We start from the raw sequence: 288,358 nt of genomic DNA on the forward strand, positions 1-288,358 counted from the left end.
TGTGTACGCTATCCATACATGTTATCCGGGGATACGGTACCCCTTCTAACCTTTGTGCAATGACGTGCAATCCATACTGGGCCTAACACCGTCTGAGCCTGCCTCATGCTGTATAGACATATATTTTGAATGTGTACGCTATCCATACATGTTATCTGGGGATACGGTACCCCTTCTAACCTTTGTGCAATGACGTGCAATCCATACTGGGCCTAACACCGTCTGAGCCTGCCTCATGCTGTATAGACATATATTTTGAATGTGTACGCTATCCATACATGTTATCCAGGGATACGGTACCCTTTCTAACCTTTGTGCAATCACGTGCAATCCATACTGGGCGTGAGAACGGCTGGCGAGCTGTTAAGCAAGCTACAGCACCTGTCCAGACAAGTACAGGGATTCCCTAGCGAGGAGACTTATTTGATTGTTTTCAATGTTGGGACAGCAATTTTTGGGGAGCACTATACTCTGGAGAATGATAGATGGGGCCCACCATACACTGGAACATTCCAAAGGTGGACATCAGACACTGGAGCAGCATTTACAGGGCCCATTATACACTAGAGCATTAGAAATGGGGCCCATTATGTTTGGAGCATTATTTGGGCCCATAAGACAGTGGAGCTTCATCCATGGGGACCAACATATACTGTAGCATTATGTGGAGCTCATCATATACTGTTTCAAACATTATATGGGACCAATGATTTTGTATGGAGAAATAGATGGGCCTCGTCATGAGATGTAAAAAGTGAGGTATTTTTCATTGTACTATACCGCTATTTCTCTGCCGTATCGGAGCATGATGAGTTGTGGTATGTGTTAAAGGGGCGCTCTTTCGCCCAGGGCACATGAAAACCTGCAGCCAGCCCTCCCCCCCCACAAATTTAGCCAAATAACCCCCATTTTTCAGTGCGTAACTTGTATTATGAAGTTAATTAAGGTTGACAAGCTTACGTAAGAAGAATTGATGCTTTTGGCATTCAAATGGGCACTGTAGGTGTGTTTCCTGTCCTCCTCTCACTGCCGACTTTTATTCCCCATTGACTTACATTGGGTTTCGTGTTTCGGGACGACCCCGACTTTTCCCTATAATTGGACGATCTTGCTCGACCCGACTTTTGGAAAAGTCGGGTTTCACGAAACGAAACGCGACCCTAAAAAAGCAAAAGTCGCTCAACTCTAGTCTTCACCCTTCGAGCAAGCGGCTTTAGAAGCAGAGGTCGAACCTGTGTCTAAAAAACATTCTGATAGAGGTTCCAGAATCTGAGAGAGGAAGAGGATTCTACTCTCCCTTATTCCTAATCCAAAAGCCGGATAAAACATTCAGAACGATTATTAATTTACGTTTCCTTAATGAATTTTTGGTTAAACGCACCTTTAAAATGGAATCCATTAGTTCTACAATAAAGATGCTGTTTGAAGGGTGTTTTATGGCGGTAGTGGACTTGAAAGACGCATACTATCATGTGCCCATCCACGCAGATTTCCAGCAGTTCCTGAGAGTGGCGGTATCAATAGACGGTATAATCCGTCATTATCAATATAGAGCCCTTCCCTTTGGTCTCTCAGCAGCGCCCCGGGTATTTACAAAAATAGTGGCCGAGGTTATGGCTCATTTACGGGAAGTTGACATCTTAGTTATCCCATACTTGGATGATTTTTTGATTGTGGGAAATTCAGTGGACCATTGTCTATCTCAGATTAAAAAAGCTAAGTCCAGATTAGAGAATCTCGGATGGATTATAAATTACGAAAAGTCCCGATTTCAGCCCTTAAAGGTCCAGAAGTTTCTAGGCTTGCTGTTAAATTCAGAAACCCAGCAGTGTCTGTTACCCGTAGATAAATTACAGCAGATACAGCAGCAGGTTCTTCGGGCAATCGATAGACCCTCCAGGACCCTCATGTATCCCAGCGGTCAAGTGGGCACAATTCCACACTAAGGCCCTTCAGAATGACGTCCTGGTTAATAGCAGAACCTTAGAGGGCTTCTTGCAGGGTCAGGTATTGCTAAGCCCCTCAACTATTACATCTCTTAGGTGATGTCGGAAATTTAGCCTCGGGGGTGCCCTGGGTGGTACAGATAACCCGCGTAATAACCACAGACGCTAGTCCTTGGGGTTGGGGGGCCCATATGGGGGACATAGTGGTACAGGGACAGTGGAACTCCGATGCTGAGATCTCATCTAACCAGAGGGAGCTGCTGGCGATTGAATTGGCCATTAAAAAACTCATTATGTATCTACAGGGCCATCATGTGAGGATACTTTCGGACAACCAGGTAGCGGTAGCCTATGTCAACCACCAAGGTGGAACCCGCTCCAACGCCCTGATGCGGATAACAGGATAAAACTAAAAAGGAAAGCGCGCAATAGGGTCTTATCTGGGTGGAAGATAGAACAAATTCAAAGGGAATCTACTCACCTTTCCCAGAACGAATAAAAGCATGTAAATCAATGTCAGCCTGCTGCACGCCCGAGGTTCACAACCGTGACCGCCAATATAGTTCCTTTTGGATAATTATTTAGGCTTACTGTGCGCTGCTGAGTTCAGGATAAAGTCACCACATGAGAATCTTTTTAAATCTTTATTCCCAACGCGTTTCAAAGTGAAAAGCCACTTCTTCTTCAGGGGATGACATATAGTGGATAGATACAGCCTTCTCTGTTTAAATACATTCATTATTTGAATTTAGGCGCCAAAAACCACATGGGATGAGAGGACAGATGTCAAAGTTCAGGGGTTAATGGAGCGTAAAAACAGTTTATAAAAGTTCTTATTATTTAACAGTAAAATTTCTTAATTTTTCTTTATAGATAATGTATCAAAAAATAAAAGAGAAAGAAAAAGGCTACATGCTGGAAAAAAAGTTAATCTGGGAAATGGATCGAACCCATTGAAAAAATATATATAAATGTCTCGTAGTCCAGAACCTAAGCCACTCGAACAGAGTGGATTTCGTCCAGAAAAGAAGGAAAAACGGGGAAGAGTATTAAAATATGTTTAAAAATGTGATTAAAATTTCTTTTATTAAAAGATGCATAAAAATTGTATAAAAAAAATGTGTATAATAAAATTGCGTTGGATTAATGATTGTTTAAAAAGGATTTTTTTCAATATGGACTTGGGGACATAATTTGGATGGTGGAAGTCAAAATGATTGATTAGTGCATAAGCGGACCTACAAAAGAATCAGAAAAAATTGTACTGATATGAAGGATTTTGAAAACCAGGCTGAAATACTGAGGAATAGGTTTAAAGCTAAGAAATACCCAGAAGGATTGGTTAAAGATGCCTATAATATTAGTAAAAATCTCTCTCAGGATTTATTAATTCATGGAACCAAGAGAACCACAACCGATAGTAAGAAGTTTACAGGTAATTTTATCACACAATTCTGCGCTGAGAACATTAAAATTAGAGAAATTCTAACACGCAATTGGCATGTTCTTTTAAATGATCCAATCCTATGTAATATTGTTCCGAGAAATCCCGGTATTACCTTTCGTAGAGCACCCACTATTAAAAATATAATTGCTCCAAGTCGTCTTAGAATGAAACCATCCTCCCGTCCCTCGAATTCAGTAATAGGGATATACAAATGTGGTAAAAATAATTGCTTATGTTGCGGTATCATTTCCCATAAAGAAAAAACTTTTCAATCCACTTTCACTAAAGAATGTTTTCCCATCAAAAGTTTTTTAAATTGTACTACAGGATTTGTGATATATGTTATAGAATGTGGTTGCAAAAAACAATACGTGGGAAGAACAACTCAGCCCTTACATCGAAGAATTAATTCCCATAGACATAACATTAAAATAGGCTTCATGCAACACGGTTTATCTAGGCATTTTGCTCTGAAACATGGGAAAAACTATAATGGGTTAAAAATTAGCCCTATCGAACATATACCCAGCGATCACCCTGACAGAATGGGACAATTAAACCGTAAGGAGATTTTTTGGATTTATAGACTAAATACGTTGAAGCCCAACGGTCTAAACGAAATCACAGAAGTCTTCCTTTAATTTGCCTTTTTTAAAATATTTTTGTCTTTTAATAATTTCCTGTAGTACATTTGGAGTGAATTTGGTGTGTATTTGTCTTTTTTTCTATTGGAGCGCTTTTACTAATTTATTGATCAGATTTTAATATTTTCCTTTTCCATTCTAAAGAATTTTTCATTGTTTTATATGTGTTTTCCCTTTGGATGAGAACTTGCTTTTGTAGGGTCTGTCTGGACTCCTGTTTGTAGGTCCGCTTCTTTAACCATGCACTAATCAATCATTTTGACTTCCACCATCCAAATTATGTCCCCAAGTCCATATTGAAAAAAATCCTTTTTAAACAATCATTAATCCAACGCAATTTTATTATACACATTTTTTATACAATTTTTATACATCTTTTAATAAAAGAAATTTTAATCACATTTTTAAACATATTTTAATACTCTTCCCCGTTTTTCCTTCTTTTCTGGACGAAATCCACTCTGTTCGAGTGGCTTAGGTTCTGGACTACGAGACATTTATATATATTTTTTCAATGGGTTCGATCCATTTCCCAGATTAACCTTTTTTCCAGCATGTAGCCTTTTTCTCTTTTATTTTTTGATACATTATCTATAAAGAGAAATTAAGAAATTTTACTGTTAAATAATAAGAACTTTTATAAACTGTTTTTACGCTCCATTAACCCCTGAACTTTGACATCTGTCCTCTCATCCCATGTGGTTTTTGGCGCCTAAATTCAAATAATGAATGTATTTAAACAGAGAAGGCTGTATCTATCCACTATATGTCATCCCCTGAAGAAGAAGTGGCTTTTCACTTTGAAACGCGTTGGGAATAAAGAGTTAAAAAGATTCTCATGTGGTGACTTTATCCTGAACTCAGCAGCGCACAGTAAGCCTAAATAATTATCCAAAAGGAACTGATGCGGATAACGGAACGTCTCCTTCAGATAGCAGAGATAAATTTTCTATCTTTAACCGCGCTCCACATCAGCGGAAAAAACAACGTGAAGGCAGACTTTCTAAGCCGCAGGGCCCTAAGGCAGGGAGAATGGGCCTTAAACTCAGACATCTACAATCAGATTGTCCGCAAATGGGGTCGACCGTAGGTGGACCTCTTTGCCACCAAGGAAAACAGGAAGGAAGAAACTTTGTTCCCTAAATCCCAGGGAAAATCCACTGGCAGTGAACGCCCTCCTAATAAAATGGGACTTTTCGCTGGCTTACGCCTTTCTGCCTTTGAACCTTCTACCTCTGGTAGTGAGGAAGATCAGGGAAGACGGGGCAAGAGTCATATTGATTGCCCCCTTCTGGCCCAGAAGGACCTGGTTTGCATGGTTGAGGACCATGTCAGTAGGCGATCCTTGGGTACTGCCGAACCTTCCAGATCTCCTCTACCAGGGGCCAGTCAACCACCCACAAGTAGCGGGACTCCGTTTGACGGCATGGTGTTTGAGAGGACACTATTGAGGGATAGAGGGTTCTCAGAAAATGTAATCAATACACTCCTAAAAAGTAGGAAACAAACCACCACAGGTATATATGCTAGAACCTGGAGGCGATTCCTGTCCACCTGTGAGTTTAATATCAGGGATGGAATACCTGTAAAACAGATCATAGAATTCCTCCAGAGGGGTCTCGAGTTGGGCCTTTCCACTAGCACATTGAAATTGCAAGTTTCAGCTTTAGGGGCCCTATTTGCATGTGACATTGCTGGTAACCATTGGGTAGCGAGATTCATTAAGGCAGTTACCAGATCAAGACCCATACTCAAAGATAGGTGTATGCCTTGGGACTTAAATTTAGTCCTGACAGCCATGACAGAGAAACCGTTTGAACCTCTGGATTCTGCTTCACTAAAGATGATATCACTTAAGACAGCCTTTTTGGTAGCAATAACATCTGCACGTAGAATAGGCGACATACAGGCACTTTCCAGATTACCTCCATACACAGAATTCTTACAGGATAGAGTAATCCTAAGGCCAGACCCGGCACACCTTCCCAAGGTAGCATCTCATTTTCATAGGACACAAGAGATTGTTCTTTAGGATTGGTTGGATTAGGGAGGAAGGAAGGCAGAACTAAGACTTCAGACTCTAGATGTTAAGAGATGCCTACTCAAATATTTAGCAGCCACAGATCCTTGGAGGAAGGAGAACACATTTTTATCCTTCCAAGGTCCCAGGAAAGGGTATAGTGTGTCAAAGCGCACGTTAGCAAGGTGGATTAAGGAGGCTATCTCTCTTGCCTACACAGCAGGTGGCGGTCCGGCTCCACAGAACCTGAGGGCGCATTCCACCCGTGCCATGGCATCATCCTGGGCAGAGAGATCGGGAGTATCAATTGACCAGATATGTAAGGCGGCCACCTGGTCATCTCCTTCTACCTTTTTTAACCACTATCGGTTAGACATGGGTGCCTCCTCAGATCTCACCTTCGGGCTAAGGGTGCTGCAGGCTGTAGTCCCTCCCTAATTTAGTTTACATCTCTGTAATTCTCTCGTGGTGCTGTCATGGGAGTCCGAATAAAGTATTAAGTTACGTACCGGTAACGGTATTTTTCGGAAGCCCATGACAGCACCCTTAGTTCCCTCCCTTGTTCACGTAGAAGGGTGCACCCCTTTAGAGGATTGTTTTTGCGAGTTCACCTTATGTGGGAGATGGTTTAAAGAATTGTGAATAGGATAGGTAGGTTGTATATATTGTGTATATGCGGTGTACTAACCATGGTAGCCTCTCAAGCTCTGTAATCCAACTTATGCGCGGGAGAGGTGCTGCCCTTTTTGTATCTGTAGGTTTCCTGTTCCTGAAGGGCGGATCCCCTCTCTCGTGGTGCTGTCATGGGCTTCCGAAAAATACCGTTACCGGTACGTAACTTAATACTATCAGTACCACGTCAGCCATCCTCCAATCCTGTGGCACCAACCTTGTTACAAGAGAGTCTGAGATGAGATACATCGGTCTGTCAATTACTGAGCTCAATTCCTTCAGTATCCGTGGATGAATGCCATCTGGGCCGGGGGACTTGTTAATATTTAATATGCTCAAACCAGGCGTACTCTTCTTGTGTGAATCATATCAGGTGGTGCCTTGTTGAATGATCCCTGAAAGAGACAGGTCATTGGTGAGCATGGATGAAAAGTGCTTATTTAATATCGCAGCCTTTTCTTTGTCCTCTATAATTACCGTATTTTTCGGACCATAAGACGCACTTTTTTGCCCCAAAATTTTTGGGGAAAGTGGGGGGTGCGTCTTATGGTCGAAATATAGTAACCTCCGGAGGCTGGTGCGGGTGCCGCGGGGCTCTGTAGTGCGGTGGTGGCAGCGGGCTGTGCTCCAGTGCAGGGGACGAGATCTGAACCTGCGCATGCGCCGTCCCCGGACCGGCGGCCATCTTCCCGGCGTCCATGTTCCCGGAGGCCACCGCAACATGGCGGCGGCCAGCAAGGGATGTGCGGGGGCCTCCGGGCTTGGAGGAAATGCCGGCGGAGCCGCCGCCGCCCCTGCATCGGAGCTCAGAGAGCCGCCACCCTCACCCCACAGAGCCCACCTGCTTCAGCCCCAGCACAGCTGCCCCAGCACAGCCCTGCTGCCCCAGCCCAGCACAGCTGCCCCAAGCACAGCTGCTCCAGCACAACCAACCTGCCCCAGCACAGAGCCGCCACCGCACGAACCTGGACCACTGAATGACCCCTGTGACCACTCCTCCACCTGTGCCGGATCCCTTCCCAGGTAAGCTGAATTCGGACTTTAAGACGGACCCCCATTTGACACATTATTTTTTTCCCTATTTTCCTTTTGAAAATTGGGGTGCGTCTTATAGTCCGAAAAATACGGTATCTTGTTATTATTGTCTTTTAAAGGGTCAATACCAACAGTTTTTCTTTTTGGCATTGATGTATATATATATAAATTTGGTGGATTTTATTGTTGCTGGCAATTTGTTTTCAGTAGCTAACGTTGCTGGCTTGATTTATTTCTTATTGAGATCTTTATACTCCTGAAATGCAACTTGTGTATTCTCGGCCTTCAAGATTTTGAATTACCTTTGTTTTTGTGTTACTATTAACTTTGTAGTCTTCTTTATCCATAATGGTTTCTTTTAACTCCTGCACATTTGATTGCCAAAGGGCACGTTTTCTACAAGATTCTAGTAGTATTTACGTAAACTTGCCCCATTTATGTTCGCTATCCCCAGTTACTATGACATTTTTCCAGTCTATACTATTAAACTCTTCCCTTATTTTGCTGAAATCAGCTTTCTTAAAGTTCCAGGTTTTTGCATTTCCCCTTTTGAATGTTCGATTGAAAATTACATTGAAACTTACCATGTTAAGGTCACTGCTTCCCAAACGCTCCCGGACCTGTAGATCTGGAATTGTATCTGGTCTATTTGACAGAACCAGATCCAGCACATTACTTCCCCTAGTTGGTTCATATACCAGCTGAAAGAGGTAATTGTCCTGAACTGTGGATAAGAACTTGTTTTTTAGCACAACCAGAAGATTCTGTCTCATTGAATGTCTGGATAGTTAAAATCCCCGATAATAAGAGCCCTATTATTATTTGCTGTCTTTTTAATTAGTTGTAGCAGTTCATCCTGTACCTGGTCAGCTATATTAGGAGGCTTATGGCAAACTCCAATTAGCTGCTTTCCAATATTGCCATCTCCATATACATTTATTCATACTGACTCTATATTGTTGCAGCCCCCCCAATGTCATTAATGAGCACAGGGTCTAAGTTGGATTTAAAGAGGTTGTCCACTACAATGTGTAGAGGGCAGATCGATAGGGCAGAGCTTCACCACATGTCACAGCCCAGCATCGCATGGGCTTGCTGTGCTCTGTTAATGAAACCAGTGAAGGAGAGCGCCCTCGTGATGCTGGGTTGTAACGTGCAGTGAAGCTCTGCCCACAGACCCGTCACTGAGACTGGGTCCCGCCTTGGTGATGCTGAGACAGCTTCCAGTTCTGGAAGTTGATGTGACATCACCGGACCTCAGAGGCAGCTGGAGCCAGGGGTTACGTGATGGGTATGAGCAGAAAATGATAGCGCCGCTCACAGGCACATTTGGAAACACCTTTTTTGTTTTATCTGTCCATTGTATATGTAGTGTAACCCTCTGTTTGTCACTCAGTCATGGCTGTTATCCAGTTAGGTTACCGTGATGCCCAGCATATTGTAATCTGTGACCGACATAAGTCTCCAATTTATTCATTTTTTATTCATTTTGTTTACAAGACTTCTTGTAATTGCCAGCAGACATTTAATACTATTAGCAAATGTATTACTCCTACTCACCTCTCTACTTTCCTTGCATGTACCAGCCCCCTAAATCCTCACTGTCCCCTACTGTCCCACTCTCTGTCTACTTTATCTATCCCCTTTTTAGCACAACTACCCTTTCACCCCCAGATCCTAGTTTACAAGCTCCTCCATCCGTTGGACCATTTTTTGCCCCAGCATAGCTGAACAGATACAGTCCGTCCCTACCGCAGAGCCTGTAGCTGACAAAGAAGTCAGCCCAGTTCTCCATGAACTCAAACCATTCCTTCCTGCATCAATTTTAAAACGATTTATTTATCTTCCTAAACTCCCATTGTCTTCCTAATGATGCTCAAGGTACTGGCATTGTTTCTAAAAACACCACCTTGGAGGTCCTGGCCTTCAGCTTTTCTCCTAGATCCCTGTAATCATTTTAATGATCATTTTTAAAGGACCTTCCACCTCCCTCTAACCTTGTCATTGGTACCAATGTGTACCATGACCGCTGAGTTTATCCCAGTCCAACCCAGCAATCTGATACGCAATATGCCAAACCCAAGCACCCAGCAGACAACACACTGTTCGGCATTCACTGTCTTGGCGACAGATGAACCTGTCTGTCCACCTAATTATGGGGGCTCCTACCACCAGCATCTGTCTGGCCTTTGCTGCACTCCTATTTCCCTCTTTCCTACAGCAGTTGTTTTCCTGGATGCTAGAAGCAACGTCCTGCTGCAGCGATCCCAGTCCTGGGTTTGCATTCCTAATATCAGCCAAACAGGCATGTTTGCTAGGTTGTGTCAGATCATGACTGGCCTCCCTGGCACTATTCCCCCTACCCCTACATGTAACATTTACCCAGCTACCTACTTCTGGGTCCGGATCTTCCCCACCTCCTCCATATCACTGGCCCCAGCCAGGACAAGCTCAGTGAGCTCTAAACTCCGCTCCAGGTTTCCAATGTTCCTGAGTGTTGCCAGCTGCACATTTAGATCCAATACCTGGGATTCCAAACATGTAACACGAGGACATCGAGTGCAGACATATTCACCCTCAAACAGCTGTTCAAGGCATGCATACATCTCACAAGACGCACACCTGGTGGCATTGTCCATGGAGCACATGTTCAAAGGGGATAAACCGTAAAGATAAAAGCAGAAAAAAAGAGCAAGGAAAACACCAAACTAAGCGCTTATGTTATACTATGATATTGTGTTTAACTATGCACTTATCTGCAGCTCCTGCACCTACAATGCAGCCTCGCTTAGACTGTCTGGAACTTATTGTGCACAAACAAGGAATTACTACAGGAATTATTTTCATATGGGCTAAATCCTCTATATAGCTGTATTATAAGTTTATAGTAAAAACCTGCTGACAGATTACCTATGTAATCAGAGAGCAGCATGATGTAGGTACAGAGAGCCTGATTCCAGCACTGTTTCACCTACTGGGCTGTTTTAGTACAATCGATGTTTTATCAGCAGAAAATAATCACTAGAGGACTACATGGCTTGTGCTTCAACAACACCCCCTATCACTGATTGACAGCTTTGGATTGTGCATTTATATTACATTTTCATCCAAGTACCTGGTGCAAGGTCAAAGACTCAAAGTCTTGTAGACATCAAATTGTAAGCACACCCTCCGGGAATGGTTAAAGGCGTTGTCCAGTTTAATTTTTGGTTTAGACCATTGGCTTCTTGTACATAAAAACAAGATTTCCAGCTGCTGCGCTTCCCGTACCCACTGCCGAACCTGCGCCATCTCTCTCCACTGCAGCCAATCAGTGCGCTCAGCAGTCTCGTGCCATCCACATTGGCATCACTGAGTCCAAAGATTGGCGGCAGCAATCACGAAATGGCGACGTAACATCTCAAGTGCAACCATGAGAATAAAGCCTGAAGGCATCAGTGATGAGCCAGCCCGGCCCTGGAGAAGTAGTAAGTACAATTGAATTTGTTATATTTTTATATAAAAGCCAATGGAATAAAAAAAAATTAAGTGGACAACCACGTGGGAATCTGTCACCAGGTTTCTGCCACGTAATCTGAAGGCAGCATGATGTAGAGGCAGAGGCGCCGATTCCAGCTTTGTGTCACATGCTCGTCCGCACTGTCATTTTGAGCCAGTTTTCTCTGCTGCAGATCAAGCAGAGCTCGGAATGCTGAGCCCTGTATAACCCCGCCCACACCTCTGATTGGCAGCTTTTTGTGTACATTGTATACTGACAGAATGCTGCTTATCAGTGCTGGGGGCGGAGTTGGACTAGAAGGCACAAGGCACCTAGTCCAGTATTGATAATTTCCTGCTGATAAAACGCTGAATTGATTGAAACAATGTCAGCCAAACATCACAGGAATCAGGCTCTCTGTCCCTACACCATGCTGCTCTCGGATTACATAACAAAAAACCTGCTGACTGATTCCCTTTAAGGGAATAAAAGATTGAATCTCCGCAGCGTGCAAGAATATAATAATACAGAAACATATTCTTTATTTCTCCAGCCTTGCTGGTCATCTTAAAACATCATCATGGTAAAATAAAAGAAAATGATCTTCTTAGCTGTCATTCAAGCAAAAAGCACAAAGAGAAAGTGCCGCAAAATCTGGAGCGTAGAACAGAGCACTACTTATATGGCTAAAGAAAAAAATAGTTCTCACGACACATATAGAAGACATGGAGACGCATACAGAGGACATGGCGACACAGTACATCAGCATCCGGTACAGAAGCGTCTATACGTCCTGCGCACGGATGGACGGAAGATTTGTCTTTAGTATATCTAGCGGCCTATAGAGAGGTATTTGTGCTCCATAAGTTCTACAGGATCGAAAAATACAAACAGGACGAAAAGTATCGGAATGTTCTCATCAATAACGAAAATAAAGAACACATCCAACAATCAGAATCAGGCGGGGAACAGGGAACATACAGAAGGGAAGAATAGTCAGGTCAACATAATACACCCTTGTAACATAAATTAAATAATTTAATGTTCATTTCTTACTTAAAATGCAATGAAAATGTCAGTATTAGTGATGGCTAAAGACGCTGGGAAATCGCTCCACGTCCTTTGGTTTCAACCAGCCGCCAACCAAAAAAAAGTATGGAGATACTTTGCCTAAAATGCTTGATAACCACAATATAAGCAAGTCCCTCTGACTACGTCCACAACTAATGATATATTAGGAAAGAATATGATCCAGCCTTACGCATCCCCACGTCATCCCTGTCATCGCGCTCCTGCGCAGGCGTACTTCCCTCTGCCCTGTCGAGGGCAGAGCAAAGTACTGCAGTGCGCATGTGCTGGGAAAGGACAAAGAGCCTTGCCGCATGCGCACTGCAGTACTTTGCTCTACCATCGACAGGGCAGAGGGAAGTACGCCTGCGCAGGAGCGCGATACCGGGGATACTGTGTGGATGACGTAGGGATGCGTAATCCACACGAAGAAAGAAGGAGGACGGCATCGTAAGAACTGAGGCACTGGACCGAGACTGCGATGCGCGTCGGACCAGACTGCCCCATAGACATTATAAAAGATCTTTTTCTTGTCTTGCAGGTCGGATTGGGGGCATAGATACAGAATATTAGAATGCTCTATGTCAGGGCGGAAAGGTACTGGCTTTATCTCACTTGTGACAAACCTGCTGACAGGTTCACTCTTTAAGAGTACAGATAAATTCTTATTATATTTAATGTTATTCATATAATTATTTTGATGAGAAAATTTGCCTTTTTTTAGGGAGAGTTTTGTTGCCATGTAAACTAAATATCTCGTCAAGTAAATTATTCCGATTTTTACACTTAAAAAGTGCAGGGTTCTTTTATTTTATTTTCTAAGGTTTACCTCTAAACCTGTAGAAAAATCACGTGAAATAAAAAAAAAAAAAAATTCCTGGTTCACCGCTGCTCTCGGTTTACTGGTCTCCAGCAGTAACGTGCCATTGCCAGTACGGGTTCAGGGAGACTTTGGCATGGTAGTGACAGAAGTTTGGGAAAGTAAGGAGACGGATTATTTTTATTTTAAACAACCAACTCTTGGAATTTTTCTGCAATTGATACTAATGTGGACAACCTGCGCTAAGGTGGACACAGCTCAATACTTCTTTAAAGACTAGTTCATAAGATGGCTACCAAATATTTTAGCAAAATATCACTCTACGTAAGTGGTTGACTGCTCCAGACTGTGGGAAATCATTGGTCCATCATCTCCTGTTTGCAAACATTTCAACATGTCCACACACACCAACATAAAATGCACAACAAAGCCACCGCCATTTCTTCACCATACAAATACCAACATTAAATGTCCAAAATCTCCAATGAAATGTCCAGACTTTCATTAAATTAGCATTTTTTTCCGGTATGTTGCACAGTATTTCAAGTCAGGTTCTTATACACACGGTATATCTTTGGAAGCAGGGCGTACATAGTCATGACCCCTGGTCATCTGTGGACTGAACATTTTCAGAATTGCACACGCTCATTGAAGGTTCATCCAGTTCGGGAGATGCAGAATAGTCATTTTTTCTGTCCGAATCATTTTCAAGCACAATGTTCTCCAAACTATCATCAACAGTTTCTTGAGTTACATCCAAGCTGGATGGTGATAAAAGCTCCTCATCTAGTTTTCCGGTGGGTTCTGGACTGGACGATGGAGTATCAAAACTATCCAAAGGAGGTGTATCTTCTGCAATATTGTGACCTTCTCCAGAACCTATCATGTGGTTTTCCTCCATCTCAACAGAAGCCAGTTCTTCTGCCAGGTCAATAATTTGCTCCCCCGATTTATCCAATTCCTTTTGCTCTGAGCAAAGAAGAGGTATTAAGGGATGAAGAAACATGTTCTCGTAAGTATCACCAAGTGGATCTTGGGAGTTCTCCAATAACTGATTGGATTTCTTTTTGGTTGGCATACCCACATCAGTAGGACATCGCTCCACGTCAGGCTGTCTGCGTGCTACACACAAACACACACAAAAAATCTATTAAATACAACCCGTCACTGGATCTTAATTTTTTAGTAACTTTTTCTCATAGCCAGTATTTCCATATACAGTAGAGGCTCTCATAGAAGAAGCCACCTTAGACAAAGCATAAGGAATGCAACATGTCCATCAGATCACAGCTCTCTCACTGTAGACAGCTTCTTTTAATAGGTGTTTAAACAGCTTTGCAGTGTCAAAGTAGTAGTAGAACCACATTATGTCATTACCTTCATAGATCAGAGGTTTGTGGCAAGGTACATCAGTAAAAGTCATCATTGGTGACTTTGGTCTCTGCGTAGTTGGCATTGTTGGATCATGTAATGATATTGTGTCCCGGCCACCTACAAAAATAATAGAAATATATTCAGATTAAAAAAAACAAACTATGCCCCCACCGTCCTCACCAAGATGAAAAATAAAATATGTTCTTCACTTAATGAAGAAAAAGGGTGATAATGGAAAATGGGATCATTCTTCATGGTTGCGATGCTCAACCTCAATGTTGTGATCCCAACACGCTCTTAAAATGGGACAACCCCTTTCAGAAACATTTTTCCTATAAGATATATTACTAAATAAACAAACTTGGTTTTACGCAACCTCCTCAAGTCTATTGCAGAGTTTCCACTGATGCTTCCGATGCCTATGATTGTCGGCAGCGCTGACGTCATATCGACAGCCAATCAGTGAGATCAGCAGCTCTGATCGGCTCGTGACGAGTACATAGATGGAGCCACTGAGCTCAGTGATTGCCTGAAGTGATGTCGACGTGAAACAATAAAAGACGCAGGACTCTGCGGTGGCGACTCAGTGCTGGACCCTGGGAAGGCAAGTAAAGCACAGTTGCTTTGTTTTACTACTATCACAACTTATATGAAAAGCATTTCTAAAACCTCCTTACATCTAAATTGTGTTAAGAAGTTCATACAGGATTAGAAAAACATGGCTTCTTTCTGCCGAAGACTTCTGACAACAGATGTGTGTTCTATGGAACTGAGCTCTAATTCGAGATACAGCATATGGACCACTGTGGTGCTACTTTTAGAAGAAAAAAAAAAAAAAACATGAATTTTGTTGTAAGACCCCTTTAGGCTCAATTTTAATTTTGGGAAAGTGAAATGCCCTAGTGGCTACATTTCCAGCTATGTGTGACATTCATGGAGCAACTACAGCCTTACCTAGCAGTAGCCATGTGTTGTATATATTCTCTCTCCATGACTCTTACCAGCGAGCATTGCAAAAATGAAAAATGTGTGTCATACTGGTTGGATAAGGGGCAAATCTGCACTAATTATGGACAGTGTCTACTAAAGGGCATCACGGGATCTGAGGTTACTAATCATGTATGAAGTCTGTACACACTGCACATAGCGGTCATGTACGAGAACACTCACAAGTACAAGTATGGATAACGCACATGGTGCACGCAGGACCAAGGTACCTTAGAGGGAATCTGTCACCCCTTTTTTGAGATAACATATAATGATCTCATTCAATTGTGTGTCACATAAGGATTCTCTTAGTACTTTTGCTTCCCCCTGACCCCCGCACCTTTCATGCATAAATACCTTTTTTATATCGGTTCAGATGTATGTAAACTGCCGCTGTCCAGTCCGATGGGCGGGGCTTATTCAACTGCTCCCCCTCCCTGTCTTGCTCTACACAAGAAGAAATGTGTTGAGCAAGACAGGGAGGGGGGAGCAGGTGAATAAGCCCCGCCCATCGGACTGGACAGCGGCAGTTTACATACATCTGAACCGATATAAAAAAGGTATTTATGCATGAAAGGTGTGGGGTCAGGGGGAAGCAAAAGTACTAAGAGAATCCTTATGTATCACACAATTGAAGGATATCATTATATGATATCTCAAAAAAGGGGCGACAGATTCCCTTTAAGTTACACACCTCAGCTGCTGCAGAACACTTGGGTGCCGAGAAAAAGGAGTTTCACGTCAGTCAGCCACTGACATGAAGGAGGTTGTTCAGCAGTAACTGAGCTGTGTTACCCTGGCTGCTGTGTAAGATCCGCCATAGAAAACCTTTAGAAGGTAGAGGGCAATATGAATTCAGAAACAATGATAATGGACGTCTTTTTCAGGCGGATTTCACCTGAAAAAGCAATAAACATAATAAACAATGTACAGCAATGTAAATATGACTTGCTGTGCACATGTTCAGTCTTTTCGTATTGCTTTTATCAGCTCCAGGGTTTAGAAACTGTGAAGGGGTTAAAGGGGTTGTCCACTAATCAGACAACCCCTTCTGAATCCTTGTTTTCCCCCAGAAAAATAATAACACCTATACTCACCTCCTGATCCGGCCCCGTTCCAGTGGTGTCTGCACTGGCTTTTCCAGGGTTCATAATGTCACTCCATCCCTGTGGCCAATCGGCGCTGGCTTCACTCTTCTCTCCTTTGGACAATTCAAGACATCTGGACTCTGGAAGAAGTGAAAGTTGCTGATGATCTCTCACTTCCTGCGCATGTCATTACATCTGAAGGAGAGGCAAGTGAAAACAGCGCTGAGTGGCCACAGGGATTGCGTGACATTGTTATGAGACCCTGGAGAGCCACTGCAGATATTGCTGGAACGGCGCCGGAACTGGAGGCGAGTATAGGTGTTATTTTATTGGGAGGAAAAAGATTCAGAAGGGGTTCCGAGTGGCAGGCAACTGCTTTAAAATAAGTAACCTGTTCATTCTTCTGGCGGGTTCCTTTGTGAAACATAAGAAGAGAGGAAGTGTTTTGAGCTAAAAATTGAAAATTTTCTATTGTAAACAAAATTGTAAAAAACCACATGTAAGACAACACACAGATGTACACCAGTACGGTGTGACCAGAAAAGTAATCTATATGTCAGAAATGTTCAGTTATAAACATAAATATTGTTGACAGAAATAAATCAGACAAACATTAAAACCCATTATGATCTACATATATAAAAAGTGGATAGTAAATAAAAAAAGGTACATGAAGAATCTCCACATATTTCATAGTTAGGTAAATATATTAGGTAAATGTAACTATCTAAAAGAAATCAGACCAATTCTAAGATCCACAAAAACCCATCTGTATGTTATGGTGACCTTATACCAGCTCATTATGGGTAAGAGTGACTCTGTCCAACATGTATGGATACGTCTATATGGGATATACAAAGCTCCCCCTTTTCTGATCACTGGGTCTCCTTATACTGGCATTTAATTTTTCTTACAACTTGCAAATAGTGAAGATCCCATCTGTATATATTTATACTGTATGTATATATATATATATATATATATATATATATATACTGTATTATATATATATATATTTTTTTTTTTTTTTTTTTGTGGAGATTCTTCATGTACCGTTTTCTACTTGTTTTCTGTTTTTAAAACAAAGTAGATCATATTGTCGTGGTGATCTCTTAAAATGATATCTAAATGATTACCTGTACCTGACCTAATAAATATGAGCCGAGTGCACGCATAAAAGAGTGACACCGAATACAGAGTCAGATGTTTACTCCTTTCTCAGCAAAGGCTGGCCCACAACTAGACTTCATTCTTAAAACTAGGAATCTTGTAACAGACAGGAAAAGGGCGTCACACAACAGCCAGTGTCAGCCTATGATAGGTCGATGCCAACTCCACTCCATATATGGTGTCTTCAGTATGTCTCCACTTTCACATTCCAAAGATTCTTTCCAGGGTTTTGCTCCAGGACACAGACGCCATGTTGCTACACCTCATCTGAACTGACTTATAAGGTTTAATAATTGATTTCATTAGCCATTCTCTCCTTCACAATATTATGGGTTTTGATTACTGATGGGGGCAAGCACTTGTTACTGGAGTTTGCCTAGGCTGCTCAGGGATGCACAGAGTACCGCGGGTGACATGTTTGAGTCCCTGTTAGACCGCCACAAAACATGCGGGAATTGCTCATATTTGTCAGGCAATCCCAGCATGATTTGTGGCTGTCGAACCCGAATAACGAGCACTTGAGCTCATCACTAGTTTCGATATTTGTCTGATTTACTTGTGTCAGATAAATGTTTATAACTGAATGTTTTTTGACAGAGATTCATATGTTTGTTATGCCTTACTGTGCGCTTTTTTGGTCACTCAGTACTGGTCTACGTCTTTAGGTGTTGACTTTCGTGTGTGTTTTTTTTGCATTCAACGAAAGTTTTCGATTGTTAGCTAAAAACACTTCCTTTCTGATGATTATTTTTGGAGTGGCTAATATGGATTTTTACTAGTTTAGTATTGTATGTTGTTAACGGGAATACCCATCCACAAATTAACTATGTATCCATTAGATGTGGTTCATTTTTTTTTTTAGTTTAGAAGTATAGGAAGAAAAAACCTTGGGCACCGCAAAGAACTACTTTAAGACCGCCAACTTTTTCCCAAAGCGACTTCGCCTAGGAAAACCTTGGCGGCTCTGAGGGCATCTAAAGGACTTTGCAAGTACATACTCCCAGGTAGAAAACCCTGAAAGACAACTCGAGCTGACCAGATTTATTTTCTAACAAGTCACAACCTCAAACATAAAACCGAGAGAAATATGGAAGTGGAATAAACAAGTCAGAGCCCAGACATCAAGTCAATGAAGATTCTCTGATGAACTTCGAAAAGTTCACCTTGAAGTGTTTTACATGAAATTTAAAGCACTTCAAGAGATCAGAAAAAATGAAAAAGAAAGTGACATGCGGAAAAGTTGATAACATGTCCACACAGTCTACAGTATCTGACTCAGAGGTTTGCCATCACACGTGCCATTTTGATGCCAGGAGTGGAACATAAAAGGTAAGAATATTGGAAAGAGATTTCTCCTTTTTTTTAATATACTGCTAGTTTTGATTTTAAAAAACAATATAAATAAATTCCACCAAACTAGTAGAAGTGAAAATGTCCTCATTAAGGTGTTTCCATAAAGTACTGACAAGGAGAAGACGACCTGCACATTCAGATGTTTCAGATGTCGGATATTGTCCATCACTTTGACAATAAAAATCCTTTTTCTATCACTGTTAGAACCATTCCACCTACTACCCAAGATTCTGAGGATTAATAAAGCATTTCTTAAAGCTATTGTGCATTATACATACATATACACATTCGTTGTTGGCCCCTTGAATGTCCTTTAGTGAAAGCTCAATGTTTATAGAGTTTTATAGAGCGTTTGACATCGTAAAGTGAGGCGGCTTAATGATGGATGATGAGGTTACCGAACATTAATGCAACACATTGTGTACTTGAGATTTCTCAATGTGAAGCCCAGAGGAGCAGTCTGCTTGTTCCCAAATGCAGACTTCATCTGTTATGTTCTATCCTACACGTCTATCCTGACTCCTACCGTGATGACACAAGCAATATGTAGGTTTTCGTAAAAGGCAAAAAATGAAATGTATTTACCAAAGACAATGAAAGTTACAATATAACGGACTAATCCCGGGGAAAACAATGAAGCCATATCATGATCTCAATATAAAAGATATGGAAAAGGCCAAGAAATATAGAATCCGTGTTATCGGAGGAGGTTGTTCTCTCCATTGGGGTTACAGAAACAGTCACGCAAGTATGCAGAAATGCAGGTAAGTGGCCAAATTTTCCCAAAAGCCAGGAGTGTCAAGATATTTTATAATTGGTCACAGTGATATGTAACAGAAGCCGTCAGTCATACATGTAGCCCCTGTGAAATTACAACTGGAACATTAAAGGGAGTGTATCACCCATTCTATTTACTTTCTTTTTTTTGCTATTGAAAGATAGGTGATGATAAATATTCATTTTTTCACCTAATCTCTTTTTTCTTGATAGTAGACTGTTTTATTCTATTTTGTGTAAAGGATTATGGTGAAACTAGAGCTTTTTTGGATTTAGAGATATATTTTGCTGCGGTCACATTGACCTTAAGGCCCCCTTACAAATTAAACTAATTTGCTGAAACTACTGTTATCAGCGGACTCGGCCAATGGTCTACTGTGCACGGGGACCTCCCCACGCTCTGATATAAGACTGTCGATCCTTTTGTTCTGGGAAATCTAAGTGTCCGTCAGAGAAGGCCGAGAGCAGCTCTCACGACTGCTCTGTACGGGACGGTCGGGCAAGGTAGCTGACCGCCAAACAATCGGCTTAACCTACAACATTTCGATTTTTTTTCCCCAACACATGGAGAGTGACATGGAAAATTAAAAGAACCAGATTTGAACAATTACTTAAAAAATGTTGTGTATGGAAACATTAAATTATTTACATAAAAAGTTCTTGATTCCCATTACTAAAAATTACAAAAGTGCTAGAGCTCAGATAATATTTACACAGCTTAGATGGGCGTACACATGCATGCTCAGTTTCGCTGAAGGTGCATATGTCATTGACGAGGAGAGGCGAGTAAGCATCTGTTAGAAACTTCAGGTGGTGTGTTATCTTCTGCATTTTCTCCAGAATCTGCCATATAATAGGCACACTCACCCAAATCACAGGTTCACCCATTGATTTAGCGAATGGGTATCAATAGCGCAAGCCCACCTGGTAAGCAGAGCTGCACTGGTAGACCAAAGGTATAGTAACTGGTTAATAAGACCACACATGTATTAGATATGCAGGCAAAATGATATTTATTCTCAAGTAGTACAATGAACTTTCATGCAGAAAAAAAAAATCTATGGAAGTCTGCCAAAATCTGAAGCTCTGGAAAAGTTAGCTCTTAGAATAATTTACGGCACATGTTCTATTTTTCTTAAGAAAAATTAGAAAGTCCCAGATTTCTTCATCAAATAAGCTTCAACATCTGGATTTCCAGATACAAAAAAAATCTCTAATAATAATGAGATTATTTCATCTTCTGTATATGATCATGGTGACACCATCTTTCTTGAATTTTACTGCAACATAAGCTATTGGTTATTGGCCACCTTGGCTCCCCAAAATTTTAGAATAGAATGCGATCGAAAAGTTGGAAGTAACCCAAAAGAACTAAAAAATAAAAAGGTCAACTTGCCTTACAAAAAAAACAAGCAAAAAAAAACAAACCAGAACACAGCTCTATCAACAGAAAAACAAAACAGTTATGCGTCTTGGAACATGGCAACACAAACCAAACTTTTTTTTTTTTACAAATTTTTAAATTTTGCAAATAGTCAAATAAAAAAAAAAAAAAGCAAACAAAAGCTTATATAAATCCATTATTCATGCTGGGCTGCAGACATTTATACTAATTATACTGCATAATAAACACTACTAGAACAACTGAAAAAATATGGTGGAATTTTTTTTTTTTTTTTCACCCCATTTACTATTTTTTGCCTGTTATTCAGTTGTTCTGTACAATATATGTTAAAGTGAATGGTGTCCTGGTTTCATCAAAACTACAACTCATGCTACAAAAAAACAAAGCCTCATCCGGGTATGTGAAAGTTAAAAACAAAACAAAAAAATAGATAAAAAATGGCTCCTAGAAGAAGGGGAAAAAAAGAAACTTGCCTCGATGGGAAAGGATTAACAATTGATTTCAACAAGGGGTTAATTTCCTTTAAAATCTGATATAAATACAATGCGTGCCACGCTCCATACAGCCTGTCTATAGTGGGTACGGAAAGTATTCAGACCCATTTAAATTTTTCACTCTTTGCTTCATTGCAGCCATTTGGTAAATTCAAAAAAAGTTCATTTTTTCTCATTAATGTACACTCTGCACCCCATCTTGACTGGAAGAAACCAGAAATGTAGAAAGTTTTGCAAATTTATTAAAAAAGAAAAACTGAAATATCACAAGGTCATTAGTATTCAGACCCTTTGCTCAGTATTGAGTAGAAGCACCTTTTGAGCTAGTACAGCCATGATTCTTCTTGGGAATGATGCAACAAGTTTTTCACACCTGGATTTGGAGATCCTCTGCCATTGTTCCTTGCAGATCCTCTCCAGTTCTGTCAGGTTGGATGGTGAACATTGGTGGACAGCCATTTTCAGGTCTCTCCAGAGATGCGCAATTGGGTTTAGGACAGGGCTCTGGCTGGGCCAGGCAAGAATGATCACAGAGTTGTTCTTCTGCCACTCCTTTGTTATTTTAGCTGTGTGACCCTATCATTGTCTTGTTGGAAGGTGAATCTTCAGCCAAGTCTGAGGTTCAGAGCACTCTGGAAGAGGTTTTCATCCAGGAGATCTCTGTACTTGGCCGCATTCATGTTTTCTTCAATGGCAACCAGTCGTCCTGTCCCTGCAGCTGAAAAACACCCCCATATCAGGATGCTGCCACCACCATGTTTCACTGTTGGGATTGCATTGGGCAGGTGATGAGCAGTGCCTGGTTTTCTCAACACATACCGCTTAGAATTAACACCAAAAAGGTCTTTCTTCATCTCATCAGACCAGAGAATCTTATTTCTCATAGTCTGTGAGTCCTTCATGTGTTTTTTTTTTTTAGCAAAGTCTATGCGGGCTTTCATATGTCTGACACTGAGGAGAGGCTTCCTTCAGGCCACTCTGCCATAAAGGCTCGACTGGTAGTGGGCTGCAGTAATAGTTGACTTTGTGGAACGTTCTCCCATCTCCCTACTGCATCTGTGGAGCTCAGCCACAGTGATCTTGGGGTTCTTCTTTACCTCGTTCACCAAGGCTCTTCTCCCAGGATTGCTCAGTTTGGCTGGACGGCCAGGTCTAGGAAGACTTGTGGTGGTCCCAAACTTCTTCCATTTAAGGATTATGGAGGCCACTGTGCTCTTAGGAACCTTGAGTACTGCAGACATTCTTTTGTAACCTTGGCCAGATCTTTGCCTTGCCACAATTCTGAAAAATTTAAAGGGGTCTGAATACTTTCCATACCCACTGTATCACAAGAGGTCACCAGGGCGGATTGTGTGTGACGGCAGACGGACATGGTAACATGTATGGGTGATCTTGTGGTACGATTTTGGGAAAAGGCCCACTGTGATTGGTGGATCCTGTGTTACCAGCTGTATATAGAGGTGCTACCTGTCATTGTCATCCTGCCTCTGATGATAAAGAAACTGCAGAAAACTGTTCGTGTTACAACATGAAGTAGAAGTCTAAAATAGCCCAGTATGAAAATTGCAAGATTACTCATTTTGGTTTTGAATAAAGATCATGTTATAAAAACAAATGTTTGTAACACACAACAAAACAGATTTAAAGAATAGGTGATATTCTGAAGTCACGTGGGGTTTTCCAGTCTTGAGGTTCAAGTCTGCAGTCACTCCAAGTGGCTGCAGACTTGCGCGCATCCTACAATACCCAGTGTGTACTGTCAGGATTCTCTGGTATGGCGCTGGGAGCAATTTGGAAGGAAAGGAAGGAAGAAAGGGGAAGGGAAAGGGAAGAAGGAAGGAAGAAAGGATGGATGGAAGGAAGGAAGGACGGACGGACGGAAGGAAGGAAAGAAAGAAAATAGAAAGAACGAAACAAAGAAAGAGGGAGAGAAGGGGAGAGAGAGGGGGAATAGTGAGAGGCAGAGGAAGAGAGAGAGACAGAGAAAGAACAAGAGAGAAGGAGAGAAAGAAATAAAGATAGAAAGAAAAAAAAAGAAAGAAATAGGGAGAGAAGCAGAATGAGAAAGAAGATGGAGGGAGAGAGAGAAAGGAGAAAGAATAGAAAAAAGAGAAGGAGAGAAAAATATAAAGAAAGTAAGTCAAGAGAACGAGGACACAAAGAGAGAAAAGATAGAGTAAATGTGGAGAGAGACAGAGAAAAAAGAGAAAAAAACTGAGAAAAGGAGAAAGACAGAGAAAGAAAATAAGAGAAAGAAAATAAGAAAGAAAGAAAATAAGAAAGAAAGAAAGAAAGAAAGAAAGAAAGAAAGAAAGAAAGAAAGAAAGAAAGAAAGAAAGAAACACCATTGAGGCCATGATCCCTAATCAGGTGTGTAACAATAGGTTTTCTAAACTACACAGCCTCTTTAATAACAGCAGCCTTCAACAAGATACGAAAACACAATCTGTATGAAATATATAGAAAACACAGAACCTACGCCCAAATCCCACAGACACATTGTAGCTGAGGCCTTAATGAAGCAGAAAAGGGAGGAAAAGAAAGAGTGATAAGTAACAGTACTGCACATGCATCATCATCACAGTGCTCACATCTCGGAGATCTCACATGAAGGCTGTGACGAGAGGACGCCATGTCAGCAGAGTAAAGACTCCGTGTAGAAGGTGTAAATACACGTTCTGTTCACATGTTACAGATTTACTGCAGGAATTTCTGTCACTGTTCCATTCATGTGAATGAAAATGCTGCAGAAACTGCTACAAAGAATGTAGAGACCTTGCCCTCTTCTCACTAATCGTTTTTTTTTTGGCGTCTCATCTGGCTTCTAAACCATCATTCCCCTTTATAACATTAAAGAGGTTTTCTAGCTTCAGAAAACCCATGTTCCTCATCCTATTCTCATCCTCCCCAGGTCCACCGCTGCTCCCTGGTATCTGCTATCATCTGCAGCGCTGACATAACAACGGAAGTGCTGCAGATAATTAATGAGCTCAGCGGATCTGCTGTAGCTGCTGTGCTGTCAACGTGACATCAGTACTGCTGGCAGTAAAAGAAAGGCGGCAGCAGCATAGACTCAGAGCTGGACCCGAGGAGGGTGAGCAAGGCAGGTTTTGTTTATTTTTTTTCAAACAAACTGCAACTCAGGAAAAAGGGGTTTTCAGAGATGGAAAAGCCTTTAACCTTTATGTTGGGGCTACACACGGTGACATGTGCGGTTCAGCAGCAATTCGCAGACAAGCTGCACACCATGTCTATGATTTGCGGCTGTATAGCAATTTTAGATTTGTGATTTTGCTTTAAAGAACCAATTATATTGCAGAAAAAAGGAGATTTTTGTGTACTCACCGTAAAATCTCTTTCTCTTAGCCTTTAATTGGGGGACACAGAACCTTGGGTGTTATGCTGCTGTCCACTAGGAGGCGACACTATGCATAATCTGAAAAAGATTAACTTTGGCTCCTCCTCTGCAGTATACACCCCTGGACGGCGTCAGCCTTCTCCAGTTTTGTGCCAAAGCATAAGGAGGAACGTAACCAAATAACATAACCATGCCTGTAAGATGGCTACTATGTACGAGCTCAAAGAACAATATGAGAACTCAACAGGAAACAACGGCCCGTAAGGGCAACAGGGTGGGAGCTGTGTCCCCCAATTAAAGGCTAAGAGAAAGAGATTTTACGGTGAGTACACAAAAATCTCCTTTACTCTGTCGCCTAATTGGGGGACACAGAACCTTGGGACGTCCCAAAGCAGTCCCTGGGTGGGAAGCAGTGGACGAATATTGTGCTGACAGTCCCCTAGACTTGTGGTACTGCCGCCTGCAGAACCAGTCTACCCAGGCTCGCATCCGCTGAGGACTGGGTATCAACACTGTAGTGTTTCGTAAACGTGTGTAGGCTAGTCCAAGTGGCCGCCTTGCACACTTGTTGTGCCGAAGCCTGATGCCGAATGGCCCAGGAGGCCCCTACTGCCCATGTAGAGTGTGCCGTGATACCGGCCGGAAGAGGGGAACTGTTAAGTCGGTAGGCCTCATGTATGGTGGACCTGATCCACCTGGCAAGGGTAGCCTTGGAAGCCGGCCACCCCTTGCGACTACCTTCCGGAAGAATGAAGAGGGAATCAGATTTCCGGAAAGGTGCAGTCCTGGACACGTAAATTCGCAATGCTCTGACGAGGTCAAGCGTATGCAGAGCCTTCTCCACTCTATGAACCGGAACCGGGCAAAGGGAAGGCAGTGAAATCTCTTCATTAAGGTGAAAGTTGGACACAACCTTCGGAAGGAAGGATGGTACCGTGCGGAGAACCACCTTGTCCTGGTGAAAGGCTAGGAAAGGCCGTCTGCAGGAAAGTGCTGACAATTCCGACACTCTGCGTAACGAGGTGATCGCCACTAGAAAAACCACTTTCTGAGACAGAATGGAGAGTGGAACTCCTCTAAGAGGTTCGAAGGGTGGAGCTTGCAATGCTGTCAGGACCAGATTGAGGTCCCACGTATCCAGCGGACGTTTGTAGGGAGGAACCAATCGGGAAACTCCCTGGATGAAAGTCCTTACTTGCGGTTTAATAGCAATGCGCTTTTGAAAAAGGACTGAAAGCGCCGACACCTGACTCTTAAGCGAACTTAAGGATAGCTTGGCATCTAGGCCCGATTGAAGAAAACCTAATACCTTCGGGAGGGAATAAGGGAGTGGGACTTGTCCATGAGATTCGCACCAAGAAAAGAAAGCTCTCCAGGTACGATAATAGAGCTTGGCGGAGGCAGGCTTCCTTGCCCTGATCATAGTTGTAATGACTGCCGGTGAAAAACCTGCCTGGGTTAGAATCCAGGTTTCAAGGGCCATGCCGTCAAATTGAGAGCCCCTGAATTATGGTGGAAGAACAGACCTTGAGACAGAAGGTCGTGGCGGTCGGGTAGACGCCAGGGGGCGTCTGCCGTAAGTTGGACGATGTCGGCATACCAAGTACGTCTGGGCCAGTCTGGCGCGATGAGGATGGTCGGAACTCCCTCTTGCTTGATCTTCCTCACGACCCTGGCGATTAGGGGGAGGAGTGGAAAAATGTACAGGAGTCGGAACTGGGACCAGTCCTGGACCAGGGCATCTGCTCCGAGCGACCGCGGGTCGTGTGTCCTGGCCATGAAATTGGGAACCTTGGTATTGAGATGGGATGCCATTAGGTCCACATCCGGGGTTCCCCAGCGTTGACAGATCTGGTAAAAAATCTCGGGATGGAGATATCACTCCCCCGAGTCCATTCCTTACCTGCTGAGGAAGTCGGCTTCCCAGTTTTCTACACCCGGAATGTGTACCGTAGAAAGTACCGACCTTGTGTCTTCCGCCCAGCGGAGGATATGAGCCACTTCTCTCATCGCTTGGGCGCTGCGGGTCCCGCCTTGGTGGTTCACGTATGCCACAGCCGTGGCATTGTCCGACTGTATCCGTATGTGCGAGGCTGCAAGCAAGTGATGAAAGGCTCTCAGTGCCAAGAGAATGGCCCTGATTTCCAGAACATTGATGGGCAATGTCACTTCCCTCGGTGACCACTTGCCCTGTGCCCTGTGATGTAGGTGCACCGCCCCCCAGCCTGACAGCCTTGCATCGGTAGTCAGGATCTTCCATTGTCCTGAGAGGAATGGCTTCCCTCGTGTAAGCGAGGTTGGTTTGAGCCACCAATGCAGGGACCTCCTGGTTGATGACGTCAACCTGAACTCCCTGTCGAGGGAGAAGGGGTTCCTGTCCCAAGATCTGAGTATGGCTAGTTGAAGGACCCTGAGGTGAAACTGGGCAAATGGCACTGCCTCTATTGCTGCTGCCATCCGGCCGAGGACTCTCATGGCAAACCGGAGAGATCGAGGAGGACTGCGAAGGAGTGTGCGAACTCCCAGACGGATGGCCAATGTCTTGTCCTTGGGAAGGAGCACCAGGCCCCTGGCGGTGTCGAATACCATTCCCAGGAATGTTAGAGTCCGAGTTGGGATGGTCGACGATTTCTGTAGGTTGACTAGCCATCCCAGGCGACTCAGAGTGTCTAGAGTGATTGAGACACTGACCTCGCAGTCTTTGAAAGTGGGAGACTTGACGAGGAGGTCGTCCAGGTACGGGACGACTAGGATGCCTCTTGAGTGCAGGACGTCCATGGTGGCCGCCATGACTTTGGTGAACGTTCTTGGAGCCGTGGCGAGTCCGAACGGAAGGGCGACAAACTGGTAGTGGTTTTGGTTGACCGCGAACCTGAGAAACCTTTGGTGGGCGGGAGCAATTGGTATGTGGAGATACGTATCCTGTATGTCTATGGAGGCGAGGTATTCTCCCTGCTCCATGGATGCAATGATGGACCGGAGGGACTCCATGCGGAAATGACGGACCCGTACGTAATTGTTGAGCTGTTTTAGGTCCAGTATGGGTCGGACGCCGCCTCCTTTCTTGGGGACTACGAACAAATTTGAGTAGAATCCTCGGAATCTCTCGTTCGCGGGAACCGGCACCACAACTCCTGATTGAAGGAGAGAGGAAACCGCTTGGTGGAAAACACGAGCCTTTTCTGGTGGTGTTGGAGGAACAGAAAGGAAGAACCGGTTCAGTGGAACGGAAGTGAACTCTATCTTGTATCCGGAAGACACTATTTCCCTGACCCACCTGTCTTCTGTAATAGGCAGCCAGACTTGCTGAAAGAGTAAAAGTCGGCCGCCTACTGGTGGGGTGTCTTCCGGAGGTCTCGAGTCATGATGAAGTGAAGTTCTGAGGTTTTCCTCCCTTGGGTTTCGCTTGGCCTGCTTTCGACTGCCAAGCCCTGTCCGGTCGCTGCTGCGTCCGTGGGTTGTCTCTGCGTGGAGAACGGTTGCGGTTTTGCACTGGGCGCGAAACAGACCAGCCTGAGGAATTCCGAAAGGATCGGAATCGCGTCTGGTTTCTTCGTTTATACGTGCGTTTCGGTTTTAGTTGAGGGAGAGAGGTACTCTTACCCCCAGTGGCATTGGCTATCATGGTGTCCAACTTTTCGCCGAAAAGTCTTCCAGTAAAATACGGAAGTCGCGTGAGGGACTTCTTTGAGGCCGCATCCGCTTTCCATTCTCGCAGCCAGAGGATGCGTCGGATCGTGATGGCGTTAGATGCTATTCCCGCTACACCTCTGGCGGAATCCAGGGCTGCATGAATCATGTAGTCTGCTACCACTGCCATCTGGACCGCTTGGTCCGAGAGTTCAGGATTTGAAGCCTGAAGACCCTCCTGTAGTTTTTTGGCCCAAGCCAGGATGGCCTTGGATGCCCAAACTGAAGCAAATGCAGGGCCCAGAGAGGCGCCTGCCGCTTCGAAAATAGAACGAGCCATGCGTTCTACTTGCCGGTCTGCTGCGTCCCTGAGGGTTGAGCTATCCGGCAGAGAGAGTAAAGTCTGCGCTGCTAGCCTAGAAACCGGAGGGTCCACTTCAGGTGGATCTGTCCATTGTTTGGTGTCTTTCTGTGGGAAGGGGTACTTCGCTTCCAAATATTTGCGATTATCGAATTTTTTGTCAGGCTGCGCAAACCGTTTGGTAAGTATTTTCTCAAACTCATCGTGATTAGGGAAGACCTTAGGTGGTTTTTGAACACTTTCGAAGCAAATCCTATGTTCTGGGACTTCCGGGGGCGACTCTGGAATTTTTTGCACCCGATGAATGGCAGAAATTATGTCCTCAACTAGCGCTGTATTGCTAGGGGGAGAAGGTACCACGGACCTGACCGTTTCATTATCTGAGTCGGAGTCACAAATGCCCTCCGAATCCTGTGCCTCGCTAAGGTGATCCCTGGAGGGCGACCTGGGGCGGGGGTCTTCTGTGGTGGGGGATCCCTGTGGTAAATTGCACTGTCTGTCTGTGGCAGGGGACTGCCCAGGAGACCTGGAATGACGCTGTCTCTCCCTAGAGGGGGACGACCTTGTGCTATAGTGCGACTTAGGTGATCGAGACCTGTGGGTCCGCTTATGTCTGTGAGAGTCGGAAGCAGCATGTTCCTGAGACAAGCTGTCCGTTTGCTGTGTACCGTCCATAGCCGGGGCCCGACTCTGCAGAGCTTGCAGTAATGTAGCAGTTAGGTTGTCTATGGACTGTGACATAGACTGAGACATCTGAGTTGCCCATTCCGGCATGGCCTGTGACACTGAAGCGTCAGTAGGGACTCCCCCTGGGGTTCTGACCCAGAATTCTGGATGCAGTCCCGGCAGTGCGGATACGTGCTGCCACTAGGGAGCGTGGCTTTGCAGGCTGTACAGAATGCATAGAAACATTCCTACCTGGTTCTCTTCCTTGAGCCCGGCACAGTGCACAGAGGCTGGCTATAAGGGATCGTACAGGGGTGGCTACGCAGAGGGAACCCACAGAAAGCCTTATAGGAAGTATAGATTCACAGCTGAGTAATGAGAACCCAGCTGTGAGCTTACCCCACCGGTGTGCCCCTAGGTCCAGCGCCGACAGATCCAAGTTCTGTGCCCCCCGGAGACCGCTGTGATGCTCCTCTCCTGGATCTCATCCAGAAAAAATGGCCACCGGGACTCTGAGGAGAGGGAGGAGGGGGCGGAGAGCTGAAAAGGGCGCGCTGGGCTGTGTAAAAACGCGCCCTTTCTGCCTCAATCCGCCCCTTCTATGACACTCCAGCGTGTCATTTTGGTCATCCGGGGGGCGGGCTGGGGGGCGGGGAAAAGGCGGCGGCTTCAGCTAGGCCGAAGCCGCGGCCTAAATTAGAAGCCTGATGCCCAGGAGGGCTCCAGAGCGGCGCGGTAGTCCGGGGGGGGGCGGATTTGTACCAGACCCCCCCAGAATGGTCGACTGGATAGCGGTGGGGGTAGCAGGGGCAGCGGTTTTTGTATGGGGTGCCCCTGAAGCGCTATGGAGCCGCTGCTGTTGCAGAGACAGGGACGCAGAAAAACCCTGTCTCTGCTGTGCCATCCAGTCCGCACCCTCCCCCCGGCCCCAACAGGATCTCTCAGCCGGCCTGGGGTCCCTGGAAGCTGCGGAATGCTGCCTGATCTCCGACCCTACCTGAGGCGTCTCAACCTAATACCCCCTGCGGGGGATTAGGGAGGGTGCGTCTGTCACCGTCAGGGGGTCTTCATCCTCGCCTCAACCTCAACCCAGACCCCTTAAAGGGGTTGGGGAAGGAGGGGGGTCTCGACCTCGAACCAGGACCCGAGGGACTGGGGAGGGAGCGACATGGGGAAAAACCACCTCGACCTCAACCGGGTACCCCTAATAGGGGACCGAGGAGGGAGCCATGCCGGGAGTCTCGCTGGAGACCCACTTTTCTTCATCTGTATTTCCGTGAAAAAAAGGAAAAAAACGGAAGAAAAAAGGTGTGCCTCCTTGCGACACTAAGCAAAAACTGGAGAAGGCTGACGCCGTCCAGGGGTGTATACTGCAGAGGATGAGCCAAAGTTAATCTTTTTCAGATTATGCATAGTGTCGCCTCCTAGTGGACAGCAGCATAACACCCAAGGTTCTGTGTCCCCCAATTAGGCGACAGAGTAATCACATTTTAGTCACAGTTGCATGTGTTACGCTTTTAAGTAGCGTGTGATTTGCGACCAGAGACAGAAAATACAACACATTTATAAACATTTGAAATTCACGTGATGTGACACCATAGAAAATCATTAGATGTGATCTCAGCGTCATCTGACGAGTGCAGCCGTTTAGCCATAGCCTTCTTATGCACATGTACAAACACTGTCAACAGGCCTGCTTACTGATGGTTCCCACAGAGCAACACTTTTTAGTTGCAGATTTTACATCCATTAATCACAAGGTCCCATCTCACCTGCACAATCAGACTGATGCCCCGATAATTATAATTACTGGGATGTCTGCGTTTTGACAGGATGAGATATTTGCTATATACAGTGATGCTAGAACGTTTGAGAACCCTTCAGAATTTTCCCAATTAATCTATAAAGTTGACCTAAAACTACATTGGATTTTCACACAAGTACATAAAAGTAGATACAGAAAACCAAATAAAACAAATGAGTTGAAAGTATTAGTCTTTGTCATTTTTAAATGGTGAAAATTATTCAATATTACGTCTGTACTTGAACCTTTAGGACTAGCAGATCATTTGAAGGTGAAATTAAGGGTCTGGTGTTTTAAATCAATGGGATGACAATTAGGTGTGAGTGGGCGACCCGTTTTACTTAAAAGATGAGGGATCTCCAAGTTTGAGGAAGTCTATCATGGCATGAACAAAGGAGATTTCTGATGCTGCTGGGGTGTCCGGCCGTGCAGCTGCGGGTGTCTCCGTTGCTACGGGTGCCCGGCGGTGCTAAGGGGGGGGGGGAATTGTCCGGTGTCTCCGCGGCTGCGGGGGCTCTGCCGACATTTTGGGAAAGGCTAGAGCCCACACAGTTCCATGGTTTACTGTGCGGTGGACTCCGGGAAACATGCGCAGGTGGAGATCTCGGCACCAAGATATCGGGAGATGAAATCTCAGCGCTGAGCTCTCATCTACCGAGATCTCTATCTGCGCATGCTCCGCCCCTGGCGGCCATTTTCCTGGAGTCCACTACACAGGAAACCATGGAACTGCGGGGGGCTCTGGCATTTCATAAAATGTCGGCAGAGCCCCCGCAGCACCGGAGACACCCGCAGCAGCACCGCCAGACAGGCCCGCAGCGCCGGACACTTCCGTAGCACCGTCGGGCACCTGGAGCACTGATGGACACCCCCTCATCTCAGCCTGCAGCAACGCTACCGGTAAGGTATATACGCTTTATAAGATGCACCCCCATTTCTCCCCCAAATTTGAGGGAAAAAAGTGAATCTTATAATCCGAAAAATACGGTAGTTCTACATTCTACAAAAGAATGGAACACAGAAGAATAAAGTTTTGGACTGGCCAAGTGAAAGACCTGACCTCAATCTTGTAGAAATGTGGAAGAATCTGGTGTGAGCAGTTCATGAGAGAAAACCCACCAACATAACAGAGTTGAAGCTGTTTTGTAGGAAGTAATGGGCTAAAATTCCTCCGAGCCGATGTGCCGGACTAATGAACAATTACCGGAAACATTTAGATGCAGTTATTGCTGCACAAGGGCAGCACAGCAGATATTGAGAGCAAAGGTTCACATACTTTTGCCACTCACAGATATGATATTGGATAATTGTCACGATCCATTTTTGGTTTTGTGGCAGCTCTGGTTCCACTATGTTTTAAATGCAGTTTTTTTCCTTTCAGGCCAGTGGGGGTTAATGTCAGTTCCCTTGCTGGCAGCTTGCTGTAACCGCAGACTTGCTAGGTCAGCTGATGTGCGTGGTGACTACTTCTATCATCCTTTGATGCATCAGCTGACTGTTGTTGATACAGTTAGTCTATGGGGACGAGCCGTGCAGTTGCAGTTCTCTGGTGTCCGCTACTTCTGGAGTTTGGAGTCATGTTTCTATGTCCTCTGCGATGTGGAGCTTGGCAGAGGAGTCTGGAAGCCAAGTGTGGTGCTTTTACTTTGCCTGTCTTGTGTTTGTCAGCACCCCCTGTATTGTACAATCTGCAGTGGTGATGCTAGCGCCCTTGCCAGCCAGTGCACTAACATGGACAGTGCAAGGTGACAGCGAGGGACGAGGTTCGTGACGTCGGCGGAGGGAAGGACCTGCTTAGGGCATTAGTGGAGTGCAGGGACAGGCTCAGGTGGTGTCCTGTCCATCATTCCATATCGGTAGGGCCTTCCTCTCCCCATTTCCATCCCGTTGTGTGTGTCGTGCCGTCCGCTGACCGACCCCACTGGTGGGATTGTGACAATAATTTTCCTCATTTAAAAAATGACAAAGTCTAACATTTTTTCACTTAACTGTTTGATTTAAAATCTGTTGTAGACTTAGGTCAAAAATATGGAAAATTCGGAAGGATTCAAAAACTTTTAAGCAGTGAAAATAATCACCTAATCATTTTAACCCTTTACACAGAGATTATTGCTATGGTCACACGTGCCAGCTGGATGTGGACGCTTAGCCTGAAACCGCCCCTATACAGAGAAAACACCATAGAAGAAAGGAAAATCTGACCAGGAAAAGAACTGACCAGGAAGACTCCATAATCCCGACACCTCCAACGTCCGGAGCTTCTTCTCCAACTCTGCCACCCTGTTACCGAGAATCCTGGAGAAATGTGGAAAATGAGTCACAAATCGACATTAGATTTTACATCCCACACGACATAATAGCTAAGAGGCGGCCAACCTTACAAGGTCACGGGCACAGAATTGCATACTATTCACCAAATTTGAACGACTGCTTTTACTGTTGAAATCAGTGGAGCGGTGGCAGTGCTTGGACATGGCAGTCTCCACTGACGTCTATAGGAATTATAGGGACAGCTATGGCGATGGTCCCAGAGGTCCTACCTTTCATGCACTAAATGCACTGTATGGTAATCCTCCTTACATGTAAATTGAAGGGACCACTGTGTAATATCTCCTCTACAATTTGGATCTGCCTTTTTTATTCCCATTAATGGTCAAGGCAGGAATATATATGTGTCTAGGTGCTAATCACAGATTTAGCGGTCCTTCATTACCCATCAAAAATAAAAGTCCAATAATGTAGAGTTGTATTTGTGCTGCGGGGGTCTCTCACTGGGGAAGGGGGCTTAACCTCCTTTTTGGGACCACCTTTCCAGATTTTTCTTTTTTTTTTTTTATATCTGATTATTGATTCATTTGGCCCAAAAGAGAGAAAAGTTATTCTGAGACATGCAGAGTACAATCATTTGAAGGGAAATGCTCAGAATGACCGAGCCTTGAGCTTTCCCGATGAAACATCTCGGATGTTCTTTTTTCTTTCCAATAAGGACGTAGCGGGGACAGTACACAGGGGGCCGTCGGGGGCAGCGCACGTACTTGTTAGTTTGTCTTTGGTGCTGAATAACCATGTTTTTCTCGTGAATGGTTTCTAGCAGAGCCGTGGCCAGAGACTTGAGATCAGAGATGGACTGTGGAGTTGCAGGCAGACTGCATCCGTGATCCTCTGACAACAGCTCCTGAACTGCACAAAACAAAGGAACAGACGGCAACGGATGAAGATCCCAGTCCTTAAATCTATCCGGCGAGTCAGTGTCAGCAAAGTAAGACAGAAAAGCCTTTTCTGGAAATATGTCACTAATGCAGCCCACCGAGCAAATCCAAGGGGTCTTCCTACTTAGAAAGTGACGGTGCATCATTGGGATACCCTATTATTACAATGACTGGCGGGATACTCATCTCTGAGGCCGCTAAGGATCTGGAGAGGTAAGCTTTCCCTTCCCAGCGGCACCGCCTCATTCACATTAATTAGACCAACTACAAATCCCAAAAGGGCAGCGAGACTCGGGCACCAATGGAAACTTACAAGACCATGCAGCCCATATCCACCAGATCACTGTGGGGTCCCAAAGGATGAATCCTCATAGATCATATGGTGGCATATCGTAGCAATAGGAATATCCGTCTAAGTAATAGCATACTAAATCGTCTGCCACTTGCCATAAACATGTAATTTTTTCTTACTTGGTGTAAATGCCGCTTTTGTCCTGAATCCGGAGCCGTTTTTCTTTTGTTCCTGCGCCTCTTCATTCCGGAGCTATGGCCAGTTTTTCCCCTGTATATAAATCTACTCTTTACAGCCAAGTGGGGGTGGCTATCAACATCCCTGTGGGAGTCTTCTTGAGAATCACGCCCAATTGGCTAAAGAGACTAGATTTATCTACAGGGAAAAGGGGGCCATATCTCAGGAAAGGAAAGGCGTAGAAAAAAAGGAAAGTAGCGTCAAAATCAGGAGAACAGCGGCATTTACATCAAGGAAAAAAATGACACATTAAAGGCAAGCGAGTTTATGGCAAGCAGTTTTCCACAAAAAGAGCATAGTTGTCAAGCTTGGCACTTTTCTGCAGAGTCGGGCTTAAGATAGACGCTGTCTTATCCAATGTACCTTGTTTGGCAGAGAGCACCCCCGTCAGGGCGCTGCTGGTAGATTTGCTGCTAGATCTAGAATTCTTCCTCTTCTCCAGCGCATTCTGAAACACAAGCGGAGGATCAAGTGATGCAGAGAGGACGTATTGGGAAATAATTGCTCTGCGCACATTGGCTGTGAATATTAGTCATAGTATGAGTATTTCCAGTATGACGGAAGAGCTTCATTTATCCAAAGTGTCAGAAAAGCAAGGCTCACAATTCATTCTTCCAATGTAGCTAAGCAAATGACAGGGGTTATCTCACAAGCTTTTATTACCTACTAGCTGAAGAGCCCGGCGTTGCCTGTGCACAGTAACCATCTGTGGTTAGTTATACCAAATTATAATGATTATATTGCACATAAAAACCGTGCATCTAATCCTCTCTTGTGCGATACTGACTGCTGAGCTGTGTATCTAATCCTATCCTGTGTGATACTGACTGCTGAGCTGTGTATCTAATCCTCTCCTGTGTGATACTGGCTGCTGAGCTGTGTATCTAATCCTATGCTGCGTGATACTGACTGCTGAGCTGTGTATCTAATCCTCTCCTGTGTGATACTGACTGCTGAGCTGTGTATCTAATCCTCTCCTGTGTGATACTGACTGCTGAGCTGTGTATCTAATCCTATCCTCTGTGATGCTGACTGCTGAGCCGTGTATCTAATCCTCTCCTGTGTGATACTGTCTGCTGAGCTGCGTATCTAATCCTCTCCTGTGTGATACTGTCTGCTGAGCTGCGTATCTAATCCTATCCTGTGTGATACTGACTGCTGAGCTGTGTATCTAATCCTATCCTCTGTGATACTGACTGCTGAGCTGTGTATCTAATCCTCTCCTGTGTGATACTGACTGCTGAGCCGTGTATCTAATCCTATCCTGTGTGATACTGACTGCTGAGCTGTGTATCTAATCCTATCCTGTGTGATACTGACTGCTGAGCTGTGTATCTAATCCTATGCTGTGTGATACTGACTGCTGAGCCGTGTATCTAATCCTATCCTGTGTGATACTGTCGGCTGAGCCATGTATCTAATACTATTCTGTGTGATATTGTGTGCTGAGCTGCGTATCTAATCTTATCCTGTGTGATACTGACTGCTGAGCTGTGTGTCTAATCCTATCATGTGTGATACTGACTGCTGAGCCGTGTATCTAATCCTATCCTGTGTGATACTGGGCTCCCCCTGCAGTCTGTGTCAGAGGGTGGTCTGTGTCGGCACGGTAATAAATTGTGTTATTTCCAGCTTTACAGAAGGACGATGACACCATAGAAATGATAAGAATAATAGGCCTCAGTTTCCACAACTGTCTACAAAGAAAACTGTTGCTGATAGCAACCAATCACAGCTCATTTTTCATCTTTTAAATGGCTCTGGGACAGCGTGGCGAGTTTTGAGTGGCGACTTTCGTGTTTCGACTTTTATGTGGCGAGGTTGGTGTATGTGTGGTGAAATGTGTGCTGAGGGTGGTATATGTGTTAAAGCACGTGGTAGTGTGTGGCGCATTTTGTGTGTGTGTTCATATCCTCGTGTGTGGTGAGTATCCCATGTCAGGGCCCCACCTTAGCAACTGTATGGTATATACTCTTTGGCGCCATCGCTCTCATTCTTTAAGTCCCCCTTGTTCACATCAGGCAGCTGTCAATTTGCCTCCAACACTTTTCCTTTCACTTTTTCTCCATTATGTAGATAGGGGCAAAATTGTTTGGTGAATTGGAATGCGCGGGGTTAAAATTTCGCCTCACAACATAGCCTATGACGCTCTCGGGGACCATACGTGTGACTGTGCAAAATTTTGTGGCTGTAGCTGCGACGGTGCGGATGCCAATCCCGGACACACATACATACACACACACCCACATTGAGCTTTATATATTAGATCTCTGAAACAGGCGATTCATGCACGACCTTTGAGACCCCACCAATCACGAAAGTTGGGGTCCCAAAGTAGGAATGGAGTGGTAGTGTGCGTGTGTGACCACTGCTCCATTTCCATTATTGGCTCTATGCGCGTGGCAGTGACGGGACCAGAGGCCGCACATGCTCACTACTGCTCCAATCACATGGGACCTCTGCTGGTTGAGAATGGTGGGGTCCCAGCAGTCTGACCACCATAGATCATACATAGATCACCTTTCCAGCAGACACATGTTGCTTGTAGTGGACAAATGTTGCTAGAGGATAACCCCTTTAAGGTTGCCCATCTTTGGGGACAATATTTGGGGTTGTCCAGCCTTGGGGAACAAGTCTGCGGTAGCTGTATATGACCGCAGCCTTGTGAACCTCACATTACATGCACTGCGAGGATTGTCAGGTGCTGGGAGCAGGCAGGTATGTGACCGCAGGTATAAGATATGCACATTCCTGGCAACATTTGGATTAAACACGTCTGGCCTCCACACTTGCATTGAGCGAGGCTGCGCACGTCTAGTTGGCATGTGATCGCATGTACACAAATCACATACTTGAGGTCATGCACCCTCCTCTCCCAGTACCGGAAAGTGATTTGTACCATAACACCAGACAACCACTTTAAATGCTAAAAAAAGGACCCCTTCCCTTTAAAGTATGAGGGGTCCTTACATCTAGAAGACTGCCCTCTGAACCATCGTAATCCTTTCTCCCACCACTAGGAGCAGAGCTCTTTACAGCAATTTATAATGGAGCTACATGGGGGCTGTATACATAATGCACAGAGCTCCCTCTAGTGGCAGATCCAGACACACACAACATTAGCATTTCACTAGTTAAATATAGCAAAGCAGGTAATGTGGAGCTCTGACTGATAAATTTAAGGGAAAAAAAAAGATTCTGGACCATTTTTTTTTTAGATTAAATATTATAGGATCACTACTACTTGACCATCAAAATATTACAGGGATGCTAGTATGAAACCTGAAGCCTATGTAAAATGTGAACAGCAGGAGAATGTGTCAACCGAAAATGACCTATTACCGGATTTAAAGAGCGATTCATCTTCATTTGATATCACTGCCTATAAAAAATTAAAAGCTTGCAATTTTCACAATGGCCACAAGACCTAATCTTAAATTCCTACTTCCTGTGGGGCACAGGCACATTAGCAGCAATAGCAGGACCCAGTCCCGTCTGAACTGTATTGAAGTATTTAATGAGCATGTTCTCATGAAGACAAAGGACATTGTGCAGTGAGTGAGAGGAGGGGAGCTGTGATATCACATATTGTGATTGGTGGATCTTGTGTTATTTACTGTATGTAGAGGTGATACCTGCCACTGTAATCCTGTCTGTGATGATAATGAGACTTCTGAAAAGCTTTCTGTATAGAATGGGAAGCGTGAGTGACATTATTTATTATGATAGGTAGATCCTGTGTTACTTACTGTATACAGAGGCTGTACCTGCCATTGCAATCCTGTCTGTGAAGATAATAAGTCTTCTGATAAGCTTTCTGTATAGAATGGGAAGCGTGAGTGACATTACTTATTATGATAGGTAGATCCTGTGTTACTACCTGCCACTATAATCCTGTCTGTGATGATGAGACTTCTGAAAAGCCTTCTGTTCAGAACAGGGAGTCTAATATAAGGGTTAGAGGCTAGTGTGAAAAATTGCAAGATTTTGGACTTAAAAATAAGATAGATATATGGAAAATTGAAGGAAAAAAAATCAAATAAATAAGTGTACGACAAAAGTAACTTTCTCATGATACATGCCCTTTAAGAAAGCCAACTAAGGGAGTATAACCAGGGACACGAAAACACCCCTCTAACAATCCTACATTTGCCCCTGGAGGCCCAGTATGTATGGTGTGTAATGGTAATTACTGTAGTGATATAACCGGGGTGAGATATTGGGACATGTTCACACCTATAATGAAGGAAGCTGTTACACGGACAGAAGATGACACTTTTGCCTCTAAATGAAATCGGTGTGGTGCCAAGCTCAGGATGTTCTGTAACGTCATCCTCGTCCGAAAATATAAAAAAAAGGATTTTGGCTGATATGGGATAATGCATTATTTCTGTTTTTCCTAAAAGTTATACTCATTTTGATGGTGGTATGGTATCAGAGCTATATTCCCCTCCCACTGGAGCTCAGAGGCCAGGTGGTAATATAGGGGTAACCTGCGGTAGAAAATATAAATGAACATTTTTTTTTACTATTTTAAACATTCAATCATTGTACAAAAAGAAGTTAAAGACTGACTTACTCCACATGTAAGTGCCAAAATATAGTAAAAATATTGAGAGACAATAGAGTGGAAGCTTTTTGGAACCTCTAGAACGCTGATCCTCTAATCCCTGGCGTCCGACCACCAGGAAGAGCGCAGGTGTTGGCGATGTGCCGGCTCTTTCCATTCATTGCTGTAGTGAGCAGATACTCTCCCATAGCAATGAATGAGAGATCCGAAGCATGTGCTCCCACCTCTCCACTCACAGGGGGTCAGATGACAGATAAAACAGGGGGGAGGGGGATCAGGGACCCTTCACTCTAGAGGTGGCTGCTGGTCCCAGTTGTGGGACCAGCATCTATCAGACATTTACAGCATATACTGTAGAATATGCCATAAATGTTTTTTATGGGTTAAACAGAAAGAAAATAAAGAGAAAAAAAAAATTAATAAAAAATCCCTGAATGGTCAAAAAATTAAATTTCTAAAATGGAAAAAAAAATGCTATAAAAGTGAAAAAAAGAATAAAATAAATCCTGATTAAATGAGTTGTCCCCTTTTAGCTAACATTTGTTCATATATACTGTAAAAACAAACAATCCGTGCTGTACCCGCCGCCATCCCCTTGTCCACAGTTGAGTCTCCGCCACTGTCTGTGGCGCCGATGAAATGGCAGCCAATCAGTGAGCTCAGAGGCTCTGCCCATCTAGACAGAATACCCGCTCAGAGCCGCTAACTGACTGGCTCACGTGGCATCAGCGCCACAGCCAATGCAGAGACTGAACGGTGGACCTGGAAACGGTGAGCACAGCACAATTTGATTTATTTTATACCAAATTGCATCCGACCAAGATTTCCTAAAAAGGAGCACCCCCTTTACAACAAAATTGAAAAAACAAACTGTTATACCCATCCGTTTACAGTGCGCAATTGGCATTACCACACGACACCATTCGTGTTTTCTCTGGAGAAGTCGCGCCTCCAGGTTTATCCATCCGGGAGTCTGCGCTCCTGATTCTGGGACACGAACTTACACAGGAGCAAGAAATCCAAACAAGATCCGGCTTTCTTTACCTTGTACTTGACAATGTTGCTTTTCTGCAGATTAACTTCTTCTTGCAGTTGCTTCAATCTCTCTTGCAAATACCTGCAGGAAAATAAGGAAGAGTCTCAGTGAAGAGGTCTGGGGTGAGAGAAGAGGCGCACAACGATGATGGAAGCACTGTCGAGGAGAGACGGAGAATGAACCAGCAGGGAGGCCTCTGTAAACTGCGGATAATGAACAGGAGAGGAATAAAGGGGTATTCCCAGCTACAAGATCCTATCCCAATATGTAGCAGGTGTAGTAACAGCAAATACCTCCAATTAGAAATGTGGTATAGTTCTTCAGATTCGCCATGTTGCATACCCCATGTGCAGGGCATTGCTGTAGCTTAGGTATCCATGGTTACAACCACCAAGAGCTGCCTAACTAACTGTCAAACTGTCCCTATTAGTGATGGGTGAACCTGAGGATGTTCAAGTCCGACGGGTTCGGCTGAGCAGCTAAAGAATGTTTGGGTACCAGACCAGATGAGTGGGAAAACCGAAAATCTATTGTTTGCCACGCTGTCATCTGCAAAATGAAAGTTCTCATGCAGCGGTGCTGTAAGTGATTTCACCGGGGTTCAGCTACGAACTCCGGTGAACTATCTCATGGCGGGAACTCAGCTCTAGACACTGACAGGAGCAATTATCTTGACAATGGCTTCAACGGATGAGCCGCACGATGCATATAACTGTGCTTTTTTATGTCAAATAAAGGGACTTTATTCTGGCTGTAACTTTATTACAATATGACTTACAGGGCTAGTAATGGAGAGGCGTCTTATAGATGCGTCTCCATTACTAGCCATTGGGCTTTATGTCACCCGACAATAGAAAGGGGACATCAACCACACAAATATTACAAAACTCTCCACCCTAAGGCCTGTTTCACACTTCCGTTTTTGCCCATCAGTCAAAATCTGCCGTTTAAAAAAAACAAAAAAAAAAAAACGGATCCGCTTTTTTTTGGCGGATCCGTTTTTTTCCCCATTGAGATGCATTACCAGCGGATCTTGATGGATGGCCATCCGTTGGATCCTTTTTTTGCGGATCCGCCAAATTTTTTGCGTCCACCGACATGCCCGTACGGACCATGCAACTTTTTTTTGCTGCAGGATCCGCATTTTAGAGTGCGCATGCCCGGAGGAATGAAGTCTGACGGAAATATAACCCTGAAATCATTTCTCTCTCTCCTCCCCCCCGGGCTACGGTTCCTTTAAAATTCTTGATTCATCGGATCCGTCAAAAAAACGGTCCGGTGGCATCCGTTCACATCAGTTTAGCAACGGATCCGCTTTCCGCCATTTTGGCGGATTTTGACTGACACAAAAAACTGAAGTGTGAAACAGGCCTAACAGGGCAAAAGGGAAGAGCGAGGCTAAGCGCCAGATGGTGCCCTGTGATGGTGGCAAGTGGGGTAATATTTGTGGGAGTGATGTCATCTTTGTATTATCAGGTGACATTAAGCCCAGGGGTTAAGTAATGGAGAGGCTTCTATAAGACACCCCCATTACTAACCCCCATAGTCATATTGTAATAGAGACACAGCCAGACACTGTGCTTTTTCATTTTTATTATAAATAAAAGTGATTGTGTCTTTCTTTGAAATAAAGGAATTTATTCATGCTGTGTCTTTTTTACAATCTAACTATGGTGTTGGTACTTGGAGAGGCACCTTATAGATGCCTCGCCATTACCATCCTGTGGGCTTGAGGCAGTGGCGTAGCGTGGGGGGGGCGGGGGGGCGGTCCGCCCCAGGCGGCACGTGTGTGGGGGCGGCGCGGCAGCAGAAGCAATTCCTCTCCTCTGTGGGAGAAGCGCGGAGCCTGGACTCACTGACTGTACATTTCGGCCTGCGGGGCTGTGCAGTGAGGGGGTAATGTAATGCAGCCTCTTCCCACCCTTCCTCCATCCTTCTCCTCCGCCTATCGGGAGTCTCTGTACCCCTGCTACCTAGCAGCTTCTCCCTCCTCTCCGCCTGGACCCTCAGTGAGCAGCGCTGCGCTGGGCAGAGGCAGTGCTGACGTCAGCCCCGCTGCACTGGAGGACTGTCATGGTGGGATGGTCGCGACTGCCAGGAATGTGATGCACACAAGGAGCCATGTTAGGAAGAGCCAAGCAGTGAGCTGGTGAGTGCGGGGCTGGGGTAAGGTGGTCTGCGGCTGCCCCCGGCGGCCCTGTGTGCAGGCAGCTGTCATCCTCATCACAGGCTGCGCTGGGTGTGTGTCTGCCTCCATTGTGTGCAGTTATGTGCCACCAACACCGCTGCCTGTGTCTCACCATGTGCAGCAGCGAAAGGATCTGTGCATGCAGCCACACTGTGTGTGTGTGTATGTACACTTATGTGTGTGTGTGTATGTACACCTGTGTGTGTGTGTGTATGTACACCTGTGTGTGTGTGTGTATGTACACCTGTGTGTGTGTGTATGTACACCTGTGTGTGTGTGTGTGTATGTACACCTGTGTGTGTGTATGTACACTTATGTGTGTATGTACACCTATGTGTGTGTGTGTGTGTGTGTGTGTATGTACACCTGTGTGTGTGTATGTCTGTGTGTGTATGTATACACCTGTGTGTGTGTATCCACCTGTGTGTGTATCCACCTGTGTGTGTATCCACCTGTGTGTGTGTCTGTGTGTGTGTGTACACCTGTGTGTGTGTATCCACCTATGTGTGTGTACACCTGTATTTGTGTATGCCTGTGTGTGTGTGTGTGTCTGTGTGTGTGTACGCCTGTGTGTGTGTCTGTGTATATACACCTATGTGTGTGTGTATGCCTGTGTTTGTGTATGCCTGTGTGTGTGTGTGTGTGTATACACCTGTGTGTGTGTATGCCTGTGTTTGTGTGTGTGTGTGTATACACCTGTGTGTGTGTGTGTGTGTGTACGCCCGTGTGTGTGTATCCACCTATGTGTGTGTATGTACACCTATGTGTGTGTGTGTACACCTGTTTGTGTGTATCCACCTATGTGTGTGTGTGTACACCTATGTGTGTGTGTGTACACCTGTTTGTGTGTATCCACCTATGTGTGTGTGTATGTACACCTATGTGTGTGTATCCACCTATGTGTGTGTACGCCTGTGTGTGTATCCACCTATGTGTGTGTACACCTGTGTTTGTGTATGCCTGTGTGTGTGTCTGTGTGTGTGTATACACCTGTGTGTGTGTGTGTCTGTGTGTGTGTATATACACCTATGTGTGTGTGTGTACGCCTGTGTGTGTGTCTGTGTGTGTGTGTGTGTGTATACACCTGTGTGTGTGTACGCCTGTGTATATACACATATGTGTGTGTGTATGCCTGTGTTTGTGTATGCCTGTGTGTGTGTATACACCTGTGTGTGTATATACACCTATGAGTGTGTGTATGCCTGTGTGTGTGTATGCCTGTGTGTGTGTGTCTGTGTGTGTGTGTATACACGTGTGTGTGTGTATACACCTGTGTGTGTGTGTGTGTATATACACCTATGTGTGTGTGTATGCCTGTGTGTGTGTATACACCTGTGTGTGTACACTCTGCGCATGTGTCAGCACAGCAGCAGCTCTGCTTTCCTAGGTTTTCTGTCCCGTCCTGGCACCGTAGCAGCTGCAGAGGCTCCGCCCTATTGATGCTCCCGGGAGGAGGAAAGAATATGGCGGTGCTGCTGCCCCGGCTGGGAGCGAGAGGAAAAGGGTAGGACAGTACTGCACGGGGTGAGGTGGGATACTGGGGAGCATGGTATGGGGGCGATTTGTGGGAGAGGCTGCTGGGTGCACCGCGGCCATTACCGGAGAATGCACCACCAACATCTGTACGGGAGAAGCCACAGACAGCTGTCACATGCCACATAGACATCACACCACAGGTGTCCTAATACAATAATCATCCCCCATATAAGTGTTCTCGTACATCCCCCCATATATACGTGTCCTCGTACATCCCCCTATACGTGTCCTCGTACATCCCCCCCATATATACGTGTCCTCGTACATCCCCCATATCCATATATACGTGTCCTCGTACATCTCCCCCTATACGTGTCCTCGTACATCCCCCCATATACGTGTCCTCGTACATCTCCTCCCCATATATTTTCTGTTTTTTTCTGTCACATTATTAAAAATTATTATTAAAAAAAGCCATTAGGTCTTCATCCAGCATCATCAAGCTAATACATACATATATATATAGAGAGAGAACTGCAAGAAGATGAAAGTCTAGAAATGTAGAAATAATAACAGCAGAGTTAGTAGCAGACTAAAAATTAGATCTTTGAGTGTAGTGTGGGCTCTCCTGATGCTTCCGGATTATCATCGACCAAAGGGGCGGCAAATTTTTCGACCGCCCCGGGCGCCACAAACAGTTGCTACGCCACTGGCTTGAGGTTAGCGGCCATAAAACAGCTGACATCAACCCCACAAATTACCCGCATGCCACCGCACCAGGTCAAATGGGAAGACGGAGGAAAAAAAGGCAGAGTATACAACCCAATTGTTAAAAAATATATTTTCCTTATTAATACAATGCAAAATATACAAATATATATGATAAGAGTCTGTGAATACCACAATATGTAAATATATGAAGTTGGATCCTCAAAAGAAAAATATTCCCCCTGACGAAGGCAAACACCGAAACGCGCGTCGGGGTGAACGCATCCTTGAGACAGCAGTCACTGATTTCAGCAGATACTTAACCCTTTCTTTACATGGTATTATGTGAATCCTCGCATGATGAGCATTGATCTATTTCACCCCATTGATAGAGACATTATAGTATAACATTGGCACTTCGTTATAATATCATCCTGTACGTTGTCACACTTTATCAGCCATGCTCGTTGCAGTGTTAAGGGGGATAATATTCGCACATGCACTTTATCATTTGTATTCTTTTGATTACTTTTTATCCAGTCTTTTTTCATCATCCCTGCTTCATGTTTTTCTTTTGAGGATCCAACTTCACATATTTACATATTGTGGTATTCAAACCAGCAGACTCTCATCATCATCAATTTTCAACTTTTTTTGTGCTGCTATGATTCACTCAATTTTTGATATGACAATTTTACCTGCCCCCGTGTATTGCATCCTCTTCTTGTTCCCTGTGTATTTATTTCCACCCTTACCCATATTTTTATATTTTGCATTGAATTAATAAAGAAAATATGTTTTTTAACAATCGCGTTGTAAACTCTGCCTTTTTTCCTCCATCTTCTATGTTATTGCCGATATGCCCTTGAATATTTCCATGTCACACATTTAATGGCACATATGGTAATATCCAGGGCTGTGGAGTCGGTGCTCATTTTGGTGTAGTCGGAATAAAATGGACCGACTCCTAAAATATATAATAAATTGGGTACAGTAGTTCAATGCAGAATGTGCTGAATATTTGTTCATAGGAATTTGGGAAAGTTATGACCCGACCTATAAATGGCTGTTCTATTCCTGATCTAAGGCTACATTCACACACAGCGTTTTTGCTGCGTTTTTTGAGGATACGTTTTTCAGCTGCAAAAGCAGATCAGCTTTTTAAAAAACCGCATCACCTGAAAGGTTTTTGAGCTCATAGATAATGTTTTCAATAGCAAAAGCAGATTAGAAAACCCCCACACAAACTGACATGGTCATTCAGCCCAAAAACGGATCCTCACAAAACGATGTGTCTGAATGTCATATCTTGAAACCCACTGACTTTGCTGGGATGCCCAGAGTCACTGCATTTTACTGCAAAAAACAGATCCGCAAAAACGCCGTGTGAATCATGGCCATAGCCAGCGAGGGGCAGGGGGGGCAGCTGCCCCCCTAGAAGCAGGGGCACGCACCTATCAAAACTCACTTGTATGTTGCAGTGCTCCCATCCTGCACCAGCTCCAGACTGCAGGGGGCAATCTCCCCTCCTCTGTCCTGTCTTCTGCCATCTTCACCAGAGAGAGGAGGGGGAGGGGTGCCTGCCCCGCACAGGATCAGATTCCTGGGCCCCGAGCTGGAGAAAGTGAGAAAGTTGTGCACACACTGCAGCTGGCAATAAGCGATAGCCTGCAAGCGGGACATGCTGGAAATCTGATTGGAAAAGTGAGGAAATTGGTTATTGCCTGGGAAAGGGGCAATTGTCGATCAAGCCACTCGGTGGGGCAGCACCTGTTTAATGATTGAGCGATTGCTTGAACTAAAACCGTTTCTTATAGATATGGCGAACCCTCAGGTAACCCTAAATGAAGGTCAATGGACACAGGTGGCTGAATTGAAGGAATTGAAAAATCACCCATTTACCGTAACTAAAAAATTACAAGCTGAGGATTTAACTCCTGGCATTTTCATAAGGGAGTTGAAGAACTTGCTATTTTGCCTGTCCCAAAGAGGAGGTTTAATCGCAGAAGGCATTTCTGCTTCAATGAAACGGAGAGAGACACAGCTATTGGAAAATAAAATTTTTCTGGCAGCTGTTTATGTGGACTCAAGTCATCGTATATTGCTTGATGATCAACAGCTTACTAAAGGAAAAGAAGCTCTGACTGCGGTAGCAGTTAGGATGAGTAGCCTACAGGAGGACTGCCAGATGCAAGAGGACTTGGGTCCTGCCAGTGCTACTGCTGCCATATCTTCATCCTCATCAGATGAGGCGTTTGACTTTGACAAGTATTTGGATGACATGGAGCAGGCAAAGCGTTGCCGCAAGGAAAAAGATTTCACTCCGTCTCCTATAGCAAGCAGATTGACCATATTTCAGCAAAATGTTTCACTTGCTCTTAAAGAAATAAAAAATTCAACCGTTCATCAGTACTGACTGTGCATGAGGCAATTCCTTTATACCCGGAAATTGTTGGGGATGTTGCCCATGTGGTTACGGCTTTGCCTCCAACCCAAGTTTGTGTAGAGAGGTTGTTCTCTGGCCTTAAAATTATTAGGTCAGATTTGAGGTTTCTTAGAACAAATTCATGGACTGCACAAATGTTATTTAGTATGTTTTTGTTGAAAACTGTTTTTTGCCACTTACATAGTTTATTACATAGTGAGATATATATATATATATGTAATCGATATTACATAGTGTATTACATATTTACAATTTATTACAGTTTTTTGTGTTCTAAAGTTGTATTCCAATAAATATATATCATGTTCAATCTAAAATGTCTTGATTATTGTATCATAAAAATGATTAAATGTCTGATGTTCACATTGTACCACAAGAAATTTTTCACTTAAATATAAGCAATGTATGTGGGAGTCGGAGTCGGTGTAAGGGAAATTGAGGAGTCGGAGTCGCAGGTTTGGCTTACCGACTCCACAGCCCGGTATTATCCCATATTATACATTAAGAGACATATATTTCATTGCCATTTTATTTTATGGTGTGTATTGTTTTTTGAGTTTGTAACCAGGTCAAGTGGGTAGAGGTGGGCAAAGTGCAAGAATTGGTGCATCAAATAGATGCACCTTTTCTGGGGCGGCTGTAGGCTGCTGTTTTTAGGCTGTTGGGGGCAATATCCATGGCTCCTTACCAGCCCCCAGCTGTCTGTTTTAGCTAGGCTGATTGTAAAAAATGGGGAAACTCCACTCTGTTTTTTAAATTTAAATATTTTTTAAAAATGGCATGGAACCCCTCTATTCTAGACACATGACAGCGTGGTAAACAATCGATGTTCGTGGTGTTGAACCCAAACAGAAACACAGACTACCTGGAGAAGTCCGTGTTCGGGGTCTGTGCCAAAATACTAGATGTTCGGGTTCGCCCATAACTACTGTAGTCACTATATCAGTGGCCGTAAACTTGGATACCTAAGCTACTGCAATGCCCTGACTGTGGGATGAACGGCATAGCGAATCATATATATATATTACATACACTGTATATAAACATATACACAGCTCTGGCTAAAATTAAGAGACCACTGCACAGTTTTATAAAAATCAGCTTTTCTACATGTCTGACAGCCAATCCATTCCAGTGTCAGCTGAAATCCAACCAGAGTACACCTCATTCTACTTAATGTGCTTCTGATTAGGTGATCACCTGAACCAAGTCTTATTTAACCAAGGAAAGTATAAGAAACCGTGAACTCTTCCTGAGTTAGAACATTAGCATTGTTGTTTCTAAATGATTATGAACTTGTTTTCTTAGCATTACTTGAGGTCTGAAAGCACTGTTGTTGTTTTATTTAATTTTGACCATTACATATATATATATATATATATATATATATATACACACACACACACATACTGTGTGTATATATATATATATATATATATATATATATATATATATATATATTATTATTAACGTTACACCAACTACATATTGGGACAATCTTTCCCCAGCCCAGCCTGTTTAACAAGACAAACCAACCCTGCTTCACCCACCCTTCCAGGGTCCAGGTTCTGGTACTGTCTGCAGTGCTGATGTCACACCCACAAGGCTACAGCCAATCACCGAGCTTAGCTCTGCCCGATGTAATGGCACAAGCCACTATTTCAGTTATTGGCTGCAGAGCTGCTGAAGTGACATCAGTGCTGCAGACAATAACAGTTACTGGGAGCAGCAGAGGACACTTGGTGTTTGACCTGGGGAGGGTGAGTAAAGTACAATTTGGTCTTGTAAAGAGAATCTGTCAGCATGTTTTTGCTATATATCTTAAACATTATAAACACAGAAACCTAGGAACGAGTCTGAGAAGCATAACTGTCCTGATGAAACCTTCCCTCTTATAAAAAGAATGCTTTTTTCTCCTGATGTAAAGCGTATAGATGTATGGGAACACGGTGTGAAGCTCTACGTCTGCTTTCTACAGTCCAATGTTTGCATCTGAAGCTACTTTTTCATTAACTAAATGTTCTTTAGTAGATGTCGTTTAGGGATTGTATTACTCGGAGTCCCTGAAGGTTCATTTAATACCATTACATCAGCTCACCATTACCCAGTGTTCCCATCGCCCAACTGTTGTAGAGCATTCTGAAAGAACACAAAGTTATAATGATTCGAAAGGAGGAGATAAAGCAAACATATCCACTGATTATTTAGATATTTCTGTTGCATTCCAGAAGTGGAAGGAACAAAGAAAAGATGCAAGTGGAAAATACTTTAAAGGGGTTGTGTGAGGTTTCTCATTTGTGCCCAACCTGACATGGTAAAGCCCAGGCATCTCGTAGTTCAGGCTGGTGAGGCTCCAAAAGAAAACTGTGAGAAGCCAGGTAGTATCTAAAGGTACTGTCACACTTAGCGATGTACCAGCGATCCCGACCAGCGATATGACGCGGTCAGGATCGCTGGTACATCGCTAAGTGGTCGCTAGTGAGCTGCCACACAGGCAGATCTCACCAGCGACATCGCTGGGGACGGGGGTCACTACTTACCTGTCAGACACGGCGATCCTGCGTCCTCCCGCCCGGCTCCACGCGTCGCTCGTCTTCACAGCAGGAAGCGCCGCAGGAAGCTGACGACGAGAAACAGTCCAGGACGTTCTCGCTCGATCAGCGATAACCAGCGGGGGAGCGGGTTGTAGGTATCAGACACAGGGATATCGCTAGCAATATCGCTATAACGTCACTAGTTATAGCGATATTGCTAGCGATATCTCGAAGGGTATGTGCACACGCTGCGGATTCTGCTGCGTTTCCGCAGCGTTTTTGGCTCTGCAGAAACGCAGCAGATTCTGCTGCGTTGTACAGTACCTTTATTTCCTATGGAAATCAAAAAAGCTGTGCACATGCTGCGTTTTTTTCCATGCGGTTTTGCTGCGGTTTACAATCCGCAGCATGTCAATTGTTTGGTGCAGAAACGCTGCGGTTTTACACCTCATCCATTATGAGGTGTAAAACCGCAGGGCAAAACCGCAGAAAAAACGCAGATAATCCGCAGATAAACCGCAGAAAAACCGCAGCACTTTGTCCTGCGGATTTCCTGCGGTTTTCTCTACAAAATCCGCAGAGACTAAAAACTACGTGTGCACATACCCTTAGTGTGACTGGCCCTTTAGAGATAGTCCCCAACAGCCCTATTCTCATAGAGTGTGAGCAGAATGTTATAGTGTGAGCAAAGTGTGAGCAGAGCGTGAGTAAAGTGTGACCACAGTGTAATCATAGTGTGAGCAGAGTGTAATCAAAGTGTGAGCAGTGTAATCATAATGTAATCAGAGTGTAATCATAGTGTGAGCAGAGTGTAATCATAGTGTGAGCAGAGTGTAATCATAGTGTGAGCAGAGTGTAATCATAGTGTGAGCAGAGTGTAATCATAGTGTGAGCAGAGTGTAATCATAGTGTGAGCAGAGTGTAATCATAGTGTGAGCAGAGTGTAATCATAGTGTGAGCAGAGTGTAATCATAGTGTGAGCAGAGTGTAATCATAGTGTGAGCAGAGTGTAATCATAGTGTGAGCAGAGTGTAATCATAGTGTGAGCAGAGTGTAATCATAGTGTGAGCAGAGTGTAATCATAGTGTGAGCAGAGTGTAATCATAGTGTGAGCAGAGTGTAATCATAGTGTGAGCAGAGTGTAATCATAGTGTGAGCAGAGTGTAATTATAGTGTGAGCAGTGTAATCATAGTGTGAGCAGAGTGTAATCATAGTGTGAGCAGAGTGTAATCATAGTGTGACCACAGTGTAATCATAGTGTGAGCAGAGTGTAATCAAAGTGTGAGCAGTGTAATCATAATGTAATCAGAGTGTGAGCAGAGTGTAATCAGAGTGTGAGCAGAGTGTAATCATAGTGTGAGCAGAGTGTAATCATAGTGTGAGCAGAGTGTAATCATAGTGTGAGCAGTGTAATCATAATGTAATCAGAGTGTGAGCAGAGTGTGAGCAGAGTGTAATCATAGTGTGAGCAGAGTGTAATCATAGTGTGAGCAGAGTGTAATCATAGTGTGAGCAGAGTGTAATCATAGTGTGAGCAGAGTGTAATCATAGTGTGAGCAGAGTGTAATCATAGTGTGAGCAGAGTGTAATCATAGTGTGAGCAGTGTAATCATAGTGTGAGCAGAGTGTAATCATAGTGTGAGCAGAGTGTAATCATAGTGTGAGCAGTGTGTAATCATAGTGTGAGCAGTGTAATCATAGTGTGAGAAGTGTGTAATCATAGTGTGAGCAGTGTAATCATAGTGTAATCATAGTGTGAGCAGAGTGTAATCATAGTGTGAGCAGTGTGTAATCATAGTGTGAGCAGAGTGTAATCATAGTGTGAGCAGAGTGCAATCAGTGTGAGCAGAGTGTAATAGTGTGAGCAGAGTGTAATCCTAGCATGAGCAGAGTGTAATCATAGCATGAGCAGAGTGTACTCATAGTGTGAGCAGAGTGTACTCATAGTGTGAGCAGAGTGTACTCATAGTGTGAGCAGAGTGTGAGCAGAGCTTAATCATAGTGTGAGCAGAGTGTAATCATAGTGTGAGCTGAGTGTGAGCAAAGTGTGAGCAGTGTGTAATCATAGTGTGAGCAAAGTGTGAGCAGAGTGTAATCAGTGTGAGAAGAGTGTAATAGTGTGAGCAGAGTGTAATAGTGTGAGCAGAGTGTAATAGTGTGAGCAGAGTGTAATAGTGTGAGCAGAGTGTACTCATAGTGTGAGCAGAGTGTACTCAGTGTGAGCAGAGTGTGAGCAGAGTGTAATCATAGTGTAAGCAGAGTGTAAGCAGAGTGTAATCATAGTGTGAGCAGAGTGTAATCATAGTGTGAGCAGAGTGTAATCATAGTGTGAGCAGAGTGTAATCAAAGTGTGAGCAGTGTAATCATAATGTAATCAGAGTGTGAGCAGAGTGTAAGCAGAGTGTGAGCAGAGTGTAATCATAGTGTGAGCAGAGTGTAATCATAGTGTGAGCAGTGTAATCATAGTGTAATCATAGTGTGAGCAGAGTGTGAGCAGAGTGTAATCATAGTGTGAGCAGAGTGTAATCATAGTGTGAGCAGTGTAATCATAGTGTAATCATAGTGTGAGCAGTGTGTAATCATATTGTAATCATAGTGTGAGCAGAGTGTAATCATAGTGTGAGCCGAGTGTGAGCAAAGTGTGAGCAGTGTGTAATCATAGTGTGAGCAGTGTGTAATCATAGTGTAATCATAGTGTGAGCAGAGTGTAATCATAGTGTGAGCAAAGTGTGAGCAAAGTGTGAGCAGAGTGTAATCAGTGTGAGCAGAGTGTACTCATAGTGTGAGCAGAGTGTACTCATAGTGTGAGCAGAGTGTACTCATAGTGTGAGCAGAGTGTACTCATAGTGTGAGCAGAGTGTAATCATAGTGTAAGCAGAGTGTAATCATAGTGTGAGCAATGTAATCATAGTGTGAGCAGTGTAATCATAGTGTAATCATAGTGTGAGAAGAGTGTAATCATAGTGTGAGCAATGTAATCATAGTGTAATCATAGTGTGAGTAGTGTAATCATAGTGTGAGCAGAGTGTAATCATAGTGTGAGCAGAGTGTAATCATAGTGTGAGCAGTGTGAGCAAAGTGTGAGCAGAGTGTAATCAGTGTGAGCAGAGTGTAATCAGTGTGAGCAGAGTGTACTCATAGTGTGAGCAAAGTGTGAGCAGAGTGTAATCATAGTGTAATCATAGTGTAAGCAGAGTGTAAGCAGAGTGTAATCATAGTGTGAGCAGACTGTAATCATAGTGTGAGCAGTGTAATCATAGTGTAATCATAGTGTGAGCAGTGTAATCATAGTGTAAGCAGAGTGTAATCATAGTGTGAGCAGAGTGTAATCAAAGTGTGAGCAGAGTGTGAGCAGAGTGTGAGCAGAGTGTGAGCAGAGTGTGAGCAGAGTGTGAGCAGAGTGTAAGCAGAGTGTAATCATAGTGTGAGCAGTGTAATCATAGTGTGAGCAAAGTGTGAGCAGAGTGTAATCAGTGTGAGCAGAGTGTAATCAGTGTGAGCAGAGTGTACTCATAGCGTGAGCAGAGTGTGAGCAGAGTGTGAGCAAAGTGTGAGCAGAGTGTAATCATAGAGTAAGCAGAGTGTACTCATAGCGTGAGCAGAGTGTGAGCAGAGTGTAATCAGAGTGTGAGCAGAGTGTAATCATAGTGTGAGCAGAGTGTAATCATAGTGTGAGCAGAGTGTGAGCAAAGTGTGAGCAGAGTGTACTCAGTGTGAGCAGAGTGTACTCATAGTGTGAGCAGAGTGTACTCATAGTGTGAGCAGAGTGTACTCATAGTGTGAGCAGAGTGTACTCATAGTGTGAGCAGAGTGTACTCATAGTGTGAGCAGAGTGTACTCATAGTGTGAGCAGAGTGTACTCATAGTGTAATCATAGTGTGAGCAATGTGAGCAGAGTGTACTCACAGCGTGAGCAGAGTGTACTCACAGCGTGAGCAGAGTGTACTCACAGCGTGAGCAGAGTGTACTCACAGCGTGAGCAGAGTGTACTCACAGCGTGAGCAGAGTGTACTCACAGCGTGAGCAGAGTGTACTCACAGCGTGAGCAGAGTGTACTCACAGCGTGAGCAGAGTGTACTCACAGCGTGAGCAGAGTGTACTCACAGCGTGAGCAGAGTGTACTCACAGCGTGAGCAGAGTGTACTCACAGCGTGAGCAGAGTGTACTCATAGCGTGAGCAGAGTGTACTCATAGCGTGAGCAGAGTGTACTCATAGCGTGAGCAGAGTGTACTCATAGCGTGAGCAGAGTGTACTCATAGCGTGAGCAGAGTGTACTCATAGCGTGAGCAGAGTGTACTCATAGCGTGAGCAGAGTGTACTCATAGCGTGAGCAGAGTGTACTCATAGCGTGAGCAGAGTGTACTCATAGTGTGAGCAGAGTGTACTCATAGTGTGAGCAGAGTGTACTCATAGTGTACTCAGTGTGAGCAGAGTGTACTCAGTGTGAGCAGAGTGTACTCAGTGTGAGCAGAGTGTACTCAGTGTGAGCAGAGTGTACTCAGTGTGAGCAGAGTGTACTCAGTGTGAGCAGAGTGTACTCAGTGTGAGCAGAGTGTACTCATAGTGTGAGCAATGTAATCATAGTGTGAGCAGAGTGTACTCAGTGTGAGTCGAGTGTGAGCAGAGTGTAATCATAGTGTGAGCAATGTAATCATAGTGTGAGCAGAGTGTACTCAGTGTGAGCAAAGTGTGAGCAGAGTGTAATCATAGTGTAATCATAGTGTAAGCAGAGTGTAATCATAGTGTGAGCAGAGTGTAATCATAGTGTGAGCAGAGTGTAATCATAGTGTGAGCAGAGTGTAATCAAAGTGTGAGCAGAGTGTAAGCAGAGTGTGAGCAGAGTGTGAGCAGAGTGTGAGCAGAGTGTAATCATAGTGTGAGCAAAGTGTGAGCAGAGTGTAATCAGTGTGAGCAGAGTGTAATCAGTGTGAGCAGTGTGTAATCACAGTGTAATCATAGAATGAGCAGAGTGTAATCATAGAGTGAGCAGAGTGTACTCATAGTGTGAGCAGAGTGTACTCAGAGTGTGAGCAGAGTGTGAGCAGAGTGTGAGCAGAGTGTGAGCAAAGTGTGAGCAAAGTGTGAGCAGAGTTTAATTATAGTGTGAGCAGAGTGTAATCATAGAATGAGCAGAGTGTAATCATAGAGTGAGCAGAGTGTACTCATAGTGTGAGCAGAGTTTACTCATAGTGTGAGCAGAGTGTGAGCAGAGTGTGAGCAGAGTGTGAGCAGAGTGTGAGCAAAGTGTGAGCAAAGTGTGAGCAGAGTTTAATCATAGTGTGAGCAGAGTGTAATCATAGTGTGAGCAGAGTGTAATCATAGTGTGAGCAGAGTGTAATCATAGTGTGAGCAGAGTGTAATCATAGTGAGAGCAGAGTGTAATCATAGTGTAATCATAGTGTGAGCAGAGTGTAATCATAGTGTGAGCAGAGTGTAATCATAGTGTGAGCAGAGTGTAATCATAGTGTGAGCAGAGTGTGAGCAAAGTGTGAGCAGAGTGTGAGCAGAGTGTAATCATAGTGTGAGCAGAGTGTGAGCAAAGTGTGAGCAGAGTGTGAGCAGAGTGTGAGCAGAGTGTAATCATAGTGAGAGCAGTGTAATCATAGTGTAATCACAGTGTGAGCAGAGTGTAATCACAGTGTGAGCAGAGTTTAATCACAGTGTGAGCAGAGTTTAATCATAGTGTGAGCAGAGTGTAATCAAAGTGTGAGCATAGTGTGAGTAGTGTAATCAGTGTGAGCAGAGTGTAATCATAGTGTGAGCAGTGTGTGAGTAGTGTAATCATAGTGTGAGCAGAGTGTAATCATAGTGTGAGTAGAGTGTGAGCAAAGTGTGAGCAGAGTGTAATCATAGTGAGAGCAGTGTAATCATAGTGTGAGTAGAGTGTGAGCAAAGTGTGAGCAGAGTGTAATCATAGTGTGAGCAGAGTGTAATCATAGTGTGAGCAGAGTGTACTCATAGTGTGAGCAGAGTGTACTCATAGTGTGAGCAGAGTGTACTCATAGTGTGAGCAGAGTTTACTCATAGTGTGAGCAGAGTTTACTCATAGTGTGAGCAGAGTTTACTCATAGTGTGAGCAGAGTTTACTCATAGTGTGAGCAGAGTGTAATCATAGTGTGAGCAGTGTAATCATAGTGTGACCAGACTGTAATCATAGTGTGAGCAGAGTGTAATCATAGTGTAAGCAGTGTAATCAGAGTGTGAGCAGAGTGTGAGCAGAGTGTGAGCAGAGTGTGAGCAGAGTGTAATCATAGTGTGAGCAGAGTGTAATCATAGTGTGAGCAGAGTGTAATCATAGTGTGAGCAGAGTGTAATCATAGTGTGAGCAGAGTGTAATCACAGTGTGAGCAGAGTGTAATCACAGTGTGAGCAGAGTGTAATCATAGTGTGAGCATAGTGTGAGTAGTGTAATCATAGTGTGAGCAGAGTGTAATCATAGTGTGAGCAGTGTAATCATAGTGTGAGCAGAGTGTAATCATAGTGTGAGCAGAGTGTAATCATAGTGTGACCACAGTGTAATCAAAGTGTGAGCAGTGTAATCATAATGTAATCAGAGTGTGAGCAGAGTGTAATAAGAGTGTGAGCAGAGTGTAATCATAGTGTGAGCAGAGTGTAATCATAGTGTGAGCAGAGTGTAATCATAGTGTGAGCAGAGTGTAATCATAGTGTGAGCAGTGTAATCATAATGTAATCAGAGTGTGAGCAGAGTGTGAGCAGAGTGTAATCATAGTGTGAGCAGAGTGTAATCATAGTGTGAGCAGAGTGTAATCATAGTGTGAGCAGAGTGTAATCATAGTGTGAGCAGAGTGTAATCATAGTGTGAGCAGAGTGTAATCATAGTGTGAGCAGTGTAATCATAGTGTGAGCAGAGTGTAATCATAGTGTGAGCAGAGTGTAATCATAGTGTGAGCAGTGTAATCATAGTGTGAGAAGTGTGTAATCATAGTGTGAGCAGTGTAATCATAGTGTAATCATAGTGTGAGCAGAGTGTAATCATAGTGTGAGCAGTGTGTAATCATAGTGTGAGCAGAGTGTAATCATAGTGTGAGCAGAGTGCAATCAGTGTGAGCAGAGTGTAATAGTGTGAGCAGAGTGTAATCCTAGCATGAGCAGAGTGTAATCATAGCATGAGCAGAGTGTACTCATAGTGTGAGCAGAGTGTACTCATAGTGTGAGCAGAGTGTGAGCAGAGTTTAATCATAGTGTGAGCAGAGTGTAATCATAGTGTGAGCTGAGTGTGAGCAAAGTGTGAGCAGTGTGTAATCATAGTGTGAGCAAAGTGTGAGCAGAGTGTAATCAGTGTGAGAAGAGTGTAATAGTGTGAGCAGAGTGTACTCATAGTGTGAGCAGAGTGTACTCAGTGTGAGCAGAGTGTAATCATAGTGTAAGCAGAGTGTAAGCAGAGTGTAATCATAGTGTGAGCAGAGTGTAATCATAGTGTGAGCAGAGTGTAATCAAAGTGTGAGCAGTGTAATCATAATGTAATCAGAGTGTGAGCAGAGTGTAAGCAGAGTGTGAGCAGAGTGTAATCATAGTGTGAGCAGAGTGTAATCATAGTGTGAGCAGTGTAATCATAGTGTAATCATAGTGTGAGCAGAGTGTGAGCAGAGTGTAATCATAGTGTGAGCAGAGTGTAATCATAGTGTGAGCAGTGTAATCATAGTGTAATCATAGTGTGAGCAGTGTGTAATCATATTGTAATCATAGTGTGAGCCGAGTGTAATCATAGTGTGAGCCGAGTGTAATCATAGTGTGAGCCGAGTGTGAGCAAAGTGTGAGCAGTGTGTAATCATAGTGTGAGCAGTGTGTAATCATAGTGTAATCATAGTGTGAGCAGAGTGTAATCATAGTGTGAGCAGAGTGTGAGCAAAGTGTGAGCAGAGTGTACTCAGTGTGAGCAGAGTGTACTCAGTGTGAGCAGAGTGTACTCATAGTGTGAGCAGAGTGTACTCATAGTGTGAGCAGAGTGTACTCATAGTGTGAGCAGAGTGTACTCATAGTGTGAGCAGAGTGTACTCATAGTGTGAGCAGAGTGTACTCATAGTGTGAGCAGAGTGTAATCATAGTGTAATCATAGTGTGAGCAATGTGAGCAGAGTGTACTCACAGCGTGAGCAGAGTGTACTCACAGCGTGAGCAGAGTGTACTCACAGCGTGAGCAGAGTGTACTCACAGCGTGAGCAGAGTGTACTCACAGCGTGAGCAGAGTGTACTCACAGCGTGAGCAGAGTGTACTCACAGCGTGAGCAGAGTGTACTCACAGCGTGAGCAGAGTGTACTCACAGCGTGAGCAGAGTGTACTCACAGCGTGAGCAGAGTGTACTCACAGCGTGAGCAGAGTGTACTCACAGCGTGAGCAGAGTGTACTCACAGCGTGAGCAGAGTGTACTCACAGCGTGAGCAGAGTGTACTCATAGCGTGAGCAGAGTGTACTCATAGCGTGAGCAGAGTGTACTCATAGCGTGAGCAGAGTGTACTCATAGCGTGAGCAGAGTGTACTCATAGCGTGAGCAGAGTGTACTCATAGCGTGAGCAGAGTGTACTCATAGCGTGAGCAGAGTGTACTCATAGCGTGAGCAGAGTGTACTCATAGTGTACTCAGTGTGAGCAGAGTGTACTCAGTGTGAGCAGAGTGTACTCAGTGTGAGCAGAGTGTACTCAGTGTGAGCAGAGTGTACTCAGTGTGAGCAGAGTGTACTCAGTGTGAGCAGAGTGTACTCAGTGTGAGCAGAGTGTACTCAGTGTGAGCAGAGTGTACTCAGTGTGAGCAGAGTGTACTCAGTGTGAGCAGAGTGTACTCATAGTGTGAGCAGAGTGTACTCATAGTGTGAGCAGAGTGTACTCATAGTGTGAGCAGAGTGTACTCATAGTGTGAGCAGAGTGTACTCATAGTGTGAGCAGAGTGTACTCATAGTGTGAGCAGAGTGTGAGCCGAGTGTGAGCAGAGTGTAATCATAGTGTGAGCAATGTAATCATAGTGTGAGCAGAGTGTACTCAGTGTGAGTCGAGTGTGAGCAGAGTGTAATCATAGTGTGAGCAATGTAATCAGTGTGAGCAGAGTGTACTCAGTGTGAGCAAAGTGTGAGCAGAGTGTAATCATAGTGTAATCATAGTGTAAGCAGAGTGTAATCATAGTGTGAGCAGAGTGTAATCATAGTGTGAGCAGAGTGTAATCATAGTGTGAGCAGAGTGTAATCATAGTGTGAGCAGAGTGTAATCAAAGTGTGAGCAGAGTGTAAGCAGAGTGTGAGCAGAGTGTGAGCAGAGTGTGAGCAGAGTGTGAGCAGAGTGTAATCATAGTGTGAGCAAAGTGTGAGCAGAGTGTAATCAGTGTGAGCAGAGTGTAATCAGTGTGAGCAGTGTGTAATCACAGTGTAATCATAGAATGAGCAGAGTGTAATCATAGAGTGAGCAGAGTGTACTCATAGTGTGAGCAGAGTTTACTCAGAGTGTGAGCAGAGTGTGAGCAGAGTGTGAGCAGAGTGTGAGCAGAGTGTGAGCAGAGTGTGAGCAGAGTGTGAGCAAAGTGTGAGCAAAGTGTGAGCAAAGTGTGAGCAGAGTTTAATTATAGTGTGAGCAGAGTGTAATCATAGTGTGAGCAGAGTGTAATCATAGTGTGAGCAGAGTGTAATCATAGTGAGAGCAGAGTGTAATCATAGTGAGAGCAGAGTGTAATCATAGTGTAATCATAGTGTGAGCAGAGTGTAATCATAGTCTGCGCAGAGTGTAATCATAGTGTGAGCAGAGTGTAATCATAGTGTGAGCAGAGTGTGAGCAAAGTGTGAGCAGAGTGTGAGCAGAGTGTAATCATAGTGTGAGCAGAGTGTGAGCAAAGTGTGAGCAGAGTGTGAGCAGAGTGTGAGCAGAGTGTAATCATAGTGAGAGCAGTGTAATCATAGTGTAATCACAGTGTGAGCAGAGTGTAATCACAGTGTGAGCAGAGTTTAATCACAGTGTGAGCAGAGTTTAATCATAGTGTGAGCAGAGTGTAATCAAAGTGTGAGCATAGTGTGAGTAGTGTAATCAGTGTGAGCAGAGTGTAATCATAGTGTGAGCAGTGTGTGAGTAGTGTAATCATAGTGTGAGCAGAGTGTAATCATAGTGTGAGTAGAGTGTGAGCAAAGTGTGAGCAGAGTGTAATCATAGTGAGAGCAGTGTAATCATAGTGTGAGTAGAGTGTGAGCAAAGTGTGAGCAGAGTGTAATCATAGTGTGAGCAGAGTGTAATCATAGTGTGAGCAGAGTGTAATCATAGTGTGAGCAAAGTGTGAGCAGAGTGTACTCATAGTGTGAGCAGAGTGTACTCATAGTGTGAGCAGAGTGTACTCATAGTGTGAGCAGAGTGTACTCATAGTGTGAGCAGAGTGTACTCATAGTGTGAGCAGAGTGTACTCATAGTGTGAGCAGAGTGTACTCATAGTGTGAGCAGAGTGTACTCATAGTGTGAGCAGAGTGTACTCATAGTGTGAGCAGAGTGTACTCATAGTGTGAGCAGAGTGTACTCATAGTGTGAGCAGAGTGTACTCATAGTGTGAGCAGAGTGTACTCATAGTGTGAGCAGAGTGTACTCATAGTGTGAGCAGAGTGTACTCATAGTGTGAGCAGAGTGTACTCATAGTGTGAGCAGAGTGTACTCATAGTGTGAGCAGAGTGTACTCATAGTGTGAGCAGAGTGTACTCATAGTGTGAGCAGAGTGTGAGCAAAGTGTGAGCAGAGTGTAATCATAGAGTGAGTAGAGTGTAATCATAGTGTGAGCAGAGTTTACTCATAGTGTGAGCAGAGTTTACTCATAGTGTGAGCAGAGTAATCATAGCGTGAGCAGAGTTTACTCATAGTGTGAGCAGAGTTTTCTCATAGTGTGAGCAGAGTGTACTCATAGTGTGAGCAGAGTGTGAACAAAGTGTGAGCAGAGTGTAATCATAGTGTGAGCAGAGTGTGAGCAGTGTAATCATAGTGTCAGCAGAGTGTAATCATAGTGTGACCAGACTGTAATCATAGTGTGAGCAGAGTGTAATCATAGTGTAATCACAGTGTGAGCAGAGTGTAATCAAAGTGTGAGCAGTGTAATCAGAATGTGAGCAGAGTATAATCAGAGTGTGAGCAGAGTGTGAGCAGAGTGTAATCATAGTGTGAGCAGAGTGTAATCACAGTGTGAGCAGAGTTTAATCATAGTGTGAGCAGAGTGTAATCAAAGTGTGAGCATAGTGTAATCAAAGTGTGAGCATAGTGTGAGTAGTGTAATCATAGTGTGAGCAGAGTGTAATCATAGTGTGAGCAGTGTGTGAGTAGTGTAATCATAGTGTGAGCAGAGTGTAATCATAGTGTGAGCAGAGTGTAATCATAGTGTGAGCAGAGTGTAATCATAGTGTGAGCAGAGTGTAATCATAGCGTGAGCAGAGTGTAATCATAGCGTGAGCAGAGTGTGAGCAGAGTGTAATCATAGTGTGAGCAGAGTGTAATCATAGTGTAATCACAGTGTGAGCAGAGTGTAATCATAGTGTGAGCAGAGTTTACTCATAGTGTGAGCAGAGTTTACTCATAGTGTGAGCAGAGTTTACTCATAGTGTGAGCAGAGTTTACTCATAGTGTGAGCAGAGTTTACTCATAGTGTGAGCAGAGTGTAATCATAGTGTGAGCAGTGTAATCATAGTGTGACCAGACTGTAATCATAGTGTGAGCAGAGTGTAATCATAGTGTAAGCAGTGTAATCAGAGTGTGAGCAGAGTGTGAGCAGAGTGTGAGCAGAGTGTGAGCAGAGTGTAATCATAGTGTGAGCAGAGTGTAATCATAGTGTGAGCAGAGTGTAATCATAGTGTGAGCAGAGTGTAATCATAGTGTGAGCAGAGTGTAATCACAGTGTGAGCAGAGTGTAATCACAGTGTGAGCAGAGTGTAATCATAGTGTGAGCATAGTGTGAGTAGTGTAATCATAGTGTGAGCAGAGTGTAATCATAGTGTGAGCAGAGTGTAATCATAGTGTGAGCAGTGTGTGAGTAGTGTAATCATAGTGTGAGCAGAGTGTAATCATAGTGTGAGCAGATTGTAATCATAGTGTGAGCAGAGTGTAATCATAGTGTGAGCAGAGTGTAATCATAGTGTGAGCAGAGTGTGAGTAGTGTAATCATAGTGTGAGCAGTGTAATCATAGTGTGAGCAGAGTGTAATCACAGTGTGAGCAGAGTGTAATCATAGTGTAATCACAGTGTGAGCAGAGTGTAATCATAGTGTGAGCAGAGTGTAATCATAGTGTAATCACAGTGTGAGCAGAGTGTAATCATAGTGTGAGCAGAGTGTAATCATAGTGTGAGCAGAGTGTAATCATAGTGTGAGCAGTGTAATAATAGTGTAATCAGAGTGTGGGCAGAGTGTAATCAGAGTGTGAGCAGAGTGTAATTATAATGTGATCAGAGTGGGAGCAGAGTGTAATCATAGTGTAATCACAGTGTGAGCAGAGTGTAATCATAGTGTGAGCAGAGTGTAATCATAGTGTAATCACAGTGTGAGCAGAGTGTAATCATAGTGTGAGCAGAGTTTACTCATAGTGTGAGCAGAGTTTACTCATAGTGTGAGCAGAGTTTACTCATAGTGTGAGCAGAGTTTACTCATAGTGTGAGCAGAGTTTACTCATAGTGTGAGCAGAGTTTACTCATAGTGTGAGCAGAGTGTACTCATAGTGTGAGCAGAGTGTACTCATAGTGTGAGCAGAGTGTGAACAAAGTGTGAGCAGAGTGTAATCATAGTGTGAGCAGAGTGTGAGCAGTGTAATCATAGTGTGAGCAGAGTGTAATCTAGTGTCAGCAGAGTGTAATCATAGTGTGACCAGACTGTAATCATAGTGTGAGCAGAGTGTAATCATAGTGTAGGCAGTGTAATCAGAATGTGAGCAGAGTGTGAGCAGAGTGTGAGCAGAGTGTAATCATAGTGTGAGCAGTGTAATCATAGTGTGAGCAGAGTGTAATCATAGTGTGAGCAGAGTGTAATCACAGTGTGAGCAGAGTTTAATCATAGTGTGAGCATAGTGTAATCAAAGTGTGAGCATAGTGTGAGTAGTGTAATCATAGTGTGAGCAGAGTGTAATCATAGTGTGAGCAGAGTGTAATCATAGTGTGAGCAGAGTGTAATCATAGTGTGAGCAGAGTGTAATCATAGTGTGAGCAGAGTGTAATCATAGTGTGAGCAGAGTGTAATCATAGTGTGAGCAGAGTGTGAGTAGTGTAATCATAGTGTGAGCAGAGTGTAATCATAGTGTGAGCAGAGTGTAATCATAGTGTGAGCAGAGTGTAATCATAGTGTGAGCAGAGTGTGAGTAGTGTAATCATAGTGTGAGCAGTGTAATCATAGTGTGAGCAGAGTGTAATCACAGTGTGAGCAGAGTGTAATCATAGTGTAATCACAGTGTGAGCAGAGTGTAATCATAGTGTGAGCAGAGTGTAATCAGAGTGTGAGCAGAGTGTAATCATAGTGTGAGCAGAGTGTAATCATAGTGTGAGCAGTGTAATAATAGTGTAATCAGAGTGTGGGCAGAGTGTAATCAGAGTGTGAGCAGAGTGTAATTATAATGTGATCAGAGTGGGAGCAGAGTGTGGTACGCCGAATGTGAGACGAGTACGAGATGATTTTCTCAGATGAGTAGAAGATGAGGGAAAAAAATTCTCCATTTCCATGGCCGAGTGTGATGCGATTTACAGGTGCAAATCGGACATGCTGCAATTTTTTTTTTTTTTTTTTTTTAACCTCAGACAGGCCTGTTTCTCCCCCAAGTTACATTATAATGGGGAAATGATCTGTCATGGTAATTTCTAATGTCTCATCATAAGCTGCCACCAGAAATGTTTGGCAGTGGCTTAGTCCCCTCTCCCCATTAAAAACAGATGCATGCTCACTCAATGAGTGTCCATCTGTAATGGAGAGCCAGGAGAGAGTGCTATTGATCGCTATTGAAGGAGTATGGGCATCTTCATATCCAAAATCTTTCTCTATAGCAAAAATTATTCCACATCTCAGCTCTACATAACTACAGAACTACATTCACATACATACAATATAAATCTTTGCCACCAGCAAAGGGGGGGATCTTGTCAACTACTCCCATGATCCTCAAAATCAAGGCGCTGCAGCTCCTCGGCCCAGTGACACATCCATGTATTGAAATGAGGGTTGTAGTTCTGCAAATTTCTGTGCGGAGGCTGTGCGTACAGGTCCCGCACGTGCGCATTCAAATTGTCTCCCGCGCGTGCGCAGTATGCTTTGCCCAATTGCGGGCAAAGCCGAAAAGCACTAGAGTTTTTTTCGACTTTGCCCGCAGTTTCACAACTAGTTGGGAATGTATACCTCACACTCTATTACGTGATATTTTTAGTTGATAGGCCAAAAAAACTGGTGACAGATTCCTTTTAATATTATAGATGGGAAAAACCTTTTATTGCAGTAAACTAAAAGCAAAAATATGGATATGTAAGAAAAACATGGATTTTTGTGACAAACTCACCGTAAAATCCTTTTCTCCGAGACTCTCATTGGGGGACACAGATACTGTGGGTGTATGCTTCTGCCGCTTGGAGGCTGACACTAAGTGAAAAAAAGAGGTTAGCTCCTCCTCCGCAGTATACACCCTCGCCCCTATTGCGGGCGGAAATCAGTTTGGTGCCAAAGCAGTAGGAGGACAACAAATCAGCCTTAATACAGGTACAACATGTCAAAAAACACCACCCTTATCTCAAACTAGTAAATGTACTTAAAATTTTAACAAAACAAGAGCCAACTGGCTATTAGGGTGGGTGCCGTGTCCCCCTAATGAGCGTCTCAGAGAAAAGGATTTTACAGTGAGTACTCACAAAAATCCATGTTTCTCCTTCGCCTCATTGGGGGACACAGATACTGTGGACGTCCTAAAGCAGTCCCTGGGTGGGAGATTGACTTTGAAGGTGCGCCACCGCTGCTTGGAGAATCCTTCTACCCAGGCTCGCATCCGCCAAAGCCTGAGTCTGACTATTACAATGTCTGGCAAATGTGTGCAGGCTGGGCCAAGTTGCTGCTTTGCAAGCCTGTTTTATCGAAGCCTGATGCCGAAGCGCCCAAGAGGCGCCCACTGCCCAAATAGAGTGCGCTCTGATCCCTGCTGGAATCGGCGTGCCTCTAATGCGGTTGGACTCCTAAAAAGTCAAACAAAAAACCATCTGGCTATGGTCGATTTTAAGGCAGCGAGTCCCTTTCTGCTCCCTTTGGGGAGCACGAACAGAGTGTTCGTCTGACGAATGGGAGCCGTCCTCGACCTGTACCCCCGGAGGGCTCTTACTAGGCCTAACGTGTGACGAGTCTCTTCCACACGTGCACCGGTGCTGGACAAAATGAAGGCAAAACAACAGCCTCATTGATGTGAAAAGTCCAGTTCTGAATAAGGTGATGGATCAGAAGCCAGGGTTGATTTTTAGGAGGGCTCCCACCATTAAGAATATTTTAGCCCCCAGTGTTATCTCCTCAAGGGATATTTCACTAAACAGTAGTATACTACATGAGAAAAAAGGCGCTTTTCAATGCAACAGGAAAGGCTGTCAGTGTTGTAGATCTGTAATTGATTCTACTGATAGATTTCACTCCTTTAGTTATCCGAGTGGGGAATTTAGGATCAGATATAGGATGACAAGTATGACCAGTTTTGTCATCTATCTTATTCAATGCAAATGTGGGAAGCAATATTTAGGTCGGACATCTCATCCATTACACAAGAGGATTAATTCCCATAGATTTAACATTCGGAAGGGATATATGAAACATGGTTTGTCCCGTCATTGCGCAGTGTTCCATCAGGGTTCTGTGTCTCTGACGGTGGTTCCCATAGATCATGTATCCGAACATACCCCGAATAGAATACAAAATTTAAAAAGAAAGGAAACTTATTGGATATATAAATTAAATACACTCCAACCGATGGGTTTAAATGAAATTAGTGACCTTTTTTAGACATATTCTGGTGAAATAATAAAATGAGTGGGGTATTTGTTACATATGAGGATCTAAAGGGGTATGTGGATTTGGTGTGGTCCAGTGGGCTAAGACACGAGAACTACATTTTTGGGTTGTTCTGAAGTGGTGGGCTCGAGTTCATTTTTTTGCATTTTATCATATATTTTTTGTTATTTTGGTGTATAAAATTTCCATGATATTGATACAAATGTTATTGGATTTTAATCACAATATTTAAGCATTTTTTTTATTTATATACTGTACATGGTTTTATATGACATATGGGCGTTTCCACAGGAAATGATGTCAAAGAAAGGTGTATTGAAACAGTTTGTGATTGTATTTATATCCTGAATTTGTGATTGTTTTTTATGCCCTGATGAAGTGGCTGGTTTTGCCACGAAACGCGTAGGCTTATTAAAGAAGTTTTTTATTATATTGACTGCCGAAGGTGCGTTTTTTTTCTGGTCAGCGCGGTTTATTCAGCCCGGCTCTTTTATCCACTTTGGATTTGTTTCATTTACTACCAGCGGGATACCAGCGACGACCGGACCTTTATGAGTGACTAGATTATGGCCCGATGCTATCGCATCGGGAGGATGCGATAGCATCACACCTCTTGCCATGTTAACCCTCAACACACACACTCCTCAACACACTCCTCTCACCTTTCACCATCTCCACTCACTCTTTCACTCCACATACGACCCCTTCTTTCACTCCGTCTCTCATACTCACGCCGTCATCGCCGCTGCTCCACGATCCCCGACATCATCTTCCGCCGGCGCCATCCTGGATCCAGACGTTGTCCACGCCGGCGACATGTTCTTGCGGTGACGCCATCTTGAGTATCGTGAAATCCCGCGATAGTCAAGATGGTGTCGCCGGAAGAACATGTCGCCGGCGTGGACGACGTTGGGATCCAAAATGGCGTCGGCGAAATCTCGCGAGTTTTCGCCGACGCCATTTTGGATCCCGACGTCGTCCTCGCCGGCGACATGTTCTTGCGGCGACGCCATCTTGACTATCGCGGGATTTCGCCGATCCAAAATGGCGTCGCCGCAAGAACATGTCGCCGGCGTGGAGGACGTCTGGATCCAGGATGGCGCCGGCGGAAAAAGATGTCGGGGATCGTGGATCAGCGGCGATGACGGCGTGAGTATGAGAGACGGAGTGAGAGAAAGGGTCGTATGTGGAGTGAAAGAGTGAGTGGAGATGGTGAAAGGTGAGTGGAGTGTGTGTGTTGAGGGTTAACATGGAAAGAGGTGTGCGGTGACGTCACCGGTTACAACTGGACGGAAGTTGTTACAACCGGAAGTTGCTTAGGGCATTTATTATTATAGATTCCCAGTTTGTTGTGACTCACACAACTTCAGCAGGTGAGTCTAACTGATTGGGCTTGCTTGCTATTGTGGTTCTTCAAGACGATACACCCTATGTGCGCTTTCCATCTTTGTTTTTTCCTGATGTGAAAAGAGGACACGACCTTCGGCAGAAAAGGAGGGGTTGGTCTAAGCACCCCTTATCCTTATGGAAAGTGAGGAATGGAGGTCGCCCGGATAGTGCCGTCAGCTCTGAAAACCCACCTGGCAAAAGTAATGGCCACTAGGAACGCCACCTTCCAGGAAAGGAACCTCAAAGAAGCCTTCTGAAGCGGTCCCAAAAAGGAGCTTCCTGCAGAACCCTAAGGACCAGGTCAAGGTCCCAGGCATCCATAGGTGCCTTATAGGGAGGTACCAAGTGGGAGAGACCCTGGATGAAAGTCTTTACCTGTAACCTGGTAGCCATTCCGCACTGGACCAGGACGGATAAAGCCGATATTTGTCTCCTGAGGGAACTTGGGCCAGGCCCAAGTCTAGGCCCGACTGGAGAAAAATCAAGATCTTGGGGATCGAGAATCTCAGCGGAGAAACACCGCGTCCTCGACGCCAAGCGAAGAACACCCTCCAGGTGTGGTGGAAAATTCGTGCTGAGGTCGACTTCCGGGCGCTAACTATTGTAGCGACCACCTTGCTCCCAAACCCTGCCTGGGATAGAATCCAAGATTAATTGGCCATGCCGTCAAACACAGGGCCACTGAGCTCGAGTGGCAAATCGGCCCTTGAGAAAGTAGCTCTGGGCGTTCTGGCAGTCGCCAAGGAACGTCGGCGAGCAGGTGCATTAGATCTGCGTACCACGCTCAATAGGACCAGTCTGGGGCCAGCCGGATCACCGGAACCCCTTCCCTCTTGCTCCTTTTGATGACTCTCGGCAGTAGCGACAGCGGCAGAAATAGATATGGGCGGTGACACTGGTTCCAACACGTCCACTGATTGCCTGCAGATCCCTGGCCCGAGCGACGCATGTGGGCACCTTGGCATTTACTCTGGAAGCCAACAGATCCACATATGGTGTTCCCCGCAGCTAAAAAATCTGCTGGAAGACTTCGAGATGTAGAGATCACTCTCCCCCTGAGAAAGTCTGCCGCCCAATTTTCCACGCCCGGGATGAGAGCTGCAGAGATCACCGAGTGGTTTGTTTGACCCACTGAAGAACGTGCCCCAACCCGCGCATGGTTGCTCTGCTGCGGGTGCACCCTTGACGATCTATATAGACCACCGCCATGGCTTTGTCCGATTGACTTCGGACAAGGCGGCCTGCAGAAAGTGATGAAACTGTTGCAGAGCCAGCCAAATTGCCCGTATCTCCACTAGCTTGGTCGGGAGGAGAGCTTCCTGCGGGGGCCACCGCCCCTGGGTCGTGTGGTGGCGAAAACCCTGCTCCCCCAGTGGAGGAGACTGGCTTTGGTTGCCATCACGAACCAATGGTCTGGGCAAAAAGGGCTTCCCCTGGGACAGAGAGGGACTGGTTATCCACCATTCGAGCGACTCCCTGACTTGACAGGATCGCCGGCCCCGCTAACGGACGTGAACTGAATTCTTGTCCAGGCTGACAAGAGGGCGCGCTGCAGGGGGCGAAGAAGGAACTGGCGAACGGTAACGCTTCCATTGCGCCACCATTTCTCTTAGAATCCTCATCCCGAACCAGCTGGAATGAGGGACTGGATGGCGAAGTGTCCAGACTCCCTCCGAAGAGTAAATGCCTCTTCCTGAGGAGAATTACCAGCCCTCGGCAAGTGGCGAGGATCCTTCCTATGAAGAAAAAACCTCTGAGCTGGCACAAGAGATGACTACCTCACGCTGACCAACCACCCTAAGCGGCCAAGAGTATCCAGCGTGATGTTGACATTTTCCTTGCATGCCCGTACTGAAGGGCCCTTAACTAAAAGGTCGTCCAAGTAAGGCAACCATGACTATGCCTCAAGAATGTAGCATGCCCATGACGACTGTCTTAACCTTTGTGAACACTCTGAGAACCTTGGCTAGCCCGAAGGGTAGTGCCATGAACTGAAAAATGTCGACCATTGATGTCGAAGCGCATAAACCTCTAATCAGCAGGAAAAATGGGCTCGCCACCTGATAAATGCACTCCTGCTCAGCCTAGAATGGCCGGTGGCAATGTGCAGATATGCGTTCTGGATATCTATTGAGGCCAAGTATTCTCCCCGCTCCATGGCCGATATGACTGACAGGAGAGACTCCATCCGAAAATGTCTGATGCTGACGAACCTGTTCAGAAGCCTCAGGTCCAAGACAGGTCTGACAGACCCGTTCCCTTTTTGTGAACCGCAAACAGCTTGGAATCGCAACCCTGAGCTCTTTCGTGTTCTGGCATGGAAATAATGACTCCGTTGCGCAGGAGCGATTCAATGGCCCCTAATAGAGCCCTTGCCTAGGTATCCACGCTGGGAAAACGAGAAAAAGGAAAAACCGTCTTGGAGGGCATCTGACAAATTCTATTTTGAAAACCTGAGGCCACCAACTCCTTTACCCACGTGTCGCGTGCAACACTGAACCAGACGTGGCGGAATCAGAGTAGACGGCCGCCCACCTTGCTGGTGTCATCTGGCAAACGCCTTGAGTCATTTAGCTGACTATCTTTGGGATCTGGATCCCCTTGATCTGGGCTGCTGAGTTCGCCTTCTCCCCAGTGGGTTGGATCTATACGAGATCTGCCGCTCCCTATCCTGGTCGGGGCGGCCTGAAGTGGCGGAATTGGCCGCTGTGGTCCACCTGGGGTTGCGAAAAGATCGAAAACGTGCCTGAAAAGGGTGCGAAAAAGGCGGTTTGACCCCTTGTTGAGGGAGAAAAAACGCTCTTTCCTCCTGTGGAGTCAAAGATAAGCTTATCCAATCTCTCTCCAATAAACGGCCGCACTGATCATAAGGCAGAGAAGTCAAGAACTTCTTGAAAGCAGAATCGGCCCGCCATCCATAGAGCTCTTCTGATAGAAATTGCGTTAGCGGCAGCAAGTGCCGAGTAATTAGCCGCATGCAACGACGTATTGATTACATAGTCCCAGGTCCATCGCCATCTGCCTAGCGATCTCAGATATCTCAGCAGGTAGCTCTGCTTCTGCGCGACCCTGTTTAACGATTCTGACCATGAATTCATGGTCTTGACTGACCAAGTCGCTGCGAACGAGGGAGAGAGCGCTGATCCTGACACCTCACTTACTGAGCAAGAAGCTCTTTATGAGGCAATCCGTGGAAACCTTAATAGAGGAACCACTAGAAACAAAACAACAGGGTTTTAGTGGCTAGACGCGACACCGGTGGAACCACCATCGGAGATTTCATCCATTTCTTACGGATGTCCGGCAAATAGATACTTTACTTCGAGTGCCTTTTGACCCAAGAAACCCCCGTCTGGTCGTCCCCTGAGTCGCTGCACTATGTCCTCAAACTCAGGATAAGAGGAACCAATTCCGTGCGGCCGCTTCACTCATTAAAACGCCACCTTATGGCCTAAAAGCCGTGGTGGAACCATCCTCAATTCTCAAGGTTTGACCGACGGCTTCTATGAGCCTGTCTATTATTTCACATGACCCCGGAGCATCCAGGTCAAGGTGTCTGTCTGAGTCGACCTGAGGTCTGCTACCAATCAACCCTGGTGACGGGGAGCGAGAAGCAGAAATTACGGATGCCACAGCACTGGATGGACCGGGTGACACCACAAGGATTCCTTCCACCGGGTCTGCCTGGAGTAAGAGCGGCCCCTGCAGGCCGAAGGCTCTAGTGAGGTGGAGGTCCCCTCTAAGGCCGACCAGCCACTGTCCCTGCCCCTATCAGGGGCTTGACGGAACTCGATTGCCCTCGTACTGTGACAGTGATAGGGCCCACTCCGGGGGGCTTGCACATTGGTCGCATCGCAGGGGAGGGCTCCTGGGCGCGATCGGGCTCGCAGGCTTCTCATAATTTTTGGCTCTGGCATGTGGCAAAAAATTAACCCCTCCAGAAATGCATGCGGCATAAGGGAACGCGATTACCTTTCCCAATCATATTGCAGCCAGGCCTAATTCATATGAGGGTTGAAGGGAAGGGAGGAGGGGAAAAAAACGCCACCTTTAATCGTAGCGAGCCTCCAAGATCGGAGTCACACTTACCCAGTCCTGTGACCCACGTGCTCCTGTCGCTGCCTCTGCGCTGCGCTCCTGTCCTCCGGGTAGGGCGGGCCATTCCTCTCCCGGTCGCGGCCTACCTGCCATGAAGCCGGGGGCTCAATTTGTTCGGAGTCGGCCCCAGGCAGGGGGCGGCGCTGGGAATGACGTCACGCCAGAGGCGGGACTTCCGCCCGCGGCCTAGTCACGGCCGAAGCCGCGGACTAAATTTTGCCTGCACGCCCGCCGCGGGAGGGGAGAAGGGGGGTGTGTGGGGTGGGCCGGCGGCCTACAGGCCGAAGGCTCCAGTCCCTGCCGCCGAAACCCGGCGCCCACGCCTGGCAGAAGGAGGGAGGAGAGAGGAGAGGGAAGGAGGATTGCTCTACACTTCCTAAGATGCCTGGAGCTTCCCGGAACGCTGCCGCAGGCCCTCCCCAGCCCTTCATACCTGACTCCGGCTCTAACCTGCTGCCAGGTAGAGGGGATGGGATGGGATAAGTTTCTGGACGATGCAGGCACCCTAACTCCATCTAACCCCTTCAGGGGGTGAGGAGAGGAACCGTCCGCCGCCTTGCAGCACCGCCGTCTAGCGTTGGTGGAGCAGTGGGGGCCGCACAGACTAGTCTTGTGCCTCTGTGCAAGCCCATGGTTTCAATACCTAGGGGTGGACAGGGCTAAGTCCGGCATCGTGTCCCACGTCGCAGAAGAGGATACGTGGAGGGACACTCGCACGTGCTCGCCCGTTGATGGTTTGGGGAAATCGGACCCTTTCAATAGGATCCGTTGCCCCTGTCTCTTCTTCATAAAATAACAAACAAAAATAGACGTCTGGGGAAAAAAACCCAGATATGTCCCTCGGTGCGGGAAAGGATACGTGGAGATGATACTCAACACGTGCTCGCCCGTTGTTGGTTTGGGGAGATCAGACCCTTTCAATAGGATCCGTCGCCCCTGTCTTATCTTCATGGAAAAAAAGAAAAAGAAGAAAAAAAAAAAAGATGTCTGGAGAAAACCAGACACGTGTGCCTCCAAAGACACTAAGCAAAAAACTGATTTCCGCCCGCAATAGGGGCGAGGGTGTATACTGTGGAGGAGGAGCTAACTTTTTTTTTCCACTTAGTGTCAGCCTCCAAGCGGAAGAAGCATACACCCACAGTATGTGTCCCCCAATGAGACGAAGCAGAATAAAAATATTCAGACACTTAATATAGAACTAGATAATGATGTGATTCCAAAATAGGAAGTAATCAAAGAAAACAGAAAAGTAATATGTGGCTTAACAGCCCATTGCCTGCGACAACACTAACACCCACTAAACATATGCCGAACTTAATTGAGCATATGTTCAGGCATATGATTGTAGCCTGGAGATTTTCGCTTTTTGTTGCCGCCTTAACACTGTCATAAACCCGTCTGTCTGTCGCTCAGTCATTTACTTTTTACGGCCCACGATCACTATTGAAGACCCACCTGTTCTCCATACAGAGGGCATCAATGTCTATGATCCTCTTCTCATGGCCGCCTAGCACATGGTTAAGCTCTTGATTCAACCTCTCAGACTTGTCTTGGTAGGATGATCGCTCCTGCTTCACGTCCTCGAGTTCATCCAGCGCCGCTCTGAGGTCGTGCTCCAGGTTTTCCATCTGGAAGAAAACGTATCATCTGATTATCATTTGCCAACGCTAACAATAAAGATCCCGGTGAAAAACGGGTTGATAACCTGTCAATCACTGTTATTTCGTATGTACGCTCCTCGTAAGCCTCAATTACAACAAAGCAGTCTTAGCTGTCAAGGTTTTGAAAAGGATTGAGCCTTTCGCGAAAAGGACACGGCCTTTACTGTGAGACTACAATACGACCTGAGTCATCATTTCTCTTATGTTTGCCCTTTAGAATCTGGGGAAATGAGAAATGCCTATAAATGAAACAAGAAATTTCTCACTTAAAGGGAATCTGTCAGCAGGTTTTTGCTGCCTTGTCTGAGAGCTGCATGATGTAGGAAAAGACAAGCTGAATACAACGATGTATCACTTAGATAAATGGGTGCAGCCATTCTGACACAATCAGAGTTTTTAGATTTAGCAATACAGCAGAGCTGAGGAAGCTAACCCCGCCCACACCAGGCTCTGTATGTACAATGACCATGGCTGAGGAGCCTATCACAGGAAAGGGCGTGTCACACTAGCAATAAGCTACTGGTGCTAAAGCAATCACTGAAAGAAACCAAAACCACTGAGCTTTATAAGAGAGGCATTACTGAAATCTGTGATTTAAGACCTATTTAAGGAATATTGCAGTTCTGATATATAATATATATGACATATACACACACACACACTTGTGGACTATAAGACACACTGGATTATAGGCCACACCTCAAATTTTGGGGTAACAATGTTTTAAATGAAATGATGGTATGTTTTATAGTCTCGTCGTCCAAGATCTTAATCTGAGCCAAAGACAGTCATTTTACTGAAGCCCAGCGCAGGGAAATCATTGGGAAAGGGGACTCCTCTCCCCAGCACTGACATCTTATGAGAGCCCAGAGTCCGCAGCATCACCCCACTCCTGCCACCGGCCTCCTGAAGCAGTGACCCTCAGGGCTGCTGAAGGGCCCCATAGCTGCTGAAGACCCTCAGGGCTGCTGAAGGGCCCCGTGCCCCATGGCTGCTGAAGGGCCCTGTGGCTGCTATCTTCATCTGTAGCTTAGCTGTAATAGTGAAGTACTGCAGTATATAGAACAAAGCGATAAAATTAACGTAGGCTCAAAATTTTATGATTTTAGGAATTGCCACTACTTAAAGAGAACTCTGCAGCAAGATGTGCAGATTACATCCACGTCTTTGCAGGGGAATTGGTGATGTGTATGAGAACAACAAAGTTCCAGTCACTACTAAGATGTACTAAAATTTTCGAGGGCATAAAGATAAAAAGTGAAAATGTCTTACTATGCAAACATTATCCTTTTACTTATTTTTTATTATATTTTTTTACAGGAAAATCCCTTTGTAAAAGCTTTACAAGGCGGTCACTGAAAAAACCAACGGCCTCCTGTGGTCCGCGGTCCTCCAGCGCCATTCTGGGATAGGTTTCCAGATTTATTCAATAGAGTAGGGGACAACACCGATATAAAGGCGAGAACCCCAAAATGCTAAGATTTTTGATCCACTTTTTTCCCACCTGACTTTTGGAATAGTAAAATCTACAGAACTTTACGTATAACAAAATAACTTCACCCTGATGAATACCGTCATGCTGGAGGCCAAAAGAACATTCATAAGGCTTCTGTCTGGTGACTGGAGGAGAGTTATGGATCCATTCAACGCATGCGCCAGAGGTTTTCACCGTTCATATAGCAAACCTACACTGTGGTGCAAAAAGACACACATATCTGTCCAAAATCCATGAATACCTGCTCTCTAGCTTTCTCCAGCTGCAGCACAAGGTCCTCTCGCTCGTGCGGTGCAAAATGGCGAACTCCAACCTCATCATCTCCGAGTCTTTGCTTGGCAATGGTCAATCTTAACAGCTGGAGACAGACAGAAACACAAGGGTAAAGCAACAATACTAGAGTATTATATTTGTAATTTAGATGTTGAGACCCAGACTCCAGTGATGTATCACTTACTGGGCTGCGTGCTGCAATTTTGATAAAATCCCTGTTGCATCTGCTACAGATCTAGCAGTGCTCTAAATGATGAGCTGTGTATAGCTCCACCCACACCACTGATTGGCAGCTTCTTGTGTACACTGTGTATAGGCAGAAAACTGCCAATCTTGTGGTGGGGGTGAACAACATGGCAGCAAGTATACTAGTCCTCTAGTGATAATCTCCTGCTGATGAAACAGCGATCAAAACTACAGCAAACAGCCCAGTAAGTGACACATCGCTGGAATCAGGGCCTCTATTCCTACATTATGCTCCTTCAGTTAGATGGCAAAAAAACAGGTGAAAGATTCACTTTAAAGGGAATCTGTCACCCCTTTTTTGAGATATCATATAATGATATCATTCAATTGTGTGTCACATAAGGATTCTCTTAGTACTTTTGCTTCCTCCTGACCCCGCACCTTTCATGCATAAATACCTTTTTAATATCGGTTCAGATGTATGTAAACTGCCACGGTCCAGTCCGATGGGCGGGGCTTACTCAACTGCTCCCCCACCTCCCTGTCTTGCTCTACACAAGAAGAAATGCATAGAGCAAGACAGGGAGGGGGGAGCAGGTGAATAAGCCCCGCCCAGCAGACCGGACAGCGGCAGTTTACATACATCTGAACCGATATAAAAAAGGTATTTATGCATGAAAGGTGCGGGGTCAGGGGGAAGCAAAAGTACTAAGAGAATCCTTATGTGACACACAATTGAATGATATCATTATATGATATCTCAAAAAAGGGGTGACAGATTCCCTAGCACGTCCAGCATTTATTTCTCTGACTCGCTCTAAATATTTATGTAATGTACTACAAGTGTATTAAAATACCTAACTGAACATTGTTTTCTCCAGTTTCCAGCACCGCTCCGCTCCTCTTCTGGATCACAAGACCTGAAACCAGACTAGCCAGTTGATACAAGGGTTTCTGAGTGGAGGAAGTGTCACCTTCTCAATGTTGGAGACTCATTCTCAATCTCATGGACATATATTGGGAAAGCCGCTACTGCTCCACACATTAGCCGCTGTGTGAGACGGTAAAACTGCAGTACAATCACTTGTTCCTGAAGAGGACCAGAGCAGCGCTGGAAACTGAAGAATGGCTTCCATAAAGTGTAGCGCCACCTATGGGGCGACTGCACGAAATACGAGCAGCTAATCTGACAACGACTGTAGCAATGTACATACGAGAGACAAGTTCATATGTGCCCACGCCGCCTCCTGTCATGTCGCCTCCGCACCAATGACTGCTTGTTGAAGCAGTCAGTCCTGGAGATCGGAAGTGCGTGCTAATGCTGGACCCAAGCCCATCACACATTAATGGCATACATTTTCATGTTAGCCTTCTAAAACATAAAACATGAATAAAGCTTTCATCCAGAGTGAGATCTGGGGTTATAATCATGATGTAGCCAGCCCCAGTGCTCAATCAGAGCTACAAGAAGTGTGTCCTCCAAGGATAAGCAATCTTGAAAGGAAAGAGTTAATACATGCTAATGGGGTCACTATAAACTTGTGCTCCCAGAGTGCACAGCTTAGAGACAGTAGTTACAAGGGGCCCCATTATGTGTAGAGTGGTCCCAAAGGGGTAACTGGCAGGATCGGAGTTTTCTCCTTCCATTTATGGGAGGATCATGGCTGTTGCCGCTGAGCTTGTGGGCACTGCTCTCCTCTTAAGGGGGCTTTACACATAGCGATATCCCTAGCAATATCGCTAAAGCATCACCGATTTTGTGACGCAGCTAGCGATATCGCTACCTTGTGATACTTACGTCCGACCGGCTCCCCCGCTGACTATCGCTGACCGCGCAAGATCGGCCTGGTCCATTTCTCGTCGTCAGCTTCCTGCTGGCGCCGACGAGCGAGCCATGGACGCAGGCGGAAAACGTCACCCTCGCCGCGTCTGAAAGGTGAGTACGACCGCTGCTGCATCGCTAGTGAAATCTGCCTGTGTGGCAGCTCACTAGTGACCATTTAGCAATGCACCAGCGATCCTGACCGGGTCATATCGTGGTCGGGATCGCTGGTGCATCGCTAAATGTGACGGGGGCTTTAGGCACCAAGTCCCCAAAGAAAAATTAAACTCATTTCCTGTACCAGTGCTGTTCCAGTGATGCTGCAGAGATTGCGTGACATAACAATGTCACATCACCCACCGGGAACAGCCGCGCTGACATCGCTGGATGGGCACGACTGAAGTGGGGGGGGGGAGCACATTGTTTTTATCCTCTATGGGGCCTTGAATTGATTAAGAAGAGGCCGTCTAGTAGTTGACAGCTACACTAGAATGTACGGTATGTGGAGTGTGTTTTCAGTCTTGGCACGCAGTAGCGCTCAGTTGAGCTCTCTCGCACCCCTGTTTTGGTGCTCGGTGAGCTAACTACTCTTGGACCCTCAAAGTTCGCTAATTATGCAAATTGTCTCTTCAGAGAGGAAGAGGACTAGAACTCTAGTGCCACCTATTGGAAGTAGCAATCCTAAAAGTCATGTAACAAGGCTCGTTGAAGGGTCGACATTGACTTTTAGGATTGCTACTTCCAATAGGTGGCACTAGAGTTCTAGTTTTCCTCCTCTCTGAAGAGTCAATTTGCATAATTAGCATATTTCCCAGAGAAGCATTGCGGCTTTAAGTCTCCTCATCTCGACATGCTTAGCATGTCATTCTCGGCAAGGAGAAATGATACTTCTTGGATACCCCCAAAGTTCAAAACTTCTCACATGTTTCTGTGACACATCAAATGTTTTCCAAAAGTACAGTCTACTGCCTGTTACTTCTCACTGGTCCAGCTGATGGTCTACGTGAAAAAGCATGTGTGGTGACAGATATCCTATAAATACACTGTAGTGTTATCGGACAATGACTCCTCCGATGAAATCTCATCATTGTGTGCTAATAGCCATTCAGTGGATAAAACAAAGCCCAGCTTTGTAGAAAGAGGCTTAGCTCTTTACAGACAGCCTCAGATATCACGTAGACCCACCACACAAAGCCGTACCCCACGGACAACACATGACAATCCATCACCTTGTTGTCCCCCTGGACTTCTCCCAGTCGCTGCTGCAGTTCTTTCATCTCCACTTCCAGCTTTTTGCTTCTTTCCCGAGCTTCCCCCAACAGCTGTGCCAGGTTTGCCTGCAAAAGTTTATTGTTAGCCCCCATGTGCCAAAACAGAGAATCCATGATTTCCACAAATAAAGAAAAAAAAAAAAACGCATTATAAGGAAGCAGCTATTGTGTGACAGCCAACATGGCGGTCATCCTAAATCCCACAGATTACCTACTGTTCACCGTGATACATGGTTAGGAGGAAGGATATGAAGCCGCCTCTGTTTCCTCTCTGCTCTTTATGGGACCATGCAGGGTTATTACTCTTCCCTAAATTTTTTTTTTAACAGAGGAAAACCATCCTAAAACAAAGATGATATATTTTATAGTACCTGCTTTCTTTTCTCAGGGGGAAGCGATGGGTCTCCATCCTGTAAGCAGATAAAAATTTTAAAAGAATTAAAATATAGGAAAACATACATCACAATCACATCACTGATTTCTTAAAGGGAATCTGTCAGTAGGATCGTCCCTCCTAAGCCGTCTATATGGGCGTGTAGGTAATAGGAAGCTGAATACAATGATACCTTGATATCTGCCATCCGATGTTTTATTCCAGAGAAATCAACGTTTTTCTTAATATGTAAATGAGGCGCAGTCTCTCAGGGAGATCTATGTCCGGCCCATAGAGCTTAACAGCTCATTTACATATTAAGAAAAATATAGATTTCTCTGGAATAAAAGATCAGATTGCAGATATCAAGGTATTGTTTTATGCAACTTTCTATTACCTACATCTATGGCTTTTCACGGTGACAGGTTCACTTTAATCTCTGAAAATTGGGGGTAATAAATTAGCTTCTTTTAGATTTGACAAGATGATACTCGATTCTTAAGTCAGAAGCTGTTCCTCACAACACATCTGGTAAGGTCGAGCCTGCATGCTTTCCCAATTTGGAGAGGGGAATAATTCACTGCCAGATTTATGGCTTCACTTCTGAAAAAAAAAAAAGGTTGGACAAGTTGAACATGCCTCATTCTTATTTTTTTTCCCCACATAACATCGACTGTCAGAGTGAATCGGCACTCCTCCATATCCACAGATGGTGGGATGGTGCTGACAAAAGGTGACAAGTTTGGACGAGTTTCCTCTGATGTGTATGGCCACTTTTAAAGGGAACAAAGTCCACCTGTAAAAGCTGTAAGCCTAAAATACCACCACAAGGAGTGGTACAATGCCTGACACAAGGAAAGCGTCAGCAACAAAAACACATCAATGCAATGAAAAAAAGCAGTTCTGCAGCAGGTGGGAGCGTCCACTGGATATGGAGCTCCGCTCCACATGAAGATGTACGGTACATCATGCTGCCGGTGGGGGTGGCCGGTGTTGGACCTCCACCAAACTCATTTTCATAACCTATCCCAAGGCTAGCTCATGAATATCGGAGCAATGACCAAACCCCTTTCTCGCCAGGAGATACATTATGTTGGTATATGCGCTTCATCAAATGCCATAGCATTCTCATAACTGTGCCACAGTGACAGTGCCCACGTCATGACAGCATCCAAAGTGGTCCATATCAATTGGTAGCCACAACTCAACAGAAGACATACACTACATATAGTGGGGGCTTCAGATTCTCATTGAGAGGCCTCAAAAGTGAGTATTAAAAACAGAATATGTCTCCTGCCTAAAGAGTTCCCCACTCAAAAAAGATCTAGAAAGAGAATCATTATGCAGAAAATCAGGAAGCTGTCCGTGTAGGCAGCGATACGCGTTGGACTGGTGCAGGCAGGGTGTCTGGTGCTCTCCATATGGTAACTATGATCCTTTACTGATTGTTTAGCATGTTGTGGACACTCATGGATATGATCTAGGTCAGATTAGGCTGGTATGGATATATATGGGTGCTAAATATGTGGCAATCCTATTGGGCCAAAATTTCTTGTATTCTTTTACTAGCACATCCATGTGTTTGAATTTGGTATAATACATACAGTACAGACCAAAAGTTTGGACACACCTTCTCATTCAAAGAGTTCTCTTTATTTTCATGACTATGAAAATTGTAGATTCACTCTGAAGGCATCAAAACTATGAATTAACACACGTGGAATTATATAATTAACAAAAAAGTGTGAAACAACTGAAAATATGTCTTATATTCTAGGTTCTTCAAAGTAGCCACCTTTTGCTTTGATTACTGCTTTGCACACTCTTGGCATTCTCTTGATGAGCTTCAAGAGGTAGTCACCGGAAATGGTCTTCCAACAGTCTTGAAGGAGTTCCCAGAGATGCTTAGCACTTGTTGGACCTTTTGCCTTCACTCTGCGGTCCAGCTCACCCCAAACCATCTACAATGAAGGGAGCTGAGAGCACAGTGAAGGGAGCTGAGAGCGCAGTGAAGGGAGCTCAGAGCGCAGTGAAGGGAGCTCAGAGCGCAGTGAAGGGAGCTCAGAGCGCAGTGAAGGGAGCTCAGAGCGCAGTGAAGGGAGCTCAGAGCGCAGTGAAGGGAGCTCAGAGCACAGTGAAGGGAGCTCAATGCACAGTGAAGGGAGCTCAGAGCACAGTGAAGGGAGCTCAATGCACAGTGAAGGGAGCTCAATGCACAGTGAAGGGAGCTCAATGCACAGTGAAGGGAGCTCAATGCACAGTGAAGGAAGCTCAATGCACAGTGAAGAAAGCTCAATGCACAGTGAAGGAAGCTCAATGCACAGTGAAGGAAGCTCAATGCACAGTGAAGGAAGCTCAGCGCACAGTGACGGGAGCTCAGCGCACAGTGACGGGAGCTCAGCGCGCAGTGACGGGAGCTCAGCGCGCAGTGAAGGGAGCTCAGCGCGCAGTGAAGGGAGCTCAGCGCGCAGTGAAGGGAGCTCGGCGCGCAGTGAAGAGAGCTCGGCGCGCAGTGAAGGGAGCCCGGCGCTCAGTGAAGGGAGCTCAGGGCACAGTGAAGGGAGCCCAGGGCACAGTGAAGGGAGCTCAGGGCACAGTGAAGGGAGCTCAGGGCACAGTGAAGGGAGCTCAGGGCACAGTGAAGGGAGCTCAGCGAACAGTGAAGGGAGCTCAGCGAACAGTGAAGGGAGCTCAGCGAACAGTGAAGGGAGCTCAGCGAACAGTGAAGGGAGCTCAGCGAACAGTGAAGGGAGCTCAGCGAACAGTGAAGGGAGCTCAGCGAACAGTGAAGGGAGCTCAGCGAACAGTGAAGGGAGCTCAGAGCACAGTGAAGGGAGCTCAGAGCACAGTGAAGGGAGCTCAGAGCACAGTGAAGGGAGCTCAGAGCACAGTGAAGGGAGCTCAGAGCACAGTGAAGGGAGCTCAGAGCACAGTGAAGGGAGCTCAGAGCACAGTGAAGGGAGCTCAGAGCACAGTGAAGGGAGCTCAGAGCACAGTGAAGGGAGCTCAGAGCACAGTGAAGGGAGCTCAGAGCACAGTGAAGGGAGCTCAGAGCACAGTGAAGGGAGCTCAGAGCACAGTGAAGGGAGCTCAGAGCACAGTGAAGGGAGCTCAGAGCACAGTGAAGGGAGCTCAGAGCACAGTGAAGGGAGCTCAGAGCACAGTGAAGGGAGCTCAGAGCACAGTGAAGGGAGCTCAGAGCACAGTGAAGGGAGCTCAGAGCACAGTGAAGGGAGCTCAGAGCACAGTGAAGGGAGCTCAGAGCACAGTGAAGGGAGCTCAGAGCACAGTGAAGGGAGCTCAGAGCACAGTGAAGGGAGCTCAGAGCACAGTGAAGGGAGCTCAGAGCACAGTGAAGGGAGCTCAGAGCACAGTGAAGGGAGCTCAGAGCACAGTGAAGGGAGCTCAGAGCACAGTGAAGGGAGCTCAGAGCACAGTGAAGGGAGCTCAATGCACAGTGAAGGGAGCTCAATGCACAGTGAAGGGAGCTCAATGCACAGTGAAGGAAGCTCAGAGCGCAGTGAAGGGAGCTCAGAGCGCAGTGAAGGGAGCTCAGAGCACAGTGAAGGGAGCTCAGAGCACAGTGAAGGGAGCCAAGCGCACAGTGAAGCGCACAGTGAAGGGAGCTCAGAGCACAGTGAAGGGAGCCCAACGCACAGTGAGGGCGCTCTCAAGAATATTACCGACGGCCTGCTCTGTAGCATGTGTTTACAGTGTGCATGAGTGAGGGGTGACTAACTGCTCCCTGCACCACCCCAAGGACTGGAAGAGAGCATGAGCAGAGTGTGCAACGTAAATAAACACTGAAGATATATTACACAGAACATAAGGTTGGACATAAAAACTTGAGTTATTACCTCAACACTCGTGTGCTGTGGAATATATCTTCAGCGTTTATTTAGGGTGCACACTCTGGCTGGCAGAATTTGTGGACATGTGACCCTGATGACCTCACCACAGGTCCTTCTGAACATCTATATTGTTGCCTGCTTATGATTGGTCAGTGTCATAAAGAAGGCAGAAGTACACGCCCCCAGTGAAATCTATCTAATAACAACCACTTGGACTTAAAGGGGTATTCTCATCTCAAAGGTCCTATCCCAATAAGTAGTAGGGGTAATAATAATAATATTGGCAAATACTTCCAATTAGAAATGTAGTATAGCTCTTCTGCTACTTCTCTTACCCCAAGTGCATGGTTTTGCAGTAGCTTAGGTTTCCATGGTTATGACCACTCATTAGTTTGGTAGTGGTTGTAACCTTGGATACTGAACTATACTACTAATTGGAGGTATTTAGTAATATTATTATTATTATTATTATTATTATTATTCCTATTACATATTCTGATAGGATCTTGGAATAGCCCTTTTAACTAAAGTTAACTTATAAGATGCCAAATATTTAATTGCTGATAACTCTGCAACGGAGAGACAAAATAAAAAAAAAAAAAGTAAATAAAACAACTTTTTATTCCACTTTGCAGCCATGATTACATTAAGGGTCCAGTTCAACATGAAAAATTTGGTGAAAGGTCCTACTTTATGGCCCCTCCAACTTTTTATTGCCCATGTTGTACACCTGGGAAAGACGGTCATGATCCATCTACTTCCATGCTGAGGATAGGCACCCTTACTTACTACACTGCTTCTGTTACAAGTGATTACGGAGTTTTTTGGTATTGATCAATAATTCTTGGAATGCAATCAAGTCTCAAATGTGTTGCCAGATGCCGCCATCCCCCACACAAAAACATACTTCTCTAATGCTCGCTTTCCTCTACGGCTCTTGACCCAGCTCTCTGCCATTTTTTATTGTTACGCTTTCCTTGTGCAGAACAATTACTCCCTTCTCAAACCCTAAATGCACAAATTTTATTCTGGGGATTGAACTTGAAAATCAGAATGCTATTGTGTTCTCCTGTGTGTTATACAAGAGTGACTGTGAAGGAGTGGGTAGTAACACAGCTGCTAATGACATGACGTCAACCCTAACAATAGGCTCCTTCCAGCCGGCATCCTGGAGACATTGGCACTGAGGCTTTATATTGGATTATTGGACGTCAAGCATCACAAGTATTGCCTTACTGACCAACTAACCTTTGCCGGGGAGGACAATGTCATAAGCTCTTATCTCTGCTAACTAAAAACTTTGAAGTAGAAAACTCTCAGTCTTCCTACTCTGTGCCTCTCAAAAAATCTGCATCCGTTACAGAAGTATACAATTTTATCATTACTTTACAGAATTTGAAACTATTTAGAATGTATTAAACCAAATGATTATTGTTCTTTTTAACATGAATTAACGGTTAACTGCAGCTTGCATATGTAAAGGGGGCATTTACCGTATGTACATTTTATTCTAAGTACATTTTTTTCAAAGTGCCTTGCAGTTAAACATGGCAGTTAGAAAGGGCAGGAAACAGGTAAGACATTTAAAGAAACCTATTCCCAGTACATTTGGATTGCAACCAATATGCACCATATGTATTTGTATAATTTATATCCTGGCTGCTGCATTCACACACGTCCACCGTCCTTGCATTAACTCTTTACACTCCATCTTTATCAGCCCCTCTGTCCTTTCCTCTCCTATGTATAGCACTCACACTCTTTTCACATTACTAAATTACACAGATCCATTCAGTCCCACCATCCAACACAAGAGACGCTCTCACAAATCACTTAACGATCTGCTCTCTCTTTCTATCCTCCTTCTCCTAGTCACAGAAGATATCTCTCCCAACCCTGGCAGCTCATGCTATAGCACGTCGAACCCCTCAACTGCTTCACTCAGAAACCCCTCAAATATCATTAATATTCCCTGCATGCCTTCTGTCTCTTAATTGTTCCCTTTGGAATTCTCGCTCAGTGTGTGATAAAATCTCCTTCATCCATGACTTCTTCCTTTTTGATTCTCTTAACCTTCTGGCTCTTACTGAAGCCTGGATCCAGCAGTCAGACACCGCCGCTGCTGCTCTTTCATATGGTGGACTACACTTCTCTCATACCCCAAATTCGGACAACAGCGCAGGTAGAGGCAATGGTCTGCTCCTATCACCCAAATGTACCTTTCATGTTACCCCCCAAGAACCCTCACTTATCTTCCCTTCTTTTGAGGTCCATGCTGTCAGACTCTAAATCCACTTCTCCATGCTAGCGGTGGTTGTGGATCGTCCTCCGAGTCTCTCCCGTCAGTTCCTGGATCACTTTGCCACCTGGCTTCCACATTTTCTATGCTCTGACATTCCCACCCACATCATGGAAGAATTTAACATCCCCATTGCTTTTCCCCTCTCCCCATCTTTTATTCACCTCTTATCTCTAACCTCCTTCTTTGGCCTTTCGCAGCTTACTAACTCTCCTATGCATGAAGACAGAAACTCCCTCAACTTGGTCTTCTCCCAGCTTTGCTCAATGTATGATTTTACTAACTCCCCTCTCCCGCTCTCTGGCTACAACTTTCTTTCATTCTCTGTCAAGAACTGCCATCCCACTCAGGACACCCCCACTTTCCACACTTTTGTAGAAATATATGTGCCATTAACACCCAGAAACTTATGATGAATTTGCAGTCATCATTGGTCCCAATCTCCTCCCTCTCATGTCCTGATGAAGCTGCACCTTCTATATATAGAACAACTTATCACAGACGTCAACATCCCTGGCTCACGCTGCAAACACGTTTCCTACAATGGTGCTCCAGGTGCGCCAAACGCCAGTGGAGAAAATAAAATCTGCCTGAAGATTTCATCCATTATAAGTTTATGCTTAAAACATACATCACTGGCTTTCACCTCTCCAAACAAACCTATTTCAACACCCTCATCACCTCACTATCCAATAATCCTAAATGTCTCTGACACTTTTCATTCCCGACTCAACCAAAGAGTGCAGGCCCCAACCACGGATCTGTATGCTGACGATCTGGCCAATTATTTCAAAGAAAAAAAATTGACCATATCCAACAGGAAAATTTCTCCTAATGCCCTCATACCATGCACTGTCCCCCCTCCCCCACTGCATCTAGCTCACTCTCTGACTTTGATCCAGTCACAGAAGTAATAAAGTGATCAGGCCCCTTGCTTCTTCTCGCCCTACTACTTGCACCAGTGACATCTCCTCCAGTTCATATCCCCTGCTGTCACCACTCACCTAACAAAAATATTCAACCTCTTTCTCTCTTCCGGTATCATTCCCTTCTTTGAGCATGCCATCATACATCCATTATTTAATAAAACATCCCTCAACCAAAACTGTACCGCTAACTATAGACCTGTCTCTAATCTTCCCTTCATCTCTAAACTCCTGGAACGCCTGGTCCACTCCCGTCTTATCCACTATCTCTTTGATAACTCTCTTCTCAAAGCTCTTCAATCCGGTTTCTGCTCTTTACACTCTACTGAAACTGCCCTCATTAAAGTCTCTAATGATCTACTAAGAGCTAAATCTAATGGTCATTACTCCATACTAATTCTCCTGGATCTTTCTGCAGCATTCGACACTGTGGATCATCAGCTTCTCCTCATTATGTTCCACTCCATCGGCCTCAAGGACACCGATCTCGCCTGGTTCTCCTCCTATCTCTCTGACCGCTCCTTTACTGTATCTTTTGCTGGCTCCTCCTCCTCTCATTTTCCCCTTACTGATGGGGTTCCTCAAGGATCAGTCCTAGGCCCCCTCCTCTTCTCCTTGTATCCTGCCCCTATTGGACAAACAGTCAGTAGATTTGGTTTCCAGTACCATCTCTATGCTGATGACACCCAATTATACACCTCTAGTCCTGACATCACACCTGCATTATTACAAAACACCAGTGATTGTCTTACTGCTGTTTCCAACATCATGTCCTCCCTCCCTCTATCTGAAACTGAACCTGTCAAAAACAGAACTCCTTGTGTTTCCTCCCTCTAATAACTTACCTATGCCCAACATTGCCATTTCAGTTTGTGGCACTGTCACACCGTCTCTGCATACTCACCCGGTCCTCGCTCCCACGGCGGTCCCTTCTGACAGGCTCGCGGCCGACGGGGTCTCTGCATGAAATGCGCATGCACCATAGGCCGCGCCTCCCTCCTGTTACTTGTGCTCCGGCAATTCCCTGACCCGGAAGCACCTACGGACCAATGGCAGACCTGACAGGGCCATATCTGGCCGCTCCCCCCTGAGGGAGGCGCCTGATCGTTGTGTTTGCTAGCACACTGGGCCCTGTTTCCTCATGTGCTCTCTGCAGTCTCGCAGTCCTGCCTTCCGTGGTCCCTGCAGTAGCCCCGGTCCAGTGCTCCATGGGTCCAGCTATCTACACTCCAGTCCTGCCTCCGGTGTTCCTGCTCCACCTTGCTATCCTCACTCCAGTCCTTCAGTCCTACTCCAGTCCTGCCTCCGGTGTTCCTGCTCCATCCTGCTATCCACACTCCAGTCCTTCAGTCCTACGCCAGTCCTGCCTCCGGTGTTCCTGCTCCACCCTGCTATCAACACTTCAGTCCTACTCCAGTCCTGCCTCTGGTGTTCCTGCTCCATTCAGCTATCCACACGCCAGTCCTTCAGTCCTACTCCAGTCCTGCCTCCGGTGTTCCTGCTCCATCCTGCTATCCACACTCCAGTCCTACAGTCCTACTCCAGTCCTGCCTCCCGTGTTCCTGCTCCATCCTGTTGTCTATGCTCCAGTCCTGCAGTCCTACTCCGGTCTAGTCTCCAGTGATCCCGCTCTGTTGTCTACGCTTCAGTCCCGCACTCCTACTCCAGTCCGTCCTGAGCCGCCCCTCTCGGTACCGGCTATCGTGGTACCCGAACCCCTGGGCCTGCTCTTAACAATCCCTGTATAGGGGTCGGCTCCACCTGGCAGCTCGCCCGAGGCCCCTCGGTGCCACGGTCCAGAGGGTCCACTCCTGGAGATTTGTCTCCTGACCAGCCATGGTAACAGGCTCTATCATTACTCCCCAGCAACATGCCCGCTGTGTTGGGGTCATACTTGATTCAGAGCTTTGACTCACCCCCCCATATCTGACCACTGGCTCGCTCTTGTTATCTGCATTTCAAAAACATTTCTAGAATTTGACCTTTTCTTACTTTCGAGTCTGCAAAAACTCTTTCTGTTTCTCTTATTCATACTCATCTGAACTATTGTAACGCTCTACTAATCGGTCTCCCTCTTACCCAACTCTCCCCCCTCCAATCTGTCTTGAATGCTGCAGCCAGGATCATATTCCTCACCAAACGTTACACCAATGCCTCTACCTTGCGCCAGTCATTGAACTGGTTACCCATCCACTCCAGAATTCAATATAAACTTATCACTCTTACCCACAAAGCACTCCAAGGTTCAGAACCACCCTACATCTCCTCCATCGTCTCAGTCTACCACCCTACCCATGCCCTCCGTTCTGCTAATGACCTGAGGTTAACATCCTCAATAATCAGAACTTACCACTCCCTTCTCCAAGACTTCTCCCATGCTGTGCCTATTTTTTGGAATGCACTACCCAGTATAATTCGATTAATCCCCAATACCCCCAGTTTTAAAGCATGCACTAAAAGCGCATTTCTCCAGACTGTGGGCGGCATGGTGGCTCAGTGGTCCTGGGTTCGAATCCCACCAAGGACAACATCTGCAAGGAGTTTGTATGTTCTCCCCGTGTTTGCGTGGGTTTCCTCCGGGCACTCCGGTTTCCTCCCACATTCTAAAGACATACTAATAGGGAATTTAGATTGTGAGCCCCATCGGGGACAGTGATGATAATGTGTGCAAACTGTAAAGCGCTGCGGAATATGTTAGCGCTATATAAAAATAAAGATCATTATTATTAGACTGGCCTTACCGCCTCAAAAATCTATCCCTATGTTGCCCATTCAAAATTTTTACTATAACCAGGTTCCTCGTATTATGTTCTCATACTCTTTATGCATTTAATAGCCCTCTGGTTCGGTACTTTTACACATTCTGGTTGGTAACCGGTTCATGCAGCATTACATGAAAACCCGATTACTTACATTATGGCTGGTCCGAACAATAAAAGCAATTGTTACCATCCACCTTTCGTGTCTCCCCTGTTCCTCATAGATTGTAAGCTTGCGAGCAGGGCCCTCATTCCTCTTGGTATCTGTTGATTTATGTGATTATTATTATGCTGTATTGTCTTTTATCTGTACAAGTCCCCTCTAATATGTCAAGTGCTGCGGAAAATGTCGGCGCTATAGAAATAAAATTATTATTACCGTATTATTATTATGTAAGGTTACACTGCAAGCTGCTCAATACTGTTCACTCTCAATTGCACTGTAGTCTGACTCCCTATCAGCCCAGTCTCACGGCTATCTCTTGCCTTTCTTGAACTCTCACAAAAACTGAAATTGAACTTGATTTGATGAGATTATAGCTTATACAAGGAAAGACAGGGCCTGGAGTCTGGGCTAATATGGAGCTAGATGAAAGTTGAATTGAGATGTAGCAGAATCAAGCAACTTGAAGTGTAATGTAACACATGCAAGCTGCAGAAGAAAAATTGTAAAGATTTTGCAAAAATCAAATCCAATTGCAGAAATGTGTAATATTTATTTATTTTCCTTACTAATTTAATGCCAATGTACGGTATTCCACAGCACTTTAAAGATATCATCTATGCCCCCATCAGGGCTCACAAACTAAACTCCATATCAGTATGTGACTGGAGTGTGGGAGGAAACCAGAAATTCTATGCAGATACTGTCCTTGATGGGATTTAAACCGAACCCAAGCAACAGTTCTAACGACTATGCCACCATGTTGCCCACATAATACAAAAATGTACTTAAAAAAAACAGGAGTGTCCAAACATAGAAGGTGGACAATGTTAATCTGGGCAACACAATTATTAAATTGTTACTGCATTCAGCTAAAGTATCTAAGTCACTAAGCAGAATGATAACTAGGATTCTTAAAGAGACTGCTCCGGCGTGCTCGAAAAATAAATTTGAGTCGAGTTCCCGCAGCTGCATGTCTCGTGTCTTTTCGACAGCAGAAACACATGCGTGGATTGAACCCTGCATGTGTTGCAGCTGTTGAACAGCCGCGAAACATGCAGCCAAGGGACTCAAACAAATTAGGCTGGGTTCACATTACGTTTAACCAGCGCGTTCAACGCATAGCGTTATGCTATACCTGCTAGCACAGATGATTCATCTGTGCTAGCGGTGACGGAGCCTCAGACACTGCAGCCCGCCTCCAAGTCTCTGTCACTGAATGACGGCACATCGCGAACGCATGCCGCTTTACGGCATGCGTCGCGATGCACCTGACAATGGAGGGCAATGGCAGCGTTAACGGGCCACGGTGTAACGCTGCCCGTCTAACGGACTGCCACAATGCAATATGAACCCGGCCTTATCCAAACACGCCGAAGACACTCGGTTATCACCCGAGCATGTTCGGAAAACACCTATCCAAGCATGTTCGCTCATCACTATTGCTGATAAATGCAAATGCTATTTCAGCAAACATACAGGTTGTCTGAAACACTAATTTTCATCCTAAAATGCCTATCAATTTTATGCCATAATTTAATCTATTTTCTAATATACTATGAGTAAAAAGTCTCTCCCATTACCTCACTGTTCTATTCAACTGCTTATTTTTTTTTACTACTTTCTTTTTGATGACGCTTTATTTGAGAATCCCAGTGCACGCTAAGCGACATCAGGGGACAGAGGCTGTGGTCACTGCCGCAACCACTGCCCCCTCTCTGAAATGAAGTATCATCAGTGATATCCATTTCAGGGGGTGGTCTAGACCCTGCCATATTAAGCATGCATCAGTTGTCAATTCTGACAGATGCTAAATAGATTCTTATCACTGTGCAATATGCACAGTGACAATGCGCTCTCTTGCTGGCTCTGATCCAAAGTAATGAGCCAGAAGGAGAGAACACTGTCAATGCACATTGTAATATTACTAGGCATGCAGAGACAGTACTGCCCCCGCAAGTGACGCTGGGTATTCTTCTTACGTGCATTGACAGTGCGCTCTCCTGCTGACTCGTTACTTCTGATCACAGCTGGTGAGAGAGTACACTGTCACCCCACATAATGCACAGTGACAAGAATCTACAGACCATCCGTTGGAATTGACAACCGACGCGTGCTCAGTAGAGCAGGGACTAACCCAGCCACTAAAATGGAGGTCACTGATATAAAAAAAGAAGTACGGTAGTAAAAAAAAAAAAAAATAAAAAATAAAGAAAAGAAAAGTGGTTAGAGAGTTTAGTAAGGGAATGGTAGGGACATTTTAATTAAAATATATTAGAAAATATATTGAATTATGGTATTAAATAGATAGGCATTTAGGATGAAATTACATTTAGGCTGTGTGCACACGCTGCAGATTCTGCTGCGGATCCGCAGCGGTTTTGGTCCTGCGGATCCGCACCGGTTTTTGCTGCGAAGTACAGTACCATTATAATCAATGGAAAACAAAAACCGCAATGCACACGGTGCGGAATTTTCTGAGCGGATTTGCTGCGGTATCAAAACCGCAGCATGTCACTTCTTTGTGCGGAATCCGCAGCGGTTTTACACCTACTCCATTGTCCAGGTGTCAAACCGCAGGGGAAAACCGCAGGCTAATCCACAGATCTTTTGACCTGCGGATTTACCTGGAGATTTTGCAAAATCCACGTGGAAAATTCCACCGCAGAATCCGCAGCGTGTGCACACACCCTAATGTATCAGATCACCCCATTATGGAGTGCAGGCCATTTTAGGTAAGTTTTAAACAGTGATTTACCACTGAGGAGAAGCAAGATAGACACCGAAGATGCCACTCCTGCCCTTACAAATCAAAATGCTGTTTTTTGTACATCTTGGAGTTATACAATAATATATTTTCAAAAATTTAGTTTTTTACTTCTTTTTAAACTTTGTCATTCTCCCAAATGTCCTTTGGGGATAGTAATGAGAGTAGATGTACATAGATTTAATGTTATTGTCCACACTTACCACAGGCAACTTCCCCGAACTACTCAGGACGAGAGGGGTCGAATAGTAGACATAATACCAAAAAAAGAAAGGAACCTCTCTCTTGTATCTACTGCATAGAACCTAGTAAGCACACCCATGTTCCCCCATGGAAGTGCCCTAAATTGGCAGCAATCCCATATTCTGGCCAATTATATTTGCTTATATTAAAAGGCTCCCATTTTTTTCAGGGTTTATTGTCTTGTTAGATGTGTGGCAATCATGATGTTTTCTCTCTGATGATTTAGGTGCTTGTAGTTTATAATTATTCTAGACTTTCAAGTAAATCAGCATTCAATTCACAGGCTTCACAGAGAGCTTACAATTTTACACCAAAATCTACTTGACTAGATAGTGCTGCAGTATAAAGCACAGGGAAAAGAGAGAGAATGAGGTTGAGCGAGATTCTAATGAGTCAGAAGACACATTTAGACTACCTGAGACTACCAACATACATTGCCACTGCGCTGGAGTCAGCAATTTCAGTTGCGCCTTCATTGAGCGGAGCCTAAATTCCCTTATTAAATTACTCATAAGTCTATGAGAAGTTATGAATCTCTGTAATGTACTCCATATTTTGATCTTGGTTCCTTTTCTCCCAGTATCAATTATTTACACATTTTTCCCCTGTCTGAGCATGGAGGAATGGATCAGAGACGCTCACACTGGAGTACGGATATTTGCTAAACCTGCAGCTCAAAACAGCTGCTCTAAGTGCATGAACAAGGTAGCTGTAACAGCCCTCTCAGGGTGGAGTTTGAGAGAAAAAGCTAGACAAGAATTGGAGTACAGATACAGAGATTCAGAACTTTGCACACTGTCAGGATTCTCCGATGCTGGGAACGAGATTGGGCAGTCAAGAGACTGCAAGTAGATTTGCATAGAAGAGGTCACATGCCAACTAGACATGCTCGGCCTCGCACATAGTCATCGGCAATAGTTGGATTGTAGCTGGGAGTATGCAAGTCGCATACATGTGGTCAAATGACAGCTCGCTCTTGCTGCAGACACCAGATTATCCCAACAGTGTGCGGTGTGCGCACTTTGAGGACTCAAAGTCTGCAGTCACATAGCGTGACTGCGGACTTTCATCACAAGTCTGTACAACTCCACTAACGATGAATCCAAACTTACAATGACGATGTTGTCGCCTCTGCTTACCACAATGTAAATGTTCATCACGTTCTGCACACCACAAAGTACACTTACTTGGCAAGTATGGGACAAGCAATGCTATACCACATGAAAAATGTGCAAGTGGTAAAATCTTACAATGAAAAGTGTAAAAAAATAAAACATAAAAAAAATGTAATAATGTCTATCTCCCTGACCCATTCTGCCAGAAAAATTAGTAAAAAATAAAGTTTTAAGAAATGGTCCTATAAATAAAAAATATACATTGTCCGGCAAAAATTAACCTCATGTGGCTTAGCTGATGTCAAAATCTGAACAGTATGGCTGTTGTAATGTGATATGAAAAATACAACAAAAGTAGAGTGCTGAGTATTATTATTCTTATCCCTAACACCCCCATGTTCCCAGTGATATAGGACCACATACAGACATATAATAAAGCTGGCACATACAATTAGCTCCCGATACTTTCTCTTCAGCGCCTGGTGCCGCTCTCGCAGCTGGTTCGCCATCAGCTTGTACTGGTCCCTTTCTTGCTGACATGTGTCCAGCTCTTTGGAGAGGATGAGTAACGCTTCTTTTTTGCTTTCAAGCTTCCTCTTGCACACAAGGAACTGGTGAAAAGAAGAGAAAGCAAGTTATAGAAAGACGTACTAGAGACCCGGACCGGGGAACATAAATCCTTCCAGGGCCACGCAGTCACCTCGCCCACTATCGCCCGACACCTACTTGTCATCGCTTACTGCAGCACGAACCACTGATGATCCATTAGAAAGTAAGATACTACACACGTCATCACGTGATCACAAGAAAAGTGTCTTAATTACAACAATTCTTTTTTTTTTTAGGATTTGCAGTTGCTCACTTAGTCTGTGTTCAGACAGAGTTTTTGGAGCAGATGTGTTCTAAAAACTTCATTAAGGGTATGTTCACACGGACTTTTTCTACTTGGACTTATGTAAAATCATGCGTTTGTTTCTGCTGTTTTAAGAACGTTTTTGTGTGTGGTTTTTAATGTGTTTCAAATTATAGTATGGTATTAACATGTATGGCGTGGTTATTAGTGATCAAGGCGTTATATGAGTGTCTTTGGATTTTAAGCAGGTTTCAACTGTGGAATTCACACCAAATATCACATTAAAAAAAAAAAATTCAAATGTGAACATAGCCTAAAAATCACTTCAAAAAACGGGAACAATTCTTCCCATTCATTTAGTTCTTAAACCGTTTTTTGGGTGTGTTCACAAGTCGTGTTTTTGCTTTTTTCAGCGACAAAAAACCCTGTATTTTCCAGTACAAGCAAAGTGAATGAGACTTCAAAAAACTCAAGAACACGCTTCAAGGTTTTTTTTTGACCTGCCGGGCATTTTTTTTTTTCAATCTGAAGCATTCATAAACCATAACTACCATTAGTAAATGGCAGAAAAAAAAGGCAAAAAGCATGATAATAAAATTTCTTCAAAATTTCTTATTTACTCAATACATAAAATAAACAAGGGAATATGCACAAAATGCCATGATAATACGCAGACCAGAAACCATATCAGAAAATATGACAGGAAAACACAGTAAAACTCATGTAATCAAAAACTTATTGTTTGATAGATAGCAAACGTTATAATAAAATGCTTGATGTAATAGACAGGCTATGTGCAAAATTCACAACGAAAAAAGTGCTACATGCAAGGAGGTGCCAATAATTGTCTGCTGCATATCACATGCTGGCCACCCTACTGAAAAAAGCACAGCCTTTTATTAAATGCACAAAATCCACTGTTGAGAAAATGGTGCCTAGGTCCACTCAGAATGAGCATTCACTTATTTCACATAAATTCCAGTCCAAAATGCATTAAAATGAATGGGATGCTCCTTTTAAGTGTTTTTGAGGCGGTTTGACCCCGAAAAACGCATCAAAAACGCTTAAAAAAAAACGCAACGTGGGCACACAGCCTAAAAATTCACATAAAAACACGAATATGCGATACATTTTTCCTGGCAATACTTTTGGTTTTGATGCAGGAAATAAACTCTGCAAAAATGCAACGTGTGAACAAACCCTTACACTGTTCATATGTTCAGTTTTCTTTCCACTTTTTTTTCCTGTTCAAATTTTGAAAAAACACTCGATGGAGGGAAAAAAAAAAAAAAAGAATTGCCTATCGCTTCTATGAGGTGATTTCTTCTTGAAATCTGTCCAAATCCGAGATGAACAGATCACAAATGGCCGTAACTATATACTTCAGGAAAAAACACTACGATAACCGCTTAAAAAAATTTTTTCAGGGAACAAAAAGAAAAAAAAAAATCAACACCTTTCCCCCCACCCTCAACTCTCAAAAAGAGAGTTTTCTAAATCATTTTTTTTTTTTCGGAAAAACTTGGTTTTTGAATACTTCAGGAAACAATTTTGTCTCTGCGGGAAAAAAAACCTGTATATTCACCATAGAAATCCCCTGGCGCTATGGTGGAATCGCTTGTCTGGTTAATGACTCTGTATCCTGGACCCTAAGACCACGTTCACACATTCAGTATTTGGTCAGTTTTTTACCTCAGTATTTGTAAGCCAAAACCAGGAGTGGGTGATAAATACAGAAGTGGTGACGGGTTTCTATTATAGTTTTCCTCTGATTGTAAGCCAAAACCAGGGCCATACAAGACCGATTTAATTAAATAACTAAAATGAATAACAGACACAACAATAGTGGATGAAAAATGGCCGTGAGTTTGTTTTGGGTTAAATAAATAAATAAAATATTAACCAATCCATTCATAAATAAATCCATATTAAATACCCAAAATAATTACACAGAAGAAACAATCCGCCCCTTAGCGGGCGATTTTCCCACAAATAAGCCTCACGACATTCGATTCGAACAGTAGGGGAGGGAGGGGAATCTTCTTTTCTTTATCGCCTTATTGGGGGACACAGAATACCATGGGTGTATGCTGCTGCTGCTAGGAGGCTGACACTATGCAAAAACAGAAAATTAGCTCCTCCCCGGCAGTATACAACCTCCGACAGGCACCAAGCACCTCAGTTTGTGCTTAGTGTCTGTAGGAGGCGGACCGGGATCTCCCCAGATCTGTAGTTATTAATCCAATTTTTCCTTTCAGGGTTTAGTTTGAACTTTTTAATCCTTTCTTCTTTTATCTTTTAGGTTTTTCCGTTGGGAAACAGGGTATACTTATCACCCTGATTTCCTATATCATGCGGCTGAGCGAGCAGTGTGGTGTCATCCACATCGCAACTCTCAGTACCGCAGGCAGGACTTTTCCCTATCACCTTCCGGTGATAAGGGTTGTGGACAGGTGGCTGGTCCTTGCCGAATCCCCCTCCTCACCCCTCTCTCGGGACAGGGCTGAGAGGAAGACGGCGATCGCAGGTGGTTCAAGCCGTCTTCTGCAGGATGCGGGTACAGAGGACTCCCTTCCCCCCAGCGGCCTGCCGTTTCCCCGTGGGCCCCTGTGGTCATCCTCTTCAGGGACATCAGGTAAGTGCCTGTACGTTCCCTCCGGCCCCCGCATAAGCTCCAGTGCATGGGAGAAGTTGGACCTTGGGATTACAGGTCCACCGTTTTTGAATCTCCCGCCCTTTCTGCCTGCCGCGCGCTCACACAATGGAATGCGGACACTATCCCTTCCCCTCTTCTAGTCAGGGAGACGCTGCGGATCCCTTCACTCACCGCAGCAGCGTCGCAAGCAGGGGACCGCTTCATATTGCTTCCTGAGCGCGATATGTGGGGGTAGGCAAGGGGTTGCGGCGCCGTCACTTTCACTTTCCCCTCAGCCAGGGGAATTCTCTGCTCCCTCCTCCCTTCCTGAGCACGCTTTTTCAGCGCGCCTTTTCTAGCCCATCACAGGGCTTCTTTCTCTTTGAGATGCCAGCCTCCCCTCTCTGTCATGCCCTCTCCGTCGCTGGTAGCCAATCACGGCGCAGCCGCTAAGCTCCGCCCCCATCTTCCAGCACAAGGATTTCCTGGTTTTTCACTCCTTCCTGCGCTGCTTGGGGGACACTTCGGCGTTTCTTCTGCTGCTCACAGAATCTCGGTAGGCTCGGCTCTGGGACAGGGATTAGCTCTCCTCGGCAGTTATTCCCTAATTTCTGCGGCCATTCAGTGCAGTTCACTTATGCCCAACCCTTCAGGGGATCTCTGCTTCAGGCCCACCGCTACCTATTACGCCTGTGCGCGCTGTAAAAAGAAGTGGGCATCGGGTCAGTCATCCCCATTCTGCCCCCCCTGCAGTCCTTCCAATATGTCAGCATCTCAGGAACGCACAGAATCCCGGGCGGAGGGCGCTCTTCCCTCCTCTCTCCCCCCGGAGTGGGCCGTTACAATGTCACAGTCTGTTTCTGACTTGACAAAAGTATCACAGTCGCTGGTCCAGGTCTTAGAACGATTACCTCAGCTATCCTCAGCCACCTCTGCCCCGACCACCTCTCGGGGTGAGTCGTCCGCACCTGACCGCGACCTTCAGAGAGACAGACAGGGAAGGACTTCTCGGAAGCGGGCTCTGTCCACTTCGTCTTCGAGCTCGCAGGGCCCTTCCGCTCCCAGGCCTCCTTCTCCTTCCTCGGAGGACAGCCTTCAGTCAGGTGATGATTCTCATTCGGAAGCTAGCTCAGAGGGGAACAGCGTTTCTAAAACGCGGGACATGGTCGATAGTCTTCTTGCAGCTATCTTCCAAACACTAAAGCTTAAACAGGATGAGGCTCCAGCTCAGGAAAGCTCGGTTCTCCTTAGACGAGCCAGACCTCCGTCTCGAACCTTTCCCAATCACAACGATTTCGATACTACCTTATCCAAACACTGGGAGCGCCCTGAGCAACGTTTCTCAGGCCGCAAGTACTTGGACGTTCTGTACCCATTTGACGCAGAACTGCTCTCTAAGTGGTCCAAGGCTCCAGAGGTAGATCCTCCAGTATCCCGGATAGCCTCTAAAACGGTGCTCTCGCTGCCCGACGGGGCATCGCTCAAAGATCCTACTGACAGGCAGATGGAATCTCTGGCTAAGTCTATCTTTGAGGCATCTGGCGCCTCTCTCTGCCCTATTTTCGCATCCGCCTGGGTGGCGAAGGTCATTTCCGCTTGGGCAAAAATTCTTCGCAGAGGCATCTTAGCGTCAGCTCCTCAAGACGAGTTGGCAGATCTTGCAGATCAGATTAACCAGGTGGGAAAATACCTTTTGGCCGCCTCCTTGGACGCGGCCGGCTGCGTAGCAAGGGCTAACAGCAACATAGTAGCTGTACGCCGAGTCCTTTGGCTAAAGTCATGGAATGCGGACACCACTTCGAAAAAGTCGCTTACCAATCTGCCATTCCATGGCTCTAGGCTCTTTGGAGCAAAGCTGGATCAGATAATTTCCGATGCCACTGGAGGTAAAAGTACTTTGCTTCCCCAGTCTCGAACAAAACGTCACTTCAAGAGAAGGTTTTAGATTTTCGTCTAAGTGACGTGTCACCCCCACCTGGAATTTCTTCCAGGGTGGGCGGCAGACTTTGCTTTTTCGCGGATGCTTGGCTGTCCGTTGTAGACGACGCTTGGGTCAGAGAACTCGTCGCATCCGGTTACAAAATCGAATTTGCTTCACTCCCGAACAGACGGTTTTTCCGGTCTCGGCCTCCGCGACAGCGGGCCCAGGTTCCGGGTTTTCTGCAGGCCATTTCCTCCCTCCTTTCCGCCGGAGTCATTGTTCCCGTTCCCTCAGACGAACGGTTTTCCGGGTTCTACTCCAATCTCTTTGTAGTCCCGAAGAAAGACGGCTCTCTTCGTCCTATTCTGGACCTCAAATTGCTCAATCACCACGTGAAGATTCTTCATTTCAGGATGGAGTCTCTTCGGTCGGTGATTGCTTCCATGGAGCCCGGGGAATTTCTCTGCTCAGTGGACATTCGGGATGCCTATCTGCACATTCCAATATGTGTGCAACATCAGAAGTATCTTCGATTTGCGTTTCAGGGAGACCATTTTCAGTTCACAGCTCTTCCTTTCGGCCTGGCTTCAGCGCCCCGGGTTTTCACGAAGGTGATGGCGACCGTCATGGCCATCCTTCGCTCCAGAGGGATCCTCATCATCCCTTATCTGGACGATCTTTTGATCAAGGGTTCGTCTCGCCAGGACTGTCTCCGGAGCCTTCAGATAACCCTGGACACTCTCAGCCGCCTAGGTTGGTTGGTCAACAAGGAGAAGTCCATTCTGATCCCCAACCAGCGTCTGACCTTTCTAGGTATGGAATTCGACACGGAGCTAGCCCGTGTTTTTCTTCCAAAGGAAAAATTTACAACTCTGTCCAAGGGCATCAGAACTCTCAAGAGGCCTGCTCCCATTCCCATTCGGTTCTGCATGAAGGTCCTGGGGAAGATGGTGGCCTCCATGGAAGCAGTGCCCTTTGCGCAGTTTCACCTTCGCCCCCTCCAGCTGTCTCTGCTTTCAGCCTGGGACAAGACCACGATGTCCTTGGATCGTCCTATTCGGCTTCCTCTCAGAGTGAGGCAGTCTCTCGCTTGGTGGCTACGGCCAGCGTCAGTTCTCCAAGGGAGGTCCTTTCTTCCGCCTCAGTGGCAAATCATCACCACCGATGCGAGCCTCCTAGAATGGGGAGCCGTGTTCCATCAGAAAGCGGCCCAAGGCCGCTGGAAGCCACAGGAGTCTCTCCTTCCAATCAATCTTTTGGAGATCAGGGCAATTTTCCTGGCCCTTCTTCATTGGCAGCCCCTCCTCTCCGGCAAGCCGGTCCGTATTCAGTCGGACAACGCCACGGCCGTGGCGTACATAAACCATCAGGGGAGCACGCGCAGCAAACAAGTAATGTCAGAAGTGGCCAAGATATTACGCTGGGCAGAACGTTACGTTCCGACAATCTCCGCCGTCCATATTCCAGGGGTGGAAAATTGGGCAGCCGACTTTGAGTCGCCAGGGCCTAGCGTCCGGCGAATGGTCCCTGCACCCCGCGGTTTTCTCTCAGATATGCGACCGTTGGGGCACCCCGGATGTCGATCTCATGGCATCTCGGATGAACCACAAGGTGCCGCAGTTCGTAGCCAGGTCCAGGGACCCTCTAGCCGTCGCATGCGACGCACTGGTGACTCCGTGGTCCCAGTTTCAACTTACGTATCTGTTCCCGCCTCTGGCATTGATCCCTCGGGTGGTCAAAAAGATAAAATCGGAAGGCGTACCAGTGATTCTAGTCGCTCCAGATTGGCCAAGATGGCCTTGGTACGCGGAACTGGTCAACATGCTCGCGGACGTTCCCTGGAGGCTTCCGGACCGTCCAGACCTTCTCTCGCAAGGCCCCCTTTACCACGAGAATTCTCAGTCTCTGAGTTTGACGGCATGGCCGTTGAGACCGCAATTCTGAAGGAATCAGGTCTGTCCAGTCAGGTTATTCAAACTATGATCAGAGCCAGGAAACCAGCCTCTTCCCGCATTTACTATAGGTACTGGAAGGCTTTTTTCCGTTGGTGCGATGATAAAAGAGTCTTCCCAATGTCCTTTTCTATCCCATCTATCCTTGGGTTTCTTCAGTCTGGGTTAGACGCGGGTCTGTCCCTCAGTACGCTCAAGGGCCAAGTTTCCGCTCTCTCTATCCTCTTCCAAAGAGAGCTAGCTTCTCTACCACAGGTCAAAACCTTTCTGCAAGGGGTTTCCCACGTGGCTCCTCCTCATCATTCGCCAATAGATCCGTGGGATCTCAACCTCGTTCTTGGCGCTCTCCAGAAGGCGCCGTTCGAGCCTCTCCAGGACATCCCTTTGTCCCTTCTCTCTTGGAAGGTCACCTTTTTGATCGCCATTTCATCCATCAGAAGAGTTTCTGAATTGGCGGCCTTGTCATGTCGTTCCCCTTACCTCATTCTCCATCAGGACAAAGCCGTCCTCAGGCCCGTTCCTTCTTTTCTTCCAAAGGTGGTTTCCGCTTTCCATATCAATGAGGATATCGTCCTTCCTTCTTTTTGTCCGGCTCCATCTCATCCTCTTGAGAAGTCTCTCCACAAACTGGACGTAGTTAGAGCCCTGCGTGTCTATCTTGCCAGGACCTCTTCCTTTCGTCTGTCCGATTCCTTGCTGATCATCTCTGAAGGTCGCCAGAAGGGCCTTCCGGCTTCCAAATCCACGATCGCTCGCTGGATTCGTTCTACCATTCTGGAAGCGTATCGTCTTCAGGAAAAGCGGCCCCCTCCGGGAGTAAGAGCTCATTCCACCCGGGCTGTGGCGGCTTCGTGGGCTGCTCGTCACCAGGCCTCGGCCATGCAAATTTGCAAGGCTGCAACCTGGTCATCTTTGCACACCTTCACGAGGTTCTACAGGGTTCATACCCAGGCTTCGTCTGATGCTGTGGTTGGTAGGAAGGTTCTGCAGGCGGCGGTGGCGCACCGGCCGACCTGAGCCTTTCGATTACTTTCGTTCCTTTTTGCTGTTCCCACCCTTGGGACTGCTTTGGGACGTCCCATGGTATTCTGTGTCCCCCAATAAGGCGATAAAGAAAGATGGATTTTTGGTTCTTACCGTAAAATCTCTTTCTTGGAGCCTTCATTGGGGGACACAGCACCCTCCCTGTTTAAGTTGTACCGTGTTGGGTCTTAGAGTCCCTTGTTGGGTTGGTACATACAGTGGGGAAAAAAAGTATTTAGTCAGTCAGCAATAGTGCAAGTTCCACCACTTAAAAAGATGAGAGGCGTCTGTAATTTACATCATAGGTAGACCTCAACTATGGGAGACAAACTGAGAAAAAAAAAATCCAGAAAATCACATTGTCTGTTTTTTTTTTCATTTTATTTGCATATTATGGTGGAAAATAAGTATTTGGTCAGAAACAAAATTTCATCTCAATACTTTGTGATATATCCTTTGTTGGCAATGACAGAGGTCATACGTTTTCTGTAAGTCTTCACAAGGTTGCCACACACTGTTGTTGGTATGTTGGCCCATTCCTCCATGCAGATCTCCTCTAGAGCAGTGATGTTTTTGGCTTTTCGCTTGGCAACACGGACTTTCAACTCCCTCCAAAGGTTTTCTATAGGGTTGAGATCTGGAGACTGGCTAGGCCACTCCAGGACCTTGAAATGCTTCTTACGAAGCCACTCCTTCGTTGCCCTGGCGGTGTGCTTTGGATCATTGTCATGTTGAAAGACCCAGCCACGTTTCATCTTCAATGCCCTTGCTGATGGAAGGAGGTTTGCACTCAAAATCTCACGATACATGGCCCCATTCATTCTTTCATGTACCCGGATCAGTCGTCCTGGCCCCTTTGCAGAGAAACAGCCCCAAAGCATGATGTTTCCACCACCATGCTTTACAGTAGGTATGGTGTTTGATGGATGCAACTCAGTATTCTTTTTCCTCCAAACACGACAAGTTGTGTTTCTACCAAACAGTTCCAGTTTGGTTTCATCAGACCATAGGACATTCTCCCAAAACTCCTCTGGATCATCCAAATGCTCTCTAGCAAACTTCAGACGGGCCCAGACATGTACAGGCTTAAGCAGTGGGACACGTCTGGCACTGCAGGATCTGAGTCCATGGTGGCGTAGTGTGTTACTTATGGTAGGCCTTGTTACATTGGTCCCAGCTCTCTGCAGTTTATTCACTAGGTCCCCCCGCGTGGTTCTGGGATTTTTGCTCACCGTTCTTGTGATCATTCTGACCCCACGGGGTGGGATTTTGCGTGGAGCACCAGATCGAGGGAGATTATCAGTGGTCTTGTATGTCTTCCATTTTCTAATTATTGCTCCCACAGTTGATTTCTTCACTCCAAGCTGGTTGGCTATTGCAGATTCAGTCTTCCCAGCCTGGTGCAGGGCTACAATTTTGTTTCTGGTGTCCTTTGACAGCTCTTTGGTCTTCACCATAGTGGAGTTTGGAGTCAGACTGTTTGAGGGTGTGCACAGGTGTCTTTTTATACTGATAACAAGTTTAAACAGGTGCCATTACTACAGGTAATGAGTGGAGGAAAGAGGAGACTCTTAAAGAAGAAGTTACAGGTCTGTGAGAGCCAGAAATCTTGATTGTTGTTTCTGACCAAATACTTATTTTCCACCATAATATGCAAATAAAATGAAAAAAAAACAGACAATGTGATTTTCTGGGTTTTTTTTTCTCAGTTTGTCTCCCATAGTTGAGGTCTACCTATGATGTAAATTACAGACGCCTCTCATCTTTTTAAGTGGTGGAACTTGCACTATTGCTGACTGACTAAATACTTTTTTTCCCCACTGTATGTTTCGAGTTTTTCTCGTTGCTTCTCCTACTGCTTTTTCACCAACTGAGGTGCTTGGTGCCTGTCGGAGGGTGTATACTGCCGGGGAGGAGCTAATTTTCTGTTTTTGCATAGTGTCAGCCTCCTAGCAGCAGCAGCATACACCCCATGGTATTCTGTGTCCCCCAATGAAGGCTCAAAGAAAGAGATTTTACGGTAAGAATCAAAAATCCATCTTTTCTTCAGAGAAATGCTGTGTGAGGAAAAAACTGCCAAACAGGCATTTATATATTATCACCACAGTTGTCAAAGCAAAATCAACCAATGAAAATACACCTGAAATCTGAATCCACCAATCAGGGCCCGTAAAAACGGCGCCAAGAATTTCTCTCAGAAACCTTGCATAAAATCCGATTACCACAACAAAATTATAACTTTATGAGGAGAAAATCTGACTTAAAATAAATAATTTTAATACTCCATCTACGGCCTGTATGGCCATGGGACCCCCCCTTTATATTTTATTCTTTATTACGGGGGGGGGGGGGGACTGACAAGAGTGGAACAAATACTGAGGTAAAATACTGACCCTGAACGCCGTCTAACACTGAAACGTCGACACACAAGGCTGCAGCAGAGGGCACATGCTGACATAAAACTCCATCGCGTAATACCAGGATACAGAGAACGGCAGGGAAACGGGCAACATCGCCACCGAAACACCAGAGGAGAGCTGTAATCACAACAAAAACACAAGCCGAGGATTTAATTGCAAACTTCTTCCTCCCCATATAATTCAATTCCACAACAAATCTGCGATCAATTAAAATCCACAGCGGATTTTCACTGTGCAAATCCGCCATAAAAATCGAACAGAAATTCTGTCCCATATGCTCAGACTCTGTTCATACTAGTTCTGTGGCTTCCACTAAATCAGAACCGGACGTGTCAGGCCCACATCGACTAATGGAGTGGTCTGCAGTTATGGCAGAAAATGAAATAGGAAAATGAACGTGTGAAGCAGACCTATCAAATGCCACAGGAGGAAATTAAAAAGACATTATATATATATATATATATATATATATATATATATATATATATATATATATATACATAATGTAATATAAAAAACTTCCTTCTCACCCCCTATAGGGGTGGTCTTTGTTGTCCTTGCTCACTCTTGGGGCCTCTACCAGAGGCCCCGAGAAAAAAAAAAAAGGACAATAAAGACCACCGTAGCATGTACACCTACGAGGTTTGTGGAATTATAGCTAAATCTTTATTATGACACAGAGAGCCACAAATACATTAACCCCTTCCCGACATGCACTGTACATATACTGCTTTGCGGGAGTGGTGTTCCCGATAACCACAATATAGATCACGAAAATGGAGTTCCTATAAAATAGGAAACACTCAAGGGATACTGATAAAAGAGTATTTTTATTGAAAAAATTAATTAAAAAACAAATAAAAAGAAATGGTACTGAAAATACAAAAATCAAGGACATAATACCATGGAGTACCCACAGTGCAAAAAAAGCTGTACAACACAGCATGCTCACAGGCAAATAGTAAAATGAGAAAAATCCGCTAAAACAATAGCACAATATATGTTTAGCACCCACAAGGCAAAGATAGAGCCAACACTGCCAATATGGGGTTATGTAAACAAATACCCTATCCTAAATAAAGTGCTTAAGTGCTCATAATGTAAACTATAAAAATAGCTATTAAGCTTATCATAATAATGTGCCTGTAGAAGGGATGAACTAGTCACTATATAAAGTGCATAGCGGTATCACCATTATTTAAACATATTAGAAAGGCTGAAAGCCATTACCAGTGTAGTGCACATGGAAGTCCTGGCGTCCCTGCTGCCCCGACGCGCGTTTCGCTATCCTTCTTTGGGAGGCGTGTCAGGGCAGGGGGCACGTCAGATATAAATACAACTAAGACGTGTGGTGATAGGACAGTGAACAATGGGTGGATCAAGACAGCCAATAGGCATATGTGTCTGAAGTGAAAGAACATAAGCGGCCGCAGCCGGATATGACGTAAAGAGCCAATGCAATGTGCAATGAAATGAAACGGCGCATGCGCTGGTAAATAGAAAGTGAGACAACGACCTAATCCAAATGTGACTTGAGGAACTAATGCAGTGTACAATAAGATAAAACGGAGCGTGCGCCGACACAACATGACATAGAAGGCTGAATCAGTGTGCTGTGGAGAGTAACGGCGCATGCGTCAGCCGACTCGACCCGTGTTGCCAATGGAGTGTGAATACTGCGGTCACGTGGGTCCCGATAGGACGTCACTAAATGACGTAACCTACAGGCCTCACTCACGACCGCAGATAGCACCCCAAACAGGTCAGCAGCCACCAAATGCGCTCAACTCCACCAGCCAGTGAAACCAACAGAAGTGCCATATTATAACAATATACATAAAAACACTGAGGTAATAACCAATATTAATGCCCCTATACACTTCCTAATATAATAAGGGAAAATATCCCTATTATGATGACATTTACAAAAAACAAACAACAAATATGCATATTAATACAATTACACATAATATATCCAGTTGAGGAATATAAAATTCTCCTTTTGATCCAAAAGCTCTCCATTGTGGCATATAATTCCATAGAAGATGCCTCAAGATCTAATGCTTCCAAAAAAGTCCAAATGAGAAATCATATAATGGTGTAATCAAGGACATCAGTTTAGACATAATACAGGACCAAAATCCTCAATGACGATATATATGGAAAATTCTCCTTTTGGTCCACAACTCTCCATTGTGGCATATAATTCCATGGAAGATGCCTCAAGATCTGGTGCTTCCATAAGAATCCAAATGAGAAGTCATATAATGGTATAATCAAAGATATCAGCTTTAGACATCATAATACAGGGCCAAAATCCTCAATGATGATGTATATGGACTAAAAAAAAAAAAAAAAAAAAACAAATTAAAACAATTCCTATCAAATAAAATGCAAATATGTCAAGAGACTATTCACAAATGACCCCCTACCCTTATTACTGTAATGCTCAATTTAATACACTCAATATTCTGTAGATATATTACTATATTAATAAAAAAAAATAGGGCTGGTGTATTAACCCCCAAAAGAAACCTACAGATATAACAAAAGATTTATAGGAAAGCTCCAATACCAAAGTTTTCATTAAGGCCCTGTGGTACAAGGGTGCCCAGTCCAGTCTATAGATCCACTGGCATTCTTTCTTGGCTAGCCTCTTGTTAATGTCACCTCCTCTGATACCTAAATCCAGGGCTGCCACTAGGAATTTCGGGGCCCGATGCTGGCAAAATTTCCGGGGCCCCCTTGAGACTCCGCCCAGGCTCCAGGCCCGTGTCTCCAATCCTGCGCCCTGTCTCCATATTTGCCTGTGTCTCCAATCCTGCCCCGTCTCCATATTTGCCCGTGTGTCTCCAATCCTGCACCCTGTCTCCATATTTGCCCGTGTGTCTCCAATCCTGCCCCGTCTCCATATTTGCCTGTCTCCCCAATCCTGCACCCTGTCTCCATATTTGCCGGTGTGTCTCCAATCCTGCCCCCGTCTCCATATTTGCCTGTGTGTCTCCAATCCTGCCACGTCTCCATATTTGCCCATCTCCAATCCTGCGCCCTGTCTCCATATTTGCCCCCTTGTGCCTCAAATCCTGCCCCGTCTCCATATTTGCCCATGTGTCTCCAATCCTGCCCCCTGTCTCCATATTTGCCGCTGTGTGTCTCCAATCCTGCCCCCGTGTCTCCATTCTGCCAGAGATACATACTGCCCCTTTCAAAAATAAAAACTTTCTTACCTGACCTCGCTCCTGCGCTGAAGATGGAGCTGCTACTGCGTGAGCTGAAAGGACCTGTGCTGACGTCATCGTCATGTGATCAGGGGGCGGAGCTGATCAATGCTGAAGGCCTGTGATAATGATGACGTCACCACAGGTCCTTCAGCACTTCTCTATCTTTCGATGTCGGGCGCTGTGGCGGCCCTGCTGATATGTGCGCTGCAGGCCCGGCCGCAGCGCACACTTGGGGCCCGACCGCAGCACACACTTGGGGCCCGCCCGGCGCCCCTATGACGCACAGCACTTGGGGCCCAATGACTGGCAGCACAGGAGCAGGGCCCCTGATATGCAGGCGCCCTTCTGTACTGCTGTTCACGGGGCCCCATACAGCAGTAAGGGCTGTCATGCCCTGATGGCGGCCCTGCCTAAATTAACCACTTCTATCCCTCTAACCACAAGTAAATGTGGATTGCTGTGGTGGAACTTCCTAAAATGACGGGGTAGTGTTTTTAACAAAGTAATATCCTGTACAGTTTTAGCTTTCTCGATGTCAAGACAGTGTTCACGTACCCTGATTTTAAGTTCCCTACTTGTCAGGCCTATACAAATCTTTTTACAAGGGCATTCAGCAAAATATATTACTCCTTTACTAGAGCAGGTGATATGAGCTCTAATTTCAAAACTCCTGGTGTTATCGTGGTTGTAAAAGGTATGGCATTTTTTCATATTGGCACAGCCCTTGCACAGATCACATGGAAAAAAAACATTTTTACCATAAAGTTTTTGTTTATCCCTACCCTTTTGGGTTTATACGTGCTATGAGTAAGGATATCACGAAGATTATGAGCACGTCTTGCTACCATAGAACGTTGTGTGGGGGCAAGATGTTTTTCAAAATATGGTCTGTGAACAAAATTTGCCAATGTTTCTGGATAATACCCTTCACATCGTACCAATTATTTGAGAAATTCGTAATAAATCTTACCTGATTGTCTTCCAAAGTTTTAGGACTGATAGATTTTTATGCAGTAACCCACTGCGACCAACTCGCTTCTTCATGCGTCGTCTTCTCACCTCAAGTCCACCATTAATGGCATACCAATCGGCCAATTTTTGCTGGTCAGAAGGATCTGTTCAGATGATTACCAGTTTGAGATTCAATCCAGGGAACTAAAAGAACGTTTCCAAGAGAGGGGCTATAGCCGCAGGAACATAAATAGAGGCTATATCCGAGCCAAAAATGTATCTCGGGACCAATTACTGCATAAAAATCTATCAATTGGCTGCCGCACTTCATGTCCTCAGAACTACCAACCCTTATCCTGGGAGACTTCAACATCCCCATTAACAGCCCCACTTCCACATCTGCATCCCAGCTTCTATCACTAACCACTTCTCTAGGCTTCTCTCAGCTCTCAACCTCTGAAACACACAAAGACGGTAACACCCTGGACCTGGCTTTCGCCCGGCTCTGCTCAATCTCCTACCTAGATAACTCACCGCTTCCCCTCTCTGACCACAACATTCTCTCCTTTACACTCACAAATCCTCGCTCACCCCAGCACCCTCCTACCTACCATTCAGTCAGAAATCTACAAGCCATTAACCCTCATACACTTTCAGACTCCCTACACTCATCATTGTCCCCAATCTCTTCTTTGTCCTGTCCTGATCTGGCTGTACATCACTTCAATGACACTCTTAGAAGCACCCTTGACCAAGTAGCTCCCCTCACCCTCAGAACCTCCAAACACAGAGTGAAACAGCCCTGGCTCACATCGCAAACCCGATTTCTCCAGCGATGCTCTAGGTGTGCTGAACGCTTATGGAGGAAAACACACACACCAGAAGACTTCATACACTTCAAATTTATGTTAAGGACATATAACTCTGCCCTTCACCTCGCCAAACAGACCTACTTCACCACCCTGATCTCCTCACTATCCAACAACCCCAAGAAACTTTTTGACACCTTTCACTCCCTCCTCAGGCCAAAAGCACAAGCCCCTATCACAGACATTTGCGCTGATGACCTGGCCTCCCACTTTATAGAGAAAATAGACAATATCCGTCAGGAAATCCGCTCCCAATCACCAAGTTCAGTGACTCCCATCCCTCCCTGCATTTCCCCTGGCTCACTCTCCACATTTGCTCCCATCACAGAAGAAGAAGTCTCCAGGCTCCTCTCCTCTTCTCGTCCGACTACATGCACAACCGACCCCATTCCCTCACATCTCCTCCAGTCTCTCTGCCCAGTCGTCACAACTCACCTAACTACAATCTTTAATCTCTCCCTCTCCTCTGGCATTTTCCCCTCCTCCTTCAAACACTCTATCATTACTCCATTACTAAAGAAACCCACCCTTGACCCATCCTGCACAAACAACTACAGACCAGTCTCCAATCTCCCCTTCATCTCTAAACTCTTGGAGCGCCTGATATACTCACGCCTTACCCGTTACCTCTCCACTCACTCCCTCCTAGACCCTTCACAGTCCGGTTTCCGCCCCCTACATTCGACAGAAACTGCACTCATCAAAGTGACCAATGACCTTCTGACAGCAAAACGTAATGGTGACCATTCTCTGCTCATTCTTCTCGACCTTTCTGCAGCTTTCGACACTGTTGACCATCCTCTCCTACTCTCTAGGCTCCAGTCACTAGGCATTAAGGACACTGCTCTTTCCTGGTTCTCCTCCTATCTTTCCGACCGCTCCTTCAGTGTTCTGTTTTCTGGCTCCACTTCATCTCCTCTTCCTCTCACTGTTGGGGTACCTCAGGGCTCAGTCCTTGGCCCCCTTCTCTTCTCTCTCTATACAGCCCCAATTGGACTGACCATCAGCAGATTTGGCTTTCAGTACCATCTTTATGCTGATGACACACAACTGTACACATCATCCCCTGACCTTACCTCCGCTGTACTACAGAACGCCACTGACTGTCTGTCTGCAGTCTCCAACATCATGTCTGCTCTCTATCTGAAACTCAACCTCTCCAAAACTGAACTTCTTCTGCTCCCACCATCTACTAACCTCCCTAAATCTGACATTTCCCTCTCTGTGGGTGGCACCATAATAACACCCCGACAGCAGGTGCGCTGTCTGGGTGTTATGTTCGACTCCGATCTCTCCTTCACCTCCCATATACAATCTCTTGCCCACTCATGCCGCTTACACCTAAAGAACATCTCTAGAATCCGCCCTTTTCTCACCATGGAAACAACAAAAACTCTCACTGTCGCCCTGATCCACTCCCGCCTAGACTACTGTAATGCTCTATTAATTGGCCTCCCTCTCACTCGACTCTCCCCTCTCCAGTCTATCCTTAATGCAGCAGCCAGGGTTGTCCATCTGGCTAATCGTTTCTCAGACGCGTCCGCTCTTCGCCAGTCGTTACACTGGCTGCCAATTCATTACAGGGTACAATTCAAAGTACTTGTTCTCACCCACAAAGCTCTCCACAGTGCGGCACCCCCTTACATCTCCTCCCTCATTTCTGTCTATCGGCCTAACCGACCGCTGCGCTCTGCAAATGACTTTCGACTAACCTCTGCCCTAATCCGTACCTCCCACTCCCGACTCCAAGACTTCTCCCGTGCTGCGCCAATCCTCTGGAATGCTCTACCCCAAAATATTAGGACCATCCACAATTTGCATAGTTTTAGGCGCTCGCTCAAAACACATTTGTTCAGAGCGGCCTATCACATTCAGTAATCAAAGTCATGTTTGTGTGTGTGTAGCCCATTCACTATCTCCATCTAACCCCCACCCCCTGAAGATGGCTGGACCGTCATTGTAAATACAATTGTAAATTGTAAATTGTAAATACATTGTAAATACAAACCTGTGCTTTGTATCCCCCCCACCTCATTGTAGATTGTAAGCTCCACGAGCAGGGTCGTCTTATTTCGCTTTAATTATTGTATTGTTAACGTTGTTACTTATGACTGTTGTGTTTGAAACTGTTCAACTGTAAAGCGCTGCGGAATATGTTGGCGCTATATAAATAAAGATTATTATTATTATTATTATCATCAATGGAGAGCTTTTGGATCCAAAGGAGAATTTTATATTCCTCAGCTGGATATATTATGTGTAATTGTATTAATATGCATATTTGTTATTTGTTTTTTGTAACTGTCATCATAATAGGGATATTTTCCCTTCTTATTATATTAGGAATGTATAGGGGCATTAATATTGGTTATTACCTCAGTGTTTTTATGTATATTGTTATAATATGGCACTTCTGTTGGTTTCACTGGCTGGTGGAGTTGAGCGCATTTGGTGGCTGCTGACCTGTTTGGGGTGCTATCTGCGGTCGTGAGTGAGGCCTGTAGGTTACGTCATATAGTGACGTCCTATCGGGACCCACGTGACCGCAGTATTCACTCTCCATTGGCAACACGGGTCGAGTCAGTGCCTTACTCTCCACAGCACACTGATTCAGCCTTCTATGTCATGTTGTGCCGGCGCACGCGCCATTTTATCTTATTGTACACTGCATTAGTTCCTCAAGTCACATTTGGATTAGGTCGTTGTCTCACTTTCTATTTACCAGCGCATGCGCCGTTTCATTTCATTGCACATTGCATTGGCTCTTTACGCCATATCCGGCTGCGGCCGCTTATGTTCTTTCACATCAGACACATATGCCTATTGTATTTATGACGTGCCCCCTGCCCTGACATGCCTCCCGAAGGATAGCGAAACGCGCGTCGGGGCAGCAGGGACGCCAGGACTTCCACGTGCACTACACTGGTAATGGCTTTCAGCCTTACTAATATGTTTAAATAATGGCGATACCGCTATGCACTTTATATAGTGACTAGTTCATCCCTTCTACAGGCACATTATTATGATAAGCTTAATAGCTATTTTTATAGTTTACATTATGAGCACTTAAGCACTTTATTTAGGATAGGGTATTTGTTACATAACCCCATATTGGCAGTGTTGGCTCTATCTTTGCCTTTTATGTGCTAAACATACACTCACTGGCCACTTTATTAGGTACACCATGCTAGTAAGGGGTTGGACCCCCTTTTGCCTTCAGAACTGCCTCAATTCTTCGTGGCAGAGATTCAACAAGGTGCTGGAAGCATTCCTCAGAGATTTTGGACCATATTGACACGATGGCATCACACAGTTGGCGCAGATTTGTCGGCTGCACATCCCTGATGCGAATCTCCCGTTCCACCACATCCCAAAGATGCTCTATTGGATTGAGATCTGGTGACTGAGGAGGCCATTTGAGTACAGTAAACTCATTGTCATGTTCAAGAAACCAATCTGAGATGATTCGAGCTTTATGACATGGCGCATTATCCTGCTGAAAGTAGCCATCAGATGTTGGGTACATTGTGGTCATAAAGGGATGGACATGGTCAGCAACAATACTCAGGTAGGCTGTGGCGTTGCAACGATGCTCAATTGGTACCAAGGGGCCCAAAGAGTGCCCAGAAAAAATTCCCCACACCATGACACCACCACCACCAGCCTGAACCGTTGATACAAGGCAGGATGGATCCATGCTTTCATGTTGTTTACGCCAAATTCTGACCCTACCATCCGAATGTCGCAGCAGAAATTGAGACTCATCAGACCAGGCAACGTTTTTCCAATCTTCTACTGTCCAATTTCAATGAGCTTGTGCAAATTTTAGCCTCAGTTTCCTGTTCTTAGCTGAGAGGAGTGGTACCCAGTGTGGTCTTCTGCTGCTGTAGCCCATCTGCCTCAAAGTTCGACGCACTGTGCGTTCAGAGATGCTCTTCTGCCTACCTTGGTTGTAACGGGTGGCAATTTGAGTCACTGTTGCCTTTCTATCAGCTCGAACCAGTCTGCCCATTCTCCTCTGACCTCTGGCATCAACATGGCATTTCCGGCCACAGAACTGCCGCTCACTGGATTTTTTTTCTTTTTCGGACCATTCTCTGTAAACCCTAGAGATGGTTGTGCGTGAAAATCCCAGTAGATCAGCAGTTTCTGAAATTCTCAGACCAGCCCTTCTGGCACCAACAATCATGCCACGTTCAAAGGCACTCAAATCACCTTTCTTCCCCATACTGATGCTCGGTTTGAACTGCAGGAGATTGTCTTGACCATGTCTACATGCCTAAATGCACTGAGTTGCCGCCATGTGATTGGCTGATTAGAAATTAAGTCTTAACACACAGTTGGACAGGTGTACCTAATAAAGTGGCCAGTGAGTGTATATTGTGCTATTGTTTTAGCGGATTTTTCTCATTTTACTATTTGCTTGTGAGCGTGCTGTGTTGTACAGCTTTTTTGCACTGTGGGTACTCCATGGTATTATGTCCTTGATTTTTGTATTTTCAGTACCATTTCTTTTTATTTATTTTTTAATTAATTTTTTCAATAAAGATACTCTTATCAGTATCCCTTGAGTGTTGCCTATTTTATAGGAACTCCATTTTTGTGATTAATATTGTATTTTGAATAGATATACCCCATGGAATTAGGTGTTTAAAATATAAAGGACAACATATGTGATAAAATAACAACAATATAGGTATGGGGCAGCAATCACGCGCGGGTGTTAGCTCTGTGTGAGAGCGGACACCCTGCAGCAACGCCCAAGAACGCAGGCGTTTAAGCCCTCTGCTGCTGCTGTCAATAGTGACATCGAGGAGATCGCACGCAGGGGGTTCCATCAGAACAACAAGATGTGATCACATTGCTCTGATGGTCTTCCTGGAGATTCCGATCCCATAGATGGCAGCGGGATCCTTCAGGGTCCAGCAGGGAAGGTGGCTTATGAGCGCCGTCTGAGAGCAGGCGCTGACATGCCTCTTTCAAAATTAACATTTTGAAAATTACAAAATTTTCGCCAAATTTCTGTTTTTTTTCACAAATAAACACGTCATATCAAAGAAATTTTAGCACTAACATGAAGTACAATAAGTCACACACAAAAAAAAAAAAACTATCTCAGAATTAGTGGGATCCATGGAAGCGTTCCAGAATTATGACCTCATAAATTGACAGTGGTCAGAATTGAAAAAAAATTGGCCTGGTCAGGAAGGTGAAAACAGGCTTAGGGGTGAAGGGGTTAAAAACAAAAGAAACACAAATGTGGGGAAACGTCCGGCTCCTCAGTACAGTACAAAAGTATTGCATGTATGATTGCAGCGCCCCCTCCAGCAATGTCATAGAAACTGTCACTCCTCTCGAGAAAAAGTATCACATGTATGAAGGATCAGATAACGATTGAACAACATGACAAAGTAAGTGAATAAATAGTAGTTATTACAGCAGACCAAACACTGAAAACCCATGTGAACAGTGCCCAGGGCGTGGATTATCCTGATATAATGCCGCCATATACAGAACTGATACATAAGAACTCTGTATATTATAGCAGACAGATGATGTGAATTCCAACGATGGGCACAAAAAGTCAAATATATATTTCTACCACAATGTAGAAGCTGATGAGAGACGATTATTTCTGAACCTTCTCCAAGTAGCAATCTACATCATAGCCATTGAGCTCATCAACCTAGAATACATGCAGTACATGGATGCATTTCCTCTAGGTCAGGCCCGTGGGACGCATGCAGCCTGCCAAGGAGTTTATTACTGCGACCCACAGACACCGCTCCCTTCTTGCTATAGTCAAATGTATTTGAGTCTTTCAGATGTGAATACATTTGAGCACTGTGGCGCCAGGACCGGGGCAGAGGAGCACCCCAACGTGCAGCAGATTGACGACATCAGCACGCTTCCAACGTCAGACTGCTACTGGTGACGCAGGCTTATTTTGGAGAGGTGCAGTGTGTGTGGAGGACATTATGGAGAGGGGTGTGTGTGGGGGGGACATTACGGAGATGGGCTGTGTGGGAGGGATATTATGGAGAGGGGCTGTGTGGGGGATTTTATAGAGAAGGGAAATGTATTGAGGGATATTATACAGAGGGATAGTGTGGGGGATATTATGGAGAAGGGCAGTGTGTGGAGATATTGTACAGATAGGCAGTGTGGGAGGATATTATAGATAGGGGCAATGTGTTGGGGATATTATACAGAGAGGCAGTATGGGAGGTATATTATACAGAGGAGCAGTGGCTGGTAACAACATCTCCAGATATCTTTTTACCATTGTTAAGGACACTCTAAGAATTGTAGGTTCAAGCAATACAATTATATATGGGGCTGCCCTGACATTACATCTGTGCACTAAGCTTGGTGCTGTATACATGTATAACTAACATTACTGATTGTGGTTTTGCCGCCACATTCATGTACTTGCAGTGGTTCTGATGCTGCATTCATGTACTTGCAGTGGTTCTGAAGCTGCATTCATGTACTGACGGTGATTCTAACTCTGCATTCATGTAATGACGGTGGCCCTGGCACTGCATTCATATACAGATGGTGGTTCTGATGTGGCATTCATGTACTGATGGTGGTTCTTGCTCCGCATTCATATGTTGATGGTTATTCTGATCTTGCACTCAAGTGGCAATCCATAATGTACCAAATTTTGCTTTATAAGACGCACCGGATTATAAGACGCAACCCATATTTTGAGGAGAAAAATAGGAAAAAAACTTTAATAAAATGGTGGTGCGTCTTATAATCCATGCGTCTTATTGCTTACCGGGGACGGTGGCTGCGGTGAAGCAGGGTCGCAGGTTCGCCGCTGGAGGAGGCAAGAGTGGAGCGTTGCTGCAGGCCGCAGAATGGGATGAGTGGGTGTTCGGATGTGCGGTGCGCTGCTGCGGGTGATCAGTCCTGCAGGTATTCGGTGCTGCGGGGGCTCTGCTGACATCTTGTGAAAGTCCAGAGCCCCCGCAGTTACGGTACATGGTTTCCTATGTGGTGAACTGGACTCCGGGAAAATGGCTGCTGGCCAGGGGGCAGCACAAGCGCAGATAGAGATCTCGGGAGATGAGATCTCACCACTTTATAGGACGGACCCCCATTTTTCCACCCAATCTTGGGGTGAAAAAGTGCATCATATAATCCAAAAAATATGGTATTTCATTGCTTTGTTAAAACTTAAAAATCTTAAAAAATTAAAGATTTGAGATTATGAGTTGGATTTGGCAAGTTCTGCTCCAAAAACTCCAGATCAAGCAGAAACTTTCCAAATCCTCATCAAATAATCAAAACTTGGTTCTGGTGATGTATTAATGTACTGATAGTGGTTCTGGTGATGTATCGATGTAAGTACTCCTTTGAAATTTAAATTTCTCAAGGCCACTGGGATTGATTCAGTACGGCAATGTGGCCCTTGCCCTAGGTCATTCCAATGATGCCCCACCACCATCTATAAACATATAAACCATCAATAATATATAGATATGAAATTATATAACCAGTTGATGGGAACACTGGGCAACCTGGACATATTCTACATACATCAGGTTCTGTTCACATTTTGCTTTTGTTAACATGTGGACTTAACACTTTTCAGTACTACAGAAAAGCAAGAGTAAACTTGATAGCCTAAGCTTGTCAGAGCTAAAAAAAAAAAAAAAAAAAGCTATTCCGATGTAAATCTACTAAACACATCTAAACAGAACAAATGATACAAACCAGTACAACATTAGTCTATCCGTATGTTACAGCACGTGGGATATAGGTACCGGTATGTTACAATTTCCAATACATGTGTACATGGGTATGTATATAGCTCAGCATAAATGAGTACATCCCCTCTGAAAAGTAAGGTTCAATATCTCACTGAATACAACTACAATTTCTAAAATTTTGACAAGACTGAGTTCTATAGAACGTTTTTTAACCTATAACATGAAAATAAGGTTAATATAACTTTCATTACAAAAACTTCAATTTTACTAAAATTAGTTAGACTCTACATCTGTATGACCTCTATGATTTTTAGGGGCAGCACCAAGTCTTCTAGACATGGAATGTACAAGTTTGCGACATACTGCAAACATTTATCTTTTTTTCCTTTTTCAATAACAACCTCTTTTAGAGCCTGGATGCTGGATGGAGAGTGATCACAATTTGTCTCTTCAGAATTCCACATAGGTGTTCGGTTAGATTCAAATGAGGAGACAACTGACCACTGAATCACTTTCAACCTTTTGTTCTTCAGAAATGAAACAGTGTCCTTAGATGTGTGTTTTGGATCATTGTACTGTTGAAAAAGTGAAGGTCTACCAAAGGCAAGGAGAGATGGTGATAGCTTCTCTTTCAATATAGAGCAGTACATCTGTTAATCCATGATATCAGGAAGAACATGTAGCTCCTCAACACCAGCATCCCCACATAAGGACACTGCCACCACACTTCACTGTAGGCACCATACATTATATTTTTGACTCCTCAGCTTTGCGCACCTTACAGTTTTGAAGCCATTAGTTCCAAAAACATTTAACTTGGTCTCATCAGTCTAGAAGTAAGAGTTCCAGCAGTCTTCATATTATTCAGCATGGGCCCTGGCAAATTGTAGGAAAGCTTTTTGGTGCATTGGCTTTAAGAGGGGCTTCTTTTGTGGATGACACCCATGCATGCCATTCCTCTGCACTGTTCACCACAATATGTCACGTGAAACACTCCCCCTGGTTTGGCCTTCTACTTCGTAAGTTATTTCAACCATTCTCATCATTAGATGCTCCTGTTTAGGTTTAACTTCCCTGGTTGGCCTGGATGTCTCTGTGGGATGGTTGCAGTTCCATCTTTGTTACATTTTTATATCTCTTATGCTACTTTATTGTGACTGATACGGACAGCATGAAATGGGAAGGGGTTTTCTTTGTTAAGTAATGCACTTTTGAAGTCAACAGTCAGACTTACCTGTGGTTGAATTCTTGTTAATTAGAATTTTGTAAAACTTTAGCTTTGTTCCTAAGTTTTTCATTGGGATATACTTATTTTAAGTTAGTAGCAGCAAGGATGGACATTTGCCAAAACATAACTTTTAATGCATACCTAGTAAAATTAGAGTATGCACACAAACACAAGTGATGCTCAACATATAATAACAAATGTGCTCAATAAACCAATGTACAGTAATAAAATGGAACAGTCTTACCCTTCAGATGTCCTGGATTTGACAGCTCGTCAAAGTCCAAGAGAGAAATAAAGGGGGTAAGGGGGCGGTTCTTTTACCTGAGAAATGACCCTGTCATGGCCCGCACAAGTCTCCCGTCCTAACAATGACAGTATAGTTGGGGGCCTGCACTCACTAGTGTTGTCTTGTTTCCCTCCCAATGTGTTTCGTCAACCAATACAGGTGGACTAATCAGGGAAGCATCAAAAGTCTTTTTGGGAGTTAATGTAAGGTTCGGGACTGCGGAGCCTAAAGAAAGGTGGTGATTGGACTTAAAGGGAATCTGTCACCGGAAGCTGGCGGCCTATGGAAATGGCCTGTGTCTGGTCCAATGGGCGGTGTTTCTTCTTCTTTCTCCACCCCATTCGTGGCCCCCGTCCACTTACTTTGCCGGTATTAGAGAATTTCAACTCCATAGTCCACGCGTGCACAAAGCAATCTTGCTTCGCGCACGCGCAGTATGCTTTGCCCAACTGCGGGCAAAGCCGAAAATCATTACTGTGCATGCGTCGGTACACTCTGTCCCAGAAGTATTTCGCTGTGTTCCAGGACATAGTGTACCTGTAGGGAAGGTGACCTGACGGACATGTTAGAATAGAGAAAGATAGGTTTGCACAGTTTAGACAGGTGTCAGTTACTACAGTGGGGAAACAGCTGAGAAAGTGTAGTGGACGTGCAGTACCTTGGGTTGACCATTAGAGGGCAGGGAGGAGTGTGAACAAAGGACTTGACATCAGCTTAGGGCTTAGGAAACCGTTGGTCATGGGGGGCGGAGTTACAGGGAACCAGGAATTATATAAATGCTGAGGTAAGGTTCCAGAAAGTTCCAGTCCCCAGGGGGAGCTCAAGTGACAGAGGACTACGACAGTCTGTGCACTCTGAGGAAAACCAAACCAGGGGGACTTAGTAGAGAGAACGTCAAGGGAGTGGTCCTGACAGGAAAGTACCGCAGAATAGATGTGGCATCGAGGTAAAGCATACCGTACTGAAAGAGACTACTGTTCAGTGAGAGTACTGTTGGTTACAGGCCTAAGGCGGCCACAGTGACGGATCTGACAGGAGTGTCAACGAGTGAAGAGGGGATGGTGTACGCATACACGTCCCCAGTGCAAAGTACGGTGTGCGGGAAGCGGCTCTGGAAACGGAGGGCCGACAAGCAAAGTAAAGTGAATTGCTGTGAAGTGCGCTGTACTGCGGAGGCCGTCAAGTGGGCGGCCAGAGAATAAAGCTTGGACCTGTTGTACCCGACATTTGCCTCCATCGTGTCTCTGTTACATCTCTGCGCGGTATAAAGAGGGACCGCCCCCCAGTCCGGCCAACGACTCTACATACCGGCGCATGTGCAGTAATGATTTTCGGCTTTGCCCGCAGTTGGGCAAAGCATACTGTGCGTGTGCGAAGCAAGATTGGTTTGCGCAAGCGCAAACTATGGAGTTGAACTTCTCTAAGACCGGAAAAGATCATGGACAGGGGCCACGGATGGGGTGGAGAAAGAAGAAGAAACACCGCCCATCGGACAGGACACAGGCCATTTACATAGGCCACCAGCTTCCGGTGAAAGATTCCCTTTAAGGTGATGCAGAGTAGCCCAGATCAGGGGATACCCTCCCCTGTGGGCAGAGTACTGCCTACTTCAAAGGGTAAATATTAAAGGGCAGTATATGTCATTACAGTATATGTGGGTACACTACAGAGTATCTATGTGAGTACGTTACCATATATGTGGATATGTGGGTAGACTAGAGTATCTATATACAGTGGGGAAAAAAAGTATTTAGTCAGCCACCAATTGTGCAAGTTCTCCCACTTAGGAAGATGAGAGAGGCCTGTAATCGACATCATAGGGAGACCACATCAAAATGAGAAAACAAATCCAGAAAATCACCTTGTCTGATTTGGCAAGATTTATTTTGCAAATTATGGAGGAAAATAAGTATTTAGTCAACTAAACATGCAAGATTTCTGGTTCTCACAGACCTGTCTGCTTCTTTAAGAGGCTCCACTGTCCTCCACTCATTACCTGTAGTAATGGCACCTGTTTGAATTTGTTATCAGTATAAAAGACACCTGTCCACAACCTCAAACAGTCACACTCCAAACTCCACTATGGTGACTGAAGACCAAAGAGCTGTCAAAGGACACCAAAAACAAAATTGTAGCCCTACACCAGGCTGGGAAAACCGAATCTGCAATAGGTGGGCAGCTTGGTGTGATGAAATCAACTGTGGGAGCAATAATAAGAAAATAGAAGACATACAAGACCACTGATAATCTACCTCGATCTGGGGCTCCACACAAGATCTCACCCCGTGGGGTCAAAATGATCACAAGAACGGTGAGCAAAAATCCCAGAGCCAAACTGGGGGACCTAGTGAATGGCCTGCATAGAGCTGGAACAACCGTAACAAAGGCAACCATCTGTAACACACTATGCCGCCAGGGACTCAGATCCTGCAGTGCCAGACTGGCCCCCCTGCTTAAGCCAGTACATGTCAGGGTTCATCTGAAGTTTGCTAGAGAGCATTTGGATTATCCAAAAGAGTATTGGGAGAATGTCACATGGTCTGATGAAACCAAAGTAGAACTGCTTGGTAGAATCAAAACTCGTCGTGTTTGGAAGAGACAGAATGCTGAGTTGCATCCAAAGAACTCCATACCTACTGTGAAGCATGGGGGTGGCAACATCATGCTTTAGGGCTGTTTCTCTGCATAGGGACCAGGACGACTGATCCATGTACTGTACATGAAAGAATGAATGGGGCCATGTATCGTGAGATTTTGAGTACAAACCTCCTTCCATCAGCAAGGGCATTGAAGATGAAATGTGGATGGGTCTTTCAGTATGATAATGATCCCAAGCACACCGCCAGGGCAACGAAAGAGTGGCTTCATAAGAAGCATATGAAAGTCCTGGGGTGGCCTACCCAGTCTCCAGATCTCAACCCCATAGAAAACCTTTGAGGTGATATGAAAGTCCGCGTTGCGCAGCGACAGGTCCATAACATCACTGCTCTAGAGGAGATCTGCATGGAGGAATGGGCCAACATACCACCAACAGTGCGTGACAACCTTGTGAAGACTTACAGAAAACGTTTGACCTCTGTCATTGCCAACAAAGGATATATAACAAAATATTGAGATGAACTTTTGTTAAAGACCAAATACTTATTTTCCACCATAATTTGCAAAATAAATCTCACCAAATCAGACAAGGTGATTTTCTGGATGTTTTCTCATTTTGACTCTCATAGTTGTGTCCTACCTATGATGTCAATTACAGGCCTCTCTCATCTTTTTAAGTTGGAGAACTTGCACAATTGGTGGCTGACTAAGTACTTTTTTTCCCCACTGTATGTGAGTACATCACAGTATACGTGGAAGTATACGTGGGTAGGAAATCATCCAATGACTAGTAGCATTTCACAAAATGGAATTTCATTGATAGAATGCAAATATTTGGACATCATATAGCTCCCCACTGTTAAGGTACACATATAGATTTCACCCTTATAAATGACACAGCAGACAATGTGCCACATAAAAAACCCTGTTTACCAAAAACAACCAAAAACAAAACCAATGACACTCCAAGCTACACTGCAACTGTGTAGATGTTATTGTATATGTGGGTACACTACAGAGTATTTATATGTGGGTACATTACAGTATACGCAGGGAGTTACAGTATATGTGGGTACACTACAAAGTATCTGCAAATGTGAGCACATTACAGTATACGCTGCAGTATATGTGGGTACGTTACAGTATACGTGAGTGTTACAGTATATATGGGCACTTTACTACGTTGGTACTTCTTGTTTGTACAACGATGAATCCATCTGGCACATGGCAGCAATGGGATGTGATGGGGGCGGTCAGTCCGTATACTATAACACTGCTGGGATGGGGGCGGTCAGTCCGCATACTATAACACTGCTGGGATGTGATGGGGGCGGTCAGTCCGTATACTATAACACCGCTGGGATGGGATGGGGGCGGTCAGTCCGTATACTATAACACTGCTGGGATGTGATGGGGGCGGTCAGTCCGTATACTATAACACTACTGGGATGGGATGGGGGCGGTCAGTCCGTATACTATAACACTGCTGGGAAGGGATGGAGGCGGTCAGTCCGTATACTATAACACTGCTGGGATTGGGGGCGGTCAGTCCGCATACTATAACACTGCTGGGATGTGATGGGGGCGGTCAGTCCGCATACTATAACACTGCTGGGATGTGATGGGGGCGGTCAGTCCGTATACTATAACACCGCTGGGATGGGATGGGGGCGGTCAGTCCGTATACTATAACACTGCTGGGATGTGATGGGGGCGGTCAGTCCGTATACTATAACACTACTGGGATGGGATGGGGGCGGTCAGTCCGTATACTATAACACTGCTGGGATGGGATGGAGGCGGTCAGTCCGTATACTATAACACTGCTGGGATTGGGGGCGGTCAGTCCGCATACTATAACACTGCTGGGATGTGATGGGGGCGGTCAGTCCGTATACTATAACACCGCTGGGATGGGATGGGGGCGGTCAGTCCGTATACTATAACACCGCTGGGATGGGATGGGGGCGGTCAGTCCGTATACTATAACACTGCTGGGATGGGATGGGGGCGGTCAGTCCGTATACTATAACACCGCTGGGATGGGATGGGGGCGGTCAGTCCGTATACTATAACACTGCTGGGATGGGGGCGGTCAGTCCGTATACTATAACACTGCTGGGATGGAGGCGGTCAGTCCGTATACTATAACACCGCTGGGATGTGATGGAGGCGGTCAGTCCGTATACTATAACACTGCTGGGATGGGATGGAGGCGGTCAGTCCGTACACTATAACACCGCTGGGATGGGATGGGGGCAGTCAGTCCGTATACTATAACACTGCTGGGATGGGATGGGGGCGGTCAGTCCGTATACTATAACACTGCTGGGATGGGGGCGGTCAGTCCGTATACTATAACACTGCTGGGATGGAGGCGGTCAGTCCGCATACTATAACACCGCTGGGATGTGATGGAGGCGGTCAGTCCGTATACTATAACACTGCTGGGATGGGATGGAGGCGGTCAGTCCGTACACTATAACACCGCTGGGATGGGATGGGGGCGGTCAGTCCGTACACTATAACACCGCTGGGATGGGATGGGGGCGGTCAGTCCGTATACTATAACACTGCTGGGATGGGATGGGGGCGGTCAGTCCGTATACTATAACACTGCTGGGATGGGGGCGGTCAGTCCGTATACTATAACACTGCTGGGATGGAGGCGGTCAGTCCGTATACTATAACACCGCTGGGATGTGATGGAGGCGGTCAGTCCGTATACTATAACACTGCTGGGATGGGATGGAGGCGGTCAGTCCGTACACTATAACACTGCTGGGATGGGATGGGGGCGGTCAGTCCGTATACTATAACACTGCTGGGATGGGATGGGGGCGGTCAGTCCGTATACTATAACACTGCTGGGATGTGATGGGGCGGTCAGTCTGTATACTATAACACTGCTGGGATGTGATGGGGGCGGTCAGTCCGTATACTATAACACTGCTGGGATGTGATGGGGGCGGTCAGTCAGTATACTATAACACTGCTGGGATGGGGGCGGTCAGTCCGTACACTATAACATCGCGGGGATGGGGGCGGTCAGTCCGTATACTATAACACCGCTGGGATGTGATGGAGGCGGTCAGTCCGTATACTATAACACCGCTGGGATGGGATGGAGGCGGTCAGTCCGTATACTATAACACCGCTGGGATGGGATGGAGGCGGTCAGTCCGTATACTATAACACTGCTGGGATGGAGGCGGTCAGTCCGTATACTATAACACCGCTGGGATGTGATGGAGGCGGTCAGTCCGTATACTATAACACTGCTGGGATGGGATGGAGGCGGTCAGTCCGTATACTATAACACTGCTGGGATGGGATGGGGGCGGTCAGTCCGTATACTATAACACTGCTGGGATGTGATGGGGCGGTCAGTCTGTATACTATAACACTGCTGGGATGTGATGGGGGCGGTCAGTCCGTATACTATAACACTGCTGGGATGTGATGGGGGCGGTCAGTCAGTATACTATAACACTGCTGGGATGGGGGCGGTCAGTCCGTACACTATAACATCGCGGGGATGGGGGCGGTCAGTCCGTATACTATAACACCGCTGGGATGTGATGGAGGCGGTCAGTCCGTATACTATAACACCGCTGGGATGGGATGGAGGCGGTCAGTCCGTATACTATAACACCGCTGGGATGGGATGGAGGCGGTCAGTCCGTATACTATAACACTGCTGGGATGGGATGGAGGCGGTCAGTCCGTATACTATAACACTGCTGGGATGGGGGCGGTCAGTCCGTATACTATAACACCGCTGGGATGTGACGGGGGCGGTCAGTCCGTATACTATAACACTGCTGGGATGTGATGGGGGCGGTCAGTCCGTATACTATAAGACCGCTGGGATGTGATGGAGGCGGTCAGTCCGTATGCTATAAGACCGCTGGGATGTGATGGAGGCGGTCAGTCAGTATACTATAACACTGCTGGGATGGGATGGAGGCGGTCAGTCCGTATACTATAACACCGCTGGGATGTGATGGAGGCAGTCAGTCCGTATACTATAACACTGCTGGGATGGGATGGGGGCGGTCAGTCCATATACTATAACACTGCTGGGATGTGATGGGGGCGGTCAGTCCGTATACTATAACACTGCTGGGATGGGATGGGGGCGGTCAGTCCGTATAACACCGCTGGGATGTGATGGGGGCGGTCAGTCCGTATACTATAACACCGCTGGGATGGGATGGAGGCGGTCAGTCCGTATACTATAACACTGCTGGGATGGGATGGGGGCGGTCAGTCCATATACTATAACACTGCTGGGATGTGATGGGGGCGGTCAGTCCGTATACTATAACACTGCTGGGATGGGATGGGGGCGGTCAGTCCGTATACTTTAACACTGCTGGGATGGGATGGAGGCGGTCAGTCCGTATACTATAACACTGCTGGGATGGGGGCGGTCAGTCCGTATACTATAACACCGCTGGGATGGGGGCGGTCAGTCCGTATACTATAACACTGCTGGGATGGGATGGGGGCGGTCAGTCCGTATACTATAACACTGCTGGGATGGGATGGGGGCGGTCAGTCCGTATACTTTAACACTGCTGGGATGGGATGGAGGCGGTCAGTCAGTATACTATAACACTGCTGGGATGGGGGCGGTCAGTCCGTATACTATAACACTGCTGGGATGGAGGCGGTCAGTCCGTATACTATAACACTGCTGGGATGGGATGGGGGCGGTCAGTCCGTATACTTTAACACTGCTGGGATGGGATGGAGGCGGTCAGTCCGTATACTATAACACCGCTGGGATGGGGGCGGTCAGTCCGTATACTATAACACCGCTGGGATGGGATGGGGGCGGTCAGTCCGTATACTATAACACTGCTGGGATGGGATGGGGGCGGTCAGTCCGTATACTTTAACACTGCTGGGATGTGATGGGGGCGGTCAGTCAGTATACTATAACACTGCTGGGATGGGGGCGGTCAGTCAGTATACTATAACACTGCTGGGATGGGGGCGGTCAGTCCGTATACTATAACACCGCTGGGATGGGGGCGGTCAGTCCGTATACTATAACACCGCTGGGATGGGATGGGGGCGGTCAGTCCGTATACTATAACACCGCTGGGATGTGGGCGGTCAGTCCGTATACTATAACACCGCTGGGATGGGGGCGGTCAGTCCGTATACTATAACACTGCTGGGATGGGATGGGGGCGGTCAGTCGGTATACTTTAACACTGCTGGGATGTGATGGGGGCGGTCAGTCAGTATACTATAACACTGCTGGGATGGGGGCGGTCAGTCAGTATACTATAACACTGCTGGGATGGGGGCGGTCAGTCCGTATACTATAACACCGCTGGGATGGGGGCGGTCAGTCCGTATACTATAACACCGCTGGGATGGGATGGGGGCGGTCAGTCCGTATACTATAACACCGCTGGGATGGGGGCGGTCAGTCCGTATACTATAACACTGCTGGGATGGGATGGGGGCGGTCAGTCCGTATACTATAACACTGCTGGGATGGGATGGGGGCGGTCAGTCCGTATACTATAACACTGCTGGGATGGGGGCGGTCAGTCCGTATACTATAACACCGCTGGGATGGGGGCGGTCAGTCCGTATACTATAACACCGCTGGGATGGGGGCGGTCAGTCCGTATACTATAACACCGCTGGGATGGGATGGGGGCGGTCAGTCCGTATACTATAACACTGCTGGGATGGGATGGGGGCGGTCAGTCCGTATACTATAACACTGCTGGGATGGGATGGGGGCGGTCAGTCCGTATACTATAACACTGCTGGGATGGGATGGGGGCGGTCAGTCCGTATACTATAACACTGCTGGGATGGGATGGGGGCGGTCAGTCCGTATACTATAACACTGCTGGGATGGGGGCGGTCAGTCCGTATACTATAACACTGCTGGGATGGGGGCGGTCAGTCCGTATACTATAACACCGCTGGGATGGGGGCGGTCAGTCCGTATACTATAACACCGCTGGGATGGGATGGGGGCGGTCAGTCCGTATACTATAACACCGCTGGGATGGGGGCGGTCAGTCCGTATACTTTAACACTGCTGGGATGGGATGGGGGCGGTCAGTCCGTATACTATAACACTGCTGGGATGGGATGGGGGCGGTCAGTCAGTATACTATAACACCGCTGGGATGGGGGCGGTCAGTCCGTATACTATAACACCGCTGGGATGGGGGCGGTCAGTCCGTATACTATAACACCGCTGGGATGGGGGCGGTCAGTCCGTATACTATAACACCGCTGGGATGGGGGCGGTCAGTCCGTATACTATAACACCGCTGGGATGGGGGCGGTCAGTCCGTATACTATAACACCGCTGGGATGGGGGCGGTCAGTCCGTATACTATAACACCGCTGGGATGGGGGCGGTCAGTCCGTATACTATAACACCGCTGGGATGGGATGGGGGCGGTCAGTCCGTATACTATAACACCGCTGGGATGGGGGCGGTCAGTCCGTATACTATAACACCGCTGGGATGGAGGCGGTCAGTCCGTATACTATAACACCGCTGGGATGGGGGCGGTCAGTCCGTATACTATAACACCGCTGGGATGGGGGCGGTCAGTCCGTATACTATAACACCGCTGGGATGGGGGCGGTCAGTCCGTATACTATAACACCGCTGGGATGGGGGCGGTCAGTCCGTATACTATAACACTGCTGGGATGGGGGCGGTCAGTCCGTATACTATAACACTGCTGGGATGGGGGCGGTCAGTCCGTATACTATAACACCGCTGGGATGGGGGCGGTCAGTCCGTATACTATAACACCGCTGGGATGGGGGCGGTCAGTCCGTATACTATAACACCGCTGGGATGGGGGCGGTCAGTCCGTATACTATAACACCGCTGGGATGGAGGCGGTCAGTCCGTATACTATAACACCGCTGGGATGGGGGCGGTCAGTCCGTATACTATAACACCGCTGGGATGGGGGCGGTCAGTCCGTATACTATAACACCGCTGGGATGGGGGCGGTCAGTCCGTATACTATAACACCGCTGGGATGGGGGCGGTCAGTCCGTACACTATAACACCGCTGGGATGGAGGCGGTCAGTCCGTATACTATAACACCGCTGGGATGGGGGCGGTCAGTCCGTATACTATAACACCGCTGGGATGGGGGCGGTCAGTCCGTATACTATAACACTGCTGGGATGGGATGGGGGCGGTCAGTCCGTATACTATAACACCGCTGGGATGGGGGCGGTCAGTCCGTATACTATAACACTGCTGGGATGGGGGCGGTCAGTCCGTATATTACACGCCGGGTGCAGATCTGGAGGTCACGGCTTGTACCCGGTGCGGGGCCTGGGGGTGATAACAGGCTTTGGCTCCCCGCATGTATAGTCCTGCACCGGTCATGATGGACGTCACCCATAGTCTGCACGGAGGGAGCGGCACATCCTCACCTCCCAGTCCCGGCCATCATCCGTGTCTCCCCCTCCTCCGCTCCTCATCATGCTACCGCTCCGGCTCCCTGCAGCCCCCCCAAGAATTACAGCCCCATTTCCAGAGAGAACGCATGCGCAGTGCACACCTGCAGACGCTCCTGGTCAGGGTTGGACTGCGGGCAACCAATCAGAGAGAGAAGCTGGGGCTATTCCCAGTCAGGGAGGATTCCCTCATTACACGTGACGTCACCAGCACAGGGAGCCGGCTCCTGTTTTCCTGCGCAGCCACTTACTATTATATTAATAATATATTCTCATATTATATACAGACAGCAATAATTATATATTATACACAGAAATCAATAATAATATACTAAATACAGACATCAATAATAATATATTATATACAGACATCAATAATAATATATAGATATCAATAATATATTATATATACAGACATGAATAATAATATAGTCTGATAGTACATGATATATATATAAATAGTCATATATTGTCATAGTACATAATGCAGACATGTATTATCATAATATAATGTACAAATATAATATTAATGTATTAAATGATATTAATGGTAAATAACATATCCTACTTTAGATATACAGACATTATAAATAGCCCAGTGTAATGTAGCACTGTCCACCATACTGCCATCCATTGCTGCTATAATAATACACCCAGGGCCGGCTCCAGGTTTTGTGGGCCCTGGGCGAAAGTGTCTCAGTGGGCCCCTTTAACACGTACCACAATTCATGATGCACAGATACGGCAAAGAAATATAGGTTTAGTACAATACCAAAGATATCACTTACTTCTTACATTGCATGAGTGATATCTACTGTAAATTCTACAATAGCTCAGAAACCAGCAAATCATCGCAGAGCACAGTGCGTGCCCTAGTGGGGATTCAAAAGTTTTCATTTAAGACCGGACAGCATAGAACTCCATAAAGTATTCTGGGTATCACATAGTCTTCCATACAGTTTATTTGGCACCACATATTGCTTCATACAGAATAATTGGCCTCATATAATGCTCCATACAGACTAATGAGCCCCACATATTGCTTTATACAGAATAACGAGCCTCATATAATGCTCCATACAGACTAATGAGCCCCACATATTGCTTCATACAGAATAATGGGCCTCATATAATGCTCCATACAGACTAATGAGCCCCACATATTACTTCATACAGAATAACGAGCCTCATATAATGCTCCATACAAACTAATGAGCCCCACATATTGCTTCATACAGAATAACGAGCCTCATATAATGCTCCATACAGTCTAATGAGCCCCACATATTGCTTCATACAGAATAATGGGCCTCATATAATGCTCCATACAGACTAATGAGCCCCACATATTGCTTCATACAGAATAACGAGCCTCATATAATGCTCCATACAGACTAATGAGCCCCACAAATTGCTTCATACAGAATAACGAGCCTCATATAATGCTCCATACAGACTAAAGAGCCCCACATATTGCTTCATACAGAATAACGAGCCTCATATAATGCTCCATACAGACTAATGAGCCCCACATATTGCTTCATACAGAATAATGGGCCTCATATAATGCTCCATACAGACTAATGAGCCCCACATATTGCTTCATACAGAATAATGAGCCTCATATAATGCTCCATACAGACTAATGAGCCCCACATATTGCTTCATACAGAATAATGGGCCTCATATAATGCTCCATACAGACTAATGAGCCCCACATATTACTTCATACAGAATAACGAGCCTCATATAATGCTCCATACAAACTAATGAGCCCCACATATTGCTTCATACAGAATAACGAGCCTCATATAATGCTCCATACAGTCTAATGAGCCCCACATATTGCTTCATACAGAATAATGGGCCTCATATAATGCTCCATACAGACTAATGAGCCCCACATATTGCTTCATACAGAATAACGAGCCTCATATAATGCTCCATACAGACTAATGAGCCCCACAAATTGCTTCATACAGAATAACGAGCCTCATATAATGCTCCATACAGACTAAAGAGCCCCACATATTGCTTCATACAGAATAACGAGCCTCATATAATGCTCCATACAGACTAATGAGCCCCACATATTGCTTCATACAGAATAATGGGCCTCATATAATGCTCCATACAGACTAATGAGCCCCACATATTGCTTCATACAGAATAATGAGCCTCATATAATGCTCCATACAGACTAATGAGCCCCACATATTGCTTCATACAGAATAATGGGCCTCATATAATGCTCCATACAGACTAATGAGCCCGACATATTGCTTCATACAGAATAATGGGCCTCATATAATGCTCCATACTGACTAATGAGCCCCATATATTGCTTCATACAGTATAATGAGCCCCATATATTGCTTCATACAGAAAAAGGGTCCTCATATAATGCTCCTTACATAATAATGGGCATCATATAATGGTCTATACAGAATAATGGGCCCCATACAATGCTCCATACAGAACTCCATACAGAAAATGGGCCTCATATAATGCTCCATACTGGATAATGTGCCCCATATAATGCTCCAAACAGGATAATGGGCCCCATATAATGCTCCATACTGGATAATGGGCCCCATATAATGCTCCATACAGGATAATGGGCCCCATATATTGCTCCATGGGGAGGGCGGAGAGCAGAGGGCAGAGGGCGGAGAGTGGGGGACTGACCCCGGACTTATAAATTAAAAAAAAACTTGTTCAGGTGCCGAGTGGGCCCCCCATCTCGCCAGGGCCCGGCACTTGCCCAGGTACGCCGGGTGCTGATGCCAGCCCTGAATACACCTATTTATTTTAGGGGTGCCTGTCTCTTATGGTGGGCGCTGTAGGTTCCCGTGCCTCCACCTTTATGACATGTTCACCCATTGATCGGCCAATAAGTCTTTGCTCAGTAGGGCGAAGTCTGTTCTGTAAAATATTAGTTCAACTTCTGGACCAGATGTTGCTGTTTTTGCACAGAATGAATGTATATGAAAAGGTGAAACATTTCCTACATTAGGGGCACATTCATTATTACTGACTGAGACGCCCTAGGGAAATGTCCCCATCTGTCCTGCTCCAGGGTCATTACTATGTGCGGGGAGGATTACAGAATGTCAGATGTGGTTTTCCATCACTTTTCTGAAAGTCACATAAAAATCCTTTGGAAATAAAAGCAGAAATTAATGAAAACCTGAATCAGGTAACTGCTCACCGATCCTTCACCATTACTCTCAATAAAGTCACCTGTCATAAAAAGTCGAGCAGGAGCTTCAAAAATATGGCGCTGAGTGAGAACACAGCCTGATCTGTCTGCTCCTGTATATATCCTGTACTCATTAAGATCAGTAATGATCGAGCAGCTCGGACACTTGGACGGACGCGACTCGAGTAACAAGTATAATGGAAGTCAATGAGAAACTTATTTTTCTTCAAGACTCTACCAGGAGGGCTAGGGAGGCAGGAACATCGCTGAAATGGATGGAAACAGCCCTCAAATTTAATGGGAACAGCATGGAGATGACGCCTGGACACATCTCTGATTCCAAGGTCGCTGCTGGGAACAATGGTGTTGTAAGGGGTGTACAGGGACCGTGTAATACTCCACTCCCTTCCTGTATGTATAACTGTATGTATATGTGCTATTAATATATATTTGTAACATAGCTAAAGCGTAGTACAGGAGTCAGTCACTAGATGGGGTACATGACACCTTAGTGTAATAGACAGTGTATATATTTAACTATAGGAGGAGTTTACTTGGAGTAAGGCAGGAACAGTTTACTGGTGAGTCCAGAAGGGGCTAGAGAGCCCATACAGCTTGGGTCGGCTTAAAGCCCGAGCTACCCAGTAGCTCCACAACATTTTAAGCTTAGGACCCAGCCATCCAGGGCACAGTGGACAGAGGTGCAACAGTGAGACAGCAGTGGGGAGCTGAAGTGGAGAAAAGGTCCAGAACAGTGCGGGGACACAGGTCGCTCATCATGTGGCAGATCATCCCATGGGCTAATGCCCTCAGATCCGGGGCAAAACAGCTGAGGGAACCCCCAAGAGCTGAGAGTCTGAACAGAGAGGACAGTGCATTACCGCAAGAGGCGGTACGACCTGGGCATGTACTGGGGGACCAAGGAAGGATTGCAGGGAAAGTGGAGAATGGAAGCTGTCTGGAACCCTATGCAAATGCTGTTACTGACAAGGATGTGCTGTGCAAAGAGGAAAGTAAAGTTCTACGTTTTCAGTTTGATATGGACTCTGTCTCTTATTGTGCAACAACGCTAGCAGTGGATCTTCAGCCAGCCCGATGGGACGGTGCAGAAGGTGAAGCAGAAGGTATGCTGCAGAGGAGACAGCATTTTCATGTGACGGGAGGCCAGGGCATGCTAAAGCAAATATTCTCAGCCACGACTGCAGCCCTGGCTCACCTTCATTGTGTCAGAGTATTACTCCACTTTTACAGTGCCTTGCGAAAGTATTCGGCCCCCTGAAACCTTTCAACCTTTTCCCACATATCATGCTTCAAATATAAACATACCAAATGTAAATTTTTGGTGAAGAATCAACAACAAGTGAGACACAATTGTGAAGTTGAACGAAATTTATTGGTTATTTTAAATTTTTGTGGAAATTCAAAAAATGAAAAGTGGGGTGTGCAATATTATTCGTCCCCTTTACTTTCAGTGCAGCAAACTCACTCCAGACGTTCATTGTGGATCTCTGAATGAGCCAATGTTGTCCTAAATGACTAATGATGGTAAATATAATCCACATGTATGTAATCATGTCTCCGTATAAATGCACCTGCTCTGTGATAGTATCAGGATTCTGTTTGAAGCACAGAGAGCATCATGAAGACCAAGGAACACAACAGGCAGGTCCGTGATACTGTTGTGGAGAAGTTTAAAGCCGGATTTGGATAGAAAATGATTTCCAAAACTCTAAACATCCCAAGGAGCACTGTGCAAGCGATCATATTAAAATGGAAGGAGTATCATACCACTGCAAATCTACCAAGACCAGGCCGTCCCTCTAAACTTTTATCTCAAACTAGGAGAAGACTGATCAGAGATGCAGCCAAGAGGCCTATGATCACTCTGGATGAACTGCAGAGATCTACAGCAGAGATGGGACAGTCTGTCCATAGGACAACAATCAGTCGTACACTGCACAAATCTGGCCTTTATGGAAGAGTGGCAAGAAGAAAGCCATTTCTCAAAGATATGCATAAAAAGTGTTGTTTAAAGTTTGCAACAAGCCACCTGGGAGACACACCAAACGTGGAAGAAGGTGCTCTGGTCAGATGAAACCAAAATCGAACTTTTTGGAAACAAAGCCAAATGATATATTTGGCGTCAAGGCAACACAGCTCATTACCCTGAACACACCATCCCCACTGTGAAACATGATGGTGGCAGCATCATGGTTTGGGCCTGCTTTTCTTCAGCAGGGACAGGGAAGATGGTTAAAATTGATGGGAAGATGGATGGAGCCAAATACAGGACGATTCTTGAAGAAAACCTGTTGGAGTCTGCAAAAGAACTGAGACTGGGACAGCGATTGTCTTCCAACAAGACAATGATCCCAAACATAAAGCAAAATCTACGATGGAATGGTTCACAAATAAACGTATCCAGGTGCTAGAATGGCCAAGTCAAAGTCCAGACCTGAATCCAATCGAGAATCTGAGGAAAGAGCTGAAAACTGCTGTTCACAAACGATCTCCATCAAACCTCACTGAGCTCGAGCTGTTTGCCAAGGAAGAATGTGCAAAAAATTCAGTCTCTCGATGTACAGAACTGATAGAGACATACCCCAAGCGAGTTGCACCTGTAATCGCAGCAAAAGGTGGCGCAACAAAGTAATACGTTAAAGGGGCCGAATAATATTGCACGCCCCACTTTTCAGTTTTTGAATTTCCACAAAAATTTAAAATAACCAATAAATTTCGCTCAATTTCACAACTGTGTCCCACTTGTTGATTCTTCACCAAAAATTTACATTTGGTATCTTTATGTTTGAAGCATGCCCCCCGAGGAAGCCCACGCGAAACACGTGTCGGGGCTGCTGCAGGACACACATGCTGGCAGTCAAACTATGCGTAAGACATGCATGTCTCTAGTCTTGTTCTCTCATTGGAATTGAGTCGGTTATAATGATTTTTCAGGAGTTATGGAGATCACTATGAAATCCCTTTTCCTTTGCACTTTACATGCACTAAGCACTTTTTTGGATTATACTAATTTTGTGTAAAATAATTCTTTACTGAGGCCTGCTAGTCTTATCCATGCTGTTATAACAGTGATATTTTTGGTCCTTGCACACATGAGCTTTTGTACTACGCTTTGTCTTTCTCTGAGTCTGTATACTATACTGTATGTAATTTATGTAAATTATTTGGGTAATAAACTCTTTGTGATATTTTTAGTGCATTTTGGACTTTTTTACTCCATTGTTCATCTGTAGGATTTATCCTGGAATAAATGTAGCGGAGGGCTTGAGAAAACATTTTTTGCCCATTTTTAAGGAGTGAGAAGGGTGAACAACTAGTAATCAGTGTTGGCCAAAATGCATATAACACAAGGGACACAGGAAAGGCAGACTCCCAATGGGCAAAACTTCCCTGTCCCCACTAGGAGGATGATTCTCCATCTCCTTCTCTTTTTCAGCCTATCCACACTGAAGAGATGGGATGAAGCTGGAGTGGGTAGTACCCTGTGTAGCACAGGCAACCATCTCCTCTTCACTCACCTCCTCTTCCTCAGCCTCCTCCTCTTCATTATCACCCAATCCATACTGAGAAGATGAGATGAAGCTGGGCTAGGCAGTATTACCCTGTGTACTTTCTTTCTCCATCTTCATCTGGTCCACAAGTGAAGCTTTCTCTTTAATTGTGAGCAGTGAGCGTTTGAGTAGATACAAACACAGAATGGATATGCTGATTATGGCATCATCACCATTCACTATCTTTGTTCATTCCTCAAAGTTTTATAGAACCTCACAGATGTAAGTCATCCATGCCCACTCGTCAGTTCTTATGTGCGGAGGCAGACCGGAATACTGAAGGGCATGTAGTAGATGGTATCCAACTACTGCCCTCTGCTGCTCACAAAGCCTTGTTGACATATGTATTGTGGAGTTCCAGCACATGGTAACATCACACACGAGATGGTGAGCTGGCACTTGCAAGCGCTGCTGCAGCAATGCCACAGCGGCGGCAGCTGTAGCTAACTTGTGGAAATGGGTGCACACACGCCATTGCAGGATGAGACAGAGAGGGCGAGTGAGTAAGTAGAGATGGAGAGTCATGGATCTCATCTAGAGAGAGACAGATGGTGGTATGGAGCAGCACTTTTTGAGGGACAAGGAAGATCAGAGAGTAAGCGGCAGCGGATGCGACAGTCGGAGGACATGCGGACAGGTGGAATGATGAAATCAAAGGACCCACCAGAGGGTTCCAAGGTAGCAGCCAGACCTCAAGGCTGAAAAGGCCGTCTCGGTCTGGCCAAAACCCTGCAGCAGAGTGGAACGTCTGAAGTGCCTGATGGCGACATGGCCGGTAAGTACCTCACAGCCCCCCAAAGAAAGTACTGATCCAGAAGGCCGCGTGGCCACATGCGGCTGCTGCCCTTCAAGCAAGGACCACCACGCATAGGCCTCAAGAACAGGTTGCCCAGAAGGTGGCACCAGGGAATCGGACGGAAGCAATGCCCAAATCGCACGCTCCCTAGAGAGAGAGTCAGGAGAGGGAGTAGGGAGTCCTCATCCAGTGACTCATCAGGCACCACTTTCATCATCTTCCAAAGCCTGGGAGCGGACACTTTTCTTGAGCTGTGAGTAGAACGAAACCCTAGTTTAAGTGTAGCTGCTTTAAAGTTAAAATGTCAGCCATAACTGCTAGTAGCAAAAATTTAGGCCTGTTCTACTTCCCTAAGGACAGGAAACCTTGAATACACCGGAAACATCCGTAATTGGCCAGCACAGCTACAGTTATGTTTTCCCCCATTCCTGTTCTTTTGCACACATTGCGCACCCCACTGCTGGATTGCAGGACTGTGAACCCTTAAAGGTCCAAGTCCTTGTGACTTTAGGGACTATGTACAACTGCACTATGTCCCACTGTCCCCATGAACATTGCCTAAAACTACCATTGAACTTTTCCCCAGGCACTGATGGACAGCATACTTTACTTTTAAAGTGACTTGGATCACAAAAAGGGGGAAAATGGTACGGATGACCAGAAGATCGAGCTGGGTCATTGCTCCTGGACTATCAGAGCTGTTGTAACTTGGCCAATGGGCCCATGTGTTCTAAAAACTTCGGACACTCTGTGTCGGGGTCCCCGGAGCAGTGGGACTATGGTCATGCGAATCTGTGTTTAAAAGGAAATTGGACATTCTGTGTCGGGTCCGCGGTGCAGTGGGACCGGGTCATGTGGACCCGTGTGACTAAACAGACGACTCGATGCATGTCTGCCATGTTAAAGAGGAAAAGGACTATGCCCGTGGATGATTAGGAGATTGATATTTGTGTGGGCCAAAAGCTTGGTTTAATAAAGAACTTGAACTTTGTTGTTAGAGAGTCCCCTATTGAATGTGCAGCTGTTCCTGGATCCAGGATCGTAGTGACAGTGGAGGCCTGTGGCCAAAACGTGAGTGAACTGTACTGCACTTACAGCACTAGGACAATGTTTATTTGTGTGGTGCCAGGTTGTGGGAGAACAAAAGCCCCTCTCCCATGACTACAGCACTGAACACCTTAAAACTATTTAGTGGTTTGGCCTGAGGGTGGGTCGCTAAGTATTTTCTCTTGCGTTTGAAGGCCTGGAGTAGGGACAGCTGAACGCTGCGCTGAGAAAAGGATTAGAATGTGGTTGCTGATAGTGCTTGTAAATTTGCAATGACAGGTACAGAGCAGGAGGCATCTGCGCCTGCATCCTGGACAGGGGATTGGCAATCACTTAGCACAGGGTAACAGGCAGTGGTGTCACCCGCAGAGACTGATTGTGAACCCAAGAGTTCGGCCCACGTAGTCACGTGCCTTGATGATGTGCCTGAGCATGTTGGTGATGGTTGGGTTGGTATTGGTCAGGCCCCTGCTGATCTTGGTATGGCTTAGGTTGCAAATGGCCATTCTTTCATCATCTGCACTTTCTTTAAAAAAGTGCCAGACTGGGGGAACACCTAATCCGTGGCCTGGGTCCTCTGGTGAACATTTGCCCGCCTTCTCCCTCTGGCCACCCCACTGCCTCTTCCTGTCTGTTGCGATGCTCCCCCTCGGTGCTGCTGTTCTCGCACTGCATGGCACCTTCCCAGGTGGAGTCAATGACTTCATCTTCCACCACCTCGTCTTCCACTTCCACAGTGGTCCTCCTGACTTCTTGACTTAACAACATCACTTGTTGGTAACGGTGTCTCATCATCATCTATCTCTTGAGACACTAATTCTCATTCCCCACATTCTTCTGACCATGGCTGCTGAAATATTTGCGCATCCCTACACACGATCTTTTCATGTCCCTCTTGAAGCGTTCAGGGCGAGAGGCCAGAATCAATAAATTAAAATGAAAGTGGTCCTCAAAGTGTCCGAATGTGGGATCATTTATCTCTTGGGAGTTGCCATGGTGGGAGACAGCAGGATCAGGATGAGGATTATGTTGTCGAGACTCTTGGCTTGTAAGACTGGGCCATGTGGTGCTGGGAAACATACTGGAAGCATAATCTGACATCCAATCGATCACCTGTTCAAAATGTTCTGGCTTCAAGAGTGGTGTCCCATGCCTCTGCAAAGTGGGACAGGAAGTTAGGTCTCATGGATTAGCTTGTTTGTTGGGCTGCTCTCTGCACTGAGGCTGCTGTAGGGGAAGAATTTGTTACTGTGTGATGAGGGCTGCTTCATGCGGACGGGAAGGGCCTGTAGATATGGAGGGTGGGGTTGTTGCTATAGAGGGCATGTTTGGAGTAGAGTAGGAGGTTACGACTAGTTCTCATTTCAATGCCATAACACCCCCCCTGGACGTTCTGTTCAGAATATCTAGAAAACTGTGCAAACTAGTGACAGAAAGTAAATTACTTATTGTCATAATTCTACAGCCCAGATATGTACTGAGATTATGTGAAAAGCCAGGACAACCCCTTTAAAGGAATGTCCAGAAGGGAACCACCACAAGGAGTGGAGCCTGCGGCTTAATTGGACTCCACACGGGCAACCTCAAGCATGCCAGCCACGGAAAGGATGGACAGATTGCAAGCTTTCTCTATTCTGTGGGTGGTGGTGCATGACCGTTTTTAGTTGTGCTAGCGATTTGTCAGCTTAATTCCGTTAACGAACGAGACACCAGCATGCCCCCGTGGTCCGTGTCCAGCTTACTAGAGGGACACGCGAGGCTCTGGCACGTGAGATCGAGCAATAACAGGTCTGTCATGCCCTTACATGTCCGGGGCTGCACGCGCTACACTGAAAGGACCAGCGTGTGTCGCTTACAGGTGCGGATAACCCGCTGAACCCCGTTAGTGATGGGGATCTGGGATTCCAATTCTTCCCCGTGAACGAGGATTTCCCAGTAAGTGCAGGTCAACCGGAATTCCGGAATTAGGCCTAACCAGCATTCCAGAAAGAATGTGCAAAAATTAAGTGTCCAAACCACAGGTGCTGTAGCTTGCTTAACAGCTGGGCTCCTCTGCTGAGTAGCACGCAGTTCTTACATAAACAGGCAGCATAGCTTGGTTCACGGGTGGGCAACTCTGCTGAGTAGCAGACAGTGCTTACATAAACAGGCGGCATAGCTAGGTTCATGGGTGGGCTCCTCTGCTGAGCAGTAGACACAGGTACTAGGCCAAAAGTATTGACTGGGCTAAATGGAGTTAAAAAATGGTTCTTACTTAAACAGGCGGCACAGCTTGGTTCACGGGTGGGCTCCTCTGCTGAGTAGCAGACACAGTTACTAGGCCCAAACTATTAACTGGGTTAAATGCAGTCAAAAATTGGTTCTTTCATAAACAGGTGTCATAGCTTGGTTCACGGGTGGGTTCCTCTGCTGAGTAGCAGACAGTGCTACAAGACCCAAAAGGATTTTTTGGACAAGATGCGGTAAAAAATTATTAGAAACACACACGGTATAGCTCCTTGACAGGTGTACGACACCGCTGGCTACCAGACACCGCTACTATGCCATGAAACTGTCTATTAACATTGAAAACCATTATTAATGTGAAAATAATGTGAAAATAAAGTTACGCTTTTGGTGAACGAACCGTTCTCGAACGGAACCTCGAGATGGATACAAGTACAGACGGAAAGTCGAGTGATTGCAGAAATTTTGGAATTACTAATCACAGGAAAAACTCCCGGGAGAATTCTCAGAGGCTGACCCTCAATTACTTTGTGTGTGGAGACAGCGAAAACAGTTCTTTGTGAAGAAAGGCTTGCTGTATCGCAGTACCGTGGATCCCATCACCGTTACTCATCTCCATCAAATTGTGATCACAGGGAGAGATGTAGACATTGTCCTCACTGCCTATCATGATCTGTCAGGTAACTTTAGAGTGCAAAAGACAGAAGCCACAGGCGATTCTATTGGATTGGCATGAGAGGACACATTTAAAAATGTGGGCAGGAATGTCACAAGTCTGTGAGTAGGAAAACTGTGAAAGCTGATGATAAACCACCACTGCATCTCATTGTGAGTCGACGTCCATAACAAATGGAAGACATTGATCATCTGAAGATAGAGCCCAGGAGGAAAGGGCATAGCTACGCCTTAACCATCATCTATCAGTTCACCAAATTTGTAGTGGCTGTCCCAGTCAAGGATTTAACAGCCCAGACTACACAGCGGTGGAGCAGGGAGAGGTAAGTATTGCAAGTGCTGGGGCCCTGAGCAAGCAGGGGGGCCCACTCGTGGGCGGCGGTACTGGCACAGGGCCCCTCATAGTACGCCGATGTGTCTGACGGCGGGTGTGCACCCCCACCTTCAGAGACACTTGATTGTACTATGAGGGACCCTGTGCCAGTGCCGTCGCCCAAGAGTGGGCCCACCCACCTGTCCAGGGTAACGGCACTCGCACGGGTGCGTGTGCCAGGTGGTGACCCCGGCCCTGGGGGGGGAGGCAGCCCAGTTAGGGAGGTTGGAAAAATGGCATATGCTGATGTTGGACATTCAGCAGCTGCAAATGGAGGAATTGGAGAAGTCCTAGGAAGAGGAGGACAAAAGCGAGCCATTTTTCTGGCAACCTATGTGTCAGCAGGGGAAGGTGGGATAAAATCCTTTGAAACCCATGCATGGTTCATTTTAATGAAGGTTAGATCATCAACATTTTGGGTCGACAGACGGGTCCTTTTTTCTGTCAGGATTGATCCAGCAGCACTGAAGACTCTTTCGGATAGCACACTAGCAGCACAGAAAGCGAGCTCCTGTAAGGCATATTGTGCCAATTCAGGCCAGGTGTCCAGTTTACAGGCCCAATAGTCAAAGGGGAATGACCTGTGAGGGAGAACATCGATATGGGAGGAGAAGTAGTTTGTAACCATAGTTGACAACTGCTGTCTCCTGTCACTTTCAATCGATGCAGTATTACCAGTCGTGTGAGCGGTACTTGAAAAATCAGTCCACAACATGGTCATGAAACCCCTGTCTCCAATGCCACTTCAGATGTCTGCACCACGAACACCTCTTCCATGTTGCCCCCTACTGCTCGTGTGAGAACCATCACCGCTGCTGTGTGCTGGGAATGCCTCAAACAAACGGTTTACCAGAGTTGCTAGTTTGTTAGCCAATATTAGCTCTAGGTTGTCCTGTGGCATGATGTTTTGGAATTTGCCTTTATAGCGTGGATCCAGGATGCTGGCCAACCAGTAGTCATCATTAGTGTTGAGCATTCCGATACTGCAAATATCGGGTATCGGCCGATATTCGCTGTATCGGAGTTCCGATATTTTTACAATATCGAATACCGGAATCGAAAGTTCCCATAATGCAATGAGCCAGTTGTGTTAGCCATGTTAACTAATGGCATGGCTGTTATTGGCTGCTGAAATGATGTCATCATGATGCGCGGTCTGTGCGGGCCTGCCGGGGGTCTGTGCGGGCCTGCCGGGGTCTGTACGGGCCTGCCGGGGGTCTGTGCGGGCATCACTGAGAGGTTACTATAGTTTACTGGTCTCACTTTATGGCAAAAGCTGCGTGGGCACTTTCTCACACAGCAATGCCAAAAGTGAGACTAGGGACTATTTTTTTACAGTGGTGGAGGAATACAGTGCGGAAGGATACCTACCTGTCGTGGTTTATTCAGAATGCTGGGCAGGCGGTGTAGGGGTTAATTTGTAGAGCCTCCTTCTGGGTCTGGGGAGGGTTTTTATAGCTTCAGGTGAGGACCCTCCCCTGTCGCTTATACTCCTAGTTTGAGTGTGCCCGACCCTGCTCCGTTTGTGCTCTCGCCTGTCCTGGTACGATTGTTTGGTGTATGATCTGGTTTGGCCTCGTTTTACATCTCTTGGATTCTGATATTGTACTTGTGTGTCCGTCCCGTGTATGACCCCTGGCTTTGTCCTGACCTCCCTGTGATCGCCCCTCTGGTGCTTCTGCCTCCATCCCGTGTGTGACCCTCTGCTATGCCTGACTATTCTCTGATTCACAATTCTGCACCTCGTTTGCCCGTACTGTGTATGACCTCCGTTTTGCCCGACTCTGAGTTTTCTACCATCTACCATGAATGTAGTATATATGTAGTATGTATGTAGTATGTATATATGTTGCCCTGGAGCACATGGTAGGACCTTGGACCTGGTGAGGCTTAAGTGTTGGGCAGTCTCAGGCCGAGACGGATGTCCTGAATAGCACCCGCTGAGCCCCTGGACCTGGTGAGGCCGGTGTGTGGGGAGACCCTGGGAGGAGGGTCGCTCCCTGAATCTCACCCGGTGCGCCCTGTGTGTTGGACGGTCTCAGGTGGAGACAGGAGCGTCCTGAATAGCGCACAGTCAGGACACGTGAGTTTTTTTTGTGGTGTGTTTTTTTTCTTTTTTCTCGACTCAGCCTGCGGTGGCTCAGTGGGAGTCAAGAAGGTGACAAGCGGCTTGATGTGGCTCAGTGGGGTCACGAAGGTGACAAGCGGCTTCCGGTAGATCGGCGGGTCCATGAAGACGGCGCAGCAGGAGCTGCAGTGACTCCAGCCGCTGTGTGTGTGAACAGCAGCCGGTGGTGCCAGTGATCGGTGACAGCAGGAGCTGTGGTGGTGCCAACAAGGACTTGTCTGGTATCGTGAGAGACATAAACTGTGTGGTGTGAACTGTGGTCTGAGAAGACCGGTATAACAGACATGGGGAGATCCCGAAAGAGGGTGGAGTCCCAAAAGGGGGCGGTGACCCAAATTGGGGTGGTAGCCCAAAAGGGGATGGAGTCCCAAATGGGGGTGGTAACCAAAAAAGAGGTGGAGTCCCAGAAGGGGGCGGTGACCCAAATTGGCATGGTAACCCAAAAAGGGGTAGAGTCCCGGGAGGGGGCGGCAACCCAAAGTGGGGTGGTGGTCCAGAAAGGGGCCAAGTTTGAAGAAGTGACAGCACTGGGTGACTCAGTGGGTATGTCTGGGAAACTGCAGTGTACGTGTATGTCGTTTCCAGAATGTGGGATATACTTTCCGGAGCATGACGGGCCGCAAGTGTGTACAGTGATGCTGCACCGGGAAGGAATCTCGGGACGGTTGGACTCCAAGAGTCAGGTGACTCTGATAGGAACTCCTCTCACTTTCTGTCTGACCGAGAAAATGGCCCAGGTTCGCTGTAAACATGGGGTCACGGTGAACTATATGCTAGACAGAGTGGTGTTTGAGGGGCCTGGAGGCAGTGAGTGCCAAGGTGGCGGAATACCACCAGACTTATTGTATACCTTGGAGGGCGGCCGGGACTTTGTCATGTTGGATGACCTATGGTACGAGGAGGGAGACGTTCCTATAGTTGGGCTAACAGATATTAAGACGGTGACGGTTCCTGACGGGGAGAGGTCAGAGGTGGAAGTGACTGGGAAAAGGGGTATGTCAGCCCAACGGACGGACCTGACATCTCGTGACAAAACTGACGCTGACCTGGTGGGTAAGACGGCGGAAGTAGTCACACGGTTAGTGAGTAACTGGAGGGATGACTTAATCTCTGGGGGTGACTGTGGCTCTGAGAAAGAAAGGGAGCACAGAATAGAAGGGCTAGAGAAAGAAGTCTCTGAGCTCAAAGGCCACATGGTAACGTGGCAAGGACTGAATAAGGCCCTCAGAGAGGAGGTGGATGAATGTGTCAAACAAGAAAGAGGCCTGAGACAAACAGCTGAGCACAGAGTGGATGAGCTGGAGAAGGAAGTCTCTGAGCTCAGGGGTCACCTGTCAGCGTGTCAAACTATGAACAAAGCTATAGTGAAGGATATGGAGGTGCTCAGAGAGGCCCAAGAGAAGCATCAACAGGAGATTCTCAGGAGAGAGGATGAGCGTCGCTACCTGGCAGAGGAGCGAGATAAAGTTCTGCAAGAACTCAGTGGAGTAGTAAAAGGTCTTCTGTGGGAGAAGAAGTGGATGGGCGAAGACGTACAGCGGCCGTCCCCGACTGATAGCAAGGCAGAACTGACAAAGCCCATCTTGGAAAAGGGTCCTGAAGACTGTAAATTTCAGGAAGATGGTGAGCCAAGAGCTGCACAAGACAGTCATCCGGTCATGACAGATATCTTGAGGGAAGTGTCCGTGGGGAACCCAGAGCCAACTGTCCAGGATGAGAGCAAGTCCACGACCTTCAAGGTTGTAATTGATGTACCAGAAGACATGCAAGAAGCCTGTGCTGAGGAAGGTGTGCATGAGGCTTTCAAAGAGGCGGTCAAAGCGTGTAAGGTGCACTGGGCACCTGAGACTCGGCAGTTGGTGATAGTATCAGCTAGGGAAAACACATCAAACCGAGTAGCTGTCCTGAAAGAGATGCATTTGCAGTGTCTACGTGTCAAACAATTGGTTAGGCGGAGTAATATGAAGGCTGCTCGACGCCTAGAGATAGCAAGAGAGGCTATGGATCGGTTGGGTTTGAGGAAAGATGTGGTTCCGGTACCCAAAGCTCTGATTGGGAGAATCATTGGAAGGTCCGGGAAGGTGATGCAGGACCTTGTGAATGTCTCCGGTGTGGTGAGGGTGAGGATCCCTCCTGATGACGAAGACCAGGTGTCTGGTGAAGTGGGAAGGATTCCCATGATGGTGGTTGGCTCCATGGAAAGCCTGAGGAACTTTCAATTGCTCTTGGAGTATAGAGTGGGGTACCTGCAAGAGATTGAACAGTTGAAGCTGGACCGCCAGCGGATTAATAAAGAAGTGCGGAATACCAGGTGGCGGCCGCCTTCATACCAAGATGTAAGGACCCCAGGGGTACCGCCAAGAAGTGACATGGCAGATGGCCGAAGAATGTCAGCGAGTGGCAATTCGACAGACCGTACGAGGTTGAAGGGCTGTAGTTCCTGTGAGACGTTGACTGAGTCAGACTCGTGCCAGACAGCAGGATCGACTAAGACTTATGACCGCACCAACCGAGAGAGACGGTCAATGAGAGAAATATCAGGTGACAAGGGGCACTGTAACAGTGTGGTGACTAAACAGTGTCTGATGATGCAGACAGACCGTGACTGGAGGGTCAAAGACAATGACCGGTATTATGACCGCTGGGGGCGGGGGAGGCCTAATGTAGAGATGAGGCCGTATGACAAATGGAGACAGTTCTCTCGACCTGTGGGGCAAGGTGCAATACGTGCCCGGTCTCGAGACCCTGGTGTGATGTTGTGTGTTCAACCCCACAAGTTTGAACATAGGGGGGAGGTATGTGGTGTAATGACCACTGTGTCCACGAGGGGGCGCTGTGTGGATGTCCCAAGAGTGTGAGTGGTTGAAGAGCCATTATGTATCTCAAGGTGGGTGACCTTGAGATAGAGACATATGTATGTTTATGAATGCTATTGTAAAGTATATATGTCTGTGTGAAGGACCTGTGGTGAGGTCATAGTCATGTGACCCGGTGGGCGTGGCTATGGACCATATAATGTGGCCAGGTTAGGTCACATGGAGTGAATGCTGGGACCTGATTTGTCCAGTTTGGAAGGTCCCGTGAGGAGAAGGATCTCCTCACTAACAGCAGCCTGTGGAGCGGCTGTGTGTGTAATGGCGTCCAGTATCTGAGAGTCCCTGAGGAGTGAGTGGACTTCTGCGGCCTGGAGAAACAGCCATATGGGAACCCTGACGTGGGTGAGATAACCCTGGGGCTAAATAGCCTGTATAATGGACGCTCTCCTGTAATGCTGTGTATATTGCTGCTGGAGGTTTATGAAGGATGAATAAACCTCATAGACTATGATTTGTTGGAAAATCCTGTGCCGGATGTGTTTTTCGATCGCTGCAAGCGAGAACCCCTTACTTACATGACAGCGCTACCTCACAGTATGTATGTTGTATGAATGTAGTATATATGTAATATGTATGTAGTATATATGTAATATGTATGTAGTATGTATGTATGTTGTATGAATGTAGTATATATGTAATATGTATGTAGTATGTATGTATGTTGTATGAATGTAGTATGTATGTATGTTGTATGAATGTTGTATATATGTAGTATGTATGTAGTATGTATGTTTTTTTTTTTTTACATTCAACACATTAGCGGGATGATGGGACTACTACTGTCCCATCATTGGCTAATGTGTCAATCACTGTCATTGTAGCAGGCATAGCCCGATGGGACTTGTAGTCCCATCGGACGATGCCTGCACACACACACAAACCCCGGCAGGCCCGCACAGACTCCCGGCAGCCCGCATAGACCCCCTGCAGGCCCGCACAGACCCCCTGCAGGCCCGCACAGACCCCCGGCATCCCGCACAGACCCCCTGCAGGCCCGTACAGACCCCCGGCAGGCCCACACAGACCCTCGAGAGGCCCGTACAGACCCCACCCAGATACACACACACACACACGCACAGTCTCCGCCCACGCACCGCCCACACTCTTCCCCCCCCTCCCGAACTGGATGTGCAAGTAAAGAAAGGGTTTATTTTCATTCCGATATTTGTGCCCCATTGACTTGCATGGGTTTCCAGTATCGGAATCAGCGATACCCGATATTTTTGGGGTATCGGTCCGATCCAATCCGATCCGATATTTCTCGATATCGGAAGGTATCGCTCAACACTAGTCGTCATCGTTCATCATTTTGGCAATGCGGGGGTCCCTTTTTAGGAACTGCAAGGCATAATCACACATGTGGCCAATGTTCCAGCTGTCAATGATGCACTGTGAGCGCTGGGTGGAGGAGCACTTTCTGGCAAATCCACATCCCTCCAGTCACACACAAACTCTGTACCTGACCTTGCCATGCCAACATCTCTTACCCCCTGAGAAGCATCCTCCTCCCCTAAATAATCACCCCCATCATCCTCCTCCTCCTCTTCTTCCTCCACCTCATCCAGGAGAGTTCCCTGAGCAGACAATGGCTGACTGTCATCAAGGCTTCCAGCTGCGGATGGAGTGCTCGTGCGACTGTGCTCTGTGGACGAGCTTTCGCTTATGGAGGAGGAGGAGGGTCGAACACCTACAGCCAACTGTTTCCTATACCGTGGGCTAGGCAACACTGTCCCACCGCCGCTGTCCCCTGTGGACCCTGCATCCACCACATTAACCCAGTGCGCAGTGATGGACACGTAACGGCCCTGGCCATGCATCTGTTGTGAGGTGCACCTTTACACATACTGACTGTTTTAGTGCGTGGACAATGCGGTCTTCCACATGCCAGTGGAGGGCAGGGATGGCTTTTCGAGAAAAAAGTGCCGACTGGGTAGGTCATAGCATGGTACTGCATAGGCCATGAGCTCGCGGAAAGCTTTGCTTTCAACCAACCGGTAGGGCATCATCTCTAACGAGATTAGTTTGGCAATGTGGGCGTTCAAACACAGTGTACGCGGATGAGAGGATGAGTACTTTCTTGTCCTGCTCAGAATTTCTGGTAGGGTGAGCTGGACTTGAGAGCTGCATATTGTGGAACTAGCGGTGGACATGGCGGACTGAGAGAGGGTTGGTGATGGTGATGATATTGGTGGTCTTGCTGATGGCCTAGATTCAGTCTTTCGTAGCAATAACATTGTGATTCCCTGACTGTTTTGGCCTTGCAGCGACACCTCAACATTTGCTGCTGGTGGTGTGCTAACCGGTGGGCTTACAGTGGGGGAAGCAATGTAGCATTGCTGACTACCTTCATTCGGAGCAGGTGCACATGTGGTACGTGAGGTTTGGTAGTCTGTCCACGCTTGCAAGTGGATGGTGGTTAAATGTCTAAGCATGCAACTGGTATTCAAATTTCTCAGATTTTTCCCTCGGCTAAAGGTCTTTGCGCACTTCTTACAGATAACCTTTGCCTGATCATTAGGATTTTGTTCAAAAAAGTGCCACACTGCACTCTTCCTACTATGGAAGACATTTTGAGGCCTTGCACGCTGTGCTAATTTGACCGTCTGCCCAAGCTGTCCTGCAACTCTTTTGGTTTTTGTAACCCGTTTTTGGACTGCTACGGTCCTGCCAGATAACAGCTGTTGCGATGTCGATGCCTGCTGCGGATCCTCCTCCTCCTCTTCTGCGCTATTGGCAGCGGCACCCTCTTCCCCCAATGGATGCCAATCTGGGTCAACAACTGGGTCATCCATCACCTCCACTTCAATTTCATGTGCACCTTTCTCTGTGTCACCATGTAAGGTGGTATAGTATGCGGGAAGGGGCACCTGAGCTTCATCAGGGTCAGATTCTGGCTCAGTACACTACGAGGACAATGTAGTGCTCTGAGTGAATGTACCAGCAGAAAAATCAGTGCACTCCATGTCAAATTCATCTTGGACTGGGGAATTCACGATTTGACTTGATAACCCAGGCATGGTATGTGAAAAGAGCTCCATGGAGTAATCTGTAGTGTGGCCTGCCGCATCCTTCACTTTTGTTAGGGGTGAAGGACACAAGGAAAGGTGTTGTTCCTGACCAGGAGCCTCCACTGATGACTCAGTGCTTTTATTTTTTGAAGCTTCAGAAGAGGAAGCGATAGAGCTGGAGGCTGTGTCAGCAATGTAAGCCAAAACTTGCTTCTGAAGCTCCGGCTTTAAAAGCGGTTTACCTACTCCCAGAAAAGAGAGCCTTCGAGGCCTTGTGTAGCCAGGCGATGACACAGGCTCAACACCTCCTGCCTTAGGTGCTATTGTGCTTTTGCCACTACCAGAAGATGCACCACCACCACAATCAGTACCAGCTGGCAACCCCCGCCCACGTTCACGGCCTCTTCCACCATATTTACTCATTTTTGGGAAAATGTACCCAAATACCACCAGCTATATGGTACTGTAAAACAAGGTACAAGGTGTATAGTATTGGGGAGAATTTGAATCTCTCTAGAGATTTTAGGAGGCTGAACTATTATCTCAGGCCCACTATAGATTACACCTCAATTTAACAGGCTGAAATTGGCTGGTGTATGACAAAGTACAAGGTGTATATAGTACTGGGGAGAATTGGAAGCTCCCTAGAGATTTTAGGAGGCTGACAATGATGCTCTCAGTCCAAGTATGGCAGCAGGCAGCCTAATAAGCAGGACTGCTGCACTCAAAAGTGTGGAAAAATTAACGCTTGGTAACTGTGCAGAAAAGAGGAAGAAAAGTATTTTTGCTTTTAAAAAAGCAGTTTTCACAGCAGTGTGCAAACAGCAGTGCAGCTATTAGGGAGCCTTATAAGGCAGCCTAATAACCAACAGAGCTGATGCACAAAAATATAGCCTCCCCTGTCACTGTACACAAACTGTTGTGTTGTACAGTGGAAATCGCTACCAGCAGAAGCAGTTTTTTTGTTCTTCTTCCCTGCCTAATGCTCTCCCTACAGAATCATCAGCAGCAGCTCTTGTGGCGCCCCCAGGAGTATGGTTGCCACAATGGCATTGCTTTCCTCCATGGAGGGTGATGTCAGGTTTGGAAGCAATGAAGGGTCTCTCTGGCAGTTAACCATAACATACAACACAGTTCCAACTCCAGGCCAGCAGAGGGAGCTCTGAACCCAGACTGGGGGGAGGAGCTGCTCTCTGAGGGCCAGGAAGGGGAAAATTGGTAGTTAGTGTGAGGAGGGAAAAGAGTGTAGATGTGTGGAGAGAAGCTGGAGGTTGAGCTCAGGATAGAGAGCTCTCTCCCAGTGATAGCGCATGATCTGGAGCCTGGTCTCCACGGTTGCATGGATACTGAAGGTCCTGCAACAGAAACCAGATGAATAGGAAGCTGTAAATGCTCTATTCCCAACTAAGACTCGGAGGCACAACAGCGACGGGTGAGCCAAGAGAAATAGAGGGCTACAGCTGTCTGCCATACGAGATAGATCCAAAAGGGAAGAGGAAGGAGGAACTTCAGTGTAACACAGTACTGCATGTACCTCAAGTAAGGGCTAGAGAGGAGACTACACAACCTGACAGAGAGATTCCTAAGTTGCTCCCAGGCTAATCATCTCTGGTGCCATCTGTAATCTGGACCCTGGACTGCACTTACAAGTAAAGGTAAAGAAACTACATTCCACTGTGTCCTTGCCTTCTTCCTGCAACTTCTTCAGCACTGCTACATCTCTGTGCCAGACACTGCACCCTCTTCCCCAACACCTATCTACACTGCCCTGGGACTACAGCCCTGCCTGTGGAGGGCTACAACATCTTTGCTGCACTACACCATCTGTCCCAGAGGATCTGTCTGCAGCGTCGGCTTAACACCTTCACTGCCGAACACCACAGGTGGCGTCACGAATCACTCATAAACTTTATTTCATCACTCAAACCCCCTTTTACATGGGCGCCCGGGGCCACGGACCGGGTCACCGCTGCTGTGACACCTCCCTCTGAGAGACCGGCCCGGTACCGAGTACCCCACAGCCCTGGGAGGGCGACCCACTCTCCCTAAGCTAAGATCGGCATAAGTTAGCGGTCGGCGTGCATGCCCTTTTATAGCCCCTGTGACGCCACACAAAGCAAGCCAATCACTTGCATGCCCTTCTCAAAGATGGTGGTGACCGCTGCCCATGTCATCGCGTTGCCCACAGTGTGCGTCCTCCATCACTGGCTGAAAAAGGGCGCTGGAAGCATCATTTGAAATGTGACTTTGGCGCTCTGGTCGCCGACCTCACGCTATGGTTGGGTTTCGTTTCATGAAACCCGGCTTTAGCGAAAGTCGGCGACTTATGAATTTGACCGACCCGTTTCGCTCAACTCTAGTTCACAGTTGTAGGCATGTTCTTTACATGAACTGATGCAAAGCCTAAAACTGTGACATTCTTTGTTGTAAGGTAGAAAAATACAAAAAATGTTAATTTTGAATAATGGAAATCACAGGGTTGATAAATATATTAATTATATGCAAATTATGAAAAAATTTAGATATTATTATCAAAATGTATTGACTTATTCAGTATCATGTCTGAGCGCCGCTTGCAGTAATCTCTGCACTTATACACCTTGGTTCCTGTGAATGAGGATATTAATGATTGACTGAAGAATGTTCTGCCACTGAATGCACTTGTACATGAAAATAATCAAGGTTTCCACAACAATCCGCTGCTGGCAGCTTCCTGTGCAATTACACGACCAATTACATCCCAAATGTGCTTGATGGGCCATGGTAGCACAATCCTGCAATTTCCATAATTTCTATAATTCCTTGACTTTATCTTTCTGGTTTTAGAATTTCAATATTGAGGAATATACAGTCATAACCGAAAGTGTTGGCACCCTTGAAATTGTTCCAGCATTATTCAAGGAAGAGGCTAAGGATGGGGAGCATTATACAAGGAAAGGGTGCAGGATGGGGAGCATTATACAAAGGAAGAGGGTCCAGAATGGGGAGCATTATACAAGAAAGAGGGTCCAGAATGGGGAGCATTATACAAGAAAGAGGGTCCAGAATGGGGAGCATTATACAAGAAAGAGGGTCCAGAATGGGGAGCATTATACAAGGAAGAGGGTCCAGAAAGGGGAGCATTATACAAGGAAGGAGGTCCAGAATGGGGAGCATTATACAAGAAAGAGGGTCCAGAATGGGGAGCATTATACAAGGAAGAGGGTCCAGAAAGGGGAGCATTATACAAGGAAGGAGGTCCAGAATGGGGAGCATTATACAAGGAAGAGGGTCCAGGATGGGATGCATTATACAAGGAAGGGGGTCCAGGATAGGGAGCATTATGCCAGGAAGGGGTCCAGGATGGGGAACATTATATAAGGAAGGGGGTCCAGGATGTGAAGCATTATATAAGAAAGGGGGTCCAGGATTGGGAGCATTATGCAAGGAAGGGGGTCCAGGATGGGGAGCATTATGCAAGAAAGGGTTCCAGGATGGAAAACATTATACAAGGGGCCCAGAATGGGATGCATTATAAAAGTAAGAGGCCCATGATCACTGACAGTATACCAAGATGGTGGACATTATATGAGGAAGGGTCTCGGGATGGGGGACATTGTTATAGGTTCGGGGACCATATACCAGTAAGGGGTTTTTGATGTGGGACATTGTTACAGGAAGGAGCCAGGATAGGAGACATTATTACAGTAAGGGGCCTAGGACTGGAGATATTATACTAGGAATTGGCCCAGGATGGGAGATGTTATTACTTGATGGAGCTCACAATGGGGGACATTATACCAGGAACGAGCCCAAGACAGAGAATATTAGAACAGGAAAGGGCACAGGATCAGATACATTATACCAGGAAGGGACCTATGATATAAGACATTATTACAGTACGAGGGCCTTGATGGTGGAGATTATTACAGGAAACAGCCAGGTCGAGAGGCATTATTACATGGGGCGAACACGCATGTCATTATAGGATTTAGAATGCTACAAAGGCCCACACATCTGACCAACATAGAGGTGGGGGTCTAGGTCCAAATTATGCACCGGAGGTCATCTAGATACGCCACTGTCTATTTGTAAAGTAATTGATTAACAGTGCTATACAACATTACTGCTATAGAATTACTTTGAAGATTCACAATGTCTCAGTTCATAAGCCATCGATTGCGACCCCCTTCATCAGGCTCGCCTGATGCCCCGATATCACTGCACATGTCACACACCTGGGATGATCATGGTGCATGAACAATACCAGCCTGAAGAGTTAAAAAACGTGATCCGTGTGAGTCTGACACGTGTAGGTATCACATATATTAGGTGCAGAAAGCCATATGTGAAATAGTATTTTTCAATATTAATTTTCCAGCATTATCTACATATGCCGATGGACTCACCTCGCTGACTAGTCCTTGCCAGTCGCTCTCCGTATGGTTATTATTCATGACTGGCCGCTGCCGTAATATTCTGCAGTGCTGTCAGGCCAATGCACCGTGCAGCCGTCATCCATAAGCTGCGGCTTCCTGAGCCTGATCCACATGTGTCTGCACTGTTTGCTCTACGTCAGCATTAACAAACCCTGCAAGGGAGGGGAGTGCACCAACCATATGTGACAAACCTGTTACTCCACTTGTTATCGGCCTGTGTCCGATATATCTGCATTGCAAGTCTAGAATCCGCCATATTCATGTAAAAAGCTGCAGACTGGGTATGATTCCTACAAGGTCTGACTCTGATCTCCCTGACAGAGAAAACTCACGAAGACTTGAGGGTATCCTCAAATTATTAAAAATTTTATTACCTACATCTGTTTCTTCTGCCAATGTTTTGTGATTACTGCTATGGTATGAAGATCGCTCGTCACTTTTCCAGAAAGAGGAAAATCTGAAAAGATCTGAGAAAGGATGTCTAAAGAAAAGACAAAAGGCAAATGCCTCTGGTTCCCCATATAGCCAGGACACAGCTCGTTATTTAGGACAGCAAAATAAATCGAGACATTTTCTTACTAAGTCAAAATTTTGTTGAAAATAGAGCAAAATTAAAGGAAAGTTATTCCCTGGTGTCTCTGTAAGGGGTGTACCAAGATTACGTAATGCTCTACTCCCCTTTCTCATGTTGGTATTGTAATGTCTGTTATATGTAGCTTATTGTATATATGTATAATGTATGATTAGCTAGGGAAAGTGCAGTATGTAAGTAAGTCCATTAGATGGGGACACATTAGTATACAGGGTTTAGTAAGTAGTTAACATAGTAGGGGCCAACCATGGGTAAGCCAGCAAGTTCCCGGCTTGTTAATCAGTAGGGCCTTGGAGCCCAGACAGGGCGGGTGGACACCATAACGTTAAGCAAGGAGCCCAGCTCATCCAGGGCTTAAGAGTAGTGAAACACCGGAAAAGAGAAGGAATTCAGGACAGCTACGACAGGAAGACCATCAGCTACATACGCCTGAGTGTTTGGGACGAAACGGACCGGGAGCTCCTAAAGCTGGTCAGACTGGTCAGACGCATAGCTGCAGTGCTGGGAAGTATGGTGTGACCCGGAAGCGTTCCTATTGAGGCAAGGGACAGCACAGGGACAGAGAATGTCAAATTATGTAAGGAACTGTGTGCTGTTTCCATATGTGACCTGGACGAGCTGTGTCAAGTGTTGAGTAAAGTTAACTGTTTGAAGTTGGACCTGGACTCTGCTTTGTCTTTGTCAAGTAACCAATTCAAGGACCCTGAGGGCCAGTCAAGTGAGTCAGAGGGACTTTGTGTGTATATGGCAGGTGGCAAGGGTCCGCCTAAGCAGTTATCATTGTGGGTTACGTCTACAGCCCTGGCACCCTTCACATCTCCAATCCAGGCTGAGGTTTTTCTGCAGCACAGAACTCTGTGTGTAAAGCGTCAATGGAAAATGCTGAGATTCTCCGGAAGAAACCACTTGTGAAATTTTTGCACAGATTTTTATTTTCTTGAACTGGTTTTGAAGAGTTTTGTAAGAGTTTTCCTAAAGGGTTTTTGCAGCCTTTTGATTTGACAGTACCTACTCTGGGGTGTATTTCATCAGGATCCTTTTAAAAGAAGGGACTGTCACTTTTTGTCCCCTATCAGGTGTTTTTTTTAAAACCTTTTCAGGAAAAAATGGCAAAAAAGTCCTCTTTTAAAAAAGCAAAGTTAATTTTTCCCCCAAAAATGTGAGTTTTCCCAAGCATGTATGAAACAGCTTTTCAGAAGGATTTTGGGGCTGATCTGCGCTAAAACTTAAGGGCCCGATTCATCAATATTCTGTTGTGAACGGTTTGAAAATTTGCAATGTTTAGCCGCAACTCCGAGTTGCGACTTTTGCCATTTTTATGCTAGTTTTTCCCAGACCAAAATGGTGGAGCTGGGTTGGGTTGGGGGCAAAGCGTGCGCGTGCCATCAAATCTCATCTAACGCACAACGTGCTGTGCCATTCTCTAGGGAGGCGCATACCCCTCGACTCATGCTCCAGATTCATAGAGTCGTGCACCTCTTCATGAATCAGGAACGTCTGACTCCGGCATGCCCCCTCATCAAGACCGGTGTGAACAACTCCAGTCTTGATGAATCGGGCCATCAGTGAGTACATAGTTAAGAGAATTGGATAACGAACCATACTCATTTAGTACACATGGTACCTGAATACTCAGACAGCACATGGCTGCCTGAGTCAGCTCTACAAGGCTTTGTATGATAATGTCACAACTGTTTACCCGATTACCACAATAATTTGGCGTGGACGTCTGCAAAAAGCATCCATCATTAGAAGCAGGAGCCAAAACCAGGCTCCTGAGCCAGGACAGGTGAGTAACACTTATTTTGAGGTGTATTGTACATTGGATGATCATTTGGGGTCTTGAAACAAATATAAAGGATACTGAAAATTTTCGAGGCAATTTGTTTTTTTTTTTTAATTAAATGCATGTACTTGGGCTAAAAATAATTGTTGCAGTTGGGTTTAAATAAAAAATGTTGCATCATTAGGTTTTTAAAGCTGTTCGTTTACCTGCTCATCTCTGGCTTCAGGGTGAGTTAACTAAGAATCTGTCAGTGAGCTTATTCTGACAGCTTGTTTGTAAGTTGTAACTCTTTTATCTGTATTTTTTTGGCAAGCGCCTTAGAAAAATGACAGATAATGATCAGGTAATGACAAATCAGCTGATAGGCGCTCAACAAAACACAGTTAAAAGAGTCCCTAACTCCCTGTCAGAACGAGCTCACTGACGAATTCTCAGATAACTCGTTCTTCGGCTTTAAGCTATAGAAGGCAAATGGAGTAATATTTTTAATGAAAATCAAATGCACTAAACTTCATAAATACATGCAAGACAAGCAGATACATACTGTATATGGGTTTTATCCATGTAGTTTAGATCTTCTCTTCGATATTCTTTTGCAAATAAAACGGCTATGACTCACAGTATAAGCCGTGAGCACAAACGGCTCTGACCCCATTTACCTCTGTAGGAGTTCTGACAATATAACTTCCATAGAAGCGCCCCTTGATTTTTTTTCTCCTTCTGCTTAGTGTGGGGTGAATTGAATAATTATCTTTTTGATATTATTATGGTTATTATAATGTTATGGATAAGAAATGACAAAATTCAGAAACAAAGGAAAAAAAAAACCTTCACCGATGATTCGTCCCCACTTTTGTGTAAGCAATTAATTAATTAACAAGAGTGGCAATATAGATTGAAATGACTTTATTTGCATCAATGCACAAGTCCCTAACAGCATACCATTAAAAACATATTAATGTACCAAAACATATACAGTATGTACATTCTTAAAGGAATTCTATTCATTTTATTCAACTTTTTTTTTTTAATATAAACTACAGTTACTTTACATTAGTGCATGTTTCCATCCTTGAAAACTGTAGACTTCAACTAATTCTTGAAATGGGATGATATTTTTGCATAGTGTATTCAGTTCAGTGCTCGACGCTGTCTGTGAATCACATTAACTATGAAAATCATATCACCTGCTCGTACATAATGTTTTATGCTCTTTTTTTTTGCAAAGTCAATAAAATGCTTGAAGCTGTGCTGCACCTTTAATGAGAATGTTATAGCATAAAGTTTTTAAGAGATTTTGGTAAATGATTCAGAGATAACAGCCTGTAGAAAAACCCATGAAGAGGAAATAAATGCAGGATAGAAGCTGTGCTCCTATAAGAGCTAATGGAGATACTGGATGCACACATCCAGCCTATATTACTAGGAGAGACACTCCCACAAGAGAAAAATTGGAAACTTGAATCTGGCTACAAACTGCATATCAGGGGGCTGAAAATGATTGAAGCAATGTATATTTCTGACTGAAACTTAGTGTAATTGTATCAACTACAGTAAAGGTAACCACAAACTGTAACCTAAAAGTCACTATACGGAACTCCAAAACAGTATGCCCTAATAAACTCATAGAAAATGATACTATACTGCAAAACTAAACAAAATATTGCTGTAGTGTTCACCTAAAAGTGACTCAAAGGACATAAATAATACTAATATAGAGTATCTAAGTAATAATACCAAGCAAAAGTAATAAAGTCATATGAAAACCAAGTAATACAATCATTTAGTACCCTAATACCACTGCTGTAAGTAAGGAAATACATGTGTACATTATGTACGCGCACTAGTACACTTATGGCACAATGCAGGTATTCACGTTTATTGACTTTGGAGCGCAGTATGTGAAATCTCTGCTTGCAGCCCAAATGGGGGTTTCTTCAGAGTCTTCTCAGGGAAAAAAGTGCTTTCAACCACCTTCCTAGACTCTGCCAATCATATCATTGGCAGCATCTGTGAGGGAGGAATGAAAGTTCACGCCCCAAAGACTTTGAAAAAATGTCCAGTTGGATTTCAAAACAGATATTTCACATACTGCGCTCCAAAATCAATGAATGTGAATATCTTTGCAATGGAACGACGCAGTGCAAAACAAAAAAGAGTGGCAGAATCAGGGGAGCTCGGGGATTTTTGCAAGGTATTTCACTCAATTTTTTTGAGCAAGAAAAAAATCTTTAAAACAATTTAAAAGAAACATCAATTCTACAGAAATGATGTAATATATTAATGCAAAAATATATTACTAACACAACCACCAGATATAAAGCTGGAGGAAAAAATGTTGTGTAGTCAAAAAAATTTTTTAAAGATAAAAAAATCTTTATTGATGAAATATAGTTAAAAAATAATATATTAAATGCAAATGCTAATCAAGCTTGCGGAACTCAAAAGAGTGCAAAACACCGGTATGAATCATGCAAATGAGTAATGGCAAAGAAGCACACCTGTAGTTCAGACCAGAAAATCAAAAAAGATTTTTAGCAAAAATTTTTTTTCGATACATGAAATTGATAAATACACATATTAACTTGATTAGCATTTGCTTTTAATATATTATGTTTTAACTATATTTCATCAATAAAGATTTTTTATCTTTACGCAATGTTTTTTCCTCCAGCTTTATTTCTGGTGGTTGTGTTTGTATATATTTCATGAATAGAACAAAAATTAGAACTACAATCATTTGCAGGCCTGGATGCCCCTACCATGTGAACTAGGAAAACCATGTTCCTCATTCCTGCCGTTTAGGGTACAGTTAGTGAAAACAAAGCATTTTTGGACTCTGCACTATTACTTAGAGAGACCTGTTCTGTATAAATATTTGCACTTACAATATTTCTTGTCTATTAGACTATACAGAGATTACTCAGACCCTCCATCACAGCCCCGCACATTTTGCATATCTTTTTGGTTACCTTGGTAAATTTATGCAGCCTTCCTTTCTAGTCTTATATTCTCTACGTATTCACTGTAATATTTGGCTCTCACCAAGGTACCCTTTATGTAAAGGGTCAGACACTGACTCATAGCAGGGGTGCACCTAACTTTTCCTGGTCTGAGTGTCACATTGTCATTCAAAGACTGTAAGAAATCTTAAAGGGCTATTACCATGTGAGACATTTATGACATGCCAAAAGTGTTTATGTAAAGAGATGAACACATTGTCCTGTTCCCCCTTGAAGTCATCAGTGCTTTGTATAATGTAAAGTGTAGCGTGTATAATGTCATGCATCATGGTGGTGGTGATGCATAGTGTGGATTGTGATGTGGTGTATTGTAATGTTTTGCACTGTACTGTTAGGAAACTGAGTTCTGCCCAGCAACAGACAGTGAGTAGGGTAAGACATAGCTAAGTGTTGGGACTAGCCCATAGAAGGAGGGGCTACATAGCAGGATCAGGGGGGATGTGACATCATCGTGTGCCTGCTGAGTCAGAAGCAGACATGGAGGGATGGAAGAGAGAGCATCAGCCGATGCTCTCTCCTCCATCACTGCTTTCATCTGTATCGACATCTATGATGCCGATAAGTTGAATGCGCAGTGCGAGGGGGATGGCACCTGGCCCCTCTTACGGGCCCCACAGCGGCTGCATGTTGTACCGCTATTAGCGGCACGCCACTGGCTTGGGGTTCCTGGAGGAGCGGGGGCTCTAGGCAGCTGCCTGGTCTGCCTGCCACTAATGCCAGCCCTGCATATTCGCAAACCCTATCCTCTACGAGGAAATTTAGACTCGGAACAGTTGGAAGAGGAAATTACTGACGGGACTGTACTGTGGTGTTAAGCTGGGTGGTGGTGAAGGAAATGAGACCAGTTGAAGCAGGAATGTGTGAGGCCGAGGAAGTAATAAGATTGTGCATTGAGATGCTCTATATTAATGAAGAAACGTTTAACAAGTTGTGTACCTGCTTTCCTGTGCATATAGTATGGTAACACAAAATTGCATTCTGGACCACATGTGGCCCCTGGGCCACAGGATGTGCATCTGACTCATAAGGTGTCAATCACCAATAGGTGGCACCAGAGTCAACTTTGTTCCTCTTCTTACAGTCACCCTTTTATCTAAGGATAATGCATATTGTATAAAACAAGCTTTTAAAGGTGCAGTACATCTGATATGAGAATAATAGTGTAGGAAGTATATACAAGATATGGTTGTTACGGGGTATAGACAACATAACTGTAGAAAGAGTTTATTTTCTTCAGAATAGGCAGGCTACATAGGTTCCCCAGCTGTTAAGACATTACTATCCACAACAAACGGCCTTCCAGCTGTGATCTACACTACCGGCAATATACAAACAGCTTCATTCTATATTTTTTGAAAAAGTATAGTGTTTTGTTTTAGATGTTTAGTACCTGTTAAAAAAAGTGTTGAAAATTATTAAAATTGATAAATGAGTAAAGTCATGCAAATTACCCAAAATATGCACGTGAACATAAGTGAACATAATGCCAAATAGACGCTGATGCTCAGATGCCAGGTTTCCCGGCACATAACATAGGTCCCTGTATTTCTTCAGGAGATATCGAGTCTGTGTCCTTATCTGTGTCCTTACAAGCTCAGGTCAACTATGATGTGTTCAAAAATCTGTGTATTTCCTTTAAAACTGGAGGCAAAAATAAAATCCCGTCGATCAGTTGACACCGCTGTGAAAGAACGGGGTGCTTGTATGTAGATCTCCTTGAACTTCTCAAAAAGCTTATTTTCAGGATCCCACTGGTATATTTGTGAAAACGTATAATCACTGCCAAGAGCTAGGTAATATCTTTCCTTAAAGATAAAGGGTTGCAACGCCATTGCTCCACGGGACGGTAGTGCCTGGATCTCAATAAACTGCTTGTTGCTCCATCTCATGATTTTGGAATCTCCAATAAACCTGGTTAATGAAATGTAGAGTTCATCTTTCATTTTGTAACTTTTGACAGCCAGGACATCCTCCATGTTTGGGATATCACTCAGAGGGGTAAATTTATTGGTGCTTTTGTTCCACTGTAAGATAAGAGGTACTTGAGATCGGCTGGACAATACAAGATGAGGCTTCGCGTCAATTTCGATGAATTCTGCATCAGTGTCGCGGAACCATTCATGGAGGGACTGGTAGGAGTAGAAGCCTTTACCGTTCCACTTGTACACAGTGGTCAGACCTGCCTTTGAGCTGTCAGCAATCACAAAAAAGTTTTCTCCTTCAATCTGGAACAGCTCAATGTCATTTGGCTTAGAAATGCGTGAGACTTCAATGTCTTGAAACTTGGTGAATTTAGCCCAGCTTTCATCATACTTGTATATGTGAGATCCACCAAAGAGTTGGGCCACCACCATGAATACTTGATCATCAATTAGTATGGCTTTGCATCCGACAATGGATTGGCCTGCCAATAAAGAGAACTGGGTTACAAAAAGTTTATATATAAAATAAACCACCTTTATAGTTTTTAACAAAAAGTTTTCAAAATACAATGTAATTGTGAACATTACGAACATTGACTTTGGTCTTATCAGGTTGACTTAAATTTCAGGTTTCTGCCATATTTTTGGCAATCTAATACAAATAGAAGTTAGTTGGATATGTGCTCTTAGGAAAAAGACCAAACCATCCTGTTGAACCACATTCTTTGGTCCCAACAGGCATTTACTTGAGTGGTCAACCAAACTGAATCTACAGAATTGCTGGTATTAATCTCTCAAGGCCATGCGGAAGGTCAACCATCTATTTTTAGCATGTAAACCAGTCAAAAACTATTATAATTTTAGGGGAAAATGACATTTTGGATTAGAATTTATTCACAATTGTTGTAAAATTGAAAATTCTATATCATTCCTGTACCTGTAATGTTGTCATAACTTCGGAAGTTCATTTCAATGTGATCCCACTCCAGGACCATACAGTTTTCCATGCTCGGTTGTGCTATAGCCACAAAGACATCATTCTTGTATTGGAAGGTATCGACAGAAACTGATTCATATGGCAAAATTTGCTGAACGACAAAATCTGTAAATTGACAACATGAAAAAAAAATATTTTTTTTTTCAGGAATTCAGTACTCATCATAAACGCTTATTATTAGTGGGTTAGTGCATTTTTGAAATAGTACATTGATAGGGACAATAAATAATTTCAATTCCAACTATTCATACGGTCTTTCTCTGTTACTCTGGCTTTTTCCAAATAACTGTAAAGCGCTGTGAAATATAATAGCACTATATAAGTAAAATAAATAAATAAACTCAAGACAAACATATGTAATGTACAAATATACAGTATACTATAAATACATCCCCCTATGGACAAGAATCCAGATAAGCACTAATTGGAAAATCCTAAAATCTTGATGGAGCACACTTTTTAACATCTCCGCTAAATAAAATGATCGACCCCCTTGACGAAGGCAGACACAGAAACGCGCGTCAGGGCGGACGCTTCCTTGACACACTTTCCACTCACCCTTCCTCATACAGATACAATTCTTTACATATGGTTTCACTACTCTACTGGTATAGCCTAATGGCAACCTTCAATAACATTATATCTTCCACATTATAGTGACCATGCTTTGTCTCAGGATATATATGTGCATGCACCTTACCTAACTATATATGCTACTCATAGATGCATGTCCTGCTTTTAATAATGCTTGTATTTGATATATTTCTTTGATTAGAAACCGTTTAGATATGTGGGTACTATAATATTGGATTTATACCCAAGCACTTTTTGCATTTTACTATAATCTTATAATCTTATAAACGTGCCCCTGCTATATATACTGTTATCTGCTGTGTCCGACTGTGCAGAACAGCTCCAGTTCATGGTAGTCAGATACCACAGCCCCTGACCAGGGATGGTAGTCATATACCACAGCCCCTGACCAGGTAGGGAAGAATAACACACTTATGATAATAAGTATACAGACAAAATGGAAGGGGCTCGCAGCTGCTACATTCTCAGGTAACACATTTCACTGCCTGTTTTATCACAGGAATCATAGAATCATAGAATCGTAGAGTTGGAAGGGACCTCCTGGGCCATCTGGTCCAACCCCCTGCTCAAAGCAGGATTCGCTAAATCATCCCAGTCAGATGTCTGTCCAGCCTTTGTTTGAAGACTTCCATTGAAGGAGAACTCACCACTTCTCGTGGCAGCCTGTTCCACTCATTGATCACTCTAACTGTCAAAAAGTTTTTTCTAATATCTAATCTGTGTCTCCTCCCATTCAGTTTCATCCCATTGCTTCTTGTCTTTCCTTGTGCAAATGAGAATAAAGTTGATCCTTCTACAATGTGACAGCCCTTTAGATATTTGTAGACAGCAATTAAGTCTCCTCTCAGTCTTCTCTTTTGCAAACTAAACATTCCCAAATCCTGCAACCTTTCCTCATAAGACAGGGTTTGCAGACCGGTCACCATTCTGGTCGCTCTTTTCTGAACTTGCTCCAGTTTGTTGATGTCTTTTTTAAAATGTGGTGCCCAAAACTGGACACAATATTCCAGATGAGGTCTGACCAAAGAGGAGTAGAGGGAAATAATGACTTCACGTAATCTAGACTGTATGCTTCTGTTAATACATCCTAGAACTGCATTTGCCTTTTTTGCTGCTGCATCACACTGTTGACTCATATTCAGTCTGTGATCTATTAGTATACCCAAGTCTTTTTCACATGTGCTGTCACTTAGCTCTATTCCTCCCATTCTATATATGCTTTTTTCATTTTTATTGCCCAGATGTAGTACTTTGCATTTCTCCCTGTTAAAAACCATTCTGTTAGTTGCTGCCCACTTCTCCAGTTTATTTAAATCTTTTTGAATCCTCTCTCTCTCTTCTCTAGTATTAGCTATCCCTCCTAGCTTTGTGTCATCAGCAAATTTAATCAGTTTACCCTCAATTCCTTCATCTAAATCGTTGATAAAGATGTTGAACAATACAGGGCCCAGGACAGAGCCCTGTGGTACCCCACTTGAGACATTCTTCCAACTGGATGTGCAGCCATTTACGACCACTCTTTGGGTCCGATCACTAAGCCAGCTATGAATCCACCTAACAGTTGCCTTGTCCATTCCATACTTAGTCATTTTTTCAATAAGGATTGTATGAGAGACTTTGTCAAATGCTTTGCTGAAGTCAAGATATACTATATCTACAGCATTTCCTTGATCCACCCAATCAGTGATACCGTCATAGAAGGAAATTAAGTTAGTCTGACATGACTTATTAGTTACAAACCCATGCTGACTCTGTTTGATCACTTCATTCTTATCCAGGTATTGACTTACATGTTGTTTAATAATTTGTTCAAAGATCTTTCCTGGTATAGAAGTCAGACTCACCGGCCTATAGTTGCCTGGGTCCACCTTCTTCCCCTTTTTGAAGATAGGAACAACATTTGCTCTTCTCCAGTCTTCTGGCACTTCTCCTGTTCTCCAAGAATTTTCAAAGATTATGGAGAGTGGTTCAGAAATTTCTTCTGCTATCTCCTTCAGTACTCTGGGGTGTAATTCATCTGGACCTGGAGACTTGAATTCATTTAGATTAGCTAAGTGTTTCCTCACTATCTTTCTGTTTATAGATATCCTGGATTCTTCTATTCCCTTAATAGGACAGTGAATAACAGTTGGTGTTACATTTCCTTTCTGAGAGAAAACAGATGCAAAATAGGAATTTAAAAGTTCAGCCTTCTCAACATCCTGTCTTACCATTTCATCATTTTCATCCTGTAAAAATCCTATAGCATCTTTGACTTTTCTTTTACTTTTGACATATCCCCAAAATCCTTTATTATTGCTTTTGACATCTCTTGCAAGCCTCAATTCATTTTCAGCTTTAGCTAATCTGATTTGTGCCCTGCAGATTCTGCAGACAGCATTATATTCTTCTTTAGATATGCCTCCGTCTTTCCATTTTATAAACATTTTTTTCTTCCTTTTTAGCATGTGCTTAAGTTCTGTGTTCACCCATCCTGGTTTCCTTAAATGCTTCCTATTCTTCCCTCTTTTCGGAATTTTTAACAACTGTGCTTTGAGAATTTCATTTTTCAAGATTTCCCATCCTTTCTGGACATTTTTGTCTTTAAGGATATCCAGCCATTGGATCCCTCCAATTATCTTTCTGAATCCCTTAAAATCTGCCTTTCTGAAATCTAACCTTGACGTCTGAGTCTTCACAGGTCTTCCGCCTCTAGTTATCCAAAATTCTAAAATAGCATGGTCGCTACCTCCTAGGGTTCCAGCCACTTTTACCTCCTCAACCATTTCCTCCCTGTTTATAAGGATTAGATCCAAGGTAGCAGTTCCCCTTGTTTTCTCCCCTACCTTTTGGAAGATAAAGTTGTCAGCAAGAGAAGATAAGAATTTCCTTGACCTGTTAGATTTGCCTGAGAGAGATTCCCAACAAATGTCTGGATAGTTGAAATCTCCCATGACAACTATGTCATATTTTTTGGAGAACTTGGCCATTTGATGCATAAAGAGTTCATCCATATCTTCAGCTTGCACAGGCGGCCTGTAGTAAATGCCTACAATGATTATTTACGGTAATAATAATTTATTCTATCATTTGATCTATATTAATAGTCCCCAGCCCACACATCCTTTACATTTTGTTATTTTGATTCATCTTTATTTTGTGAATGTCACGTAGAATTGCTTCCATTGTTCTACTTGTTATTTCTCCCACACCCTCATATTTTTATTGATTGGCTAATAAATTTGTAAATTTTAATTCAGTTATCTTGGACTTTGTCGGTTCTCCTTCTCTTCCTTTGCATATACCCTATGTTCACCGATTAGTCCTTAATTGGTCCAAAATACACATGTGGTGATAGTAGGGAACCTTCTCTTATACTTATATGATTTTGCTATATCTACATACTATCTACATGTCTTCTTCTACATACTATCTATATTATCATCTTCTTTTTTGAGTTTTTTGTAGATAAAATGATTGCACACTATGGATGGGAGAAGGCATTGGTTTTGCAGAAAATAACCACTTAAAATAATGCAAATCTCCATGTAACTAAGAAATGCAAATTATCTCTGGATTTTGCAACCTACATTTATCATTATAATAACCTCATTAAGGTGAGAACATACCAGTTGTTATGCAGTCTGTATCAAAGCTCGTTATTTCATTCAGCTTCTTCCCTTGGTACACAGACGGCCCTGTACAAAGCACATCCGACACAGTGGAGTTTGTCATCTTCAGCCATGAAAATAGCCACTTAGCTTTACAGTCACACTCGAATCTATTGCCTCGTAAGTCTCTACAACACAAAGATATGGACATGAAAATGCTATAATGTCGATGTGACAAGCCCCATACATTTATCTGATCCTTTTTACGACAGCTACAGTACTTTGCTTTGTAATAAATAATACAAATTTATTTTATTTCCAAGGAACATTATTACACCAAATCTAGTGCAAGGTCTGTGTAGATGGACATCCACCTCGCCTCACCATCATTGTATCTCTGTATGTCCTCCATTCATTGAGTGCTGTTGAAGATACTATTTCTGCGCTATGTAGGAGACCAGGGGTGTAGTGATAGAGAAATTTTGCCCTTAAAATGGTTAGGGTGCTTTCACACTGTGTTTCGGTACTCATTCAGTGGCTCCCGTTGGAGCTTATGTCCGAACCCCACGCAAAACAGAGTTCGGCCAACAGGGCCATATACTAGAATGGTGCATAATTTTTGGGCATATACAACTACTGGAGGTGGAATACTCAGACGCAATCTACTATGTCTGGATGGCCACCTCTAGTAGGCGTACACTGCCGAAAAAGGTGCACGTCAAAGCGCACGTTCGCTTTGCCGGCAACATTATAGTCTAAGGCCCAACGCATACACCTGATCCCATATTGCAGGAGGGTTTGGACAAAAGCCACAACGGGGGCCACTGAACGGATGTCTGAACACAATGTAATAGCACCCTTGGCTACAAAGGTATGAAACTCCCCTGATACTGCCTTCCTCTGCTGTTTGGGGATGCTGTGTTCTCAGAGTTCATGGTATTCCTATCAGTTTCTCTTAAACATCCCTAAATTCTCTTTGTTTTAACAGGAAGAAACCTACAGTATTTATGAAACTTTGATACTGATGGCACCACCGCTGATCAGGTGATTGAAAAGGCAGTGCCACTCCTTCCTGGTTTTCCATCTCACAGCTTCATACATTATGCAGTGGCTGCGCCTGGTATTGCAGCTTAGTGGGCATGTGACTGAGCTGATACAGAATGAACGAAATTGTGTCTATTAAACAAAAAAGGGGGAAAGACATAAATAATAGTGGTGTAACTATTGTGGGTGCTAGGGCTGCAGTTGGGCCGCAATTATATTACTATGTGATACAGCTGGTATCTTCAGGGCATGGAGAGAACTCAGCTCCTGAGTTCCCTTCACACATGTAGACCCCTGGGCCGACAAATGGGTATGTCCAATTGTGCTAAAGGATTAGAGGGGTCGTCTAATCGGTTGACAGTTGAGACCAGGTCAGACCGCTAATCTGAACTGGGCTTGCCTCTGCAACTTCAGTGGAGTGTCGGGGAAGTAAAGTTGGCCGAATCCAACAATTTGGTTTGCAAAGTTGCTTGCGTTTACAAAAACTTTGCAAATTTTACCCATTTATGAAGTTGAGACTACCACTTTAACAAAAATATTAAAAAAAACGATGGCTCTTGAAAGCTGAATTAAAGAAAAAAAATTGCTTCCTAAAATAACTGTGGTGTTAAGAAGCTAATGTGCATCAAAGTGCACTTGGACAATTAGGCAGAACTTGGCATTGAGAAACAGAAAATCAATGGTCTACATAGGAAATATTGCCCTACAGATGAATTTTTGCATATACACTAGTCCTTAGTGTATGGATAGCTGGGATGCACCCAGGCCCTAAAATGCCCACCCCTCTGCCACACAGTATTCAGCGGTACCATACATATCATGGGGTAAATTGGAGGGGGGACCTGGTACAGATTTACCATCAGGTTCCTGGAGCTTCATGCTATGATTCTAAACCCCTTACAAAGTGAAGAAGAGCAGAATTGACTGTAAGCAACATTGTCAGCATGCAGGAAGAAGAACATTAAAAGTCCATTAGTAGGAGCACTAGTCCATTACATCTCTAATATATCACAGCATTGAAAAAAGTATTGCCATAGTAAAGACGATGAGATATAAGGGTATGACACGTATTTATATGAAGAGGCAGTCTCTGTGGGTTCATTCCATATTTACAAGGAAGAAAAGATGTTTAGGCTCATGATTTATTAACAAATAGATTTATTATATTAGAAAGCAGTAAATCTATTATAGCAAAGCACACAGAATAAAAATCTGCAACTGGATTGGAAAAATTAAACATATAATAGACAATTGTGTCACCCACCAAACAGAAAATAGGTAAAAAGAGTGCAAAAAAATAACCATAATAATAGTAATAATAATAAAAACTCTACGGCTATGTGCACACATTGTGGATTTTGATGCGGATCCGCAGCGTTTTTTTCCGTGTGGATTTGCATCAAATCCGCAGTGTAGTGCACAGGCAATGTTAGTCTAAGGTAATTGAAGAATCGCTGTGCACATGCCGTGGAAAAATCTGCGCAGATTTGCAGCGTTTTTTTCCCGCAGCATGTCAATTCTTTTTGCGGATCCGCAGCATCGTTTTCCATTCTGGTGTGAGCAGGTTGCGAGATGCAGTAACGGGTCGGAGGCAGCACAAGGGTAAACGTGGGGATTAATTTAACAGGTATAATCCTAGCAGGGAGAAAACAAGGAAAACGGTATAAAGGGACACAGGGTACGGAACCCAGGGGAAACGGGTGTGAAGAATAGGGAAGGAAGTTCAAGATTAGCAAACTTATCAGTCTGACGATTTCAGAATGCTGTTAGTTCAGGATGTGGACATTGGCGCCAAAGCAGTGGCGCGTAAGGGGTCCGGTATGGTCCTGGAAAAGATGGCGTCCTGGATCCTGGCGGCGGTGGTGATTCCACGTGGTCCGGTGTAGTCATGGAAAAGATGACGTCTTGGCTCCTGGCTGCAACAGTGATTCCTTGTGGTCCGGTCGGTGATCAGTGTGTCAGGAAACCACGACTCAGGTACAAAGGGAAACCCCTCACAACAGGTGTTCCAATTCTCCAGTCGGTGTGCGCGCATCCTGTCACTCACGGTCAGCAATGTCAGCAGGAACCAGGTACATCATTGTCGTTGTTTCATGTTGAATTGGATATCGGATGTAATTGTGGTTGCAGAGAGGAATGAAATGTTTATTTGTTGTTTTTTTTTTGTTTTTTTTTAATTTCTCTGCTCCGTTGCTGAGAGGTTAGCAATAAAAATATTGGCACCTAATGAGTTAACATTTGTTAAAGGGAATCTGTCACCTATTTTTTTGTATATAAGCTGCGGCCACCACCATCAGGGGCTTATCTACAACATTCTGTAATGCTGTAGATAAGCCCCCGATGTAACCTGAAAGAAAAGAAAAAGGGGTTATATTATACTCACCCAGGGGCAGTCCGGTCTGATGGGTGTCGCAGGTCCGGGTCAGACGCCTCCCATCTTCTAGCGATGACATCCTCCTCCTTACTTCTGTCGCGCTCCTGCGCAGGCGCACTTTATCTGCCCTACTGAGGGCAGAGCAGTGTACTGCAGTGCGCAGGAGCTGGGACCTCTCTGACCTTTCCCGCCGCCTGCTGTATGATGCCGACCCTTCTGGGAAGCAAGATCATAATGTGAAACACATTTTTTGTCATACACAGTATATAGTCATGGCCAAATGTGCTGGCAACCATGAAATTGTTCCACAAAGTGAAGGATTTCTCCAAGAAAATTATTACACATGTTTTGTTATACACATTTATTTCATTTGTGTGCATTGGAACAGCACAAAAACAGATTAGACACAATATGACAAAACCACAAAAATGAGGATAACACTTTTGGCAATCTCAACTTAATATTTGGATGCACATTCTTTTAGAAGAAATAACTGCACTCAATCGCTTCCTATAACCATCAACAAGCTTCTTACACCTCTCATCTGGAATTTTGGACCACTCTTCTTTTGCAAACTGCTCCAAGTCACTCATACAAGTGCTTCTCACAAAAGTAGAATATCATCAAAATGTTAATTTATTTCCGTTATTCAATACAAAAAGTGAAATTCATATATTATATTGAGTCATTATAAACAGAGTGATCTATTTCAAGTGTTTGTTTCTGTTAATGTTGATGATTATGGCTTACAGACAATGAGTAGCCAAAAGTCATTATCTCAGTAAATTAGAATACTTTATAACAACAGCTTGAAAAATGATTTTAAAATCCGAAATGTTGGCCTACTGAGATGTATGCTCAGTACATGCACTCAATACTTGGTCGGGGCTCCTTTTGCATCAATTACTGCATCAATGCAGCGTGGCATGGAGGCGATCAGCCTGTGGCACTGCTGAGGTGTTGCCTTCAGCTCGTCTGCATTACTGGGTCTGGTGTCTCTCATCTTCCTCTTGACAATACCCCATAGATTTTCTATTGGGTTAAGGTCAGGTGAGTTTGCTGGCCAATCAAGCACAGTGATACTGTTGTTTTACACCAGGTATTGGTACTTTTGGCAGTGTGGACAGGTGCTAAGTCCTGCTGGAGAATGATATTTACATCTCGAAAAAGCTTGTCGGCAGAGGGAAGCATGAAGCGCTCTAAAATTTCCTGGTAGACGGCTGCGCTGACTTTGGTCTTGATAAAACACAGTGGACCTACACCAGCAGATGACAAGTGAGGCCGTACTGGGGACACAGGCCTTAGAAGGGAGGCCATCATGACAAGGTTGAGGGGACCATAGGTGGAAGAGCAAGTCTATAGGGCTGGGTCAGATAGGGTTAATTGTTTTGAGTACGTGCGAGCGAAGGGATAGGGCTATGGGATGGTAGGAGGGATTATGGAAGGAAGAAGGGAGGGGGAGCACTATAAAGGGGATGGTCACATGGCCAGGGCAACCATTTTAGGTGCCCCATAGCAGAGATAACAAGCTCCCACCCACCGGCCCCTTTGTTGTTATACTGGTCAGTTAAGTTGTTAGTATTTAGGGGAAGAAGAGGTAAAAAAAAATAAAAAATCTGTGTTTAACCAAGTTATATGCACTTTCGTCATGGCAGCGTGGTGAGGGGGGGAGGTCCTCGAGGTTGGTGGTGCTAGAAATGGCGGATTGGAGGGGGGGGAATCGCAAAGGTCCTGGACTCCCCCTTCGGTGGATCACATGGAATGTAACGGTATGGTGATACCGACAAGTTAATATGGGAGCCGTGGCCAGTTACGGCAGTTAGGCCGGGTGAGTCTCTTAAGGTCTCTGAGCTGGTGCTTAATGGCTGGAGACAAGATTCGGCCAGGGGTGGCAAGTTTTGTAGGATACTGATCCGAGCCTGATACAGTTTGGCGCCTCGAGGATCGCCCCTCCCCCTATGTTGGTATTTGTTGCTAAAATTGTTATACTTTATATTAATAAAAGGCTGCTGTGGCCATTTTATCCAATACAATGTCTGGTGATTAATTTACGTGGTACGGCGATGTGTTTTTGGGAGGCCGATCAGAGGTCGGGCAATTGTGTTACAAGATGGGTGAGGAGCGAGAACACTGGGATCACAAATAACCACTTGTCATGGCTCCCCAAACCATCAATGATTGTGGAAACTTCCCACTAGACCTCCAGCAGCTTGGATTGTGGCCTCTCCACTCTTCCTCCAGACTCTGGGACCTTGATTTACAAATGAAATGCAAAATTTAATCTGAAAACATGACCACTGGACCACTGAGCAACATTCCAGTTCTTTTTCTCCTTGGCCCAGGTAAGATGCTTCTGGCGTTGTCTATTGATCAAGAGTGGCTGGATACAAGGAATGCGACACTTGTAGCCCATGTCCTGGATATCTCTGCGTGTGGTGGCTCTTGTAACAATGACCCCAGCAGCAGTCCACTCCTTGTGAATCTCCCCCAAATTTATGAATGGCCTTTTCTTAACAATCCTTTAAAGGCTGCAGTTATCCAAGTTGCTTGTGCCCCTTTTTCTACCACACTTTTTCCTTCCACTCTTTCCATTAATATGCTTGGATACAGCACTCTGTGAACAGCCAGCTTCTATAGCAATGACCTTTTGTGGCTTCCCCTCCTTGTGGAGTGTGTCAATGACAGCTTTCTGGACATCTGTCAAGTCAGCAGTCTTCCCCATGATTGAGGATCCTACTGAGACAGACTAAGGGACCTTTACGCTTAGGAAGCCTTTGCAGATGTTTTTTGTTAATTATTCTAATTTACTGAAATAATGACCTTTGGCTTTTTATTGGCTGTAAGCCATAATCATCAACATTAACAGAAATAAACATTAAAATAGATCACTGTTTGTTTTGACTCTATATAATATATGAGTTTCACTTGTTATAATGAAGAACTGAAATAAATTAACCTTTTGATGATATTCCAATTTTGTGAGAAGCACCTGTATTTGAAGGCTGTCTTCTCCCAACAGCAATTTCAATATCTCTCAATAGGTGTTCAATGGGATTTAGAGCGGGAAGCATTGCTGGTCACTTCAGAACTCTCCAGCGCTCTGTTTCCATTCATTTCTGGGTGCTTCTTAAAGTAATGTATGTTTGGAGTCATTGTTCTGCTGGAAGACCCATGACCTAGGACTAGGGATGAGTTTTCCGATATTGAAATATCGGAAATCGTCCCGATATTTGCGATATCGGAATTCCGATTTACGATTACGATATTTTTTTCACATCGGAAATCGGAAATCCCATAATCCTTCAGCCTCTGAGCACTCCGTGGAGCCAATCAGGAGCTGAAGAAATGCTGACAACATTGTGTAACTCCCCTAAACTTGGTAGGAGGCGTCCAAACTTGCTAGCTAGGGGCTGCGCTGCGATTGGCTGGCTGGATGGTGTGATCAGGCAGTATAAAAGGCTGCGCCTGCCATTTTAGCCTCACCCTACTGTGAAAGCAGATAGGGATAGGTTGCTGTTGGCGATATGGAGAGATCTCAGATCTAATAGCGATAGAAATTGTTTTTTAGCGACTGTAGCAGCCCCTGTGTGTTACAGAAGCAGTCTTTTTCCTCACTGACCCCGCTCAGTTTCATTTTTTGTGCTGTGCAGGCTCTCAGTGAGGTGCTTAGTGAGACAGTGCAGAGCACATTCACTGCAGCTGCTGCAGCTCCTCTTGCTGCAGCACTGTGGGGTGTGTGTCTCACGGCCTTTTCACAGACTTTTCTTTTCATCCCTTAAATCCCCTTCCCCTATTTTTTCCTAAAAGTGTAGCTTCACCATCCAGTACATTTTGGTGAACGCTATATAGGGATTTTTCAGTGAGGGGTTCCCCCGAACCTCCCCCCCAATCCCTTACCCCCAGTTATCCTTCAATTTTCCTGGTGCTCGGGTGCGCTTTGCACAGTTTAGTCACCTCCGCTGCGCAGACTGCCTGTGTGCTTTTTTTTGGGGAGTGCAGCTCCCACTAGGTCAGTTTTTGTAGTCACATCAGACTGCAGGACCCCTAGTGCGGCCTGTTCTATCGCACACCCCCAAATTTTTCACCAGTAAATTCACTCTCAGTGCCCCTATAAGTGTTAATTTACCTCACAGCATCTATTGAGGTTAAAGTCAAACACTATATAGGGATTGTACTGTGAGGGCCCAAACAACCTCTGTGGCTGGTGCCACACAGCACCTGGCCCAGTCCCGGAGAATCCTTTTTTTTTGGCGTCACAGCAGTGTCATTTACTGCACTGTGACATCCGACCGTAACGTGTACACCAACACCACAAACACACGTTACTCTTTGTGCAGGCCACACTAGATTCAAATAAAGTGTAGCAGACACACCATCATACAGTGCCATTAGTGTTTCTTATACCTGTTTGCAGTCCTACAGGAATAAGCACATAATCCCTAATAATTACTTTCTTGCCATTCTGAATCCATCGATAGAGATGAAGGAGGCAGGGAGTAAGGGACATCCCCGCGGCGGCCGCAGAAGAGGTGCATCAGCAGCTAAACATGGTGCACATCCAGAGCAAACAGCAGGCCCAAGTCACTCAGCACCTCCTTTCACCTGGTAGCAGTCATTTATGCGCAGCTTGTTAGGAGCGCAGGGCCATAGGCTGATAAGAGAGGATCAAGTAGAAACCGTTGTTGGTTGGATGGCAGTTGAGGCATCCACCTCAATGAGCGTAGCATCCTCCCAGGACCTCTCCACCACATTGGGTCAGGCCACTGAAGAACAGCACCAATCTGCTTCTTTACCGCCCATTAAATTGCCCAGACATTCAGAGGGCCAGGAGCCAACCTTAATCCTCTTCTCAGAATCTGTTGGCTTGGAATCTGTGTGCCATCCAGACAGCATTCCTGCAGCTGAAGAAGAAGTAGCGTGCACAGATGCGCAACCACTGTGTGCGTCTGAGGAAGAAGTGGAGGGTGGGCCAGTGCCCACAGTGACCAGACCCCAGTCAGCAGATGATGATGATCTCAGCTGCCAGTTTCTGCTGACAAAAGTGTATTGGATGACGAGGTCCTTGACCCATCATGGCATGCTGAGGGGCAGCAAGCAAGTGGGGATAGCTCAGAGGAAGAGCTTGCAGTTGTGGCGCAGCGTGGCCATCCACGTGGGAGAGGAAGAGGGAAAAACTGGTTGTCGGCTCCCTCAACTTCAGCACCCGTTAGGAGCAGGGCTCTTTTAAAGAGCACAAGGGGTGCATCCAAGAGTTGTGGTGCATGGGCCTTTTTCGACCAAGTTGCAGATGACGTTACAGTAGTCAGATGCAAGCTTTGTCGACAAACTGTGCAGAGAGGGAAGAACGTCAGCAACCTTAACACCACCAATATGTTGACGCATGTCAGGAAGAGGCACCCTGTGGAGTGGCAGCATCACACCCAAGATGATTCGCCACCTGCAGCTGGTCCCCCACCTTCCACCTCTTCAGTCACAGCGGCCACCTCTTCCTCCAGCTCGCTAACAGCTGCACCCGCTTCCTCGCCTGAATGCCAGGGTGCATCTGCAGGCAGTGTTGTACGGCGGCACACTGTCTGTACTTCGTCAGCATCAGCATCCCAATCGCTAGTATCCTCACACTCCCAATCCAGTGTGCAGCCATCTGTCACACAGATGTGGGAGAAAAGGTGCCCGTACTCGGCAAACCACCCATGAGCATAGGGCATTAATTCTCGCATTGCCAAACTGCTTGCAGTGGAAATGCTACCATTCTGGCTGGTGAGCAAGTCAGCTTTTATCGATATGTTGGGGTTTGCAATCCCACAATACAGCGTTCCCAGCTGCTTCTACTTCAGCAGGCAAGCCGTCCCCGCCCTGCAACAGCATGTGGAGCGTAAAATTAAGCATGCGCTACAAAATGCAGTTAGTAGCAAGGTCCACCTGACCACCGACGCGTGGACCAATCAGCATGGCCAGGGACGCTACATTTCCATCACTGCCCATTGGGTAAATGTAGTTGAGCCTGGAACTGAAGTAGACAGTGCAAGTGCGCGGATCCTGCTAACTCCACGGATTGCAGGCCTCACCTCCGTACAAACTGACTCCTCTTCATACTCCTCGTCAGACTCGCCTGCACCCAGACGTACCACAACAACCGATTTCAGCACTGCATCAGCCAAACATCAACAGGCCGTGTTGAAATTGGTTTATCTGGGTGATGTTAGCCACACCGCAACAGAGCTGTGGAACACGATCAAGGAGCAGAGCGACATGTGGCTTGCCAGGTATGGTGGTGTGTGACAACGGTCAAAACCTGGTCGCGGCTCTGGGCCTAGGTGGTCTGACTCACATTCCATGCCTTGCCCATGTCCTAAACTTGGTGGTTGTCACGATCCAGGTTGGATCTGACTGATTAAATGCACAAAGTAACCTTTTTTTTTTTCCCTTGGCTGTGTGCCAAAGGTGGTTTTGCCCCCAGTGGCCATTAGGGTCATTGCACTCTGGTTACCTTAGTTTGTGCACGTAATTATGTAACAGGTGTGATTGCTCTATAAGAGAGTATCAGGTGTGTTAATCAGGGTGGGTGAAAGTTCGTCGTTTGCAGGCAGGCCTTGGTGGGGAGTGGAGCTGGGGGAGAGTCACGGGCAGCTCAGTGAGAGTCCTGGAGTGTCAGCTATGGTGTCTGCAAGGAGGGCTGGCATGGCTTGGTGGAGTTGCATCTATGGTATCAGCGGGGAGTTCTTGCATGGCTTGGTGGAGTGGCAGCAATGGTGTAGAGCTGCACTCAGGATGCTGGATTCGGTTGCTGGAAAGCTGGACTCAAAATGTTGGACTCTTTGGCAGAAAAGCTGGACTCATTTGCTGGACTGTTTTTGGACAGCTGCACGCAGGTGTGGACTCTGCTTGATCCAAGGCTGCACTATGGTGCTGAGAAGATCCGTTTCTGGACAGTGCACGCAGATGTTGGACTCGGTGGAGTAAAAGAAGCACGCAGGTGGTGGGCTCTGTTGCTGGGAGCGTTAGCAACAGAGCAAAGCTAAGTGGTGTTCCCCTGTTATGTCACTTTTCCTTATGTGTGTTTAGTGCAGTGTTGGGACTAGTTTCCGCACCAACCAATTCCCTAGTGAGGGTTTTAGGTTCCTGATCGGCGCCCGGTGCGGAACCGGCCTAGGGAACGTTAGGAGTGTAGAGACACTGACTCAGGGGAGTGCAGGTGGTTTCCACTTCCCCTTTCCCTATCGCAGGGCCACCATTGTTATTGTTACCCAGGTTTTCCCTATTCCCTTGTCTTACTGTATTAGTTACCGGCCTGCGGGTCACGTCACATAGGACAATTACACGTGCCACATCCTGTTGTATCAGTTACCGGCCTGCTGGCTGTGTCACTCAGGACGGGGCACGTTACATTTTCACCAGCCATACTTTTTGTTTTTCTGGTTATCCTCAGGCCATGTTCAGACCTGTGAGTATTTGCTGCTGGGCCTCACTGAGGTGAGTGAGGACCTGCATGGTGTAGAAGCAGTTTCAGCAGCAATTATCAGGGTCTGGGGCCTCCCGTTTGGCTCAACCAGGAAATCAAATAGCGGCTGGCAATGAAGCCCGTAGAGTCGCTGCTGGGGAGCGGGACTTGCTCTTACAGGCGGACGTACCCAGACAGGTGGGTGGAGTTGGTCCCCATAGTGCTGTCTGGGGTTCCCCGAGGTGAAGGGGTGCGTCCCGGTAGTGAGCAGACTGGTGTGATAGTCCGCGGGGTCTACGCCAAATCTTCCATACCACCGAAGTAGCCGCCCCTCCTGGTCGTTCGGGGGAAGGCGACCAGGGAGTGTATTTTTCCTCCATTTCCCAGGCCCCTCCCTCACTGGTGTGAGCAACAGGTGTGCTGCGGGGGAGTAGGGGCAAATCTCAACCCTCGCCATTAGCCAACCATGGGAGGTGCAGACTTTGTGGTGTAAAGGGTTGGAGGGTGGTGTACCCCTTGGTGGAGTGCGGGGGTGTGAGTGTGGTGACACAGGGGGACGCCTCTGTTGTCGATCCAAGAATGAGTTCACCGAAATATGACAAATGAATGTGTGGCAATAAACGTTCAGGTCCGGACCTGTGTGTGAACGAGCATGTATGGGTGGCCACCAAAAACATCTTGGAAGTGTGTTGCGGAGTCTTACCAGCTCATACCGAACATACACATACATAACTCGTTCCCCAGGTCGACGCTTTGAAGATGAGTGGTGCCTCCAGAACATACTTTGCCATTACCAGCGGTGCGCTTGTCATAAACCTGAGGTGCAGGTAGTTGCAGAGGTGAACTCTGGATCTAGGCATCTCCGCTGTAGGTGGTGCCCTGATGAGGAGTGGTCTCGAGGGTCCAGAGGCCCCTCATTATAGGGAGGGTACTGTCACGATCCAGGTTGGATCTGATGGATTAAATGCACAAAGTAACCTTTTTTTTTCCCTTGGCTGTGTGCCAAAGGTGGTTTTCCCCCCGGTGGCCATTAGGGTCATTGCACTGTGGTGATTTCAGTTGCAGTTTTCCCCCGGTGGCCATTAGGGTCATTGCACTCTGGTTACCTTAGTTTGTGCACGAAATTAAGTAACAGGTGTGATTGCTCTATAAGAGAGTATCAGGTGTGTTAATCACGGTGGGTGAAAGTTTGTCGTTTGCAGGCAGGCCTGGGTGGGGAGTGGCGCTGGGGGAGAGTTGCGGGCAGCTCAGTGAGAGTCCTGGAGTGTCAGCTATGCTATCTGCAAGGAGGGCTGGCATGGCTTGGTAGAGTCGCATCTATGGTGTCAGCAGGGAGTTCTTGCATGGCTTGGTGGAGTGGCAGCTATGGTGTAGAGTTGCACTCAGGATGCTGGATTCGGTTGCTGAAAAGCTGGACTCAAAATGTTGGACTCTTTGGCAGAAAAGCTGGACTCATCTGCTGGACTCTGTTTTTGGACAGCTGCACGCAGGTGTGGACTCTGTTTGCTCCAAGGCTGCACTATGGTGCTGAGAAGATCCGTTTCTGGACAGTGCACCCAGATGTTGGACTCGGTGGAGGAAAAGATGCACGTAGGTGGTGGGCTCTGTTGCTGGGAGCGTTAGCAACAGAGCAAAGCTAAGTGGTGTTCCCCTGTTATGTCACTTTTCCTTATGTGTGTTTAGTGCAGTGGTGGGATTAGTTTCCGCACCGACCAATTCCCTAGTGAGGTTTTAGGTGCAGGGCGAGTCAGGGTTTTTAGGTTCCTGATCGGCGCCCGGTGCGGAACCGGCCTAGGGAACGTTAGGAGTGTAGAGACACTGACTCAGGGGAGTGCAGGAGGTCTCCACTTCCCCGTTCCCTATCGCAGGGCCACCATTGTTATTGTTATCCAGGTTTTCCCTATTCCCTTGTCTTATTGTATTAGTTACCGGCCTGCGTCACATAGGACAATTACACGTGCCGCGTCCTTTTGTATCAGTTACCGGCCTGCTGGCCGTGTCACTCAGGACGGGGCACGTGACAGTGGTGCAGAGTTTCCTTAGGAACTATCCTGACCTTGAAGAGCTGCTGCACAAAGTCAGATACGAGTGCTCTCATTTGCTCTGTTCAAGCATGGCTGCATCGCGCCTTTCAGCCATGCAGCGCAGATTGGGCTTGCCCGAGCACCGCATCATTGTTGACCTCCCCACCAGGTGGAATTCAACTTTGTATATGCTGCGGAGGTTGTGTGAGCAGCAACCTGTAATTATGGAGTTGCAGCTGCATCAGGCGCAAAGTAGGCGACACACATCTCAGCCCTCCCACTTTACAACCACAGAGTGGGCATCCATGAAGGACATATGCACCATTTTGAAGTGCTTCGAGGACTCCACTCTGATGATGAGCACGGATGCTGCCCTACTCAGCCTGACTATTCCCCTTATATGCCTTATACAGTAGAATCATCACTTAAAGGACTAAGGGATGAGGTTTCTCAGGAGGAGGAGGAGTATGATGAGACACTTGCACCAACCAGGCAATCTTCATCGGCCCGGTTGGTATAAAGCTCTGTGGGTGCCTCACAAAGGTCCAGGCAACACACAGCAAGCGAGGAGGATGAGGAGGACTATGAGGATGAGCCAGAGGAGGAAAGTACACAGCGCTCTACTAGTAGTCACCAGATAGACCATGGATGGAGTGATGCAGAGCAGCCAGAGCACATTCCTCCAGCTGGTGACAGCGATGCATGGCCAGTTGGCAGCCTTCAGCACATGAGTGACTTCATGCTGCAGTGTCTGAGAAACGACCCACGCGTGGCTCGTATTCTCCACACAAATGACTACTGGGTGGTCACCCTCTTAGATCCACGTTACCGGGACAGCCTTCAAAGCCTAATTACGCCGTTGAACCGGGCGCTTAAAATGCAGGAGTATCAAGATGCACTGGTTAATTCACTCATGTACTCTTTTCCACCACATAGCAGTGATGCGCGTGCACTAGCAGGCACCTCAGTGCGTCCTGGGGCCAGCGGAATCCGTTCAGAAGCCGGTAGCAGAAGCAGTACATTTGCTACTGACAGGTTCAGTATACCCAACCTGTTCCAACGGTTTCTGAACCTGCAAAGAGTTCGGGCACCATCAGCACAGACAGTGCAACACACTAGGAGGCAACGTTACTGTGACATGGTGGCACAATACCTCACCACCCTTGTTAGTGTGCTTCAGGATGGATCTGCCCCCTTCAAATTTTGGGTCTCCAAGTTGGATACATGGCCCGAGCTTAGCCAGTATGCCTTGGAGGTCCTGGCTTGTCCTGGTGCCAGTGTGATTTCTGAACGCGTCTTTAGTGCAGCTGGCAATGTACTAACAAACCAACGTACCAGACCAGACTATCCGCTGCAAATGTGGACTGGCTTACATTCGTAAAAAAGAACCAGGCCTGGATTTGACTTTTGCTGCCCTGGGCCAGAGTAGACAGGTTACATGCATGGTTGGTAGCAGTATGCATGCTCTGTCATGTGCCTATGTTGCACACAGCGTAATCTGTTATGCCCGTGCTCTGGCCTCTACTACCAACATCTAGCACCTGGTTCTGTGACTGACTCTTTCACCTCATACTGTTTTCCATGGGCTCTAGTATCATAGAATCGTAGAGTTGGAAGGGACCTCCTGGGCCATCTGGTCCAACACCCTGCTCAAAGCAGGATTCGCTAAATCATCCCAGTCAGATGTCTGTCCAGCCTCTGTTTGAAGACTTCCATTGAAGGAGAACTCACCACTTCTCGTGGCAGCCTGTTCCACTCATTGATCACTCTAACTGTCAAAAAGTTTTTTCTAATATCTAATCTGTGTCTCCTCCCATTCAGTTTCATCCCATTGCTTCTAGTCTTTCCTTGTGCAAATGAGAATAAAGTTGATCCTTCTACAATGTGACAGCCCTTTAGATATTTGTAGACAGCTATTAAGTCTCCTCTCAGTCTTCTCTTTTGCAAACTAAACATTCCCAAATCCTGCAACCTTTCCTCATAAGACAGGGTTTGCAGACCGGTCACCATTCTGGTCGCTCTTTTCTGAACTTGCTCCAGTTTGTTGATGTCTTTTTTAAAATGTGGTGCCCAAAACTGGACACAATATTCCAGATGAGGTCTGACCAAAGAGGAGTAGAGGGAAATAATGACTTCACGTGATCTAGACTGTATGCTTCTGTTAATACATCCTAGAATTGCATTTGCCTTTTTTGCTGCTGCATCACACTGTTGACTCATATTCAGTCTGTGATCTATTAGTATACCCAAGTCTTTTTCACATGTGCTGTCACTTAGCCCTATTCCTCCCATTCTATATATGCTTTTTCCATTTTTATTGCCCAGATGTAGTACTTTGCATTTCTCCCTGTTAAAAACCATTCTGTTTGTTGCTGCCCACTTCTCCAGTTTATTTAAATCTTTTTGAATCCTCTCTCTCTCTTCTCTAGTATTAGCTATCCCTCCTAGCTTTGTGTCATCAGCAAATTTAATCAGTTTACCCTCAATGCCTTCATCTAAATCGTTGATAAAGATGTTGAACAATACAGGGCCCAGGACAGAGCCCTGTGGTACCCCACTTGAGACATTCTTCCAACTGGATGTGCAGCCATTTACGACCACTCTTTGGGTCCGATCACTAAGCCAGTTATGAATCCACCTAACAGTTGCCTTGTCCATACCATACTTAATCATTTTTTCAATAAGGATTGTATGAGAGACTTTGTCAAATGCTTTGCTGAAGTCAAGATATACTATATCTACAGCATTTCCTTGATCCACCCAATCAGTGATACCGTCATAGAAGGAAATTAAATTAGTCTGACATGACTTATTAGTTACAAACCCATGCTGACTCTGTTTAATCACTTCATTCTTATCCAGGTATTGACATACATGTTGTTTAATAATTTGTTCAAAGATCTTTCCTGGTATAGAAGTCAGACTCACCGGCCTATAGTTACCTGGGTCCACCTTCTTCCCCTTTTTGAAGATAGGAACAACATTTGCTCTTCTCCAGTCTTCTGGCACTTCTCCTGTTCTCCAAGAATTTTCAAAGATTATAGAGAGGGGTTCAAAAATTTCTTCTGCTATCTCCTTCAGTACTCTGGGGTGTAATTCATCTGGACCTGGAGACTTGAATTCATTTAGGCTAGCTAAGTGTTTCCTCACTATCTTTCTGTTTATAGATATCCTGGATTCTTCTATTCCCTTAATAGGACAGTGAATAACAGTTGGTGTTACATTTCCTTTCTGAGAGAAAACAGATGCAAAATAGGAATTTAAAAGTTCAGCCTTCTCAACATCCTGTCTTACCATTTCATCATTTTCATCCTGTAAAAATCCTATAGCATCTTTGACTTTTCTTTTACTTTTGACATATCCCCAAAATCCTTTATTATTGCTTTTGACATCTCTTGCAAGCCTCAATTCATTTTCAGCTTTAGCTAATCTGATTTGTGCCCTGCAGGTTCTGCAGACAGCATTATATTCTTCTTTAGATATGCCTCCCTCTTTCCATTTTATAAACATTTTTTTCTTCCTTTTTAGCATGTGCTTAAGTTCTGTGTTCATCCATCCTGGTTTCCTTAACTGCTTCCTATTCTTCCCTCTTTTCGGAATTGTTAACAACTGTGCTTTGAGAATTTCATTTTTCACGATTTCCCATCCTTCCTGGGCATTTTTGTCTTTAAGGATATCCAGCCATTGGATCCCTCCAATTCTCTTTCTGAATCCCTTAAAATCTGCCTTTCTGAAATCTAACCTTGACGTCTGAGTCTTCACAGGTCTTCCGCCTCTAGTTATCCAAAATTCTAAAATAGCATGGTCGCTACCTCCTAGGGTCCCAGCCACTTTTACCTCCTCAACCATTTCCTCCCTGTTTATAAGGATTAGATCCAAGGTAGCAGTTCCCCTTGTTTTCTCCCTTACCTTTTGGAAGATAAAGTTGTCAGCAAGAGAGGATAAGAATTTCCTTGACCTGTTAGTTTTGCCTGAGAGAGATTCCCAACAAATGTCTGGATAGTTGAAATCTCCCATGACAACTATGTCATATTTTTTGGAGAACTTGGCCATTTGATGCATAAAGAGTTCATCCATAGCTTCAGCTTGCACAGGCGGCCTGTAGTAAATGCCTACAATGGTGTCCTTTCCATTGTTCTGTCCTTGTATTCTTACCCAAACAGTTTCCACAGAACTCCCAGTCTCTGAAGCTTCAATCTCTGTGCAGATATACGCGTTTCTAACATACAATGCGACACCCCCTCCTCGTTTATCAAGTCTGTTTCTTGCAAATAAGTTGTATCCTTCTAGTCTTGTATTCCAATCATGTGTATTGTCCCACCAAGTTTCAGTGATTGCAATGACATCATATTTCTTTTCCTGTGTTAGTAGTTCCAATTCTCCTTGTTTGTTGCCCATGCTTTGTGCATTAGTATAGAAACATTTTAGTTTGTGATTGGTTTCTCTTTCTCCAATATTTTTATTAATTAGATTCTTTCGTCTTTGTTCTTCCTTTCCACTTCTAATAGCAGAGTTCTCAATAGCATTTGTCAGGTGTATGGCTTTTTCTGGTCTTTTGCTTCCCTTCCCATGTTGTTCTAGTTTAAAGCTCTCCTTACAAGTGTAGCAAGGCGACTTCCAAATACATGCTTTCCAGTCTTCGTAAGGTGCACCCCATCTCTAGCAAGTAGTCCATCGTATAAGTAGTTCACTCCGTGATCCAGAAATCCAAATCGTTGCTGACGGCACCATCGACGTAGCCAGTTGTTCACCTGCAGAATCTTATTCCACCTCCTTGTTCCATGGCCATCCACTGGGAGGATGGAAGAGAAGACCACCTGCGCTCCCAGTTCTTTCGCTTTCTTACCTAAGTCTTCAAAGTCTCTGCAGATGGTTTCCAGGTCGTTTCTTGCGGTGTCATTTGTCCCCACATGTAGTAGCAGGAATGGGTAGTCATCTGTAGGTCTGAAGAGTCCTACAGTACCGCCAGCTAGTGCCCATTTCTGAAGAGTCCTAGTACCGCCAGCTAGTGCCCATTTCCGTGACTGCTGATTTCACAGCATGCCGTGTTTCTGGGCTCTAGTACCTCCAGCTAGTACCCATTTCTCTGACTGCCACTTTCACAGCATGCTGTGTTTCTGGGCTCTAGTATCGCCAGCTAGTGCCCACTTCTGTGACTGCCACTTTCACAGCATGCCATGTTTCTGTGCTCTAGTACCGCCAGCAAGTGCCCATTTCCGTGACTGCTGATTTCACAGCATGCCGTGTTTCTGGGCTCTAGTACCGCCAGCTCGTGCCCATTTCCGTGACTGCCACTTTCACAGCATGCCGTGTTTCTGGGCTCTAGTGCCGCCAGCTAGTGCCCATTGCCGTGACTGCCTCTTTCTCAGCATGCTGTGTTTCTGGGCAACAGTACCGCCAGCTGTACCTCGTTAGACCAAAGTGAAAAAAAAGGATGACAGATGCCAAACACCTATAGGCAGAAGCACAAGAGGCGGGATCCAGCCACACCGGCTGTTTCCTGGCAATGAAGTGCAGACACAGGTGCCTCCCCCGAGGGGTAAACCGAGTTCCAGCATCGCCAACTGGTTCTCGGGAGTGCCCAAGGGCATGGGTACCTCCTGCTCCAAACCGTGTTTCAACAATGCTCGCCGTTACACAGTTGTGTCCGCCGCACTGTTCCACGCCCCCACCGTACATCATTCCGGCTCAGTTTGCTGTTATCCGTGGTGTCAGCAGTGTAGGAGCCCCCTACGTGGACTCCGGGACCTGGTGCTCAAGGCTGGTCTCGACAGTGCGTAGTAAAGAAGACTATCTGGGTGGCGGGGGCAAATGTGGCTCTTGCACCTTCTGCTGAGAAGACATTACTCCGGTAGAAGACCCAAGACAGGAAGTCAGATGGAGATGTCCTGTCTTTTTGCTGTTGAACTTGCGTCTTTGTGGGGGTTTTTTGGGCTTCTCGGCAGTGTTTTTGGCTTATGTCACTACTACATTGTTGTATCTGGGCTACAGTAATGTCAACTGTTGCCCAGTATGGCCACTGGCACTTATACCTTCTGCTGCTTATCTGGGTTCCAGTAACGTCATCTGGTTCTCAGTAGAGTCAATGGCTTAGGTCCCTCCTTTGTGGTATCCGAGTTCCAGTAACGTCTGCTGGTCCTTGGTAGTGCATTCTGGCACAGGTACCTCCTGCTTAGTTAACGGGCTCCAGTAACGTCAGCTGGTGCCCATTAGTTCCATTGGCTCTTATGCTGATTTCTGCTGCCTATACGGGTTCCAGACTCACCAGCTGGCTCTCTCAAGTTCCTGAGCCTAATGTTACTTCTGCGCATTTCCTCTGGGTTTGGGACATTCTGCGACCAGCCAATAGCAGAATAACCATAGACGGAGGTTTAGGAAGCAGTAGGAGCAGATGTACATGAACCAAAAGCAGAATATCAATATGCAGAATTACTGAATAACAGTAATATAATCAGCAGAAGAAGACTAAGCATGGTTTAAAGGGAGTGTATCCGTTCCTCCACGTGGTGCTCCTGGAAACTCCCTGCAAAGCAAGGTGAGCTTAACGCGGACACATGTCAGTCAAAGGGCATATTGAGACCACCACCAGCAGTTTTAATTTAATAATGTAAAATCACTTACCCTAACCCTAACTATCCCTAACCCCTAACCCTTACCACTAACCCTAACCACTAACCCTTACCCTAACCCTACTAACCCTAAACCTAAACCCTAACCCCTAACCATAACCCTACTAATCCTAACCCCTAACCCTACTAACCCTAACCCCTACTAACAATAACCCCTAACCCTAACCCTACTAACCATAAGCATAACCCTAACCCTAACCCTTACCCCAACCCTACTAACCCTAACCATAACCCTAACTAACCCTTACCCCTAACACTAACCCTAACCCCTAACCCTTACCCTACTAACCATAAACCCTAACCCTACCCCAACTAATCCTAACCCAAAGAAAAAATTCCGCTGTTAAGAAGATGGCGACCAGTTTTCCTGCTACAGCTTTTGCTCTGTGCATTTTTCTAGCGATTTTTTTTTTGCTCCTCTGCCTCTGCAAACTCCTTCCCCATTATCCTGAGGTGTTTCCCCTCCATTTTATCCATTATATAGCACTGTAGTGGTCATTTTGTAATTCCAATTTTTTTCTCCCATTGACTTGCATTGATATCGGAAATCGGAAATTCCGATATCCGATATTTTCCTATATCAGACATCGGAATTCCGATACGATATTGGGCAATATCGCTCATCCCTACCTAGGACACAAAAGCAGCTTTCTGACAATAGGCACTGCATTGTGGCACAAAATCCTTTGGTAATCTTCAGATTTCATGATGCCTTGCACACAGTCACAGCACCCAGTGTCAGAGGCAGCAAAACAACATGAAAATATCTTTGAGCCTCCACCATATTTGACTGTAGGCACTGTGTTTTTTTCTTTGAAGGCCTCATTCCATTTTGGTAAACAGTTGACTGATGTGCTTTATCAAAAAGCTCTATCTTGATCTCATCTGTCCACAAGACGCTTTCCCGGAAGGACTTTGGCTTACTCACATACATTTTGGCAAAATGCAGTCTAGCTTTTTATGTCTATGTGTGGGCAGTGGGGTCCTCCTGGGTCTCCTACCATAGCATTTCATTTCATTCAAATGTCGATGGATAGCTTGCGCTGCTAACACCAATGCATCCTGAGCCTGCAGGAGAGCTTGATTTCTTTGGAACTTGATTGGGGCTGCTTATCCACCATCCGGACTATCCTGGGTTGCAACCTTTCATCAATTTTTTTCTACCGTCCCCGCCCAGGGAAATTAGCTAGAGAACCATGGGTGGAAAACGTCTTGATTATATTGCGCACCATAGACAAAAGGAATATTAAGATCTCTGGAGATGAACTTGCAACCATGACATTGTTTATATTGTTCATCAGTTTTGGTTCTCAAGTCCTCTTTCTGTTCTCCATGCTTAGCGTGGCATACATAGACACACAATGCAAAGATTGCACCAATTTCTCCCTTTTTTTATCTGGTTTCAGGTGTAATTTGCCTATTGCCCACACCTGTTACTTGCCACAGGTGAGTTTGAATGAGCATCACATGCTTGAAGCAAAGTTGTTTATCCACAATTTTGGAAAGGTGCCAACAATTTTGTCTGGCCCCTTTAGGGGGGGTTTCTGTCAAATAATGTTCAATTTGCCTATTTTTCTTTTTTTGTGTTATTCTAATACACACAAAGGAAATAAACATGTATATAACAAAACTCATGTAATTGTAATACTTTTCTGGGAGAAATACATCATTTTCTGAAATAATTTCAAGAGTGACAACACTTTTGGCCACGACTGTAAGTGAATGGGTATATATTCAGAATGTAAGTTTTTTGACCGTTGTGTCCATTACTTGTTAACCTGATACTATTACTGTACCTATTTTATCTTACTACAGTATATACACTGCTAGGTTGCCAGTGTGCTGGAGATTGTCATCTTATATGTTTTCTGATTACATAAATATTTTTTGTACATACTATTTGTAATCCTGTACTTTTTTTTAGCTAAAAACTCATTTTTTTGTTTTTGTATTCAATTATTTCAGAGCAGCTAATAGTCACAAATAAAATGGGAGAAGTACATGCCCCTAGTGGAAAGTGTCTGATATCACCCATTTGGGCTTAACAAAAGTTAAATTAGTAGGTGCCAAATAGTTTGATTGATAAAAAGGCAGATTTTAAGGGATTCAGAAAGATAATTGGAGGGATCCAATGGCTGGATATCCTTAAAGACAAAAATGTCCAGGAAGGATGGGAAATCTTGAAAAATGAAATTCTCAAAGCACAGTTGTTAACAATTCCGAAAAGAGGGAAAAATAGGAAGCATTTAAGGAAACCAGGATGGGTGAACACAGAACTTAAGCACATGCTAAAAAGAAAGAAAAAAATGTTTATAAAATGGAAAGAGGGAGGCATATCTAAAGAAGAATATAATGCTGTCTGCAGAACCTGCAGGGCACAAATCAGATTAACTAAAGCTGACAATAAATTGAGGCTTGCAAGAGATGTCAAAAGCAATAATAAAGGATTTTGGGGATATGTCAAAAGTAAAAGAAAAGTCAAAGATGCTATAGGATTTTTACAGGATGAAAATGATGAAATGGTAAGACAGGATGTTGAGAAGGCTGAACTTTTAAATTCCTATTTTGCATCTGTTTTCTCTCAGAAAGGAAATTTAACACCAACTGTTATTCACTGTCCTATTAAGGGAATAGAAGAATCCAGGATATCTATAAACAGAAAGATAGTGAGGAAACACTTAGCTAACCTAAATGAATTCAAGTCTCCAGGTCCAGATGAATTACACCCCAGAGTACTGAAGGAGATAGCAGAAGAAATTTTTGAACCCCTCTCCATAATCTTTGAAAATTCTTGGAGAACAGGAGAAGTGCCAGAAGACTGGAGAAGAGCAAATGTTGTTCCTATCTTCAAAAAGGGGAAGAAGGTGAACCCAGGCAACTATAGGCCGGTGAGTCTGACTTCTATACCAGAAAAGATCTTTGAACAAATTATTAAACAACATGTATGTCAATACCTGGATAAGAATGAAGTGATTAAACAGAGTCAGCATGGGTTTGTAACTAATAAGTCATGTCAGACTAACTTAATTTCCTTCTATGACGGTATCACTGATTGGGTGGATCAAGGAAATGCTGTAGATATAGTATATCTTGACTTCAGCAAAGCATTTGACAAAGTCTCTCATACAATCCTTATTGAAAAAATGACTAAGTATGGAATGGACAAGGCAACTGTTAGGTGGATTCATAACTGGCTTAGTGATCGGACCCAAAGAGTGGTCGTAAATGGCTGCACATCCAGTTGGAAGAATGTCTCAAGTGGGGTACCACAGGGCTCTGTCCTGGGCCCTGTATTGTTCAACATCTTTATCAACGATTTAGATGAAGGAATTGAGGGTAAACTGATTAAATTTGCTGATGACACAAAGCTAGGAGGGATAGCTAATACTAGAGAAGAGAGAGAGAGGATTCAAAAAGATTTAAATAAACTGGAGAAGTGGGCAGCAACTAACAGAATGGTTTTTAACAGGGAGAAATGCAAAGTACTACATCTGGGCAATAAAAATGAAAAAAGCATATATAGAATGGGAGGAATAGGGCTAAGTGACAGCACATGTGAAAAAGACTTGGGTATACTAATAGATCACAGACTGAATATGAGTCAACAGTGTGATGCAGCAGCAAAAAAGGCAAATGCAATTCTAGGATGTATTAACAGAAGCATACAGTCTAGATCACGTGAAGTCATTATTTCCCTCTACTCCTCTTTGGTCAGACCTCATCTGGAATATTGTGTCCAGTTTTGGGCACCACATTTTAAAAAAGACATCAACAAACTGGAGCAAGTTCAGAAAAGAGCGACCAGAATGGTGACCGGTCTGCAAACCCTGTCTTATGAGGAAAGGTTGCAGGATTTGGGAATGTTTAGTTTGCAAAAGAGAAGACTGAGAGGAGACTTAATAGCTGTCTACAAATATCTAAAGGGCTGTCACATTGTAGAAGGATCAACTTTATTCTCATTTGCACAAGGAAAGACTAGAAGCAATGGGATGAAACTGAATGGGAGGAGACACAGATTAGATATTAGAAAAAACTTTTTGACAGTTAGAGTGATCAATGAGTGGAACAGGCTGCCACGAGAAGTTGTGAGTTCTCCTTCAATGGAAGTCTTCAAACAGAGGCTGGACAGACATCTGACTGGGATGATTTAGCGAATCCTGCGTTGAGCAGGGGGTTGGACCAGATGGCCCAGGAGGTCCCTTCCAACTCTACGATTCTATGATTCTATGATCTCCGCATCGGAGAGACGAAATAAAAAAAAAAAGAAAACATTTTATTCAGCTTTGCAGCCACTATTACATTGTATGTGAAGTTCAACATGAAAAATTTGGTGAAAGGTCCTCTTTAACGTGTCAAATTCATTTCACTTATGATATTAAAGAGAACCTATTATGTCAGATTACGATATTAACCTACGTACAGTATGTAGGGTTAATCTGCCGGAATATTAGCGTTATGGAGGTGCCTGGCCACTGTACTGAGATTGCAGCACCCAGGAGAAAATTAACTTTATTTCTCCTATGGCAGGCGGCTTTCGGTCATGATGATGTGCCCAGACAAATTACATTCACCGTTCGGAGCACTGGCAGCAGCAGCTATAACCACACCGCGCCACTGACTGATAGCCGACTCTGTACTGATGCACTCTTGAACCTGCCGGCAGTCAGTGCTGGGGCGTGCTTACAGGTACTTCTCTCAGCACTTTGAGTGGTGACGGTAATCACTCTGGGCACACCTCCTCGACTGAAAGCCGGCGGCTCCTATGAGAAATAAAGTTCATTTTCTCCTGAGTGCCGCACTTTAATTCCTGCTACTGGGATCCTCCATAAACTCGTACTGACTGTTGGCTTTCCTGACCAGAGCTTGACATCTGGATAGTAATCCATCATGCTGTCTTGCTCAGGTCAGGAGAGGTGCTGGGCCAGTTCGTGCAGTGCGAAGCAATTCTTGTACGAGTTATACGGCCATCTGACTCTGCCCTAATACTATTAACCTGCAGAATAACCCTATATCTGCAGGTGAATAGCGTTATCTGACCTGACAGGTTCCCTTTAATTATTTTTATCCACTTGTTTCTGCTCATATACTGTACATGCAGTAATTATTAATAGATGAGGGTAAAATACATCTGGGGTACACATGCCATAGAAGCAACCAAGGAATGTTTTCCCCCATTTTGATAACTATATTGAAAATTTATTGGCGCCCTTTAAAAATATATTATGAAAAATACAAGGTACCATACCACTATGTGACTGCAAAAATAAAAAAAGTTTAGCTGGAAATGAGACTTGTCTGGAGCTGACCCCCGCCAGTTTTTTCCAGCACTGCTAGAGAAGATTGGCAGGTCTTTCGCTATGGAAGAAACTTGCCAATGACCTGTAACATAGTAACATAGTAACATACAGTAGTTATTAAGGTTGAAGGAAGACTTTAAGTCCATCTAGTTCAACCCATATCCTATCCTAACTTGCCCTAACATGTTGATCCAGAGGAAGGCAAAAAAAACCCATGTGGCAAACAGTAAGCTTCACATTGGGGAAAAAAATTCCTTCTCAACTCCACATACGGCAATCAGACTAGCTCCCTGGATCAACGCAATATCAAGGAAACTAGTGTATATACCATGTAATATTATACTTTTCAAGACAGGCATCCAGTCCCTTCTTAAATTTTATTAGGGAATCACTCATTACAACATCATATGGCAGAGAGTTCCATAGTCTCACTGCTCTTACAGTAAAGAATCCACGTCTGTGAGTATGCTTAAACCTTCTTTCCTTCAGACGTAGAGGATGCCCCCTTGTCCCCGTCACAGGTCTAAGTAAAAAGATCATTAGATAGGTCTTGGTATTGTCCCCTCATATATATTTATACATTGTAATAAGATCACCCCTAAGCCTTCGATTCTCCAAACTAAATAACCCCAAGTGTAATAACCTGTCTTGGTATTGCAGACCCCCCAGCTCCCTAATAACCTTGGTCGCTCTTCTCTGCACCCGCTCCAGTTCAGCTATGTCTTATACACCGGAGACCAGAACTGTACACAGTATTCTAAGTGTGGTCGCACTAGTGACTTATATAGAGGTAAAATTATGTTCTCCTCATGGGCATCTATGACTCTTTTAATGCATCCCATTATTTTATTTGCCTTTGCAGCAGCTGCCTGACACTGGCCGCTAAATGTGAGTTTGTCATCCACCCATACACCCAGGTCTTTTTCAGTGACAGTTTTGCCCAGTGTTTTACAATTAAGCACATAATTATACATCTTGTTCATTCTACCCAAGTGCATGACCTTACATTTATCCCCATTAAAGTCATTTGCCATTTATCAGCCCAAGCTTCTAGTTTACATAAATCCTCCTGTAATATAAAATTGTCCTCCTCTGTATTGATTACCCTGCAGAGTTTAGTGTCATCTGCAAATATTCAAATTCTACTCTCTATGCTCCCTACAAGGTCATTAATAAATATGTTAAAAAGAAGCGGGCCCAAAACTGACCCCTGTGGTACCCCACTGCTAACCGTGACCCAGTCCGTGTGTGCTCCATTAATAACCACCCTTTGTTTCCTATCCCTGAGCCAGCTCTTAACCCACCTACACATATTTTCCCCTATCCCCATTGTTCTCATTTTATGTATCAACCTTTTGTGCGGCACCGTATCAAAAGCTTTTGAAAAGTCCATGTACACCACGTCCACTGCATTCCCTTGGTCCAGTCCTGAACTTACCTCTTCATAAAAGCTTATCAGATTAGTCTGACAGGAACGGTCCTTTGTAAACCCAAGTTGATATTGGGTCATGAGGTTATTCTTCTCCAGATACTCCAGTATAGTATCTCTTATAAAACCCTCCAGGATTTGACCCACAGTTGAGGTTAAACTTACTGGCCTATAATTTCCAAGTTCAGTTTTTGTCCCCTTTTTGAATATTGACACCACATTTGCTATACGCCAGTCCTGTGGTACAGACCCTGTTATTATGGAATCTTTAAAGATTAAAAGTAATGTTCTATCTATGACTGTGCTTAATTCCAGCAGTACTCAGGGGTGTATCCCATCCGGGCCCGGGGATTTGTCAATCTTAGTGATTTTTAGATGCCGCCGTACTTCCTGCTTGGTTAAGCAGGTGACATTTAATGGAGATTTTTAACCCTGATCATGTTATCTGTCATTGGATTTTCTTGTGTAAATACTGTTGAAATAAAGTCATTTAGCATATTGGCTTTTTCCTCATCCTCATCCACCATTTCACCCAGACTATTTTTAAGGGGGCCAACACTATCATTTTTTAGCTTCTTACTATTTATGTTGTTATGTAGTTAAAGAATATTTTAGGATTATTTTTACTTTCTTTGGCAATGAGTCTCTCTGTCTCAATCTTTGCTGTCTTGATTTGTTTTTTACAGAATTTATTTATTTAATTTTCTGTATCTATTTAATGCCTCATCACTACCTACTTGCTTTAATTCTCTAAATGCTTTCTTTTTGTCACTTATTGCACCCCTTACAGCTCTATTTTGCCATAGTGGTTTCCTCCTATTTCTAGCATGTTTATTCCCATACGGTATATATTGTGCACATTGTGTCCTATTCAGGATGCTAATAAACGTCTCCCATTTTCATTGTGTATTTTTATGTCTCAGGATGTCGTCCCAGTTAATTGCACGAACATCATCTCTCATCTGTTGGAAATTTGCCTTCCTGAAGTTTAGTGTCCTTGTAACCCCTCTACTACACATTTTATTAAAGGATACATGAAAACTTATTAATTTGTGATCACTATTACCCAAGTGACCCTCAACCCTTACGTTTGATATGCGGTCTGTAGCTACACTGGAAAAATGCAACCAGGGGCGGAGGCACATTAGTTTTATTTAATTATATGGTCCCCTACCAGATCTTCTGACCATATTTAAAAATCTACCTGGCTTCAATCATGGAGCCAAGATCTGATTTATACTGCCTGTGGTTTGGGCAGCATTAATCAGCTGATATGTTTTTTTCTTAAAGGCAAAGTGCAACTGTAAGGAGAAGAAGCAAGACATGCTTGTCTCATCCATAACGGGCTCAGAACCATCGGGTCTGTCACCTCAGTTACAGGGGGAGCACTTAGAGTGACAGGATGTTGCCTGTGCTCGAGAAAAGGGGGCGTGGCTAAGCAGACAGAAAATACGCGCAAAGAAATTCAAACTGTGGAGGCGGGAACGCTGAGCGCCCGTCAGTGGTGTGAGGTAATTTCAGCTGTGAGGCGAGGGGGTGGAGCTAAGGGGAGCTGGAGATGAGAGGACGCACTGACAGGAGCTGACCGATGGGGTCCCGCTGACAGACCGCATGTACCACTGTCCCCGCTAACATCACTGTCCCTGCCTACATCAAGGTCCTTGACTAGACTGCGAACTCGGCTGACGACGCTGACACAACTGCCCCGGGCCAATGTACTGTAACTGACTGGGGAAGGCAAGGTCTGTGTGAGGGATACAGGTGCTCAACTGTACAACTCAGCAGACCGAACAGACCACCGTGAACGGTTTCAGGACTGTCTCCCAGGCCCCGATAGTACCAGGATTCTCACCACTGAGGGAAGAATCTGCCCCTCCTTCTGCATTCGTTGGGGCCCAGTGCCCATGCTAGAACCCTGGGCAATCACCGCCAGCGACAGGATAGAAAAGAAGACACTGTCAGGACCACAAGAGGATATTCACAACGCCAGAAAAGCTTCCTCCATTTTCCACAAAACTGTAACAGACCCCGTTGTGGCTCATTCCAAGTGGCCCCAGTCAAAGTGAGGGGCACATCTGTGACTGGAGTGCAAAGTGATAAGTGTATAGTTTACATTTTTTTCACCTATTAGTTAAAACCCCCTAGAAGTGTTCTTTGTATTAGGGAAGAACTTCCCCCTCATTTAAATATCTCCCTGTGAGGAGTATCTTAATGTGAATTAAACCCTTTGTTAACCCTTGGTCTGCCTCTTGTCCGTTACTGCATCCCGCTACCTGCTCACACAACCATTCATGTTTAATACCCCAGATATGTAGGTGAACTGCACTTTACTGTGAATGAAGCAAAAAATGCAGATGAAAGGGGTGGTACACTGCTATATTAAATGGAATCTGTCAGTAGGATCCACTCTCCTAAGGCATCTATATGGGCATGTAGATCATAGAAAGTTGAATAAAATGCTACCTTGATATCTGTGATCTGATGTCTTATTCTAGAGAAATCTACATTTTTCTTAATATGTAAATGAGCTGTTAAGATCTATAGGCCGGACATAGATCTGCATGAAAGACTGCCTCATTTTTACATGAAAGGGGATGTTACCAGTGTGAGATATGTAGATAATTAGAGTGGACTGTCAGTCATTGCATGTCTAACACTGGTAATGTGATCTAACAGCTCATTTACATTTTTAAAACAATGTAGATTTCTCTGGAATAAGGCATCAGATTGCAGATACCAAGGTACCATTTTATTCACCTTGTCCTAGAAAATATTAAGATCCATAACAGTGCTCCAGTGAGGGGACATTCACCCCATCATCTCTCACACAGAATTTGCAGCACTAGAAAGAACTCACAATATACAAACCTCTTTTCATAACAGTACCACATGTTTAACATATTATTATTATTATTATTATTTATTTATATAGCGCCATTAATTCCTTGGTGCTGTACATGAGAAGGAGTTACATACAAAGTTATAGATATCGTTAACAGTAAACAAATTTACAATGACAGACTGGTACAGAGGGGAGGGGACCCTGTCCTTGCGGACGTACATTCTATGGGATAGTGGGGAAGAGACAGAAGGTTGAGGGTGCAGCAGCTCTGGTGGTTTTGAGGCGGCGACTCGGGCGGTGGTGAGGCGGCAGAATGGTTATTGCAGGCTGTAAGCGTTCCTGAAAAGATGGGTTTTCAGGTTCCGTTTGAAGGATCCGAGGGTGGTGGATAATCGGACGTGTTGAGGCATGGAATTCCAGAGGATAGGGGATATTCGGGAGGAGCGAAAAAGTGTGGAGGAGAGTAGGGGGTCTTGGGAGGATCGAAGATTACGTGAGGGAAGATATTGGGAGATTAGTTCAGAGATATAGGGAGGGGTTAGGTTGTGGATGGCTTTGTAGGTCAGTGTTAGTAGTTTGAACTGGATGCGTTGGTGAATTGGGAGCCAGTGGAGGGATTTTGTAACAACCCTGCTGGCATCACTGCATGGCCTCCCATCCCCCGCACACCAACTTACTTTCTGCTTCAAGCCATGCTGTGAATTCTGTCTGTTGCCAGCTCTGTGCCTCTGCTCTCCATGTTTCCTGACTGTGTGTATAGGGGAGCGGCGCCTGAACTCTCTGGTTCTTATGCAGTCAGGGTGCACCTGGCTAATGGGTCCCTGACCAATCACCTAGAGCCCTGGACTATTTAACCCTGCCACACCCACTGGAACATTGCCTGAGCAATGTCTAATCTCAGTTAGTATCTTGCTGCTGAGGAAGCCAGGCCCCGTTCTGTGTATTTCCTCCTTCTCTGGAGGAATACTTCTTGTCTTGCCTTGTACCTTGTCTGCCTGCCAGGAGGCTGAATATCCTGGCCCTTGAGTCTTGGTTCCAGTACCTTGTCTGTACTCTGTCCTACCTTAGTCTCCCTTTCTCCTTGTCCGTGGCTTCCTTCCTTGCTGTATCTTTCCTTGTGTCCTCCCTGTCTGTGCATCTACACCCTTGCAGCTCTGTCTGTGAATCTGTACCCTTGCAGCTCTGTCTGTGAATCTGCACCCTTGCAGCTCTGTCTGTGAATCTGCACCATTGCAGCTCTGTCTGTGAATCTGCACCGTTGCAGCTCTGTCTGTGAATCTGCACCGTTGCAGCTCTGTCTGTGAATCTGCACCGTTGCAGCTCTGTCTGTGAATCTGCACCCTTGCAGCTCTGTCTGTGAATCTGCACCCTTGCAGCTCTGCCTGCACAGCTCCCTAGCCGCTCTGCCTGCACGGCTCCCTAGCCGCTCTGCCTGCACGGCTCCCTAGCCGCTCTGCCTGCATGGCTCCCTAGCCGCTCTGCCTCCACGGCTCTCTAGCCACTCTGCCTGCACGGCTCTCTAGCCGCTAAGCCTGCACGGCTCTCTAGCCACTCTGCCTGCCCGGCTCCCTTGCCGCCCAGCCTACTCCGCACTCCTGCCTATATCCATACCTGCCCCTTCTCATACCACTCCAGTCTGTCCTGTGTCTCCAAGCCGTGCCCGCCTGTCCTGTGTCTCCAAGCCGTGCCCGCCTGTCCTGTGTCTCCAAGCCATGCCCGCCTGTCCTGTGTCTCCAAGCCGTGCCCGCCTGTCCTGTGTCTCCAAGCCGTGCCCGCCTGTCCTGTGTCTCCAAGCCGTGCCAGCCTGTCCTGTGTCTCCAAGCCGTGCCTGCTTGCCCTGTGTCTCAGCCTGCTTGTCACTTGCACCTGTCCAGGTGTCCTGTTCCTGAGTGGGATCAGCAGCCACAGCCAGACACCACCCTGGAGTGGCACCCGGCAGCTACCTGCCGCACAAGCCTGACCTCACCATCAGAGGCTCCAGTGAAGACCGAGGTAGCTGCCGTAGTTATGCCCCTTCCAGGGTAGTCTGGTTTGTGGCACAGTGGGGCCACAACCCCCTGGCTTGCGCCACTCAGCCAAGGCGTGAGCGTGACAGTTTGCTCAGGCCATGGTCCCCGCTGAGTCCCATGTCCTTTCGCTCTCGGAGCAAGATGAACTTTTTTGCCAGTATGGGCAAACAAATAAATTTACCCGGTCTGAAGCCCAATCCTTCACTGCTCCACCCACCATTGTGGTCTCCAATAGACTGTTTGCTCAACTAGAGGCTGGCAAACCTAAAGTTGAACCTCCCTCGGACCCACCAAGATATGATGGGAATCCTAAGCAGTGTCGTGCCTTTATGGAGCAGTGCCTACGCTATTTTCAATGGCATGCTCCTTACTTCACCAGCGATCGGGTAAAGGTAGGATTACTAATGTCCTACCTAACAGGAGATGCGTTGCAGTGGCTTAACCCCCTTTGGGAAGTGGGGGATCCCATCACCTTGAGCTTACCGGCCTTCCTGGTTGCCTTCTGCAAAGCCTTTGACAAGCCCAGTACAATGTCTCCTGAAGAGTCTTCCCCCCAAGCTTCCAGGAACGGACCGGACGGAAGAAACCTGTTGCCAATTCATCTCCTCAGTCTGTAACCGTCCATGACCCATCTGCTCCTCAGCCTGCCAAAGCAGCCCCCCATGAAAGATCCAAGAGGTCTAAGAAAAAGGGGCTGGCTAGGTTGTTGCCAGAGGCCAGTCCTGAGAAGGAACATCCTGATGGTCTCAGCCCTGTGAAGCCAAAGCTCCAGAACCTTGGGCCAGTAGGAGAGGCAGCCCTTGGTGAGAATACCTCCTCTCTACTGAAGTCTGTGACTGTTCCGGTGCCTTGTGGGAGTTTCGGCCGTGCAGATGTATGCAAGCCAGACCGAGTCTGTGCATGGTCCCTGCTCCACCGCTCCAGAATCCATTGAAGGGGGTTGGTGATGGCCGAGCCCTACTTGTGAACAGTCCAGTATTGAGGGGTCAACTACAGCTCCTAATCGGAGCATTATACACTGAGACATTTGTCTTCCACCTGCTGACCAATTTGCCCACCGGTCATTTTGAGCCGGGTACTCTATTGCCCCTTACGGTCCAAAGACCCAGCGTGGTGCTACATTTGGAACTGCCTAGCCAACAGAGGTATCTAGTTCCATTACTGCAAGGTCAGTCTTCTGTATCGTCACCTTCTCCACCTGATCTGCCGGCTATCAAGCCATGGTGTCTCCAAGCCGTGCCCGCCTGTCCTGTGTCTCCAAGCTGTGCCTGCTTGCCCTCTGTCTCAGCCTGCTTGTCACCCGCACCTGTCCAGGTGTCCTGTTCCCGAGTGGGATCAGCAGCCACAGCCAGACACCACCCTGGAGTGGCACCCGGCAGCTACCTGCCGCACAAGCCTGACCTCACCATCAGAGGCTCCAGTGCAGACCGAGGTAGCTGCCGTAGTTATGCCCCTTCCAGGGTAGTCTGGTTTGTGGCACAGTGGGGCCACAACCCCCTGGCTCGCGCCACTCAGCCAAGGGGCGAGCGTGACAGATTTGCAGAGGGGAGAGACAGTGGAGTAGCAAGGAGAGAGGTGGATTAGTCTGGCAGCAGAGTTGAGGACAGACTGGAGTGGTGCAAGAGAGTTAGCAGGGAGGCCACAGAGGAGAGTGTTGCAGTAGTCAAGGCGGGAGATAATGAGGGCATGTACAAGAGTTTTAGTAGATTGAGGGATGAGGAAGGGACGGATTCTGGAAATAGAGTTGAGAGTTACTCCGAGACAGCGGATTTTAGGTGGGAAGACAGTAACATATGGGAAGAGAGTAAATTACATATGGCTGGGAAGTGACAAAGCCACTTAAAACTCATGTTGAAGCCCAGACTCCCTGCAGTGACCAAGTGACTAAAAGAGGATATCTATTGTGGGGAAGCAGCCATAGAGTCTAGGAGTTGTAAGGAAGGGAAGCGAGTATCTAGCACCTTTAGCAGTAAATATTGTTACCTCAGAAGAAACTGGATGTTTGCAACTAGTCGGTTCGGTGCCGATGTGAAATTAGAAATATTGGGGTTTGTATCGACCCGATATTTATGAGATATAGATTTTCGATGTCACAGCGCGGGTACAGATGTGACGTACTCACTCACTTTACCGTGGGTTCACTAGAATCCCTCCAATTAAATAACCAACTGGTGGGATAGTATGAACTGGGTAATGTTTGGTCTCTGGGTAATGGTGAAATACTGATAAACAAATATGATGGTAACATATCCTGCCTGTAATCCCCAGGGTTGGAAATATCCTGGAAATTGGAAATATCATAATTTTCTGAAACTGAAGCCACATCCCATGACCAACCTCCTTATGAGTCATCAAGGGGAGGTGTGTGGGTGTAACTTAAGTACTGATAAAAGGACAAGGCGAATTATGATCTGGATTCCTGCAGAGAGATATATATCAGTGTATACATAATTTCCATTCATTGAACATTTCCAATCAAAGAGCTCTCCTTCGCTAGATAAGCCATCTCTGTGACCAGCTTAGTAAGTTTCTTTTGTTTATCCTCTTATTTTATGTAAATGTGTATGCTGTATTGTTTTGTCCCTTTAGTAAAATTGCCTATTGTTCTGGATTAAATATAACATTTTATAGTTATGTTCCTTTTGTTCTGTAAACCGCACTCCTGAAAGCCATACACTACCAGAAACCAGGCATGAAAAAATGATAGGTGGTGGCAGTGAGTAGTTCTTGGGTTATCATGAAGTTAGCAGTCACCTTACCGGGGTATGTACTGTATATCTTATAAGTTGGAATTGAAGGTGTATATACCATACGCTTGCTGTTAGTTCTGCAATAACCGGCCTATTAGTGGTAACAGCCACATCCTCATCTGTTAATCATCGGCAGATTGTCTAATTGTCCTGACGATTGGGGGCAACTGAGGGCTGTTTATGACAAAAAGGTAACAGTGGGGTGGTTCAGGGTGACCCTCAGGCTGTGATCTTTGACACAACTTTTTATTAGCTACATGCCCATATAGACGTTTTACAAAGGTTGATCCTTCTGACAGATTCCATTTTAATGGGAGAGAGACTTTGAAAAAAATTTGGGAATGGAGGCACACCCTCAATGAATACTGCACCTTTATAGTGGAGAAAAATGGTGAAGCATTGAGACCAGAACACTAGCGGGGTCCTTGCCCAATTTTCTTAGTTCTGTGTAGTACACATGAACATACATTAATGCGTTGAGTAATTTTATACATAAGACTACATCATGTTTCCTATCAAGCACAGTTGAATCAAATCACTGACTTTGTGGGAAGTTACAGTTTATTCAGCTTCTGTGGAAATCAGTGATGCCAGCTGTATAAAGAAAGATGGAAATAACTAGCCATGGCACGGCTTCTTATATCAGATGGGTAAATAGCCACACAAACAAGAATAAACAGTAAAAGACAAGGTTTAATAGACAATCAAGAGGTACCATAAGACACTTACAGTTCAATAAGAGAATCCAAATCACTGAAGATGTCCCTTGGCAGAGTCTTAATCTGGTTATTGGCCAGGGATCTAGAAAAAGGGACAAGTGATTGAGCACGAGTCTCCACCGCCGAAAAGAATGCACAGCGACAAAGTGAACATATCTGAGCAGAATACAAAACAGATCCCCGGACTCACAGATGGGTCAGGTCACGGAGGCCTCGGAATGCTTGTCTGGAAATAGTCTCTATTTTATTTCCTTCAATAAACCTAAGAAGAAAGACAATATTATGGAGCAAGTGTTATATGTATACTTCTTATCAGGAATATCAATCATAGGCCATGTTCACACGTTACATCAGTATTTGTAGGTCAAAATTGGGAGTGGAACACTCAGAGGAGAAGTATAATAGAAACCAGTCACCACTTCTGTATTTATCACCCACTCCTGGTTTTGGCTTACAAATACTGATGTAAAATACTGACCAAATACTGAAAGTGTGAACAAGGCTATACAGTAATATCATACCCCCCCCCCTCCAAACAGTCCCAAAGGCATCATGTAGAAGAGGAGCTTATCTATAACATGGGAATTTCTTTAAGAGAATCTGCCAGGCTCTATGTCCTACCTATGTATCTATAGGGATGACCTGTCCATCAGTAAGAACTGGGCAGGATGAAGTAGACAGAGACCCGATCAGGTGACCAGTCTGCTTATTTTTCACTCTTTCTCTGAAACACTGCAGTGTTTAGCTCTCTGCAGTTATGCAGCCTGCCCATCATTTGGGCAGTTGGAATCACTTGACACTTGTCTTTAAGACAGTTTAACCACCCAATCAAAGAGTAGACAGAGCTGGAAGGATTTTCTTGTAATTCTATACACAATCCATGCAAAAGCAGAATAACTACAGCTTGTGAGAAACAAGGTCTTTTTGGCCCAAAGTGCACCCAAATAGCCTCAGCTGCATTGGTGATACGTGACACAAGGGTGCCAGTGCTACTTCTGACCGGCAAACATGTTTTTGTAGGTTGCACTTCCACCAGCATCCACTTATCTTTTCCTTAGATTTGATTGTTACTTAAAACCTCTTATATCATCAGTTTTTGCAAAAGAGTTTCCTGGTGATCCAGTGATGTGCTTCAATTCAGCTTCCATATGAGTAAATGATCATTGGGTCATTTGTAGTAGCCCATTAAGGCGAACTCTACCCTTAGCATGACTATTTTCGCTGCACCCTTTACTTGTACAATATTTGGCTCTTAAGCTTTCATTTATTTTTTAAGATAAAAATTCCAGGGTGGACACAATGCATGATGGGGCTGTCCAACCAGAATTTTTTATGCAGAAAAATGAAAAACAAAAAACAAATATACACACCATACTGATCACCTACTGGTCCTCTTATGCTCTCTATGCTTTCTCCTCTGACCGGATGAGTATGAGACCGCCGCAGCCAATCACTTTCTGCAGCAGTCACACAAATGTTCCTGCCTAGACTGGGAGATGTTTAATTGCAACAGGGCACCATTATCTCTCATTTATTTTAATGTAACCCATCTCAAGGGATTACACCAAGATTATAAGTTATTATCACCACCAAGGACAACATCAGCAAGGAGTTTGTATGTTCTCCCCGTGTTTGCAGGGGTTTCCTCTGGGTTCTCCGGTTTCCCCCCCACATTCCGAAGACATACTGATAGGGAAATTAGATTGTGAGCCCCATCGGGGACAGTGATGCTAATGTGTGCAAAAACTGTAAAGCGCTGCGGAATATGTTAGCGCTATATAAAAATAAAGATTATTATCATCATTATTATTATTATTATCACCTATCCACCGGGTACAACTTGAAGAATTTAAGGTTTCCGATTTAATAGAAACCTTCATCGCTTATTTCCCCTGAAAACAAATATTCCCTGTCATGTAAGGGATACATAGGTTCGCGTGTCATACGAGGGAGACACAGCCTTGATAACTGCACTGTAAAAAGTCAAGCACTTGGAAATCTGTGCTTTTTTTTCTGCCACATACAGCACAAACATGGGCATTTGTAACCTCTACTAGACCGGTGTAACAGGCCAAATTAACCCCTGTCCAGATTAAACCCAGGTATAGTTTGGCCCAGCCAGAATATGCCCCGGTGAATAAATGGTCCTAGGCCAAACTATACCCCTCCAGGCTACAATTTCCTCCCCCAGAGGATAAACTGTCCCAAGCCAAACTATACCTGGGATGTAAAATAGCCTAGGCCAAATTATACCACTGCAGGCAACAATTTATCCCCGCCGGGGGATAAACTGTCCTAGGCCAAACTATTCCCGGGGGTGTAAAATGGCTTAGGCCAAACTATACCCCTTCACGCTATAATTTACCCCTCTATTGTATGAGCCCTTGTAGATTAGATAGAATTTTTTAGATAGACATTTTTTAACTTAAAACTGACTTCCCCGTAGTGAGAAGGTATTTGTGTTTTTAGTCACAGGATGAAGATTGATCTTAAATTACAATGTGACTGGCAACAGACAACAGTCATTACATCTGAGATTAGGGGCCCTTTACACATAGCGATATCGCTAAAGCATCACCGATTTTGTGACGCTGCAGCGATATCACTAGCGATATCGCTACATGTGATACTCACCTCCGACTGGCTCCCCTGCTGGCTATCGCTGATCGCGCGAGATCGGCCTGGTCCATTTCTTGTCGTCGGTTTCCTGCTGGCGCCGACGAGCGAGCCATAGACGTGGGCGGAAGACGTCACCCTCGCCGCGTCTGACAAGTGAGTACGACCGCTGCTGCATCGCTAGTGAGATCTGCCAGTTTGGGGCATTCACTAATTATTCCAGTAAATTTTACATTCAAAAAGGCGCTCCTTCCCTTCCAAGCAATGCTGTGCACCCAAACAGTAGTATTCCCCCACATATGGCGTATCGGCATGCTCAGGGGAAACTGCATGACAAATTGTATGGAACAATTTATTTTGTTACACTTATGAAAATGCAAAATTTGGAGCTAGAAAAGATTTATCTGTGAAAAATGTGATTTTTTTTTTCACGGCTTAACGTTATAAACTTTCTGTGAAGCACCTGGGGGTTCAAGGTGCTCATTACACATCTAGATAAGTTCCCTCAGGGGGTCTAGTTTCCAAAATGGTGTCATTGTGGGGGATTCCACTGTTTAGGCACATTAGGGGCTCTCCAAATGCAACATGGCAACTGCTATTTATGCGAGCAAGTTTTACATTCAAAAAGTGAAATGGTCCTCCTTCCCTTCCGAGCCCTGCTGTGCACACAAACAGTAGATTTCCCCCCCATATGGAGTATTGGCATGTTCAGGAGAAATTGGACAACAAAATGTATGGTCCATTTTCTCCTGATACCCTTGCGAAAGTTAAAAAAAATTAGGTCTAAAGAAAAATTTTTGTGAAAGAAAAGTAAATGTTTATTTTTTTCTTCCACATTCCAAAAATGCCTGTGAAGCACCTGAAGGGTTAATAAACTTCTTGAATGTGGTTTTGAGTACTTGAGGGATGCAGTTTTTAGAATGGCATCATTTTTGGGTATTTTCTGTCATATAGGCCTCTCAAAGTCACTTCAAATATGAGGTTGTCCCTAGAAAAATGGTTTTGCAAATTTTGTTGTAAAAATGAGAAATCACTGGTCAAAAGTTAACCCTTAAGTTAACCCTTATAGCTTCCTAACAAAAATAAAATGTGTTTCTAAAATTATGCTGCGGCATAGTAGACATATGGGAAATGTTATTTATTAACTATTTTGTGCGATATGCCTCTCTGATTTAAGGGCATAAGAATTTAAATTTTTAAAGTTGTGAAATTTTCTAAATTTTCACCAAATTTCTGTTTTTTTAACAAATAAACACAAGTCATATCAAATAAAATTTTGCCACTATCATGAAGTAAAATATGTCATGAGAAAACAGTCTCAGAATCAGCGGGATCCGTTGAAGCATTTTTGACTTTTTTTTTTTAGACCTCATAAAGTGACAGTGGTCAGAATTGTAAAAATTGGCCTGGTCATGAAGATGAAAACAGGCTTTTGGGTGAAGGGGTTAAGAAGCAGCTGTACTGTTTATGAAGCCTGTACATAAGAGACTTGAATTGTACTGAATGTGCTGTGAGCAAGTGGATCCATCTTGTGCCTGAAGAAGCTGCAGTGCATGGTCACCCTGAGTAACGGTTCCACCAGAGTTCCAAAGAATTCATGAGACCTGTCCCGCCCCTATCTGAACCTAGCGGTGTGCACATAATATTTACATAAACCTTGTTTTAAGATATTTTCACAGATATAAGCTATTTAATTTTTTTATTCTTTTCTATTTTAAAGGGGTTGTCCACCACGCCAACAATCAGCATGTTTGTCCCAGAGCAAGATAGCAACACTTATACCCACCTCCGATACGGCGCTTTTCCAGCAGTGCTGGCACTCGGCACTCGCTGGCTTCACTCTTCCCACCTTTGGACATATCAGACATGAAGAGGAATTGAGCGGTCAGCCACAGCTCTGTTTTCTTCTTGATTTCCGAAACATCCGAAGGTAGGAAAATTGAAGACAGCACTGATTGGTAGCAGGGATCGCATGACGTAAAAATGTCACACAATCCCCGGGAGAGCCAATGCCAACACCGTTGGAACGGCAGCAGAGGTGAGTATGAGTGTTGTTATTTTACTAAGGATAAACATGATAATTGACACGGGGTTGTCCAATAAGTGGACAACCTCTTTAAGTAGTATTTGTGATATTTTTTGGTTTTCCTTCTTTTCTAACTTTGAGGGCATGTCACACTAAGAGGTATCGCTAGCAATATCGCTATAACTAGTGACATTATAGCGATATTGCTAGCGATATCGCTGTGTCTGATACTTACCTACGACCGGCTCCCCCGCTGGTTATCGCTGATCGCGCGAGAACGTTCAGGACTGTTTCTCGTCGTCAGCTTCCTGCGGCGCTTCCGGCTGTGAGGACGAGCGATGCGTGGAGCCGGGCGGGAGGACGCAGGATCACCTGGTGTGACAGGTAAGTAGCGACCCCCGTCCCCAGCGATGTCGCTGGTGAGATCTGCCTGTGTGGCAGCTCACTAGCGACCACCTAGCGATGTACCAGCGATCCTGACCGCGTCATATCGCTGGTCGGGATCGCTGGTACATCGCTAAGTGTGACAGTACCTTTATACTGAAATGTTAATGTCATCAGGGAGGATGGTCTTAGAAGCTAAACCTTAGACGCATTCATCAAGTAAAGGGGTTGTCTTTCATTAAAGAGCTCCTTTAAAGGGTTATTACCAAGATAAAAGTTAGGATAAGGATGATTTACTAATTGCTAGGGGTCATACTGCTGGGACCCTCAGCTATCATGAGAACAGGGCCCTGCAACCCTAAAAATATCTCTGTTGAGCACCATCTTGAATGGAAGGAAGGTGCACATGCTTAAGCAGGCTCTATATAGCACGGTACTATATAGAACCTGGATAGCAGATTCCAGAGCAGTTCTTGGGATCAATGCCAAATTTTGGGTAGCATTTTCATTTTTTGTTAAAGGGTGCCTGTTATTTAGCTTCTGAAAACATTTGCTTTGCATTTGTGGCAAGACACTTTGCATAGCAAAAAATAGAAAAGCAAAATTAAAAGAAAACTGAATTTTTCTCCCTAATGGACAGATAAGAACAGAAAGAAGTACAAGAACGAATTGAATTTTTTTTTCGCTTTTATATTTGCAGCTTCTTTAAAAACCCTTTGAGGACCAAGGAACATACGAGTCCCATAGTATTAAACTGAAACCAATTCTATTGAATAGACTTAAGGTCCTCCAAGGATTAAGGCGGTCATAAATTCACATGAATACTTGTTCATACAATTGCACATGCCAAAAGATGAAGAAGAACAGAATAAAAAATATGACATTAAGTGGAGCACTTACAGGTATTCAAGGTGAAAGAGACCAGCAAAGGCATCGTCTCGAATGACAGTAAATGAGTTAGAATTCAGCAAGCTGAAAATGAAGACAGCAGGTTAGAAGCGAACCAGACTTTATGCTGCTCAGAATTAGTCACGCAGAATTTATTGACTGCTCTTGGGAAGCACTGAGGAGTGCAATATTCTGCCTGTCACTGCTGAGTCAACCTGCGCTGGCTTCAGGAGGACTCGGAACACTAATGCTCTTAGCTAAAAACTTCATCGCCTTGCCCTCCCCATACAGCAGGGCACTCTGCATTTTAAATGTGATCTTAAGAAAACCTTCAGTAGTGTGTTTTGCAAAAACTGGAAATAATGTATTGCTGCGCTCTTATGTATATAATGGCCAGCAGAGGTTGGCACCCTGGTTGTAGACGTGATGGCGCTCCCGCTCAGCATCGGTAGCCCTAAAGAGCCTAGTGCATCACGTCATCCTTCTCATTTGTCATCCGTTTGCAATCCGTTTTCAGCAGTTATTAAACATTTACATACAGGAAAGATGTATATGTGTTACCATCTTTTCAGTTAGCCATTAAAAGGTATCAACTACTGAGGACTCTCAATCCTGAATATTTTTCTAAACATTTACAGGAACATTTAGTTTCCTGTTCTACAGAATTGTAGCACATCAGTAAAAATCAGATGCTATACTGATGATCCGTATGATATCTGATTTTTGTTCCTCGCACCCATCTGATTTTGGAGTTAAATAGCTATATCCTGCAATTTTTTTTCACGCTGACTACAACTGAGAAAAAAATGCAGATCTGCACTGCCTCTCTCACGGGGACAGAGTGGGGTCAGATGATCACAGAGTCTGGTGACACATACACCTGGGGTAATTAGAACAGCGTCACTGTTCTATCAGCAGCTTTGGCTTTCTTTCCTTTGACACTGCAAGGGATAAACTGCTTAGTTGGACTCCTGGAGTTCTCTGGGGTATTATCAGCTGTTCTGAGTTCATTGTGCCTAGTTTGGTGTTGGAGTAGTAGTTTGTCTTTGGAGTAGGCATTCGGAGAGTTGTTATGGAGATTGCTGCGTGGAGTTGGTTTACATCCTCATTTTCTCCTTTTTGGTTTCTCCTACCTTTCCCTCCCCTGTGTTCCACTCTGTTGTTTTGTGAGAGCATTTGTATGATTATAGTTTTCTTTCATCCCTGTCTGTTTTCCCCTGTCTGTCTGGTTAGTGTAATCCTATACACTTCAACCTCACACCATCCTGGGTGGGTGAGGGAACAGATAAGGGCTAAGATAGGAGCATAGCTTTTACACACCCTCTCCAGGTCCAGTGCTCCATTTGTGCCACTGCTCCGGTCTTTGTTGACAAGCTGCAGCTGTTGTGATTACAGTGCAAGTAACCGCTGCAGCCAAGTAACCGGCAGAGCGGTTAAGCCCAGTGATTCACTGCAACAGTTGCAAAGCGGTCATTAGCCTGTTGCCAACAAAGATCAGACTAGAGGTTTGCCTAGCCCTGGGTCCCAGTACTAGTGATCCAGCACTGAAGCACTGGACATGGGGAGGGAGAAAAAAGTGTATTTTATTGTTTTTCAATCAGGCAAGCTAAGGCAAAAAAACATATTGCTGGAAACTCCCTTTGTCCATGCTGCTGCCGTGATCTAATGACTTTATTAATTAGTAAGTTCCCTCTTTTGAACACTTTATTATTTTATCTGTGTATCTCTCATTTTTATCTAGCTGCATGTTTTTATCATAGAGGAAGTAGAGGGCTGCAATAATTTAAGTTTTCTCTTACTTTGTATTAAAAGAAAGTGTGCAGTCTACAAATGAAGTAAATGTCTAAACACAGCATAGAACACTCCTGAAAGGTTTCTTAGTGGATCAATGCAGGCCTGAATCAACATCAATTTATGGTGTTGCTCCTGATCACTTGCTGCACCTTATTTTCCTAAATTACAAGGTATGTAAATTGGGGCGGTCATCTCAGAGAGAACTTGGGGTGACCGCACCACTATTCAGATGGAGTCTGCTCATTGTGTAGAGCATGCAGCATTAATAAAGTCAAATCTTTTATATATAAGCACTGGCATTTGAGTCCTTAAAGGTTATTAAAATAAATTATGGGTAAAAGCAAACAAAAAGGGTAATAATAGCAATAATAATTCTACAAAAAAAGCTCAAATCAGTACATGCAAAGTTATAGTAGTTTTAAAAATGCATGATAAAATAAATCAGGCATACATTTGACAAGCAAAACTCATATTATAGAATAGGTCAGATAGCCTTTTTAACTGTAAGAAAAATTGCATTATTATTTTAATTTTTAGTTATTTTTCCACCAATTCATTTTTACGGCTTTAATACGTACAATTTATTCTACATCATTAAACTTAAAGGGGTTTTCCCGCGAGCAAAAGTTGATTTTAATCAATAGATCTTGGAATAATAATAATTTCCACATTTGGATGTGTTTAAATAAAATGTTCCTGTGCTGGGATAATCTTATAAATGTGCTCCTGCTGTGTACTGTGTAATGGCTGTGTCTGACCGTACAGGGACATGGTCTGATCATACCATAGCTCCTGGGCAGGGTGGGACGCAAAAGAGAGGATACTGACAGGACAGCACGGGATCACAGCTGCTTCTTTCTGTGAGGTAAAACATTTCCCTGCCTGCTTTTTAACAATGTTTTACTTCGAATAAAGAATCATTTGTAAGCCCGATGCTGTAATGTCTGTATACTCTCTTTTGCTTCCTCCCCTGCCCAGGAGCTATGGTATGATCAGACCATGTCCCTGTACGGTCAGACACAGCCATTACACAGTACACAGCAGGAGCACATTTATAAGATATTCTCAGCACAGGAACATTTTATTTAAACACAGCCAATTGTGGAAATTATTATTATTCCAATATGAATTCTTCATTAAAATCAACTTTTGTTTGTGGGAAAACCCCTTTAAGTGTCTTCATAAAGTGCCTTTTCAACAGAATTACATTGAATAAACCTACAGGAAAAAAAGATTCTTCCCCTCACCCAATGACATGGCTTGAAGTTTCTGGTAAGTGTAGCACAGAGAAGAGGAAAAAGCAACAGTACAAATCCAACCAGTGTCTCTTCATAGTCTGGGTCAGTTCATCTCACTCTACCACTCTGAGACATATTTTTATTGTAAGTGGAAGCCCCATTGATAAGCCAGATAGTAACAGGGAGCAATAATACGCTTTACTGGTATTTATATGTATTTCCTAGCCTGAAACTTGGTAGAACAGGAGGAAGAATGAGGTTACAGTACATACCGAGAAACAGAAGTTAAAGGCTATGGAAATCTTTGCATAATCTTCTGAAAAAAATTGTACTGAGTGTACAGAACTTTAGGAAATAAACTCGTTTACAGTTGGCTTAACGGGAACCTCTTATATTGTTTTGAGCCCCTAAATTATATATGGTTAATCTGCAGATATAATATAGCGTTACAATACTGTCTGGCTGCCTTACTAAAAATGTAGCCATCCGGAAAGAATCAAAATTTCCACCGGGGAACTGCAGGCTTTCAGTCATAGCGGCGTGCACGGAGCAGCTAAAGTCTCCGCTCATTATACTATGAGCGTGAACGGAAGCACGAGATGTCACATTGACAGGTCATTGTGCACAGATGAGATGCAAAGTTGGCTGTCAATCAAAGTGTTGGGCCATGCTTACAAACAACGCTCACAGTGTAATGAGCAGTGCTGTGAGCAATGACTAAAGATGCTCTTTGGACGCCACCATGACTGAAAGCCAGTGGCTGCCAGAAGGATATAACCCTATAACAGTAGATAAGTAGCATTTTCCATGATGACAGGTTTACTTTAAGTAAAAATGTACATCATATATCATATATATACGTGTATTTACTCAAGCCTTATGTAATGTAGGGTGTGGACCCAGTGCACCATGGGCTGGGCTTACACTGGAAGGGCGTAGCTAAGTGACTACCAGGTATTCACAAGAGCCTCTAGTGGTGAGGTTAGACATGGCCGCCGGTAGTCACCAGGTACTATTCCAAGGCAGTCTCCAGGTCTGCAGCAGCTGTTCAAAAGGTTAGAGAAATGGGTACAAGGTACAGATGAATAGAAGCAAAGATGTGGTCAGGTAATACGATGTCAGGGCAGGCAGCACAGGTTCAATATACGTAGCCGAGGTCAGGAGTGGAGAGGTCAAGATAAACGAACAGGCACGCCAGGTTAGAACACAGGAGAGACAAAACGAGAAAGCACCTTGCAAGAAACTAGACAGGAACTGAACTAGCACCTAGATCAGACAAGGAGTGTTGGGAGCCACTGTCTAATAAACCCCCTGCTGCTGGGGGATAGGTCAGAGAAACTCACCTCTGCACGATGGGGTTAAATTTCTGAAGAAAGTGGTCACACCTCCCAATAGCCAGGTGGAGATTTACCAGAAGCAGGAGGATACAGTAGTATTGAAAATGATATAAGAGGCAGCTGAGCGAGACACCTCATGACTGAGGAGAGCAGAGCAGTGAACGCAGTGAGTAGGGTGGCGCTTACCACCTGTGCGAGTTATCAGCGTGACACCTTACTGCATCATATAAGTTTTATGCATTAAAACTTATTACTATTTGTTTTTTGTGGCTTCCAAATACACTACAAGCTGATTAGTTCTGTTGGGTTAAATCGATCAAACGTTTCCCTGGACAACTCAGTCTCTAGCCCTTTTCTCTCCTCTTCTGAACTGATATAAGCTCAACTCTGATTTAATTTGAGAGTTAGATGGGTGTTCAGGGTAGGAGATAGAGGGACTAGAGACAGGGAGACATCTAACAGATTTAACAGACAAGGATTAAGCAGTTTGCAGTGCATTGTAATGCATGCAAGCTGCAGAAGACAAATAGTATAACATTTTTATTGAAAGCATTTAAAGCTTATTTTAAATCATTTAAAGTTTATCAGTGATTACAAGAAGAGACAGAAGGATTTGCACAAGCCTACACCCACTGAAGATGTTTGGAATAATCTTTCTGTTGATTTCCTTCAAAAATTGTGTGCAAGCATACCTAGAGGAATTCATGGGCAATTGGCCACACCAAATATTGACTTACATTTCTCTTTTCTTCATTCACTTTGCTTTTTTGTTAATTAATAAAAATAAACTATTAACATTTCTTGTTTTAAGCATTCTCACTTTGCAGAACTTTTTCCACACCTGCCTAAAACTTTTTCCCAGTGCTGTATATAAGCCATAGATTACCGTACATACTTTTTTACTTAAAACATAAAATCTCCTCAATTACAGTAGATATACAACATCATGAACGGCAAAAATCAGTCGTGTCAACCTGGAGAGAGATGGACTGACATGTTCTCCAGTGGATTACTAACAGTATATTCAGAAAAAAAAGTCTTCCCCCGCAATTACTTTATTTCACAGTTTTAAGATCCTCTTTGAAAATGTGCATACTTATGAGAGAATATTATTAGTGGCTAGTTTTATACAATTCACTTTAATAAGATTTCTGTGTAAGGCTTAACGCCTCGAAGTGTACAATATATATAAGAAATAGCTGAGAATATAAAAAAAAAACTGTAATCCGCTCGCCCTCGATTCGTTACAAATCCCAGCTATGTACTTTGCTTGAAGAATGCATTTGGCGCACACGTCCATTTTCCAAGCGTTGATTTAGCTTTGATTAATGAGGTCTAATACAGAGCTTTTCTCCTTTTCTGCAAGGAGGTGTATTAAATGTTAACTGCTGATTTCTGTAAATGCCAAGTCTGAAAAAGCATCTAATTTATATTAACAATGTGAAAAACACCATTAGGAGGGCGGAATTAGGGTTATAAAGGTTCCAAAGAAATAATTACAGCAAAAATACCATTCTTTACAGGAGATATTTATTTTAGGTCTACCGTTTAGGATTAATAATAGATGAACTCTGTAGGTTATTGGGAAATGACTGTGTCCCTCATATATTAGACATTTACAGCCAAGTAATTTACTGCATTTACACTGATACAATCATGGAAAATCGCAGTATATTATATTTTCCACCTGGCGAGAATATAACGTAAAACAAGCTTATACTTCTAAACCTTAAAGGGAGTCTGTCAGCACAGAGTGACCGTTCAAACAAAGCGCAGGCGCTCGGTGTCTTCTTGGTGTGGTCGAACACTCCAATACTCCTTCCCACATACTTGTTTTCCATCTATCTCCACTAGTGATTAGCGAACGTGCTGTGATAAGTTATTATCTGTGAATGCTCGGGTGTTATGAATGGGTCACCGAGGAGGATTGCAGGCCCAGGCTAAGCCACCAGAAAACCAGAGAGGTTGGTAACTAAGCGGATTGCAGACCCCTGATCCTGTCCACACAACTAGCAGTAGCCGTGGAGCGTACCTACGATGATCCTAGACGCCTCGGCACAGCCGGAGTGCTAACCAAGCCTAAAGCATTGAAAGGGGAAATCTAAACTGCTCTGGAGCAGACCCCAAAGGAATAGATAGCCCCCAAACATATATTGTCGGTGAAACAAGATGAAAACACAAACGCAGGCAGGAAAACAGACTGAGCAAATGATGGGGCCCACACTGACTCGACAGGACAGGAAACGAAAGACACTGTCTGCAATCACGCAAAAAACACTGAAGTCGCACGACTTCACCCCACTATATCAGCACTCTGGTATATTCTAAAAGCAAAGCCAAAAGAGACCAATATAACAGGGAACAGAACAAACTGACACAAGCAGTAACATATGGGCGGTGATCCAGCACAGCCCCAGCAGGAAAAAAGCTGACCCGCACAAAGCAGAGATAGACAAAACCAGATCAAATGCAAAAAGATTAGCAAATGAACCAGTTACTGTAGCTGAACATGCAGGAACAGAGCAGGAGACATCAGACCTCAGAAGGCACAGGAAGAAAATCACCAGCAGGGATTGAAGGAAGTCAGCTGTCTTAAATACTCCAGTCAGAAACCTCAGATCTCCAATCGTCGTCATCATTATCAGGTTGCAAGCCTCTGTCAATCTGACCAGCTCCACTACCTTCAGTAACCACCAGAGGGAGCCCAGAAAGAGAATTCACAACACTCGGGGCTAACCGAGTGTCTTCGGCATGCTCAAAAAATATGTTCGAGTCCCCGCGTCTGCATGTCTCACTGCTGTTCGACAGCCACAACATATGTAGGGATTGGCTAACAAACAGGTAATCCATGTACTTATTGCGGCTGTCGAACAGTTGGGAGACAGGCAGCCATGGGGACTTTAACATATTTTTCTCCACCCTTCTTTGGCTCTATAAAGACCGAGCTGTCAATCAAAATGGGGGGGCAGAATTGCAGAGAAAACAGGTGAGAAAGTGAACAGTACTTTTTTTTGCCACACTAATCGTGCACTGAGCTTGTTTTGAACAGTAGTTCTATGCTGAAAGATTCCCTTTAAAATATGCCATTTTTTTAATTACAGTATTTTTTTGGACTGTAAGACGCTCTTTTTCCCAAAAATTTGGATGGGAAATGGGGGTACGTCTTATAGTCTGAATGCAGCTTGCCAGGGTGTTGAGGCAGTGGTAGAGTGGGGTCACAGGAGCCAGGGTCCTTTCCTGAGGAAGGGATCATCCCCCCAGATAACATACCTTATATTCGTACTATAAGACGGACCCCCATCTTATAAAAAAAATCTTTTTTATTCTATTTTCCTCCCCAAAATTTGGACTGTGTCTTATGGTCCAGTGCGTCTTATAGTCCGAAAAAATACGGTAATCAAAATTGGTTCAAAATAATAAGCTGATTCATGAATTCATTTTTATAAGGGTTAAAGCTCAGTTTCTCTATCGCACAGTTCCCAAACCCTTGCTAAGCTGTTTTTGAAACTCTTATGTCTGCATTCACAGCAGCTGGAGATGGGGCCCTGTTCTGGGGATCTGTGAATTAGGACCTGCAACTATCAGAGATTCATAAATGTCTTGAGAATTAAAATTATGTCTACCTGAAACTTTCACTAGAGAGTACATTGTATACAGAGTCATGATTAAATGCATTGGCAGTAGCTGCAGCCTGCAAAAACTGAGTCATTTCAAGGGGTCAGGATATGCAGTAAATGATTGTAGACGTCACATACCTGGGAATCTACATAAAGGATGTGGCTTGTTAAGCATTTCCTCTATGGAAATATCTCATCAGTGAAGAATACCAAGGAGCCCATACACTTTTCTAGCCCAACTATCCCAGGGGCCTTTCTGTAATTTAACAGTTACAAACCAGTACAAGTAAAGGCGGCGTAAGCTGGGAGACGACAGACAAGATGGAGGATCTGATTAAGCATTTGGTGAATGCACAGCAGCAACAAAAGCTGGCACATCAGGAGACAAGTAAGTTGTTTATCCAGCAGATGCAACAGCAGCAGTAACAGCATCAGGACCAGTTCAGACAACAGCAGCAGCAGATTGAGTTGCTTGCTGAGGCATTTCATGTGAGATCGGAAGCCCATTCCACAAGTCCAGGTGACGACACGCATGTCCAGAAGGCGGTAAGATGAGCGATGCAGAAAATGAACCCGGGTGATGATATAGAGGTATTTTTGACTGTTTTTGAAGCTAGAAAGACTGCCACTAGACCAGTGGGTGGAGGTGTTGGCCCCCTGTCTAACTGGCAAGCCCCAGAAGGCTTATTATGACCTGGCCTTACAAGATGCCCAGGAATATCCCAAATTTAAAATTGAGATACTGGCATGCTCAGGGATCACTATGTCTGTCCGAATGCAAAGGGTTCATCACTGGGTGTATTGAGGGGATAAACCTCTATTGCCTACCAAGGCCGGTACAGACATAGGTTGCCCAGGGGGATCCCCGGAATGTGGATGACCTGGTGGGCCTCATAGCAAAGTACCAGGTGGTTGAGATGTCCCTAAGAAAGCCGGGGGGTGGTGGTGCATCTCCATACTAGGGTACTCAGCGGGAGCCCGAGTCCCAAAAAGAGGTAGCAGAGCCACCACTGGGGGATGTTCAAGGCCCCATGGAGCCATTGATTGCTTGCAGAAGATTGCTGGTAAAGACGTGGTCTGCTGGCGGTGTAACAGTCATGTACACATAGCGGCCTGTTGTCCTTTGTCTTCTGAGCAGATGGATTGCAGCCTACGCAGGCGCTGCTCGTATTATGCTTATCACAGTTGCAGTGTGGAACATCAGCCTGGAGATGGGCCACAGTCATGTCCCGTGACCATAAATTGGGTGCTGGTGTCAGGACTATTAGACTCGTGGAGTTTGGTGACCCTGATAAGAGCCACACTCCCCCACCAGTTAATAATAAGGAAACACGTGGGCATCTGCTGCATCCAAGGCAATGCAAAGGACTACCTTGTTGCCATGAGCCCCTCCAAAGAAATGCCACCACACACCATTACAGACCCACTGCCAAACTGGTCATGCTGAAGAATGTTGCAGGCAGCAGATCGCTCTCCACGGCGTCTCCAGACTCTGTCACGTCTGTCACATGTGCTGAGTGTGAACCTGCTTTCATCTGTGAAGAGCACAGGGTGCCAGTGGCAAATTTGCCAATCCTGGTATTCTGTGGCAAATGCCAAGCGTCCTACATGGTGTTGGGCTATAAGCACAACCCCCATCTGTGGACGTCGGGCACTCAGACCATCCTCATGGAGTCGGTTTCTAACCGTTTGTGCAGACACATGCACATTTGTGGCCTGCTGGAGGTCATTTTGCAGGGCTCTGGCAGTGCTCCTCCTGTTCTTCCTTGCACAAAAGCGGAGATAGCGGTCCTGCTGCTAGGTTGTTGCCCTCCTACGGCCCCCTCCATGTCTCCTGGTCTACTGGCCGCTCCATCCACCAACGTCACGTTGCACCACAGACTGTCCAGGAGTTGACAGATGCTTTAGTCCAGATTTGGGAGGAGATCCCTCAGGAGAACATCCGCAACCTCACCAGGAGCATGCCCAGGCGTTGTAGGGAGGTCATACAGGCACATGGAGGCCACACACAATACTGAGCATAATTTTGACTTGCTTCCACTTTAATTTTGCCTTGTATTGATTTTCATTTTGATTTGTTTCCACTTTCATTTTGGGGGTCTCTCCAAATCCAGGCCTCCATTGGTTCAAAAATTTGGTTCCCATTGATGATTTTTGTGTGATTATGCTGACAGCACATGCAGCTTTGTACAGAACAAAGTATTCAATGAGAATATTTCATTTATTTATGTCTGGGATGTGCTTTGAGTGTTCCCTTCACTTTTTTGAGCGGTGTGTATATATATATATATATATATATATATATATATATATATATATTTGTACAGTATATATATACACTGTACTCTGTTGGTCAACCACTTAAAATGGGTTGTTCACTCCTTGGACAACCCCATCTCAATCCTTATGTTGCCCCAAGTACAGTATCAACACTTACACATACCTTCGGTGCCAGCACTGTTCCAGTGGGCTCGTCACTTGCTCTCAGGGCTTGTGTCGCATTGTTGTGTCATGCAATCCTTGTGGCCAATCCCTGCTGGCTTCACTCTCCCTGCCTTCAGATAAATCAAACATCAAGAGGAAGTAAGAGAGCAGCCTTCATGTCTGATTCCTCCAAAGGTAGGAAAAGTGAAGCCAGTGCGAATCAGGGCACTGACACCGGAGGTGAGTATAAGTGTTATTATTTTATTCCGAGCAAACATACTGATTGAGATAGGGTTGTTCGAGTAGTGGATGACTCATTTAACCCCTTCCCAACATGCACCATATCTATACTGCTCTGCGGGAGCTGCATTCCCGCAAAGAGAAGAATATATACAGTGCCGGAAACATGTGGGCTCACGCTGAGAGCAGCTGCGATCAGGTGTAAATGTCAGCTCTATGTGAGAGCTGACACACTGCAGCAATGCCCACAATTGGTGCTAGCACCAATCGCAGACGTTTAACCCCTCTGATGCTGTCAATAGTGACAGCAACATCGGGGAGCATCACAGTGGGAATGAGCTCCCTTTCTGCTTCTTTTGGCACAACACGATGCTATCGTGTTGTGCCGATGGTCTCCATGGTGACCCCCAGGCCACAAGATTGCCGCAGGGTCATTCAGGGTTCTGCAGGGTAGGTGGCCTGAGTACCTGATAAGAGCAGGAGCTGATACGCCTCCACCCTGCCTGTCAGACACTACTCTGATGCCCTGTAGTGCAGAAACATTGAAGAGTATCAGATCAGCAATCTGTCACTATACAGTTATGTCCCATCCTGGGACAATGTAAAAAAGTTAAAAAAAAGTTATTAAAAAGTGTAAAAATATTTTTTAAAAATCCTCAAATAAAAAACCAAAAAAACAGAAAAAAAATGAATTCAATAAATACATTTATTTATGTAAAAAATAAACAAAAAAGTACACATATTTGGTATCACCGCATCCAGAATGACCCGACCTATAAAACTCTTCCACTAGTTAACACCTTCAGTGAACAATGTAAAAAATAAATTAAAAAAGGCAAAAAACTATGCTTTATCATCATACTTCTGAACAATAAGTAAAATAAAATGCGATCAAAAAGACGAATGTAATTAAAAATGGTAGCACTGAAAACATAATCTTGTCCTGCAAAAACAAGCTGCCATAAAGCTCCGTCAGTAGAAAAATAAAAAAGTTATAGTTCTTAGAATAAAGCGATGCAAAAATAATTATTTCTTCTATAAAATAGTTTTTATTGTGTAAAAGCGCCAAAACATTAAAAAAATGGTACACTTGGGGTATCTCTGTGATCGTACTGACCCGAAGAACAAAGCTGCTTTATAAATTTTACCACACACGGAATGGAATTTAAAAAAAAACAATTCCAGAATTGTTGTTTTTTGTTCATTCTATTTCACAAAAATCGGAATAGAAAGCAATCAGAAAATGTTATGTGCCTGAAAATGGTACCAATAAAATTGGCAACTTGTCCCACAAAAAGAAGCTGTCACACGACTGACGGATAAAATATGGAAAAATTATAGCTATCGAAATATGGGGATGCAAAAATGAGTCTTTGCAATAAAAAGCGTCTTTTAGTGTGTGACAGCTGCCAAATATAAAAATCTGATATAAATATAGTATTGCTGAAATCGTACTGACCCGAAGAATAAACTCGTTGAAGCACTTATTCCGCACAAGGAACAGCGTACAAAATAAATAAAACCAATTCTTCTCCTGCTGTTGATTTGTTCATTCTGCCTCCCTAAGATCACAGTAAGGCTCAGCGTACATTTATCCTGCGCTCTACACTAAGCGCTTACACAGTGTTTCTGTGTAAATCTCTGAAACACATGATTCGGATGGAACCCCCAGCAGAAGATTCCTTATAATGAGGCAGATGGAGGCACTGTAGACGCTATAGGACCTGTGATTCAGCAGTGTCCATATATTTAGACCAGCATAAAAATGCTGTCTACTACAGCTTTCTGCAGTTTTTGCCAAATTTCCGATATTTTTTCAAATAAACGTAAGTCTATAGGGGCTTCATTACACTGTATGCAGAACTATGATGACTTCAATATGCTGTATGGAGGACTATGTGGAGTGCACTATACTATATGGAGGGCTATGGGGTGCATTACTGTATACTGTATGAAGGACTATGGGGAGTGCATTATACTATATGGAGGACTATAGGGTGTGTTATACTGTATGGAGGACTATGGGGAGTGCATTGTACTTAATGGAGGATTATTGGTTCATTAAACTATATGGGGAACTATGGGGTTCATTATACTGTATGCAGGATTAAGGGGAGTGCCTAAAGGTCCCATTACATTTAGCGATGCACCAGCGATCCCGACAACGATACGAACCGGTCAGGATCGCTGGTGCATCGCTAAATGGTCGCTAGTGGGCTGCCAAACAGGCAGATCTCACCAGCGATGCAGCAGCGGTCAGCGGTCGTCATTTACCTGTCACATGCAGCGAGGGTGACGTCTTCCGCCCGCATCCATGGAGCCACTTGTCGGCACCAGCAGGAAGCCGACAACGAGAAATGGGCCATCCCATTCTCGTGCGATCAGCGCTATCCAGCAGGGAGTCGAGTCAGAGGTAAATGTCACATGTAGCGAGATCGCTATCGATATCGCTGTTGCGTCACAAAATCGGTGACACTTTAGCGATATCACTAGCAATACCGCTATGTGTGAAGGGGGCTTTATACTGTGGGGGTATCATACTGTGTTTAAATGCGACATTAAGCAGAGCTGAGAAAGCTGATCCCCATCTCATAGCAGGTTCTCTATGTATATTGTCTATTCTATTGTCTATTGACAGTGCGCTGCTAATTACAGTAGGGGGTGTGGTTGGGCTAGGTCTCACGCTGCTTTAGCTTCTGTAGTCCAGGCAATAATAATCAACAGGTCATAAAACCTACATTGTAAGTAAACAACAGCATACAGTCTGATATGTGACACAGCATTGAAGTCCGTGTTTCAACCCCTGCCTCATGTTGTCCTCAGATTACATACCAAAAAGCTGATGACAGATTCCCTTTAAAGGAGTAGTCTCCCAAAGAAGGTTGCAGCTAAATGTATAGCAAATCTGCCCCTGTCGACACTCAGGCTTGGTTACAATATCTCCACAAGTAAAAGAAACATATGGTTAGTACCAAATATTAGCTGCTGATGTACCTTCTAATATATAAAATATTTGCATATTTATATATATATGCATATTTTTATGATTTGCCCAGAATCTTAGAATTTTCAATATTAATTTTTAAAACATTATATAATCATATTTATTTTTAATATATCAGCTAATCTTAGTAACCAGAATGGTTTCATGCTGTGCTCCCTTACGGACATCTTAGAGAACTGCAGTTAGATATTTTATCCTTTTGCAATGTAAAAATCAGTGGATATCTTCTGCGTATACGTACAAAGCAGCACAAGAACTCTTACAGGGAGCCTGCTACATCTTCTAGATGTTCGGTAAATGGAAAAACACATCCGAGCAATGAGTGACTCTGCGAGCAGAGATGTGTTCAGAATGGCAATGATACCCTGTACCAACAGCAATGAATGGGGCTACAGTAGAGGTTTTGTTACGGAGGGCAGTACTCACAGCAGCTGTAGGGAGGGCAGATGGGAAAACATTCTGTCCTTGATCTCAGAAAACGTCCCATTGACCAAACTCCTACAAGAATTAAGAGAAACAAAAGTAAAAAAAGATTGACTATAGCATGTAATAGTGTATAAAGAGACTATAAACCTCGGTACCGCTAATATATACCAGTTATATTAGCCGTTATTCACTAACATAAAGAAAAAAGCAAATAGTAAAGTGTGATGCACCTAGGCATCTAGAAATCATTGTAATTACCGGGCGCGTACACACCATGCAGGACTTTCTCTTAGGGCTTATGCACATGAACGTATTTTCGGTCTGAGTGCGATCTGACAAAACAACGGATTGCATTTCGACTAATGTTATTTTATGGTGCCGAGGAAAATATCGCAGCATGCATGAGTTGGATAAAACATTTGGATCGCCCTCAGCCATGCAAGTCAATTAGTCCATGGAAAACATCAGACTTCACTCCGATGACATCTGAGCGCGGTCCGATTTTTACGGCCAGACATGATGAAGAGGATGGAGACATTTTTTCTCATCTTTTCCTCATCCTCATCCAGAGAATCAGAGCAGAGTCTGATCAGAGTGTGATTAGCATAAAAGGCCCGATTCTTTTGGATGAGAGAATATACAGTGGATATGGAAAGTATTCAGACCCCTTTAAATTTTTCACTCTTTGTTTCATTGCAGCCATTTGGTAAATGCAAAAAAGTTAATTTTTTTTCTCATTAATGTACACTCTGCACCCCATCTTGACTGAAAAAAAAACAGAAATGTAGAAATTTTTGCAAATTTATTAAAAAAGAAAAACTAAAATATCACATGGTCATAAGTATTCAGAAACTTTGCTCAGACACTCATATTTAAGTCACATGCTGTCCATTTCCTTGTGATCCTCCTTGAGATGGTTGTACTCCTTCATTGGAGTCCAACTGCTTTAATTAAACTGATAGGACTTGATTTGTAAAGGCACACACCTGTCTATATAAGACCTCACAGCTCACAGTGCATGTCAGATCAAAGGAGGATCATGAGGTCAAAGGAAGTGGCCAAAGGAGCTCAGAGACAGAATTGTGGCAATGCACACATCTGACCAAGGTTACAAAAGAATTTCTGCAGTACTCCAGGTACCTAAGAGCACAGTGGCCTCCATAATCCTTGAATTGAAGAAGTTTGGGATCACCAGAAGTCTTCCTAGACCTGGCCGTCCAGCCAAACTGAGCAATCATGGAAGAAGAGCCTTGGTGAGAGAGCTAAAGAAGAACCCCGAGATCACTGTGGCTGAGCTCCACAGATGCAGTAGGGAGATGGGAGAAGGTTCCACAAAGTCAACTATCACAGCAGCCCACCACCTGTCGGGTCTTTATGGCAAAGTGGCCTGACGGAAGCCTCTCCTCAGGTCAAGACATATGAAAGCCCGCATAGAGTTTGCTAAAAAACACATGAAGGACTCCCAGACTATGAGAAATAAGTTTCTCTGGTCTGATGAGATGAAGATAGAACTTTTTGGTGATAATTCTAAGCGGCATGTCTGGTGGAAACCAGGCACTGTTCATCACCTGCCCAAGGCAATCCCAACAGTGAAACATGGTGGTGGCAGCATCATGCTATGGGGGTGTTTTTCAGCTGCAAGGACAGGACGAGTGGTTGCAATGGAAGGAAACATGAATGCGGCCAAGTACAGAGATATCCTGGATGAAAACCTCTTCCAGAGTGCTCTGGACCTCAGACTTGGCCAAAGGTTCACCGTCCAACAAGACAATTACCCTAAGCACACAGCTAAAATAACAAAGGAGTGGCTTCAGAACAACTCTGTGACCATTCTTGACTGACCCAGCCAGAGCCCTGACCTAAACCAAATTTAGCATCTCTGGAGAGACCTGAAAATGGCTGTCCACCAACGTTCACCATCCAACCTGACGGAACTGGAGAGGATCTGCAAGGAAGAATGGCAGAGGATCTCCAAACCCAGGTGTGAAAAACTTGTTGTATCCTTCCCAAGAAGACTCATGGCTGGACTAGCTCAAAAGGGTGCTTCTAACCAATACTGAGCAAAGAGTCTGAATACTTATGACCATGTGATATTTCAGTTTTTCTTTTTTAATAAAATTTGCAAAAATTTCTACATTTCAGTTTTTTTCAGTCAAGATGGGGTACAGAGTGTACATTAATGAGAAAAAAAAATAACTTTTTTGAATTTACCAAATGGCTGCAATGAAACAAAGAGGGAAAAAGTTAAAGGAGTCTGAATACTTTCCGTACCCACTGTACACTGATGTAACCCAAGGCTTAGGCTACACATCTGCCTGACTGAGGTAGGTGGGCAGCATTTTGGCACATATACATATATATATATATTATCTGAGAACATGCCCTGTACTAAATTTGTTCAGTGGCCACAAAATAGAGCAAAATGGTTCTCATGGAGAGGCACAAGGCTCACACAGTCTACAGTCTCTTGACAAATTCCGACTCACTAAGGATCATTTAGGAATATATCTCACCACTGTTTCCCTTTTCAGGTCTATGCTTAGGCTTCATCCCTAACATTATCCAGATAAACTCCATCCTCCTTCCAGCCAGGCCTCATGGTCAACAATTTTCAGGTGGACTCCTGACCACCTATTGCAGGCTCCTATCACAAAGTGAATTCCACACTCAACCCACCTTGTTCAGCGGACACTTTGATATCTCCAGGGTTTGAAGTCACACCCAGGCCTGGGAGCTTAGAGATGGCCCAAAAGGTACTTTTGGTTCATATAAGAAGACCAATGCTAATAGAGACCCATGATAGTTGGGGATTATGTTGGAGATTTTGCTTTGGCACCCACAAACTTAAAGTTAAACCACTGGAAAGGACGTATGCTTGGCTGCAGCTCCGGCACCAACTAACCCTCCTACAGGACTCCAACCAACTGTCGTCTAATGTAATAACAGGGGATCACTATTTGCACAGTGTCAGCTCAACTCTATCTCATGAGACCAACTTAAGTGGCACAGTCCTGTTAACTACTTACACATGCACAATGGGATTCTCTGTATTTGGACTGAAGCCCCCAAAAGCTACTGGTCTCCTCTGCTTCAGAAGAATCTGAAGTTGGTCTAACTCCTAGGTTGGGCTCATTGGCAGCTCATTTCTCTCTGATGGCTTAATGCCCTCCTAAAGATCTCTCTCTCATGCTGGACATTATTAAAGATTAAAGGCAACTCGCATTCCAAACTGGACATTTCTGCAGCTTGCTTCTATTCTTTCCACAGGTCCTCCCTTCTCTTCTCCATTTGTCACAGGGAACTATGCCCATACACCCAGCAGGGGGATGCAGGAATTTTATGTGTGAACTGTCTAATAAAGTGACTTTTATCCTCAACCTTCTTGTCTTCAGGTTGGTGGGGTGCACAGCCGCAGCATACCGAACACTCCCTTTGCTCATAACCACCATCTAACAAGCCATTTCACCTTCCTCACCAGTTTCCTGACATCTCTTCTTCAGTCATTTGGTGCTTCCACCAGCTCCAACAGAGTCCCCAACTATCGTGGGTCTATAATAGTACTGGACTTCTTACATGGGCCAAAAGGACCATTTGGGTCACTCTAATCTCCAAGGCCTGGGATGCGACTGAAAACCCTGGAGATATCTAAGTGTGTTCTGACTGAAGAGGAGGAGATACCGGGAAACTGATGAGGAAGGAGAAATGGCCTATTAGGTGATGGTTATGGCCACAAGGCCATTATCATCTTTGTTAGTTATGTTTTTACATGTACTTAATTAGAGAATAATTCCACCGTATAGTGCCTGAAAAAATTCACAACACATACAGTACATCTATAGTCATAAGTTATTAGAAGCTTATTCTGGGTTGCACATTGTGAGTTCTGGGTGATGGAGTTCCCAGACTTTGGTCATTGCAACTTTTAAAATTCAGTAAGTTATCTATCTATTATTATTATTATGAACTTCAAGAATCAGCAAATCAGGCGGCATTGGACTATGGAAAATGTTTTAAAAAAATGTTCCTGCTCAGGGTACCATGGTATTGGCACTTATTTAGAACTTTGTATGCATTTATGGGCCAACAGTTGTAGAGACAGTAGTGAAATCTTAAGTGAAAACCTTGGTTGACATTTATGTGGCATTGAAGGTGGCATTTATGGATAAAGTGATTGACAATTGTAAGTGTAGATACTAATGGAGACATATAGAGCATTGGCCGACATAAAAAAAAAAACATTGTGGCTTGTTGTATTATTATGGAGGCACTGCAGCTACCTTACAGGGCAAAAATAGGATTTCTTAAAAATGGGCATGATTTTGCCCCGTTCTATTTGACTGTGTTTGCAATTCTATATTCTGTCTATTCCCAGGAAAAATAGTTATAAACTTGTGAGCTGAGTCAGGATCTTCATAAACTGCACGCTATGTTCTTGTGCCAGCAGCGTTGGCACATTGGATGGCGATGATTTTTGGAAATGCTACACAGGCCTAGATTTATAACTCAGCATTGGTATTTCACTGCTTTTGTGAAGTGCTTTAAGTATTGAAATCAAGCCCATCACATCCAAAAAAATCTCACTTATTCTGATGCTGGGATTTAACAAGCCAGGAGCTGAAAGTTAGGTTTTGTTTCAATGTGTGGCCGCTAGGTCTGATTTCACAATGTGCGTCTTATGGGTGGCACTTATTTAATCCACATTACACATTATCACTATGCGGAAAAATGGATTGTGGCCAATTGTGAAAGAACCCACGTAAGGCTGCATGCACACGTTCAGTATTTGATCAGTATTTCATATCAGTATTTATAAGCTACAACCAGGTGTGGAACAATTAGAGGAGAAGTATAATAGAAACACGTCACCACTTCCGTATTTATCACCCACTCCTGGTTTTGGCTTACAAATACTGAGGTAAAAAAACTGACCAAATACTGAGCGTGTGAACTTGGTTTTGGAGTATGTTTTGAAGTATGTTTCCATGTGCAAATATGGTACTGTGCCTTAGTTGGCCTTTTAAGTGACATTTTTTAATGTTCTTATTGGTTTTGGAAATCTACTTGACAACAAGGTTGGCTGCCATTACTACATCCTTACCGGTTGTAAATGTTTCCTAGTGCAAATCTGCGTAATAATTATCATGCAATGAAGGAGAATGGATCAAGGTAAAAGGCTGGGTTCCCATCTGAGATCGGGAATTTTGTTTGTTGGTTCCGTTCTAGGACCAAACAGAAAATGGATCAGTTGCATAACTGGTCTACACAGAAGAGCTCCAATGATTATTAGGATTTCTGTCTCGTTTCCGTTATATGACAGTTTTCAGAACACAAAAAAGAGCGCCATGTACTATAGAACTTTTTTTTCCGTTCAAAATAAAATGACATATCTCAGAAAAGAAATGGTACATTACCTCCACCTCTGTTTGTATCAACTAAGCAACAGTTTTGTTTTGGACATCAACTCAATTTGTTCGGTCTTAGAATGGAAGAGACAAATGGATTTCCAGAACTCAGGTGTGACCTCTGCCTAACTATACTGATCTGACATTAATAAGTTAGGAAAAAATGGGTACCAATTATTTTTGGGAGATGCAACATCTATCTAATATTGGGAGTCGCTAGTGATGATCGAGCAATGAAATTTTAAAGTGCTCCGTACTGGAATCGAGACATGTCGGACACTCGGACGTGCCCGACTCGAGTAGCGAGCATAATGGAAGTGTTTGGCAAATTCGATCATTTCTCTCCCTCTCTTTCTCCGAACACTCAAGCACCACACGATACTCAGCACTGCTTGCTACGAGATCGAGAACCCCGATGCTCCATCGATACTCCATCATGCGGCGGACACCCCATGAACACCACTGATATGGCTGTTTATTAGATACCCAGTGGATACTGGATCTACCATCTAGCAGCCAAAATTTTGACTCTCAGTTGAGACCTAGGCCATATAACAACAAGATTCCTGGGTGTACTACCTTTAAATAACGTCCTCAAAAAAATACTGAGATTATAGGATCCACTACAGAGTCGCATTCATAGACTAACAAGAGTGCTTTACTTTACAACAAGCAATCGGTACACTGATGAAAGTGGCCACATGACCGAAAAGTTTGAAGTATTTATACGTACTATACATTGGACTGTATTAAAGCTCCTTGCATATCATTAAGCTGAGCGCAAAGTTTAATTAACTATACGGACCTGGATCAGCACTAAAACGTAATCAAGTGGCTCCTGATGGAACCTATTAACTTATAATGGGGTCAAAAAAGGTTCTTTTGAATCCTTTAGCTGTTTCAATGCCAAAAATACTGAGGCATGCTGCATATTCTTGTCATTAAACAATGGCAGACCCCACGGACTGAACCCCTGAAGGAAGTGTGAACAGAGCCTTATAAAGGAACATGTTCAGAGTACCATAGGCCGGATTTGCTAAGTGGAGTTTGCTTGTTTTTTAACAAAATAAAGAAGGGTCCTTTTAGGATAAAAATGAGTCTGCTTTCGACCTGCATCATAAACTGCACTGCCAGCCACATTAAGAATAAAACTTTTATGAGAATTTGGAGTCAAAGACAAGAAAAAAAAAATCAGCTTCACACTTTACTGTCAGAAGGATTAGCATACACGTCTATTAAGAAGGATATTTAGGATCGCCCCTATTTTGCGCAATGAGACAACCAGGGTAATTTGGCTCATTATTGGGAGTATACATTATATACATGCCACACCGGTATTCTTTGGAAGTCTGTCATTCACCCTAATTTTAAAGCATTGCCCTTTCTGCATGCAAATCATGTACGACAATCATTCTGAATATCACAATAACAGGGCAATATTTAATACAACCGCACGGACCTAAGATGTAGAGCCCTCCTTTATAAAAGAAAAACGCTCTTACAAATTGGTCAGGATACTCCATTCCTCATTCATGCAACTTCTGCATCCGACATGTCACTTACAAGGAGCTGATGTCGCTGGGGATGGTCTTTGGGATCCAGGAAGAACCGACACAAATGACTGATTCCTTGGTGCAGCTGCATGTGGATGGACATCTCACCGGTTTCTTAAGTTGAACCGTGTCCTGTATACATCCAAGCAAAATGAAAATGAGCAGGGGTTTCTTAATAATAAGCGCCATCATCCTGACCCCCCAGGCTGAGAGTATGTGTGTGCACTGTGAAGTAGGGAGGACAGTGGCTTGGGAAGAAGCTGGTTGGCAGGCATTCCTTATTCTGACTGCACCATACTACACTGCACTTGCCTCCTGACATCAGCACTTCTGCTGCAGCATGTGTGTTTTTTTTCCCTTCCCTCCAATGAATAATTTATTAAACACTCCATTCGGGTGAGTTTAAAAATAATCCCCAAGTAGCAAAGGTTCCTACTCTGGTTCAGCAGACTCAATCTTCCCTGAACATGAGAACAAATCAGGGTGATGACCTTGCGAGGGCTCTGAAGGCTTTTGTGCTATAGGGACAAGTGCAGAGTTGTCGTGACTGATCTGTCACTCAGAATGGCCCAGGGCTGCCTGGAGACTGCTTGGGGGAAGCCATCACAAGTATATCACGTTGCAAGTGTTGTTATTTTAGTTTTGGAGAGATCAGATGGGATTTAGGTCATGCAGCAAAGGAAGAGTTAACAGTAAAGGTCCATGCACGGTTTTTCAAGCAAGTAATTCTGATAATCAAAAAAGAAAAATTGTCCTGGTTTATTTGGGTGTGGATGGGGCCTTAGCAGGGACAGACTGGCCATCTGGAAATTCTGGCAAATGCCAGGAGGGCCTGTCTGGTCGTGGGCCGCCTTGTCTGCTATATTGCTAACAGAATCAGTGTTCTCAAGACACCCATACTGTTAAGAGTTGTGATGGAACACAAAATCGCAGCAGGCCACGGGTATCATTAGAAATATTGGTCTAGTAGAAAATCTTGATTTCCTCCATCCAGGGTAATATTAGTAATATATCCCATCTGGAGCTTGGGGATGGGGACAACATGGTCCTGTGTGATTTCAAATGCCAGGGCTGAATTTCAGTTCCACTCCGTACCTGGGCCTTAGGCCTGATGCTACTAGACTTTTTTTTCATTTTAAAAACGTATGGTATTGATAAAGTGATCGCTTGATACTATCAAGATAACAGTGGAGAAGACCCTAGTGGACCTATCTAGGCTTGCACAAGATCAATCTTCCTATAGAGGTTTCATTCATCAAGATGCCTTTGCTTGGAATCGAGTCGAAAGCCATTAAATAATAATAAATTTGTAATATAAAATTCATGTAAATTAATTTAAATATCTCCACATACTGAAGATGCAACATTCGGACATACAGGTGCTTCTCTCAAAATTAGAATATCAAAAGAAAGTTAATTTATTTCAGTTCTTCAATACAAAAACTGAAACTCATATATTATATAGAGTCATTACAAACAAAGTGATCTATTTCAAGTGTTTATTTCTGTTAATGTTGATAATTATGGCTTTTACAGCCAATGAAAACCCAAAAGTCATGATCTCAGTAAATTAGAATAATTTATAAAATCAGCTTGAAAAATCTGACATGTTGGCCTACTGAAATGTATGTTCAGTAAATGCACTCAATACTTGGTCAGGGCTCTTTTGGCATCAATTACTGCATCAATGCGGCGTGGCATGGAGGCGATCAGTCTGTGCCACTGCTGAGGTGTTACGGAAGCCCAGGTTGCTTTGATAGCAGCCTTCAGCTCGTCTGCATTGTTGGGTCTGGTGTCTCTCATATTCCTCTTGACAATACCCATAGATTCTATATGGGGTTAAGGTCAGGCGAGTTTGCTGGCCAATCAAGCACAGTGATACTGTTGTTTTTAAACCAGGTATTGGTACTTTTGGCAGTGTGGACAGATGCCAAGTCCTGCTGGAGAGTGAAATTTCCATCTCCAAAAAAATTGTTGGCAGAGGGAACATAAAGTGCTGTAAAATTTTCTGGTAGTCTTGATAAAGCACAGTGGACCTACACCAGCAGATGACATGGCTCCTCAAACCATCACTGATTGTGGAAACGTCACACTAGACCTCAAACAGCTTGGATTGTGGCCCCTCCACTCTTCCTCCAGACTTTGTGACCTTGATTTACAAATTAAATGCAAAGTTTACTTTAATTTGAAAACAACACCTTGGACCACTGAGCAACAGTCCAGTTGTTTTTCTTCTTGCCCTAGGTAAGACACTTCTGGCGTTGTCTATTGGTCATGAGTGGCTTGACACAAGGAATGCGACACTTGTAGTCCATGTGTAAGGAGGTGGCGGGGAACCTCACGTGCCTCCTCTCTCCTGGACACTGTTTGGGTGATTACATGCGGTACCTCATTGTTATTAATATGTAATGTCATGTTTATGTACTGTGATATCATGTATCTGCCATGTACTTTATATATGCTTAGGATTAAGGATAGAAGTTAGCTTAGAGTAATAGTGGGGTTATAATAGAGGGGGGCACAACAGAGATAGAGATAGAGAATAGAATATAGTGTCAGTTTAGGCACAGGCAACAAGGGGTTATTCAGTGGGGAGGAGTTAGAGCAGAGCAACACAGAGCAGGGAGGTATAGGACAGGCACTTCCTGATTACAGGCAGAAGCCCAGGCAGCCTGGCCAGGGCAAATTATATGAGAATCAGTGGAGCACACAGTGACTGGCTGTGGGGATAAGTCTGCTACAGCCCCAAGCAGAGAATAGTGCAGTCAGGCACCAGCTCAACAGGACTATCCCCAGGAAGGATCTGGGGTCTAAGACCGGCGTAGAAGCAGCTGAGATGGTGTTCCCGGCACCTTTCCCATTTGGAATCGGACGAGTGTCTAACAGGGAACTGGTGACGTGAAAGGCACAGATGGGACATAAACTGTCCAAAGAGGCTGCCCGGATGGCAGGGAGAAGGAAGGCACAGACAGAACAGAGTTTATCTAGAGGTACGGCAGCAAATTCCGGGAGGAAAGAAAAAGAGATTACAGAGAGAATAGAGTCTGCCCGGAAGGCAGGGAAAGTGCAGAATACACGGCTCTGTGTGAATTGTGCTACCCATTGTGATGAATATGCTGCTGTTCAGTAAAGTTAAGCTGTTGGAAAAAGACCTCGTCTCTGAAGTGATTTGTGGAGCTCATGGATGCGGAGCCGACATGACAGCAGCTGAGGGGAATCTGTCAGAGCCTGTAAGTGTGCTGCGGCACATGCTACACGTGCAGCAGAAAGGACTTTACATTATATATGTGGGGTGCCAGGGTGTGGGAACAGTACAGTTCTTTGCCACGACTACCACCCTGGCCGCCTTACTGAATTGGTGTAGTCGACAGGATTGCGATGCTTTATGTGTAAAGAGTGGCGGAGCCTTGAAGACAGCAAATATGGCAGCCGTTAGAGAGCTAAAGATGGCGCCGAACACTGAAAGAAGATGGCGGTCAGTGGCGCGAAAGCTGAGAGTGGTGCTGCCCTCTGTGGGCATCTTAAGCAGAAACGGGCTTGAAGATGGAAGAAGCCGAGGCCTGATTCAATGCCACATCCCAGAGTGACTGGTGCCTACACGAGATGGGCGTGGCAGACGAATAAGCCCCCACCCCTCCAGAATCAGAAGGAACTGGTGGATCAGCAGGAAGTAACTCCACCCACAAACAGGTGGAGCCCAGAAGAGCAAGATGGCGTGTCCGGAGAAGAGACACCATTACCTGACCATATGCTGCGAAGAAGCTTGTCATTCCACTGGGGCATCGGCAGACAGGACTGGGAGCGGTCCGTGACACAGTCAAAGCTGCAACACCTGGTTCAGCTCTGCTCTGTGTGCATGGCTCTGCATGGCTCCATTCTGCTGACACGGCTCTGCTCTGTTGGCTCTGCAGGTGACTGGGCCCTCTGTATGCGTCCCCTCGCAGTGTCGGTACTTTGCGCAGAAGACAAGGAAGCAGAGCGTGCTGCTCACTGCTCTGTGCGCTGCTCTGCACTGGCGCCAAACTGACCTTTTTGGTGCACTTCTGCCTTTTATATGCCGGCTGCTGCACGCCCTTTTCTCGCTCTCCCCACCCCCTCCTGTCAGCAGGAAGCTCCGTCTCCCTCTGGCTTCCCTCATGCAGCAGAGGGAGGTCCGCCCCACTCAGGCTTCCCACAGTCTACAGAGGATGCAGCCCTTCTAGTTCCGGACTTGGCACGCAGGTTCCGGTGGTCCGGTTTATCTCCTCACACCGACATAACAGCAACTGAGGAGAATCTGACAGAGTCTTTAAGTGTGCTGCGTCACAAACTGCATATGCAGCAGAAAGGACTTTACATTATATATGTTGGTTGCCAGTGTATGGGAACACTATAGCTTGTTGCCACGACTACCACACTGGCCGCCTTACACATGTCCTGGATATGTCTATGTGTGGTGGCTCTACAAGCAATTACTCCAGCAGCAGTCCACTCTTTGTGAATCTCCCCCAAATTTTTGAATTTTAGCAATGACCTTTTGTGGCTTACCCTCCTTGTGAAGTGTGTCAATGACTGCCTTTGTTAGCATCACGCTGGGGTCCTAAACTGCCAGGCAGGGTCCCCGGCGTGTCTCTTCACTCACCTGTGCTGTGGTCAATTCCTCCCTTCCCCATGCTCTGCATGCTTCCAGCCGGTTCTCTAGCCATGTCTTTAGGGCACGCGCTTGTGCACTCCCACCCTTTTAAAGGGTCAGTGCCTGCCCTTGCTATTTCCTCCCCAGCCAATAGCTGTGGGACATTGTTTCCTCCCCACTGGGGAGGTGCCTGAGCAACCTTCCTGTTTCGCAGTCTAAGTTGTGTAAGGTCGCATACCAGTCCCCGCTGCACTCTACTGCAGATCCTGCCTGCTGCACTCTGATACAATCACTGCCTGCTGCACTCTGATACAAACCCTGTCTGCTGCACTCAGCTGCAAACTCTGTCTGCCACACTCGGATGTGAACTGTCCGCTGCATTCTAATACTAACTCTGCCAGCCGCTCCCTCCAGCCTGTCTTATGGGTCCAGGTGCTGCGAATCCACTGTTCTGTCCTGAAGTGGCACCTGGCATTCATCGGGAGCCAAGTCTAACCTCACCATTAGTGTTGAGCATTCCAATACTGCAAATATCGGGTATCGGCCGATATTCGCTGTATCGGAATTCCGATACCGAGTACCGATATTTTTTCAGTATCGAATACCGGAATCGGAAGTCCCCATAATGCAATGAGCCACTGTTGTGGCTGTGATTGGCTGCTGAAATGATGTCTTCATGGTGCACGGTCTGTGCGCATCATGATGCGCGGTCTGTGCCGACTCCGGGGGTCTGTGCCGACTGTCGGGGGTCTGTGCTGGCCTGTCGGGGGTCTGTACGGGCCTGTCGGGGGTCTGTACAGGCCTGTCGGGGCTTGTGCCGGCTGCCGGTGGTCTGTATGGGTCTCTTGGGGGTTTGTACAGGCCTGTCGGGGGCCTGTGCCGGCTGCCGGTGGTCTGTACGGGCCTCTCGGGGGCCTGTGCCGGCTGTCGGTGGTCTGTGTCGGCTGCCGGGGGCCTGTGCCGGCTGCCGGTGGTCTTTACGGGCCTCTCGGGGGTCTGTACAGGCCTGTCGGGGGCCTGTGCCGGCTGCCGGTGGTCTGTACGGGCCTCTCGGGGGCCTGTGCTGGCTGTCGGTGGTCTGTACGGGCCTCTCGGGGGGCCTGTGCCGACTGCCGGTGGTCTGTACGGGCCTCTCGGGGGCCTGCGCCAGCTGTCGGTGGTCTGTGCCGGCTGCCGGGGGCCTGTACCGGCTGCCGGTGGTCTGTACAGGCCTCTCTGGGGCCTGTACCGGCTGTCGGTGGTCTGTGCCAGCTGCTGGTGGTCTGTGCGGGCATTGTCCAATGGGACTACAAGTCCCATCGGGCGATGCCTGCTACAATGACAGTGATTGACACATTAGCCAATGATGGGACAGTAGTAGTCCCATCATCCGGCTAATGTGTTGAATGTAAAAAAAAAACAAAAAAAAAAACATACTACATACATACTACATATATACTACATTCATTCAACATACATACATGCTACATATATACTACATTCATACAACATACATACTACATACTACATACATACTTCATATATACTACATTCTTACAACATACATACTACATATATACTACATTCATAAAACATACATACTACATACTACATGTATACTACATTCATACAACATGCATATATACTACATACTACATACATGCTACATTCATACAACATACATACATACTACATACATGCTACATATATACTACATTCATACAGCATACATACATACTACATACATGCTACATATATACTACATTCATACAACATACATACTACATACTACATACATAATACATATATGCTACATTCATACAACATACATACATACTACATACTACATATATACTACATTCATACAACATACTACAAACATGCTACATATATACTACATTCATACAACATACATACTACATACATAAACATATATGCTACATTCATACAACATACATACTACATATATACTACATTCATACTACATACATACATACTACATGTATACTTCATTCATACAACATACATGCTACATACATGCTACATTTATACTACATTCATACAACATACATACATACTACATGTATACTACATTCATATAACATACATACTTACTACATGCTACATACATGCTACATATATACTACATTCATACAACATACATACATACTACATACTACATACATGCTTCATATATACTACATTCATACAACATATATACATAGTACATACTACATACATACTACATACATACAACATGCTACAGACATACAACATACATACATACTACATACGGCATACATACTACATACATACAACATGCTACAGACATACAACATACATACATACTACATACGGCATACATACTACATACAACATGCTACAGACATACAACATACATACATACTACATACGGCATACATACTACATACATACTGCATACAATACATTCATACAATACATACATAGACATACAGTACATATAACATAGAGAACATACTCACCAATACTTGTCACTTTGATCCCCGAAGCCAGTGTCATCTATGAAAAAATATGAAAATAACAAACAAGCCATATACTCCCTGATCTGCAGAAATCCACGAGGGTCCCACGCCGATCTCCCGTGGAAAACAGCAGCATCAGCTGATGCGACCGCTCTCTAGGGGCTTCAATAATCCAATGACGGGAGGTAGGTATCCTTCCGCACTGTATTCCTCCGCCACTGTAAAAAAATAGTCCCTAGTCTCACTTTTGGCATTGCTGTGTGAGAAAGTTCCCACGCAGCTTTTGCCATAAAGTGAGACCAGTGACTATTTTTTTTAGCATGTATGTTGTATGAATGTAGTATATATGTAGCATGTAAGTAGTATGTATGTATGTAGTATGTTTTTTTTTTTTTACATTCAACACATTAGCTGGATGATGGGACTACTACTGTCCCATCATTAGCTAATGTGTCAATCACTGTAATTGTAGCAGGCATCGCCCGATGGGACTTGTAGTCCCATCGGACGATGCCTGCACACACACACAAGACCCCCGGCAGGCCCGCACAGACCACCGACAGCCGGCACAGGCCTCCGAGAGGCCCGTACAGACCACCGGCAGCCGGCACAGGCCCCCGGCAGCCGGCACAGACCACCGACAGCCGGCACAGGCCCCCGAGAGGCACGTACAGACCACCGACAGCCGGCACAGGCCCCTGAGAGGCCCGTATAGACCACCAGCAGCCGGCACAGGCCCCCGGCAGCCGGCACAGACCACCGACAGACGGCACAGGCCCCCGAGAGGCCCGTACAGACCATTGGCAGCCGGCACAGGCCCCCGACAGGCCTGTACAGACCCCCGAGAGCCCCGTACAGACCACCGGCAGCCGGCACAGACCCCCGAGAGGCCCGTACAGAACACCGGCAGCCGGCACAGGCCCCCGACAGTCGGCACAGACCCCGCTCGCACACACAGACACACACAGTGTCTGCCCACGCACCGCCCACACTCTTCCCCCCTCCCGAACAGGATGTACAAGGCAAGAAAGGGTTTTTTTTAATTCCGATATTTCTGTCCCATTGACTTGAATGGGACTTCCGGTATCGGAATCGGCGATACCCGATACTTTTTGTGTATCGGGCCTATCCAATCCGATCCGATATTTCTGAATATCGGATGGTATCGCTCAACACTACTCACCATCAGAAGCTCAAGTGAACAGTCAGGTGTTCACTTAGTCACGTCCATCTAGACTCTCCATGGTCCGTGGCACAGTGGTTCCACAAACCACGTCCGGGACAGCCTTCTGGACATCTGTCAAGTCAGCAGTCTTCCCCATGATTGTGGAGCCTGTTATGAATGGGTCACCAAGGAGGATGGCAGGAACAGGCTAAGCCACCAGAAGACCAGAGAGGTTGGTAACTAAGCAGACTGCAGACCCCTGATCTTATCAACACAACTAGCAGTAGCCGTGGAGCGTTCCTACGATGCCCTAGATGCTTCGTCACAGCCGGAGAACTAACTAAGCCTAAGACAGAAAGGTGAAATCTAAACTGCCCCGGAGCAGATCCCCAAAGGAATAGACAACCCCCAAACACATATTGTCGGTGAGACAAGATGAGACACAAACACAGACAGAGAAAAGACTGAGCAAACGGTGGGGCCAAAGCTGTCTAGACAGGACAGGACAGAAAAGATACTGTCTGCAATCACGCACAAAACCCTAGAAAGGTCCAACACTTCTGATTTACAAAAAACCTGAGGTCACACAACCTCACCCCCACTAGATCAGCACTCTGGTATAAACTGGAAGCAGCGCAAAAAAGATACTAACATAACAGGGGACTGAACAAGCTGCAACATATGAAGCAGGGCCCAGCGCTGCCCCCAGCAGGGAGCATGCTGAACCCTAGCAGCAAAACAGAAAGCAGAAAAAAGACACAACCAGATTAGATGCAAAGGATTAGCAAAAGAATCATTTAGCTGAACCATGCAGATCAGGCAGGGGACAAAAGAACTCCAAATGCACACAGAAGAAATCACCAGCAACCTCCAAGAGCAGCCAGCTCAATTAAATGCTCCCAGCCAGCAATCCCAGGTTCCCAATTATCGTCGCCAGGTGGGGAACCTCCATCAACCTGTCCAGCTCCACTACTCTCAGTAACCACCAGAGGGAGCAGAGGGAGCTTCGGCTCAGAACTCCGAGCAAGGGAATTCACAACAGGAGCCTACTGAAACAGATTAAGGGACCTTTTAAATGCTTAGGAAGTCTTTGCAGATGTTTTTGCTAATTATTCTAATTTATTGAGATAATGACTTTTTTTCAAAAGCCATAACCATCAACATTAACAGAAATAGATTGCTCTGCTTGTAATGACTCTATATAATATAGGAGTTTCACTTTTTTCTATTGAAGAACTGAAATAAATTAACTTTTTGATTATATTCTAATTTTGTGAGGCGCACCTGTATATAATATAATTGTTCTGCCTTCTTCCACGTATGACGCTGTGTGGATTCCAGCATACGGCTAAACCCTTCATCCACTCCCAGTAACAAGACTGTATGGGTGCTTAAGTCTATGTTTATTGGGATGATATGGACAACAATGGGAGATGATAACAGATGGTATAGTAGTTGACATTGTTGAACACAGTAGTAGATGAAATCAGAGGTTGTTGAACACAATTGTGGATGAATCAGAGATTGTTGTACAAAGTTGTGGATGATTTCAGGTAAAAACTATAAGAAACAGTCAATAAAGTATGCAAGTGCTAGCAGATAATATCACAGCAATACACAAAGTGCTATCATGACAGTAAAGCAGTGATACAGAGTGCTATTTTGACAGTAGCATGCATTATACAGAGCAATACAACATACAATGCAGTGAAACAAACTTAGGCTGCTAGCATTGTGCTAACTGAACAGAAAATGCATATAACTAGATGCAGAGCAAGAGCATTACAGGAGCTGAAAATGCATTGCAAATATCATGGGGGGCTGCATTATGACACCTAACACAGGTGCATAGCACATAATTGCATTAAACCTTACCGGAATCCACTTGATATAAGCAGAGGTTTTGCAGGGAGCTGAGCACATGTGAGCTCCACAGAGATCTGGCAGAAATGGTTGCATGTTGTTGACCCGGGAAGGAAGAAGTTGTGGTTCTGAACAGATTAACCATTAAGGGACAGAGGACTCCAAACGCATGAATAGGAAAAGAAGGGCAACTATGACATCTAATGGCCATAGCTGGAACAGCACTTAAGAAATGTCTTGCTGCACAGAATGGGCAGAACACTCCCCGCTTGCCATCAACAGATGCCACCATTTGGTTCTTTTGGTTGAGGGCGGTATACGCATGCGTGCAGTGATGCCATCCTTTAAAAGATCCCTGGCTTGCAGGTGATGCTGACTTGTAGGACTGGGCCACATGAAGTGCGCAGACTATGGCTCGAACAAGTGACTTCCAGGTTGAGAAACTGCTGAACCGATGAGATTCCAGGTGATAGCTTGAAATCCCTGTATGCAGAGCAGACCCTTGAGGACGTAGCTCTTCGTCGGCATCTGGATCCACCAGTTCGAACGTATCGGGCCTGTTGATGTGGGGCATCGATCGGAACAAGGAGGCAGGGCCTGTGAACCATGTAGTATCCTTAAGAAGACTTGAAGCAACGGATCTAGTCGCATAGTCTGCAGGTTTGAGGTGAGTAGGCACATAGTGCCACTGATTAGGACAGGTGGATCTTCTTATCCTCAGTACCCGGTTGCTGATGTAGACTTAAAAGGGTTGTGTTTCATTGCAGATGTATCCCAGTACCACCTTGCTATCGGTGTAGAACTCTGCATCTTTGGTCTTCAGATTCATAAGATAAGCTCGGCCAACTCAACTGCGAGGACAGCAGCGCAGAGTTCCAGTCTAGCTATCGTGTGTTCGCGGAGTGGTGCCAATTTAGTCCGGCTCATCACAAACCCGATGTGGCTCTGTTCGTTCAGGTCTATGGTTTTGAGGTATGCTACTGCTGCGATCGCTTTGACAGATGCGTCACAGAAAATACAAAGTCGTTTCACACGAAGGTTGGTCAAGGCCTCGAGGCCTCAAGGCCTCGAGAGAACTCCTCCACTCTTCCCACAGGTCTGCTTTTTCTGCTGGAAGTGGATCGTCCCAATCAGACGTGTCTTGGGTGAAGTCTCTTAGCATTATTTTTCCTTGGATAGTTACTGGAGCTATGAATCCCGGGGGTCGTATAGACTATTCACAAAAGAGAGGACTCCTCTGCGCATGAAGGGTTTCTCGCCTTTGCTGATCTGGAAGGTGAAGGCATCTGTCTTCAGATCCCAAAGCAATCCAAGGCTCCGCTGCATGGGAACGGAATCAATGCTTAGGTTTAGGTCCTTTAGATCATTGGAATAATCTTGAGTGGGAAAGGCTTCCATCAACTCTCGGCTGTTGGAAGAAATCTTGTGTAACCTTAGGTTAGTCTGAGCGAGCATTTCCTGAGCCCTTTTTAGTAGACTGATTGCAGCCTCATTTGTCGGTGTGGACTTCAAACAGTCATCTACGTAGAAGTCCTTTTCTATGAAGGATCTGACTTCTGACCCATACTTTCCTTCGCCCTCTTTAACGGAATTTCTGAGGCCGTAGAAAGCAGCTGCCGGAGAAAGGCTGTTCCCGAAGATGTGCACCCTCATCCGGTATTCTGTGATGTCTTTGTCCGGATTGTTGTCACGGTACCAGAAGAACCTCAAGTAGTTTGTGTGTTCCTCTTTGACAAGAAAACAATGGAACATCTGTTGTATGTCATCCATAAATGCCACCGTATCTCTGCAAAAAGAGAGCAGAACTTCCAGAAGTCTATTGTTGAGGTCTGGACCTGACAGTAGGACATCATTCAACGAAACATCTTGACATTTGGTGCTTGAGTCGAATACCACTCCTATTTGACCTGGCTTCTTAGGATAGTATACTCCGAAGATGGGCAGGTACCAACACTCCTCTGAGGGCCGAAGTGCAGGTGCAATCTCTGCGTGGTTGTTCTGGAATATCTAACCCATGAAGGTAAAGAAGTGTTCCTTCATCTCAGGTGACTTCTGAAGCTTGTGCCTGAGGGAGATGAATTGGCTGTAGACCAGTTCCCTGTTGTTGGGTAGGCGCCTTCTCTGCCTTCTCTGAGGCCGAAATGGTAAAGGTGTGACCCAACTGTTCGATTTGTCTTTGACTATTTGTCTATCTATGATGTCCAAGAACATCCTATCTTCTATGGACATCACTACCTTGTCGTCTTCCTTTGTCCTGTGGAAGACTGTACAACGCATGTGGTCTTGTTCACCTTCACAGGCGTGTTCTTCATTGGTAGGTACTGATAAATGGCAAGGTAGGGGAGTGCTGTTAGGCAATTCCTTCACCAGCAGACTATTGTGACATGGCCGGAGGAGAGACTTTTGACTGAGGCCTGCTTGGGTGCTCCTCCTAGACAGACGTGTCCTATAATGACTCATCCAAGGTCGAGCCTGTGTGCGTACAGAGCGTTCCTGGAGCCGTTTATACATTCTCTATATCTTGTGGACTCGTAGTATAGCTCTTCCCAGAAGTGGAGCTATTGGGGTTCCTGGATCCATTTCAGGTATCAGGTGGGCTTGATGGGGGTGATGTGTCGCCACCTCCCGTGAAGGTATTTACGACCTGTTGTCAGGAATCTGTTTGCACTCCAGGATGGTTGGTAACAATAGTCAGGTTTGGCCATCTATGGACTCCACCTTGTATCTGGTTGCTTTCCTCCCCGCCATCTGAACCGTGCCTGAACACGTCCTCAGTGTGTAGGGAGAACCAGGGCCTACAATGCTGAAATTGTCAAAGAAGATGGACCTGTCTAGGGACCTGTTGCTTTGGTCATCCAGGATTGCATATATCTTGAGAGCTTTGCCCTTGCAGCCTGCAGGATAGACTCGGACAAGGCAGATTTTTGAGCAGGACCTTCCTCCTGTGAGTCCCTTACAGATCTCCATACATTTAGAGCTGACATCAGGGGTGTCTTCATCAGTGTCCTTCTGCTTCCCATCGTGCTCCTCTGCTTGCGACAACACTCGTGGAGGTGTTCCAGGGTGCATGGTTGTATTGTGATCTGTGCTGCTGCATTCTGCACATTTCACGCTACCTTCACAGTTCTTGGCGAAGTGAGAGGTTGTGGCACAGCATTTGAAGCAGATGTTGTTCTCTTTGAGGAAACCTTGTGATCCTCCAAAGTCTTCTCCCTGAAGGCTCTGCATTTGTTAGGCATCAGATTCCTGCAGCTGCACAGCAGGAATCCAGAGCCATGCATCCAGCAGTTTCCCATTCCTCTCCGACCGCTCAGGGACCTGCACAGCAATCTCGGCGATCCAGGCGCCCTGCTCAGGCCAGCTCTCTGGGTCTGGATGTTACTGCCACCTCTGGACCAGCAATGGTAGTGCAGCCTGCTTTACAGGAAACCACTCCAGAGGCTAAGTCCTCTTGCTGTGCTACTGGGCATGCCCACGAGACGATCTTCCAGTGGAGATCGGGGGTCACGTGCTCAGGTCCTTGCCCTGATCCGATTGGCCCATCTCAGAGGTCTGGAAGGTCCCGGAAGCGCATGGCTATAAAAGGCCCACATGGCCGCTCGGCCACGCGCTAGTATAGGCTATACTTGCTAGATGTGTGAATGGTGGCGGATGTATGATTCTGGTGACTGACTCATTTGAAACCCCTTCCCTCTGATATTACGCATGTGGATAGGGAACTAGAGTTATAGTCAGCGCCAGTCAGTGGCAAGCCATACGCCACAGTGGATACCGCACCGCTACACTAGCGTCCGATAGTGTGATGCCTCACGGCACTGTCGTACAGCGGCAGTAGTTACCGCCGGTATTTGAATGCAGAGTTGGTGGGATTATCGTTTTTTGATCCCACCATTACAGACAATGAAAAGTTGTTAATGGCTAATAAATTGCTCAGTAGCACAGATGAACCATCAGAGCACGCTAGGGTTGTAAATCCAAAAGTTAGGAAAGAAAAATTAAAAGAGGTAGGAAGTAACCGACTTTAACGACCTTCTGACAAAAGATGAAGAACAAAAGCAATATGTCCTGCAAGTTGTAAGCAAATGCCGAGCATTATATTCTGACGTTTCAAAAACTACTTTAACAAAAGCTCTAGAATAGATTAGATAACTATGTAAAATTATCAACTCATGTAGGTTAGCGTGCTCTGATGGTTCATTTGTGCTACTGAGCAATTTATTAGCCATTAACAACTTTTCATTGTCTGAAATGGTAGGATCAAAAAACGATAATCCCACCAACTCTGCATTCAAATATCACAAATGGTTCGAAAATTTGGTCAGGGCTATTTCTGCAATGTTGTTGTCACATTCTTTATAGTCTAACAGACTATGCAAAATACCTAAATCTTAAAATACCTCAATTTGGATTTTTTCAAACTTTGAGCGACGAGCGGCACGGGTTAACGTCATTTGATCGAGCTCAAATTTTGGCTCTCTCAATATCTGGAAAGGGGAATTGTTTTGTGGGGTCCAGACGGACAAAATTCCGACATCGATTTTTTGCGGTCACCCTAGTGCCCACACTCTCTCCTATGCCGACAACATCTCGCCTCCCGCTCTCCGACAAGTTTTCGGGTGACAGCACCACCTGTAGGGGATTCGTGAGTCAGTGCTCTATCCAGCTTGAGTTACTGGCTGCACAGTTCTCTACAGAGCGGGCTAAGGTGGGGTATATTGTTTCTCTTTTGTCTGGCAGGGCATTAGAGTGGGCTACATTATTGTGGGAGCGTAATGATCCCATGGTTCAGGGGGCTGCTCAGTTCCTCGCGGCTCTGAAGCAGGTATTTTTGGGACCACGGATCACGCACGACACCTCTCTCTAATTATTGGCCCTAACACAGGGGTCTCTCTCGGTCAGCCATTATGCCGTCCGATTCCGGACATTGGCTTCCGAACTAGAGTGGCCCGATAAAGCACTCATCCCTGTGTTTTGGAGAGGGTTAGCAGAGCATGTCAAAGATGCTCTAGCAACCAGAGAGGTCCCCACAAGTCTGGAGGAAGTGATTGTCATCTCCACCCGTATTGATCTCTGGTTTACGGAGCACGGGCTGGAACGTGCGCAATCCAGACGAAGGGTTAATTTGGCTCCCACCTTCACGGAGCCACTAAGATCTCCTGCTCAGGAGCTTACATCCTCCGAACCTATGGAGGTGTCACACGCCGGCCCCAAGCCACATCAGGTGCGAAGCTCCGCACGTTGTTACCAGTGCCGGCAGTTTGGTCACTCGGCTAGCACGTGTCCTCTGCGGTCGGAAAAACGATCACGTCCAGTGGTCGTAGGTGGTGGTCAGACACATATGAAACCCTTTTCTCCCAAACTGGTATTCCGAGGGACCTTAGATAGCGGGGCCTCCACCTGGGAGGCAGAGGTTACCGTGGATTCCGGGGCTGAGGGGAACTTTATGTCCTCGATCTTCGCCCAGAAACACGCTATTCCACTGGTGTTACTGCCCCAACCTCTGACCATCAGGGTGGTTAATGGTGCACCTTTACCATCTCAGATGACCCACCAGACAGCCCCACTCGGGCTTTCAATCTCACCCTTTCTTCGTGAGATTCTATCCTTGTTCATTTTGCCAGATGGCATCGACCAGGTGCTCCTCGGAGTTACCTGGCTCCGTTGTCACTCCCCTCATATTGATTGGGCTTTGGGGAATATACTGGGTTGGAGCAAGGACTGTGATAGAAGGTGCCTGAGGGGCAGTGTTCAGGTAGCTTCCACTGAAGTGACCGTGGATCTCTCCGCACTTCCTAAACCTTACCACCAGTACGCGGACGTCTTCTCTAAAAAATCTGCGGAGACACTCCCGCCGCACCGTCCTTATGATTGCCCGATAGATCTTCTGCCAGGCACGGAACCTCCTAGACGCTGTGTGTATCCGCTGTCACTCCCTGAGACAGAAGCTATGTCTCAATATATCCGGGAGAACCTGGCTAGAGGTTTTATCAGAAAGTCGGTGTCGCCGGCTGGTGCAGGGTTCTTCTTCGTGCAGAAGAAGAGCAGAGAGTTACGTCCCTGCATTGACTACAGAGGTCTCAACGCCATAACAGTTAAAAACAAATACCCTCTCCCGTTGATCTCTAAGCTATTTGACAGGTTGCGAGGGGCCCGGATCTTTACAAAATTAGATCTACCGGGGGCGTACAACCTGACCCGCATTCGCGAAGGAGACAAGTGGAAGACAGCCTTTAATACCAGGGATGGCCACTACGAATATCTGGTCATGCCCTTCGGCCTTTGTAATGCGCCTGCTGTCTTCCAGGATTTCGTCAACGACGTCTTCCGCGATATGCTCTCCACCTCGGTGGTGGTCTATCTGGATGACATCCTCATCTTCTCGCCAGATTTGACCTCCCACCGGAGAGACTTCTGCAGGGTCTTCGCCCGTGTGAGGGCGAACTCTCTTTTCGCCAAGCTGGAGAAGTGCCAGTTTGAGCAGGAGTCCTTGCCGTTCCTGGGCTACATCATCTCGGCCCAGGGGTTGGCTATGGATCCGGCCAAACTGCAAGCGGTAATGGACTGGCAGGAACCACACTCACTCAAAGCGGTGCAGTGCTTCCTAGGGTTCGTCAACTATTACCGCCAGTTCATACCTCACTTCTCCACACTGGTAGCTCCTTTGGTTGCTCTCACAAAGAAGGAGCTAATCCTAATGCTTAGTCTGAACAGGTCTCCAAGGCCTTCTCGTCTCTAAAATCCCATTTTGCTGGCGCTCCCATCTTACACCGTCCCGATGTGGATAAACAGTTTATCCTGGAGGTAGATGCCTCTTCCGTCAGTGCAGGAGCAGTCCTTTTCCAGAAGGATGCTCAAGGTCGGAAGCATCCCTGCTTCTTCTTCTCTAAGACCTCAGTGGCGGAGAAGAATTACTCCATCGGGGACAGGGAGCTGCTAGCAATGAAGTTGGCCTTTTCCGAGTGGAGACATCTCCTGGAGGGAGCCCGGTTTCCCTTCCAGGTGTATACGGACCATAAAAATCTGGTCTATTTAGAAATGGCCCAGCGCTTGAACTCTCGTCAAGCTAGATGGTCGCTCTTCTTCTCCCGCTTCACATTGCACTATCTCTCTGGAGAGAAGAATGTCCGTGCGGATGCTCTCTCATGCTCGGTGGTCTCAGCGGAGGAAGGGGAGACTGAGACTTGGCTAATTCTCCCTTTTGGAGAGCTTTACGACCGTGGCCTCAGTTGCTCTCGAGTCAGTGCCACCGGGCAAGACCTTTGTGCCTCCTCAGCTACGGCCGGAGGTTCTCGCTTGTGCACACGCGTCCAGGGTGGGTGGTCACTTTGGCAATAAGCAGACCACAGAACTCCTGGCAAGGTCGTATTGGTGGCCGCACATGGCTCGAGACACTAAGGAATACATACAAGCATGCGTCTCGTGTGCACGGAACAGGTCCTCTAGACAGAGGCCGGCTGGGTTATTGTATCCTCTGCCGGTGGCGGATAGACCTTGGGAGATGGTTGACATGGATTTTGTGGTTGGCCTGCCCAAGTCTGGTGGCAGTACGGTCATCTGGGTGGTCACCGACCATTTTTCTAAAATGGTGCATCTGGTGCCACTCGCTCGTGGTCTTGCCACACTGTTCATAAAACATGTATTCCGTCTGCATGGCATGCCGGACAAAATTGTTAGTGATCGAGGTCCCCAGATCGCGTCCCGGTTTTGGAGGGAGCTCTGAAGCCTACTCAGCATTTAGCTAAACCTGTCCTCCGCTTACCATCCCGAGACGAACGGCTTGGTTGAGAGAGCCAACCAAACCTTGCTACCATGGGCTGAATTTGCCCTGAATAATGCAGTGGCTGATTCCACTGGTCAGACGTCGTTTCTTCTAAATTACGGCCAACATCCACGCGTGCCTGTCCCGATGCCAGTGTCCTCCACTGACTCCAGGGTGGCAGACTGGGCAGTGGAGGCTCGCGACATTTGAGATCGCACTCAGGATGCTATTCGTGCCTCTAAAGAAAGAATGAGGGCATCCGCCGACACACATCGGTGACCCGCCCCAACCTTTTCCCCCGGCGACTTGGTGTGGCTCTCTGCTCGAAACAGCAAGCTGCAGGCCGAGTCCACCAAGTTCGCGCCACGATACATCGGACCTTTTAAGGTTCTAGAGCGAATCAGCTCGGTGGTCTACCGCCTGGCTCTTCCTCCACATTTAGCCATTTCTGACGTTTTCCATGTGTCCCTTCTCAAACCTGTTCACATGGCCCGGCTCTCTGAGTCATCTGCCGGGTCATCAGACTTGTCTTCGGGCGAGTTTGAGGTTAACGCCATTGACGGACACAGGATTGTGCGTGGCAAAAAGTTTTATTTGGTGGACTGGAAGTGTCATGGTCCAGAGGCCCAGACCTGAGAGCCAGTGGAGAACATCCGCACTCCGCTCCTGATCGCGGCCTTTGAGCGTAGCAATGCTCAGATGGGGGGCAACATTAGGCGTTGGATTCCTGCAGCTGCACAGCAGGAATTCAGAGCCATTCAACCAGCGCTCTCCCATTCCTCTCCGACCGCTCAGGGACCTGCATAGCAATCTTGGCGATCCAGGTGCCCTGCTCAGACCAGCTCTCTGGGTCTGGATGTTGCTGCCACCTCTGGACCAGCAATGGTAGCGCAGCCTGCTTTGCAGGAAACCACTCCAGAGGCTAAGTCCTCTCGCCGTGCTACTGGGCATGCCCACGAGACGATCTCCCAGTGGAGATCGGGGATCACGTGCTCAGGTCCTTGCCTTGATCCGATTGGCCCATCTCAGAGGTCTGGAAGGTCTCGGAAGCCCATGGCTATAAAAGGCCTGTTTGGCCGCTCGGCCATGCGCTAGAATAGGCTATACTTGCTAGATGTGTGAATGGTGACGGATGTATGATTCTGGTGACTGACTCATTTGAAACCCCTTCCCTCTGATATTACGCATGTGGATAGGGAACTAGAGTTATAGTCAGCGCCAGTCAGTGGCAAGCCATACGCCACAGGGCATACCGCACTGCTACACTAGCATCTGATAGTGTGATGCCTCACGGAACTGTCGTACAGCGGCAGTAGTTAGCAGCACTTACTGGTGTCCGCGGTAGCGACGCCACACGCACGGTAGGTCAGGATGAACACCGACCTCGGCCTTGGGCCGTGTCCTGTGACCGTATACCGTGTGTGCACGCCAGCTGAGACCTGTGAAGCTAACAGGCTCGGCGTTTATGCTTTATTGGTACTAAAGCGCCTCTGTGAGTTTTACAGAGTCCGCTCTGCGCACCTCGGGTGACGTTTAACCCGAGCGCAATATACCGCCATATAGCTAGTCTGCCATTACTTAGCAGCGGTTGTTACACCTACTGCACGGTGGACCCCGGGCGGCGAACGCACTTCCTATTATTTATATTTAGTGCCTTCTGTTGTCCCTAACAGCATTTTAGTAGAGGATGTGGCCTATTGTGTAGAACACACTGTTTACTGTCATCCTGAGGCTTGTTCTCATCTGGAGGGAGTTTACTCACATTGTGAGGAGGGCCTGTGGAGACAATGTTAGTTTTGTGGACTGCCACGGGTGTCTAACCGGGTTTGACACCGGGGGCCGTGATATGACAGAGTAAAGTCATAACTAGGGTCATTTCTAATCCTAGATTGTTGGGTGACAAAATCAACAGATACAGTGAAAGGAGGGAATGGTACATTATGATTTTGTTTATACTGTGAACCACATGTAACCCACTTTTCTTGTAGATTGTAAGGAAGTTTCTGTACTATCAGATTGACACCCTTAGTGGTGCCTAAGAATGCCAAACTGGGCAAGTCTCCTTCCTCCTGGGCAACCTGTAGCTCTATCAATAAATCACTCAGTTCTCTAAGCTTTTCATAACCTTTAGGTCCTATCTTAGGAAAATCATCAATTCTCTATGACTTCTACTGTCCCATAGCATTCATCGTCTTTCCCACACTTTACGTAGACCTGTGCATGGATGCTTTATATTAATGTCTCTCAGTCTTTTGGCATGCTCAACTGACTTCCGAGCCACTTTACCAGGAGCTCTAACTCCTCACTACAAGAAAGGTCCAGACCATGAATGGCGTTCCGAAACGAGGCTGGCCGTGACCAATAGTTCTCGGGTTTGTCAGTGAACTTTACAAGTCCTTTTGTAACCAGTTCTCGCCGGGCAAAGAACTTTGCAAAGTCCTGTAAGACGCGTCTGACTCCAGATAGTCTATGCAGTACCTTCTCGGTGAAGAAGGTGGCTCTTTAAGGTGGGATGGGAGCTGTACCTTCTGCTCAGTGGAATGGTAGCTGTGGTTGACATCTCTGAGTTGGATGTCTCCTCGTCTATGGTAGTGAAGTTCGGGGTTGGATTGCTGGTAATCGGCATAGGCTGATCGATATGATGCGTCAGGGCTCTCATTCTTGCCGGAATGTTGACGGACGTACTCTGTGACGCGCTGCACTGGATCTTGCTGTTCTAGGTCTGGTCCGAGAATGCTGCTGCGTCTCTCATAATCAGGATTCTTCATAGCTTCCAATTACTTTGCCTTAGCTATTGCAGCTGCTGTCTCTTTGTCTGCCGCAAGTCTTTCTAGCTCTGCCTGCAGGTGTGCAGTTTCCACCTCTCTCTCTGCCTGCAAACATGAGGTTTCGGCTTGCAGGTGTGCAGCCTCCGTATCTTGATCTGCTTGTCTCAGCTTTATAGGCATCTCTCATTTGGCGAAGGAGGATCTTGCTTTGGCAGCTTCGGCTTCAGCACGAGCGACGGCAGCGAGCTCTGCTGATGACGACCTGCTGGAGCTTGCTCGTGACCTCGTTTTGACTGAGGATGTGCTGTTTTGAGACATTGTGAGTTTTGCTGCATACTGCTGAGTATATTGGCGAGAAACAGTCTATGTATGACGGGCTTCCGCGTGGCTGGAAAAATGTATCACTTCTTGGCGGGCTGCAGTAGCACTCTGTGGCTGTTTGGAGGCTGCTGTGATATCCGTATACGGAGCAGTGTGGGTGTTAGTGGTCCGGTACAGTCTATGCAATCACCGTGTGCGACCGGTGACCCTTTACAGAGCTCTGGGCTCTTATTCACTGCGGCTGTATAGCGGCTGCTGTAATACCCATATGCGGTGCAGTCTGGGCGATAGCGGTCCCTTACAGCCTGTGTAACCACCACCTGCGACCGGCGGTTCCTTTTTTACTGAGCTCTGGGCTCTTATCCCTGCGGCTGTATGGCGGCTGTTGGAATACTCGTATGCGGAGCAGTTTTGGAGATAGCGGTCCGTATAGCCTGGGTAATCACCGCGTGCGACCAGCGGTCCAGTTTTACTGTTCTGCCTTCTTCCATGTATGACACTGTGTGGATTCCAGCATACGGCTAAACCCTTCATTCACTCCCAGTAACAAGATTGTATGGGTGCTTAAGTCTATGTTTATTGGGATGATATGGACAACAATGGGAGATGATAACAGATGGTATAGTAGATGAGATTGGGGAAGACAGTAGTGGATGAAATCAGAGGTTGTTGAACACAATTGTGGAAGAATCAGAGATTGTTGTACAAAGTTGTGGATGATTTCGGGTAAAAACTATAAGAAACAGACAATACAGTATGTCAGTGCTAGCAGATAATATCACAGCAATACACAAGGTGCTATCATGACAGTAAAGCAGTGATACAGAGTGCAATTTTGTCAGTAGCATGCATTATACAGAGCAATACAATGCAGTGAAACAAACTTAGGTTACTACCATTGTGCTATCTGAACAAATAATGCATATAATTAGATGCAGAGCAAGAGCATTACAGGAGCTTAAAATGCATTGCAAATATCATGGGGGGCTGCATTATGGCAGCTAACACAGATGCATAGCACATAATAGCATGAAACCTTACCGTAATCCGCTTGATATAAGCAGTGGTTTTGCAGGGAGCTGAGCACATGTGAGATCCTCAGAGATCCGGCAGAAATGGTTACATGTTGCTGACCCGGGAAGGAAGAAGGGGTGGTTCTGAACAGATTATCCATTAAGGGACAGAGGATTCCAAACGCATGAATAGGAAAAGAAGGGCAACTATGACATCTAATGGCCATAGCTGGAACAGCACTTAAGAAATGTCTTGCTGAACAGAATGGGCAGAACAATAATATATACCGTATTTTTCGCTTTATAAGACGCTCCGGATTATAAGACGCACCACAATTTTTGAGGAGAAAAATAAGAAAAAAATATTTTTTAATAAAATGGTGGTGCCTCTTATAATCCTTGCATCTTATTGCTTACCGGGGTTGGTGGCTGCGGTGTAGCGGGGTCCCAGGCTCGCTGCTGGAGGAGGCAGGCTTGGAGTGATGCTGCAGGCCGCATCCAGGGATGAGGGGGGGCTCCGATGTGTGCCGTTGCTGCTGCAGAGTCTTGTGCTGGTGTCAGGTTTCTCCACTTGTCCGGCTGTTGCAGGCCGGTGCTGCGGGTGCCTCCGGTGCGGCGTTGTGTGCCCATCGATGCCCGGGGCTCTGCCGACATTGTTCGACAGACCAGAGCCCCAGCATTTCCTCGGTTCCCTGTATACGTGCGCTGAAGTGGCGGTAAAAAAAAAAAAATGGCCGCCAGCGCGTGCGCAGATGGGATCTCGGGACCCAGTTCTCGAGAGATGAGATCTGAAATCTCATCTCTCGAGAGCTGGGTCCCGAGATCCCATCTGCGCACGCGCGGCGGCCATTTTTTTTACAGGCACCACCGCACGCACACAGGGAACCCAGGGAAAATGGCCACCGGCGCGTGCGCAGATGGGATCTCGGGACCCAGCTCTCGAGAGATGAGATTTCAAATCTCATCTCTCGAGAACTGGGTCCCGAGATCCCATCTGCGCACGCGCCGGCGGCCATCTTTTTACCGGCACACAGGGAACCGAGGAAATGCCGGGGCTCTGGCCTGTCGCACAATGTTGGCAGAGCCCCGGGCATCGACGGGCACACAACGCGGCACCGGACACACCCGCAGCAGAGGCCAGCAACCGCCGGACGCCCCCGATCACAGCCTAGGTAAGGCATGTCCGCTTTGTAAGACGCACCCCTGTTTTCCCCCCAAATTTTGGGGAAAAAAGTGCGTCTTACAAAGCGGAAAATACGGTATATAATATAATGCACAGCCCATAGTCCTCTATATAATATGCTGCACAACCCATAGTCTTCCATACAGTATAATGCACAGTCCATTGTCCTCTATATGGTATAATGCACAATGCATAGTCCTCCATAAAGTATAATGTACAGCCCACAGTTATGCATCTATAATATACAGCAACCGGCTAAGCGTCACTCTGTCTGAAGCCTTTATAGACTGCGCAAGCGCGTGACGTGCCTGCGCAGTCTGGCTCCAGACAGAATGAGGCAGCGCGGTGAGGAGTGTGTATGGCGTCGAAGATGGCGGTACGCATACACACTGCATACCGCTATATCTGGCGCCATACTTACATACTTACCTGACTGGGAGGAGCGTTGCCGCGGCGCTTCTCTTCGGCCGGAGACCGGGGCGGGAGTGCGGCCGGAATTGCGCATGCGTATAGCGCGATCCGGCGCCATTTTACTGAAGACAGACGCCGGACAGCGCTATGGGCATGCGTGCACTCCGGCGCCAGACTCCTACCCCGGCCTCCAGCAGAACGTGGTGACAGCGCTGGAGCACAGGAAAGAAGGGTGAGTAAAAATGTTTTTTTTTATGTGTGTAGTTTTAATAGGAGTGAGGGGACCATGCATACCAGGATAGGGGAGGTGAGAGGACCATGCATACCAGGATAGGGGAGGTGAGAGGACCATGCTTACCAGGATTGGGGGATGAGGGGTACCATGCATACCAGGATTGGGGGATGAGGAGTACCATGCAAACCAGGATTGGGGGATGACAGGACCATGCATACCAGGATTGGGGGATGAGGGGTACCATGCATACCAGGATTGGGGGATGACAGGACCATGCATACCAGGATTGGGGGATGAGGGGTACCATGCACACCAGGATAGAGGGGTGAGGGGTACCATGCATACCAGGATAGGGGGGTGAGGGGTATCATGCATACCAGGATAGGGGGGTGACAGGACCATGCATACCAGGATAGGGGTGTGAAAGGACCATACATACCAGGATTGGGGGATAAGGGGTACCATGCATACTAGGATTGGGGCTCATACATACCAGGATAGGATGAGGGAGTACCATGTATACCAGGATTGGGGGATGAGGGGTACCGTGCATAGGAGGATTAGGGGATGAGTGGTACCATGCATACCAGGATTGGGGGATGAGGGGTACCATGCATACCAGGATTGGGGGATGAAGGGTACCATGCATACCAGGATTGGGGGATGAGGGGTACCATGCATACCATGATTGGGGGATGAGGGGTACCATGCATACCAGGATAGGGGGTGAGAGGACCATACATACCAGGATAGGGATGAGGGAGTACCATGCATACCAGGATTGAGGGATGAGGGGTACCATGCATACCAGGATAGGGGGTGAGGGAACCATGCATACCAGGATAGGGATGAGGGAGTACCATGCATACCAGGATTGGGGGGTGAGAGGACCATGCATACCAGGATAGGGATGAGGGAGTACCATGCATACCAGGATTGAGGGATGAGGGGTACCATGCATACCAGGATAGGGGGTGAGGGGACCATGCATACCAGGATAGGGATGAGGGAGTACCATGCATACCAGGATTGGGGGGTGAGAGGACCATGTATACCAGGATTGGGGGATGAGGGGTACCATGTATACCAGGATTGGGGGATGAGAGGACTATGCATACCAGGATAGGGGGTGAGGGGACCATACATACCAGGATAGGGGGTGAGGGGGCCATGCATACCAGGATAGGGGGTGAGGGGACCATGCATGTCAGGATAGGGATGAGGGAGTACCATGCATACCAGGATTGAGGGGTGAGGGGACCATGCATACCAGGATGAAGAATGTTGTGCCATGCATACCAGGATTGGGGGGGTGAGGGCACCATGGATACCAGGATAGGAATGAGGGGTGCCACCACATACCAGGATGGGAGACCATATACCAATTAAAATGATCGCCACCCGGGCGTAGAACGGGTTCATAGCTAGTACAGTATAATGCACAGCCCATAGTCATCCATACAGTATTATGCACATCATATTCATCCAAAAACTATAATGCACAGCCCACAGTCATCCATGTAGTATAATGAACAGTCCATAGTCATCCATAAAGTATAATGCACAGCCATAGTCCATCCATGTAGTATAATGCACACCCCATAGACATCCATAAAGTATAATGCACAGCCCATAGTCACTGTTAAAGTATAATGCACATCCTATATTCCATGCATGTAGTAGAATGCACTACCCATAGTCACTGTAACGGGAATGGTGGAACCACTGTGCCATGATCCGGGGAGAGCCTAGTGAGGTGTAACTAGGTGAGAACCTGACTCTTCACTAGAACCCTTATGGTAGAGTTAGGCTTGGCTTCCTATGGACACCAGGTGCTACTCCAGGACAGACCTCGGACACACGGAAGTTGACCCCCATGACAGGTATTACGCGCCCCGATGCTCACCTGGGGTCCCCCTCCTCCCGGTGCATCCCTCCTTCATCCTCGCGCCGTGCCCTGTCTGGCTTTGCAGGGTCACTGCGCGTCAGAGGCACGCACATGCGCACTCGCTCGTTTCTGACCGCGGGGCATCCTGGGAGCACGTGACCCGGTGGCTCCGCCCCAACATGGCGGCGCCCACCGGGTATTTCTGTCTGGCGTCTTGAATGGTAAGACGCCTGTTTGTCTTTCTCTGTGGCGCTTAGCGTTTCCTGCGCAGCGTCGCCCCGTCTCTCAGGTCCCCCCTCTCTCCTAGTCTGCGCTCTGCTCTCCGCTCCATAGCCCCGTCTGGACCCCCGCTCAGTTCCCTCTGCTGTCTCCGTGCCTGACCCTCGCCTGGTCCTTCCCTGCTGTCATCGCTAGCCCCTTAGCTAGGGTTCCGTCTGTACCCCTAGGTCAGTCCCCCCTAACCTTCCTTCTTTCTTCCAGCGTTCCTGCTCTGGCTCCATCCTGATCGGTCCTGGTTCCCTACGTTCTGTTCCCTCCTGCTCCGGGTCTACTCTAGTCAGTATCCTTTGGCCTTTCCCTCTGTACACTCCCTGGGTCGTCCCTTTGGTTCCGGCTGTCGTGGTCTCACCCCCCTTGGGCCTGCCCCTAACACTCCCTGTATAGGGGGTGGTCATCACCTGGGCCGCTCGCCCTCGGGGGCTCTGGAGCCACGACCCAGAGGGTCCACTCTCTGGTTCCTACTTAGAACCGTAACAACAGGTAGCTGAAACAGCCCGGTAGGAGAGTACAGCTGATACAGGCAGACATGACAGGAACACAGGAACCACAGATGCTGGTGTGTATGGCTGGTATACAGATAGGCACAGGCAGGTGCAGCTTGGTATGGCTAGCTTACAGATGATGGCAGGTGCAGGCTGGGCTGGCTGGTATACAGATAGGTACTGGCAGGTGCAGACAAGTCTGGCTGTCAGGACTTGAACCCAACAGCTTAACTCAGAAACTAGTAGCTGTGTGGTTTCTGATTGTCTCCACCTTGAGTTCCTGTTTGCACACACTACTTAAACTTGGCTTTGCACTTCATTCCTTGCGAGATTATTGAGCTTCCAGCTTTTAGTCAAGCTATCCTTTATCTGCTGCTTCATCCAAGATTATACATCTGCTACCATGTACCGACCTGTGGCTATACCTGACTATGCCACCTGCTGATCCTTTAGCTATACTGCTGCTCCTAGTTAACAACCTCTGGCAAATCCTGACTATGCTACCTGCTGCATGCTACATGCTGGTGCTGCCCCTAGTGGTTGCAATACCACTACTCCAACCCAGCTCAGTCCATAACACCAGCTGTTTTACATATAAGCATTGGCAGATACAGGCTGGTTTGGCTGGTATACAGATAAGCACTAGCAGGTGCAGGCTGGTCCAGGAGGTATACAGAAAGACACGGGGCAGGATGGGAGACACGGGGGCAGGATGGAGACATGGTGCAGGATGGAGACAGATGGGGCAGGAATATGGGACAGATGGGGCAGGATCATTGGGAAGGATGGAGACAGATGGGGCAGGATCATGGGGCAGATGGGGCAGGATCATGGAGCAGATGGGGCAGGATCATGGGACAGATGGGGCAGGATCATGGGACAGATGGGGCAGGATCATGGGACAGATGAGGCAGGATCATGGGACAGATGAGGCAGGATCATGGGACAGATGAGGCAGGATCATGGGACAGGATCATGGGACAGATGGGGCAGGATCATGGGACATCACATGGGGACAGGATAGAAGAACATATGAGTGGAGCCAGGAATGAGACACACGGGGGCCAGGATGGGGGATATTATAACCATAGGGGCTAATTAAGGGATATTATTGCTGCAGTAATGTATTTATTTTATTTTTTGATCATACTGTTTTAAATGGGTGGGTGGTCCTGTTACTGTGCAGAGCAACACTGTCGCCTTTTTTTCTTCATCTGGTGTAGTTTAGAATTTGGGAAAAAAATAAGTAATGTGTTCTGCAAGCGGTGCTCTAGATAACTGTGTTATTTCCTGCAGAGATGAGCCCTGGCTGGAAGAAATGACGGCAGTCTCTGCTGGATGAAGATTAAAAGCGAAGATGAAGGACTTCACCTAGAGATGTCCAAGCCCAAACCTATCCCTAACCCTAGCCCCAACCCTAATCCTAGCCCCAACCCTAACCCTAGCTCAAACCTAACCCTACCACTAGCCCCAACCCTAACCATAGCTCAACCCTAACCCAACCCTAACCCTAGCCCCACCGTAACCCTAGCTCTAGCCCTAAACCTAACCCCAACCCTAATGGAAAAATATAAATAAATACATTTTTAAAATTTTATTATCTTTAGCTAACTATGGGGGTGATAAAGGGGGGTTTGATTTACTTTTTTTATTTTGATCACTGTAATAGGGTCTATCACAGTGATCAAAATGAACCAATAGGAAAAATTTCCTATTGTTGCCAGGGGCCGGCCGGCAGATCTTAGCGGGTGCACTGCGCATGCACCGGCTATTTTCTTCCCGGAAGGAGACGCCACCATCCGGGGGACATCACGGGGGGGTGCAGGAGAGTCTAGGGACACCACAGGTGTCGGGTGGGATCGGGGGACCCCATTTCTCTCTCCTCTGATGTGCGATCACATCAGAGGAAAGAGAAATTATATGGGATATCTGACTTTTTTTTTTGCGGTCGCCTTTATTCCGTGAATAACAGTGATCGCAACACTGGGGTCGGTAAAAACCAACCCGAATCATGTTCTTCAGGGTGTCAGCTACCCCCGGTAGCAGAGACCCTGGAGAATTTCCGACAATGGGGGGCTCTATCCACTTATTTCTCAGCGCCGTTAAAAGGTGGCACTGAGGAATAAGTACCCTGAACTGCCGCTGTTAAAAGGTTTATCGTCGGTCGTTAAGGGGTTAAATGTTTTATTAATTGTTTATTATGTTTACACCCTGAATCCCTCCTAATCCTGGAGATCAAACCTATGAAAGCAATTTTTGAATGATCGTTACCACTCTATGAAGTTAATTATTATCTCCTTAATATTTGCTTCCCTGTGCCTCACATTGCCACATGAAGCACATAATTTTCTGTCTTGGCAGTGTGGGCTGCAGTAAGAGGTAGAGATGTAAGCATTAAAGTGTATCTGTCTGCAGGTTTTGCTATGTAATCTAAGGGCAGCATGAGGTAGGGGTTAAAACACTGATGTGTCACCTTGTGATTAACCCTGCTGTGACTAGCTGCTCTTGTGAGCCCTGATCCCACTTCGCCCCCTTCTTTGATAAGGACTTCACTATCTATAGCTATGTGCATGAGAGCCTGGTATGGGCGGAGTTAGCTGTGGTGTGGGCGGGGTTAGCTTTCTCAGCTACAGTATGCTGCATGGCTAAATCTAAAAATTCTGATTGTGTCAGAATGGTTGCACCCAGCAAACTACCATGTATACTCAAGTATATGCCGACCGAGAATAAGGGGAGACCCCTAATTTTGCCACAAAAAACTGGGAAAACTTATTGACTCGAGTATAAGCCGAGGGTGGGAAATGCAGCAGCTACTGGTAAATTTCAAAAATGAAAATAGATACAAATAAAAGTAAAATGGTGGCCCCATAAGATGCTCCATATTAACATATGCCCCATATAATGCTGCACAAAGGTTAATGGTGGCCCCATAAGATGCTCCATATTAATTTATGTCCCATATAATGCTGCACAAAGGTTAATGATGGTCACATAAGATGCTCCATATTAAAATACTCCCCATATAATGCTGCACAAAGGTTAATGATGACCCCATAAGATGCTCCATATTAATATATGCCCCATAAAATGCTGCACAAAGGTTAATGGTGGCTCATAACATGCCCCATATTAATATATGCCCCATATAATGCTGCACAAAGGTTAATGGTGGCCCATAACATGCTCCATATTAAACCCTTAGTGACGGAGCCAATTTGCAGCTTAATGACCAGGCCAACTTTTACAATTCTGACCACTGTCACTTTATGAGGTTATAACTCTGGAATGCTTTAACGGATCCCGCTGATTCTGAGATTGTTTTTTGTGACATATTTTGCTTCATGTTAGTGGTAAAATTTCTTCGATATGACTTGCACTTATTTATGAAAAAATGGAAATATGGTGAAAATTTTTAACATTTTGCAATTTTCAAACTTTTAATTTTTATGCGCTTAAATCAGAGAGATACTGTATGTCACAACAATACTTAATAAATAACATTTCCCACATGTCTACTTTACATCAGCACAATTTTGGAACCAAAATTTTTTTCGTTAGGAAGTTATAAGGGTTAAAAGTTGACTAGTGATTTCTCATTTTTACAACAAAATTTACAAAACCATTTTTTTAGGGACCACCTCACATTTGAAGTCACTTTGAGAGGTCAATATGACAGAAAATACCCAAAAGTGACACCACTCTAAAAACTGCACCCTCAAGGTGCTCAAAACCACATTCAAGAAGTTTATTAACCCTTTACATGCTTCACAGGAACTGAAGCAATGTGGAAGGAAAAAATTTACATTTAACTTTTTTTTACAATCCTTTTACTTCAGAACCAATTTTTTTTTAATTTCTCAAGTGTAAAAAGAGCAAATGAACCATAAAATTTGTTGTGCAATTTCTCCTGAATAAGCCGATACCCCATATGTGGGGGTAAACCACTATTTGAGCGCACGGCAGGGCTTGGAACAGAAGGAGCGCCGTTTGGCTGACTTTTTCAATGCAGAATTGGCTGGAATTGAGATCAGTTGCCATGTTGCATTTGGAGAACCCCTGATGTGCCTAAACAGTGGAAACCCCCAACAAGTGACATCATTTTGGAACCTAGACCCCTTAAGGAACTTATCTAGATGTGTGGTGAGCACTTTGAACCACCGAGTGCTTCACAGAAGTTTATAACGTAGAGCCGTGAAAATAAAAAAATAATAATTTTCTCCACAAAAATGATCATAATAAGTAATATTTCCCACATGTTTACTTTACATCAGCACAATTTTGGAACCAAAAATTTTTTTTTAGGAAGTTATAAGGGTTAAAATTTGACCAGCGATTTCTCATTTTCACAACACCATTTTTTTTAGGGACCACATCATATTTGAAGTCACTTTGAAGGGTCTATATGATAGAAAATACCCAAAAGTGACACCATTCTAAAAACTGCACCCCTCAAGGTGCTCAAAACCACATTTAAGAAGTTTATTAACCCTTCAGGTGCTTCACAGGAATTTTTTGAATGCTTAAAAAAATGAACATTTAACTTTTTTCACAAAAAAATTACTTCAGGTCCAATTTTTTTTATTTTACCAAGGGTAACAGGAGAAATTGGACTGCAAAAAGTTATTGTGCAATTTGTCCTGAGTACAATGATACCTGATATGTGGGGGGGAACCACTGTTTTGGTGCATATCAGAGCTCAGAAGGGAAGGAGCACCGTCTGACTTTTTCAATGCAGAATTGTCTGGAATTGAAATTGAAAGCCATGTCGCGTTTGGAGAGCCCCTGATGTGCCTAAACAGTGAAAACCCACCAGAAGTGACACCATTTTGGAAACTAGACCCCTTAAGGAACTTATCTAGATGTGTGGTGAGCACTTTGAACCCCCAAGTGCTTCACAGAAGTTTATAATGCAGAGCAGGGAAAATAAAAAATCATTTTTTTCCTCAAAAATGATTTTTCAGCCTGCTATTTTTTATTTTCACAAGGTTAACAGGAGAAATTGGACCACAAAAGTTGTTGTGCAATTTGTCCTGAGTACACTGATACCTGTTGTGAATTCGCTTTCTGGCCTCCCTCTGGTTATTACTGAAGGTAGTGGAGCTGGTCAGATTGACAGAGGGGTTGCGAGTTCTCTTTCTGGGCTCCCTCTGGTGGTTACTGGAGGTAATGGAGCTGATATGATTGACAGACGCTTGCCACCTGATAATGAGGATGACGATTGGAGATCTGGGGTTTCAGATTGGGATTTAAGACAGCCGACTCCCTCTATCCCTGCTGGTGATTTTCTTCCTGTTCCTCCTGTGGTCTGATATCTCCAGCTCTGTCCCTGCATGTTCAGCTAAGTGGTTCATTTGCTATTCTGTTTGCATTTGATCTGGCTTTGTCTATCTCTGTTTTGTGAGGGTCAGCCAGCTCCGGCTGGGGCTGTGCTGAATCACCGCCCATATGTTACTGCTTGTGCCAGTTTGTTTTGTCCCCTGTTAGATTGGCCTCTTTTTGCTCTGCTTTCAGAATATACCAGAGTACTGATATAGAGTGGGGGCAAAGTCGTGCGACTTCAGTGTTTTTGTGCATCAGACGTGTTGGACTTTTTGCCATAACAAGAGAAACTGGAGTACGCGGTGACAGCAAGAAAAATACTTTTTTGTATAAAAATATAAATGTTTATTATGCATACAAAATATATAAATAATTATACATGGTAGGATAGTGCACCAAGGAGCATACAAGCATACAAGCTTCCTCAAGGCTTCAGAGCCCGCGAAACGCGCGTCGGGGGTGGACATCAGGCACCTGGGGCTCCCTCTCTGGCTTCTTAGATCCCGGTAAGCGGCATTATTAATTTGTTTAACCTGGCTTCTCAGGATATATCGCGGTACTATTGCGGTCCATGATGGGAACTCCCTGACCTGCCTTTTATACATTTTTTCTTTTGATCACTTGACCTGAGTATTTGCTTGCAATAGGATTGCTTTGCCAGAGGGGTGGCCCTCGTGTTTTGCTTGTATGCTCCTTGGTGCACTATCCTACCATGTATAATTATTTATATATTTTATATGCATAATAAACATTTATATTTTTATACAAAAAAGTATTTTTCTTGCTGTCACCGTGTACTCCAGTTTCTCTTGTTATGGCATAATTTATTGGAGTTGGTGCATTTGTTTGCTGGGAGGCTCACCAGGTGGTGATGTCATCCTGTGCATTTTTATGCACACTGATTTTGTTTTTAGTGTTGGACTTTTTGCAGGGTTTTTTGCGTGATTGCAGACAGTGTCTTTCCTTTCCTGTCCTGTCTAGTCAGTGTGGGCCCCATCATTTGCTCAGTCTATTTTCCTGCCTGCGTTTGTGTTTTCATCTTGTCTCACCAAAAATATATGTTTGGGGGCTATCTATTCCTTTGGGGTCTGCTCTGGGGCAGTTTAGATTTCCCCTTTCCTGCTTTAGGCTTAGTTAGCTCTCCGGCTGTGCCGAGGCATCTAGGATCATCGTAGGTACGCTCCACGGCTGCTGCTAGTTGTGTGGATAGGATCAGGGGTCTGCAATCTGCTTAGTTACCAACCTCTCTGGTTTTCTGTGGCTTAGCCTGGGCCTGCTCTCCTCCTCGGTGACCCAATCATAACAGATACCCCATATGTTGGGGTAAACCACTATTTGGGTGCATGGGAGAGCTCGGAAGTGTCAGAATTTTTTTAATATATTTTTTCCTCTTTTTTTTTTCTGGGGCTGCAGGAGGAGATTTTTTTTTTCTTTGTCTAAATGGAGACTAAGCAATTGTCTGATCGTGTTGAGCAGCTCGCTGCTGAAGTGCGGAGAATTTCTGCCTATCTCGCTCAATCATCTGCTGTTGAATCAAAAATCTCTACTCCTGATGTGTTTTCTGGGGATCGGTCAAAATTTTTGAATTTTAAGAATAATTGTAAACTATTTTTTGCTTTGAAGCCTAATTCATCGGGGAGCTCTGTGCAGCAGGTTAAAATTGTCATTTCCCTGCTGCGCGGCGATCCCCAGGATTGGGCCTTTTCTTTGACACCTGGAGATTCTATTTTGGCTAATGTGGGTGCGTTTTTTCAAGCCCTGGGGTTGTTGTATGATGAACCTAATGCTGTTGATCAAGCTGAGAAAACCTTATTGGCATTGAACCAGGGTCAGGATTCTGCAGAGTTATATTGTCAAAAATTCCAAAAGTGGGCGGTCCTTACTAAATGGAATGATGATGCCCTAGCAGCTCTCTTTCGGAAGGGTTTGGCAGAAATCGTAAAAGATGTTATGGTGGGATTTCCTGTCCCCTCTGGTCTTGACGACTCTATGTCATTGGCCATTCAAATTGATCGGCATTTACGTGAACAAAAACTACACGAGAGGCGTTGCCGCCTTTCGAACGAACGTCTGAACCCATGCAATGTGATAGGGTTTCGTCTAGGGCGCAACGTCAGGCGTTTAGAAGGCGTAATAAGCTGTGTTTTTTCTGTGGGGACGCCTCTCATACTATTTCTGTCTGCCCTAAACGAGAAAAGCATTTTGCTCACACATTTGCGGTGGGCAGTGTACAGCCTAAGTTCCTTTTGGCAATTACCGTGATCTGCTCCTTGTCTACATTTTCCGCTAAGGCTTTTTTTTGTAGATTCAGGAGCAGCTTTGAATCTCATGGATTTGGACTTTGTTAAACGTTGTGGTTTTCCCATGATACCCCTGCGGACTCCTATCCCTTTGAGGGGTATTAATGCTACTCCTTTGGCACAGAATAAACCCCAGTTTTGGACCCAGGTGATAATGCGGGTAGCCCCGGACCACCAAGAAAATTGTAAATTTTTGGTGTTGCACAAATTGCATGATACTATTGTTCTGGGTTTTCCTTGGTTGCAAACTCATAATCCTATTTTGGATTGGAAATCTGTGTCTGTGGTGAGTTGGGGTTGTCAATGTGTTCCTAGTGACACTTCTGTTTTCTCCACCTCTCCCCAGTCTCTTGATATTCCTGACTATTTGGCCGATTTTTCTGACTGTGCAATTGAGTTAATGCCTGGGTGTAAATTTCCCAAGGATCGGCTTTTCAACTTATCGGTACCCGAACATGATGCTATGCGATCTTATATCAAGGAGTCGTTGGAGAAGGGTCATATTAGACCATCCACTTCACCTTTAGGTGCTGGGTTTTTTTTCTGGCCAAGAAAGATGGTTCATTAAGGCCATGTATTGACTATCATTTCCTTAACAAAATCACTGTTAAATATCAGTACTCGTTACCCCTGATTTCTGATTTATTCTCCAGAGTTAAAAGTGCTTGTTGGTTTACCAAGCTTGACCTCAGGGGGCGTATAATCTTATTCGCATCAAGCACAGGGATCAATGGAAGACGGCGTTTAATACTCCGGAGGGACATTTTGAGTACCTGGTGATGCCTTTTGGGCTCACTAATGCCTCTTCTGTCTTCCAATCTTTTATGAACTATATTTTCCGGGACCTTGTTAGTTTTTGATCATGTATCTGGATGATATTTTGATCTTTTCCAGTGATTGGGATTCTCATGTGGAACATGTCCGGACTGTGTTCTGGATTTTGAGGGAAAATTCTCTGTATGTTAAGGGATCGAAGTGCCTCTTTGGTGTACAGAGGATTTCATTTTCGGGATTCATTTTGTCCCCGTCTGCTATTGAAATGGACCCGGCCAAGATACAGGCCATTTATGATTGGGTTCAACCCACTTCTTTGAAGGCTCTCCAGAAGTTTTTGGGTTTTGCTAATTTCTACCGTAAATTTATAAGTAATTTTTCTGGTATTGTTAAACCACTGACTGATTTTACCAGAAAGGGCGCTGATGTGGTGAATTGGTCTACAGAGGCAGTCTCGACATTTCAGGAGCTTAAGCGGAGATACACTTCTACTCCGGTTCAACGGCAACCTGATGTCGCACTCCCATTTCAGGTGGAGGTAGATGCTTCTGAGATTGGTGCAGGAGCCGTTTTGCCCCAAAAAGATCCGGTGACTTCTAAGATGAATCCCTGTGCCTTCTTTTCTCAAAAATTCTCCCCATCTGAACATAACTATGACGTGGGGAATCGGGAATTGTTGGCCATGAAATGGGCATTTGAAGAGTGGAAACATTGGTTGGAGGGAGCTAGACATCAAGTTGTGGTCCTCACCGACCACAAGAATTTGATTTATCTTGAATCAGCCAAACGCTTGAATCCTAGACAGGCTAGGTGGGCCTTGTTTTTCACGTGTTTTAATTTTGTGGTCTCTTTTCTTCCAGGCACTAAGAATGTTAAGGCAGATGCCCTTTCTAGGAGTTTCTTTGAGGATTCTCTTGATGTGACCGAGCCTACTATCATTCTGAATGAGGGTGTAGTTCTTTCCGCCATCTCACCCAATTTGAGACGTGCCCTGGAGGAATTTCAGGAGGACAAATCTGAACGTTGCCCTATGGGAAAATTATATGTCCCTGACCAGTGGCTGGTCATCCAGTTATTTTTGGTACCAGAGATTTGGTCAGTCGGTCTTTTTGGTGGCCTGCCTTATCTCGTGATGTCAGGAATTTTGTGCAGTCCTGTGGGACTTGTTCTCGGTCCAAGCCCTGTTCTCGTTCTAGTGGGTTGTTGTTGACCTTGCCAGTGCCCAGGAGACCATGGACCAATATCTCAATGGATTTTATTTCCGATCTTCCTGTTTCTCAAAGAATGACTGTTATCTGGGTGATTTGTGATAGATTTTCTAAGATGGTCCATCTTGTACCACTTCCAAAGTTGCCATCTTCTTCTGAGTTGGTGCCCTTGTTTCTACAACAGGTGGTTTGGTTGCACGGGATTCCTGAGAACATTGTGTTGGACACAGGAGTCCAGATTGTTTCCAGATTTTGGAGAGCTTTTTGTTCCAAACTGGGAATTCAGTTATCTTTCTCCTCTGCATATCATCCTCAGACAAATGGGCAGACTGAGAGAACAAACCAGACTTTGGAGTCCGATTTGAGATGTTTCATATCTGCTGATCAGGGTGACTGGGTCTCATTTTTTCCCTTGGCCGAATTCGTGCTAAACAATAGCACTTTGCTATCGCCCTTTTTCTGTAACTTTGTGTTTCATCCTCGATTTTCTTCAGGGCAGGTGGAATCTTCGGCCTGCCCAAGTGTGGACTCTGTGGTAGCGAGAATGCAGCAGATTTGGGACCAAGTGGTGGATAAGTTGTCCCACTCTCAGGAAAAAGACCAACGGATTTCCAACCGGCATAGGACCATTGGTCCCCAGTTTAAAGTGGGTGATATGGTTTGGTTGTCTTCAAAGAATATTCCTATGAAGGTTGCGTCTCCAAAATTCAAGCCAAGATTCATTGGACCTCATAAGATTTTGGAGATCCTTAATCCCATTTCTTTCCAATTGGCTCTTCCAGTTACGTTTAGGATCCATAACGTGTTTCATAAATCTTTGTTGAAGAGGTTTGTGGAGCCTGTAGTTCATATGGCGGCACCTCCTGACCCTGTATTGGTTAAAGGCAATTTGGAGTATGAGGTAGAGAAAATATTGGATTCTCGTTTGGCTAGACAGAGACTTCAGTACTTGGTCATATGGAAGGGTTATGGCCATGAGGATAATTCTTGTGTCTCTGCTTCTGACATTCATGCCGAAAGATTGGTTCGTGCTTTTCACCGGGCCCATCCTGATCGGCCTAGTGGCGTGGATGAGGGTTCGGTGACCCCTCCTCAAGGGGGGGGTACTGTTGTGAATTCGCTTTCTGGCCTCCCTCTGATTATTACTGAAGGTAGTGGAGCTGGTCAGATTGACAGAGGGGTTGCGAATTCTCTTTCTGGGCTCCCTCTGGTGGTTACTGGAGGTAATGGAGCTGATCTGATTGACAGAGGCTTGCCACCTGATAGTGAGGATGATGATTGGACATCTGGGGTTTTAGTTTGGGATTTAAGACAGCCGACTCCCTCTATCCCTGCTGGTGATTTTCTTCCTGTTCCTCCTGAGGTCTGATGTCTCCAGCTCTGTCCCTGCATGTTCAGCTAAGTGGTTCATTTGCTATTCTGTTTTCATCTGATCTGGTTTTGTCTATCTCTGTTTTGTGCGGGTCAGTCAGCTCCGGCTGGGGCTGTGCTGAATCACGGCCCATATGTTACTGCTTGTGCCAGTTTGTTTTGTCCCCTGTTAGATTGGCCTCTTTTTGCTCTGCTTTCAGAATATACCAGAGTACTGATATAGAGTGGGGGCGAAGTCGTGCAGCTTCAGTGTTTTTGTGCATCAGACGTGTTGGACTTTTTGCAGGGTTTTTTGCGTGATTGCAGACAGTGTCTTTCCTTTCCTGTCCTGTCTAGTCAGTGTGGGTGTGGCGCCCTTGAGGCTCAGTCACCACAGAGGTACTGCACCTCAGTGATCTGAGCCAGCTGGCACGGGAAAGGAAAGAAGGAGAAAGACATTGAACTGAAACCTGATCTTCCATGAGAAGGAGAGATTAATACGGAACGAAGGAGTAAAAGGGAACAGAGAGGACGTGGGTTAGGAGAGAACCCTGCCTAGAAGTTCTAAGCGCAAGGCCGGGCCCCGGTCCCCGAGGTTGTATGGACACTAATGGTTCTGCAGCAGACACCGGTGGAGTAGTGTGCTGTAAATGCACTACTCCCATCTAAGACTTGGGGGCACAACTGCAACTTGAATAGAGAGCCAGGAGTCCCCGAAGCAGGCTACAGCTGTCTGCCGTACAAGTAGAGTTCTTGGGAACATCTGTCAGGAGGCACTCCAGTGTAACTCAGTACTAGGAGTACTTCACACTTAAAGGCGCTATAGAGGAGACGTTCAGAAAGGCACATGTTGGCGGAGTGTTGGAAGGGAGCATTCCATCTTGCCTGGAGGTTGACTGAGTCCCTGACCCGGAGGACACGGCATGGAGGCAGGCACCTGTGTGTACTACAGACTGTGAGTAAAACTTTGGAACTACAAGCCCTGGTGTCCTCCATTCAGTCTCATGCCAACGCACCCAGCACCGCTACATCTGGGTACCAGCTTCTACACCGCTTGTGCCTCTCCTCTAATTCCACATCTACACTGCCCTGGGACTACAGCTCCACCTGTGGGGAGTATATATTAGGGTATATGGGTTCCAACTGTTTGATAATTAAGAATCATAGCTTTTAGCATACCCATATTTATCCTACCTATGCGCCGTGCGCATTTATTTCTATTTGCCTACACAGAACTTTTGCAAATATAGGAAAACATTTCTTGTAGTGGAGGACTCTGTCCATATGCCTTTACATACTGTGTGACCACCTGTTGTGTGCAATTTTCCTGCCCCCTGTATTGTAGTGGATGTATTTTTAACTATTTTTAACTATTTGTAGCTAATAAAAATGTCATTTTTCATGGGATTCTATGACTGCTTCTAGTTTTTTCTTAAGACTGCCCTGGGACTACAGCTCCACCTGTGGGGAGCTTCACCATCTTGGCTGCAACACACCATCAGTCCCAGAGGATCTGCATGCAGCGTCGGCCTAACACCTCACTTGCCGAACACCACAGGTGGTGTCACGAACTATTCATTCAAACCATTACATTCCCCCCATTACTTGGGCGCCCAGGGCCACGGACCGGGTCCCCGCTGCTGTGACACATCCCGCCGATACCGGCCCGGTACCGAGTACCCCACGGCCCTGGGAGGGCGACCCATGAGCGCCATCATTTGCTCAGTCTATTTTCCTGCCTGCGTTTGTGTTTTCATCTTGTCTCACCAAAAATATATGTTTGGGGGCTATCTATTCCTTTGGGGTCTGCTCTGTGGCAGTTTAGATTTCCCCTTTCCTGCTTTAGGCTTAGTTAGCTCTCCGGCTGTGCCGAGGGGTCTAGGATCATCGTAGGTACGCTCCATGGCTGCTGCTAGTTGTGTGGGTAGGATCAGGGGTCTGCAATCCGCTTAGTTACCAACCTCTCTGGTTTTCTGTGGCTTTGCCTGGGCCTGCTCTCCTCCTCGGTGACCCAATCATAACTGATACCCCATATGTTGGGGTAAACCACTATTTGGGCGCATGGGAGAGCTCGGAAGGGAAGAAGCGCCATTTTGGAATGCAGACTTTGATGGAATGTTCTGCTGGCGTCATGTTGCGTTTTCAGAGCCCCTGATATAGCTAAACAGTAGAAACTCCCACAAGTGACCCCATTTTGGAAACTAGACCCCCCAAGAAGCTTATTTAGATGTGTGGTGAGCGCTTTGAACCCCCAAGTGCTTCACAGAAGTTTATAATGCTGAGCTATGAAAATAAAAAATCTTTTTTATTCCACAAAAAAAATTTTTATCCCCCAATTTTTTTTATTTTACCAAGGGTAACAGGAGAAATTAGACCCCCAAAGTTGGTGTGCAATTTGTCCTGAGTACGCTGATGCCCCATATGTTGGGGTAAACCATTGTTTGGGCACACGTCTGGGCTCGGAAGGGAGGGAGCATCATTTGACTTTTTGAACACAAAATTGGCTGGAACCCTAACCCTAATTCTAACCCTAAGCCTAACCCTAACAGAAAAATGAAAATAAATATATTTTCTTTATTTCATTATATTTCCATAACTAAGGGGGTGATAAAGGGGGGATATTTACTATTTTTTATTTTGATCACTGTGATAGGGTTTATCACAGTGATCAAAATGTACTTTGAATGAATGAATGAAATCTGCTCGCGGGCAGATCTTGGTGGGCGCACTGCGCATGCGCCCGCCATTTTCTAACCGGAAGAAGATGGCGGCGCCCATGGAGGGGGAGCACGTGGATCGAGGACCACCAGGAGGTACCAGGGGGGATCGGGGACCCTATTTCTCTCTTCTCTGATGTGCAATCACATCAGAGGAGAGGGAAATTAAATGGCACATCAGACTTTTTTGTGGTCACCATTATATGATTAATAACGGCGATCGCAAAAGTGGGGTCAGTAAAAACCGAACCATATCATGTTCTCTGGGGTATCAGCTACCCCCGGCAGCTAAAACCCCGAAGAAAATCCGACACTTGGGGGCGCTATACACTTTTTCCACAGCGCCGCTAATTAACGGCGCTGTGGTTTAAGTACCCTTAACTACCATCGTTAAAAGGCATATAATACTGCTGCTGTGATTTTTAAAAAAAATGACATACTCACCTCTCGTCGCTGCCCACTACTCCTCAGTGTCGACGACTCTCTGCAGTGCCTGCTCAGGCAGAGGGCGTCCCCTAATCACATCATCTGCACCCTCAGACAGGGCCAGGGTGCCCAAAGTGTCCACATGGGCTATAGGCCCGGACAGCTTGGCAGCCACGTAACATTAAAGCGCTGCAGCCCATGTTATTCATGGCCACTGTGCATCATTGCAGTGGGCCAGAACAGGAAAGGACAGAGGTGGCGACTCATCGCCTGGGTGGATGCCTTTAGGGCATGAGTTGGTTGGACTGAGAAGATGAAGGAAGTTGGAGCTTTAACGAGATCAGTACAGACGAGCCGGATGCTTGACCAGAGGCAACCACACCTGGTGACTGATGATTTTGAGTCTGAGGGCGAAACAGGCAAAAGGAATTGTCATCATGGCGAGGTTAGGCCAGGAAGGAACTGAGGAGCAGTCTAGGATGGTCCAGACCGGGTGTGTACTGCACAGAAGCGACAGCGAGACAGGGAAAGATGAGGAAACAAGTGGATTCCAAGATGTACCAACTGTGGATGTAACGTGTGAAGTATTCAGTAAAGAAAATGTTAAAGTTATCTTGGACTGTGTCTTCATTGCTTGGGGTCGCCTGGAAGAGGGACCGTAGTTGCCTGGGAAGTGCCCGGGGGAAGCTGAATGTGGAAATGCAGATACGCTAAAGAGTGACTCTGTGACCTCTCAGGCCAGAGGGTGCGATGATGTTACCACGGTGCGCCCTCTGTTCTGAGCAGTCACAGTTCAGAGAGCCAAAAGATTACGATAAGATAGGAGTCTGAACCTTCTGTATGGAGCAATAAATAAGTCCTATTCTGTATGGAGCATGTATGGGTCCCATCCTTTAAGGAGTATTATATGGGACCTATTTGTATGGAACAATATATGAATACCATTCGGTATAGGGCAATATACCTTTTATTCTGTATGAAGCATTGTATGGGGCTCATTATTCTGTATGAAGAATTATATGCGGCACATTATTCTGTATAGAGCATTATATGGTGCTCATTGTTCTGAATGGAGCATTATATGAGGCACATTATTCTGTATAGAGCATTATATGGTGCTCATTATTCTGAATGGAGCATTATTAAGTTATCGCCTATCCTGCAGAGAGACAATACATGTTTGGCACCTAAAAAAGGCTCCTGCCCAGAAACTGGTTTTGTGTTGTGAACACTCATGTAAATCATCTGCAATAAAAGAAGTCTCCAACCATAAACTATGATCCTCGGGATCGTAGGTGACAGTGCTCTCAAACTCCTGTACTTTTCTCTATTCTTTATTATCCTGACGACACAGTCATTTTGATAGTGACTAACTGAGGAAGATTGGCCTCAGTTATCTTTTACCACCTGAGCACTTGAGGTGATTGCAAAGTATATAACAGCTGCCAACCCCATTCTGCATGCAAGGTTCCTTCTTTTGAAAGTGCCGTTTGCTTGTGTATTTTTTTCTATATCATTAGCTAGAGACAAGATATTAAATAGTAACAGGCTATTAGATAGGAGTTTCTGAGTGAAAAGGAGCAAAACTCATCTTTATCCTAGAGCAGCAATGCAAAACTGGAGCCAAGCCACAAACAATCTGTGGTTTAGCCCTCACTTCATTCAGAAGTCGATAGATGCCAATGGTTCAGGGATGACTCTTAGGAATGAAGAATGACTCATTATTGAAGATTCCTATGCAATGACTTACAGCCACCATTCTTGACCCCATGGTTAAACCATAGGTTCCCTGAGGTCCGGAGATGTAGTAAACACTGATGCAGCAGAGGCAACCACTGCTTCCTTAGCTTCTCTGTTGATTGACAAAATATTTAAAGCAACAACCCCAGCGTTTTGTTTTTTCTTAGTTTCAGTGCTGGAGTGTTGCCTCTAATGTTAGTTTCCTGCCCCTACAGTGGGTACGAAAAGTATTCAGACCCCTTTAAATTTTTCACTCTTTGTTTCATTGCAGCCATTTGGTAAATTCAAAAAAGTTCATTTTTTTTCATTAATGTGCACTCTGCATCCCATCTTGACTGAAAAAACAGAAAGGAAGAAATTTTGGCAAATTCATAAAAAAACAAACAAACTGATATCTCACATGATCATAAGTTTTCAGACCCTTTGCTCAGACACTCATATTTAAGTCACCTGCTGTCCATTTCCTTTTGATCCTCCTTGATATGGTTCTACTCCTTCATTGGAGTCCAGCTGTGTTTAATTAAACTGATAGGACTTGATTTGTAAAGGCACACACCTGTCTATATAAGACCTCACAGCTCACAGTGCATGTCAGATCAAATGGGAATCATGAGGTCAAAGGAACAGCCCAAGAAGCTCAGAGACAGAATTGTGGCAAGGCACAGATCTACCCAAGGTTACAAAAGAATTTCTGCAGCCAAACTGAGCAATTGAGGGAGAAGAGCCTTGGTGAGAGAGGTAAAGAAGAACCCCATGATCACTGTGGCTGAGCTCCAGAGATGCAGTAGGGAGGTGGAGAAAGTTCCACAAAGTGGCTATCAGGATCGTGTCAGCACCGGCCAACTGTCACGGCTGAGCAGGGTGACTCACCCACACTGCGGGAAGGCCCGGGGTAGATGCTGCAGGGGAGCTCAGGCAGACGGGACCTGGGACGCTGAAGGTAGCAGGAAGCAAAAGGACCTACGATCATGTGACCACAGGGGGAGGGCTTAGTGTCCTGCTGCTGGAGATGAGTGCTGGATGCTACAAAGACCCTGGGGTAGAGGAGAGGGGTACTCAGGTTGGACAAATGGGGGTCATACACGGAAAGGGCGGCGCGGTACAGGAGGGGCAAGCAGAGAATAGTCAGAATGTAGGCAAGGAGTCATACGTGGAGATAGCAGCGTAGTACAGGAGGGACAGGCAAAACTCGTAACGGGAACAGAACCAGATCAAAACCAAGCAAGTATAAAGTAGCACAGGAACAAAGCACACCAGGGTCACACACACTCGGCCAAGGGTCAAAGTATAAGCGACGAGGAATGACCCCACAATGAGGCTATAAGAAGCCTCCCAGAATCCCAGAGTGAGGTTGTCCAGATTAACCTCTGAACTACCTAATCCCACAAACTAAGCAGATCATGACAGTACCCCCCTCTCAATGGGGGGCCTCCGGACCCCCAAGTTTTCCAGGATGCCGGGCATGGAACACACGAACCAGACGGTCAGCGTGTACTGATCTGGCTGGTACCCATGACCGATCTTCCGGACCGTACCCCCTCCAATGTACCAAATACTGCAAAGACCCCCGAACCCGCCTGGAATCCACAATATGTTGTATCTGAAACTCCATATGTCCCTCAACCAAGACTGGAGGAGGAGCAGTTTCAGTATCCTCCCTCACCGCCCCCAAAGGTTTAAGTAAAGACCTATGAAAAACATTATGGAGTTTTAAGGAGGGAGGAAGATGGAGGCGGTAGGTTACCGGGTTCACTACTTCGATCACCTCATAGGGGCCAATAATTTTAGGACCCAGTTTAGCGGAGGGCAATCGAAGATTTATATATCGTGTGGACAGCCACACCTTATCCCCACAAAGCACTGTCTGAGCAAAGTCCCTTTTCCTATCTGCAAAACGTTTATATTTCTCCTGAGCCTTAGAAATATTTAAACGAACCTTTGTCCAAAGATCCTTGAGACGATTGACCCAGTCCTCTGCCCACGGACAACCAGAATCTATTTGAGAAAATTTGCCAAAATGAGGGTTCATCCCATAATTAGTAAAAAATGGTGACCTACCGGTAGATTGGTTTACCCGGTTGTTGAAGGCGAATTCTGCTAATGGTAAGGCATCAGACCAGTCGCTTTGCAGGGTACAAGTCAGGCACCGAAGAATTTGTTCAAGCGACTGGTTGGTGCGTTCAGTTTGTCTGTTGGTTTCTGGGTGATACGCTGAGGAAAAAGACAGAGATATCCCCAATTTTTTGCAGAAGGCCCTCCAGAATTTAGAGACAAACTGAGTCCCTCTGTCTGACACAATATTAGTGGGGACCCCGTGTAAGCGTACCACCTGGCACAGGAAATGTCTTGAGAGCGTCTCAGCTGAAGGTAAACTTGTCATGGGTACAAAATGTGCCAACTTAGAAAACCTGTCCACCACTACCCAAATTACAGTATTACCATGGGATGATGGAAGATTGGTGATGAAGTCCATGGACAAGTGAGTCCATGGCCTTCCTGGACTGGCAAAGGCACCAATTCTCCGGCCGGCAACTCGAGCTCTTAGAACGGGCACATATCCCACATGCTGCAACATATTTCTTGATATCTGAAGCCGTTAAAGGCCACCAAAAGACCCTTGCCACTGCTTCCCGTGTGGTGGCCATACCAGGGTGTGCACTCAACTTCGAATCACACAGGAGTTTGTTGCGCAAATGCTGCAGGACAAACAATTTGTCTACAGGTTTGGAGCTTGGAGCTAAAGATTGAACCCCCACAATCTCTCGCTCCAATTCCGAAGACACCTCGGCAACCACGAGACTGAGTTGAAGAATGGGGGACGGTGGATCGGGGGCAGATAACGACTCAAAACTACGCAATAAGCCTTTACGTTCTTAGACCCTGGCCGAAAGGTAATAGAAAACTGAAATTTTGAAAAAAAAAGTGACCAGCGGGCTTGCCTGGGAGTGAGTCTTTTAGCAGATTTCATGTAAAAAAATAAAAAGCATCTTTTAAAGGGGCCAACTTGTGTCAGCCTGGAAATATGAGCCTATAGTCAGGACTATAAAATGCTAGGTGACTAGAGTTGAGCGATACCGTCCGATACTTCAAAGTATCGTATCGGATGGTATCGGCCGATCTTTAAAAAAAGTATCGGTATCGCCGATTCCGATACCGGAAGTCCCATTCAAGTCTATGGGACTTCCGGTATCGGAATAAGAAAAACCCTTTCCTGCCCTTGTACAGCCTCTCTGGGGTCTGTACGGGCCTTTCGGGGGGCTGTGCCGGCCTGCCAGGGGGTCTGTGCAGGCTCCGGTGGTCTGTGCCGGCCTGCCGGTGGTCTGTGCCGGCTCCGGGGGGCTGTGCCGGCCTGCCGGGGGGCTGTGCCGGCTCCGGGGGGCTGTGCCGGCCTGCCGGTGGTCTGTGCCGGCTCCGGGGGGCTGTGCCGGCCTGCCGGAGGGCTGTGCCGGCCTGCCGGGGGGCTGTGCAGGCTCCGGGGGGCTGTGCCGGCCTGCCGGGGGGCTGTGCCGGCCTGCCAGGGGGCTGTGCCGGCCTGCCGGTGGTCTGTGCAGGCTCCGGGGGTCTGTGCAGGCATCGTCCGATGGGACTACAAGTCCCATCGGGCGATGCCTGCTACCATGACAGTGATTGACACATTAGCCAATGATGGGACAGTAGTAGTCCCATCATCCGGCTAATGTGTTAAATGTAAAAAAAAAATAAAAAAAAATTACATGCTACATACATACAACATGCATACTACATTCATACTACATACTACATACATGCTACATTCATACTACATAAATACTACATGCAACATACATACTACATATATACTACATACATGCTACATACATACTGCATGCTACATACATACCACATATATACTACATACATACTACATGCATGCTACATGCATGCTACATGCTACATACATAACACATATATACTACATGCATGCTACATACATACTACATATATACTACATGCATGCTACATACATACTGCATGCTACATACATACCACATACATACTACATACATACTACATACATACTACATGCTACATACATACTACATATATACTACATGCATGCTACATACTACATACCACATACATACTACATATATACTACATGCATGCTACATACATACTGCATGCTACATACATACTACATACATACTACATGCATGCTACATACATACCACATACATACTACATACATACTACATATATACTACATGCATGCTACATACATACTACATGCTACATATGCATGCTACATACATACTACATACATACTACATGCTACATACATACCACATATATACTACATACATACAATACATTCATACAATACATACATAGACATACAGTACATATAACATAGAGTAACATACTTACCAATACTTGTCACATTGTTCCCCGAAGCCATTGTCTTTTCCGGAATAAATATTAACATAACAAACCACAAAAATACTCACCCACGATCCGAAGCAGTCCACGAGTGTGTCCCACGACGATCTTGGGTAGAGAACTGCAGCATCAGATGATGCTGCCGTTCTCTACGGGCTGCAGGAATCCAATGACGGAAGGTAGGTATCCTTCCGCACTGTATTCCTCCGCCACTTAAAAAAAAAAAAAAAGTCCCTAGTCTCACTTTATGCCATTGCTGTGTGGGAATTTTAACATTTAACACATTAGCCGGATGATGGGACTACTACTGTCCCATCATTGGCTAATGTGTCAATCACTGTCATGGTAGCAGGCATCGCCAGATGGGACTTGTAGTCCCATCGGACGATGCTTGCACAGACCCCCGGACATCAGCACAGCCCCCCGGCAGGCCGGCACAGCCCCCCACAGGGTGCACAGACCACCGGCAGGCCGGCACAGCCCCCCGGCAGGCCGGTACAGACCCCGGGCAGTCCACACAGCCCCCCGGCAGGCCGGCACAGCCCCCCGGCAGGCCGGCAGAGACCCCCGGCAGGCCCGAAATGACGGCGCATCATGATGCGCACACACCGCGCATCATGATGACGTCAGGCCGTCAATCAACTGAACTTCCGATTCCGATGCCGAATTCCGATATTGAAAAAATATCGGAAGTCGGTATCGGAATTCCGATACAGCAAGTATCGGCCGATACCCGATACTTGCGGTATCGGAATGCTCAACACTATAGGTGACACAAAGAGAAGGTATTCACATGTGAGAGCTGCCTAAGGGCTGATGTGCTCCATAATTCCCTTCTCCTTCCCTCAAAGAAAACAAAAGATAACTGTAGATGGAAATGTTTAGGTATCTCTCTTATTTATCCCTTTTTATTTTTCAACTGTTTTGCATCAACTTTCCCTACACTGATCTCTTATCTAATACTCTGCAAAGCTTTTTCATATAGAGCCGACATCCGCATTTGATCGCAGCGGTGCTCAGCGTTAGCCCGAGTGATCATGAAGCAGTATATCTATGGCGGTTTGCGGGAACGTAGCTTCCACAGCACCGTACATATGCGGCAAATTTTCGGAAGGGGTTAATCCCCATATTCTTGTTTCCCCTCTACAGCTAGGGATAGTTCTGAATTGTCAAATGATGGGAGAAGGACTTGTGTTTGTGAGTGTGTGTCTTTAAAAGTGGGTGGGTCAAGGTACTTTTACCAGTGGTTTACATATATTTTAGTACATGGAAGATCAAAGAAAGTAGACAACCCCCAGGGACCTGAATAAAGGGAATAATAAAGGAAATATTATATTCAATATTATTAAATTATTTTTATGTCTCCTTTATATCAGTGTTCAAACATGCCAAAACTTTTCTAAAGTATTCTGCCAAACAATACTTTTACAAATAAATTAAAGTCCATCATGAACAGTTAAGATTACAAGTAATACTTGTCTTTAGCACAATATACAGATATGAACACATTAACGACATTCACTGTGAGCTGTAAAATGATGAGAATTTCAGTCGCAATGATCTGTTCAAGTACCAACATCCTCAAAAAATCATACATTTATTTCAAAAACTCTTTTCAAGTAAAAGTTCTTCAATCCTTAAAGGGAATCTGCCATCATGTTTTCGCTATCGCTTCGAAGAGCATCATAAAGTAGGAAAAGAGTTCCTGAATCCAGCGACGTATCACTTAGTTTACTGGGTGCAGCAGTTATGATACAGTCAGAGTTTTTAGATGAAACATGTAGCAGAGCTCAGAAAGCTGACCCCACACCACAAATTCCTGTGTACAATGTATAGTAAGCTGTTATTCATCATGGACGTGGTCAAACCAGGACTCACAAGCAGGGCCGGACTGGGACAAAACAGCAGCCCTGCCACACAAACCCCACCAGCCCACAAACTGTAACACTCCTCACCCCGATCAGTGAATTTTGCTTTACTTTGTGTTGCCCCTCACTCTCCTAAAAGGAGATATTTGAAGAGCCACATGTGAATGGTGCAACGGTACGTATGATCGACCACAGATGCATTTACATGGTGCTTTACAGAGCTCCGATTTTCAGGATCAAGGGGTCCCAGCAGTCGGATCTCCAGGAATTGGAAAGTTATCCCCTATCCAGAGGAGAGTGGATTACTTGGGATAATCCATTTAAACCGCTTTTCCAATATTTTATTTTTATTTGGCCATAGTAATATTGAAAATACTAAACCTATATTTTCCCTTCCAAAGTCCTATGTCGCCTCTTCGACAACAGGACAGGAGAAGTGGTACTGTGTAGTGCATACAGGGCCAGCTCCAGGTTTTTGTGGGTCCAGGGTGAAAGTCTCAGTGAGCCCCTTTAACATGTACCACAATTTATAATGCACAGATACAGCAGAGAAATATAGGTGTACAATGCCAACGATTTCACTTCTTACATTACATGAGTGACAACTATTGTACATTCTACAAAAGGTCATAAATCAGACAGTATAGTCCTCCATACAGTATTATGGGCACCACATAGCGCTTTATACAGAAATAACATGCCCCATATATTGCTCCTTACAGAATAATGAGCCCCGCATATTGCTCCATACAGTATAATGAGCCCCATATATTGCTCTATACAGTATAATGAGCCCCATATATTGTTTCATACAGTATAATGAGGCCCATGTACTGTATTGCTCCATACAGTATAATGAGGCCCATGTATTGCTCCATACAGTATGAGCCCCATATATTGCTCCGTACAGTATAATGAGCCCCATATTTTGCTCCATACAGAATGAGCCCCATATATTGCTCGGTACAGAATAACATGCCCCATATATTGCTCCATAGAGTATAATGAGCCCTACATATTGCTCCATACAGTATTATGGGTACCACATAGTGCCCCATACAGTATAATGAGCCCCATGTATTGCTCCATACAGTATGAGCCCCATATATTGCTCCATACAGTATAATGAGCCCCATGTATTGCTCCATACAGAATAATGAGCCCCATATATTGCTCCGTACAGTATAATGAGCCCCATATAATGCTCCATACAGAATAATGAGCCCCATTTAATACTCCATACAGTACAATAAGCCCCATATATTGCACCATACAGTATAACGAGCCCCATGTATTGCTCCATACAGTATGAGCCCCATATATTGCTCCATACAGTATAATGAGCCCCATATAATGCTCCATACAGAATAATGAGCCCCATATAATACTCCAGACAGTACAGTAAGCCCCATATATTGCTCCAAACAGTATAATGAGCCCCATATAATGCTTCAAACTGTATAATGAGCCCCATTTATGGCTCCATACAGAATAATGACTCCAATATATTGCTCCATACAGAATAATGATCCCCATATATTGCTCCATACAGTATAATGTGCCCCATATAATGCTCCAAACAATATAATGAGCCCCATATAATGCACCCCATATAATACTCCATACAGTATAATGAGTTCCATACCTTGCTCCATACAGAATGGGCCCCATATAATGCTCCTTATAGAATATGATGGGCCCCATATAATGCTCCAAACAGTACATGATGGGCCCTACATATTGATCCAAACTCCAAACAGAATGGGCCCCATATAATGCTCCATATATAATGGGCCCAACATGAGGCTCCAAATATAATGAGCCCCATATGATGCTTCATATATTATGGGAGCCATATGATGCGCCATATATAATGAGCCCCATATGATGCTCCATATATAATAGGCCCCATATGATGCTCCATATACTATGGGCCCTATATGATGCTCCATATATAATGGGCCCCATATGATACTCCATATATAATGGGCCCCATATTATGCTTCCTATATAATGGGCCCCATATGATGCTCCAGTATATAATGGGCCCCATGTTATGCTTCAGTATAATGGGCTCCATATGATGCTCCATATACAATGGGCCCATATGATGCTCCAGTACATAATGGACCCATATTATGCTTCAGTATAATGGGTTCCATATTATGCTCCATATGATGCCCCAGTATATAATGGGCCCCATATGATGCTCCATATGATGCTCCAGTATATTGCTCAAAACATTTAGAAAAAAAATGAAATCTTCCCCTCTCCTCGCTGGCCGCTGCTCTGCTCCGGACTCCTCAACGTTGGCGTCTTCCGGCTCTCTGCACTGTGACTGTTCAGGCAGAGGGAGCACAGAAGTGAGGTCACTGCACCCTCTGACCAGAAATGTCACTGTCAGAAGACGCCGCAGTGGAGGAGCGGGAAGAGGTAAGTATCGCAAGTGCCGGGGCCCTGAGCAAGCAGGGAGGGGTGGACTCTTTATTAGCCCATGTGGCAACATTTCAGTTCCACAGCAGAGGAAGGTTATGTTATATCCATATGTGAAACGTTGCCACATGGGCTAATAAAGAGTCTGCCACTTTTTTCACAACTTATCGGAGTGATACATTATACACTATATTAGGACAGCATTATACTATATTATGTTACATACATCATATAGGTGAGTGCTGTATATACATTATATAGGTGATACTGTGACTGGGGTGTATAGTCGCAGTATCACCTATGTAACATACAGTATATACAGCAGTATCACCCATATATTGTATTTATAAGGCCGGTTTCACACTAGCGTGTGTGATGTGAGTAACTTGCATGAGTATCTCGCATCAAAACCCTTGGCGCTGCCGCTGGCACTCGGGACCGGAGCTGCGGCTGCATAGAAATACATGCAGCCTCATGATATGGTCTGAATGCGGGGGTGTTGATGCGAGAGACTCGTGCGAGTTTCTCACATCACACACGCTAGTGTGACCCCGGCCTAAGTCACAGTATCCCCTATATAATGTATATAGAATGCTGTATAAACATTATATAGGTGATACTGTGATTACACAGATTTAGCAGCCAGTATCACCTATATATTGTATACACAGCAGTCTATATACAGTATACATGTGATAGTGCAAGTGCTGTACATACAAAAAGATTCCATATTGGGACTCACCCAGGTATGGAGATGGGGGAGGATGAACAGCTGACGTGCATCACGATCACAGGGGGAGGTACAGAGATCATGGAGGACATATAGTTGGGGGGCACAGATCACAGGGGTGCATATATCTGAGGGGCACAGATCACAGGGGGCATATAGTTGGGGACACAGATCACAGGGGTGCATATATCTGGGGGGCACAGATTACAGGGGGGGCATATAACAGGGGGACACAGATCACAGTGGGCACACAGCTGGGGGGCACATATCACAGGGGTGCATATAGCTGGGGGGCACAGATCACAGGGGTGCATATAGCTGGAGGCACAGATCATAGGGGTGCACATATCTGTGGGGCACAGATCACAGGGGGGCTTATAGCTGAGAGGCACAGATCACAGTGGTGAATATAGCTGGATGGCACAAATCACAGGGGTCATATAGCTTGGGGCACAGATCACAGGGTGCATATAGTTGGGGGCACAGATCACAGGGGGGCATATAGTTGGGGGCACAGATCACAGGGGGGCATATAGTTGGGGGCACAGATCACAGGGGAACATATAGCTGGGGGCACAAATCACAGGGGGATCTATAGCTGGGGGGCACAGATCACAGGGGGGCACAGATCACAGGGGGCATATAGTTGGGGGGCACAGATCACTGGGGTGCATATAGTTGGGGGACAGATCACAGGGGGACATATAGCTGGGGGGCACAGATCACAGGGGGCATATAGCTGGGGGGCACAGATCACATGGGGCTTATAGTTGGAGGCACAGATCACAGGGGTGCATATAATTGGGGGCACAGATCACAGGGGAACATATAGCTGGGGGCACAGATCACAGGGGGATCTATAGCTGGGGGCACAGTTCACAGGGGGAATATAGCTGGGGGGCACAGATCACAGGGGGGCATATAGTTGGGGGGCACAGATCACAGGGGGGCATATAGCTGGGGGGCACAGATCACAGGGGAGCATATAGTTGGGGGCACAGATCACAGGGGAGCATATAGTTGGGGGCACAGATCACAGGGGGCATATAGCTGGGGGGCACAGATCACAGGGGGCATATAGCTGGGGGGCACAGATCACAGGGGGTATATAAGTGGTGGCACAGATCACAGGGGGCATATAGCTAGGGGGCACAGATCACAGGGGGCATATATCTGGGGGGCACAGATGACAGGGGGGCATATAGCTGGGGGGAACAGATGACAGGGGCGCATATATCTGGGGGGCACAGATCACAGGGGTGCATATAGTTGGGGGCACATATGACAGGGGGGCATATAGCTGGAGGGCACAGATCACAAGAGGGCATATAGCTGGGGCACAGATCACAGGGAGGCATATAGTTGGGGGGAACAGATCACAGGAGTGCATATAAATGGTGGGCACAGAGATAAAATTGGGCCACATAGCTGGGGGGGCACAAAGCTGGGGCACAGAAATTTACCTGCAGACAGGCACTGAGCTCCTATTCCGGGACCACCCCACGTGCACTTGGGGGTTAAATGGCCGGCAGCTGGCAGGGCTGCCAACGGAGAATTGCGGACTGCGGGGACCTGCCTGTGGGCTGCATGTGGCCTGTGGCCGGAGGTTACCCACCCGTTTTAAAGGGCCGTCGGCGGCCCACTTAGCCGCCAGCCCACCGGGCATCTGCTCACAAGCCATGCAGTCCAGGCAGTGATAACCTCCTTGTGATAAAATATTAATAGTACAGAAACAACAGCACATAGCCTATAAGTGATACATTGCTGAAGTTTCAGTCCCTACCTCATGCTGCCCTCAGATTACATATAAAAACCTGCTGACAGATTCCTTTTAAGTGCTCCATATAACAGTTTGCAAATATTTAGAAAAATAGTCACCTGGGGCCTTGAGATTTTTGATTGACATTGAGCCGAGATCTAAATTTGCGCATGCGCCACCCCTAGTGGCCATTTTGCTGAAGTCCGCCACTGGGAAATCAAAGAGCACAGCGAAGACCCCACTCCTGCCTCACCGCCGACATTTTCTTAAAGCCCAGGGTTCCCCAGCCTCGCACCGCCAGACACCCCATCCTTCCAGCCTGGGGACCATAGCATTGTTCCACTCCTCCCACTGCCAGCTTCCTGCAGCAGCCACCTTGCATCCTGTGACTCCGTTCCTCTGCCACTGCCCCCCTGGTTAGCTACATTCCGACTATAAGACGCACTCTCATTTTTCTCCCAAATTTGGGGTAAAAAAGTGCGTCTTATAGTCATAAAAATCATAGTAAATAGCCAATCAATGTACTCAGCTATTTCCATTAGTCTCATAGACAATTAACGGATTGATAGAGCATATGCTTAATTGAGGAAGGTTCATTTATGTGGAGAAGCCCAACAGCCTTTAAGACACATAAGGAAATACCACTACCCTTGGGGCAATGCCAGCAAAACACGTTGCTTTGGCCCATGAATTAAAACTTAACATTTTACCTGGCCGAAGAGAAACCCACCTACAGTTCTGCCAGAGTCGACTTTCTACCCAAAATTACCCAAGTGGTGTGGACAGATTTCCACTAAAAAGTCTAGTATTAAGGCGTAAATATAAACATAAAGAAAATTCAAGCAATTTTTCAGATAAAGTCTCCCAAGAATCATCCTTCAAGAAAGCAAATCTGCGACCGAACACCAGACCTTATTTATTACAATACAATTTAGTACAACTAGTTTTAGATAAATTTCCAGCAAAGAGAAATTTAGCGACTTTTTTTTCATGAAGCATCGGCTGATTGCTTTTTTATTACAAAGTAAATAACATTTTTAGGTGCATCAATTTTCCTTTTTTAGCTTGTTAAACTCTTGAAAACGAAGAAAAATGATCCAAACCCCATCATCGAACAGGAAAAAATGTTCATTTAAAATCCTGCGCTATGTATGAAAATAACTAGCAGATCATTTTGTATGGTGCTGATTATACAAATATAATAAATAGAAGCAGTTTAGTAGACCTGTGCTCTACATCAAAGCTGAAGTTCTGGAACCGCAGAAACCACTTTGTCACATGGGCATTCTTCACCTTCCTTTCCCTCATCCATTTCAGGGGAGCATGATGACACTAGCCTGAACTTTCGGCCTAACAGGTAGTTCCTCAGGGTGTCGATTGCCCATTTGATGGCCAAACATTATTTTTCTACAATGACAGTTTTTCTCACAGGAGGAGTTTCCTACTTAGATTCAGGATTAGATGTTCCTCTCTGTTTACTTCCTGATAGTGGAACCACTGTGCTGTGGTCTGAGGTGAGCCTATAGTGGCATGGCTAAGTGAGCACCTGACTCTTCACTAGAGCCCCTGATGGTGGGGTTAGGCTTTGCTCTTGATGGACACCAGGTGCTACTCCAGGACAGACCTTGGACGCTCAGCAGCTGACCCCCAAGGGACAGGTAGCTGGAATGGCTCAGTAGGAGAATACAGCTGATACAAGCAAGCTTGGCAGGAACACAGAAATCGCAGACGCAGATGGGGATGGCTGGTATACAGGTAGGCACTGGGTAGGTGCAGAGGGGTCAAGCTGATATACAGATGGGCACGGCACATGCAGGCAGGTCCGGCTGCTTTACAGATTAGCATGGCAAATGAAGGAGGATACAGACTGGCATGGCAGTTGCAGTCAGGTCCGGCTGATCTTTCTATTCAGCACAGGAATTGAGAAGGCATGTTTTAAAGAAACAAAGGCATTCTCTGCCTCAGGAGTCCATATCTTAGGGTTGGCCCCTTTGCGGATCAGGGCAGAAATATAAGCAGCCTGAGAGGAAAAATGCAGAATGAACTGGCTGTAGTAGTTTGTAAATCAGAGAAACCACTGGATAGCTTTAAGATGGCGGTCACCTTCTCAGGATCCATTTTCAGGCTGGTCTCTGAGATGATGTACCCAAGAAAGAGAAGAGAAATCTGCTCGAAGACGCACTTTTCATACTTGACACACAAACAGTTCTTCCATAATGTCTGCAGAACCTGGCGAACATCTCTCGGGTGTGAAGGCAGTTCTGGAGAGAACACCCAAATATCATTTAAGTAAACTGGTAGACCAGTTATTGAAAGACTGCAGGGGCATTTCAAAGACCAAATAGCATTACACGATACTCATAATGGCCATTGCGGTTATTAAAGGCCGTCTTCCGTGTCTCACTGAAGTCGAGTTTCATAAAGACTCTGGAACCTTTAAGATAATCAAAGAGCAAGGAGATGAGAGGCAAAGGATATTTAATCTTGATTGTTATTTGGTTGAGTCCCTATAATCGATACAGGGTCGAAGTGAACCGTCCTTTTTCTTTACAAAGAAGAATCCTGCTCCAGCCAGGGTGGAAGACTTTCTGACAAATCCCCTGACCAGATTCTCTTTAATATACTCAGACATGGCTCCGGTCTCAGCCTGCGACAGGGGGTAGTTTCGACCTCGTGAAGGAAAAGCGCCTGGAAGACGTTCGATAGGGAAGTCATATGGCCTATGAGGTGGTAGCGTCTCAGCCACCCTTTTTGTCGAAGACGTCAGCGTACGTCCAATATGCAGCAGGCAAGCCAGGTAAATTAGAGGGAGAAGCCTGAGGTCGAGCAGGATGAATGGAACTAGACAAGTCTCGTGGCACTCCTGTCCTCAATGGAGTACTTCTCCGGATTTCAAGGACAAGACAGGCTCGTGTGTCCACAGCCAGGCAGACCTAGAAGCAAGGGTGAGACTGCACATAGAGCGGAATCTTTTCCGAGTGTAGCATTCCTACCCAAAGTTCTGCAGGCTCGGTAACAAAAAGTATGGTCTTGGATAGAGGTTTTCCATCCACTGATGAAACCACTAACGGATCCTGTCAACATTGGATCGTGATTTTATACCGCTCCACAACTACTTGATGGATGAGATTACATGTGGATCCAGAGTCCAGGTATGCTAAGTCAACAAAACGGATGTTGCCACAGGAAATGGACACTGTCAGAGTTAGAGATGGAGAGGAGTGATTCTCGCCCAGAGTGGCCTCTTCAACAGACCCTAGGCAATGGAATTTCCTGATTTCTCTGGACAGGAGCGGATTACATGCTCAAGACTGCCACAGTAAAACCACCTTCTCTTGGCAGGATGGGCCTCCTCGTGATGCTTGGCCATCTTCACGTGGTCAATTTGTATGGACTCCAGGAAGGATGCCGAAGCTGAGGCTTGCTGTAAGATTTGAATTTGAAAGGTAGGAGCCAGATGCACTCATCTTCTCTTGCGGGTATCCGCCTTGGAACGCTGCTGAAACCTGATGTCGATCTGGGTTACCAGATACAACAGGTCATCCAGTGAGGTGGGTATATCACGACCGGCCATCTCTTTCTTGATTTGTCCAGAAAGGACCTCCCAGGAGGTGGCCACCAGAGCCCTATTATTCCAGGTGAGTTTGGACGACAGGGTACGGAAATGAATAGCATAAAGTCCCATTGTAAGGCTTACCTGGCATAGTCTGAGGAGAGAAGATGCTGTGGATGAAACGCAGCCGGGCACCTCGAAGACCTTACGGAAGGCTTCAAGAAAGGATTGGAAGTTTGACACAAGAGAATCCCCTCTCTCCCATAGGTAATTGAGCCAAGCCAGAGCTTCATCAGTGTAATGGGACATGATAAAAGCTACTTTGGCCCAATCTGAGATGAAATGATGAGCCAAAAGTTTAATCAGTGCACTGATTAATAACCCCACGACATATAGCAGGGTCACCCCCATAATGTGAAGGAGCTGACAGAAGAGGTCTGGTATCGGGTACATAGCGGAGGTGGTTGCACCTTGGGTAGGTGCAGATGCAGCCGGAGTTGTCATCGTATCTAGACGGGTGGTTACTGTCCGCAGGTAGGAGAGGATTTTATCCTGCTGGTCTTTATGGTAGGAGACCTCCTGGTACAGGTCTGAGATAGAGGAAACATGAAAGCCAGCGGATTCCCAGAAATACCCAAACCTGTTTCTTGGAGACCGGTTGCAGTTAATTTGGGATTGCCTCTACCTTATTTAATTGTGGCTTTATTTTGCCTCTTCCGACGATGTAGCCCAAGTATTTTGCCTCCTCTTTCCCCATGGCACACTTTGGTTTTATGGTAAACCCTGCCTTCCTCAGCACATCTAGTACCGCCAAGTCTGGGCCTTGATCCGAGGAGAGCCTGTAGGGGCATGAGTAGGTGAGCACCTGACTCTTCACTAGGGTCCCTGATGGTGGAGTTAGGCCTTGGTCTTGATGAACACCAGGTGCTACTCCAGGACAGACCCCAATGCACAGCAGGCTGACCCCCCAAGGGACAGGTAGCTGGAATGGCTTGGTAGGAGAGTACAGCTGATATAAGCAAACACAGCAGGGAACCCAAAAAGTGCAGATGCAGATGAGTATGGCTGGTATACAGGTAGGCACTACCAGGTGCTAGCGGGTCTGGCTGATATACTGGCTGGCACGGCAAGTGCAGACGGGTCCAGCTGAAATACAGATTGTTATGGCAGGTGCAGGTGGGCCTGGCTGAAATACAAACTGGCACAGCAGGGGCAGATGAGTATGGCTGATATACAGACTAGCACAGCAGGTTCAGGTGGTTCCAGCTGATGTACAGATTGGCACATCAGGTATAGGCAGGTTCGCCTGATATACAGACTGACAAGGCAGGTACTGGAGGTTAGGGATGGACAGACACTAGTGGAACTAGTGGGAACTAACAGACAGGGTCAGGGACCTGAGAACTAGCAAGTGTGATGAGAATAAACAATGTTGCATAGGCACCTCCATGCAAGTGGAGGTGCCCTAAATAATAAGTGTCTCTCATTCATTTGCTGGGGACACTTTAGGAGGGCACCCGCAGCCCCTTTAAGAAGAAAGGGGCGTGCACGTCCTAAGCTCAGGGCGGCAGCCGGAGAGGAAGGAGGAGGAATTGCAGGATGGTGGCCACAGCGGTGAATGAGTCGGCATACCTGCTGGGGGAGAGGAGCAGCATGCAGGGACATTAGTTCTACACTTGAGACAACACGGCTCCCAACACAACCTCTGAAGCATCCGTCTGGACCACAAATTCCTTACTGAAGTCAGGTGCAATCAAGACCAGCAAGTTAAGCAGGCGAGCTTCAACTGTTGGAATGCCATCTCTGCTTCAGAAGACCATTTGGCCTTCAACGTCTTCATGCCCTTAAGAAGGTTGGTCAAAGATCTGGCCATCGTGGCGAAATTCAGGATTAATCATCAATAGTATCCCACAATTCCCAAAAACGCCTGAACCTTTTTATTGGAGACCGGTTGCAGACAATATTTGTGTCTATTCCGAAGATAAAGCCCAGGTATTTTGCCTCCTCTTTCCCCTTGGCACACTTCTTTGGGTTTATGGTAAGCTGTGAATTTCTCAGCACTTCTAGTACTGCCTGGAACTTCTGCAGATGACTTCCCCAATCCGGGCTGAAGATCATAAAATTGTCCAGATAAGCTGCTGCGTACTTTTAGTGAGGGCTAGGATCCAGGTTATGGTCCTCTGGAAGGTAACTGGGACTCCTTGCAGCCCGAAAGGCATTCTGGTGCACTGGAAGCAATTGTCAGCTGTAGAGAAGATGGTATTCTCCTTGACACTTTGGGACAGGAGAATTTGCCAATGCCCTTTTGTTATGTCCAGAGTGGTGATGTATCTGGCTGACCCTAGCCTCTCAATGAGTTCATCGACTCGGGGCATCGGATATGCGTCGAATTTGGACACCTCATTTAGTTTCCTGAAGTTAATACAGAAACGCCATTCTCCATCAGGCTTCTGCACAAGGACAATGGGGCTGGACCAGCCGCTGTTTAACTCCTTGATGATGCCCAAGCTCAACATTTTCCTTACCTCCTTCTAAATCACCTCACAGCAGACTTCGGGAAACCCTCATAGCCAGCAAGGACACATGGGGATTCTTCATAGTTGGACCAGCCTCTGACTGAGTAACTTGAGTAACCCACAATGGGTTAGTTCTTGGCATTCCCATGAATACAGTGGATCCCCACGAGTTTCCCAGGGATCAGCTGGTGAGGGAGTGTGGCCCGTTCCAGTGTCACCAAACTCTTTGATTTTAAGAATCCAGACACCGGTACCCTTTTTATTGTCACAGGACATGCTTGTGGCCCCTCCCCAGGCTGATAGTCCACACTCCATGCTGGATAGGCATAATACTAACAGCGCCTCTCTATGCTGCAGTCCATCTGTTCTGTTGACATAGGACAACGGTCGGCTATGTGGCTCAGACCGTGAAATCTCCAACAAATTAAGTCCTTACCAGTGGCCTTTGGCAGCCCCCCTCAGTGACCCTTTAGGACCTTGGGATCCACCCATTTGTGGCTCTATTACCCTTCTTTTGAGAAGCAGGCTCCTTTTGGGTACCCCAGTAAGGGGATGCAAACACGTCCGGTTTTCTTATGGGCTTCTCAACCACCTGGTACATTTCTACTAGGCCAACCAGGTTGTTGGCATTACGAGGGTCTCCCTGCACTGGTCTAGGAAGGAAGTGAATAAATCTGTCCATCTGTGATAGGGTGGAGGTCTCAGGCTGCAACCACTTCTGTATCAGATATGACAGGTCGAACATTTGGGAGCGAAGGGGTATGTCTCTGCAATATGCATATGATGGAACCTTTGTGCTCTGACAGACATAGTCACTCCTGAGCATGCCAATAAGTCAGTTTTTATTTTGGCATACTCCTGTGTGTCCTGTAAGGCCATGTCATAATAAGTTTTTGGAGCTCACCAGTTATATAGGCGACCAGCACCACTGCTCCATCGGCAGCTTCTCCCGCTCTGCCACCTTATCAAACACAGTTCAAAATGCCCCATCATCACCCGGGCTCATCTTTTGCATTGCTATTTTTACCTCCTTCCAGACGTAAGAGCCATCACCTGGACTTGGGGGAGGGGCAATTTCTCTGCTGCAGGCAACCCCTGCCAGGAGTCTCATCTGCCATTGCTGCTGTTGGATTGGCTGCATCAGGAATTTATTTGTCTTCTGCTGGACTTGCTGCTGCTCTTGGCACTACTGGTGCTGCTGGCTTAGGATTGGGTGTTTGATCAGCATCTCCATTTTGTCTGACCTCTGTGCCATTCCTATAGCCGCATTCACCCAGGATGTGCAACTGCACACAGAGGTAGAAACACGAATTCGGTCTTTTTAAATCTTTCACTGGTTTATTTAAATGTACTGCATAAATCAAGGCAGGGTTAGCAAAATAAACCCAGCCTTTCTAGTCTAATGGGAAAACAAACCATAGCAAATAGCACAGTCTGTGTTGCTGCAGGGATCCGCCCACTCAGGAAAACAAACACAAGATTCAGCAATCTTTAATGTGAGCACAGCTCTGGAGATACTGTCTCTAGAGACACCAATCTCCAAATGATTCAGAAGGATTTCTATTTACCTTCTAAACCCCACCCTAGGGTGGCAATATGGTGAACAGCAGCCCACTCACTCTTCAGATGTTCACCATACCTAGCCATTAACATGGCCGATTAACCCCTTCAAACACTTAGTTTGCTGGAGCATTTTCCTAGGTTCATATCACTGAATAGAATGCGCTCAGTAACACATATCTCCTCTCCAGCACTTTGCCAGAGATTTTGTCACACTATAAAAATTCTCTTTATGGTTTTGGTGAGAGCAGAGGTGAAACTTGACACTCAGGTGTTGTATTGTAAGGGGATAAATGAGTGAGGAGACACACACAGTAATGCCTAAACCGAGCGTCTGCAAGTGAACAGCGCCATCTGCTGACTAAAGATGATAAGAAAAAAGAGAGTGGAGAGAATTACACTAGTAAGAACTGAAAAAGTACACGTCCCATGAGGGAAAAGATTAGAGAAGACAACAGGTCACCTGACAGCTATGGCACAGTTAATAATTATAAACAGTTCTGGAAGGCAGAGAATGGGAGGAGTCAGCATTTAGGTCTACAGCAGGACGAACGTGTGAGCAGCGGAGTTGGCTTATATGTCACAAGGTTTCAGTGACAGAGAGGAGCCAGAAGACTGCAGAATCTGGTTTCTCCTACTCCTGCGCTTAATAGAAGCACTTCACCTTCATGTTAAATGGTGCAAATTTCTTTGGGCAGTGCAGGGGTTAAATCTGCTCAGTTGAGAGCTCCTGGAGCTAAGGCACTCAGTAGTGCACTGTTAACCACTCCGTTCTCCTATATAATCTGGGTCCTGACTAAGGC

General features: G+C 45.5%; 2 protein-coding genes across 7 annotated transcripts; both read right to left on the reverse strand.

Moving 5' to 3' along the window:
- Positions 1-11,761: 11,761 nt before the first annotated feature.
- CCDC149 (coiled-coil domain containing 149) lies at positions 11,762-152,555 on the reverse strand. 5 transcript variants are annotated; one of them, XM_073574683.1, is made up of 13 exons: positions 152,405-152,555; positions 93,402-93,563; positions 78,828-78,866; positions 78,415-78,522; positions 75,146-75,262; positions 73,204-73,376; positions 40,950-41,022; positions 35,699-35,783; positions 34,633-34,777; positions 33,816-33,892; positions 24,258-24,290; positions 14,508-14,621; positions 11,762-14,252 (listed from the first exon to the last, which is right to left on the reverse strand). In XM_073574683.1, the coding sequence occupies exons 1-13, from the start codon at positions 152,450-152,452 to the stop codon at positions 13,726-13,728; spliced, it is 1,701 nt and encodes a 566-aa protein (XP_073430784.1). In that variant the 5' UTR covers positions 152,453-152,555; the 3' UTR covers positions 11,762-13,725. The 5 variants fall into 5 exon arrangements, with proteins under 5 accessions (XP_073430784.1, XP_073430786.1, XP_073430783.1 ...); XM_073574685.1 differs by lacking the exon at positions 152,405-152,555 and adding an exon at positions 128,218-128,334; XM_073574682.1 differs by lacking the exon at positions 152,405-152,555 and adding an exon at positions 128,090-128,222.
- Positions 152,556-155,703: 3,148 nt separating this feature from the next.
- LGI2 (leucine rich repeat LGI family member 2) lies at positions 155,704-226,749 on the reverse strand. 2 transcript variants are annotated; one of them, XM_073574688.1, is made up of 8 exons: positions 226,453-226,749; positions 219,488-219,559; positions 205,420-205,491; positions 199,684-199,755; positions 199,504-199,575; positions 164,957-165,126; positions 160,695-160,859; positions 155,704-160,239 (listed from the first exon to the last, which is right to left on the reverse strand). In XM_073574688.1, the coding sequence occupies exons 1-8, from the start codon at positions 226,632-226,634 to the stop codon at positions 159,422-159,424; spliced, it is 1,623 nt and encodes a 540-aa protein (XP_073430789.1). In that variant the 5' UTR covers positions 226,635-226,749; the 3' UTR covers positions 155,704-159,421. The 2 variants fall into 2 exon arrangements, with proteins under 2 accessions (XP_073430789.1, XP_073430790.1); XM_073574689.1 differs by lacking the exon at positions 205,420-205,491.
- Positions 226,750-288,358: the final 61,609 nt, after the last annotated feature.

This window comes from Dendrobates tinctorius, unplaced genomic scaffold (genome assembly GCF_039654945.1).
Source record: "Dendrobates tinctorius isolate UK_male_01 unplaced genomic scaffold, ASM3965494v1 ptg000039l, whole genome shotgun sequence".
Classification (NCBI taxonomy): Eukaryota; Metazoa; Chordata; class Amphibia; order Anura; family Dendrobatidae; genus Dendrobates; species Dendrobates tinctorius.

What these genes read in the sequence shown, in the direction of transcription:
- CCDC149 (XM_073574682.1), bottom strand. Translation starts at nt 128,140, where the DNA reads ATGATGAGGAGCGGAGGAGGGGGAGACACGGATGATGGCCGGGACTGG. An exon ending in GCCCTCTGTATGGAGAACAG is followed by an intron (nt 41,023 to 73,203) that starts GTGGGTCTTCAA and finishes ATTTTCCTGCAG; the next exon opens with GTATTTGCAAGAGAGATTGA. An exon ending in GGGATTATGGAGTCTTCCTG is followed by an intron (nt 24,291 to 33,815) that starts GTCAGTTCTTTT and finishes TGCTTCATTAAG; the next exon opens with GCCTCAGCTACAATGTGTCT.
- LGI2 (XM_073574688.1), bottom strand. Translation starts at nt 226,634, where the DNA reads ATGATGGCGCTTATTATTAAGAAACCCCTGCTCATTTTCATTTTGCTT. An exon ending in CTCCGTGACCTGACCCATCT is followed by an intron (nt 199,576 to 199,683) that starts GTGAGTCCGGGG and finishes CCCTTTTTCTAG; the next exon opens with ATCCCTGGCCAATAACCAGA. An exon ending in TACAGACTGCATAACAACTG is followed by an intron (nt 160,860 to 164,956) that starts GTATGTTCTCAC and finishes GTCAATTTACAG; the next exon opens with ATTTTGTCGTTCAGCAAATT.